This window comes from Cricetulus griseus, chromosome 3 (genome assembly GCF_003668045.3).
Source record: "Cricetulus griseus strain 17A/GY chromosome 3, alternate assembly CriGri-PICRH-1.0, whole genome shotgun sequence".
Lineage (NCBI taxonomy): Eukaryota > Metazoa > Chordata > Mammalia > Rodentia > Cricetidae > Cricetulus > Cricetulus griseus.
Genome location: NC_048596.1, coordinates 183,737,392 through 184,025,749, shown reverse-complemented (window position 1 = coordinate 184,025,749; position 288,358 = coordinate 183,737,392). Strand labels below are relative to the sequence as shown.

Below are 288,358 nucleotides of genomic sequence, written 5' to 3'. Positions count from 1 at the left end.
ATACACGCTGGTAAATACTTCAAGACTAAGAATTGCATTCTATCATTCTATATGATTATTGCTAGAGTCAGGCCTAACTACTATAACTCTGGGACAAACCTGAAGTTGGAGGTGGGTTAGTCTCTCACTTTGCCAGTCCTTTCAAATGCATTTTTTCATGATCCTTACATTTATACATAAATTTTAGCTTAGGTTTTTCCTTTTTTTTCCAGAAATACACAAGATTTTTTTTGACGGGTATTAAATTTAACTAAAGCTTTAGTTAGGTCCATTTAGAGACTGTTCACAGTATTAGTTCTGCATCTATGAACATGGGCTGTCTTATTTCTTTATCTTTAATTTCCTTCTGGGAAGTTTTATGCCTGCACCTTCAAATTTAATCCTAATCTGAAGTATCTTCTTTTTCTTATACTACAAATGGAATTACATTCATGTTCACATCTTTCATTGCTCTGTATAGAAATACAATTGATTTCCGTTACAAGGATCTTAGCTCAACACCGTTACTGCATGGCCTCTATAGGGGCTGTGTGTGTGGATTCGTTACGATATTTTTTATAAACGTGATCATATCACCTATGAGTATTGATGCTTTTATTCTTCCTTTGTAATACGAATGCTTATTTCTTTTCTTTGATTCATTGCCTTGCCTACAGCTGCCAGTGCAATGCTGAATGGATGGAAGAAGAAATAGTATTCTTGTATTGCTCCTGAACTAAGAAGAGCAAGCTGTTGTTTTTTCCACATTAAGTACAATGTGTACTATGAGATATACCTCTAACATACATACTTAACAGATCTTTATCTAAACAAGTCTAAAGCATGAAATGAATTTCTTTACTAATACACATTCTCAAATTGCAATCGTCTGTGGGGTTGCTAGAAATAAAGAAGGTAAGAATTAAATGTTACCAAACTACTAACAAGTTTACTTATTCAGCCTTAATTATTAAAGTAGAATTGTAATCTGGGCCTTGCAGCAGAGACCTATAATTCATACTCTTGGGAGGCGCAGGAGAATCACAGGTTCAAGGTCAGCCTGAGCTACAGAGTAAGTTCATGTTGAGTCTGGCCAACTTGGCAAGGCTGTGTCTCAAAAACTGAAAAACAAGCTTGTTTTAAAAATAGGGGGGTACTATATCTATAGAACCTTTAAATAAGAGGGGAAATATAAAGGAATGAAAATATCTATAACAAAATGGGTATATAATATATATACATACATATATATGTATATATATATATATATATATATACACACACACACACACACATATATATATATATATATATATATATATATATATATATATATATAACCCTAGGTAGATTCATTTGTTTATATATCTTTTTAAAAGATACATGAATGTTTAAACAAAAATGTGGCATTTGTAGTGTAATGTAAAATAATGTAATGGATATATATATGTGTGTGTGTGTGTGTGTGTGTGTGTGTGTGTGTTTTGAGACACAGCTTTTCTATGTAAGTTATAACTGGCTTGAACTTCCCATGTAGACAAGGCTGACCTCAAGCTTAAGAGATCCGCCTGCCTCTACCTCCTAAGAGCTGGGATTAAATGTTTGTATCACCACACCTGGCTGAAATATGCTGTTTGAAAGATTTTATATTATATGTGATATTATATGATGGCATTTGAAAATGAATTGTGAAAAGTAAATGTGTATTCCATATACCCTAATCAACTACCAAAAAGACAAAGTGATAGCTAAAGAGCTAATACAAAGTCATAAATACAGTTCAGTTAACCAAAAAGAATAAGGAGGGGGGGGAAACAAATGTGATAGTTTAAAAAAGAAAAAAGCAACGTGATCCATCAAAACTGACCAAATCCTTAACAAATACCTTCAAAACTCTCACAAAGTACCAAGAAACACGTAATTTCATGAAATTTTCTTACTTTATGAAATTTCATGTTTAGAACTTTATCTCTGGTTAATTACCTTCAAATGTCTCCCTAATGTAAAAATGTTTCCTAGTCTATCTAGACCAAAAAAAAAAATCATAGCCATGGAGCTAACAGACACATTCTTCTTGAATTACCTTATAAAAATTGGGACTCAGATTTTCAGAATCATCATTTTGTCTGAGAGCCTGAAAGTCAGAGAAAGCTTGGGGAACCAGAGAGAAAATGGACAAAATTAGTGACACAGCAAAGAGCTAAAGTCCTTGTTCAATCACAGCTGTAAAAGGTACACAACACACACACACACACACACACACACACACACACACACACACACACACACACACCAGTAGACTTCTTTATTAAAATGCATAAAGCAGCCAGGAGCAAAAGCACCAATAAATTCTTCTGTATAAGCAGAAATTCTTAATGGCTCCCTGAGCACTAATAATGCCGTTCTCTCATGTGTACTTGACTCTGTTTAACCTTTTTCTGGTGCTTTTTAACTTCCCCGAGTCAGGTACTAATATGGAACTAATGTGGGGTTTATTTTCCCTATAGGAATAGCAAAAAGAGCAGGGCACATTATCGTAATCACGCCAAGTCTTTCAAGCAATGGTAAGGACTTTAGACTAGGGAAAGAATTTATTAACAATTGCAAGGCTAAGCAATCTTGCAATCTTGTTTTTAAACATCAAATATTTCACTGAATGTTAGTCATAAAAGGAAAAGGGAGGAAGAAAGCCCAACTCTTGGCAAGCAAGTGACCCAGCAGGAGAGAATCCGGACATCCTCTGAGTGCTGGCTCAGTTGCTGTTGGCCTCCGCATCAAGGATAACCAGGCAGTAACCAACCCTCGTAGCCCGACAGTGATGAAGGGTGGCTGGAAATGTGAACCCATTTTATCTCTGGAAGATTTATTCTGGAGGTGGTTTGCACTGCTGGAAATAAAACGATTTAAGTGGGAAGGGTGGGGACAAAGCCACATTTCTGGCTGCATCAAGTATGCACCTCAATATTCAGGCTCCCTGGGAAGTACTAACCTGATATGTATTAAAATAAACCCCAGATTCAGCATTTCTGCCTGATGTGTGTGTGTATACACCTTTGTGCACGAGAGCGAGCACACACACACACACACACTTATGATCCTTCTTTTCCAGGGTATCTTGGAGATATTGAAATACTTCTACAGAGGAAACGAACAAGACGCATAGAGATTTTCCCCCTGACTTGTAACTGTTGGATACTTTTCAATTCTTTTATTTTTCACATGCAGAGGTCACCCCAGCATCCTGTCACTGCACTCCCAGTGCCTCAGCTGCATTAATCCATTCCCTGCTGGGCTTCTGCAGAAAGACAAATTCGTTTGACACCAGCAGGGAGAAGACAAGGAAAAAATTAAGGGAGAATGAATACATAGATAACTTGACGAAAGAGACCAGCAAGGGACTATGTGTGTGTATGCAGGCGTAAATGGAGGGACTTGAGTAAAGCTGTAGAGACAGGGGCTGCCTGAACCATTCCTTTAAGCATTTCTCCTTAGAAAAGAAAATAGAAATGAGAATCTGTATATTGCTAGTGAACTACAGTGACCTAAGGGGTTTTGTCTCGATCTAACTTAAACAGCGCCTTGAAATAAGAACTGTCTTCCTCACTTCTCTAGGCTGAATACAATATGCCTAACCAAGAGATCCACAGTAATAAAATTAGTTGTTTCCAATATCAGACCCCATGTTATCATCAAAGCTAGGATGAGACATGTGGCTGAAGCCACAGTTTTAAATCATAGCTCCGATAACCTGAAAACTGTCCCTTTCATTTTGATATACTTTTCATAATTATTTCCAGCCACAAGAGCACGTACACAAGTGAACTTGCTAATTTCTCCTTCTTTTGTCTAAAGTTAACTGGGAACACTAGAATATCCTCCCAAGACTCAGGGAGGTACCAGAAGCAGTCCCTTCTGAATTGTGAGCTAACTGTCAGAATGACTGAAAGAGAAGCAATGTTATCTGAACACCCCCCTACACTCCCAAAGAAAAGACTAGAATAAGTGGAGAAACCTGTAAATTCTAAAACAAACAAACAAGCCTGCTTCAGCAGTTTTAATAACCATAGTCCTGAAGAGATCATCCACAATATGATATCCAAGAGAGAAGTAGCAACAATAACATTCAGAGGGAGGTAATCCACCTCCATGCTAAGAGATGTACGTGCTCACAGGCCAAACAATACCAAATGTATAGGCTTCAAAAACCATTAAGTTAGGGTATTCACTAATTTTAGCTAAAATACACCTGAACACTGACAAGTGATCACATACAATAATAAAGTACATTCTTTGAAAAGTAAACTTTAGTGGAATAATTCTGAAATGTACACTGGAAGAATGGCAGAGTATCAGTTTAAGATATCAGCCAATTTGTTTCAGCCCCCTTTAAGTCCATGGTCTAGGATCTAAAACTAGTTCTTTCCCTAAGCTGAGAGCTTCCTAACATCTAAGTAACTGTTATGAAGAAAGAAGACTTAGGTGAGATGTGTTTACTCATCAGAGCTGCCCTGTCAGTTGCCTGGGATTTCAATAGCTTCATGGAATCCTGGGATGTTCATGCATAAGGATATTACCTTAGCTGACTTAAATTGCCCCATACAATGGTACATTATTAACCATTAGTGAAGCCACTTGGCAGTAGCAGGCGGCTTGGTGATGGGGGAGGGGACCAGGCAGGCCTCAATGGGGCGGTGGTGGGTCACCTCTCCTGAGGTGACTCAGGCGTTTTCTGCCCTCTTCTTGCTTCCCCAGCGACGAAGGCAGCTACGCTGCGGCCTCAACCTCGATGCCCACAATGCACCGGACAGAGAGAGGCTCCCTCAGCCCAGGAGAGGAGGGAGGTAGTCAAATATGGGTATATGATCAATTAGACAACTTGACTTTAACTTGCATTGTTTCCTAAAATTATATTTATATTGAAAAAATTCATATTTATGTAGTAAAAATTTTACATCATACCAACACACTTATAAGAAATTTACTTCCCTCAAATTTTTAAGGTTTTATTTTAATGTTTACTTTTTAATTTATTTATGGGTGTGCATGTGTGTCCGCGTGTGTACACATGGATGGGCTGTCAAAAGAGACCAGAAGAGGGCATTGGATCTACTGGGGCTGGAGTTATGGGTGATTGTGAGCCACTCAACATGGGTGCTGAGAACTGAGTTCAAACTCTGGTCCCCTGGAAGAGCAACAAGTGTGTATAACCACTGAGCCATCCCTTCAACCCCTGGAGACTGTTTTCATGTCCTTTCTATTCTCATTTTCTAAAGGGAATGACAGAAAGAAGTCAGAGCCCCGAATTACACAGAAACTGTGTCATTAGCTTGGCACCAAGTGAGCTAATAGCTATCAACGTAGTTCTAGGTCAAGTTTAATCAGGCTGATGGTTACATTTAATTAGGACAATGGCTGCCATGGCTGAGAACTCACCTGTGTGGGAAGCACTGATTTTTGCTGTGCTTTTTGATCATCAGCAATTTCAATTTGCAGACTCAAAAATCTTAAGTTTACAGAGGTCAGGCCCTGTGAGTAGTCACATTCTAGACGGAGGCCAGTCTACCTTTAGAGCAGAGCCTTTTACATAGCACTGCCTGCCTCTTTAAAGATGACTTGTCCCAAGCCAAAAAATAAAATAATAAAAAAAAATTAAGTCATGCAAGTACTGTGTTTGAATGTGAAACATTGTGTATTTCTAGGCATTGTTGAACCTGTGTCCATTGAAATCCCAATGCTCAGTTCATTACAGACCCCAGGGGAAAGAGCTGCCTGTCCAGCTACACCACCTAGCATCCCCACCCCCCACATCAAGACTCTGGCTTACAGATTATAGCTGAAAAAACTTCACCCAGCACATCCTCTTTAAGAGCAAGAAATGAAGTGAGCAAGCTTCTTTAAGGAAAAAAAAATCCTTACTACCTAGTGGTATGCAGTTTTCAAACTATGACTCTCTTCAACTCCCACTATGACAATTCAGAATCTTTCTTAAATGGCCGACTGTTATGAAGGGTGGGCGGGGTCTCAGCTCCAGAGAGGGACAATGGTGATAATAAGCTTATGTTTCCATAGCGCCCTTCCTCCAAGGAGCTCCATGTTATTGGATTAACTCTACTAGTTTCCTTTGCCAACATACTTCCCAGTATAATATTACATTTTATTACTGTGCATTATAAGGAGAAAAGCATTTGAAGCAAAAATACTAGGCTAAAAAAAAAAAAATCAACAAATACAGATTATACCTGAGCAAACATATTTCAAGAAAAATGTATATGTTTTAACACATATTCAGGCCATTTTTTTAGGAGAATTCTTGATTCTTTTTCTCCTTTAACTGAATTACATTTCCATGGTTAATGGCTACCCAGGAAGTTTGAGCTACTTAGATGTCTAGCTACAGCATAAAGAGATAAGCAAAATTGGCATTTTGGGGAGCCTAGATTTATTATGAAATTGAATAGCAATAAATATTTCCAGAGATGGGTGAGCGCATGTCTCTTTTAATTAAATGGCATCTTAAAGATGTAAAGTAGGGCAGGGAAGAGCAGTGTCATGAGACACTAGAGAGGAGGCTGTGGAAGAGTACAAAGTGGGTGGTGCCAGGAATGGGCGAAAAAAGGAGAGAAGCAGAATCAACAAGTAAATTCTGTTTGAAAATGCCAGAATGAAATCTAATACCGTATGCTTATTAATTTTAACATAATTTCAAATAAATAAACAAGTATCATTTTTAGAAAATGCTATGCAAAAGAAATACAAGACAATTTTAAGAAAAATTAACAGATCATTTATTTTGTGTGTGTGTGTGTGACGTGTGACAGGGTCTCATATAGCTCAGGCTAACCTGGAATACTCTATTTGGATAAGGATGACCTTGAACTCCTGACCCCCTGCCTTCCAGCTTACTGTTTTCTTTTTTCTACGATTTACTATTTTTATGTGTATATGTGTGGGCCTGTGTGAATTTATATATGCCACATCCAGGCAAGAGCCTTCAGAAGCCAGAGGAAGGTGTCAGATTCCCTGGACCTGGAGTTATGGGCAATTGTGAGCCACAGTGTGGATGCTGGGAACTGAACCTGGGTCCTCCAGGAAGCCAGGAAGCACTCTTAGCCATGGCTCCATCTCTCCAGCCACCCCCAACTATTTTCTTGAAACAATATTATAATCTACTATAATTATCTTTGCTTCAAATCGCCGCATCATTCAGAAAAACACAAGCACTTTCGCTTCGCCTCCACTGAGCTCATTCAAACTCAGTGATTGTTCACGGACAAGAGAGCGAAAGCTATTCAAAGGAACCTACTCCTGCCAACTTTCTATTTAAACTCAGGAAATGCTGCCATTATGTGGGCAACAGGTTGTCAAATGGTTCTCATGGCCTCTTTTTTTTTTTTTTCCCTCCTTTCTTTCCTTCCAGAAATATCCCGTGCAAGTAAAAATCCAGACAACCAGATGTGGAGGATTTGCTCTTATGAGCACATTGATTACAGCAGTCAAGTCAAACAGAAACTTCCTTGTGAATCAAGCCATTTCCCAATCTCTTAGTCAGAACGCTCCCATGGACACCCACTGTAAATAGTTTGACCACAACTGTCACATGCCTGCAACTAACTTCTGAGGCAGACAGTAGATATGCAGCAGATGGGCTGCAAATTCACAGACCATTCTCCGTGAGAGGAAAGACTTGAATGTCATGACCACAACAAAGAAAGCTGTTAACTCAGCCATTCCAGACCGAATGTCCTGCCAAGCATGGAGGACAGATGGAAGGAGGCAAGATAGGAGACCAGAAAGTCAAAAAGCAGGAACAGTAATGGCAAAATTTAAAATGATCAACTGCCTGTATTAGATTATTTGCATATGCCCTGCCCCCCAAAGAGTACTGCCTGGAATTCTAGTTAGTGTTAACTTTAGTATCTCATTCCTTCCCCATAAAAGAAATGCCTTGGGTTATCAAGATGGTTCCATGGGTAAAAGAGTCTGCCTCCAAGCTTGACAATTTAAGTTCAATCTGCAGGAAAAAGAGAATCAACTCTTACACACCGTCCTCTGACCTCCACACATGTGCGATGTGGCCCATAGCCACACACATACACATGAATACAAACAAATAAAAAAAGTATACAGTTTTTTTTAAAAAAAAAATTAAACAAAATGTCTAGAACCAAGCACACTGCCCACCTATTGCAGGAAGGTAACTAGAGATGCCCATGTGCCAAATACTATACTAGGAATATTTCCAAAGGTTCCATGCTGTTATTGTTTCTTGAGTCTGAAAGATGGATGTAACCCATTTCTACACCTATTGAACACTGCAAGATCATGTATTAATAATGCAGGTAATATTACCTTGAATTTTATTCTAATGGAAATGAGTGGTGATAGTTTTACATTGTCTTATTGAAGTTGCTTTGTGTCAAATGTTATGTTAACCCCATCAAGTTCTTTATTTTATTTATGTTATATGTGTGGGTGTTTTCCTACATGTATATCTTTGTACTATGTACATGTCTGGAAGTGAAGTTATAAGAGGTTATGAGATGTCATATGGGTGCCAGGAACTGAACCCAGATCCACTAGCCCTTAGTCTAGTCAAGTAATACTGTCAAATACAAATACTAGCATTAAAAAATAAGGATAAGGGCTAGAGAGATGGCTCACTGGCTAAGAGTGCATATTATTCTCCCAGAAGACGCAAGTTCCATTCCTAATATAGGAGGGAGGGATTTAGTCCATAACATGCAGGGAAAGACTTATAAATGGTTGGACAATGACCAAATATGAGCCAAGTATCACCATAGACCAAGGCTAGACTAGAATCCCATATGGAAGTGGCTTCATATATGCAGCTTCCAGAAGTGTGAACTTAGAATGTGACTCCCTGGAACTGGGGCACCAATTGCAAACAAAGAGGACTCTGTGGGCACTTGTCTGGCTTGCTCCATGTTAAAGGTTTGCATGTGAAATGTCTCCCACAGACTCATTGTGGCAATTTGAATGCAAGTGGCCCCATAATCTCATAAGGATTGGTATTATTAAGAGGTGTGATTTTGTTGGAGTGGGTATGGCCTTGTTGCAGGACATGTACCACTGTGGGGCAGGCATTGAGGTCTCTTGCTCAAGCTTCCCTCAGTGTAACTGTCAGTTGACTTCCTGTTGCCTGCAAGATGTAGGACTCTATTACTCCAGCACCATATCTGCCTGCATGCTGCCATGCTCCCTGCCATGATGATCATAGACTGAAGCTCTAAAACTGTAAGCGAGCCACTCCAGTTAAATGTTTTCTTTATAAGAGTTGCCATGGTTATGCCTCTTTTCACAGCAATAAAACCCCTTACTAAGACACTCATGTTGTAAGCCTTTGGTCTATAGCTGATGAAATTATTTGGGGAGGTTGTGGACCCTTTAGGATATGGTGCCCAACTTGTAGACACAGGCCACACGGGGTATGCCTCTTTCAGTTCCCACCTTTATGTCTATCCACCAAAATGTAAACAAGCAGCTGCAAGCTGCCACCGCCACAGACCAAGCTCCAACACCATGCTGCCCTTGCAATGCCATGCTACCCACTGCTGTGTCAGACTATACTTTCTGAAAACCTGAACCAAAGTAAGAGCCTCCTCCTTGTTAGTTGCATCTGTCAGGTATATGGTCACAGTCAGGAGAGAAAAGCAGCTCATGTACTCACCAAATATTGACTGGGTATCTGCGAGGTGGCTGGCAGCATTCTACAATGTGTACAAAACCACAACACAAACAAAACATCTGTACTCTTGGACTCCTCATTTACCTTCCCAGAGACATGTCATTATACCAATAAACACATAAATAAATAAATAAATAAATAAATAAATAAATAAATAAATAAAGCCAGGCAAGGAAGCAGACAGTAGCCAAGAAAGGATGGGCTGTTTCAGAGAAGGCCACAAAGTAGGCCGTGCATGCAAGCACAAGCAAGATGCAACAACCTGTGCATTGGCCCTGACTAAAAATATGTACGCATGTGGTGCCCTGAGGGATACACAAAAGAAAGTATAGGGAGATACAAAGGCTCCAGAGGGTGTCGACCATAGTGCACCATGGCAACTACCCCAGAATGGATTCTAAGAAAAAGAGTCACTATAACAGGTTTCAGAGTGAGAGGAGGCATACCCCAACTTACTTTCTTGGGGTTTCGTTTTGTCCTGTCTGGTTTTTTTGTTTTTTTTGTTGTTGTTGTTGTTTTGGGGTTTTTTTTGTTTTTGTTTTTGTTTTTTTGGTTTTTTGAGACAGGGTTTCTCTGTGTAGCTTTGGAGCCTATCCTGGCACTCGCTCTGGAGACCAGGCTGGCCTCGAACTCACAGAGATCCACCTGCCTCTGCCTCCCGAGTGCTGGGATTAAAGGCGTGTGCCACCAATGCCCAGCACGTCCTGTCTGTTTTTTAAGAGCTCAGTCTGTTGTGTGTAGAATGCATTGCTGAAGGGAAGTGGAAACATCTATGGCAAAACCACACTGTGGTCCTGGCAGATAAGGGCAGTGGGGACTTGATTACAGTATTCAGAGCACAAGAAACAACTGGATCCTGGATCTATCTTTAAACTGCACATAGTTAGGGGTAGCAAATGTCAGGATATAGAAAGAATAGTCAAGAAAGAAATACTTTCCAAGAAACTAAAGAGCAGGGTTAGGGTCAATTTTGTGGAAAGATAACCAAAACATAGATCATTTTTAGCACCAGAATGTGAAGTATATGAAAAAAAGAGTATAAGGCCAGTTCTCTCTTTAGAAACAATTCAATTGTCATATAAACATACTAACTTCAGGCAATATTACGAGACGCATAAAAGCAACTAGGGCGCTCTCTGGTCAAAGTTTCCTAAGTGAGCACAGCTGCTTACTGCCCAAGCATAGTTAGAGCTCTGCCTGGCAGGCAGGCCCCTAGATTTGAAGCATGGCATCTCATTAGCAAAATGAAAGGGTGTGTAAAGTTATATTTTTAAGCAGATAAAATTGTGGGCAACTTGTAGGTGGCAGGCTGCCTTCACTGGGGTACAACTTAGTATATCATAATGACACATGAGCATCACTTATCCCTTCTTTGAAAGGATAAAGCTGGTCTAACCACGGGCTGTTCATCAGGTGTTACACTGGACCTTGAACTAGGCACAGTTGTAATTCCACAGACCCTAGGGAAGGAAAGGGCCATCTGTAGGCATTTGTGTTGTATTCAGAGCCTGACAAAGTCTTTGTTTTCTTAAGACTGCCAGGCTACCACAAGCACCACATTAAAAAGAAACATGTAAAACTGATAATACTTCTATAGACCACTGTCTAATAGTTTCTCATTTATTCACTGAACTATTGGCATTTCACTAGCCTATTAAGTCATTAGGTACACTAACTAGGAAGTAAACTCCTAAATTCTGACTTTTTCAATCGCTCAGCAAACTCTACAACACTTTCAATCAAAGCAAAAATCTGTTTTCCCCTCTGTAGAGTCTAATCCTTAATAAGAATGAAGCCGAATCTTGGGGTTTTTCCAAGTAGTCATCTTACAGATGAAAATAGTTTTCTATTTAGTCACTGATGTTATAGAGCCAAATAACATTCTTTCAGAATAAAGTAGCTAAAATATGCCTTTAAAAAGAAAAGAATCGGCCAGTCAGGCATGGTAGCACATAGCTGTTATCTCAGTATGAAGAGGCTAAGACAGGAGAACCAAAAGTTCAAGGCCAGTCTATGGTATATAACAAGGTTCTCTCTCTAAATACATTAATTAAATAAGATAATTGGTAAAGCACTCCAGTAGTGGTTGCTTTTATTGTAGTGCCTTTAAAACCTAGAGAGAATGCAAACCTACTAATATTTACAAACAGCAATTTTAAGAATTAACTTAATGACTCTATAGAAATCTTTTCAAATACCCACAAAACTAGTTTCAACTAATGTAATAGGCTATAAAGAAAATCATACAAACATGCTCTCTGACCACAAGGTAGCAAAATAAGGAAGTTACCTTTGAATGCAAAGCCAAAAATCAAACGTTTAGAAAACTAAAACTATTGTTCAGATTAATTCAACATCCACGAATGAAATTATACACAATTTCATTTGTCATTAAAAAGAACCAGGACTTACTGGAAAATTAATAGGTTCCAGGTACAGGGCAGAAATTGTCCACGATCAATCTGGAATATCTAGCAAAGACTACAAGAGCCACATGGAAAGATTTGAAAATCAAGACAAAGGTCCTCCCACTGATCAAAGATGATACTGTAAGAGCATAACAAACGACCAGTGACCACAGTGCTTGAAACACAACCGTGTATTGAAATGTATGCTTTTGCAAACAATACCTTAAGGCAGTCATTCTGAAGCCTTCCAGAGCACCCACTCTTTTTTCAGAAAAAAAAAAAAAATCAAGACTTTACCCTGCCCTGTAAAATCTACTTCAGGATAAACATGTGTGACAGTTGACACAATAGAATGATGTAACTCATCCTTTCTTCAGTCAGTGATGAAATAAAGTACCTGTAAAAATCTGCTGGAACCATTAAGTGAGGCTCTTGGGGAGCCTCGGAATGACGGATCAGGCTGGAAACACGTGATTAGTCACAGGACCACCAAAAGACTCACGGTAGCCATTGCGGGTCTCTTAATATGGTGTAACAGGAAGTGTACCACTCCTCCCATGAAAAAAAAATCATACCAAAACTCACATGCATGGGCGGCATGTGTATGGGTACATGTGCATATGTAGGCATGCATACTGCAAAACACATGTGGAGATCAGAGGACAAGCTTCAGGAGATGGCTATCTCTTTCTACCATGTGAATTTTGGGAACCCGGCTCAGGTTGTCATGCCTGGTGTTATTGTGTAGATGAGGACTCGGTAATAAATTAAAAAGAAACGCAAATAATTGGGCTCCTTTAGGATTGACGTTCTATCCTTTAGAATTGACATTCTATCAGTAATTCACAAGAGGAGGGACGTACAGGCGACAATGTGTCAAATGCATGGTATGTTAGTATAGACTGAAGAGCACTCCACACACTCAGAAGGTACCCAAGTCCTCATCCTCAGAACCACTGGATATGTGATATGACATGAAAACAGCATGACTGCACATAAGGTGGTCTTCTGGGACCAAGAACTGGGATGGAGTCCTGGATCGTCTGGGAAAACTTGGTTGTAAACACACGGAGTTCCTTGGGGCTGGGAGAAAGGTCAGAGACAGGGCTGAGAAAACTGATGATGCTATCTGCATTCCAAGTGTAGAGTAGGACCATGAGCCATGGAGCACAGGCAGCGTCTCCAAGATGAAAAAGAAAACAAATTCTCCCAAGTCCTTCCAGGGGGAACCAGTGCTGGGCCAGCTTCACTTGAAAACTCTGATCTCTGGTGTATAAAAGAATACATTTGTGTTGCTTCAGCCACTAAATCTGTGTTAACTTATTATAACAGGAAAGTAATACAGATGAGAAATATTGTGCGAATTACCAATATGGAGCCAGGTAAAAATACAAGGGTATTTGCCGGGCATTGGTGGAGCATGCCTTTAATCCCAGGCAGGCGGATCTCTGTGAGTTCAAGGCCAACCTGGTCTCCAGAGCGAGTGCCAGGATAGGCTCCAAAGCTACACAGAGAAACCCCGTCTCAAAAAAAAAAAAAAAAATACAAGGGAATTTAATAGGGAAAAGCCTTACTTACAGAGCAACCTAGCCAGCTGGCAGGACAGCAGTAAGTACAGCAAGCCGAAGATGAAAGCAAGCAAAAACAGGAGACTACTACATGAGCATCTCTCACTCTTAACCTTCCCTACGTCACCCTGACCACACCCTGGCAGGCATAGTCAGGCACACCTGTAGCCAGCCCCTAAGCAGGTGTGGCTACAGCATCCCCTACAGAGAAAAATAAAGCTGAAGACACTAGTGACAGAAATTGGTTAGGGTTAGTGTTTATTTTATATTTATTTATTTATTCATTCGTGTGTGTGTGTGTGTGTGTGTGTGTGTGTGTGTGTGATATGCATGAGTACAGGCACCTGCAGAGGCCAGGTGATAACTCTGCATTTCTTTCTACCTTATTCCCTTAAAATAGGGTCTCTCAATGAACCTGGAGCTAGGCTGGCATGCAGCAAGCCATAGAAATCATCTTTTCTCTGTCCCATACAATGCTGGTGTTACAGGCATGGACACAGCCACACCAAGCATTTCACATAGGTGCTGGGACCAGAACTCAGGCTCTCAAACTTGTATAGCAAGTGTTCTTCTTACCCACCAGGCCATCTCCCCAGCACTCAGTGCCATGGTTTTTAGATCTAAACAGCCTCAAAGGAACTAATCCTGCCAAAAATGGCCTTGGAATGAGATCCTTCCTCAGCAACTCCTTCAGGTGAGACCTCAGACCCTACCAACACCTTACTTGCAATGAGGCTCAATATCCAACTGAGCCACAACCTCATTTCTGACCCAAAGAACTTACAAGACAATAAATATTGCTTTATGCTTAATATATTTTGGAAGAAAATGTTGTACAATGCATAGCCAGTACAGTTACTTTTATCCAAAATAATGAATATGCTAAGCTAAGTGGTTGTGGGGGTGGGGCAGTACATGCACATGCGTGAATGTATACATGTCTATGTAGAGTTAGGAACAGGGATGGGGGACAGAAGTCTGGAGGAAGGCACACATCTGGTAGTGGTAGCTATTTCTGGGGTGTGAAATTAGAGAGGAAGTTATACTTTCTATTTGCATATCATTTGAGTTGATTACAACAAGCCCTAATTACCTCCCAGATCTAAATACCTATTTTCTAGAAAGGTGTCTGGATAATTACTCTGCATGTTCTTGACTCATTAGCAATGATGAGCTACTGCTCTGAGCCGTTTGGATAAGCAAGGAGTTGGATTCCCACCAACCCACCTACATACTTATTATCTGTTACAGTAAATAGCACACTTGCAAAGACACAGAGCTCATATTCAGTCAAACAGCCAAACTAATTGACCTTTATAGGGAGTGGACCATTGCCCTTATCAGGCTAAGGGATAAAGTTCTGTCTATAGCATACTGCACAGGCTGGAGATCTGGCTCAGTGGTTAAGTGTACTTCCTACTCTTCCAGAGGACCTGACTTTGGTTCCCAGACCTGCTCCAGGGAATCTGACGCCCTCTTGTGGCCTCTATGGGCACTTGCACACACAGGGCCTCTACTCAACTAGACACACACGTGTACACTTAAATAAAAGTTACATAAGCATACTGCACCATCACCCCCAGATCCTCAAGGAATCCAAACACCTTCTTCCATGTTCTGAACAACTTCAGGTCTTCTGTGTCATAGCCCTGAAACCCTATGGTCACACATCACTTCTTCCCTTTGCTACATACACTCATGAGCAAATTTAAGAAACAACACACATTTGAATGTGACCACTTTTCTCACCTTTTATGGCCATCACCTTGCTCTGCTAGCTTGCTGCATCTCTCCTAGACCACGAGGCTGTTCTCTCACTATCCTTCCAATGTCTATATGGACAGCCGGCAAACTACCCTACCCAGGAGCCACCATGTTCGCTTTTCTTTTTCTTTCTCTCTTATTTTTGTTTTAATTTTGTATTTTATAATGGCTTCAGATTTACAGGGAGTAGGAGATAACAATAACACACACACACAACAACAACAACAACAAATCCTATCTGGGCTAGTGAAACGGCTCAGCAGATAAAGGTATTTGCCATCAAGCCTGACCACCTGAGTTCAATTCCCAAGATCCACACGATAGAAGGAGAGAAGCAATTCCCATAAGTTGTCCTCTGATTTCACACATAGACAAACATACACACAAACTAAGTAAATGAAATGCAGCACAAAATTTAAAAGAATCCCGATGAAAATTTCCCTATAAATTCACTCCAGAAAAAAATAGCCCTGCAATTCTTTATCACTACCTGAGACCACCACCTCCTAACCCCCCCCAACTACTACCCCCCACCACATGTGCACACAGACTTTCTGAAGTCTTCCCCCTCCAAATACTTCCAGATGCATCTCCTAAAAAGGAAAAACTTTCTCTTGTGAAAGCAATTATTAAAACAGTGCTACAACTTTGTTTTCTACCCTACAGCCTCTGTTCAGATTTTGCCAGTTGTTCCAACAATGAAACCACCTTTTGTAGCATTAACTAAATCGTGTACACAGTGCTCTTGTGGACACACACTACACCACATACACAAACTTCTCACGTTAGTCTAAAGGTTTATTCAGGGTCCTGCCTGCTTATCCTCCTTTATCTCCCAATATTCTCCTATTCTCAGCTCTGATTGAATCTTATGCATCATTCTCTTCTCCGGAACCTATCCCCATTTCCACCGGGGCCTGGCAGCCACACTGTGCCTCTGCAGCAATGGTCTGCTCCACAGATCCACAGTGGTTGAGATCTTCTCATCACAAGAGGCTACAGGCCTCCTTGCCAACTTTGTGCTTTTTCCTTCTCTAGTACAGTGTTTAGTGTTTCATTCCAGGTGGTATCAAGATCCCTGAAGGGCTGAATCCTCTTTTATGCACATTTTATTTTATTTAATTTATAAATTGTGAGTGTATGGACCATGTAGAGCATCCAAATTCAATAAAACACTCTTCTTCCTAGACAGATGAGGTAGTGCACACCTTTAATCTCGGCACTCAGGAGGTAGAGGCTCTCTGAGTTCAAGGCCAGCATGGTTACATAGCAAATTCCAGATCTTCTTCAGTCTCTCTTTGTCAATAGCAATATATGCCACCATACTGCTGTCCTTCAACACCACCAAGTTCCTATCAGTGAGTAATGTATTTTTTTTTCTGTCTTCAGTATGCTGACCAATACACATTATATCCAAATGCAAGCATACCTACAGTGAGGCTCTTCTGAGTACAAGATATGCTCCTAGGGAGTGCAAGGGTCTTAATGACCGTATATAAGCCAGGTGTGGTAGCATGTACCTGTAATCTCAGCACTAAGAGGAGAGAGGCAAAGGACTGATTGCCTCGACATTGAGGCCAGCATGCTCTAAGTAACCAGGATCTGCATAGCAAGATCCTATCTCAGAAAAGAAAAACCAAACATGTATAATCAGTGTTAGCATGTGTGTATGTTAAGATTTATTTTATTTGTATTTATGTGTGTGTGCACATTTGTCTGTGTGAGTTTATACACACATGTATGTACAGGTACCTGAGGAGGCAAGAAGAGGGCGTCAGATTTCACTGGAGTCACAGGGGGACCTGCAAGCTGCCCGATGTCAATGCTGAGATTTGAACTCTTGTCCTCAAGATCGACTAGCAAGTGCTCTTAATCACTGGGCCGTCTCCCCAGCCCTAGCATATGTTACAACCTCTGCATAAGAAGGTGTGCCCCAAACATCACTCAGAACCACAGAAACCACTTCTATCATGAACCCAGTACCACTCAACATCATGTGAATCCAAAAAAACGCCATGACAAATGGAAGGTAATTATTGACATTATTAGGGCTGCATGTCACTTCTCTATAGTGTCGTGCTGTATCGCTCCTACTCCAGGTAGCAATCGTTCTCCTGCCCACACTCAATGACAAGGATTACATGTTTGAATAAAATGTCAACATCCTACATTATGCAGGGTAATGGGACTCCATCATTTAAATATCATCACAACCCAAGGATGTCATGTTCCGATTCTCTCTCACTCTTCAGAGCAGCACATCTTTGAGACCCTGCCTGAATTTTCAGCTGATGTCAAGGTGACAGACTGTTCTTAAGAACTGTTACCACCTTGGATAATTATAATGCTAGAGAAAAGCTTCAAGAGGAAACAAAGAAGATTAACACTTCTGCACGACAGGCGACACCATGTAACTGAGGCAGGTGCAGGGGACCTGGAACTAAGAGAGCTGCTGCATCACCCCCAAATGGGAAGAAAATTGAAATAAGCTCCCAGGGATCAGACCTTTCACAACAGTTCAGTACAAAGAAGATGGCTGTACCTTTTTGAAAGCTACAGATATTTGAGGCTAAGAACAACAGAGAATTCTGAATACAGTCAAGGTCACAGCTGTAAATGAGTGAGCTGTTCGGCAATGTTAAAAGGGACAAAGAACAAAAGGAGAAAAGTAAACAAAAATATCATTGCAATGCAAAAATGCAGGGACCTGGGAATGGGATTTCTCATTTGGCCTTGGCCCACATGAGCACACAGGCTTGGCAGAAGGATGAAACCCATTACCAAAGCTGTGGGTCATGTGGTCCTTTAAGTGGAGATTTTGTGGAGTTGAATTCAAAACTACCCATTTCTGCTTAGTTAGTTCAACTCAGCAAACATGTTCTACAGCAATGACCTTTAAACCTTGACACAATGCGTTATGAATAAATGATGTCCCAACTTTTACCATGTATTTTTTAATCAATAATGCCTCAATGTTTTGTTTTTGTTTTTTGTTGTTGTTGTTGTTATTGTCTTGTTTTATTTTTTGAGACAGTTTTTTTGTGCAACAGTCCTGGTTGTCCTGGAACTCATTCTGTAGACCAGGCTAACCTCAAACTCAGAGATCCACCACCTCTGCCTCCCAAGTGCTGGGATTAAAGGCGTGTGCCACCACCACCCTGCTGATGCCCTTTTAAAACTCTGTCTCAAAATGTCTAGCTTACATATGTTATAAAATACACCAGTAATATCAGAGTAATACATGCAGATACTAAACTCGTGAACACAACCATAAAGTGAATGGAGGTTTTGTTTTGTTTTGTTTGTTTTTAATCTACTGGGCAGGTAGAGTAATGTATGCCTGTAATCCTGGTGTTGAGGAGCTGGGGCAGGAGGATCACAAGGTCACAAAAGGCCAGCATGGTAGGACACTGCCTCAAGAAAACAAGCAAAAAAAAGAAAGCTTGATTACAGGCCAGTGGTCAGCAAAGTGCAGAGATGTTGACTCAGGAGTACTAGTGTGGGGACCTGGAGTGTGCAACTTTATGGCCATCCAGACGACTCTGGTAGACATTTTACCTAAACAAGTTCATTTTACTCCTTGCAACAATTGTACATTTAGGCTGTCTAAAACATAAAGGCCAGGTCAGTGAGATGGCTCAGTGGTAAACAAGCTGATGACTGGAGCTTGATTCCTGGAATCCACAGTGGAAGGAGAGAGCCTACAATTTGTCCTCTGATCTACACACACATACACACACACACTATAGTAGAAAGCACAAAGGCTAGTACTCCAGTCTCCACCACCCCTCTGGTCTATAGTAGCAATAATTCACAGCTAACCACTTTTCAGAAATATTCATGGAAATTGTATAACTAATGCATAACTTTAAATTGTCATCCTGAGTGATGAACTCTGCAACCAGTCCAGCCTGTCCCATCCAAGATATTGATTATCCTTTTGCTCATGGTACCCACACTGTGAGCACCAGCCACTCCTCGGCAGTTTAGAGATGGAGAGCACATCCACATAACTTGCTAGAGCATGTTATTCCAATAATTTCATTATATTATATATTGTTAGTAATCTCTTACTGTCATTGGCTTATAGATACAACTTTCCTATAGTAGTATAGGACAAAAACATATAGGTTTGGGTACACTACAGTTGCAGGCCACCACTGGAGAGAGACAAATTTGTTTGGGGAAACAAATGGGAGATGACTACAACTGCTCTCCTACTCTAAAGACAAAAGCCATTGAAGCTTAGGGTACTTGGCCATTCCCCAGGCTCACACAGCTAGTAAGTTAAGAGGCAGAACTGGAATCCCATTTGGCACCAAACCAGTGACATAATCTCATGAAGTTAGAAAAGTACAGTTGACCCAAAAACCAAGGTAAGCAGAATTAGAGAACGTACGTGCGTGTGTGCGTGCGTGCGCGCGCACGCGATGGTGTGAGCCTGTGTGTCTGTGCATGTGCACATGAAAGCCAGAGATCTGCCCCAGGTGTTGCTCCCCACCCTGCTTGTTTTTTGTTGGTTTGTTTTTGAGACACCTTCTCCCAAGTATGAGCTGATTTAGCTAACATGACTGACCAGCGAGCTCCAGGGATCCTCCTGTCTCCGCCTCCCCAGCGCAAAGATTCCAAACTTTTACATAGGCACTGAGCATCAAACTCAGGTCCTCATATGAGCAGCAAGATCTTTGCAGACTGCGGCATCTCACCAGTCCAGAACTACAGTCAACTTCCAGGTAGAGCCTCCAGGGGCGCTCCCAACAAAGTCCCTCTTGCCTACAAGTCACCTTTTCCGGAAGTCATGAGATGGAACCCTTCTGGAGAGTCAAAGATGGAAAATAAGACACAAAAAAAATGCTTCAATAAAGTATCATCGGCCAGAAGGGCCCGCTGCCTCTGTTTTCCTTTGAATACAGCCTTTGACCATATGGAACTCATCACCATCTGCTGCTCTCTGTTTCTGCCTCCTTTCTAGCAGTTCCTTCTCCAAACACGCAGTAGCTTCCTCGCTTTACATTTGTAAATGCTGTTGACTATGGATAGAATCCATGTTTACTTTCTACTCGAAACCCCATAGGAAAGCCTGTCTTAATCACCCACAGATGCCTCCTTCAGTTCTGCTTAGTTTGGCCCAGAACTTCAGAGGAAAATAAAAGGACAATCTTTATTTTATATTTCAATTGTAGATTGCTACAGACTAAATACAGCGCCAAACTGTTATTGGAAACAACACAGCCACTGGAATAACGATAACTGGCATCAAGTTTTTACAATTATAATTTTTTTCTGGCGTTTGTTTAACTCAAGATGGTTCCTGTATTTTATAAAAGGCTTTTTTTTTTTTCTCCCCTTACTACTCTGAATGAACCTTCATGGAATCTGTAGAAGTTTGTAATTTATTTTTAATACATTCTTGTATATTTGGGGGAAAAAAATGAAACCATGCCATGATATGTAGTCATTAGGCTTTTATGTTCTCCCTTTGAATTCCTTCAAAAAAACGCTCATTAACCAGCCTTAACATCCATTTCATAAGTCTGGAATACCTCAGTGGGTCAGTTCTTCCTCACTGCCCTTACATACCTTTATCTCTTAAGTACACTAATACATAGGGAGGTTGGGAGATGGTTCACTCAGTAACACACTTGTTCCACAAGTGTGAAGATTACGTTCAGATCCCCAGCACCCATGTAAGAAGCCAGGCACTTGTAATCCTAATACAGGGAGGATGGAACAGGAGGATCTTTGGATGCTACTGGCCAGACAGTTTAAAGTAAAATCTGTGAGCTCCAGGTTTACTGAGAGACTGTATCAGAGAACAATGGAGAAATGCACCCAGGCTTGGCACACTGGCCTCCATATACGTGTACCAAAACACACGAAAGGTACATAAATACTCGCTATGAATTAGATTTATACTTCCCAGTTATTAAATGAAAGGAACAAGTTAGATTTTTCTGGCAAACTACTTCTAGGAGTTTCTGGCAGACTATCAACTCAGCCTCCCCAAACTTTCATGATTGCTTAACATCCCCTGTCTTAATGGTCCATGCTCGCCTGTGTCCCTGCAACCTCAGATGGTCCAATGGAGTTTTGTGGGTTTTGTTGTTATGTTTGCTTTTGTTTTGTCTTTTTCTCTTCTCACTCCTACTAATGCAAAAAATTAGACTAAGCTCCACAAGACCAAAGTACAAAAGTCACCAAGTTTACCTCTCTAGCAAGCTGTGAGTGGCATCGTTCCTTCAGGAGCATTTGTGTCTGCATGGCAGAGCTAATGAACCTCTCAGTCCAATGTGTTAAATATCACTGGTGTTTTAATAACATTGGCTGTAGTATTTGACTCAGGACATGTGGTTCATAGTGGAGGAAAAAAAGTTTCCTCTCAAAAGTGCCCCTAGAATTGGGACTGGAAAGGTGGCTCAGAGATTAAGAGCACTGCATGCTCTTCCAGAGGACCTGAGTTCAATTCCCAGCACCCACATGGCAGCTCACAACTGTCTGTAACTCCAGTTCCAGAGGATCTGACAGCATTACACATGCAAGAAAAACACCAATGGATGAGCATAAAAAAATAAAAAAGAATCATCAAAAAAATTGATGAATGATAGATACCCAATGTCTACCTATGGCTACCACATGTGTGCACACACACACACACACATGCATGCATGCACACACATGCATATGTACATATACCATATGTACAAAGAATTAACAAAAATGTTTTTTTATTAGTTTAAATTAGGAACAAGCTTGTTTCACATGTCAATCCCTTCTCCCTCTCTCTCCCCTCACCCCATCCCTCCTCCCCCACCCCCCTCACCCCATCCACCCTCTACTCCCAGGCAGGGTAGGGCCCTCAACAGGGGCTCTGCAAAGTCCACCACATCATCCCGGGACAGGCCTAGGCCCTTCCGAATGTGTCAAGGGCACATTCCTTCACATGGGATGGGCTCTCAAAGTCGCTTCTTACACCAGGGAAAAATACTAATCCACTACCAGGGGCCCCCTGGAATGCAGTGGCCTCCTCATTGACATCCATGTTCAAGGATCTGGATCAGTCCTGTGCTGGCCTCCCAGACAGCATCTGGGTGCTCCCCCCTTGTTCAGGCCAGCTGTTTCTGTGGGTTTCTCCAGCCTGGTACCGACCCTTTCGATCTTCATTCCTCCCTCTCTGCAACTAAGTTCCAGAGTTCAAATGGTTGAAGGGTTTTCTCTGCTATAGGATTCTGCTACCATATATAGTAATAATCCTAAAATGTTACTCTAGTCTAGACACACTTGTTAGTGTGCTATGAACCACAGCACCAAATACTCAAACAGTTTCTCCCTGCCCATGCAATGCTGGATGATCCCTTTAAGGATATCTTGCCTAGGCAGCCAGTTGCTGTGAAAACAACAGGGAGAATGAATACAGAGCGGTTGACACTCTGTGACAAGTATAATTAAAATGAAATGCAGGGAGGAAAATTAAGATGCAATACACCCATGGGAATGGAGGCATATCTTCTATCACAGTCAAAGCTAAGATAATTTAAATCATTTTTTAAATTCCAAACACAAGGTTCCTAAACATCTCCAGCACAAATGTGTCATTCCCCATCAAGAAAGTTCCGTGTCAAAAATAAATAAATAAATAATAACAAATAAATAATAACAAATAAATTTAATTATATATAAACATATATGCTGTTGGGTTCTTAATCTGCAAAATTATCTATGCAATACTGTATTTCTTCACATCTACAATTACACCAATGTTAAAATATGTTATCAGTTTATTTCCCAAGGGGGGGGATGCCAAATGGGGCTGGAGAGATAGCTCAGTAGTAAAGAGTGCTTGCTGTTCTTCCAAGGGGCCTGAGTTCTGTGCCCAGCACACACATGGCAGCTTACAGCCTCCAGCGATTCCAGCTCCAGGAGTCACTGACTCCTTCTGGCCTTCTCATGCACTGCGCTCACACGTGTCATGCACACACATGTGTGCACACACCAAAAGATAAAAAATAAATCCTGGAAAATGAAGCCAAGGTATGTGGCCAAATGTAAAACAAATTCTAATTTCAGAAATTAAAATGTGGTGGAAGTGTGAATCTTAGACTTCAAAATTCACCAAAATTCTCTACACACACACACACACACACACACACACACACACACAATAAATATTAAAAAGCCTTTATGGACCATCAAATAGAAACACTAGAATTTCATAAAAGATAGTATCAGAGACCAAGACTATTACTCTGAGCTTAGTGATAGACTAATAGAGAATTCCAAACTAAATCACAAAGGAAAAGAAGAATTTTAAAAAGAGCTAGAACTGTAGAATAGTACCAAGTGTCTAACATGTGACTAAAGTTCAAGAAAGAAAAATAGGAATGAATATAAAGATACTAGTCAAATTTTCCAAAATCAGAAAAGCCAAACTACAAACCTCAGCACCCTCGAGGATAACAAGCAGAAACCTCTTCAAAAAACAATGAACAAACACAAGTGTTATTATCAAACTGTTAAAAAAAAAAGCGATAACGTCTTAAAAGAGAGATTATCCATAGAGGAAAAAAAATTAACTGTAAAAAAAAAAAATCAGCCAGGCAGTGGTGGCGCATACCTTTAATCCCAGCACTCAGGAGGCAGAGGCAGGTGGATCTCTGTGAGTTTGAGACCAGCCTGATCTACAAGAGCTAGTTCCAGGACACAAAAGAGACCCTGTCTCGAAAAAAAAAAACAAATAATAATAATAGTGTCACACAATTAATTTAAAACCATAAAAAAACTATAATCTTCACCAGTATGGTAGCTTTCACTTATCATCTCAGCAAGCTGAGACAGGAGACTCACCATGAGTTCAAAGCTAGTAGTAACCCTGTTTCAAAAAAGAAATGAATTAATTGTAACCCTCATCTCACCAACTGATGTTGTTTGATATTTCCTGAGAACATTTTTTCTGGTTGAAGGACAGATATTAAGAGATCTACTCTTGTCTTTTTGTGGGTTTTTGTTGGTTGTTTTATTTCCTTGGGGTTTTTGTTTGTTTGTTTGTTTGTTTGTTGTTTTTTTTTTCTAGCTTTCATATCGCTGTGCAGCCCAGGCCCAGCCCTGAACTCATGATCTCTCCCTACCTTAGTCTCACAGGCACTGAGGTTATAGGCACGGAGCATCATGCCTGGGTGTCTCTGCTAACACCACTGTCTCACAGTACAGAAGGAAGCATGAGTATCCATTGCACTCCAAGCCCAGGAGACTTTTTTTGTACATAACTCTTAACAGAATGGAAGACTCTTTTTAAAGATCTGGTCTTAAATCCTAAACATATTTTTAAATCAATTTCATGAGGCATTTTAATCTTACATTCTCTACTCTTTGTTTTATGGAAACAAACATAAGGTGAGCATTTGTGGGGTCAGCTCCATCCTTAGCAAAATGCCATCACAGGTCCTCCCCACCTGGACAGTCCGTTCACCAGCCCTTACATGCTGAGTTTTAGAAACTGTGATTTCCAACACACCATCTTGCTCTCTGAAATTTCATATGTGTGTTTCGTCTTTCTTCATGATAAAGTCTTTAACATGGGTCCATACTGAATGAACCTTTATGCTTAGGATCCAACATGCTTTTAGAGTTTTGAATTTGAGGTTATTTTCAAGCATCTGACAGTAGGACTCAAGTCTATAAACACTTACATTTCATATACATCTTATATCTAGCAGCCTGGAGATCATTTTATATGTTGTTTTCAATGGACCTGAATTTTGAATACTACTTGTCACACAAGATAGGGTGTGGCATCTCCACCTATGGCATTGCATCAGAGTGTACTTCCAAATTAGAGGTTAACTTTTTTATATATCTCTCACTCATATAACAAATGCATGCTGAAATGCTTGGCTACTGATGTTAATATTGTGAAAACATCTAGTCATGTCAGGCCTTGTTCTTATACTTTTAGGTTGTAGGTCCAAGAAGAGGGAGCAAATGACTAAAACACTGACTTCATCATCGAGCCTTACCCAGCCCCCACCCATTCACTCCTTCCCTACCCTGACTTCACTTTTCTAGACTCTTATTGTTCCTAACCCATGGTCAGCTCTGGAGTCCTTCATCTACTTAGCTTACTGGTTCCTCAATGACCACTTTATTCTCCCTGTCAAAACTTGATGCCCTTAAGCCAGGCAGTGATGGCACATGCCTTTAATCCCAGCACTTGGGAGACAGAGGCAGGCGAATCTCTGAGTTCAAGACCAGCCAGGTCTACAAGAGCTAGTTCCAGGACAGCCTCCAAAGCCACAGAGAAACCCTGTCTCAGAAAACAACAACAACAACAACAACAAAAACAAAAAACAAAAAAAAATGAAAACTTGATGCCATTTTCCACTAAACACTATGATGCTCTGGAATGTTCTTTAGGTGCTTCAAGACACCATGTCATAAACTGCATGCCTGGGTTCTAATTCAAGCCCCAAGGCTCGGGCTCTGGACAAGAAGTAATCTTCTTTTAAGATTTACTCTGTGTGTGTGTGTGTGTGTGTGTGTGTGTGTGTGTGTGTGTGTGTGTGTGTGTGTTTGCATGTGTATACAGGTACCTAAGAAGGCTAGAAGCTAGAGTTACAGTTTTGAGCTACCCAGTATGGGTTCTAGGAGCCAAACTTGAGTCTTCTACAAGAGCAGTACTGTGTTACTCTTAACCACTAAACCATCTCTCCAATCTTAGTTTTACTTTAAGACAAGGTCTCACTATGTAGCACTGGCTGGCATCAACTTCACTGGATAGAACAGACTGACCTCAAACTTGCAGTAGTCCTCTTGCCTATATCACCTTCATGCTGGATTACAGGTGTGTGCCATCACATTTAGCAAAACATAATCTTAAAATGTATTAAAACAAATAGCCCTGTTTAAAGCCAAAGTGAAAATGTAGCCTTAAGCAAACAATTCTCTTGCTAAAGTTATATTTAAGGGAGATGGAACAGATTTTCACCCAACAGATTACCTATGTCTATGAACTCCAAAAAACATAATTCCAAAATCACTGCTTTAGCAGAAAGTTTAAATAAATGGAATGTTCCATTTGCCAGCTTTCCATACAAGCAGAATGATTATTTCAGAGTGATGCCACCCTATCCATGCATGGCCATGCATGCCTGTCATCCCATCACCTTGGAGATGGTAAAAGAAACAACAGTTCAAGCTTGAGGCCAGTCTGGGCTACACGAGACCCTATCATAGAAAGGTGTGTTCTTGAAAAATCCCCCAGGATTTGAGCTTAAACAATGAAAAACACTGAGGTATCCAATAAGTTTCTTTGACCTTCCTGAGGCTCTGTGATCCACTCTCAATATTCATGGTAGGTATGGCCTATAAGACACTGCGATGGCTCTGAATGATCATTACTTCTAGGCAAAAGATATCGTTTGTTTCTAGAAAGTCTCCAGTTGTAACCCTCTTGTACACTTTGGCAGCAATGGTTACAAATAACCCTCAAAACCTCAGACATCTTTCTTCCCTGAGCATGAGATTGTCTCATCCTTTTCTGAAAAGAGACTTTTGATAGGAATAGAATCTCAAGAACCTAAGAAGGAGAGTCCAGAACTTAACAGAAAACTCTCTGCTATTTTGTTCTTCGGTTCTGTTTGGCCCCAGTGCTACTCAGAGGGGCAGCCCTCTGTTTCACCAAGCACAGAACTTCACACCATCTGGAAATCAGTTTTTCTACTGTTTACAATTTAGACATGTTTGTCAGAAACTTAAAATTAATCCTTTCAACTGCCATATTCCATCAGCTAAGAGAGAACTTTGTATAATATCTCAATATAAAATAATGTCTCTTGAAGGTCTGTTTAATTTTGCCTTTTTAACTAATGTTCAAAGATTCCTGCTAACTGAAGAACTTTAAACAAGCTACACTGAGGAGTCTTTAAAATAAGATTTGGAGGCTGAAATCACCAAGGGGAGAACTTTATTTCATAGGCCATTGGTATTGCCTCAATTTCATAATTTTAGACATTCCATAAACCAATAGACAATTTAACTGCCTGGTTGCCATCAGTCTACATTCACCAATGTTGGTATTCTTGGCTGGGACACATTTTCTCATGAATGAGATGTCTTGTTAATGTGTTCAAAATGTGTTTTAGTAATATATCCATGATGTTTCTTTAGCTGCTAATTTCAGAATTGGAAATAGTTCAGTTTCCAGCTTATTTACAGCCACTGTCAATGGGGTCCTTGAAACTGCCATTCTCTTGGTCAAAATGAGTTAGTCTCAGTCACTTCACTTGAGTGCTCAATTGTGATTAGCAATTTAACTTTTGCCTTTCATCAGAACATCTCTCAAATGACATCCTCTCTCATAAACGTAATTTACTACTTTCTTATGGTTTTGTAAGCTTATACCTGATTCTACATCTTATGCTATCTTCGTCCCACCTTGATTTAGCTATTCTATGATGGCCACCTGTCCACTCTAGATGCAGATGCCTCATAGTCTTATTTCAGATCTGTAACTGGCTAGTAAACAGACCCACACATCTGAGGCATCCATGTTCTGTGGACATTAATAAGTAGGTCTGATGTTAAAATTAACTAGGCTATTAGCACAAAATAACTAATGGCCAATTCAGATGTTTCAGGCTTCCATTTTAGTAATCCAAAAATATGTAATTAGTGTCAATCTTTCAGAACAACATCAACGGGTTATATCACTGGACTGACTCACTATGCTAAAGAATTTTGTTCTCTAAGGAAGGATATAAGCCTAGCTAACTGAAATTCTTGTGCAAGATTTTTAAATCCACTGAAAGTTGTTCTCTTTTTTAATTGTTGCTGCCGTTTAAGCTACGGCTCTCCTATTCAGCAATTGTAATTCCACTGCTACCAGCAGCGAGCGGCTAGGCCGCAAGAACCAAAGCCTGAGGGAATTCTGCTTCCTCAGGCACCTACTCTTTCAAATCTACCAAGGAAAGTTATTTAAACCTCTGACCCACTAAAGAAATCAAGATTCAAAGGTTGAGGTCAAATCCTGCTTCCCAGAGAGGCTGAATAGCAAGCAGCTCACCTACCTCATATCTCCCAAGAAGTCCTGGTGCTCTCCTTTTATAAACCCTTCTCTACCTGGCTCCTCCCTAAAACTTCCTGTCAGCCAGTTGCTAACCCAGCTTCCTGACTGCAGGGTTTTATTTACTCAAACACATCTTTGCATCATTAAACAAATATTCCAGAGCATAAACAAAAGTAGCCCACCTTAAAATAATACTCTATCGCAGAAAGTTATCTTTCAAATGAACACAAAAAATATTTTCTGCCCTTGCTTCTGGTTATTGCCTTTGAGTATCATGTGTATAGATTTCTAAGGCCACTGTGTAGATAAATTCAAGAATCACACCCCTTGCTGAAGTCCCTGAAATAGTCTGGCAATTATCTAGATTTAGAACCATGAGCTGGGATTCAATTTCTGGTTCTGATTCAACTCCCAAATCATTTAATCTCTCCACATATGCAGTCTCACGTCTAAGGAAAAAACATCTATTGCACATCCATCTATTCAAGAACAAAAGAGAAAGAAATAATGAAAATCAAAAAGCAAAGGTTTCTTAAGCTTGACCCTACTGATGTTTTGGGCCACATAGTTATTTGCTGCAGTTTTGTTCATTGAAGTATATTTAGCAGCAGGCTTGGATTCAATCCACCAGATGCCAGTAATGTGTGGACATATGCACATGTGCACACCCCTGTGCGCGCGCACACACACACACACACACACACACACACACACACACACACACACACCTCAGTTCATGTGGAACAGCCAAGAGTACCTCTACATTCTGCCAAAATCTCAGCGTGAGAAGGGGAAAGATTACATCCACCTTCACACCCTTGCCCTGTTAAAGATGACTAAATTAAATGGCTGCTATGAAAGCCTTCATTAATACTTCAGAAATATAAAAATCACTTGCTGTATGACTGGCACAGAAGCCAAGTTGAACAAGATGTGATTTGAGTCATCCAACAGAGCAGGCAAAGCAACTAGTTATTTAAGGAAAGAGTAGATGAGGAGCCCATGGGTACATAGAAGGGTGGGGGCAGAATATTTGATACTTAAAAGCAGAAGCCATAGGAGTTGAACTAAATGGATGTAAGGGAATGAGTAAAGGTCAGAGAGAAAAACAACTTTGACAATGTCAACCATGGTTAATTATCATTTATTAACTATGTCAATAGAATTTTTCTACAAGACAGTGCCATTTACCAAAAGCAAATTCATACCATATAAATGTTCGTAGACTTTAAATAGTGCAGAGTCATTTTGACTCTTCCATTCTGTTTGCACACCTATCCCAAAGTCATCAAGACTAATGGAAGTCAGTGGTCACACCCCATAACTAGACTATAGAAGTCTCAAAAAAAAATGGGGGAAAGGGTGTAACAAGTCTATTTCTGTCGCTCCAGCCAGCTCCCAAATAATGACACAGAAACTTATTAATTACGGACGCTTGGCCTATAGCTTAGGCTTGTTCCTAACTAGTTCTTATAACTTAACCCACTTCCATTAGTCAACATTCTGTCACATACCATCGCCAGCTTCTTCCATGTCTCCTCCTGTCTCTCAGGTGCCTAGATTTCTAAATCCTCCTTTCCTTTTCTGTCCGGAAGTCCCACCCATATCTCCTGTCTAGCTGTTGGCCATTCAGCTCTTTTTTTTCATATTTTTGTAAATTACACTTTGATTAAAATATAAATATCTCATGGCTGATTCCATATACTCACAGGATGGAATGAAAAATTGATGCTAAACTAGATTAAGTGGAACACAAAAGACACAAAATCCATAATTTAAAGAATCAGTTACTAAGTAATTCATTTTTTGTTTTGTTTTTTATTTATTTATTTAAATTCCTTAATTACTACTCATATTTAGATATCCATCCCCCCCAATTCCCTCGCCCTCCCATCCTCCCATGTTCCCTACCAACCTCCCCAACTCCTCCCCAGGGACAGTCACAGCAATATATCTTCACACAGTGTACAAACATCCCAATGGACAGAGTTAAGAGCTCTTGCTGCCCTTTTAGAGGACCTGAGTTCACTTCCCAGCACCTATGTCAGGTAGTTCACAATGGTCTATAACTCTAGATCCAGGGCACTAACGCCCTCTTCTGACCTCCCCAGGCATCCCACATATATTTGGCATACACAGAGAGAGAGACACCTAAATCAAAAATAAAAATAAATCTTACAAAAATGGCAGCAGTGTAATAAGGAGCAGCACACACAGTTCATGCTTTCTGGACTCATTCGCTGAAGAACACAGTATTTTAGCATTATCTAAGAGGTTTGTTAGCTGCAATTTCTTCGTAGCAGTGGAAACCAAACCTAACCTGGTATGAAAAGACCCTTTTTCCCTTTTCAGATCATTATCTACCTATAAGGTCTCACAGACCCACTGCATTAGCCATCCTTTCTATACTGAGGGAGGGTGAGCCACTATCCCATTAGCATGTGATACTTCCTAGCTTGTGGGAAGCCAGGGAAGTATTGTTTTGTGTCACATAGCATTCCTTTAAAGAGAGCTGGTAATAGGGCCTGGTTCCTGCTTCTACTGCAGTGTTTGGAGAAGGACGACACACCTAACCACATTGATTTCAGATGAAATTCTCTTTGCAAATATGTTACCCCACACCTGGAAAATGATGAATGCCTTTCTAGATTTTAAAATTTATAACCTCCCTAACAATGGAATTCTGTGTGGAAATATCAGAATTCAAGTAACAAAGGCAATTTTTGCAATGATCAAAAAATAGAAACCATTATTAGGATATAAAAACATTTTTGTTACTTAAAAACCCATGTTTCTAAGAAAGGCAGTCTTATTAACCAACATTTGCTCAATAGGCAATTTTCCCCATTTAATTTTCATAAATAGATCACTTTGAAAGCTATTTCCCCCTAACAAAAGCTGCACATTAACAACAAATGATATGTCTTCAAATTTTAATTAATGTCAATAGCTTTATTTTGCTTCCAAGCAGCTTCCAGAAATGTGTTATTAATAGAATTTCATTTAAGGGACAGGCATTTGTTTTCTATTTTTAAAACTAGGTGGTGCTAAGATTCTGGCCCTGTCAACATCACTTAAACATCCCTGTCCCACTCCTCTAGCTAATAAATTAAATCGGCATTTTAATTGTGCCCATGCCTTGTGGTTCCTGGCAGCTCAAAAGATCCTCTTGTGAACTCATGACTCCCTCCCCCATATAAAGCCCACTGAGTGATTAATTGCTAGTCTGGAAGATATAAATATGTCTCTCAATAGAGACAGTATGGACAGCTGAAAGCCCTAGCCTTAGCTGTCTCCATGGGGCGCCTTAGCATACAGACATCCTCCTAATTCAAACAAGACTCTGGCTCCAGCGCTCAGGGACAGCTCCACCATGACACACTGTGCCTCTCTGGAGCAGCACATTTGTTTTAATTAACATCATTTGGGATGTATCCAGGAACCAGAGGGAATCAGGCTTTTGAGACTTCTCCAGGTGTCTCCGGTTCTTGAATAGTAGAAAATGACTTGGGTTTTTTAAAAGCACCATCTTTATATAAAAGCATTTTGGTTACACCCTGACATTAATCATGGGCCCTTCTAAAGCAAAAGTTTGGCCAAGAAATCATAACTTTTTGTAAGTGAAGTTATAAACCAGCAGGTCTGTTTGCTGAGCCTCGGGGTCACATCTGTGTAAACTGGGCAGCCCTCAGTATCTCTAGAGCCCAGACAAGGCAAGAGAAAGGACTTGATGGAGCTTCCTCAGAACTGTGGACAGCTAAACCAAGGCTAAAAGCAGGGACTGATGGAATCCCAAGCACTTCCATAGGACCAAGATTAATAAAGAGGCAGCAACAGGGCAATCAGTCCACTGACTGGAAAATGAAACGAATCTAAGAAATGGGGACTAGAAGCCAGCTAATATGTGAGGGGTCTCATATGGGACACTTTGGTTTAACCCTTTATATGATAGTGCATGATCACGACATACACTACCAGAACCCAGTATCTCAACCCCCATCTCCTTTAACAACGTTCAATAAGACAAAGTTAGCAGAAGATGGTAAGATCATATGTCTTTCTGGCCAGTCCAGATACACAGGCATCAGGTTCCTAAGCACCCTGTTTGAAACAACATGAGAAAACATTCCCTAAAAGGCCAGTGCATGTTCTGTGACAAAACACTATCATGTGTGTCCAGGCTTACTGCCCTATTTGATTTTACCTGGCATTTGGAAACATATTTTTGAGCATGGGCCAAACACAAAGGTAAAGATTAAATCACTCAGCAAAAGTAAATTTGAACCAGAGTTCCCTAATAACCTACACTGAGGGCCATCACAGTTCACTTCTCCCCAGACCCAAAAAATGTTCAAGCCTCTAAAGCAGTGGTTCTCAACCTTCCTAACCCTTTAATACGTTTCCTCATGTTGTGGTGACCATCCCCCAAGCACAAAATTATGTAATTGCTACTTCGTAACTGCAATTTTGTTACTGTTATTAGCCAATGTAAAATCTGATATGCAGAATGGTCTTAGGTGACCCATGTGAAAGGGTCCTTCAACCTGCAAAGGGGCCGTGGCTCACAGGTTGAGAACCATTGCTCTAAATGCTTTACAAAGTCCATCGTCAAGTTTTTACAACTCTAAGCCCATTATGGCAACAGTCCCTGGCAAGCCTGTGAGAGAGTGAGAGGCCCTGGAAAGAGAGGCTCCATCACCATGGCTGTGACTGTCATAAACCACTCAACCCCTACAAACTACCAGCTGACTATAGGCCACAAGCAACCCTAGACAAGGTTAGACATAGCCAGCAGAGCCCCATCAGAACTGTCAGCCTACGGCATCAAAAGCTAAATTAACCGTCTACATTTTTAATGGCTAAGTTCAGGAGGAGTTTGGTGGCCAGAAACAGAACCATGCTACAAGTTCCAAAACCTCAAAAGAAATCCTTCCCAGGGTTGGGCCCTAGGTCAAGTTTCTCACTGTGCTACAGCCTTTATCGTGCCCTGGAGCATATACATGCTGATCTAGTTCCATTTCAATTTTGATGACTTTTTTACTGAAGCAAAATTTAGGGTTTGGCTAATTCAGGTCTCATACAATTGTCTAAAGGATGTCTAAGTATGATTCATGATTCACATACAAATTGTATTTATTTTCTAGTAGCCAGCACACTGGACTCTTAGTTATTCAGTAGACATTTAGCATGGCTTAGAAGTGGTTTCAGTTTGTAACAATGTCACATGCTAACCTTTTCTTGTTTGTAACACATAGATCAATTTAGACCATTCCAGCACAGAAAAGAGTCAGTAGTTTTCAAATTAATTGTCATTTTCCATACATAAGATATAATAAATTTTATAAGAAAGAAAAACAATTTAACATATATAATTATATATAAATCACAACAAAGCACAATTGAAAAACAAAACTGGAAGGTGGGCAAATTTAACAGGCAAATGTCTATGATCCATAATACATAGAGCATTCGTGCAACACGATGGAGAAAGAGAATTCCAAAGAAAATGGGGTATTTGGGGTTATAAATGAAAAGAAAAAGGAACCTAATTTACAAGAAATCAGAACACAAATTTTAAAAAGCAATGTTTCAATTATCATATATATCATGGGAAACTAAAGAAGATTCATGATTATTGGTTAGAATATGTGAGATTAGGCTTTCCTGCACACTGCACACTGATTATAATAGCACAAACCAGCACAGCTTTAAAAAATAGCTTTGGGAGAAGGGCAATATCTACCAAAATATTAAGCCCATGCCTTTTAGTCCAAAAATATTCATTGAAACCTTACTTTCAATATTGAACTCAAAAGCTAAATATCCATCACTACTCTGTGCCAAATACTGATGCCAAATACTGATTCACTTATATATGGAAAATATGCAAAATATTTTAAAGAATGTGACAAATATGTATGTCAAAAAAAACCCTTCAGTTAAAAATGACAGTTTGCCAAAAGAATGTGAGAAAGTGATGCAATTTCTAAATAGTTAAACATACAAATGCACAGAAAATAGTCAAGACTGACCTGAAATAAAATAGCAGCTGGCTATTATGATGGTACAGAAAGTGGGACTGGTATCCTAGGAGAGTGGAGACAATTATGCATACTTCTCCAAGGACGCATTTATGCCTGTTATTTGTTTCCATTGCACATATCTGGGTAGCAGGAACAGGGAGCAAAGATAACTTCATCCATGGAGCCAAAGGAGTTCTCAGAGAACGTCTTCAGTGTATCCCAGCTGGAATGAGCAGAGTGGCTCACACAGATGCTACACACAGGTGTGAATTTGTACTTGAGTTAGCAGCCCTAGAAGCATGACTTCCTCTGTGGCCAAAAAAAAAAAGGCAGTTCAGAGCAGTGAGCTGTACTGGCAGCCTTGTGTTTGGCTTCTCAGGACTACAGAGGAACATCCTCCTGGGATCTGCATCATGAAAATTAAACTTGAAAATCACCATGAAGTTGATGAGAGGAGAGAGATGAGAGGCTGCCTGAAATAACCAAGTCAACAGCTACACATAATAATGGCTACCTACATGTTGTTGTGAGCAAAACACCTGCCAGAAATAAATGAAGAGAGGAGCTTTTTTGAGCTCATGCCTTCAGAAGACTCAGCCTGTGGGGGTGGGACAGCATGATGGAGCTCGTGGAGGCTAAGGTTTGTGGTTCAGGCTCCTCATATCACAGCAGATCAGGAGGCTACAAAGAGGCCAGAATACATGAAAATAGGCTCTCTGGCACACATACGCACAATAATAATAAATCTTTGAAGCAGCAACTGCTCACAGACCCTATATAAGTTTCTTCCCTATTTTGAATATGCATGGTCCTTTAGGTATATTTCCACCACACTTTGTTATTTTCGGTCTATTTCAAATGCTTACAATCTACATATAAGTAGTTGACACAGTCACTCTTGGTTTCCCCTCTGCTCTCTGTCCTCAGCCTGCCACCTGAGGTGAGTCTGAGTGCTGCTCTGCCCCCACCTTCCCCCATTACCCCTTGCTCGCTTCTTCCTGAGCCTCCTCCTGGACAAGAGTGGACCTGCCCAGACCAGAAGGCCCGCCCTGAGTCCAGACGCACCTCACTCTTGTCACCCCTCTGCCCTCTGCCCTCCACCTGGGAGAGGGAGAGACCCCACCTGCACCCACTGGAAGAAGGGATGGGAAGAAGACAGAATAAGAACACACTCAACAACAGAAAGACCAATATGACACCAGAATCTAGGGACTCCACACCAGCAAGAACTGAAAAGCCCAACACAGAGGATGAAGAAGAGACAGACCTTAAAAATTATCTTATGAAGATGATAGAGATCATTAAAGAGGAAACAAGAAAATCCCTTAAAGAAAAAGAAGAAAGCCGAGCATTGGTGGTGCACGCCTTTAATCCCAGCACTGGGGAGGCAGAGGCAAGCGGATCTCTGTGAGTTCGAGACCAGCCTGGTCTACAAGAGCTAGTTCCAGGACAGCCTCCAAAGTCACAGAGAAACCCTGTCTCAAAAAACCAAAAGAAAAAGGAAAAAAAAGAAATAGAAGAAAAAACAAGCAAAACATTACATGAAATGGAGGAAAAGACAAACCAAAAAATTCAAGAAATAAACAAATCTCTTAAGGAATCTAAAGAAAGCCAAGAAAAAACAACCAAACAAGTGAAGGAAACAATTCAAACAGTTCATGGTTTGAAAGCAGAATTAGAAACAATAAGGAAAACACAGAATGAGGGGATGCTGGAAATAGAAAAGCTAGGTAAATGATCAGGAACCACTAATGTAAGCATAACCAATAGAATACAAGAGATGGAAGAGAGAATCTCAAGTGTTGAAGATTCATTAGAGGATATACAGTCATCGACCAAAGAAAATCTCAAGTCCAACAAATCCCTAACACAAAATATCCAGGAAATATGTGATACCATGAAAAGACCAAACCTAAGAATAATAGGTATAGAAGAAGGTGAAGAAATTCAGCTCAAAAGTACAGAAAACATATTCAACAAAATCTAGAAGAAAATTTCCCCAACCTAAAGAAAGATATGCCTATGAAAGTACAAGAAGCTTACAGAACACCAAATAGATTGGACCACAAAAAAGAAGTCCCCTGGCCACATAATAATCAAAACACCAAACTTACAGAATAAAGAAAAAATATTAAGAGCAGCAAAAGAAAAGGCCAAGTAATATATAAAGGCAGACCTATCCAAATTATACCCGTCTTCTCAATGGAAATTTTGAAAGCCAGAAGATCCTGGATAGATGTTCTACAAACCCTAACAGAACATGGATGCCAACCCAGACTACTGTATCCAGCAAAGCTTTCAATCACTATAGATGGAGAAAACAAGACATTCCATGACAAAAAGATTTAAGCAATACATATCCACAAATCCAGCCTTACAGAAATTACTGGAAGGAAAACTCCAATGCAACAAAGATAACTACGCTCAAAAAACAATAGGCAATAGATAATCCCACTTTACGAAACACCAAAAAAAAAAAAAGTGGAGAAATCCACACACAATAACACCAACAACAACAAATCCAAAACAAACAAGAATCAACAATCAATGGTCATTAATATCCCTCAATGTCAATGGTCTTAACTTGCCTATAAAAAGATACAGGCTAACAGAATGGTTACGAAGACAGAATCCATCCTTCTGCTGCATACAAGAAACACATCTCAATGTCAAAGACAGACGTTCTCTCAGAGTAAAGGGTTGGGAAAAGACTTTCCAATCAAATGGATCCAAGAAACAAGCTGGTGTGGCAATCCTAATATCTAACAAATTAGACTTCAAACTAAAATCAATCAAAAGAGATGAAGAAAGGCATTTCATACTTATCCCAGGAAAAGTCCACCAAGATGAAGTCTCAATCCTGAACATCTATGTCCCAAATACAAAGGCACCCACATTCATAAAAGAAACATTACTAAAGCTCAAATCACACATAAAACCTCACACATTTATTGTAGGAGACTTCAACACCCCACTCTCACCACTGGGCAGGACCACCAGACAGAAACTTAACAAAGAAACAAAAGAACTAACAGAATTTAGGACCCAATTGGGTTTAACAGATATCTATAGAACATTCCATCTGAACACAAAAGAATATACCCTCTTCTCAGCACCACATGGAACCTTTTCTAAAACTGACCACATACTCGGCAACGTAGCAAACCTACATAGATACAAAAAAATTGGAATAACCCCCTATATCTTATCAGACCACCATACTTTAAAGTTACAATTCAACAACAACACAAATTGCAGAATCCCTACAAACTCATGGAAATTGAATAATGTGCAATTGCACCATTCCTGGGTCAAGGAAGAAATAAAAGAAATTAAAGACTTCCTAGAATTTAATGAGAATGAAGACACAATATACCCAAACCTATGAGATACTTTGAAAGCAGTGCTAAGAGGAAAGTTCATAGTACTAAGTGCCCACATGAAGAAACTAGAGAATAGTCACACTAGAGAATTTAACAGCAAAACTGAAAGCTCTAGAACAAAAGGAAGCAAATTCTACCTGGAGGAGTAGATGCCAGGAAATAATCAAACTGAGGGCTGAAATCAGTAAAGTAGAAACTAGGAAAACATTACAAAGACTCAATGAAACAAAGAGCTGGTTCTTCAAGAAAGTCAACAAGATAGACAAATCTTTATCCAAACTAACCAAAAGGCAGAGAAAGAACATGCTAATTAACAAAATCAGAAATGAAAAGGGGGACATAACAACGGACACTGGGGAAATCCAGAGAATCTTCAGGTCATACTTTGAAAACCTGTACTCCACAAAATTCGAAAATCTAAAGAAAATGGACAGTTTTCTGGATAGATATCACTTTTAAATCAAGAACAGATAAGCAATTTAAACAGACCTATAACACCTAATGAAATAGAAGCAGTCAACAAAAGTCTACCAACCAAAAAAAGGCCAGGGCCAGATGGTTTCAGTGCAGAATTCTACCAGAAATTCAAAGAAGAGCTAATACCAGTACTCCTCAAATTGTTCCACAAAATAGTAGCAGAAGGGACATTGCCAAGCTCTTTCTATGAGGCTACAATTACCTTGGTACCCAAGCCACACAAAGACACAAAGAAAAAAAAGAATTACAGACCAATATCCCTCATGAACATCGATGCAAAAATATTCAACAAAATACTGGCAAATCGAATCCAAAAGCACATCAGAGAAATTATCCACCATAATCAAGTTGGCTTCATCCCAGGAATGCAGGGATGATTCAACATATGAAAATCCATCAATGAAATCCACCATATAAACAAGCTGAAAAAGAAAAATCACATGATTATCTCGCTAGATGCTGAAAAAGCCTTTGACAAAATCCAACACCTCTTTTTAATAGAGGTTTTGGAGAGATCAGGAATAACAGGAACATACCTAAACATGATAAAAGCAATATACAGCAAACCAACAGCCAACATCAAACTAAATGGAGAGAAACTCAAAGCAATTCCTCTAAAATCAGGAACAAGACAAGGCTGCCCACTCTCTCCATATCTCTTCAATATTGTACTTGAAGTTCTAGCTAGAGCAATAAGACAACAAAAGGAGATCAAGGGGATACAAATTGGAAAGGAAGAAGTCAAACTTTTACTATTTGCAGATGATATGATAGTTTACATAAGCGACCCAGAAAAACTCTACCAGGGAACTCCTACAGCTGATAAACACCTTCAACAAAGTGGCAGGATACAAGATTAACTCAAAAAAAATCAGTAGCTCTACTATACACAGATGATAAATGCGCTGAGAAAGAAGTCAGAGAAACATCACCCTTTACAATAGCAATGAACAACATAAAATATCTTGGGGTAACACTAACCAAAAATGAGAAAGACCTGTATAGTAAGAACTTTGAGTCTTTAAAGAAAGAAATTAAAAAATATACCAGAAAATGGAAATATGTCCCATGCTCTAGGACAGGTAGGATTAGCGTAGTAAAAATGGCAATCCTGCCAAAAGCAATCTACAGATTCAATGCAATTCCCATCAAAATCCCAACACAATTCTTCACAGACCTTGAAAGCACAGTACTCAACTTCATATGGAAAACCAAAAAATCCAGCATAGCCAAACAACCCTGTACAATAAAGGAACTTCTGGAGGCATCACCATCCCTGACTTCAAGCTCTATTATAGAGCCACAGTCCTGAAAACAGCTTGGTGTTTGCACAAAAATAGCCAGGTTGACCAATGGAATCGAATTGAAAACCCTGATATTAACCCATACACCTATGAACACCTGATTTTTTGACAAAGAAACTAAAGTTATACAATGGAAAGAAGAAAGCATCTTCAACAAATGGTGTTGGCATAACTGGATTCGGACATGTAGAAGACTGCAGATAGATCCAGATCTATAACCATGTACAAAACTTAAGTCCAAATGGATCAAAGACCTCAACATAAATTCAGCCACACTGAACCTCCTAGAAGAGAAGGTAGGTGGCACCCTCGAACAAATTGGTACAGGAAATCGCTTTCTGAACATAACACCAGTAGCATGAACATTTGAGATCGACAATTAGTAAATGGGACCTTCTGAAACTGAGAAGCTTCTGTAAGGCAAAGGACACAGTCAGCAAGACAAAACGCCAGCCCACAGAATGGGAAAAGATATTCACCAACCCCACATCTGACAGAGGGCTGATCTCCAAAATATACAATGAACTCAAGAAGGTAGCCACCAAAACACCAAACAATGCAATTAAAAAGTGGGGTGCAGAACTAAATAGAGAATTCTCAATAGAGGAATCTAAAATGGCTGAAAGACACTTGAGAAAGTGCTCAACATCCTTAGCCATCAGGGAAATGCAGCTCAAAACAACTCTGAGATTCCATCTTACTCCTGTCAGAATGGCTAAAATCAATAACACCAATGACAGTCTATGCTGGTGAGGATGCGGAGAAAGAGGAACACTCCTCCACTGATGGTGGGAGTGCCAACTTGTACAGCCACTTTGGAAATCAGTATGGTGACTCCTCAAGAAAATGGGAATGAGTCTACCACAAGATCCAGCAATTCCACTCCTAGGCATATACCCAAAAGAAGCACATTCATACAACAAGGACATGTGTTCAACTATGTTCATAACAGCATTATTGTAATAGCCAGAACCTGGAAGCAACCTAGATGCCCCTCAACCGAAGAATAGATAGAGAAAATGTGAGTACATTTATACAATGGAGTACTACTCAGTAGAAAAAAAAAATGGAATCTTGAAATTCACAGGCAAATGGATGGAACTAGAAGAAACCATACTGAGTGAGGTAACCCAGTCACAAAAAGATAAACATGGTATGTACTCATTCATATATGATTTTTAGACATAGAGCAAAGGATTACCAGTCTACAATCCACACTGCCAGAGGAGATAGGAAACAAGGCAGACCCCAAGGAAAGATTGCATAATCCCTTGAAGAAGGGGATGGGGACAAGAACCCCTGAACAAAGTGGGAGCATGGGGCAGGGTTGGAGAGGAAGGAGGTAGGAAGGGAAGAAAGGGAGGAGAACAAGAGGACTGAGACAGGGGAGGAATAGAGGAGGGCAAGAAAGGAGATGCCTTGATAGAGGGAGACAGTAAAGTTTTGGAGAAAGATCTGGCACGGGAGAAATATCAGGGATCCACAGGGATGACCCCAACTAAGAATCCAAGCAGTGATGGAGAAAATGCCATTAATGCCCTTCCCCTATAATGAGATTGGTGTCCACCTTGGTTACCATTCCTAGAGCCTTCATCCAGTAGCTATTTGAAGCAAAAAAGGCACCCACAGCTAAGCACTGAACCATACTCCTGGAATCCAGTTGTGGAGTGGGAGGAGGGAGGAGCCAAGACAGTGCTGCAGAAACAGTTGACCTGACCTAGTGAGAGCATGGAGACCCTAGTCATAAAGCTGGGGAAACAGCATTGGACAGAACCAAGCCCTCTGAATGTGGGTGCCAGCTAGGAGGCCAAGACAGTCTATGGGACCTCTAACAGTGGAGCCAGTCTTCAACCCTAGAGCACAAATGGACATTGGGAGCCCATTCCCTATGAAGGGATACTATTGCAGCCCAGATAGAGCAAGGAGGGCCTAGGCCCTCCCCCAAACGATATGACAGACTTTGAAGGTCCCTGATGGAGGTCCTCACTATCCCTGGGGAGGAGCTGGGGGATGGGTTGGGGGGCTGGTGGGGAACATGGGAGGATGGGAGGGCGAGGGAATGGGGGGGTGGGTATGTAAATATGAGTAGTAATTAAAGAATTTAAATTTTAAAAATATAAAGAAAGTAGTTGACACAGACGCTGTTGTATTTATAGAACATAAATAGGTCACAAACCTAGGCAAAAGTGGTGGAGGTACGGGAGCAAAGTAAGGGAGCCACCTCTGGGCATTGAGAATGGGACTTAGAACTATTCTGGTAGGGCACAGTGTAAGCTCAAGCTCATGCTTGTTTCACATACTGAGAATCTACATGACATGTTCTTAGAAAAACCATTCCTTTGCTTTAGAACACTAGTGAGGCAGAAGGAAGAACTGGTCAGTGCTCTGTTCACCTAAGAAAGGACTATATCAAGACCCCTAAAATTATTTGGAGAAGGCTGAAGAGATACTCGGTGGTTAAGAGCACTTGCTGCTCTTCCAGAGGACCAGAGCCCAGTCCCCAACAAATGTCAGGCGGCTCACAACCACCTGAGATTCCTGTTCCAGAAGATCTGATACTCTCTTCTGGCTTCTGTGGGTACATGTACACATCATACGCACATGAGCACACGAGTGTGAACACCCACACACACATAAAAATGAAAATAAATCTTTTTTAAAATTATCTTTGAAAAGTAACTACAGATATTTGTGATTATAGCTGACTGAGACAACTGGTATGGGTGTTCAGTAATTTTCTCTGGAGTAGCTTTAGCCTCTTAATTAAGGGTCTAGTTTACAGCCATAAAGAGCCCTCATAATTAAAATCTTCACCTTAAATAGAAGGAGTCTTGTAAGCATTACAATGACTACAAAGGAGATATAAGACTTCTGGAAGCCAGGTGGTGGTGGTGCACACCTTTAATCCCAGAACTTGGGAGGCAGAGGCAGGTGGATCTTTGTGAATTCAAGGCCAGCCTGGTCTACAGTGCAAGTGCCAGGACAGACTCCAGGCTCCAAACTGTGTCTTGAAACACCAAAAGAGGGAAGAAAAAGACTTCTGGAAATGCTAAGACATCTCTTTAGATTAGTTGCTACTGAGGCTAGAAAGATGGCTCAGCAGTTAAGAGCACTTCCTCTTCTTCCAGAGGACCATTATCAAACTCAAAACAAGGTAGAAGAGAAGGACCAGTGCCAAAGAATGCAGGGAGCTACTATCAACTGGTCAAGGTAAGGAAATAAATTTCCCCACCCCTGGACCCTATGCCTGTCAACATCTTTAACCCCAAAGGTATATTTTGCATTCTTGCCTCCATAACTTTAGATAACAAATTTGTGCTCATTGAAGCTATCAAATGTGTAGTCATTTGTTACTGAGCCAGTAAGAAACTATGATGAAAGAAAAGGGCTTAATCTGAAGCCAGTCCTCAATATCAAAGCAAATGCTGTGTTCTCCTCAACGCCCTAGAGAATAAAAAACAGCAAATAAGAGTTTACAGTGAATGATCCAAGACAATAAAGTCAAAGAAAAGAGCAAGGAAGAAAATACCAAGGCTAGCAAGCAGTGGACAAGGATCTCCCAACTCCAAAGACACAGGACTCTGGAGTTTCACTTCAGTGACGGATTTCAGTACCAGTCATGGGGAACTCTTTGCATTTCATGGTGTTGTCAGCTCACGTCAGAGCAAAAGAAGATGGTTGCCTATCTGTGGTTCCTTGCTACTTCTGGGAGAGTAATGTCCACACTTCACAAAGGGGTGCCAAACCAAAGAGGATCCAGATAAAGAGATAGGGTGTCAGAATTAGCCCCAAACATGGAGGGGTGTCTTCTTGCACTCCCCCACCCTCACCAGTCAAAGTTTATGCTAACATCCATGACAAGAAAGAGAACACAAAGTCAGAAAGAAAATACCTGCATAGACACATCCTTCAGCAGATAAACAGACTCGTGACTCTAGAGAATGCCAGATTTAGTTATCTGCACCATTCCTTTACCAGCATATTTAAATGTGATTACCAACAACAGTACCTTCTAAAATAAATTTTTTCATTCATGAATTTTTCCTCACTTTGACCACATGAAACCTGAAAACTTAACATATGCCAGAAGATGAAAGCAATGGGGTAGCTAATCTCCATCTAAAGCATGTGAAAAATTTTATAGATGTTTGTGTATATATATATATATGTGTGTGTGTGTGTGTGTGTGAGACAGAGAGAGAGAGAGAGAGAGAGAGAGAGAGAGAGAGAGAGAGGAGGGGAGAGGGAGAGAGAGAGAGAGAGAGAACCTACTTTTGATGAAATAACTGCCTCAGCTGTTATTTTTTGCTATTGCTTTCGAAATATGCTCTCTGGAGCTCTCTCCTCCTCCTTGTCCCCATAGTGAGGTACCCTGCTGCTGAGGTAGATGAAAGGTCCAGTCTCTTTAAAATTTCATGCCGAGTCCTTCTCAGCATCCAAGCTTTATAAAGGCCTGTGGCAAATTCAACATATTGTTACACTTGATGGAAGCAGATAAAAAAAAATTACATGCAAAATATATCATACATTCACCGTCTGGAAAGACTCTAGAGTTAAGGCTTCCTCTCTTTCACTAGCCAACTTGGACATGGACATTCTGATTCCAATATTTAGAGACACAAAGGCTGCCCATGGAATAATGGAACAAAAGTAAGAACAAAACTCAAATCTTGCAGGGTTGACTGGAGCATTACAGTGTGTGAAAAGCTTTATTAATAGTCTTCTGAAATTGCTTAAGACACAGAGGCATATTTTATAGATAGCAAAAGACACAACAAAAGATACACATTTTAAGACTCTGAGCTCCAGAGCCCATTGCCCTAAAACATTTGCATTTGCAAGAAGAGTGTGGTCAGGTTCTGGTAATTCACTCCTGTGATCCCCACACTCTAGAGACTGAGGCAAGAGGACTGCCATTAGTCTAAAAACAATCAGAACTATAGGCTTGAACTACAGTGTGTAAAATACTGTCCAAAGAGTTTTTTGAAATTTACAACTGTAAATTTCTTTTTTTTTTTTTACTGTAATTGTCTCAAAAAGTTAAAAGCGGAAAAATAAAAACAAAAATCATGGTGGCCTCAAAAACAACTTCCTCGGTCATGGTTCTTGGAAGCTTGCCTATAACGAGCTGCCTTTATTCCAAAGTCTCCTTGAAATTCACAATTTAGACATCACAAACTATGTCTAGAGTTTCAGTAGGCACTGTGACTTAGTCTAGCAAATTTGAGGTTGTAGATTTTTGGTAGCTATTTTTCTTTCATTTTTATTCATTCTTGGAGAATTTTGTACACAGGTGTGCTGTATCTTGTAATCTCCACTCCAATACATCTTCACTCTCAAGTTCAGGTCACTCACTTCTTTATTCTTTTATAACCCACTGAGCCTAATTAGTGCTGCCTATATGGTTCATGGGTGTGGGGCCATCCACTGAGGTATGGGCAATTTATAAATGGCCACATACCCAAAGAAAACTGACTCTCCCTCCCCAATCGGCCATCAACGGCCAACAGCTCTCCTCCTTTTAAACACCTCCCAATCCATGCTGGAACACTGGCTGGCTTGCCCCGATGGTAACCACAGCTACTGTAAACTAATTAAGTGCAACCATCAGGACATGTTCAGACAGCATTTCACAGCTCTCCTTTCCATTCTCCAGCTCTTGCATTTTTTCTGTCCCCTCTTCCTCCATGTTCCCTGAGCCTTGATAGAGATAATCTATTTAGGCTTGGCTTGCTTATATGGCACCATTTGGCCTGACTTGTGTCATTTGAATTCATTCATATTCTCTCTCTCTCTCTTTTCTTTTGGCTTTTTTGAGACAGGGCTTCTCTGTGTAGACATGGCGTCTCTCTGTAGACCAGGTTGGCCTTGAACTCACGGAGACTCACCTGCCTCTGCCTCTGAGTGCTGAGATTAAAGGCATACACTGCTACTGCCTGGCTCATTCTTTTCTTTGAAGCATTTACTGGATATTTCTGTGCCAAGCACTTGCTAGATATCAAAGATTAAAGAGTAGCCTCTGCCCCCAGGGTTATAATACGGAGGAAGGACTTAATTAAGCACAGTGCGTGTGATGAGCCTGGAGGCCCATTAGCAGAAGTAGTTTGGAGTATCACCATGCCATGCCTGGTGATTTGGTTCTTCTACAAGAAAAGAAAAACCTAGCCAGTCCCCAGGCCTCTGGTCACAGGCTGGCTCTTGGCTAAAACCTGGTGAAACTAACCGAATGTTAGCAGATGCCAAAGGAAGGACCAGCTTTGAAGGACCAACAGTACAGAATCCATAAGATTTGGTCAGTGGTTGCAGGAAGAAAGCATGAGAGGGGTGGAGGACAAACACCTGCTTCTAATATTGACGCTGTTACCACGTTCTTTACCCCTTCATACCTCCAGGCACCCGTTATAAAACTGAAGACACAAGCTGGGCGTTGGTGGCGCACGCCTTTAGTCCCAGCACTTGGGAGGCAGAGGCAGGTGGATCTCTGTGGGTTTGAGCCCAGCCTGGTCTCCAGAGCAAGTGCCAGGATAGGCTCCAAAGCTACACAGAGAAACCCTGTCTTGAACCCCCCCCCCAAAAAAAAAAACCTGAAGACACTACAGCAAACAAACCAGAGAACCAAGCCAACACAGATGTTCACAGTGCCTCTGAGGATCAGCAGAAGAGGTTTTGAAATGAAAGAGTCTTGGAAAGGTCTTGCCAACCTCACTGTGACGGTCAGTATTGATTGTCACCTAGGGAACCGTTGTGGAGGACAACCTCTGCATACGTCTATAAGGGAGTTTCTAGATTGAGTTAAGAGAAACCCACACTAAATGTGCCTGGAACTATCACATGCGCTGGGGTCCTAGACTGAGTAAGAAGGAAAAGTGAAACGTTTCCTTTAATAGTTAGCTTTACCAGTCAACTTGAAACAGCCTAGAGTTACCTGGGAATAGAGTATCGACTGAGAGACTGCCCAGATAGGAGATCACAGCAAGCGTTTATATCATAGCTTAGGGTTCTTTAAATCAAGAGTGAGTCTGGCCATGTACATTTGTGTGAAAACTACTTCAGTCCAGTCTGTAGATCATTGGTAGACAGCTTGTTTTCCTAGAACCCAAAGAGCAAACATATAAATAAGCATTTTGATCAAATGCTTACACACTTTAGTGGCAGGTAAACATGAGATTCTCTGTCTACACTTGCAGATTAAAGAGTAAAAAGAAAATTATAAGTTAGTAGCCATTGAAGACACTTAGAAAGAAAGGTGGCCTGTTTCTGCAGGAATGAGGAAGTCAGCTTCCTGCCTGCTGAAGGCAAGGGCCAAGTGAGTGATTTCAATTCACGGTGTATCTGAAGAACTGGAGAACCACAAATTAGGCAAGCATGGTGGCACACACCTGTAACCCCAACTCTGAGATGCAGAAGAGGCAGGCAGCCAGCTTGAGCAAGTCAGCCAGAAATGCTGCCTCATAATAAATTTATTTAACACTAAATAAATTTTAAAATCATCATAATCAATACTTAATCATAATTGGGGTTTTTAGGAATTTTTGGTTTTTGTTTAGTTTTTTGTTTGTTTGTTTTTGTTTTTCAAGACAGGATTTCTCTGTGTGGCCCTGGCGGTCCTGGAACTCCCTCCATAGACCTGGCTAGTCTTGAACTCAGAGATCTGCCTGCCTCTGCCTCTTGAGTGCTGAGATTAAAAATGTGCAGCACCATATGAACCATAACTATTATATGTGTTCTAGTGTTATGACTTAGGTAAGTACCATCTGACTCTGATGTTTGGCTCATGGATAAGTCTTTGCACCATTTGTACAATGCAGTAAAAGACAAAATAATCCCTAAAAACAACTCAGATATTGCCTGGAAGCTGACTGGTTTCAATCACAGCCATAACCGCTGACTTTAACAACCTGAGGTCTAGGCACAGAACGAAAGGCTTTACATTCATCATGTATTTTCTGGGTTTTTTTGTTTTGTTTTGTTTTGTTTTGTTTTTCGTTTTGAGACAAGATCTTGTTATACAGTCCAGGCTAACCCTAAACCTTCCATCTTCCTGCCTCAGCCTCCCAAGTACTAGGACTTCAGGCATGGTCCTCAACATCCAGTTCATCGTTTACCTTTAGTTATTAGAACCAGGTTTACTGCCTCAACTTCTCCACTGTTTGTCAATCAGAAATGAGATTTGTCCCGATGTTGGGTACTTGAAGACACAGGGTCCCTTTGGGATTGGCACATCTGACTTCTGTATCACAGGGCGCCTCTGCTAGATGTTCAATGAACTTATTTTAGAGATGACTCAGTACCTCCAGGCTTTGGCCTCCCTGTTTAAAGCCTCATGATGGCTGGATGGCAATGCTGGAAACTGAAGCCAGGAAGGCACCCAATCTAGATTTTTTTTAAAATATTTGTGTGTGTGTGTGTGTGTGTGTGTGTGTGTGTGTGTGTGTGTGTGTGTGGTATGTTGTATGTATGTGCATGTCCATGTGTGTGCATGCATGTGTCTGACAGAGGACACATGGAGGACAGAGAATGCTTCTAGTGTCAGCTTTAACCTTCCACGTTAAGGAAGGGTCTCTTGCTTTTATTCTACCATGTCTACAGAGCTATCTGGCCCCTAAGCTTTGTGGCATTCTCTGTCTCCACCCCCATCTGACTACAGAAGCACTGGGGTTGCAGATATGTATCACAGAACCTGGCTTCCCATGGCTTCTGAAGATCCATAATCAGGGCTTCACCCTGGAACAGCAAGTGCTTCACCCACAGAGCCAACCCCCCAACCCCAGCCTAGATTTCTCCTCCAGCACTTAGCAGTGGAAAAGCTTATCAAAAATATAGCTACCTATAAATGAAAAATCCAGGGAACAGCAACTCTCAAAATACCCACAGGCCTACAAATGAGGGTCTTTGACAAAGCCAGAGCTCTCATGTTTTCCATTGCTGAACTTGTGAAATGCCATCACAGCCCTTTCTCCCATTCAGGAGTCAGGCTAGCTCAAGTTTGGAGACCAACTGAAGTCTATCCCATGGGGTCCTCCGACCAATTTCCCCCCAAAAGTATCTTTTTCCTTATTAGTCAAATACCACAATTACCAACTCTGCCCCATAGTATGCTAATCACAGAAATGGTGTAAGAGATGTAGTCTGAAAGAAATAGTATTTACATGAAATACTGCTGCAAAAATATAATTAAATTGGAGGTAACTAGATAGGAGCTATTTATGCATCAGTCCCCCCCTTTAAGTTTATCAGATGATACAGAGCATGTACCAAACTAGTCCCAGAAACAGAATGGACCCTCCAGTTACATCCCACAGGAGAGAAAAAAAAAAAAACAACACTGGGTAAGAAGTTCGGGTTTATCTTATCTTAAATCGAACCAAAGGGATTTAGGCTGCTTTTCTAATCTACTTGTGCATAATGATCTCTCAGATTAATCATACTGTTTAATAGAATATTATTACTAATTAGACATGTCAGTGCTTCAGGCAGGAAATGATTGGGAAGTAGAAAGATCTGTATTCCAAAGGCTCATGAGAAAGAGATTTCCACTTCTAACGCCTCACACATCTCTCTCAGTTCCAATTCTCAGTGGAAAACCTCAATGAATTCACCTCGTGTAACTAACATTTAGATGTTTCCCATTTAAGAGCCAGCTGAGCAGAACTAGCCTTGTAAGATATTTTCTGCTATTTATAACCCAATTATATTGTTTAGACTTTATTGTTCTGTGTGTAGGAATGCTTGCCTGCGCACCACACGTGAGCAGTGCCCAAGAAGGCCACAAGGGGGAGTCAGATCTCCTGGGAATGGCATTGCAGATGGTTGTGAATGACCATGTGGGTGCTAGGAATCGAACTGGACTCTTAGAAAAGCAGCCAGTGCTCTTAATCAATTGAGCCATCTCTCTGGCCCCGTTTTTTAAATGTTCAATAATTATACTAATGTAAAATGTAAGGTTTAGAAGATATGGGTGAATTCTTTACAACTCTCCCTGATAACTTAAAATAATATAGTAGTTCTCTGTATTGCTACATTTTCTACTTAAAAAAAAAAAACTTCTGGGTGTGGTGATGCACAGCAGATCTCTGTGAGTTTGAGGTCAGCCTGGACTACATTGTAAGTTCCAGGCCAGCCAGGGCAACATAGAGAGACCCTGTCTCAAAACAACCAACAACAAAAATCTGACTGAGTATGGTGGCACACACCTGAAATCCCATCACTTGGGAGGTGAAGACAGGGTGACGAGTTCAAGGTCCCCTCAACTACACACTAAGTTAAAGACGGGTGAGGGCCCTTGATACCCCATCTCGAGAAGGAAAGTAATGTGTCCTGTATGCCCTACTCACAGTCATTCAAGTGGTGAGCCCTGAAGATGAAACCTGAAGTTCAGGAGTGAGTCTACAGACCCTTGCTGACCTCCAATCCCCAGGATGACCTCAAGGTTAAAGTTCACACTTCCTGAGGACCTATACACACACCAAAGTTGTCTGTGGTGTGGAAATAGCCTAGCCAGTAAAAATCCAGATAGTGAAGCCCCACTGCTGCCTCAGGAAATGCCTATCTCCCGGTGAACAGAGGTCTGGGAGGAGCCACTTGCTAGGGCCCTGGATGGCTATAGTCACAGGTGGGCTCTGCACTGGAAGGATGGGAACTTAAGAGGACAGAGTTTTGATTGTTTGAAGCAGGGATGTGTTAGGTAGCCCAGGCTAGCCTCAAGCTCAATATCCTCCTGCCTTGGCCTCCCTAGTGCTGAAGTTACAGATATACAAAATCATGCCCCTACAGGATTTCTAAATGTCATTTTATGCTTATTAATCTGTACTGCAAAAAAAAAAAAAGAGAAAAGAAAAGAAAACTAAGAAGTATCCAAACTTTTGACTGGGACAATATATGAGGCCACTGGCAGCGGGTCCAAGATCTAACACTAATGCAAAAACTGACTTAGTGGAGCCCATTCTATATGCAGAGATACCTTGCTCAGCCTAGACACAGGGGTGTGTGGGGTGGGGCATGCCTTGGTCCTGCCTCAACGAGATGATAGGACAGACTTAGACTTCCTAGGGGAGGCCTTACCCTCTCTGAGGAGCAGATGGAGGGAGTGAGGAGAGCAGGATGAGAGGAGGGAGGGGGAATTGGAATTAGAATGTAAAAAATAAATATTTTTTAAAGTTAGACTTGGTCTGTTTATATATTTATAGTACATTAATCTAATAATGTCATTTACATAACCAAAAAAAAAGAAACATCCAAACCTTACTTGAGGCTGAGAGATGGCTAGGCAGGTAAGAGCTTTCTGCACAAGCATTAGGACCTAAGATTGGATCCCCTGAACCCACATAAAGCTACAATCCCAACACTCCTGTGGGAGTCTAAAGAGATGGGAGAATCTTCAGAAGCTCATTGGCCAGCCAGCCTGACATATGCACAGACAAACACAAAAAGGCTGTCTGGGGAAATGTGGGAGGTCGAATCAACACCTGAGGGTGTCCTTTAACCACCACACACATGTGCCGTGAGATACACAGACCTGCACTCAAACACAAATACATACACATGGAGAGCGAGAGAGTAAATAAAATAACCTTATAGTAGTAAACTGTGGTATCTTTGTATCTTTGTCGTGTGTGTAGATCTCCTGGAGCTAGAGTTACATGCAGTTGTGGGCCACCCAATGAGGGTGATAAGAACAGAATGCCTGTCTTCTGCAAAGGCAGCAAGCATTCAGCGGGACAGTGGTGGTACACGAGTTTAATTCCAGCACATGAGAGGCAGAAGCAGGCAGATCTCTGAATTCAAGGCCAGCCTGGTCTACAAAGTGAGTTCCAGAACAGGCTCCAAAGCTACACAGAGAAACCCTGTCTCATAAAACAAAACAAAACAAAAACAAACAAAAAAACCTCTGAGCCATTTCTTCAGACCAAGAAACTTTTTTAAATATTTATTTAAGGGCTGGAAGGACAACTCGGTGGTTAAGAGCACCATCGGCTCTTGCAAAGAACACAGGTTCTATTTCAAACACCTACATAATGGTTCACAATCATCTGTAACTCCAGTTCCAAGAAATCCAATGCCCTCTCCTGACTTTGGTAAGCACCACGCATACATGTGGTGCACATACATAGATGCAGGCAAAACACTCACACATACAAAGTAAATCTTTAAAATTTTATATTGTTTTAGGTGTGGATGTATGTGCCCACACGTGTTTATGTGTACCAAATGTGTGCGGATGCTATGGAGACCAGAAGGGACAGCAGATCTTATGGAACTATAGTTCTAGGCAGTTATGGCCTCTTGATGTGGGTACTGGGACTGAATTCTGACCTTGTGTAAGAGCAGCAAGTGTTCTTAACCACTGAACCATCTCCAGACTCCTGAAATTAAAAATAAAAATAGACAATCATGCTTGATTTATTAGGTTGTTAGAAGAGCACTTATCCTTTTAAGCCCTTTAGATGCTTCTACAAAAAAGATGGACTTAATAAGGTATAGAAGGAAATTTTAGGTTAATGTGAAATAGTCTGTGACTTCTTTTGGCTTCCTACTTATGTGTAAAAGTTTATGCAACTATAGTGAATATTTTTTTGTGAACCAGCAGAAAGCCTGAAAACTTTTATTTGTTGTCAAAGGTTGTTTATTTAACTTTAAAACTAATGTCCCCCCAGCAGCCAGTATTCTCCAGATGATACTATTTTAACCAATTGTAGGTTTTTTAATTGAAAAAGAATAATTTTTATAATATCTTTGAGTGTCTAAAAGTAAGGAGTTATAATAAAATTTTCTTGTTGCTTTAACATTACAATTCATGATTCTAAAAATGTACCTATGTATATTAGGTCAATATTTTATAAGACTATGCATTCTAAATTATACACAAAACAGACACATGCACATGCCCTACGGTTATTAAACTTCACAAATCTACTCATAATATAGTTTCTTTGCCCTTTCTTCTCTGTTTAAATCTTGCTGGGTTTGTATTTAGACTCTACCTGATCGCAAGGTAACCCAAAACACATTGACTTTAATAACTTTTACACATTCATAAATATTCTTAAACCTCATAAATGTTTAACATTTGTATTTTAGATCAAAGTGCTGTGATTTTCCCTGTAAATAAATCATTTCTAATCTAAAGATGGGGGTGAGGGGTACTTGGGGAGAAGGAGGTTCTGAATGCCGGTCCTTCTGGCCAGTGAATCAAAAGACATTCCCAGACATTAGCTTTTCTTCCCAAATCTGAGAAACATATTAAAAGCGTATCTTAACATAAGATGTTTTCCTCATGTTTCCTGTGGACCAAGTCCCTTAGTGCATTCCTCCCCACACTAAGCTTCTCAGCTTCAACATCTCTCCCTCTGCAAGGGAAGGGAATCAAAATGACTATGATATCCCTTGACCAAGACCCACTGTGTCAGGCTCAAGCATGATGAATTATAATGTAAAAGAAAAATGAAAAGCTAAATAGTGTATACATAGACAGACATCCATATACACAACCCACTATACTGCTTTACAAGTGATTCCCACCGTCTGTGTCTGGAAGACAGTCCAAAAAGAACAAAACAAAACACAAGGCAAATCTCCCCAGAGTAATGCTGGACCATGAAAGAGTATGATGGAAGAAGGATGCTGAGGGCTCCACTGTCCCAGGGATTGCATGTTATAGTACTTGACTAAGACCCTGAGCCTCTTCAACAACCTGGGTCAGAGAGGTGGGAGACACCAACAGAACTGCAGAGGAAACTACTCCAGCCAGCTGCAGGCTCCTGCAGAGAGCTGCCGTCCTGCAGCCAGCCAGCAGAAGGCGGTAGCTGTGCAGTCCTCCAGGCTGTGGTAAGGAGGAGAGCCTAGGGTGAGTTTGATATCACTCGAGAATGTGAAGCCGTGTCACCTGGGGTCTTCTGTGAAGCACTTTTGGAACAATGACACCACAAATTATATATCCCCAGAAAGAAATGAGGTTGAATCTCATACCAAAAAAAATAAATAAATAAATAAGGCAAGCCTGGGATACAGTTCAGGTAGCAGAGTGTTTGCTAAGCAGGCACAAAGCTCCATAGGCCAGGCGAAGTAGCTTGTGCCTGTTACCCTCCTCCTTAGGTGACAGAGGCAGAAAGATTGGAAGTTCAGGTTCATCTCCTGCTATATAATAAGTTGGAGGTCTGCCTGGGCTACATGAGATCTTGTCTTCTCTCTCTCTCTCTCTCTCTCTCTCTCTCTCTCTCTCTCTCTCGTGTGTGTGTGTGTGTGTGTGTGTGTGTGTGTGTGTGTGTGTGTGTGTGTGTGTGTGTAAAGCATTGCAAGGCATTCACAGAACTGAAAAGAAATTTTAGGACTGCTAACTGGTCTATAAGCCACTCACACAGCCCTCTGGAGTAGGGCAATGTGTCTTGCAAACTGAGCTTTCCCTACTGCTCTGAACTCTTCTGACACTTAAAGGAACAGGAGCCAAATAATTAGTAGGTTTTGCAGGCACCCATGTTGCTTGCATCCAACAGGGAGGCTGGGACCATGCTATGGAAGTGGTGAGTTCTGTCACACTTGCATTTCAGCAGCTCAGAGTCCCTGTGTTACTCCTATGATATCTTTCTCATGGGCTTTGGCCATGCCGGTCACTAACTGATTATGCCAGGCCAACTGATATGTCCGCAGCTGTCAATAATTCTTCTGTTTAAACATCCTCTTTGAATCTGTTCTTGGCCACCTCAATTGTCCCACCTCACCTCCTCCCAGCAGCACCACCACTTCAAGGGACGAAGCTCATCTGAAAATGGCAATCTTTTGGTTCTGTGTGTGCATTTTAATTTCATGCACTACAGGGGGGAATCGCAATCGGCCTTAAACAAAAATTGAGTCTTTAGTGTTTTATTGTGTTGCACCATTTATCCTTCATATAGGCTATTAGCTCTTTATAAAAATATAAAATACAAAAACAGAAGGAGAAAAGGGTCCTGTTGATACCAGGTATTCAGAAACACTCAACTTCCAAATCAAAATCCTACCAATATTTCACCAACTGTATTTTTGTCAAAATAAAATGAGTCTGCCAGACGCCGCCTCCTTCGCCTGCCTGTCCCATTGTTATGCCAGCACAGTGTGGCTTCCCGATTTAAGCTTGGTCCCCATCCTGATCACCAGGAGAGAGAAGCATTCAGTTCTGACTATCACAGATTTAGAATGGCTCTGCGGTGTGGCCTATAATTTAAGTCTCAAAGAACAAAAAAAGAAATGGGGTGGGGGCAAAAGAAGTGTGGGGGTGGAAGCCAGTGTGGAAAAGCTGAATTATCTGGAGCTGGAGACAAATGAGCACACACAATCAGAACTGATCTCAAGCCTAGCATGTGATTTCCTTCTTCCCTTGACACGGCTGTCATCCTTACATTGGCGGTAACAGTCTAGTGAAATTCTAGTCTTTTCCTCTCCATGTGTGTTTTAAGGAGTGATACAATATACATATACATATATACATACACACACACACACACCTCACAAGTCAGTGAGGACAGGCCCGTCTCAGTCACTGACGGTGTTGCTAAGTCCAGCAATTAGAACTTGATTATCATCCAGAGAGGCAGTAAGTGATGGGCTGGACTGGGCAGGGCAGGAGAGCGACAGCCCAAGAAAATCAAAGGCCCTTCCAGAATCATCTGCTCATGGAAACTACACAGAGGGAAAACCTCACATTTTAAAAAGCACACATGAAAATGCAAAATGGGGCTCCTTAGAAAGACATTGTGAAGAATTTTATTTACAGCCAGACTTTCCTGCCCTCTTGTGGAGAAAATACAGAGCTCTGGAGCCGTGTCAATGTGACGGCATTCTTTTTTTATTGTACATGTTTGTACAAGCATGCATGTTCACATGTGTGTGGGTACATGTATTGGGGGTGCATGTGGAAGACAAAGGTTGACATGGGTTTTTTCCTTGGTGGATCTCCACATTGTAAGTAGAAGCATAGTCTCTCACTTGAACCCAGAACTCACCAACACAGCTAAACCAACCAGCCATCTTACCCCAATGATTCCTGGCCTCTGCCTCTCAAGCCCTGGGATTACAAACAGGCTGCTGCACACACACCCAGCCATTTGTACAGGTACTGGGGATTTGAACTCTTGTCTTTGGACTTACACAGCAAACTCTTTACTCACTGAGCCATCTCCCTAGCACTGAGGATGGATTTTTAAGTGGCTTCTAGTGTGATTTGCTGTCACAGTTGGGTTTTTCAGGTGTTCACAGAATTTCACTAGCTGTGAAATGTCCTCAGATCAAAAGTAGAACCTGTGGGATTCTCTGCTGAGGATACACAAACAGAAAAAGAATCTGACTTTAAACTGATCCTAATTGTCATTTAGAACTCACTATTGCAAGGAAATGTGATACGGAAAATTCTGGGAGAGGAAACTTTTTTTGCAGATTAAACACTCATCATTCACTGGGTTATTCTATGCAGAAGGATGCTTGCTCCAGGGGCAACTTAATTAGTTTCGTCTATTCAAGTCAGTGTTGTAAGTGATGTTAGCCGTACTGATCTTATTCCTATACTTCCAGTCCTAACAATTCTGGAGCATGCTGTATATTGCAAAATAAAGTAAAATAATGTACCCTGTAACATTTAAAAGTAAATGAAAAGTAGAATTCAATTAATCAAGTTAAGCCAAGACAGGTGTTAAACTGGTAGAAACCATTTAATATGAGGAAAAGCGGAAATCCAAGTGAGTCTTAATAATAGTCACAAATGTATTTTAAATAACTAGGAAAAGAAAACAAGGGAAAGAAAGCAGAATTTGCAAGACAGCCCAGCCCTGGGATAGCTGCAGTTCTATTTCTATTTCCCACCTAGAGAATGGGGAACACTGGGGTGGGGGGCTCCACTGAGCATTGTCACCAAGCCAGCCCGGGCAAAGGACAGGCAAATCCCATTAGCAACTCCTGTAAACTGGGAGGGTTCCCAAGCTGCTCTGGGTTATTGGTTATTTATATAAGGGAAATGTGTGGAAGCTGTTTTAAATTGACAGAGAGAGAAATGAAGAAAAGCCCTGAGCCACAAATACAATGACCAGCTAACCAAAGGCCAACTAGAGCTGTGGCTTAAAGGTCAAACCTGTCTTGGCCATCTAGAGGGCATTCGAGTTTTTTATTGTTTGTCTTTGAGTAAGATCTCACTGTGTACAGCTCCAGGTGTCGTGGAACTTTCAATGTAGACAGGACTGGTATAGAAGTCACAGAAATCCACTTGAACCTGGCCTGAGAGTGTGCTAGTGTTTTTATTCAGTACATCCCTGAAATTATCACACAAAGGGTGCCACAGTACAATCCAATGGCTCTTATTAATGTTTTAAGACATTGAAAAGAAGAGGAAAAATATTCACCATCATAAAGAATAATCATGAAAATGTGTGAAACTTTTGAAAGGCAGGTTGACCTGGTGACGATAAAACCCTCTCAGAGAGGCGGACACACAGAAGCTGCTCCTAGCATATCTCAACCATGCTGCTCAGTGCAGGGAAGACTCACAAGAAAAACAAATAATTCCTACCTTACATCAGAGTCATCTCTCCAGTGACCAACCGCATGTAAGTTCTCCTTGCAGGAAGCCAAAGACAGATAACAGCTGGCCAGCGAGGCCTTAGGGGCAAAACAGACCCTCTAATTAATGGGCTAGAGAAAAAATCCTGTATCTCAGGGATTTCCTGGGGAGGAAGTACAATCAGGGAGGCATGGAGTTGGAAAAGAGAGAAGCTGTTCCCAACAGAGTAAACCCAGGCTGGATTATCAAGAGTTAGCAAGCTAGATTCCAATGGCTCCCAAGACAGGATACTCTAAGTGACTGTGGGGCAGGAGAGGTGACTTGGTGGTTAAAAGCACTTCCTGCTCTTCCAGAAGACCCAGGTTCTATTCCCAGCACCCACATAGTGGCTAACAATCTATTGTAATTCCAGTCCCAGGGGATCCAACTTCTGTTTTGGGCCTCTGGGGACGTTGTAAGGAAAAATACATGTAAGGGACATACGCAAGGAAAAAACCCATACACATAAAAATAATAAACACTGTAAGCATGTATTTAAAAACATGACTGTTGACAAAGAAGGTTGCCCTGGTAAGATGGCAAGAACACAAACTGCAAAGCCCGAGTCAGGGTTTCACCAGAAGAGGCCCTGACTGATGTCTGGGCTGGGGCTTGTTGGTGTCATTTCTGCAGGTGACTCTGAAGAGATCTCCAGTGCCTTGAAAGGGAAGTTAAAGCTTTCAGAGGGACCTAGAGGACAGGGAGGAGCCCACAAGCAGTGCACAAAGACTAAGTAAGCAGAGTGGTGGTATAGCAACAGTCCTGTGGGGATGGCAAGGCATGACATTGTCAGAACCAAGAAACACTCAGGTGTTTATAGCCTGGGGTCAGCTACCATAAATGGGTAGTCATTTTTCCCTCCATACTTTTTTTTAAGTAAACTTGAGTTTACACTACAGATTCAAAAGGAAAAGTTCTTAAACTGCCATTTTAAAAAATGACTCAGCCCTCCAGTGTGGTGGTGCACACTTGTGATCCTACCACCTTGGCAGGCTTAAACATCAAACAAAGTCACATTGGCCAGGTTCAGTGATGAGTGCTTGTAATAACGGCACTCGGGAGACAAAAGCAGGACAATTGCTGCAAGTTTAAGGCCAGCCTGTTCTACAGATCCAGGCCAGTCAGGGCTACATAGAAAGGTCCCCTCTCAAATCCCAGATCAAAACAAAATGAAAATCAAAAAACAATGATTTCTCCATTACATCATCATTTAAGCACTTATTGATCACTTAATATACCTGGCACTCTACTGGGGACTAAGAGTAAAATTAAGTCCCTAATCCCAGTATTTAAATGTATTGCATGTATTGTGTGTTTGTGTCTATGCTGGGAGGGCACATGGGTGCTATAGTACATATATGAGACAGCTGGTGGGAGGGGATCTGTTCTACCCTTCCACGATGAGGGACCCAGGGGTCAAACTCAGGTCATCAGGATTGACAGCCAGTCCCTTTAGCTGCTGAAGCATCTCGACCCTCAGTTTCTAAATCTGTTAGAATAGGAGTAAGGCAGAACATGGTCAAGGATATCTTAAGGACATTGTGAGTACAGTGCACAGAAGCGCAAGAGTACTCCCATCCCAAGATCCTCTGCACACTTAAGGGGAAAGCATAGCAATGTTGAGAGAGAATTTTCCTTTTGTTTTCTTTGGTTTTGTTTCCCCAAGACAAACAGGCAGAAAAGAAAGCTTCTCCTCAGGGCACAGACATTGTATGCAAAGCAAGATAAACCCGGGTCTGGGCGATAGTGCAGGCAGTGAGATGCTGAGTTTGATTCCCAGAACTCACTTAAAAACCAGAAATGGTGACACGCACCTGTAATCTCAGCACTGGGGGCTGGGGAAGTAGAAACAGGCTGAATGGGCTCACTAGCCAGTCATCCCTGACCAGTTAATAAGCTCCAGAGTCACCCGGTCTGCAAGCAGGTACATGGTGCTCTTGAAGATGACACCTGAGGTTGTCCTCTGTACACACACACACACACACACACACACACACACACACACACCTGCACATGGGCAAACACACAGACATACACAAAAAATAAAGGGTTTTAATTTTTAAAAAAATGTAAAGCAAAGACAAAATAAGAATGGGTTGCGTGGCTATTATTGCAGTCAGTTTTAACTGACAGATAAATGGTCACCACATAATTCCACAGGCAAGGTGGCTGCTGAGATTTCCAGCAGGGTTTGGAGTAATGGCATATAATTTGTCTATAATATAGCAAGTTTGATATTCATGATTACATCTAACCTAGCTGTAATGCTCCTGGATGGAAGCTCAGGGACCACCATCAGTAAATAAAACCATCTTCAGTAATTGCCATCACACTAGCTTACAACAGATGTGATCAATAGGCCATCTGTGCTGGCTAGTTTTATGTCAACTTGACACAAACTAAAGTCATCCGAGAGGAGGGAACCTTAATTAAGAAAATGCCTCTATAAGATCAGGCTGTAGGGAAGGCATTTTCTTAATTAGTGATTGATGCAGGCAGATCCAGCCTATTATGGGTGGTACCAACCCTGGGTGGGTGGTCTTGGGTTCTATATGAAAGCAGGCTGAGCAGGCCATGAGAAGCAAGCCAGTAAGCAGTGCCTCTTTGTAGTTGGAGTTTCTTTCCAGCCTGGTCCCACAGCTAATTTGCCCCCAAATAAGCACACAGAGATATATATTAACTGTTGGCCAATGACTAAGGCTTCTTGCTGGCTAGCTCTCTCTTAATTATTAACCCATAACTACTAATTTAAATATTTCTACAAGGCCTTATCTTACCAGAGAACACCTGGCACATCCTATCTTTGAGGTCTCTACTTGGCGTCTCTTTGAGGCCTCTCACTAACTCCCTCTACAGCGTTCCCCTAGTCTGGTAGCCCTGCCCATCTTCCTGCCTAGCTATTGGACAAACAGTGTTTTATTCATCAACCAATAAGAGAAACATAGATACAGAAGGACATCCCCCATTACCCCTTCTTGGCCTCTGCACCAGCTCCTATCAGCTCCAGCCTCCAGGTTCCTGCCTGCTTTGAATTACTGCCTTGACTTACCTCAATAGACTATGATTCAGGATATGTAAGCTAAATAAACCCTTTCTTCCCCAAGTTGCTTTTGGCCATGGTGTTTCTTCACAGCAACGGTAACCCTAACTGTGACAGTCAGGTATAATGGTGTCCAACAATAATCCCAGCACTTGAGAGGTTGAGCGGGTAGACTGCCAGTTTGAAACCAGCCTGGGCTCTTTATGAAACTCTGGTGGGCCAAGCTGAGAAAGAGACATTCAAATTTTTTTCAGTCTCAGCAGTAAGCGTGAGGACAGGCCAGCCTCCAGGAGCAGGTAAATATGGAGCACAAGCAAGATGCCCCAGACTACCATTTTCATTGTAATTCCTAATACCCAGGAACTTTGATTGGTGACACAACAGCTGCCTTTTCATTGTCATCACAGGAATCTGAGCAGATACAAACACTGTTCATGGACAGGAGTGCTACCCTCCCTCCCATGTCACCTTGTCACCCCCACACAACCTAGGACAGAACCCAGAAAGTGAAAGTCATTACTTGTTCTTAGCTAGCCCATGTCCAAGCCTACCCATGGAATCAAACTCACTGGAAGGGTTCATTCCACAAACCCAAAATAATTTTTTAAAATGTAAATGTGCTGAATTATGTACAGGTGAAATCCCACCACAGTGAATCTTGTAACAAGATGTTGGGAAAAAGCTCTGTCTTGGGAGAGGACCACCCTGCCAGGCCCATGACTGGCACATCGGGGCAACCATCACACAGCCTTGATGGGAACTGATCATAAAAGAGGATTAATCCCAGCACTCGGGAGGCAGAGGCAGGCGGATCTCTATGAGTTCCAGGCCAGTCTGGTCTCCAGAGCGAGTGCCAGGATAGGCTCCAAAGCTACACAGAGAAACCCTGTCTCGAAAAACCAAAAAAAAAAAAAAAAAAAAAAGTTAAAAGAGGAACAAATGACTGGCTTTGCCTAAAACACTTGCAAAGATGGATGGAAGGATGGGTGGCAGGGAGGTCAGAGGGAAGGAAGGAAGGTTGGATGTCTCAAAAGAAAAAAAAATGAAACTGGGTGGTGGCAGTGAACACCTTTAATCCCAACACTTGGGAGACAGAGACAGGCAGATCTCTGTGAGTTTGAAGCCAGTCTGGTCCGGGACAGCCAGTACTAGGACTACACAGAGAAATCCTGTCTCCAAAACAAAACACAAACTGGATAGCTCCTAAGGAAGGACACCAAGGTTAGTGCCCAGCTTCTGCATGTGTGCACAGGCACACTCAAAATAAAATTTAACATAACATAAATTTGCAACTAAATATCAAAATATCTGGTTTAAATGAGTATAAGACATCCACAATAGAATCCTAGACAGCTATTTTAAACAATATCAAAAATGGTGGTATGAGTCTACTTTTGTGAAATATAAATGTTTGAATTTCTAGTAAGTATAAAATACTGAGTAAAATAAACTGATAAAATAGTGGGTTTTTCTGGGATGGTCAGAAGCATCTTTTTATTTGTTCCTTATTCCTAAATTTCTTCCCCAAATGTTTTTATAATAAGGACACAAAATTTTCAAACTACCTTTTAGCTGCCATTTTTCCCTCAACTTTTCAAACAAACACAATGAAACTACAAAAAAAAAATTAAAGGGCTGGAGAAATGGCCCAGCAGTTAAGAGCACTTGCTCCCAGGTTCTGGCTAATACAAATAATGCTGCTATGAACATCGTTGAACAGATGTCCTTGTTGTATGGATGTGCATCCTTTGGGTATATGCCCAAGAGTGGAATTGCTGGATCTTGTGGTAGACTGATTCCCATTTTCCTAAGGAACCACCATACTGATTTCCAAAGTGGCTGTACAAGTTGGCACTCCCACCAGCAGTAGAGGAGTGTTCCCCTTTCTTCACATCCTCTCCAGCATAAACTGTTGTTGGTGTTTTTATTTTAGCCATTTTAACAGGTGTGAGATGGTATCTCAGAGTTGTTTTGAGCTGCATTTCCCTAATGGCTAAGGATGTTGAGCAATTTAACTGTCTTTCAGCCATTTTAGATTCCTCTATTGAGAATTCTCTATTTAGTGCTGTACCCCACTTTTTAATTGGATTGTTTGGTGTTTTGGTGCCTAGCTTCTTGAGTTCTTTGTATATTTTGGAAATCAGTCCTCTGTCAGATGTGGAGTTTGTGAACATCTTTTCCCATTCTGTGGGCCATTTTGTCTTGTTGACTGTGTCCTTTGCCTTATAGAAGCTTCTCAGTTTCAGGAGGTGCCATTTATTAATTATCAATCTCAGTGTCTGTGTTACTGACATTATGTTCAGGAAATGGTCTCCTGTACCAATTCGTTCAAGGGTAACTCTCAATTTCTGTTTTAGGAGGTTTAGTGTTGCTGGATTTATGTCGAGGTCTTTTGATCCATTTGGATTCAAGTTTTATGCATGGCAATAGATATGGATGTATCTGCAATCTTCTACATGTCAGCATCCTTTAATGCCAGCACCATTTGTTGAAGATGCTTGCTTTTATCCATTGTATAATTTTAGCTTCTTTGTCAAAACTCAGGTGTTTACAGGTATGTGGATTAAAATCAGGACTTTCAATTCGATTCCACTGGTCTACCTGTCTGTTTTTATGCCAATACCAAGCTGTTTTCATTACTATAGCTCTATAGTAGATCTTGAAGTCTGGAATGGTGATGCCCCTCAACTGAAGAATGGATAAAGAAAATGTGGTACATTTACACAATGGAGCACTACTGGGGGGGAATGAAATCTTGAAATTCGAAGGCAAATGGATGGAACTAGAAGAAACCATCCTGAGTGAGGTAACCAAGTCACAGGAAGACAAACATGGTATGTATGTACTCACTCATATATGGATATTAAACATAGAGCAAAGAATTACCAGCCTACAATCCATACCTCTAGAGAAGCTAAGAAACAAGGAGGACCCTGAGAGAGACAATCATAGTTCCCCGAAGAAGGGGAAAGAAACAAGAACTCCTGAACAAATTGGAAGCACGGGTTGAGGGGGTAGGAGAAAGAGGAGGGGAGAAGAAGAGGGGAGAGAAGGACATGAGAGAGCAGGTAGATTGAGTTGGGGGAGGAATGGAGGAGAGCAAGAAAAGAGATACCTTAATAGAGGGAGCCATTACAGATTTAAAGAGAAATCTGGCACTAGGGAAATGTCCAGAGATCTACAAGGATGACCTCAACTAAGAATCTAAGCAATAGTGGAGGGGCTACTTTAAATGCCCTTCCCCTTTAATAAGATTAATGACAACCTTAAATGCCATCCTAGAGCCTTCATCCAGTAGCTGATGGAAGCAGAAGCAGAGATCCACAGCTAAGCACTGAGCCGAACTCCTGGAATCCAGTTGTAGAGAGGGAGGAGTGATGAACAAAAGGGTCAAGACCATGCTGGGGAAACCCACAGAAACAGCTGACCTGAACAAGTGGAAGCTCATGAACCAGCATAGGACCAAACCAGGCCCCCCCTGAACTTGGGTGACAGTCAGGAGGCCTGGGAAGTCTATGGGGCCTCTTGCAGTGGAACCAGTATTTATTCCTAGTGCACAAATGGACTTTGGGAGCCCACTCCTATGGAGGGATACTCACTCAGCCTAGATACACAGGGGAGGGTCTAGGCCCTGCCCCAAATGATGATTTTCCCCCCCATGGAAGGCCTCACTCTCTCTGGGGATTGGATGGGGAGTGGGGTGGAGGGGGGGCATGGGAGGCTGGGAGGGAGAGGGAACTGGGATTGATATAAGATTGTTTCTAATTTAAATTTAAAAAAAGGAAAAAATGGAAAAAAAAAAGAGCACTTGCTCCTCAGTTCGCAGCACCCCAGCATCTCACAACCATCTGTGACTCCAGTTCCAGGAGATCTGGACCACTCATCTGGCCTCTGTGGGCACCTGGAACACATGTTGTACACAGACATGTGCAGGGAAAACACCCACATACATAAAATGCATCTTTTTTAAAAAATCAAGACAAAGACAAACATGTATCACAATAGAAATATATTTCTGTGTTACTTCATCTCTTCACTCAGTTAAGACCAATTGCTTTCAATACTTACTGAAGTCTTGTGTTTTGTTGGTTTGGAAGCAGAGTCTATGCAGCACAGGTGGCTTTGAACTCATGACATGCTTTCCTCAATCTCCTAAATGCTGTGGTCTAACTGGTGTGGCACCATACCTGGTTGAGTCTCTGTTCTCAGTGGCTAAGACTATTCTCTGGACTTGTATCATGTTGTTTAGGGTGTGTGTGTGTGTGTGTGTGTGTGTGTGTGTGTGTGTGTGTGTGTGCTTCATGTATCCAAGGCTGTCCTCAAACTCACTATGTAGTTGAGAATGACCAACTCCTGTTGCCTCCATTTTCCAAAAGCTTGGGACATAGCCATGCACCATCACACCAGGTTCATGCAGTTCTGAGAACTGGCCTTGGGGATTCATGAATGCTGGGCAAGCATTCTACCAACTGAGCCACATCCCCAACCCTGGATACCCATTCTCAACAGATAGTGTTAAAACTGTTGATTACTTATAGAAACTGCCCTCTACTGCTATTTGCTTCTCAAATATGGATAGACAGGTACAAAAACAATGGTGATAACTTTGTAAATGTTGCCTGGCACGTAATTGGAAATAGCAACAAAAAAAATTTTTTTTGAGATCATGAGTTTCTTCTCTCAGACTTTTAATCCACAGAGCCCATCCTAATGATGCCCCTGGTGGCAGGTAACATTTAATTTTTCTGTGTCATTGAAAGAGAATTAGATGTAAAACTCAGGTAAGAGATTAATATTTCACACCCCGAGGCTAAGTACTTCAACATGAATATTCATAAAGACCTATTCTGAGTGAAATCTCATGTGAGGATAGATTTAAACCCACTTCAATCTTTTACATAGTTCAGAGCCTGGGCATTCCTGAGAGAAAGACATTTGGTCAGCCGGCAGGCTGTTCACTGCAGGTCTCAACACGTGGGTATGTGAAGAAAGCCACAGGTACGGTGGCACATGCTTGCAATCCCAGTACTGAGGAATCAGAGTCACGATGACCAGCGGTTCAAGGTCATTCCTGGCTATCAGCTCAGATAGTAAGTTAATTTTTTTAAGGAAGAGGGAAAACGAACATTTTGCAAGCATATCCATGCTCTCACAACCTTCTCCCCACAGTGAAAACTTGACTTCCTTTTTCCTTGCCTCTGCTGTGAGGAGATACCCTGAGTCTTCACAGACCCGTGCAAGTGTCTGCCCCTAACTTCCAGGAGAACTTGGGTAGGGAAGGCTATGGTTTGAACTCGTACCTTCTAGAAGTCTAGTATTAGCAACATGGCAGCTTTAACCTGGAGGGGCAACATGGCAGCCCTTGGGGGTGGAGAACTTATAGGCAGAGCTTTTAAGGGGTGGTTGGGGCCTAAAGGCTCTCCCATTACAAATGACATTAGATGGCCTTCTAAAAGTTTATGGGCCTTTTGTCCCCTTTTGCCTTTGTCATCTTCCACTGGAAACTGTAGCTTTCCTCCATGCTAGGGCACAGCATTCTAGGTGCCATCATGGAAACAGGGAGTACCCTGAGCACACGCCAGCATCCTGATCTTTTACCTGCCAGCCTCTGTAACTGTGGGAAAGGAAGTTCTGTTCTTTGTAAATGACCCAGCATCAGGTGTTCCATGGTAATGGCACAGGATGAACCAAGACAAGAGGAAAGGCAGAAAAGGAAACATAAATGGAACTACCCGAGCTGATTACGTTTACTTTACTGTTGGGCTCCCACTTCCACAGGAAGGCTGCTGAGTTGCCTCCACATGCAGAGCTCCCAGTGACCATTTCTAACCTGGCCCCTGGTGTAATTCACAGCTTAAAAAGAGGGGGGTGCCATGGTCTGGACATCTGGGGCCTCTCGAAATTCCTATGTTGAAACTGAATCTAAAGATGGTGTTCGAAGGAGGGGCCTTTGAGAAGTGGTTGGGTCGTAAGAATGGGCTCTAGCCAATGGCATTTGTGCCCATATCAAACAGGCCCAGGATCCACTTCATCCTTTTCACCAAATGAGACATGCAGACAGGATTAAAAGATACCATCTAGGCCAAGAGCAGCTCTCAGCAGACCCTGAATCCATCATCCCTGGACCATGGAAATCTGAGTGTGAGGAATCAATCAAAAACCCAATGGGATTTTGTTTTCATGACCCGAATGGACTAAGACATGACTGTGATTACACAAAGATTGCTTAGGTGTAACAAATATCTAAATTGTTCCAATATAATAAAAACTCAGGGGGTAAGAAATAAAAGACCTGATAAATCCAAGGTAAAAGGAGAGTGGCTAAACCTCTTTCTACATCCTACCCCCACTCCAGCCATCAGCCCCGGAAATCCCCAGGAAAATCTCTCCTCCCTCTTCCTGTCCTCTCTAGCTGACCTCTTCAGTCCTCCAAGAACTCCATGGCTAGTCCCAGTCAGCCAATCACTAACTCCATCCTTTGATTCAAGGTAGCTTTATTAGCACAGTGGAATGGTTGTACAAACAATTCTCCCCCAACATTTAGGCCTTGTAGAATCGAGGATAGGGGATGCTGGAGCAAAAAAGGAGAAATTAAAGGACAGAACTATGGAAGTAAAGGAAGAGAAGAAGAAACCACATGACCAAAAGTCAAGGCAGCTAGAGACCCACAATCATTGCCCTTCGCCATGCCTCTAATATAAAGACAAGGAGATAAACAGCTGAGGGTATCATCTTACCTTGAAGGGACCAGCCCCCCATTTCGGCAGCCATGACAGTAACACGTGCTTGCTATGACCTCGCCTTGGTCACTAAGAGGTCAGATGCCTGCCTCGTGGCAAGGAGCCAATCAGAAGTTAGCTGGTGGTGTTATGCTTTATGGCTCTGGGTGTACTTTACGGACAAGTGCACAGCAATGATTCGCAGAGCATAGCAACCACCCTGGGAGGGCCTATAGGCCTTAACAACCAATTGGCCAATCAACACAAGGCAAGCCCTGCAAGCCTGGAGGCACACCAATCCTGAGCCTGTGCATACCCCTAGACACTCCCCTTATACTGCCCTACAAGATCTCTAGACAGCCAGTTCTAGGTATCTTTTCCAGCCATCCGCCATGGCGGGTGGGTGAAAGACCCAAGCTAACATGGGGTTAGCTCATTAAAAAACAATAAAGCCTCATGCAGTTTGCATCAAGCTCTCGAATCTGCCTGGTGATTGGGGTGACCTCGATCGTGGGCTGAGACCCTGGAGGCTTGAGTTTTCCAGGGGTCTAACAACCTGACACGGTAAGAACCTAAACAGGGTAGACCAACCCTAAGCTCCTAACACATGTAGAATTTTGAAGAGTATTTCCCCCAGAGGAAAGTGCTTTTCCCTCTGAGTAACAAAGCACCTGGGGACCAATCAGTAAGTGACATTCTTAACAGAGTGACCTTGCCTCATGTATTGTATTCAGACTCTGAACACAGGAACTACACCATTACCTATGTGGTGGTTTGAGTATAATTGGCCCCATAAGCTCATAAGGAATGGCATTATTAGGAGGTGAGGCCTTGTTGGGGGAAGTGCATCTTGTGGGGGTGGGCTTTGAGGTCTCCTATGCTGAAGCTAGCCTAGTTCGGTTCACTTCCTGTTGCCTGCAGACCAAGATGTAGGACTCGCAGCTCCTTCTCCAGCATCATGTTTGCCTGCATGCTGCCATTTCCTACTATGATGCTAATGGACTGAACCTCTGAACTGTAAGCCACCCCAATTAAACGTTTTCCTTACTAAGAATTGCCATGGTCCTGGTGTCTCTTCACAGTAATAGAAACCCTAAATAAGACAGCCTGAGATGCAAGATTGCCTCTGTTCTCATACCTGGCTAGGAGCACAATTACTCCTCCCTAAAGCTTCTGTCCCTCTGCCACTGCAGCCATACATGCACACGTGTATCGAAGGAAGGCAACTCCAGCAATGGCTCAGAAGCCAGAGGAAGTCTTTTAGGAGGCATGCTCAAGCCCTGGGGATCCATTCTCTTTCCTGCTTATTCTGATGCCTGCCATGCTGTACCTCACACAAGACAGCTGTGTGGCTCTGGTCAAGGAAGGATCTAGACCAGGAGAAATAAGGTCACCTGGAAACAAAAGGAGTCAGGCAGACATGATGACACTCAAGGACTGTGAGATCAAGGCCAGACTGATCTACATAGAGGTAGGCCAAGTGCCTACCAAGAGTATAGTGTTAGCACTGTGCTTTTTCTTTGTTGGTGTATGTTCCAGACAGGGTCTCACTATACATCCCTAGCTGGCCTGGAACCCAAGTGCTAGGATTAAAGGCACTTGCCACCATGCCCAGTTCACCTTTCTATTTCAATATTGCACTTACAAACAAACAAAAAAGGCTTAAGTAGATATTCCATGCTATGATTCAGGGCTTTTATCAAAGAAGAGCTCACTATATCCACAAAAGTGCCTTCTAAAAACATCATGTCAAGGCTGGAGAGATAGCTCAGCAGTTAGGAGCACTTACTAAATCTGCAGAGGACCAGAATTTGGTTCTAGCACTCACATCAGGCAGCCCACAATTGCCTGTAATTCCAGCTCTGAGGGATCTAATGTTAGGCATCTGCATGAACATACACACAAAAATAAATCTAACAAAAGCATGATACTGTGATTTAAACAAACACATATTAAAAACACATAGACATTCATGATCTAGAAAGGAGGCTTTTTCCCTTGTTTTATTTTATGTAAATGGGTTTTTTTGCCTACATGTATATTTGTGTAGCACATATATGAAGTGCCAGCAGAAGCAGAGGGCCTCTGAGCCCCTGGAACTGGAGCTCCATCATGTTGATGGAATTGAACCCAGGTCCTCTAGAAGAATAGCCAGTACTCTTAGCCACTGGGGAGAGGCTTTTTGGAAAATGTCACAGCAACAGTGTGATCACCTCCCTTATACACATCTTCACTTCTTCTGTCCTTCTTTGCGTCATTTTTGAAGTTCACACAATCCATAAGGGATTCCCTTTTCAACTCTGTAATAGCCAAATAGCAATGGGGATGGCAGGGGTGAGAGAGTAACTAAAATAAAATACATAAAATGCTTGCATCTAAAATAAAATACATAAAATGCTTGCATCTAAATTAAGAGTTTTGTGTTTTGTTTTTTTTTAAAAAGCATAGCTGTTAGAAGATAGATGCCTGTGCTTACATGTATGTGCTCAGGTGTTGGAGGGTAACTTCTGGTCAGGGTATACTTTCAAGTATAGGTGGGCACCATGCACCTTACAACCACACTGTATGTTCCCTGGCTTCAGCTCTGGTGGTATTAACAGGTAAGATCAGGGGGCCTAGCAATCTAACGAATAAAAGATATATACCTTAGTTTGGGCTGTGGATAAAGCTCAGTAGACAAACCGATTACTGTGCAAGCATGAGGACCTGAGTTCCAATCACCAGCATCCAGTAAAAATTGGGCATGGTGATGAGTTCCAGGTGCAGTAAGAGAGACTTGAGTGATGAGTGAAAGTAAGACATACAGAAGAAAAGGAAAAAGGCCAGAGGCAAACGGTAGATGGGATAATTTAACTTAAGGAACACTGGCTAGAAGCAAGGCAAGCTAAGACTGACATTTATAAGAAACTAAGAATCCATGTGATTTATTTGGGAGCTGGGTGACAGCCCCCCCCAAAAAAAAAGTAAAGAGCAAAGAGTAAGAGCTAAGAGTGAAGAGTAAAAACAGCCAACTACAGACAGCTTTTAAATAAGCATATATTACGAACATTTCATTTATCTTAGACTATAAATAGCCATTCATTTAATACAGCCTAATGTCTCATTAGAGGATGTAACTGTCACTCACAAGCATTTTTTCCATTTCTCCAAAACCACCACGTCCATTATAGACTATTTTGCCTTCATAATCATCTCTGACTTTTCTTACTGTGGCACATTTGATTTCTGAGTTATTCTCAATCTCATTTTCCAATACTTTGTCATTCCCAACCTTTGTTATAAACAATCATCTTAAGAAAAAGAATAAATCAGATCACTGGAACTCTTGATTTATTTGCAAACAGCCAGGAAATAAACAGTGTCCTCTATTTCTTTCTCTTGTACTTTCTATAGAGGTCAATTTGGGACCAATCTTCAAGAGTCAATGTTGACAGAACTCAAAACACTCCCAACCCAGTTCTGTGGTATAAATAGTGCCGACTTTGAGATCCAGCTCAGTGGAAGGCTGAGCTACCTATCTAGCACCAAAATAATGTCAGATTTTCACTTGATTATTCTACAAACATTTTGACCCACTGTCTAAAACAAAAACATTACATTTGCTGGAAACAAAGAATCCAAATTTTCCCCCTTCAGGATCCTGAAGGGGGATCAGAATCAAGGCCATCTTCTATTATCTAGCAATTAGATAGCCTGGGCTACTGAAACCAAGGAGGAGGAAGAGAGAGGGAGAGGAGGAGGAAAGAGGAAGTAGGAGGAATGGGAGATTGGGAGGAATGAAGAAAATCTACAACCTCCTGAAAAACAAATTCTTTACCCAGAATCCACCCATGTCTTACTGTGTGAGCTAGGGTAAACCGGCAAACAATCCCCATTTGTTTGTTCCATGGTCAGTAACCTCCAGTGGTCGTGTTTAAGCTCCTGCAGCAAGGCTGATGGCCACTGCTGTGCTGTCTCTGGATCCCGACTGATGCTCTGCTTTCTGTGTGACAGTTCACACTTCACACCCAGCCTGTTGGTCAATGCTATAAATATTCACCAATACACTACTCTGGCCAGAGACTGATCACCTGTGCACTGTGAAAAGGGGGCTGCTGGTGGGTTCCTCTCTGCTGCTGCCTGTGTGTAAACAGCTTGACTGTTTTACCACCACCCAAGCCATCTATACCTACGTGTGTGTATGTACACACACACACACACACACACACACACACACACACACACATCTTGCTCACATACATATGCAATAATATAGAAAGAAGGAAGAATGAAAGACAGGGAAAGAGGAGGAGAAAAGAAATAAAGAGGTGAAAGCCAGATTGGGCTAGATCAAGTGTGTACTGAAATAGTATGTGGACTACAACCCCCAGTGTCAAAACAGTTTCGGAAGGAATGCTGATGCTGAAGTGGCAATTTGAGGAGAGCTCCTGATTTGTGACTAGCTGCTTAAGGAGCTGAAATGAACTAGAAGCCATAGGCCAGTGCACTAAATTCAAGAAGGAACTAAATTCAAGCCAAGCTCTCAAGGCCACGATGCTGCAGAAATGAGATTGGGTCTCCCGTGAGCAGAAGAGGAGAGGTCCTGCTGCTTAGCAGACTTCGGGTTTGAATGTTCAGAATGCCATTATATCCCAGGCACTCCACTTGTACAATCAATACCTGTGACTTGGCAAAATGGGTTTCCTAGAAGAGAAACATGCTTTTTCCCAATGTGCCCAGTTAAAACAGGGTAAGCCAACATACTTGAATTTAAAAACCAAGGAAGCAGAGATGGCTCGGTTAGCAAAGTGCTTGCTGTGCAAGTATGAGGACCCAAGTTTAATGCCCCAAACCCTTTTAAAAGCTAATACCGTAGCACATGGTGCTTATAATCCCAGAACTTGGAAGGCAGACATAGGAGGATCTCTGGGACTCCTGAGCCTCACTGGCCAGCAAACTTAGCCTGATCAGTGAGCCCTGGGTCCTAGTGAAAGACCCTGTCTCAAAAGGCAAGGTGGACTGCTCCCAGGCAGGGACACCTGAGGTTGACCTGTAGTCTCCACATGCACACACATAATCTACACTTTCCTACCCCTCCCCTTTGCAGTAGTCTGCTAAGGAGAAAATTCCTTAACCAGTTAAGTTTGGTAGAATTTATATGATCACAGAAATTCAAAACAAGGCAAAAAAAAATTCTTCTCAAGCCTGACAGCTCCTGTGATTAGAACAATAATTTTCTGAAAAGTCCAGCCAGTGACACTAAAACACCATCAGTAGCAAAACGAACACAGGCATAGTGGCTCAGACCTGTCATCCCAGCACTCAAGAGGCTAAAGCAAGAAGTGTGAATGCATAGCCTGCCTGGGCTACAGTCTGAAACTCCTTCCTCAAAAATAACAGGGGAAAAGCAAGGTGAAAACAATTTAGCTGGCTATAGCTTTACTCATCAGCTGGTCAACTGGCTGCAGCTTAGTCATTTGGGATTAGGTCTCCTGCAACCAACCAATTCCCATAGTTGCTGTCACGCTCCACATGAGTATGGCCTGCTGAGTCCAGGGCAGGCGCACAGTCCAAACCTGTGACCACTTACAAAACATCTTTCCATCTCACTCAAAACTCCCTTTCATGATCACCAGGGAGGGAATCCCAAACCACCTGCCAACCTCTTGCAAAAGTCAGAGCCAATCACATGCATGATCCATTTTTCGCTATTCCTCAACTGGAAACACCGGAAAGACAAATTTGGCTTCAAAATGATGAGCAAGGACAATAGAATTAGCATGCAAATGAGCCATCTCTGGCTAGATCTGTCGGCACATGCATGCAATCTCAGCTTTTAGGACGCAGAGGCAGGAAGATAGTGAGTTCCAGACCACCTTTATGTGTATGGGGCAGGGAAGGGGCCACAAGCCTGCAATATAAGCACCCCTGAGAGCTAGAAACAGGAGGCTCTTCAGCTTGTTGATAGCCTGGGCGCACTCATTCTAATGCCTGCTCATTTTCTCACCTTTCTAAGTGGAATAAGGTGTTATCACCATATGCTAATGCTACAGCACCTATGGAAATTTCTAGAAAGACTTATCGGTTTACCTTCATGGTCAATTACCAGAATAATTTGGAATAGTTCTAAAGCATTTTAAGGGGAGAAAAGGTACACTAAAATACCCAGAAAGCTGACAAAGGGAAAGGTTGCCCTCCTGGCACCTCTCTCCTCTTGCAATTTTTCCCCAAATAAAATAGAACAAGAAAACCCCACAGTTTACAAATCAATACAGAATTACCCAGCTCATCTCATTTTTCTTGTTTGTAAAGAATTCAAAGGGAAGATATTTCTGTATTTTAGCATAGAAAACTCATATACAATATCCCTGCTTCCCCCAAAAACAATGCTCAGGAAAGGCCTACTGAGGAGGCATCCATGAGCAAGTCACCTCTCAGACAGGGAGAGCCTGGTCCAATGGGATCCTCAGGGACACACCCAGTTCCTAGATTGGAATTGGCAGAGACAGCTGAGGCCGGAGAGATGAGGCAGGTATCCAGTCTCCTAAATCCCATTGGCCGAGGCTTGAGCCTGACAGACTCAGCTCCACCCAGCTCTTCACAGGGGGCACCTGTGTCCCTTTTTCAGCTCCTCTGCTGCAACCCTTTAACACAATCCCTCATGCTGTGGTGACCTCCAACCATAAAGTTGTTTCGTTGCTACTTCATAACTGTAATTTTGGTGCTTTTATGAATGGTAATGTAAATATCTGATATGCGGGATATCTGTTATGTGAATATCTGATATGCAAAGGGGCCGAGACCCACAGGTTGGGAACTGCTGCTATAGGGGATTAAGGAGAAGACTGGGATTGCCTGACACTCGCCTCAGCTGAGGATGATACCGGTGGACTGAGGGAATGCAACGGGGAAGGGATCAAAAGTGCCTGCCATAACTACAAGGGTTTTCCTTGAGTTTCCTCATCTCGTATATGGAATGTGTTTTCCCACTGCACAAGCCATTCATGAACAAGTAATAAATTGGACTCTGAGGGTGCATCAAGGCTCTTGCTGCACTCGCCTAGCAAGCTAAGTCTAATCCCTAGCACCCACGTCAAAGTGGGGAGCACTCTCACAAATATACAATAATGCTAAATATATGGTATTACATTCATCTATACCACAAAAACTTGTCAATTTGTGGACATCCATAAATTTGAGTAGTTCTATGTCCAATTTCAGCTGTATATTTCACTGTTCATATATTTCCTAAGGAAGGAAACACAGTGACTCCTCATAGCCAAATTATCGTTTAATAATTCACACCCATCAAACTAGGCTAACACAGAATATTAGAAGCAGTACTTTGGAATACAGAAAGGAATAAGCATATCCAAGTGATCAAGTAAATAAACCAAAAGGGCAACATAATTGCTGAAACACAAAATAGGACTAGGAATATAGACAATACAAACAAAAATTCAAACTAAAATGATAGCAACCAACACACACCTTTCAAAAATAACTTTTAGTATTAATGGTTTCAACTTCCCCCACTGGAAATTTCTGGTTAAAATCTATACAGAGAAACTTCGCTACTGTATTAAATGTGATGGCATACTTGTACGAACTTTGTTTGATTGAAATCAGAATTAAATAACTGTGAAGAAAATAGAAAAAAAAGTGGGGAGCGCTCACCCCACAGTTACTCCCTGACCTCCATGAGCCATGAGCACATGCAGCCAATACACAACAATAACTCATTAATCGAAATGTAAAATAAATCAGACTCTTTGCCAATGAAGATACTAGATAAGGTGTATTGGTTAGAGTTACTATTGCTGTGATGAAACACCATGACCAAAAGCAACTTGGGGACAAAAGGGTTTATTTGACTTACACTTCCACATCACTGCTCATCATTGAAGGAAGTCAGGGCAGGAACTCGAACAGGGCAGAAACCCGGAAGGAGGCCATGGAGGGCTGCTGCTTACTGACTTGTTCCACATGGCTTGCTCAACCTGCTTTCTTATAGAACCCAGAACCATCAGCCCAGGGATAGCACCACCCACCATGGGTTAGGCCCTCCCCCATCAATCACTAATTAAGAAAATGCCCTACAGGCTTGCCTACAGCCAGACCATATGGAGGTTATAGTCTCTATTGGGAGTCCTGACTCTAACTTGTGTCAAGTTGACATAAAAGCTAGCCAACACAGATGGGCTGGGATGTAGTTCACAGATGGGTTTGGTAGAATGTTCACCTAGTGTGGACAAAGTTCTGAGTTTGATCCGAAACACCAAATAAGCCAGACATAGTAGCACACACCTGTCATCCCAACACTCAAAAGGTGGAGACAGGAAGATCAGAAGTTCAAGGTCATCCTCAATTAGGTAAGGAGTTGGAGGCCAGCCTGGATTACATGAAATTCTGTCTCGAAATAGGAAGAAAAACTAGAGACCCTGAGGAACTTGTCCTCTCCAGGCAAATAAAAATGCTGTATTTAATAATCTATGAAAGTCAGCTCACAGCTTGCTGGATACAGAATTCTAGTTTCTAAATCAGTTTCTCTAAGTCTTTAGAAGATATCTTTCCCTTTTCCAGCTTCCAAGACTGCTGCTAAAAAGCCCTTCTGTGTCTCTATTTACCTATGTTCTTTGATTTTCAAGTTACATTGTGTGTGTGCGTGCATGTGTGTGTGTGTGTGTGTGTGTGTGTGTGTGTGTTATATCCATTAAGTCCTTTTTACAACAGTTCTATTCTCTTTCATTTTGCATACCCTTTAACATCTGAAGATTGTCAGCCATCTATTCACTTGGCAGAGTGAGGCAGGCAAAGACCAGCTGATGGATGAAGCTGTGGGAAAGGCTTGCTGACCTCAATGGGGAGTCAAATGAAGCCCTCACCCTTTCGTTGACTTGAATGTCATTATTTCCAGGGCTTTTCTTTGTGGCTGTCTCCCCAGAGAAAACTCCTCTGTGTTGTGATTAGGAGCATAGAACCTGCCTCGGGGTTTCTGGAAGCTGCAACAGCAACACTGTACTTCACGAATTCAGCATTCAGGATTCATCTTATCTCCGATACAGCCAGGCATCATTGCCCTGCGCCAACTGTGCCTAGGCTCTCTATTCACTCTCTGGACCTAGACTCCCCTCTTTGACTAGATGGAGAAGAGGTTATCCCAGGGACACCTTGGGGAGAAGAGAATCTTACTGTTTCCTTTAAGAGCTTTCAGTCAATCCTTGGCCTTTATTCCACTCTCACACTCAGTGGTCTTGACTGACACTAAGGCCTGTTGCTCTCCTCTGGTGCTCGTCTTATTCCATCTCTGGTCTACCACACTAATCGCCACTTTTCTATCTGTGTTTTAGTCTCAGGGTTGGAATGGAAACTCTAGTCTATGCCTGGTTGTCCCCATTTACTTACTGGCATTTTTACATTTACTTAAGGAGGGCAGACAACACATCCTACAGCAAGCATGTTGAGGTCAGAGAAAAACTTACAGGAATTAGTTCATGCCTTCCATTTTGTGGGTTCCAGATATCTATCAGGTCTTCAGGCTTGGCGGCAAGCACCTCTACCCACTGAGCTGTCACCCCAGCCCTGTCATTGGAATGGACCTGGAGAGGAACCAACAACCAACCTAGAAAATCTGAATTCCAAAGCTCACCCAGACCCAAGGTTCAGAAAGAAATCTGTAGCATGCAGCTTGAAGCAAGACCCTTCCTTCCAACACTCCCACGACTACGCATGTGCAAGTTACTGAATGAAGGTACAAATCTTGGATTTGGGTCCTTCATCAGTCACTATGTGATCTTAAGCAAGTCTTAACCTTGTGTCGCCTGACTTGTTTATCCACCAAAGGAAGTCACAGACAAGACTGCAACCCTTCTAGATGCAGAGGTTTCACCTTGAAATCACAGGAAAGCCAATGTCACTTAGAAATAAAAATATACTTGAATTTTCCATTCCCGATATCTTTTTCTGAGACATAGGTCCGAAACCATTGCTGCTCCCCCTCAGAATTCAACAGAGACCAGCCAAGCTCATGGAAGCATGAGTAGTGACCTCATGGATCAGAAGGCTCTGGCCGGGACGGAGCAGATTGAACATCAGGAACTGTCATTAAGTGCTGAATTTCACTCACATTAACAGCAGCTGTTGAGTTGCTGACCAAGTGGGAAATGCCTCATGGAGAGAAAACACTACTGTGAGTGCTAGCCTGCCATGATTTTCCTGTCCCGGGGAAACACAGAGAGCAAGTTAAATACATAAGCTCTGCTGCCTTGGTAATTGAACTTTACCCTGCTGTCCCCAGCCTCTCCTACATGAGGATGGGAGGCAGATGGAAATGTTTCATGTAAATTTTCCATTAAAAATCTTACACTGGGGCAGGCAAGATCTCTCAGTGGTTAAGAGCACTTGCTGCTCTTTGCAGAGTACCTGAGTCCAGTTCCCAACACCCACATCAGGCAGCTCGTAACCACCTATAACTCCAACTCCAGGGGACCCAATGCCCTCTTCTGGCCTCTGAGGACACCTGAACACACACATGTGCACTCATAGAAACAAAAGTAAATCTTGTCTAAAAGTCACACTATTTTCAGGGGTTCCCATAGTATAAAAGTGATATCTTAGATCATTTATAATATTTTCTCTGAGAAATAAATCCCTAAAAAGTGACTTTGTTTCACCTAAAAGGGTGGGGGGGCAAGTCATTCTACATTTCTGTAAAAAAATATAATTCATCATTACTCAATTACCAGATTACATGCACAATTAAACTTATTTATTAAACAAGACATATGCCAACAACTTTCAATAATCCTCTAAACCCTAATAGCAGATTTCCAACTTTAATAACAACATCATGCAGCTAATACTCAAAGGACTAATTTTAAAAGTGAGGGCGTTTGGTAATTGAAACTGAAATTATACAATTAAGCACTTGAGTAATTTAAACATGAACATAAATATCGTGACTCTGTTGCTCTTGGCTTTTAGTCAAATGTACGCGTGCCAGTTAGATGCTATCGCTCTAATTACGTCTGCTCTCTAGCAGGGCTGGCTAATGAGAAATTGAGAATTATTTGAAGTATTTCTTATTCCTGTGACTTCTCTGCTTCAGATATATATTACTCTTTCCTCTAATTAAGGCTTCACAGGGACACTCAGGAATAGCCGGTGGTAATCAGGACTCCACGGAAACGCAAAGGGGGACTTTTTTATGTGTATACTTGGTCCTAGAAAGAGGTTCAAGAGAACAAGTTTTAACATTAACATAAAGGTTAATGGGTGAGGAGGCTGGGGATGTGGCTCTGTTGGTAGAGTACTTGCCTCTCACCTATGAGGTAGATTCCGCATCACTCTCATAAAAGCTTGGAACAGCAGTACACACCTAGTATCTCAGCACTGAAGAGGCAATGGGAAGTCCTGAAGCACACTGTTCAGTCAGCCAAGCCAAGTTGATAAATCCTAGCTTCAGTGAGAGAGAGACCCCTGCGCAAAATCTAAAATAGGGGGGCTGGTGAGATGACTCGGTGGGTAAAGGCACTTGCTGCCAAGTCTGATGACTTGAGTTCAATCCCTAAGATCCACATGGTAGAAGGAGAGAATGGACTCCTGCCAGTTGTTCAGTTGTTCTCTGATCTGCATGTGTGTATCATGTGTGCACTCATAATCAGGCACACACACACACACACACACACACACACACACACACACACCTGTAGTTCCTTCAGCACCAAATATAATCACTTTCAATGATTTCAGATAAAATAACAAAATTGTCCATCCAAGAAGGAACAAGAAACTCAAACATATTGTCAAGCAAAACTGTAGAATTCCAGAGGCAGTGAAAAGGGGAAATCTACAATTAATTAAATAGTCTTTCAAAAGAAAACTCCCTTCCAGAATTAGCATGCCGTTTTCTTGGTTGCAACACTAAAGAAATTAAGATCTACAAGCTTGATCCTGGCTGAATTTAGAGAAGAAGCTCAAGATCCACCCAATTTGATGTTCACACTCTCATCGGAAGGTGGCTGGGATGTTGGCTGAGAGATCCACGGCTTCCTCTAAAGAATGTTGAATTTTAAACCCAATAAGTCCAAATGTAGCTCTAATGTAATCTACAAATGACCTTACTAAGTCTTTCTACATCTCATAAAAGTATATTAATTGTATCATTTTATTTAAGTCCCCAACTTGCTGTGATGTATTAGCATATTAAAATTAACTCTGCAGGCTCTAATCATTTTACCTTCTGAACCAACTTGCCAGGACAAATTTGATAAAATTATAGTTCCCCCTTGTGGTGTTACCTTCATACCCAATGAGGACATTTTGTAATATTATATATTTTTTAAAATCTTCTTCCCCTGAGATCAGTGGTTGCCTAATTAACCTTTTCTAAACTCTAATAAAAATGGAAAGGAGAATTAAAGGGACTATCGCTAGATTTTTGAGCAGCTATGAGGCAGTGTGTCATTGGACCAGAAGGTCAAACACCAGAAGCCCTGACACATTACTTTGAGTGGATAGAAAACAGTATTTCCTAGAGACTGATCTACAGAGTAAATTACAGTACACAACTCCGAAATTACTCACTGGGCTTTCACTTGTTTTACCAGAAAATTCAAATAGCTGAGGAGGGGGGATAAATCCGTTAGTTCCTGAGCAGTAAGCCACTGTAAATTCTTCTCAAATCAAGAAAGATGAAGAAAGCCAGTGAAATTTAAACATTTATTTTAATTTTTTATATTATGTTTACTGACCATCTATGGTGGCACACACCTTTAATTGCAGCACCCAGGAGGCAGAGGCAGATGGCTATTTTTGAGTTTAGGCAAGAAAGGACTACGTAGTAAGACTCTGTCTCAAAAAAAAAGAATAAATGAGATTCTGGCATCAGTTCTTTGCCAATGGGAAAGTAGTCATTAAGGGAAAGACTAAGAGTAGAACTATATTTAGAGACAGAGCCTTTAAAGAGCCGATTAAGTAAAAATGAGACTGATAGATTAGGCTCTATATCAAACAGGCTGATGTCCTTGGAAGAGAAGATTTAAACAGTGAGACTTCAGGGGCATGCAGGCATAGGAAAAAAAACAAAAGACCAGGAGAGGACACAGCAAGAAGGTGGCCTTTTGCAAGCTGGGGAAAAAGACCAAACAAATAAATAGATAAATAGCAAACAAACTGACAAATAGCCTGTGGGACTAGTGAAGTAGTTCAGTTGATCCCAGCACGCAGGAAGTGAAGGCAGGGGAAGCAGGGGTTTAAAGTCATCCTCAGCTACACAGGGAATTGCAGTCCAGCTTGAGATACATGAGACTCTGTTTCAACAACAATAACAAAAGAATAACACCTTGATATTATGAAAAAATTTTTTTCTGCTGTTAATGTACCTGGTGTTTTGTATTTTGTTACAGTAGCCCTACCTAAACTCAACTTCCATCCTAAAGCAGTCTCCTCAGTCAAAAGAAACACGTGTTGGTAGTTGTAAAACACGGACATTTCAGAGCTGCTTGTTACACAACATCGTTGCAACCAAGCCTGACCAATTCACTTTCATTTATTTCACAAACATTTGTTTGGGCGTGTATCATAGAATTGTTATTACCAATATCCATCAGTGCTATTGGCTAGAAACACTTAAAAGAAACAATAAAGAAATAAATAAAAACAGAGACTGTCAGCAGTCTAAATACCAACAAAGACAACTGTGTGGTCATTAATTCCTATCTTGGTTCAGATTCTCTGGTTTGTCCTTCACTGGCTTTTTGCAACCTTGCTTCTCCGGCACTAGTGTTCGCCTCCGAAAGATGGGCACACAGTACTATTGTCCTAAGTGCTGCTGGGAAACCAGAGGAATTAATAAAAAGTTTAGAACACTGGGGCATAGTAGGTTTCTTTTTTACTTTTTTATTTAGTTTTTTGGGGGGTTGGGGAGAGTCACACATATGCCACAGCATGCATGTGGAGGTAAGAAGACAACCTTTGGGAGTCAGTGCTCTTCTTCCACCCTGTGGGACCCAGGGATCTAACTCAGGTCTTCAGGTACCTCCTCACCTCCCTGGGCCTAAGTAGGCTTTCAAGTCTTACCATCCTGCCATGGGCTGGCTCATTTCCCGCTGTTGTTCTCTAACCCATTCTAAAATCCCTGCCCCCTTCAAAGTTGCCATGCCAAGTGGAGAGGAGAAACCTTGAAAGGCTCCACCCTAGAGGAAGAGCTACAGGCTGTATTCGGCTGCTGAGGGGAAATTGTTCTCCAGGAACCAGCCCCTAGTCCCAAGCAGTCAGCCCTAAGCACATATATGCATACCAACAAGAATATGCACTCGGTGGGTTTGGAGTGTGTGCATGAACCCATGCATATGTATATATGTATATGTAACAATAATAATTAAAAAGGGGTTGCTAATTTGAAAGGGAGGTGGGGGGACACAGAAAGAGTTAGATGGGGAGGGGCTGGAGAGATGGCTCCAGCGGTTAAGAGCACTGGCTGCTCTTCCAGAGGACCAGGATTCAACTCCCAGCACCCACTTGGCAGCTCACAACTGTCTGTAACTCCAGTTCCAGGGGATCTGATGCCCTCATACAGACATGCATACAGGAAAAATATCAATGCACATTAAATAAATTTTTTAAAAAGAGTTAAACAGGGAAGAGGAGGAAATAAGAATATGTAAATGAAGTACAAATTCATGTATCAAATTCTAAAATAAAGAAAACCACCTATGTGGAGGGCCTTCCATCTTGAACATCTCCCTAAGGCTTTCAGCATTTCTGAGTCAAATGACCCTTTCACAGGGGTAGCCTAAGACCATCCAGAAACACAGATATTTACATTGCAATTCCTAACAATAGCAAAATTACAGAAATAAGGAAAACTCAGAATTCTTAACTACTCATGTCACGTTGTGTCAAATAAATGAATCTTCATCATTTTGTCAAAACCTAAACAAATCATAACTATTTTTTAGGGTGTGTGTGTGTGTGTGTGTGTGTGTGTGAGAGAGAGAGAGAGAGAGAGAGAGAGAGAGAGAGAGAGAGAGAGAGAGAGAGAGAGATTGTGTGTGTCCACACTTTTGCGTATGTGCACAAGCATGTGCAAGCCAGAGGTTGGGCCTGGGTGTCTTCTTCAACTGCCGTCCACCATATTTTTCTTAGGCAGTCTCGTTGAACCTGGAGTTCTCTGATTGGCTAGACTGGCTGGCCTGCAAATCTCAGGGGTCCTCCCGTTTCAGCACCGAGAGTCCAGACACATGCTGCCAAGGGATTTTTAACACGGCTGCTGGGGATTCGCACCCAGGTCCTTGTGCTTGTACCAACTGAGCCATGTCACCAGCCATTTTTCAAATGGCAGTATTAGTTAACATTTTGGGGACCAGTCTTTCAAGAGAAATGCTCTGAGTCCATCAATGTGGCAGATCCCTTAATAACCTTAGGAGGCAGGTTTTAGGACTGTACCCAATCCACATAGGAGAAACCACCATACAGCCCACTATGCCACTCTTGCCACAGAGGCGCTTGCACGTGTTCTTCCACTGCTGCTCGGCTCACAGCAGTAAGGAAATGGACCCAACCAAGGCGTCCATCAACAGAGGAACGTGCTGTATATAGACAATGGGATCGTACTCATCCATAAAGAAATATTAAATTATGATATTTTCTGTGATTATATTTTGTTGTGTACATGGATAAAGTTCTCAAAAATAAGTATTTTAGGAAATGATCAAATTTGCAGGGAAATGAATGGAACTGGAAAATATTCTACTAAGTTTAGATAGCCCAAGTTAAAAAAAAAAAACAGATTCTGCATGCCCTCTCACATTAAAATCCTAGCTTCTAATTTATACACATTTGTACAAATGTATTATTTGTGTGGGAATAGGTGTGCAAGGGCCAGAAAACTAGGAAGTGACGCAGGAAGAAGGACCACGGAGGCTTGGACACAGGGGTGGGGAGAGTAAGGAAACAGATATGACAGCAAAGTAAACAGGAGAATACTGGGGGTGCGGTGTAAGTAGGGGTGGGGACAGGGAGGTGGGGGAGAGGAAGAGGTGAGTGGGGGAAATCAACCAAGACAAAAGAAAATAAAGTTTAAATTACTAATAAATAGTTTGTGGGTTCCTTGATTCTAAGGCAGGGCCTCTTGAGCTTTTTCCACTCATGACTCCTAGAAAGGTTCTATACGACCCCAGCATTCAGGTGTGTAATTGTCAGTCAAACATTTACTGATAGTAAATCATGAATTTGTTTCAAAACAATTCTTTGATTTACATGCAATTTTACCATTTGGGGGGTGGGTTTCAAGGCAGGGTTTCTCTGTGGCTTTGGAGGCTGTCCTGGCACTCGCTCTGTAGACCAGGCTGGCCTCAAACTCACAGAGATCCTCCTGTCTCTGCTTCCTGAGTGCTGGGATTAAAGGTGTGTGCCCCACCGACCGGCTAATTTTACCATTTATTAAATACAAAGTGAGACGGAACCTGTTTGCTTTGTCCCCGGATATACAATCCAAAGGCATACAAGTTTGATACATGCTGAGAAAATGTTGGTAGGAAAACATTAAAACATTAGTTTCCATAATTAAACCATTATGCTTCTGTAAGAGCAGGAAACTGTGGGTGTACTGTAAAAACACTGCAGTTTGTAACATACAACATCTGGGACCTGAGCCAAGGTGCTGCAGGAAGTGCTTGGTGGCACAGCGTGTCTTGATGGCTTGTGAAGTGTGAAGTGCTGTGGGCATTCCAAAACACCTCAGACTCATTACGCACTTTTTTTTTTTTTTTTTTTGATTTTTGAGACAGGATTTCCCTGTAGCTTTCTAGAGGCTGTCCTAGAACTATCTTTATAGACCAGGCTGGCCTCAAACTCACAGAGATCCACCTGCCTCTGCCTCTGCCTCTGCCTCTGCCTCTGCCTCTGCCTCTGCCTCCCAAGTGCTGGGATTAAAGATGTGTGTGCCACTAGCACCTGGCGCATTTCATTTTTAAAGACTGATCTTATGTTTAATTATGTATGTATGTGGTGTGTATATCTGTGTGCAAATAGTATGTGTAAGTGCAGGAGCCCATAACAGCCAGAAGAGGGCACCAGACCTCTTGCAGCTGGAGTTACAGGTGCCGGTGGGCTGCATGGCATGGGTCCAGGGAGCAGAACTCCAGTCCTCTGTGAAAGCTCCTAATCACAGAGCCATTTCTCCAGCCCCAGGTTTCATTTTTAGTTAATTTCTGGTTTCGTGTTCAGAAATGTTTTGCCATTGTCAAATTTTCCATGACCCCCATACCCAGTTATGTGACCGCATGTGGGGTTGTCACTCACAGATTTAAAAATAAAGTTTTTTTCTGAAGGATCAACAGCAGTCACCTGCCACTGAACTCTGGTCACTGAAATTAATGTCCAACTCATAACCACATCAGGGACTATGTCAGAGCCTGTCTGAGGTGAAAAAGACAAGATTCATACTGCCTCCAAGTTCCAGGGCTCACCCACCATCTCTGGAAGGAGAGACAGTTCATTCACAAATAATAACATGCAATGGGGGAAGGAAGAAAGACGGTGTCTTACTCCATGAAGTGAGATTCAGGTCCTTGGGACCTGTTCTCTGAAGTGATGTAACATAGTCTGGACTTGAGAGCTGGTGAATGCTGGGCATTTCCCACAGACAACATGAACCAGGGCACAGGGCAAGTTGCCAGAGGGCCCAGCTGGAGAACCGCAGTGTTGCAAGTCTAGAAGATGAGGCATGAAGGAAGAGGAACAGGGTAGAAAGATTGCTGAATTTAACGGGGCAGGAGTGTGAACACAGAAATATTTGACTTAAGAATAATTTAAAGTAAGGCCCAGCAAGTAAAATGTTTGCTGTGTAAGAACCAGAGTTCAGCTTCCTAGAACCCAAGGAAATCCAGGTGGGCAAGGCAGCCTGCCCATAATCTCAGCCCAGGGGAGCAGAGACCACTGATCCCCAGAGCAAGGTGGCCGGTCTATCAGCAGAACCAGGAAGCTCTGGATTCTAGTGGGAGACACTGTCCCTGTGTATAAGGTGGTTAAGTAATCAAGCAAAACAGCCAACATCAATTGCTGGCCTCCACACAAGCACACATGCACCCACATGCACATGTGAACATGCATACCCACAGAAAAATGACATAATGAAATGTGAAAAGCCTCTATTCACAACAGTGAGCTCCAAAGCAGAACTACCAATTGTTAAAGTTCACAAGTGCTGATGAGCAATGCTGTGTCCGGTATTTGATTTCAATGATAGATAGACTCAATGGCACCCAGCATGACCCTTGAAGGATCACATGTCTGCCTTCCAAACCACCACACAGCACCCTTGAGAGAAGGATGGACAATGGAGCATTCCAGATAAAAGGAAAATCTTAAGCACACTTTTCCTGGCCATAAACAAGGCCATTGTTTGCAACAAAATAGGTAAATAAACAAACAAAAAGCTTCTTGAACAATTCACCAACCCCATGTGTAACCTGACCCTAAATAGCAATCTCTCTCTCCATTCCCCTGCCCCAGTCATGAGAGAGAAAGAGAGAGAGAGAGAGAGAGAGAGAGAGAGAGAGAGAGAGCTGGCACATAGCATTCAGCTGTAGCACATTAATCTGCCTCTCATTTTCCTACCACTCTCCTGAAATTCCAGAGGCCAGGGTGATGGCTCCACACAGCAAGCGCTACCCTCACAGCAACGCACATTAATAATAGTTCTATGTGGTGTCATGGAAGCCCACGGGCTCTTAGCTGAATTTATTTGAAAAATAAAGTTGGTAGGGTTTCTCCCCCTGAAGATCTTTACTTAAGTCAGCATGGAACTGTTGTAAAGATAACTATCCATAAGTCACAGCTACCCAAGGACTGGTCCTGTTTTTTTCAATTCACTGATCACCATGACAACATAATAAACATACCCTCAGAGGCTCCTGCTCCCCTAACTTTCGCCAGTGTTACAGTTCCCCTTCACGGTGCTCCCAGGCATAGACATGAACTCCTTTTCTGTATTCTCTGCAGTCCTAGTCAAACACTCTTTTCCCACTAGAAGCTGCTACTAACCGAGTCGCCATCAGCCGGACAAACAAACTTTATTCCACAATCCACTAATAATCACTGAGAATTTTTTTAACAAAAATAACAGCAAACGATTGAGGCAGGAGGGTTTCAACATCTGTTTTTTCCATTCTTATTTGGAGCGCTGTTAGATGTCCCTGTACCCTTTCATAAGTGACTAATAGGAAAGATACAAGACTAATAGGAAACACAACTTGACGCAACTTCATTGACGGTTGGTTCCAGTTAGCAGCTGCTCTTTAAACTGCCCGACATAAAAGCATACATTTTAGGGGGGGAAGGTTGACCCCAAAACTGCTTCATAAAATAAAGCATTTCATTTTTCAAAGCGTTAGGATTATTTGAGAGGCCCTTGTACTAAAAAGCCCCATGAGTTCTGGTGTGTGTGTGTGTGTGTGTGTGTGTGTGTGTGTGTGTGTGTGTGTTTAAAGAGATAGAGTTAAAAGTTTCCACCTTAAATATCAGAGACTAGAGATTTTAGAGTACAATAAGTGTCAGAAATAAAATGTAACTCCTTTTTCAAAGTCATATAAAAAGCAAATCTCTGTAAAAAGGTTTTCTTTCCAACAGTGAGCATGAAGTTCAAATCATAGCAAACGGTTATGATGGGATTCTTCTGAATGTGGCCAGGCAGCCACATCGACCCAAACTTCAGACTTCTGGTAAAGACAATACCTCAGCTACCAGCAGCTACTTTCTCCTTTTGGTTAAGGAAATCTCACAAGATTTGAAAAAAGATAACAAACTCAAGAGACTAGTGAATATAAAGTGTTTTTTTTTTTAATATGTTCTGCAGAAAGGGACAACACAGAGAAAAAGCAAAAATGGCCAGCTACTGAGTTGACACAAGAGAGCTATTTTTAAAGTCCCCCTTCATAAGACATTCCTGTCCCCTTCTCCCATAGTTCCCCAAATCCCCATCTCCTTGGTTTAGAACCCAAAGCCTTACATAGTGAATAATTTCGGGACTTGAGTCTGTCCCCTTTTTCTGATCTTGGCTTCAGTGTATAGCAAGCTTTCTGGATCTTTCCAGTTCTCTGAGTTTTAAGATAATGTCAGCCGCCAGCTACAAGAGAGAAGGCCATAGTACCCCCTGCTTGTCCGTAACTCTGATGAACTCTAAACACACTTCAAACAGAAAATAGGGGAATAACCTGTTTCTTACAGAAACACATCATGGGAAATAGAGTTCAGCCTTCCGCCGTTAGCACTGAACACTGTGACATGACTTGTAATTCCTGGGACTGAGGAGGCTGAGATAGGAGATCCCTTGAGCCTAGCAGCAAAGTGAGACCCTGTCTCCAAAGGAAAACACACACACACATACTCATACATACACTCACACACTGACCAATCTCACCAGTCCTCCCACCCATATTTTCTATAACAACAAATCTCTCTTAAAAGTCAGGGGCAGGGTACAGTGGCACATTTTGAAAGCATAGCACTGAGAAAGCAGAAATGGGCAGATCCCTGGGGCCTGGACTTGTCTGGTGTTACCACAGTCCTGGATCCCTGTCTGTTCAAACAAACTCATTTAATTAAAAAAAAAAAAAGAGGCCAGCTCCTAAGGAACACCCACCCCCCCAAGGTGGTCCTCTAACCTCCAGGAACATAGAGAAACAAACAAACACGGAAATCAGTCAAGTGTGGGGATGGAAAATGCCTCCCATCTGGGAAAAAAAAAAAAAAAGAAAAAGAAAACCATGAGACTCAACAAGAATGTCTGGTGGTCAGGGCCAGCTCTGGAGACCAGAGTCCCAGTCGACTGCTCAGATTCAACAGGACAAAGCCTGCCATGTCCGCACACCAGGGGTGGCTTGCTTTCTCTCCAACAGGGATAATGGGCTTTTCAGCACTTCTGCCAAATTACTGACAGAAGGACCTATTTCCCCTTCCTGTGAAAGCAACTGATAGTGACAGAAGCAAGAGAATCACTTTAACCACTAAATTATACATCGAAAAGGACGAAGGGTGACATGAAACTCCCACGTAATTCTATTCCAAAGTCCTTCCTGCTCAAACTTTGTAAGAATGGCTGACAAAGGTGTCTGACCTGAAGTTTTCCTTCCAGGATCTTTTCGTGGCTTCTGCCTTACTGCCGCTTTATGGACACATTACTTTTCATTTTTAAAAAGATCATTTTATTTTTAAGCTATGTATATCTGTGGGGGGTTGTTTGTTTGTTTGTTTGAGAGACAGAGCATGAAGTTGGAAAGGGGTCTGGGGGTGGGGAGGACCTGGGAGGAGTTAGGGGAGTGGAAAAAATAGGATCAAAATTATTGTCTGAAAAAAAATCTTTCTTTTGGTTATGAGCCTAGCCTTTAACGGCTGAGCCATCTCTTCAGCCCAAAAATCTTTCTTTTAAAGATGTATTTATTTATTTATTATGTATCCCTGCATGCCAGAAGAGGGCACCAGATCTCATTACAGATGGTTGTAAGCCACCATGTATTTGCTAGGAATTGAACTCAGGACCTTTGGAAGAGCAGCCAGTGCTCTTAACCACTGTGCCATCTCTCTAGCCCTGGGTAGAGGGGTGAGAGGAGGGTAGAGAGGGGCCTGGGGGGATCTTAAATAAGACAGGTGTAGTGGTCCATGCCTTTGATTCCAGCACAGGAGCAGGTGGGTCTCTGTGAGTTTGAGGCCAGCCTAATCTACATAGTGAGTTCTAGGACAGCCAGTCCTATCTAGAGAGACCCTTTCTCAAAAAAGGAATGTTTAAATAGATAAAAATAATAATTTTACTTTTTAACCATGTATATCTTGGGGGGGGGTTCTATGTGTGGGCACGCCCGTATGAGTGCAAGTACCCAAGGAGGCCCAGAGAGAGCACCAAATATCCAGGAGCCCCCTATGTGGGTGCTGGAAATTGAACCCAGGTCCTCTAACTTCTGAGCCATCTTTCCAGCCCTTTTCATTAACATTGCAATTAATAAGCATTGCAGATTGTTATATGAGTAGAAAATATTGAAAGATCTCTTATTTGGCCCTCTTGGTTTTTTCTGAGAATGAATTAACCTCGTATCTGGCTCAGTTAGGAATTCCAATTTAGCACTTGTATACATTTTCCCACAAATGTAAAACCCTTCTACCACCATGACTGGCTCCAAATTGTTGATGTTTTCTTCCCCCCAGTAATCTTTGAGCCTGGTTCATGGTCACGCGCAAGTGGATGCTTAACAAATACTATTGGGTAATAGATGTACACAATTATAGAATATTCAAAACTGCCCATTTTTAAGTCTCTCAAACAGCAGAACTACTGTAGCCTTTACATTCGCCTTAGCTCAATGCTTGACCAGTTCATTTGAGAAATGCACAAGTGTGTAATCAAAACTCAGAGGATGGCTGAACAGCATCTCGTGTATCACACCTGTCATCTCAGAACACAAAACAAGCCAACATCAAAGAATAGGAAGTGAATTAACAGACGGTGGTGTTCTGAAACTCAGGGTGCTTTCCAGCATCAAAATCCAAACAAGCTTCAAAATCCAAGCCCTGAGAGAGTTCTACTGGGCAAAAGAAAAGAAGCCACATTGTTTAAGGGGGTCGTCCAGATCTTCCAGGATGGAAGAGAACACATGAATACATGCAGATATTATTCAAGGCAAACCAAGAATTAATGTTATAAATATGTTGCCAGGTAAAGATCATAATTGCTATTTCTGGCTAAGTATTCTAAGTATACCCTCAAGGTTTTCATGGTCGCAGTTTATCATGAATCGGGGATGGGGTGGCAACCCGCCACCGGTGTCGCCTGGTGGGCCCAACTGGGAAAATGGGGAACAGAGATATGTGTGTTGCTTTAGAACAAAAGAATTCATTTCATCACTTGCCTTTAACCGCCGGACAAAATGGCTTCTGGTGTGGGAGTGTGTGATAAATGTGCCCCTCCAGTTCTTTATTGCCTCTGTAAATCACAGGACTGACAGCAGTTAATAAGAAAAGCTTCTGAGTGGTTTTGAAGTTTGGCTTTGTACAAATAAAGTCTCATATTAAAGATTTTGCTAGTCTTCAAGGTGTACAAAAAGCAGCATGCGTAGCCTTTCCAAGCTTTTAACCTCAGGTCTCCTTTTTTCAGATTTTCATGGCGGGTGGGGGTGGGTGGGAAGAGACCCTACCAGATACACAGGTTGGAAAAATACAAACAAATCCAAGTTTAAATAGCTTCCTATGCCTAGGGTGTTGCTGGTACAACTGAAATGACAAACGTGTAGATTGCATAACCTGGATCTTCAGCTAAATACCAGAAAAGATACGTGGTAAGGAGGTTGTTACAATTGATTTATTAGTACATTTCTGGGCATAATTGTACATTTTACCTCATTTAGCCAAAGAAAACTTTGGTTCAGTGTCCAGATGGGCAACTCTAAATCCTGCTGAACAGATCAGCTGCCAGCCCAATCCCGAGTCCCAGGCCTGGAATTCTGAAAACATATTTCAGAGCATAATTGAGGCTAAAAGGACTAGAAAGAGTACCCACTCACTGAGCAGCCCTTTTCTCCATGGAGCTCAGGATACCTTCCCCCAACAACCGTATGAGCTCCTAAAGGGCAGGTTCTGTTCTTTGTGAGTGCCTAGGGACAAAGCTGAGACACAAAAGGCAAGCCATGTCTTTTCCCGATTATCTCCAAATCTTCCGTGAAGCCCCAAACAGGACTAGACTCATTGTTCTCGCAAGATCGCACTTAAAGTGCAGAAACATACAATTTTTGAATGTGTTTTCCACAGCAGAGGATTGAAGCATTTGGAATCCATCTACACGGCTGAGTAGCGGTCTGGACGGAAGAAACTGGCCAGCTTACAATCTGGGCTCTGTGTTGCTTTGGCCCAAACAACGAGAACAAATAAAAATCAGATCTTCACATTATCTACCGGGGCCGAGTCTGCTTCTTTGTAAGAAGCATGAAGTTACAGGGGCAAGACACTTGCTAGCTTTCCCAAGGGGTGTGGTGGGGGTATGCATGTATGCACACATCCATGTACATGTATGCAGGTGCACGTGCACACACTGTGCACAGGCATGTAGAGGCCACATTTCAGAGCAGCACACCTCCAAAACTCCACTTTGACATTGGGATTTCATTAAATGACAGTTTACTGAAACAAATTATACCTAACGCTCCAGTTTGGCTTTGTTCCCTTTCTGTGGTTTGCCTTATCCCCCCCTAACTCTGGACAATGCTTTCCAAATCCCTTTTCCTTAACCCACCATCTAACGTGACCCTCTCTGTGGAGATGTCTGACCACAGTAGATTGTGTCTGGAGTCACCCAAGTCCTGGAGTACTTGAAGAACAAGTGCTCCAGTAACTCAGATCAGTGGCAGTTCCTGTCATTCGAAGTGACTGACTCCCTCAGGCCAGACCTGCACATGTGGGATGCACTCCTTGTAGCTCTAGGCTTTCCTTTAAAATGAAGATCCCCTCTCTAGCTAGATTATCACCAAGAATGTCCTTGACTCTCTGCTGGAGTCCGTTAATGAAAATGTGCCAGGGTCTCAGACAGTAAAGGATGTTTAAGAAGGAAGTCTGGTCTACCTAAGTATCACACAGGTGCAGGCAGGTGAAATGTCCAAGACAACACCCCGTCAACAGACAGCACACCCGACATTCAAGAACCTGAGAAAGGTAAGTGGGGTGACACACAAATGTAATCCCAGAATTTGAAAGGCCTAGAGGCGGGAGGATCAAAGGTTCACAGGCCAGCCTGAGCTACATAGTGAACATCAGGCCAGCCTGAGCTAAATAGTGAGAACCTGTCTCCGGAAAAAAAAAATGTAAATTTAAAAAAAAAAAAAAAAAAAAAAAAAACTTTTCAGGGGGAAGGGCCCAGATGATGTGACAGACTTTGATGATCCCCCATGGAAGGACTAGTCCTCCCTGGGGAGTGGGATGGGAGTCAGTGGGGGGCATGGGAGGATAGGAGGGAGAGGGAACTGGGACTGATATGTAAAATAAGATTGTTTCTAAAGTAAATTTTAAAAGAAGAAGGAAAAAAACTGTTAGCAAAAACAAACCATGATAAGACAGAATGGGCACTGGGATCCATGGTTATGCACTATGTTTAGAACAATAAAACCCAAATTCAAAAAGGACCAAAGTGGGTTGGAAGACTGGCTCAGCAGTTAAGATCAGGTACTGCTCTTGCAGAGAACCAAGTTCAGTTCTCAGCACCCACATCAGGTGCCTCTCAGGTGCCTGTAACTCCAGCTCCAGGGGACCTAACACCTTCATCCGGCCTCCAAGAGCACTGCACTTAGTATGCATGCAGGTATTTGCACACACACACACACACACACACACACACACACACACACACACACACACACACTTATGTATGCACACACACTACACACACACACACACACACACACACACACACACACACTTGCATGCATGCACACGCACAATTTAAAATGAAATAAATCTTTCAAATCAACTCTGGCATTGTGGAAAACAGCATAAATTCAAGCTTGTTACTCTCTCCCTTTGAGACATTGCAAATGTAACATATCAGAGTTCCTTAAGTCCATCAGTGCATGAGAAGGCTCATGAAGCACTTGCAGAGTACCCTATAGACAGTGCCCAATACATCACCCTTTGGCTTGTCCAAACATGTACCAGGAAGAGTGATCTACATATATTATTTCGTTTAATCCTCACAACAGTTATGTAAGTGGTTCTGATATAAAAAGAAACATGGCCAGAAGGCATTCAAAAGAGACCTCTCTCTAAAAGGGTCAGGATAGAGAGAAATAGACCATGAAATGCAGCCAGAGAAACAGCATGTGACCCACAGCCCCTGTTCCCTGTGGAGAGTTGGTGCTAGGCACCTGCCAAGCCCAGGTAGCATGGCATGAAAATCATCAAGGAAGTCCTTCCTGTCCCTTGCCTTTCTTCCCCGCTTCTGGGAGCTCTTACCATAAGGGTGATATGGTTAGGGAAGAGAAGCCCTGGGGAAGTCGAAGCCAGTAGTCCCCACCTCTACTGTAGACTTCTCAGACTTAAGCAATATTAAGCGGGAGACATACTTTGGATGGGAGTTGGAAGATTACACAGGTAGTAGTTTTTATTAGCGAAATCCAGCTATTCTTACAACAAAAGTAACCAGAGTATAGTTCATACGACTAAGAGTAGATAGGAAAGCTAAGGGATGTGCCTGGGACAGCACCCCCAAAAGTGGCCCACAGAGCAGGCCAGCTGAGAAGGGCAGAATGCTTTACACCCCAGAATGCTTCGTTCCTCTCTTTCAAGTTACTAACACCTATAACCTGAAATACCACCTGCAAATCTTATGAAACTAGCACGTGAAAGGAAGAGGGGTGGGAAAAGCAGGTTACTGTTGACCTGTTAATTGGAAAGCAAGTCTGAAAATACTCATTGCTCAACTTACATATGAACATGGACTGACTCACTGGAGCCAAACATATGGCTCAGCTACAATGTGTCAGAATTACTCATTCAGTCCCGGTATAAGGGGCAAAGAAAGAAAAACCAGAAAAGCTGGGGGCTGAAGAAATGGCTTAACAGTTAAGTGCACTTACTGCTCTTGCAGGGGACCCAAGTTTGGGTCTCAGTACCCACCTCAAGTAGCTCACAACCACCTGGATATCCAATGTTGTCTGGCCTCTGTGGGTGCCCTCACACACATAGTGCACATACAGACACAAACACACACACACATAAATTAAAAATAAACAAATGAATCTGAATAAATTGAACTACATCTATTTAAGTTCTTTCCACTTGGATTGTCTGGAATTCCCTTTGTTTCCCATCCCCTACACACACACACAACACACACACACACACACACACACACACACACACACACACACTCACACTCACACAGGCTTTCTTTGTAATTATAGCATACCAGGCAAGCACCAACACATTCCTTCATTTCACGACTCATGGATCCAACCAAAAGTAAGAATAAAAAGTTGCAGATCTTGGCCAATCTAGAAGTTCCTATGTTTTGCATCTGGGTGAAATAATTAATTTGACGTGTTGGGTAAGCAGGAGGAAGCCATGAGCCATAGGTCTTCAGGGGAATTGTTAAGATTCTACGGCTTGTTGGGAAAGAAAAGAGATCTTAGTTTTTTCACTGTTCTTACATGCACACATTTTACAGTGTATTAAACACTTCATAACAAAAATGAAGAAGGAAGAAACAGAACAAACAAATTGTACTTTTGAGACGCTCCCTCTAATTTCCCCTTAAGCACACAGTGCTGTTTGGGTTGCTAGTCTACTGAAGCCATTGCCCCACATTCAAGGTCCTTTTCTGAAGCCACCTCCCCATAGCCCTCCCTGTCATTTCCCTGTCCCATGGCTCCCATCTCTACTCCAACCCTCCCATGGGGCATGTCACCTCCACAGAGGAGCAACAAGACTTGATATTCTCTATATTCAAGACACCTACAACAATGTCTTACATACTCAATATTTATTCAGTGCAGTTTAGGATAATGTATCTAATTTATGAGTTAATATAGGCTAATCATTCACATTACAACTAAATCTGGTTTGCAGCCTCCAACGGATGACTTCTTTCCAGGTGCTTCGAACCTCGACGACCTATTGGAAGTGATGCCCATCCTCATCTGAGCTGGTTTTCTTTCCTGGCCTGTGAACGATTGCCACAACTGTAGACACGAGCTCATTTGAAGGAATGAAATGTGCTTGGCCAACGATCATTTAACAGACCTCGCATAATTATCAATTTCCTCTCGAAGCTAACATTTGCTAAAAGGAAAAAGGGGAGATTCTATTAATAATCAAAACACTTGACTTTCTGGATCCATTCCATCTAATGAGGAGAACTCCGTTCTCCGGTCTTGGGCTACAGCCAGGTGGTCTCTTACCAGGAATCATTTTCAACTTCTAATCACAGTTCAACAACCATGCACCAAATCATATACAAGTATTGATATTTGCAGTTAAATTATACCAAATGTCAATGCAATCAACTCATTAGCAGGCTTGTAGCAAGGCCCTGTGCTCACTACCTGCATCTGCCCCTCTTTGATTAAGCAGTCTATGGGCCATATTCCCTGCCTGTCTCCAGCTGATCAGGTCTGTAATACCACTAATATAAAATCAAATGAGCATAAGAAGGGAGCAGTTAAAGGAGAAGGGGAAAAAATGAAGTATCTCGCTTCCATCTTATGCAGAATATTAACATGCTAGAATTGAGCAAGAAAAGCAAATGAGATTACCAAATAGTCATTTTAACTAAAGATCACCAGAGGTCATTAAGAAAGCCTGCGATGGCCCAGAATGATCCAATCTGCTATCATCCCTCCAAGTTCCTGGCTACCTGGAATCTTAAATCATTCCTGCTGGCTGTGAAAAGCATAAGCAACCCTGGAGTGTGATTGGCACACGTGGGATCTGCAGGCACAAGGTCAGCAGGGCTTACGGTATGCTGGCCCACTGCTCCAAATTTTATATCTCTCTGTCCCTCCGTTATTGCCTGACATGATTTAACAACTGTAATTCCTTATTTAATGATGTCAAAGGTTTTTAGGAAATTGACCGTATTTCACCAACGATATATTTCTTCTTGATTACGGAGTGGTTAAAATGATTTTAAACCAAGACAGCAAAATAAAGCAGTAATAAAATCAATAAAAGGTGCTTAAAACATTCCTTCTATTAGGTAATGGCATTTAAAATATCCGTAGCTTGTAATGGCACTTAGGATATGCCCAAAAATCAATGAGCTAAATTACTTATTGAACTAGTTAATTTGAACATCGAGTTTTTTATGTATATTGATAAAATGGGCTACAGGATACTGGCCAGCAGTGACACCACGTCCATGGTCAGATGGCTCCCTCTGCTGGAAACACGGGTTAAACAATTGTTTTCCAGTTGCAAAACAAAGATTTTTTTTAAAATTTTAACTTAAATATATAACTTCAAAACATTGCCAAGAAAGCCTACTAAAATTCATCAGAACAGTACAAAACCATACATCCATACACTCTTTTAAATGGTTACTAAGCCGGGCATGGTGACACACACCTGTAATCCCAGCACTCTAGATATTGAAGCATAAGAGTTCAAAGCCAGCCTGAGCCATACACATAGTGAGACCCTGACTCTAAAGAGTGTGTGGGGCGGGGAGGAGTCATTCTTGCAGAATATAATATTGTATGTTCAATATCAAATAGCAGATAAAAACCAAATTTTAATTATTTCAATTTTTTTCTTCCTAATTTCCTAAACATTATCCTAGGGCTTCAGTATTTTAAAAATGAGATTCTAAAAGCCTTCATTCCTCTCTCTTTGATGTCAGAGGGAATGAGTTTAAATTTTAAAGGTAAAAGCATAAATCTATGCTCAAGGAAAAGTCTATTCTCGGTAGTTTAATTTGATCAAAATCAAGCTTGAACTGTCTTTGAAAGGGAGTTTTGAGCAGCTGAGGTATCAGTCCACTAAAGAGCTTCTCATTCCTGGGCCTGGAGTTAGTAGAGGATTCCCCAATGCTATTATTGCCCCTTTTCCCTCAAATACCTTCTATTTAAAATGCTAAGTACTGTGTGAAAAGACAACTGCTTTGGACTCCCCCACCCTTCACCCTCCACCCTCCACCTTCCACCCTCCCATCCCCCTAGCCCCTCACCCCCCCCCCACCCCGAAGCCTCACACTGATGTGGAGTTCTGAAGAGCTCACCCCCTTCAGCTCTAGCTACAAAGGAGAGCTTCAGAAATTATGATAAAAGGGAGCTACAAAAATGAAGGGGTTATTTGACAATAACCCATAATGGTGCACAGTACTTTCAGAAAACTGACCCAAAGCAAACCATTTTGATTTTGAAAGATTTCATTAGTTTGTCTAGCCTTTCAATCACATTTTTGAGTAGGTCATTTGGACTCAAAACAATGGGTTTATTAAAAAAAATTGTATGTACTAATGAGAAAGTTTGAGTTGGGGTTTTGAGCTTTGTTTAGTTTTAGGGAACAGGCTCTCACTCTGTCATTCATGTTTGAACTACCCTCCAACAGCTGGGCTTACAGGGCTGCACCACTGCACCAGTCTTGGAGAAAATGTAATCAAAGAACTTTGTGTGTGTTCAAATTTTATGCTATAAACATTAGAAAGGCTCTGATAAGTTTATTTTTGATCTCTGTGTGTCTGTCTGTCTGATGTATGTGTGGGTGCATGGGCACACATGGGGAAGTCAGGGAACCACTCTGTAGAGTTGATTCTCTCCATCTGCCTTTACTTGGGTTTCAAGAATTGAATCAGGTCGTTAGGTTTTGTGGCAAGCCTCTTTCTCTGATGAACCATCTCACCTGCCTTGTTTGATAGATATTTGACGTTGAGGGGCAAACACACCTTAACTGAATCATATTACATGCATGTAATACCAGCAGTCAGGAGGCTGAAGTGGAAGAATAGGGCGTTCTAGGCCAGCTTGGGTATATAAAAAGACTTGGTGAGAGAGAAGACAAAAAGGAAGGAGGAAGGGAGGTAATGAAGGGGGCTGGGCTTAGTAGTGCACACCTGTAACCCGGGCATCTTGAAGGTGAGGTAAGAGGATCAGGATTTCAAAGTTATCTAGCAGAATAGATATGAATAGAATAGAATGAACTTGAGGCCATCCTGGGCTACAGGAAACTTTGTCTCAAGTAGAGAGAGACAGAGGAAGATGGATGGGAGACAGAAGAAGAGGAAGGAGGGTAGAAGGAAAATCCTTCCTGGCATGGCATCACTTCAGTCACATCTGGGTTACTAGTTGAGCCTACAGACATCCTTCATGCTGCACTTTGGCCAATGTGGAACAGCCTCAATTTAAACACAAGGTTCACCAAGCAGCTTGCCTGGGACTCCAAGGCTTACCTCCTTACCTACACCAACCATCTCAATTCTTTTCCTTCTTAAACCCCTGTTGGGGATTCACTCTTGGTGCTATCCAAATTACTATCTTCTAAACCACAATCCCCCAAACCTCAAGCAAAGCTGTTTCTACTTAACAACTCTGATACTGGTTATCAAGACCTTAGCACCTTTCTGAGCTTAAAGCTCAGCACACAATCCTCAACACCTGCCCAGCCTGGAACAGAGACCTAATCTGTCAAAGATGCAGGCCATAGTTCCAGGAAACTTCCTAACTGTACTAACCTTGCTGTTTGGCTTCTGAGGTTCTGATTTTCACTAACTGAAGTGTGTCGATCAGGATGTGGCTTTTGTGCATAACAGACAAAGAGCTATAAGGCTGGGGGTTGCATGATCTGGGCAAGATCCCCTGAAGATGCCAGATAGTAGACTTTCTTCGGGGCTTTAAGAATGTGTGTGTGGGGGGGTGTGATCTGTGGGCTTACCTCACAACAAGCTGACAGTGTTCTGTGTAGCTTGATGTAAGCTGTACAAGGCACTAAGATGAGACACAAACTGTGGGAACAAGGAATGGAGGAGATGCAGGGATGACCAATCACCACTACAAAGGCTATCAGTGTCTGCTTGTCTTCTGATGGCCATATCAAAAAGAAGAAATTGCTAAAATTCAATGGACAATGTATGTATTGTTTTGTTTTGTTTCCCTGCTCTACTGTGTACCTGGCAAATACATTATACAGATTTGTTGTGGTGTTTTGGTATACACACACACACACACACACACACACACACACACACAGTAAAAATGGACCACCACCAATTAATTCATACATCTATTACTTATTGTGTCTGATGAGAGCATTCCAGATCCAACTCCCCACCCCTTTGAGATAGGGGTCTTGAGCTAGAAATGAAAAATGCAACAAAGTCCTACAATAAAATACATGGTGTGAAGAGCAGGACAGACAGGTCTTAAAGACAAGACTAGTGCCGATCTTTTCTTTTCTCTTTATTTGTTTTGTTGATTTGGTTTTGGTAGTGTTTTGATTTGTTGTTGTTGTTTTTTTGGTTGGGGGTTGTTTGGTTGGTTTTTGTTTTGTTTTTGAGACAAGGTTTCTCTATGTAGCCCTGTCCATCCTGCAACAGTAGACCAGGCTGGTCTTGAACTCAGAGCTCTGCCTGCCTCTGCCTCCCAAGTACTGGAGTTAAAGGCCTGTGCCACTATGCTCAGCACTAGTGCTTCCCTTAGCCTCAGAGAAGCTTCTTTTTGCAAAGGGTGATGGTTAATGGAGAGGCTCAAGACTGATCAAATTACTGAGAATGAGTTCGTGCTTAGCCCTATAAATACAGAGCATCAATATTACCTCCTCAAAGGCCTAGGGAATATCACAGAAAAGGGGTAGAAAGATTGGAAAGGCTGGAGGATAAAGAAGAGTCCTATGAAGCACTGTCTTCTAAAAATGGAAAGGCTAATGCAAGGGTAGTGAGTTCTAGGCCAGCCTGGAGTACCGTGTGAGGTCCTACCACAAAAACTAAACAAAATAGACTAGCAGCAAGAGAACTCAGCAGGTAAAGGTGCCTACTGCCAAACCTAGGGTCCCAGTTCTGTCCCCGAAATCACAAGGTGAAGGTGAGAACCAACTCCCAAAAGCTGTTTTGACCTCTTGGAGTGTGCTGTGGCATTTGTGTACAGACACACATGCACATGTTCGAAACAAACAAAATTCAATGCAAAAAAATTTAAACAAAAGCAATATCAGAATGACAACAAAAAATGGGCTCAAGGCACTTTAAAACACAGATGAGATCAACTTATGGACCCAGAGGTGAACTCTGGCAGAGTGCTTGTCTAGCATGGACAAAAATAACAACCATTTCTCTCTTGCTTGTTTCACGTTAATTTAATGAGTTGTTTCTATTAAAATTGGCACCATACTTAATAGAAGGAAGAGATAAATTCAAAATAAAGGTCTAGTGAGGCCCAGCTAAAGCACCTCCCAAGGCCGTGTGTGACCTCCTGGGTTTTCTTTTCATAATCTCTGCTGTAGGTGCTCCACTCCCAATCTCAGTACCTCGTTTGAATCGCAGCAGCTTCCAACACTGATCCTGAAAGAAAATGAGCTCTTCAGCTGGGTGATTTCCTACGGTCTGTGCACCGAGGGCTCTCTGGGCTTCATCCAAGAGAGGTGAGCCGTGCTCCATGGTGGGCACCTTGCAGGCCTAGCAGCACAATGCAAAATGATTTTCTAACTCATGCAAGGGTTCCTGTGGAGAGTTCTATTTCCTGGATATGAACAGAAATTGCTGTAATTTTGTTCAGTTCTTTTTTTAATTTGCAGTTAAATGAAATATGACAACAACAAGATGAATAACAGCCACATAGGATCCAAGGCCAGCACACAGGGCCATCACCTGTACAAAGCAAAAAAGCAGGAGACCTCTTTAAACAAATCGAATTTTCCCTGCAACAACAGGCACTGGAAAGATCAAAATGGCCACAGGTGCAATTTTAGAGAAAAGGATTCTAAAAAATACTATTTTCATAATAAAATTACACCAGGCAAAAGATAAAGAAATATTTGGTAAAGGCGAAAGAGTCACCACTTATTCTTCTGGGTTACCTAAAATATAAACACCAGGTAATAAAAACACAAAATGTTTGTTCCTGTCATAAGGCAGAAGGCTGTTGACACATCTCTACTCTAACAATAGTTGTGTCTGCCGACATCTACCAAGTTCTTGGCATCTGTTCCTACTATCTGCATTCATTCCCCCTTTCGTAACACAGTTGTTAGAATGCTTACCCAGCATGACCAAGGACCTAGGTTCAATCCCCCAGCACCATACAAACCAGGGATGGAATGTTAGCACCTGGAAAAAAAAATAACAGGGATGGTTGTGCATGCCTGCAATCTCAGTACTTGGGAAGCAGAAGCAGGAGTATTGGGTCCTTAGCTATACAGTAAGTTTGACACCTACATAAAATCATCTCTCAAAAGTAAATGCCTGGGTAGTGGTGGCACATGTCTTTAATCTCAGCACTCGGGAGGCAGAGGAAGGCAGATCTCTGTGAGTTCGAGGCCAGCCTGGTCTACAGAGTGAGTTCCAGGACAGCCCTGGCTACACAGAGAAACCCTGTCTCAAAAATAGATAGATAGATAGATAGATAGATAGATAGATAGATAGATAGAAGCCAGAGAGATGGTTGAGTAGTTTTGAGCACCTGGTGCTCAATCATAAGGACCAGAGTTCAAATCCCAGAACCCACACATAAACCCAGGCCTGATAGTGAGGCTGTGGGCCACTAGATTGGGAGACTGTGAAATGCTTTTAGTCCTAGTGATGGGTAGTTAGTTTCCATCTCTTCATGGCTTCTTGGCTCCAGCAGTAAATTTCCATTTCTCTGAAACATAGGCCATCTCCCTTCACACACCACGAAGAGCAGAGGAGGTCAGGGCACCCACTCTTACCATAGCTAATCAAGACTAACAGAGACGGAGACCCAATCCTTGCTACAGACAGGGCACACAGCTTTAGTTACAGAGAAAGGGAGGATTTGGAGTCGCTGAATGGGATGCCCTAACCCCAAATAAATCCACACACTTCCTAATTGCCCCCCAGCTTTCTCCACCCAAGAAGTCTAACATTTGTCAATAAACTTCCATTTTGCACAGAGCCATTGCATCCACAAATAATCCACAGGTTAGCCAGTACTAGTGGTGTGCTCCTATAACTCTAGTGCTGAGGAGGCAGAGACAGGAGGCTCTCTGAAGCTCATTTGTCAACTTACCTAATCAGTGAGCTCCAGGCTCAGTGGAGAGACTGGAGAAACGGCTCAGCAGATAAGAGTTATCAGCAACCACTAGGGACAGCTCACAACTGCCTAGAACAAGAGTTCCAAGGGATCTGGAGCTTTCTCCTGATTTCTGCAGGCGGTGCACTCAAGTGCACAGATGCACACACACACACACACACACACACACACACACACACACACACACACACACAGAGAGAGAGAGAGAGAGAGAGAGAGAGAGAGAGAGAGAGAGAAGTTTTAAAATATTTAATAAAATTATTTTTAAAACAGAGGCTTGTACTTGTCTTTTTTACTATTAGAAAAATCTGGCAAAAGAAACTTAAGGTTTATTTTAGTTCACAGTTCAAAGGTGGGATCCATCAAGGAAGGGAAAGTATGGTAGACAGGGTATGAGGTGGCTGGACCCTGGACCCATTCCATCTAAATACAGTTAGCAGAAAGAGATGATCTGGTGCAGTATAACAGTCCATGGAATAGTACCAACAACATTTAAGAGGGGTCAGTCCACCATGGTTAACCCAAATCTAGAAATACCCTCCCAGACATGCCAGGAGATTTGTCTTCAAGGTGATTTTAAATCCTGTCAAGTTGACTTGACAACATTTGCCATCACATTGGGTATTGATTACACAAACCAAAACAGTAAGTTGATTGAGCAAAGACAGTACAGACAAGTTTATGGAAGCACATTATCTCCAGAGAGAGATTAGAATAAATAGATTTCTCATTATCAGAGCAGGAATTTAAAACCTGGATAGAGATAAAGAATCTCACAGGAGTTCAAGTAAGACACACCAGTATGGAACCTCTTAGAAAAGAAAGTAGGAGGTACCTTTGAATGAATTGGTACAGGAGATCACTTTCTAAACATAACACCAGTAGCAGAGACACTGAGATCCACAACTAATAAATGGGACCTCCTGAAACTGAGAAGCTTCTGTAAGGCAAAGGACACAGTCAGCAAGACAAAACGGCAGCCCACAGATTGGGAAAAGATTAAAAAAAAAAAAAAAAAAAAACGGACCCTTGGCAGGGTGGTGCGGTGCATGCCTTTGATCCAAGCACTCAGGAGGCAGAAGCAGATGAAGCTCTGTGAGTTCAAGAACAACCTTGTCTACATAATGAGTTGTAGGGCAGCCTGGGTAAGGCAGTGAAACCCTGTCTCCAATAAAATAAGGTGGGGAGCAGCAGAAAAAGATGCCTGACATTGACCTCTGGACCCCACACAAATACACATGCATGCTTATTCACCTATGCGCACACACACTTGCACACACACAAACACACACACACAGAGAAAGAGAGTGAGAGAGAGAAAGAGTGAGTGTAAAAGAGTGTAAAAGTAGCCATCATCACGCAAAGAGCCATCTGGTATATTTCCTTCCAGGCTTTTTTCTGAAGCATGATCTACTAATATTTCACATTAATGTTTGAGTATTTGCACAGTATTATTTTAAAGCAAGAACTTTGTGTTTGGGGCATTATTATGAGTTCCAGAATCGCTGGAAAACACCATAAGTAACACAACAGGAGCCCTGAGAGTCGATTGCAGGACATGAGACAAACTGAAGGCTGGATGTGTGAGCACTTAGGCTCCCTCAAACATCAGACAGGATTTAAAACACTGAGAACCAGCCTAAAGGTCAGCACAGCTTGCACAAAAGCTCTTAACCATGCTAATATCACTTTACCCACATTCCCGGAAAGAGTAAGAAATAAAACATAAATTTATTAAAGGTTTCTGAAAGCATGGCTTTGAATTGCATGCAGTCAACAAGCACTTTGACGGAGAGACACTATGCGCCCAACACTAGCCTGCCTTGAGATACTGGCTTAGTCTGTTTTCTGTTTCTATCCAGGTTCTTTACAAAGAAAAGAGGTGGACTAGGGAGATGTCTTCATAGGTAAAGTGCCTGCTGTGGAAGCAGGAGAACGGGAATTTAGATGCCCATATAAAAAGCCAGCTGATTAATCCCAGTGCTGGGGTGGGGGGAAGGGGGCAGAAACAGGAGTATCCCAGGAGCAGCTGGTCCAACCAATTAGTAAGCTCCAGGTTCAGTGAGAAATGTTATCTCAAAAAACAAACCAGAAGGTGGGAGTGGTGGTTCGGCAGTTTTGAGTGCTTGCTGTTCTTGGATGTTCCCAGCTTCACCATGCTAGGAATGGGTATAGAAGTGACCACCACAGGAGACAGGAAGCCAGAGAGCCCCAGGGTCTGACTCACTATTTTCCTAACAACTCACTTTTGTGAGTAACTGTGACCTCACGAGAACTACTCTGATACCTCTGAGGACCTATCACCTCCCAACAAGCCCTGTGCTGTGGCTGGAATGTGAACTGTCCCCACATGGGCTCAAGCGCACGAGCATTTGGGAAAGTCATGGACCCTGAAGGAGGCAGAGCCTTGTGGATGGGAGTGGGTCACTGAAGGCAAGCCTTGAGGTTTGATAGCCCAGCCACACTTCCTGCTTGCTCTCTCTCCATCCCTACTGAATGAAATGTGACCGGCAGGCTTTTTCCTCCCGCTGCTGTGCCTTCCTCACCATGATGGACAGTATCCTCTGAAACCATAACCCTGAATGAACCCTTCCTCCCTGCAACTGCTTCTTGTCAGGTATTTGGTCACAGCAATGAGGAAAGTGACTAATGCATCCTACATCAAGAAGGTCCCACAGTTCTCAACACTGAAGACAAAGCTGTTAGCACGCCACCTTTAGGGAATTCATTTAGAGTGCAGCCAAACCATCTCACATGAAAATATGAGCAGCACTGATTTCCTCACCCTTCAAGGCCCCTCTTTCTACTGTGGAAATAGGAACTGAGTAAGAGGGAGCTTGATGTAGGGGACAGGTGGCAAGATGGCTCAGTAGGTAAAGGTGCTTGCCACCAAGCCAGATGTCCCGAGTGTGAGTCCTGAAACCCACATGGTGTAAGGGAAGGAAATCAACTCTGAAATTATCCTCTGACCTCATGGTGGCACATGCACTAAATATGCATGTGGGCAACACACACCCACAATGAAGGAAGAAAGGAAGGGAGAGAGGGAGGGAGGGAGGGAGGGAGGGAGGGAGGGAGGGAGGGAGGGAATGCTTTATACTAAATACTTGGGTATAATTGCCCAGGGGCTAAGGTCTTTGAAAAGGTTCCTGAGCTGGGGCTTGTGGGATTCTCTAGGGGTTCTCTAGACAGTAAGTAGAAAGCAGAGCAAAAGCACATGTAAATACATCAATACACAAGTGAGAACCCACAGTGATGGAGTTCCGAGCATGGCTGGCATTTAGGTTGCTGCACAACACTAACTCAAAAGTCAACCATCTTCCAAAAACCAGCCTGTCTGCTTGGGCTTATTAACAGTTAATGTTCCCTTATAGAAGGAGGGGTGAGGAGAGTCATTGGATCCTCATCTGAGTATTCAACTGCTCTTCTAGGCAGCTGTAGGCAATTCTTCCCCAATTGTGCATGGCCTCAGGGGTCTCAGGAAGGGGAGAGGGTATATTGGTTGGGAGGGCCTCCATCCCAGAAACTATAGAGAAGGGGACTTCATCCATGCAACTATAGGGACACCACCAACCATGCTGCTTTGACGTCACCCGGCCCCTCACCCAGGCTCTTAAGTAAATGCAGTAAACTGATTCCCCAGAGGGAACTCTGGTGAAATTGAATGCTTTGGTTTGTCATTAGGACCTTGGAGGAAGGTAGACAGTGCCTGTGGTAATTTGAAAGCAAATGACCCCCATAGCCCCATAGGGAGTAGCACTATTAGGAGGTGTTGTCTTGTTGGAGTAGGAAAATGAGCATTTTTAAAATAGCTAACAGAGACTTTGGGGCAGTTTTTTGTGGAATTCTCAATACCATTTTGTATACACGTATAACTGGTGCTTCATTGGCCAGTGCCACCTGCTTGTGTCATAGTTAACGCTGTCAATGTGACAGAATCTAGAATCAACTAGGAGACAAATCTCTGGACATGCATGTGAGAAGGTATCTCGATTAGGTTAGCGAGCTGGAAAGACCCACCCTAACTGTGAGCAGCACGCTTCCATGAGTAAAAAGGAGGAAGTGGGCTAAGTGTCAGCATCCATCTTTCTCCCTCTGCTTCCTGACTATGATGTACTCAGCTGCCTCGTACCCCTGCTGCCATGCCGTATCTTCCATGGAGGACTGTACCCTTGAACTCTGAACCAAAATGAACCTCAGTCTTAGTTCCATTCCTATGGCTATGATAAAAATATCATGACAAAAGCCACTTAAGAGAGAAAGGGTTTCTTCAACTCTAAATTCCAGGTCACAGCCCATCATTGCTGGGAAGCCAACTAGGAGCAGCTGGTCACTTTACATCCACAGTCCAGAGCAGATAACTTTCCTGACTCTTAAACAATTCAGGGCCACCTTCCTGGGGAATGGTGCCTCCTGCCGTGGGAGGGTCTTCCCGCCTCAGGTAATATAAAAGGGATAATTTCCCACAGACCAACCCGCTCTAGACCACCCCTTATTAGAGGCCCTTCCCGAGTGATTCTGTGATGCATCAATCTGAGAATTAAATGTAACTATCATACCTTCTTTTATTAAGGTATTTATTTATTTAGTATATATTTAGGTGTTTTGTTTGCCTGGATGTCCATGTCTGGTGCCCAGGGAGGCCAAAAGAGGTCATTGGATTCCCTTGGACTGGAGTTAAGGACAATTGTGAACCACCAAGCAGGTACTGGGAATTGAACTCAGGACCTCTGGAAGAACAGCAAATGCTCTTGACCATTGAGTCATCTCTCCAGCCCCCATACCTTCCTTCTTTGAATTGCTTTTGTCAAGTACTTTGTCATAGTAATGACTAAATAATACCCTGTTATTTTGCCATGCTTCTCCAACTTCAGATACTCCTAGAACTCCAAAGGACTTGCACATGTACACAAGCTCAAGCATTTCTCTGTGATGTCCTTGGCATTAACTTTACCTGGTCTGGTCCCGGTCTATTGCATGTCTCTACATCCCACAGGCTGCTGGTATTGCCTGACACCAGCAATCAGTCTCCTGCTACAGTACTGCTGACTTGAGGAGCCAAACTTCTTAAGTGAGGAAGATGCTTTGTCCTCACTTTCTGAGTTATGATTTGTTAAGAAATATTGCGAGCAGTGCCTATCTCTGTGTCTGGGTATCTCTCAATATGTTCTGTTTTCTAGGATGCCTTAGCGACCTGCCACTCTGGACTCAGACCTAATTCATGAGGAGCTGAGCTGAGGAGCCACATCTGGGCTCAGATGCCTGCTATCTCAATAGGTGCCATTTTCTCTCCAAAGTCTGAGTCTGTATGTCTGGACCAAATCAATCTACCTCTTTAAGGTGAGTCCATCCTGGGTCTTGTGCCTAAATATGACCCTAAATTACCAGGTATTTCCAACGATGGTTGTCTCTGAAACCCAGCAATGGACGCAGACTTGGACTAGAGGTAAGTCTCTTGTTGACAGCATCATTGTCCTCTCCTCCTCTGCTTCCTCCCCCTCTCCTTCTCTGCCTTCTTCCTTCTAAACTCAATAAGACGAAAACTAGAGGTCACAAATCTCCAGATATTGCTAGAATATTCACAGGACCATTGTTCCTTTCCTGGATTTAACAAAAATGAGAACTCTTTCAAGATCCTGGGTCAGGAAGACTAACTCCCTAAACTAAAGACAAAAATGATCAAAGGAGAGAAAACCAGATTATCCTTAAAATCTCATCAGGTCCCCCAAAAGTTAAGTCCAGAATCTGATGAACAAAAGACAGCCACCCACCTCTTCTGCATTGCTCTGAAAGAATTCAGCCACCGGGAGGGGCTCTGGTGCCAGGGATTATTTAAAGTCATTTCCATATTTTAAAAATCAGGGTGCAACATGGAAAAGGTGCCTTACTTATTATTTCTAGCTGCCTTCTTTATATCTGTTATATGTATTCATCAAAAAGATGTTTCCTTTGGACTCTTATCTTAAGCTTTATTTGACACATAAGGAAAATTAAATCAGCCTTTGATCACTCAATAGTCACTAAATCTCTAAGGACAAAATTAGAGGGGAAATCTGCCCAAGCTCTTTCTATACCAGACACATCTCTTGTGTGCTGAATAGCATTGTGTTAGTCATGAAGAAGTCCATTCCAAATCAGGCACTGCACACCAACAAGCATGCTTTAACATATTGTGAGTTTTGAGTTTTGAGGTTATCTTGGTCTACATAGCAAGTTCCAAGACTATCAGGGCTACACAGTAAGACCATATCTTTAGGGATTGTTCTTTCTTTAAAAAAAAAAATTGTCAGGCAATGGTGGTGCACACCTTTAATCCCAGCACTCAGGAGGCAGAGGCAGAGGCAGAGGCAGGTGGATCTCTGTGAGTTTGAGGCCAGCCTGGTCTACAGAGTGAGTTCCAGGACAGCCAGGGCTACACAGAGAAACCCTGTCTCAAAAAAAAAATGTGTGTGAATGTATTTGTGTGTGTGTGTGTGTGTGTGTGTGTGTGTGTGTGTGTGTGTGTGTGTGTGTGCATGTATGGGAGCCAGAGGTATATGCCAACTGTCTTCCTCTTTGGCTAGTCTAACTCCAGGGATCTGCCATCTCCAGTCCTCCATTCTGAAGTTACAGACAATAAGAACACACTCAACTTTCCACACATGTGCTGAGAATTCAATTTCAGGTCCTCATGTGTACATGACAGGCACTTTACTGACAGAGGCATCTTCCCAGCTCCAAATTTTCTTAATCTAAATGTCCAGTGATCTTAGGAAGTAGTAGAGGTCATCTGTCAAATAAAAATATTAATGGGGGGACAGCAAGATGGCTCAATGGGTAAAGGTGCTTGCCGCCAAGCCTGAGGACCTGGTTCTGATCCTCAGGAATCACATGGTGGAAGGAGAAAATCAAGCCCTGCAAGTTGTCCTCTGACCCCCAAACACACACACACACACACAAACAGAGAGAGAGAGAGGAGAGAGACACACTGGCATGAATGCCCCCCTCACATATTAATAAATGTAAAAATGAAAAGAAATGAAGAAAACCCAAAGCAAGATTCTCCAAAGTAAGAAAAACATGTAGTGAAAGGTGACTGGAGGGACTCAGAAAGGACACAGTGAAAGGAGGTTCTGAGCACAAGCACACCACTTCTTCAGAGATACAAACACAACCTTCCTCAGAAATTAAGGGACTTGACCACAAAACACATAAAGCATTCATTCTTCCTCCCACTCACAAGTCAGGGATGAAAAGTTAAAGTGAGAGGTACTGTCAAGTCCAACAGCCCTGAGACACAGACATGTGATGGCCACTATCTGATTCTGAAATCAGAATTCTTCAAAACTTTCAAATATTTCCTCCAGAGCATTGGTCACATCCCATTGTAAGACAATGGGAAATCTTTACTCTGTTTTATCTCTCTGTACCACTTGCAGTTCTAACAACAAATCTGCATGACCAGAAGTAATGTAGTCTTCAACCTTATTTTGAAGGCATGCTAGCTCACACCTGTAATCCCAGCAGAGGCAAGTTTAGTCTACATAAGTTTCAGATTAGCCAGGACTACACAGACCCTGTCTCAAAATAAAGAAAAACAAAACAAAACAGAAATTTAATATTGTTTTGATAAACATATTAACATTTTCGTTTGAGGGTATTAGGGATTAAACCCAGGGATTTGGGCATTGTAGGCAAACACTCTGCTACTTTCATCTCCAGCTCTACATTAGCAGATTTTAGACAGAATCTCACTAGCACTGGCTAGCCTGAAACTTGTTGTGTAGATCAGACTGGCCTGGAATACAGCCCTGTCTCTACTGGATCAAAGGTATGTGACATCACACCTGGCTACATTAACATTTTCAAAAACAATAATTAAGTAATAGCTATGAGCTAGCAAAATTTTAATCCAAAATGTATGATAACGTTCCCCAGAACAGCTCTGAAAAAGTCAGTTCCCTTTCCTAAGGGATTGTATACAATAAACACCAGCAGTTGTCACATGATTAAAGAAAATTACAGCCCTAAACTACCATAAAAAGCTTTGTATTTTTTGGTTTGGTTTGTTTTGGTTTTGGTTTTCCAAGATAGGGGTTCTCTGTGTAACCCCAAATGTCCTGGAACTTGCTCTGTAGACTAGGCTAGTGAACTCAAAGATCCGCTTGTCTCTGCCTCCCATGTACTGGGATTAAAGATGTGCATCACTTCACTTGGCTAGTTTTGTGTATTTTAAGGGAGACCTTGACACCCCAAATAATAAACATGAGACAGAAGGGGGATTCAGTGGAAAGCAATGATGGCAGAGACAAGTGAAGCATCTTTCACACATTGCTGAAGAGGTGGCTCAGAGGTTAAGAGCATTCACTGCTCTTCCAGAGGACCTGAGTTCAGTTCTTGGAACCTATCGTGACTCACAACCATATACAACTCCAGTTCCAAGGGATCCAACACACTCTTCTGGCCTCTGTGGGCACCTGCATATACATGGTACACAGAGGCATACACACACACACACACACACACACACACACACACACACACGCACCATACCCATTCAATAATAATGTTGACAAACAGCATTTTTAAAATGAGACGAAATATAAAGATGAGTGAATTTTAATGTACTTTGCCTCTATAATCAAACTGAGATCTTTCTCCCATTAATTTCTATTGTAGGCTTCCTTTTTCTCTTTCCTACTTAGTATCAAAATATTCTTTCTTTTCTTCAACCCTTAAGTTTAAACACTTAAAACTGGCACAAATGCCTTTCATCTAGCTTTGGTTACACAGTAAGTAACTTAAAGACAGGGAGAAACTGATGAACCAGCCTGTCTCCATCTTATAGTAAAGACAAACTAGGCTCATTCCTGTTTATGATTAATCCTCTGTTTCTCAAGGGTTGGGATATGCCCCACCTGTAACCTTAACTACAAATGGTTCTGCACTGCCTGTTCCAGGAAATGAAAACCATGTCTTTGTTTCAAAACCATCATGCAACTCAATCTTTGTTTCAAAAGGTTATTGCTACCTTGTTATGAATACCTGTTGTTATGACTACCTTTTTGCAGATTTTTTTTATTTGAACTAGAAACAAGATTGTTTTACATGACAATCCCAGTTCTCTTCTCCCTCCCGTCCTCCCCTACCACCACCACCCCCCAACTAAAACCCTACCTATCACATATCCTTTCTGCTCCCCCGGATGGTGAGGCCTTCCATAGGGTATGCCTACCTTTTAAAGATCAATTTGCAATCATGTCTTTGTTTCAGAGGGTCATTATAACCAACCTGTGCTTATGTTATGCTCCTGTAACTCCACCTATTTTGCCCACCAAGTCCACTATTTGGAAACCCCCCTACCCCTGAGCTATAATAATCATGTCCAATGCTGACTTCTTGAACTCCTCCTGTAGGGAGAAAAAGCACATCGTGTACACAAATAAAAAAGGATGCTTTGATTAATTGCTTGCTTTAACTAGTTTGGCTATGATGATTTGGGTAAGTGGTCTTTCTCCTCAAATCTTTGGGACTAACAAAACCTAAATGTCACTGTATTCATCATATTCAAGTGGACATTAAAGAAAATTCCCAGCAATAAAAATGATGAGATAATGCCAGACAGTGGTGGCCCACGTTTTTAATCCCAGGTGTTGGTAGGCAGAGGCAGGTGGATCTCTGTGAGTTCAAGGCCATCCTGGTCTACAAAGAGAGTTCCAGGATAGCCAGAGGAGCTGTTACACAGAGAAACCCTGTCTCAGAAACAACAACAACAAAAATAATGAGATAAATTACCCAATTCTACATGCAAAGTGTACTCTTGGTGTTAGAGACTGAAAGTTCCTCTAAGCCAGGTGTGGGGTGGCACTCACGAGGTGGAGATAAGGGAATCACGATCATCCTGGGCTATGCAGCGACTTCCATGTCAGTCTGTGTTACATAAGGCCCAGTTTCAAAACTAGTGAAATAAAACATAAAAAAAAAAATGAAATTGCTCTGCAAAACCTTAAAATAGTGCTGTCTTTAAATGAAAGTTAAATAGATGTTAAGTACTTGAGTGAATAGTGCTGTCTTTAAATGAAAGTTAAATAGATGTTAAGTACTTGAGTGAGTAAAAGTATAATCTGTTACTATTTGTTTTTCTGGGTTTTCTTCTACAGTTTTTCAGAGCGGGAGGAATGATGAGCTGGGAAGCAAGTGAGGCAAAAAGCTAGCGGAGACAAAAGTCAAGCTTCATCAATAGCCGAAGTCCGACAGTCGGCCCTTTCTCAAGATGGCGGCCCTGGCGACAGTGAGGGCACGCGCGCTAAGCACTCCGGGAGCGGAAGTCGACTCTACGGCGGTAGTCAAACCGGAAGAGGAGGCGCTGGGGCCTGGAGGAACGGCCTGTGTTGCTGCTGTTGCCGGTGTTTGTGGGTCGCAGGGAGCCGGGCCGGCGGGCGGGCTGTGTCGCAATGCCGGAGCTGGCGGTGCAGAAGGTGGTGGTCCACCCCCTGGTGCTGCTCAGTGTGGTGGATCACTTCAACCGGTGAGCGGGCGGCGCGTGGCGGCCACACGGCGCAGGGCTGCTGAGTCACGGGCGCTCCGGGCATAAGGCGGCGGGTGGGGGGCGGTCGACCCTGGCGGGCTCCACACGGCGGTGCTCCGAGCGCATTGACAGCCTCGCACCCCCGCCGCGGCCCCCACTCCCAGGCCTGGTCCGCCTGTTGAATGACCGGAATCTGGACCGAGCATGCTACTCGCCTCAGCCGCGCCTTTCACCAGAGCGTCTTGGTGTCGTAGGACAGCGCTTCGGTCTCTCGCGTCCGTGCCTGTGAAAGCTGTCACCGAAATTCTGGTCTCGGCGTCCCCGATGAACGACTCTATAGATGGGCACTGGTTGTAACCACCAAGTTTTAAGCGGGATTCTGGTTGGATGGTACCTTAAAAATATGGATAAGGTGCCGGGTACAGATTGGGGCCACCTTACAGTACACCTAGTAAGCTGTCTGCCACCACCACCCTCTCTAGCCGTTCATCCTGCCAGACCTGTTGCACATGTTTGAAAGTTTTACAAGACAATTAGTTGGATTAACAAATGGGGAAATCCCAGTAGGGAGCCTGTGCTTGCTGTAAAGTCCTGCTAGTGCCTGTCCCAAACCAGCCTTTGTTCAGATAACTCAAATCAGATCCAAAAACACCCTCGAGACGGAGGGTTTTGATTCTGGGTTCAGTTGTATTGCTCGTTAGGTGCCTCAGTATTTACCAGATCTGTGGCCTTTCTACAGCAGATAACAGTTTTACCCCATTGGGATACGAGGGTCCCCAATGATTGAGCACTGCTTTAGTTTTATTCCACCATTTGTTAAGAACCAAGTAAGGGCAGACACTGCTGGTGGCTGTGTCATGGAACAGATGGAGGACTCTACAAGACACAAATGGACTTTTGTAAACTAAAAGGCCCGTGGGTGAAGTTTCCATACACGTGGAAACTCATTGTTGGAAGTATTTTCAGTGGATCGGGCAAGGGTGCACCAGGAATACGGAACCCTTAATTTCATTCTACCAATACCCCAAAGTTAGTATTGATTTGCCAGGCTCTATGTTAAGCAAAACACTACAGTTAAACTAATGTGAAACTCTTAGGACTGGTGAAGAGGTACTGTGGCTTGTATGTTTCCTTAACAGAGAATTAAATTATTTCCAAATGTACAGTTTGCTAGTGGTTAAAATCAAATATTTGTAGATCAATATGCTTGTACCTCCTTAGCAGAAAACCACACAGAAGGTTTGAGATGGATGGAGATTGACATGAAGCAAAAGCCTTCTCACTCATTCAGCCTTTCTCCTTATGTGCTTAGTAACTAGCTTCTACTTAATAAGCCATGAGAGAGGCTGCAAAAGCACACTGGTGCTTCTGAATGGGAATCTGTCCTGGGCCCCTAGCCCTTCCAGAGGATGAAGTACATCTGAAGCTGGTTGACATGGTACAGGGGTTCCAGAGAAGAATTGGCTGTGCCATAAAATTGGTGCAACTCTAGTGTCTTTCCCCAAGAGATTTATTGTCGAGAAGGCAAAGTGTAAAGGACAAAGGAATAATGGGAAAGAAAAAAAAAAGCATGAATTTTTTCCAAGCAGGTGTCTGCGGTCTTTGGGAAGTAACCTTCCAGTGTGTGTTAGGATAGTTTCTTTATCCTGTTACATTTGTTTATGGACTTAGTTCCCACATAAACTAAATTGTATCTGTGCTGTTGATACTTGCCACTGAGTAGCTAACTGTTGGGGCTGAGTGTCTGTATGCCTGTAAAGACTGATCACCTGTTTTTCTCATTCAGAATTGGCAAGGTTGGAAACCAGAAGCGGGTTGTTGGTGTGCTTTTGGGGTCATGGCAAAAGAAAGTACTTGATGTATCCAACAGTTTTGCAGGTAAAGGATAAATAAGCTTTTGATTTTGCTGAGCATGGTTAGAATACGGGTTTATGTATGGGAAATGAGCATTTTTACTACAGCCTGAAGATCCTATTTCAGCATTGCTCATTGAGCCTAATGGCTATACACTAGACCAGAGAATGAATATTTAACTTGCAGTCTCCATTGTAGCTGCTCATCTCTTGGAGTGCAAGAGCTGCTATAGATCGTATAAACGTAGAAGTGTGGCTGCATCTCAGAACAAGCCTTTGGGATAGCTTGTTGGCTCCAACACTAAACATTTGAACAGTGGCTGTGGTAGAGCAAGGAGAAAGATTTGGGGATCGGGTCAGGGTGTCTTTTCACTCCTTCATCAATCTTCACCATGTTACACTTAGGTTCCATGTATTGCTGGCAGGATTTGTGGTCTATAAAAGGACAGTGGGTATTGTCTATAAATGGCCGAGTGGGAAATGTCAGAAAGAACTGGGCCTTTAGCAAGCCAGAGAGTGTGTGTCCTTTTTAAAAGCTCTTCCCAGGGTTGGCTAAGTCTTTAGCACTTTAAGAGAGGCTGGGAATGTGGAGGTCTTGAATGGGGGTGAAGCAGTGCTGCACTGGACAAGTGAAGCAGACGCAGCCGAGGGCACTGGGACTGAGCTTCTAGCCCCTAGGATAAGTCTTTATTTTTCTCCCCCTCTCTCTTTAGTACCATTTGATGAAGATGACAAAGATGATTCTGTCTGGTTTTTAGACCATGATTATTTGGAAAACATGTATGGAATGTTTAAGAAAGTCAATGGTAAGTCTGAGTTTCTACATGTGTGTGTGTCTAAACCTGATGTCTTTGTTGTCAAGGATCGGTTCACTTAGCTGGACTAAGTGAAAATAGACTAATGGTAGGTAATAAAGAAATGAGGTAGGATAAACAAAATACAGTAGTAGTTTAAGGCCCTGTAGACCATCTGGCCTGAAGCAGGGCTGTACCTTGGTTTGCATGCCCCTAGAACTTTAGTGCTAGCAAAGTGCATTGTTTCATGCTATTTCAATACAGTAACTATGGCTCTGGATATACTCAACCCCACCACACAACTGCCATCTGATCTGTTCATATATTGTTCTGTAACTGATATCTAGTCCCTGTGCAAGTCTGGGATACAAATGTATTTGTATCACACACTGCTTATTTTATTAGAATTCTGTTTTTGAGTTTTAGATTTCACAATGTGTCAAGGTTTATTTTTGTCTGGAATTCTCAAAAAGGTAGAAAACTTAAGTATTGGTGTTAATATTATTGTGAGCCAGTTGCACAGATCTCGGTGAAATAATTAAAACTTATTAAGTTTTTGCTTCTCAGCCAGAGAAAGAATAGTTGGGTGGTACCACACAGGCCCCAAACTGCACAAGAATGATATCGCCATCAATGAACTCATGAAAAGATACTGTCCCAACTCTGTAAGTACACTCACTGTTCTCAGAACTCTCCCATGCTACTCAAGGGCATCATTAGAAGGACCTGGGTAGCAAACATTCTGTTGCTGCTTCTCCATAAGCTTTGTAGTAAAGTGTAGTTCTGAGTCATTTGTTGTAACCCAGTATATTTAGCAAGCAACAGCATCTGCTGGGTGCCGTGAATATAACTGCCCTAATCCTCTCAGTAACTATATATTGGCTTTATAAACGAGAAAATTCAAGTTAAGAATGGTTAGTGGTGCCAACAAGGTGGCTTGGTGAGTAAAGGCCCTTGTCGCCAAACCTGACAAGTTCTTTCTCCCAGGGCCCACAATTGGTGTCATACCCCACCCCCACCCCCCGAAAAGAAATGTAATTTTTAAATGTAAATTTTAAGAAAAGGTTAGTAAGATCTGGTAGGGAGTGGGGCAGAGGTTATAATTTGGACTCTTATGACTTGATGGATCATGTGAAATACAACTTATCTTTTTCTGAACATTCTGGCTTGTTTCGATTTGAAAAAAGGGAATGGTCTGAGTAACCAGAAGAAAGGCTGAAGTTGTACTCTGTCAGGAGGGAAGTTTGCTAAGCTGTGGGGTTTTTTTTCTGCCAGGTGTTGGTCATTATTGACGTGAAGCCAAAGGACCTGGGACTTCCTACCGAAGCTTACATTTCAGTGGAAGAAGTTCATGATGTAAGTCGATTGCTTTGGGCTGGAGATTAGGTTAGCAAGATCTTGGATAGATTTTTTTAGGTTTTTGTCTTGTTTTCCATGTTCAACCCAACACATCTTTATCTCTCTGTAACAAAGAGGAAGTGCTGGTTGTTCCTGCTAGCAGTCTACCCTTGAGTTTTTGAATCATCAGATTTTAGAACTAGAAAAGGACCAAAGAAATCTGTAACCCTTTTTCACTGAAGAAACTGAAGCCCTGAGTAATCAGATGAAACCCAGAGACCTTGACAGCAAAGGGAAGGCCAGTCCTGACAGCCGGTTCTTTATCTAGTACAGTGCAAGCATCCTTTTCAGACAGCTCCTAGGTTTTCAAATACGATAAGACAGAGCTGTCAAGTGCCAGGCAGCAAGACCTGTGGTCCTTTGACACTGGGTTGCAGTGAGCCATAGCCAACCTTTCTCTATCCTTAGGAAAGCTGGTGGTGAGTTCTGAGGTAGAGCCTGACATAACAGGATTGGGGAGTGAGTGCCAAGTATTTGTATTAGGCTGTCCAAGGAGCCCGGTCTGCAGAGTCAAGAGGAATTAAGATTGTAATGTTTTTCTTAGTGTACAGCTTTAGAATTTGAAAAAGAATGTTCTAGGGTGGCTCCCTCGAAGCCTTACATACACTAAGCCTTGTTCTGGTTTTTTTGTTGTTGTTTTTTGTTTTGGAGTTCCAGGGAACTTAGATCTAAATATGTTGTTTGGTTGCAGTAAAGCTTTATCCGTGGTCTTGACGCAATTGTCATGAAGTCCCAAAAGACTGGAATGCCTTTAGGGGATTCTCCCACCATCCTAAACAAAATGAGAACCAACCATACTTCCAGCAGGTCCAGTGTGTGATATGACTTAGAGACTTGTCTAGGGCTCTGTGACTTACTTTGCACAAGCTGGTAGAGCCCTGTAGTCTACAGAGCCCTTGTAGGAGGGGCACAGCCTCTACTGGCAACAGTGCTAAAAAGTGTATTCTCAGGTTCTGAGATTGAGTCACTGGGTGATCAAATAAACCATCCCTCCCCCACCCCCACCGGATGCTTTTCTTCAAACGACCTGTTACTCATTGGATAACATTTGGGGTGCTTAGGTCATTTGATTCATGGGACAGTACATGCTTAGGTTAAATTTGTTGGCATTAATGTTCCTAGAGTGCAGGTGTTTTGTATTTTCCCTTCTAAAAATAACTAAACTCTTACCCTGCGTTTACTGAGCATTGATCCCTACATGTGGGCTTGAGGGAATACCACAGTTTTCCTTGACAAGAAAATTTCTTCAGAGAACAATTTAGTGGAGACCTGATGAAAACAAGTTAACAGCAGTGTCTCTTATTCCTAGAGACTTATTTTTCAAAGCAAACAGCCATGAAATGTGCTGACTGGCAGCAGAAGATTCAGATGTGAGAAGAGAAACATGCCAGTTGGCCTGTTGAAAATAAATAACAATAGTTAAGCCTCTTCTCACAGGACGGAACACCGACGTCAAAAACTTTTGAGCATGTGACCAGTGAAATTGGGGCAGAGGAAGCTGAGGAAGTTGGAGTGGAACACTTGTTAAGGTGAGACGATGGGGGCTGGAGAAGGGACTCAGTGGCTAAGAGAGAGCACTGGCTGCTCTTGCCGGAGGACCCAGGTTCAGTTTCCAGCACTCTCACTCACGCGGTTTCCAGCTCACAACCACCTGTCACTCCAGTTCCAAGGGATCTCATGCCCTCTTCTAACCTCCAAGGACACTAGGGACATACATAGTGCACATACATAGATAAGCAGGCATGCACACCGGAGACAAAAATAATAAATAAATCAGACTGGGCATCGTAGTGTACACTTTCAATTCTAGCACTTGGGAGGCAGAAGCAGGTGGATCTCAGAATTCTAAGCCAGCCTGGGGTTGGGGGGCTGAAACCTTTGTATGGAGCCAGAGCCAGCTGCTGAGAGAGCTTGAGTGTGTGCGGAAGGGATGTTATGTGTTCAGCTCAGGGTCAGGTCATCCACTGTGCTTCTCTTGTAAATGAATCACAGCCCCTTCCTACGCCGTTCCTTTCTTTCTTTTTTAGCTTTTTAAAACAGGATTTCACTGTAGCCCATGCTGGTCAAAGTCACCATCCCCTCTGCCTCATCCTACAAGGTGCTGGGATTAAAGACGTGATTTCTTGTAAATCAATGTGGATGAGCAAGTTCACCTCTAAAGTGTCTTGGCTGAGGATGTATGACTGTGGTAGGATACACATGTGTAAATGCTGTGCTCTCCAGTGAACAGTGTGTTTCTGCAGAGAATCCTCATCCCAGGATGGGATTTGTGTGTGAGCCATGCTTGAAAGATTTCATTTTCACTTTGGCTAAAGTTCTTCCAGGTTTTGAAAACACCCACTGACTGATTTAAGCCACACGACATTGTAGCAAAACAGGTGGGAAAATGTCATCCTTTATAAACCAGGGAGGCCAGGGTAGAGCACTAAATAAGGTTACCTATGAGGGCTGGAGAGATATATGGTTCAGTGGTTAGGAGCACTGGCTGTTGCTGAGAACCTGAGTGTGGTTCCCAGCATCCATGTCGGGTAGCTCACAACTACCTGTAACTTCAGGGGAATCTGATGCCCTCTTCTGGCCTCTGAGAGCAATGTACTCACACACAGATACACAGGCATTCCAAAGACCCAGGTGACCAGGAAGTTGTTGCTGATCTGAACTGTTGTCCCAGACAGTCCTTACATTTATGATCATGTAACCTGATGCTCTTTCTGCCTTTCTTGTGGGTTGTTCCAGAGACATCAAAGACACTACAGTGGGAACTCTCTCCCAGCGGATCACAAACCAGGTCCATGGTTTGAAGGGACTGAACTCCAAGCTCCTGGACATCAGGAGTTACCTGGAGAAAGTGGCCAGCGGCAAGCTGCCCATCAACCACCAGATCATCTACCAGCTGCAAGACGTCTTCAACCTGCTGCCAGACGCCAGCCTGCAGGAGTTCGTCAAGGCCTTCTACCTGAAGACCAATGACCAGATGGTTGTGGTGTACTTGGCTTCACTGATCCGCTCTGTGGTCGCCTTGCACAACCTCATCAACAACAAGATCGCCAACCGGGATGCAGAGAAGAAGGAGGGACAGGAAAAGGAAGAGAGCAAGAAGGAGAGAAAAGATGACAAAGAGAAGGAGAAGAGTGATGTAAAGAAAGAAGAAAAAAAGGAGAAAAAATAAATCGTGTAGCTTTTTTTATTTGTAAATTAAAATCTTATAAACTAACTTGGTGTGCCACTAGAGGGTTCTTTGTCACATTCAGTGCTTGTTAAAAAGCTATCCTGACAAGCACTCTGCCTCCGTCACCCTTGCTGTGGCATTTTGTGGAGATGAATGGACAGAAGGACCAATCTCAGCCCTCCCTACACTGTAGCTTCAACTGCATTCGATAGGTGTGGTGGGAGGAGAGCAACGTAACTTTTGGCATTCTTCATTCTTTTATCCTTAAAACTTGGATCAGGTATGTTTTCCTATCTTAAAAGATCCATGGGATCTGTCGGTGGTATTTGGCAAAACTGCTAAATGGAGTTTTAGTATCCCATATTTTATGCCAACAAACACTTGTGCTCTGACCCTTCTGAACTCTTCAGCCCACACCACCTTTTGGACCTGTAACTCTAGCATTCTTAGGGCTTGTGGTCCAGGTCCATGTATTGTTTACCTTCAAAAATACAATTAAATGGCTTGGTTTTTAAGTCTGTGTTCTAGTGGTTTGTGTTGTTTTCAAGAGCAAGCAAAATGATCTTCAGTGGCTGCTGCAGCAGCTCCTAAGAACTCTGGGCAACAGGTAAATGGGAATGTTAACTAAAAATGGAACACTGGCTCCAAAGCTACCCGGAGAAACCCTGTCTTGAAAACCAAAAAAAAAAAACAAAACAAAACAAAGGGGGCACTAAGAAATGAACTGAGCTATCCCCAGTGAATGTACACAATAAGGGATTTAACACAGGATAGTCACCCAGCTGTCAATTCCTTTTGTTTTTTGAGACAAGATCTCAATGTAGCCCTGGCTATCCTCCCAAGTACTGAGATTAAAGGCATGTACCATCATACCTCTCCCTGTCAATTCCTTGAAACACCCACAACATCCTTGAGAATTCTCAAGTGTACCACTTGGGTTAAAATGTTCAGAAGTTTAGAAATACTGTAACAAAAAGTAAGTTAACCATTAAATGAATGGGTTAATGATCAGAAGCATAAGCTACCCCTAGACCTTCCAAAGGACCAGTCAGTGCAAATGTTGACAATGAAATTTAAAGAGCTACAGGTAAAATCTGTGTTAGGTCACTAAGATTCTGAGATACAAAGGGTTGCCATTTAGACAGTTTTAGCTAGTCTAGCTGTTTGCCACATCTAACTGGGTAAAAGAAATGTGTTATCTATCATATACATTTGGTGGGGAGGAGCCCACAAGGCCCTTCTCTCAGGTTCTATAGGCTGTGGTTGCGGGGTTGTCTAAGTCAACTTGCTGGGTCACTCCCACCCACGAAAGTCATGAAAATAGGAAGGAAAGGGTAATGGGTGAATATGATCAAAACGCATACATGTATAAAAAAAATTAATGGAGCCTGTTATGACATAATACATGCTAGTAAAAAATTTAAAACGAGATAAACTCCAAATCACCAAGTTGAAGATTTGAAATGGGGTTTCCATTTAGAACATGCTGATGGAAAAGAAGGTAGACAGTTAAACCTTTTCTCCAAGCTGGACAGTGGTAACGAACGTCTTTAATCCCAGCACTTGGGAGGCAAAGGCAGGCAGATCTCTGAGTTCCAAGGCCAGCCTGGTCTACAGAACGAGTCCCAGGACAGGCTCCAAAGCTACTGAGAAACCCTGTCTCGGGGAAAAAACAAAAAAACAAATGAACAAAAACCCTTTTTCTCTGAGAGATGAACAAAAAAAAAAAAAAAAAAAAAAAAAGGAAAAAACAGGTTGCTGTGGTCTTGAAACTTGGGGAAGGATGGATGTGGAGAGTCATTTAAAAAGTGAGTCCTGGGGGCTGGAGAGATGGCCCAGAGGTTATGGCTCAGAGGTTAAGAGCACTTCCTGCTCTTCCAGAGATCCTGAGTTTGATTCCCAGCAACCACATGGTGGCTCACAACCATCTGTAATGAAATGAGACCTGGTGCCCTCTTCTGACCTGAAGGAATATATGCAGACAGAACACTGTATACATAATAAATAAATAAATCTTAAAAAAAAAAAAAGAGCGAGTCCTTCGTGTAAAAGTCGAGGGCTGAGTGCATACCTGAGATGAGGCCATGCAAACTGGACTTAAAAGCTTTCCCAGCATTCGGACCATCCATTTTGATGAACTGGATAGTTATTGAACAAGAGCAGGCTGTCTTGACTTCCGTTGTTTAATATTTTGACCCACATGTGGACAAAATGGGGTCTTCAGTTTCTAAAGAAAATAGGCTAGTGGTGTATCTCGGTGGTAGTTTGTTTGCCTAGCATCTGTGAAACCCTGCACTCGATCTCTAGCACAGTATAAAGCAAAGAAAATATAATATAGATGGTAGGGGCCAATACATCACTGTGAGTTCAAAGCCAGCCTGGTCTACACAAGTTCCACAACAGCCAGGGTTTTGAAAAGGCCAAAAGAGCAAGAATAGCTTGTAAACAGTGAGAACACTAGAGCGCATTTTCTAAGGCCAACTTGCTGCCATCCAGAAGAGGGTAAGCCTAGAAGGCTGTGATAGTCACTTATACAAGTGACAGTGGATTTGACTGCCAACCCATGAGCCAGGCTTAAAACAAAGATTTGTGCTCATATAACCTGGCAGTCTCAAGATTTCTAAATAAATTGTTCTTTGGGAGCATTGAAGAGAGGAATCCGTGGTGGGAAAGTGGCTTCCCAGGGTGGGTTCTCTCCACACAGATGCACGTAGTTTCTCTCCACACACAGAGGCACGTTAGCTCAACCATACACAATTATGTCTCTTCAAATAAATGGCACTGGCCTTGATAAAACACAAGAAAATAATACTTAGTCTGACTTTTTCCAGGAAATAGGAAGAATATGGGCATGTTTGAAAGGCATAAAAATATTTATGTGACCCGAGGAAAAACTTGCAAATTCATTCTGTGTAACATAGTCTGCCTGTGCCACTCAACATTTGGAATAGACTTTCACATGACACCTTTTAAAAACCTAATTACTATCTTTGTCAAAGGACTAGATAAAAATTCACTCCAGAAAAGCAAGGGGGCAGCCACTGTGGAGACCAGGGTGTCTAGAGCCCAGACAAAGAGGGTTCTCCTTATTCCTCTCTGGAGGCAATCTGTTCTTGGACACTAGGTGGCGCCATTGTCTGATCTCTACCCCTCAGAGTCCGAATTGTCCTCACTACAGTCACTCTTAAGCACGCAGTTCTCCAACCTCGGTGGGAGGCATTGATTCGTTGTCGTTTATACCAATTTCCCTGATGGAAACATCCCAGGCTGGACTCCAGCCTAACTACAGGAGCCAAGAGAATGCGAAGAATTGTAAAGTATTTCCACAGAGATACAATGAAATAACCTCAAGTGCACACATCCCAGTGTGGTGGCCAACACCTGTCATCGGAGCACTTGGGCGTAGAGACAGGCAGATCAGGAGTTCAAGGCCCACCTGGGCTACAATAGTAAATACAAAGCCACGCGAGATTCTGTGTCAACAAACTAGACAGAGAGAAACAGAGAGAACATAACCAAATATAGTGAGATAATTTAGATATTTGAGTTATGGTCTTTTAAAAATAAAATCTACTTAATTGTAAGGGTTTTTGTTTTCTGTTTTGTTTTTAGCACTAGACCTGTAATCCAGGTGTGTGCCAGACAAGCTTTATAACATTGAATCGAATCCCCCATTTTTAAGGTCATTTTGTTTGTTTGTTTGTTTAGGGATTTGGGTTTTCTGGTGGCTGCAGTAGTGTTTTGTTTATTTATTGTTGTCTTTATTTTTCTTTTTTTTTGAGACAGGGTTTCTGTGTGGAAGAGCTCTGGCTGTCCTGGAACTCACTCTGTAGACCAGGCTGGCCTCAAACTCACAGAGATCTGTCTGCCTCTACCTCCTGAGTGCTGGGATTATGCGCCACCATGCCCAGATTTTAAGGTCATTTTTAATGATGGTTATATTTAGCCAGTAGAAAGAAAACTCAAAGTTTAACCACTGACTTTTGAAACCTTTTACAAACTGACTCCAAGCATTACAGCAAGAGTCCCCAATACCCCGACCCTCCAAATCCTATTTCTATGACTTCTGTGACCCAAAGCACTGCCCATAGGTTTATTACTACTATTATTGCTATTATTATTGCATTTTGTTGACTGTGTATATGTATGTGTGTAAGTATGCCATGGCACATTCCTGGAGGTCAGAGGACAACTTGCAGGGGTCAGTACTCACCTTCCACTGTGTGGGTCCCAAGGAGCAAACTCCAGCCATCAGGACTGACAGCAAACACCCTCACCTGCTGAGGCATCTCACTCACCCAAGTTTTGTTTTTTTATCTGTCTGTTTCTACCCCTTTACTCTACCTCAAGTTGTAGGTGACAAATCTTTGTTCAGTGCTGGGGACTCTTCTAAAAGATTGTGGTTGTATTGGCTGGTTGACAGTCTCAGGTTATTTTTTTTCCCAGAAAGGATGTCATGAGGTGGGACATGCCGGCACTCATGGTGGGCATAGTGGCACACACCTTTAATCGCTGCACTCGGAAGGCAGAGGCGGTCAGAGCTCTGTGAGTTCAAGGCCAGTCTGGTCTACAAAGTGAGTTCTAGGACAACCAGGACTGTTAGCCCAGAGAAATCCTGTCTGGGGGTGGGGGGTGGGGGAGATCACATATCCTTGCTGGCCTCAAACTCACTGTGTAGCCAAGGACCTTGAATCTTTTATCCCTCCCCCCCCCCAAGTGCTGGGATCGCAGGTGTGCACTGCTGTGCTGGCCAGTTTTATGTCAACTAGACACAGATAAAGTCACCTGAGTGGGGAGGGGGGACCTCAATTGACAAAATGTCTCCATAAGATTAGCTGCCTGAAACACTGTAGGGCATGTTCTTAATTTATGGTTGATGGGGGAGGGTCCAGCCCATTTTGGGTGGTTCCATCCCTGGGATGGTGGTCCTGGGTTCTATAAGAAAGCAAGTTGAGCAAGCCATGAGAACAAACCAGTCAGCAACACCCCTCCACGACGTTTGCATCAGCTCTTGCCTCGAGGTTCCTTCCCTGCCTGAGTTCCTGCCCTGACTCCCTTCAGTGATGAACAGCAATATGGAAGTGTAAGCCTAATGAAGACTTTCCTCCCCAGCTTGCTTTTGGTCATGGTGTTTCATGACAGCAATAGTAACCAAACTACTGTGCCAGGCCCAGTTCCTGTGGTGCTGAGGGTCAAACCCGGGTCTTTCATGCTAAGCAAGTTTTCTACTTACTAAGCTTTATCTCTAGACCCTCGGCTCCATGCTAGAGCCATTCTCCAAAGATGGAAACAAACAATCACAATTAGCAATGGCATCTTTTTTAAACTTTTTAGATTTTACTTTAGTTATGTGTGTCTGAGGGTATGTATTCGTGAGTGTAGGGCCCAAGGTTGCTCTGGAGTGGGAGGTGTGAGCAGGCCATTATGAATTGTTGCCTATTAGTTGTTCTCCTGTAGTTACATTACTTTCTGATCATATTTAGGAAGTCCTTTCCCATGTCAAAAACTCCACTCTACTCCCATGCAGTCATATTATTCATCACAATCCATGAGTGTCAGCCTTCTCTGCAGAGCTGCTGGTTGCGTCATGCAGAGTGCTACCACACAAACAGAGCCGGGCAACGGTAAAGCCACAAGACTAATCTCTTATTTTATTTTTAGATTTAATTTTTAAATATTTTATGTGTGTGAGTATTTTGCCTGCATGTATGTCTGTGCATCACATGTGTGCCTGGTGCCCTCAGAGACCAGGAGAGGGCATCAGATCCCCAGGAACTAGAGTTACAGATGGTTGTGAGCTGCCAAGTGGGTACGAGGAACTCTACCTAAGTCCTGTGCAAGAGCAGTTGGTGTTCTTTTTTTTTTTTTAAAGATTTTATTTATTATGTAGACAATATTCTGCTTCCATGTATATCTGCACACTAGAAGACTGCACCAGATCTCATAACAGATGGTTGTGAGCCACCATGTGGTTGCTGGGAATTGAACTCAGGACCTCTGGAAGCGCAGTCAGTGCTCTTAACCTCTGAGCCATCTCTCCAGCCCTGAAGCTGGTGTTCTTAACTGCTGCTCTAGCCCTGTAATAGACTTTTGTTTATCCATTTCAACTTTAAAGATTTTTTTTTCCTGAGACAGGGTTTTTTTGTGTAGCCCTGGCTGTCCTAGAACTCACTTTGTAGACTAGGCTGGCCTTGAACTCATAGAGATCCACCTACCTGGGCTTCCTGAATGCTGGGGTTAAAGGCCTGTCCAACTACTGCTCAATGTGTGTCTTTATGTAAATGTATGAACATATGGAGGCCAGAGGTGCCATCCACTTTGTGATGTTCTTATTGTTTTTAAGATTTATTGCATTATTTATATTGTATGTCTATGCACTTGTATGCAGGTGCCTGTGGAGGCCAGGGAGGGCACTGGATCACCCGGAGCTGGAGTGACTGGCAGTCAAGTACCACTTCTGGGTCATCTGGAAGAGCAGTAACCACTGTTTTTTTTTTTTTCTTTTTCATCATGCATCTTGATCCCATTCACTCCCTGTCCATTCACATCTGCCCTCAGCCCCTGCACAGTCTCCAAATAAAACAAAATTTAAGAGAAAAAAGGAAAAAGAAGAAAAAAAGAAATGAAAGAGGAAAAAACCTAAGAATCTCATCATGGAAGTGATGAGACACTGTAAGTCACATCATGTACCCCTTTGTCCATATATCTTTGTTTTTGTTGTTGTTTTGGGTTTTTTGTTTGTTTTTTGAGACAGGGTTTCTCTGTGTAACAGTCCTGGCTGTCCTGGCACTCGCTCTGTAGACCAGGCTGACCTCGAACTCACAGAGATCCGCCTGCCTCTGTCACCCAAATGCTAAGATCAAAGGTGTGTGCCACCACCACCTGGCTTTTGTCCATACATCTTTACTTGCAGGTATTCATTGCAAAGATTCATTGGTCTGGTTCAAGGTCTCTGTTTTCTACTACATCTCTGTGGATGTTTGACCTAGGACTCCTCCTGGATATCCTGTTGTGGCCCTGTGTTGTGGAGATCCTGCAGCTTTGGGTCTGCTGTTAAGGTCCTTTCATGTGCTCCAGCAAGTTACAGATGAGATGGATGTTGGGTCTGGGCCTGCGCAGCTGTAGAGTTGGTCTGCCAGGTGTGAAATGCTTACAACTTTTGGGCTGACTTACCCACACCTGCACTAACAGGGTTGGCTCCCCGGCTCTTACCACCACAGGGCCAGCTGTCCCACCTGCCCCAGACATTGATGGGTTGGGAGGGGAAACTCTCTCCCACCCATGGTACCACAGTCAGATGGGTAATGAGGACAGCTCTCCCATGCTCACAATTTTGGGGCTGGCTCACCCACACCTGCATTGACGAGGTTGGCTCTATTATGCTTCCCTGGGAGCTATAGGGTCTGCTCTCCCAAGTACTGGAACTGGTGGGGATCAGGGATAGTGCTCCCACTCTTACGACCACAGGGCCAGCTCTCCCATCTGCCTCAGGCATTGGTTAGGGGTCTCATTCCCCTACCCATGCTGCCACAAGATAGATGAGAAATGGGGCCAACTCTCCCATCTTGCAACTTCAGGGCTGGTTCACCCACTCCTCCACTAACAGGGTTGGCTCTGTTGTGCTGCCCTGGCACGCTGCAGGGCCTGCTTTCCTGAGTGTTGCAGATGGTGGGGGTCAGGGACAGCACTCCCACTCTTTTTTGTTGTTGTTTTGTTTTGTTTTTGTTTTTTCTCTGTGGCTTTTGAGGCTGTCCTGGAACTAGCTCTTGTAGACCAGGCTGGTCTCAAATTCACAGATTTGCCTGCCTCTGCCTCCCGAGTGCTGGGATTAAAGGCGTGCACCACTACCGCCCAGCAGCTCTCCCACTCTTAGGACCACAAAGCCATCTGTCCCACTTGCCACAGGCATTGATGTGGGGCATCATCCCTCTGCCTATGCTGCCACAAGACAGATGAGAGATGCTGAGGGCTCTCCCATGCTCACAGCTTCAGGGCTGGCTCACCCACACCTCCACCAACATGATTGGCTCTATTGTGCTGCCCTGGCGAAGTGCAGAGCCTGCTCTCCTGAGGAACTGAGGGGGCACATTGTGGGGGGTAGGCATAGCTCTCCCACCCTTGTTACCTCAGGGTCAACTCTCTCACCTGCCTTAAATGTTGATGGGTGGGGCAGAGGGAAAGCATCTCTCCCCAGCCCATACTGCCAAGTGGGTGATGAGGGATGGGGCTAGGTCTCCCGAGGTCACTTTCTCAGGGTTGGCTCACCTGTGCTCTCATCAACAAGGTCATCTCTGCTGTGCTACCCAAAGTGCAGGGCAAGCTTTCCTGTGTGGTGCTGCTAGTCAAGAGGTCAGCTCCCTCACCATCTCAGCCCATTCCCTTCCTCTCTCATCTCTTCAGATATACCTCTGACCACAGGACCTGAACCATTCTCTCTGTCTCTCCCTTGAACCACCATACCATACCATGGCTCACACCAATGGTATCCATCTGGCTGGTACTGCAAGGTACCCGGTGGACCCATGTTCTTCCCCCAGAGCCAGGAATGGGCAACAGTAGACCTAAGTGTAGGTCTCCTTGATCTACTCAGGTTGCCCTGGAGGTGTGCTGGGCCATGCTTCATCATCACAAAGAGATCACCATAGTGCCTGACCAGCCATGGGTGGGCTCATTCAATATTTACTCTTAACTCACTTTGTTTTATGAGACAGGGCCTGTCGTGGAATAGAATATTTGTTTAACTATGTAAAGATGTGTTACATTTGTTTTACCTTGCCTGCCTAAGGCACCTGATTGATCTAATAAAAAATGGAAAAAAATAGAAAAAAAAATTGGAATAGCCAATAGCTAAACAGAAGAGAGGCAGGGCTGGTGGGCAGAGAGAAAAGCTGGCCAGACAGGAAGGAAGAAGGAAGATGGACAGTCTTTGATGAAGTAAACCAGCCTCAGGGTAGTACATAGACTAATAGAAATGGGTTGATTTAAGGTTTTAAAAAAGCTAGCCAGAAACAAGCCTAAATTAAGGCTTCATAATTAATAATAAGTCTCTGTGTCATGATTTGGGGGGGCTGGTGGTCCAAGAAAGCTGCTACAAGGGTCTCTCATTAGTCTGGAACTCACCAACTAGGTTAGACTGGGTGGCCAGCAAGCCCCAGGGATCTGCCTATCTCGTTCTCCCAAGATTTGGGATTACAAACACCTGGCTCTTTTATGTGGGACTTGAACTCAGGTCTTCATAGCGCAAGCATTTTAGCAACTGAGCAAAATCCCCCACCCCTATATATAGACCTAACTATTCTACCTGGCTTTAAACCCAGCTTCACTGGGGCTTCCTGCTGTCCCTCCACTCTAAGTCCTGCTGCAGGGCGTGGCCAATCCCTCACCAGCATTCCTTGTGTGACCACTCACAATCCTCTACCTACAGAAGCAGGGTGGCCATGAGCTACCCTGAATTCTCCTGGGTTCTCTTTGCCCTCAGAGGTTAAGACTGGGGCATTTCTACCCTTTGTTTTCGGGAAGAGGAATTCAGCTTCGCTTTCTCCTGCATGCTTCCACATCTTTATAAACAACACTGCCATCTTGAGTTTCACATCCCTTAAAATCTAGAAATCACCCTTGATTTTGCTCTTTCCTTCACACACCATTTCCAGCCTACTAGAAAAATGATGTCAATCTCACCTCTACAAGGTAGCATATGTCTGTCCATTTTATGTTGTATATCAAAGTCAGAGCCTGACCAACAACCATGCCTGTCTCTGGCAGCAGAGCCACCCAGCTACTCTCATGCTTCCTTCCAGCTATTAGCACCCCAGCTTCTGCACCCCACATCTTGGGACACTCTTGTTAAGCTGTAACTCAGGTCATACCACTCCTGTGTCTGGGTCTCCAGTGTCGTCCTGCCTCCACCCCCCCACACACACACTATCCTCAGAATTAAATCCCAATCTCCTCATTAGAATAGAGCCTGTGGTGGCTATTGTTGGTTGTCAATTTGACTACATCTGGAATTAACTAGAATCCAAACATGGAGGGCACACCTGTGAGGAATTTTTGCTTAATTTGAAGTAGAAAAATCCACCTTTCATCTGGATCTTGAGATGGGGAGTCACCCCTTTAATCTGGACCACCACTGTCTGCTGGAAGCCTATATAAGCATGTGAAAGAAGGAAGCTTTTGCTCTTTGCCTGCTTGCCCTCACCTAGCTATCGAGTCTTCACTGGCATTAAAGTGTGCTTCTTCAGGATTCCAACATCTGCTGAAGACTACCTGAGACATCCAGCCTTATGGAATGAACAATTGCTGGATTCTTGGACTTTCTGTTCATAGCCAGCCATTGTTGGATTAGCTGGACCACAGCCTGTAACTCATTCTAATAAGTCCCTTTTCTATATAGTGATCCATTCTCTAAGTTCTGTTGCTCTAGAGAACCCTATTACAGGTTCTTTGTAAGCTGCACACCCAACCTGCCAATCTTATCTGACCTCTTGTTATTATGAAACTCTTTGTTTAGAGACACTTTCCCTAAGTCCCAGTCTGCATAGGAACCGACCTTCACATCACCCCACTCTCCCCCACTCTTCTCGATTTTGTAATCTCTGTTCCCTGCTTTATCTAAAGCAACATGGCTTTGGTCCCTTCTCTTCTCTACCCCCCTTCCTTCTAGGCAGCTTCAAGGTTTACAACTTGCATGCCCTGTTTTCCTTTTAAACACAAGCTTCTGTTTCTATCTTTTTTTTTTCCTTCAAGACAGAGAGTCTCTGTATAACAGCTCTGGCTGTCCTGGAGCTCACTTTGTAGACCAGGCTGACCTGGAACTCAGAGATCTGCCTGTCTCTGCTTCCTAAGTACTGGGATTAAAGGTGTGCACCATCATTGCCTGGCTGTGTCCATTCTTGGCTTTTTTTTTTTTTTTTATTAATGAAACTGAGAACCCCAAGAGAGGACACTGATATCCCAGGTATTATATGATGGTTTTGCTGGGACTCCCCAAGACTTCCAGTAGCATGTCTTTCCTCTCTTTTAGTTCTTTAATCAACAGAGAAAAAGAACCTGTCCCTGTACTCCAAGACAGCATTGCTTTCAGAGCAGGATGAGGTGGCAATTTGCACCACTTCATACATAAAACATTTGTCACTCATTTCACATTTTAATCCATGTGAAGAAATTACAAGCAGTTGGCAAACAACTACCACTATAAAAGCTGAAATTTCAGAGGTGAAATGAACTCCCTCGAGGGAGTTCTTTATCCACCTGCCAGGACCCAGATATGCACAGGTGGCCCCTGGAGTAGGAACTGTGCCCCCAAGTCACCCTCAGAGGGAGTCCAGGGCCGCAAAAGCCACTCTTTGGGTTAATTTACTGCTGTAATAATACTGTTTTCCTGGTTACACACCCCGTAATTACACAGGAAATGAACCCAAAATTGTCCTGAGAGACTGCACTGACCCTTGCCAACTGCGCTTGGCTGGAGGCCCAGATAAGAACTAAGGCATCTGAGGCCACCTGCAGTCTCAAGCGAGGCCAAGCTCCAGGTGAAGGGTGCCAGGTGAGGACTGGATGCAAGGGCAAAAGTGACACTGAGTTGTGGCATCCTTCCCTCCCCAGAAGAATATGACTATGGCTTAGAACAGGTTAACAAGATGGCTTCTTTGTTTTGTTTGATTGAGACAGGGTCTCACTATAAAACCCTAGCTGGCCTCAAACTCACAGAGATCCTCTGCCTCCCAAGCGCTGGTGTTAAAGGCATGTCCTGTCATGCCCAATGTTTTCTCCACACCATGAGCCTTTCATTTACTAAGAACCATAGCCACAATCAGGTACCAGGCAACAGAAGCAAAGCTAATCTAAGCACATTTGATCTGATAGTGAGTGTAAAGTCATCTATAGCTGTGTAACAAGTTACCGTATGACTTAGCTGTTCAAAACACAATGCCTTTCCCAATTTCCAGGTGTTGTGGGGTCAGCAACCCCAGACATGGCTTACCTGGAGAATCAGCTCAGGGCTGGTCACAGACTGCAATCCAGCTGTGCACTAGGCTGTTGGCATCTAATAACTCAAGGGGGAAAGGAGCCAGTTATTGTACCGGCCACTAGCATTAGTCAAGTCCTCATGAGTTACTGGTCTCATGAGTTACCCTCCTCTTTTGCTAGCTAGTGGACAGGAATCTTTCCTCCACCCCTTGCCATGAGGGATTCTCCACCACAGCAGCCTCATTCTCAGGGTGTACATGTTGGAAAGTCAGTAAGGAGAGTCAGCTAGCAACCAGACCACAGCTGTCTGCAAACACACACAGGACATCCCTTTATTGTTGTCATGTTCTGTTAGCTGGAAACAGGTGCTAAACGAGTCCACGCTCAAGGGAAAAATCCTTCCACAAGCTGTGAGCATGAGCAGAAAAGCATTGAGGACCACCTAAGAAAGAAATCCACCTACCTCAGGGGTAGATCATCAGGGGCTCAGATCTGAGGCAGTTAGGCACTGATTTAGTGTTTCTCTTGTGATAAAAATACCATAACCAAAAGCAACTTGAAGAAGGGTTTATTTCAGCTTACAACTCTCAGGTCACACTCTATCACTGAGAAAACTCAGGACAGGAACTCATGACAGGAACCTGGAGGCAGGAACTGAAACAGGCCACAGAGGAACACTGGCTTGCCCTTATATTGCCCAAGGGTGGTACTACCCACCGTTGGCCAGTCCCTTCCACATCGATCATCAATCAAGAAGGCCACAGGCCAATCTCATGGAGACGCTGTGTCAAGTTGGTAAAAAAAACAGCCAGTATCAACCAAGCCTGTTGACCTGAGTTCTATCCTAGGATCCATATGGTGACAGGTTCCTACAAATTGCCCTCTGATCTCTACATGTGTGCTGTGGACATACCCCTCCCCAGTCAATCTATCATTTTGATAATGAATGTAATGAAGGGATTTTAAAGACATCCCACTGTAAGCAGAAGCAGGTACTGCAGGGTTTCCCAAGACTGACAATGAGGATAATATTAATGGGAAATGCAAAAGCAAGGCATCCTAGGATTTTGCTGTTGTTTGTTAAGGATAGTCTCATGTAGCCCAGGCTGGCCTGCAGGTCAGTATGCAGCCCAGGCTGGCCTTCAGGTCAGTATGCAGCCCAGGCTGGCCTTCAGGTCAGTATGTAGCTGAAGATGTACTCACTTCAACTTCTGATAAAATTACAGGTGCACCGCAGCAACCTGCACTTTTTGAGACAGATTCCTGCTGGGCAGACCAAGTGGCACTGGACCATGTAATTTAGACTAACCACAAGTCTCAGTCTTCCTGCCTGAGTCCCCTGAGTGCACATACATACATACATACATACATACATACATACATACATACATACATACAATGTGTATATGGATGTAACAATAAAGAGATAATGGATTTGAGGTGGGATCACAGGAATGGGAGGGGAAAGTGATGAGGCTAAGTGCTCATGTTTGAAGTCTCAAAATAAAAACCCAATAACAAGAAAAACCCCAAAATTAATTTAAAAATTCTGAAATTTATATCCAGTAGACAGACATCAATGTCCCCTTCCCCTGAGCCCCTGGCAATCACCAATTTACTTTGTGTCTACAGTTCTGACTACATCATGCAAATGGAATATCAGTATCTTCCTTTTTGTGATTGGTTTGTGTCACTTGCCATAATGTCCTTATTTCTACAAAGATGATATTCAAATGGGAGTAGAGGATGTAGTTAGTTGATATTGTGCTTGCCTTGGTATTCACAAAGCTCAGAGTTCAGACCCCAGCCCCAATAAGCCAGGCATAGTGGTATATGCTTGTAATCCCAGCACTTGGAAGTGGAGGGAGGAAAATCAGAAGTTCAAGTTCATTCTCGACTCTATAGCAAGTTCAAGTCCAGTCTGGGATACATGAGACTCTGTATCGAAAGGGAAAAATGGGACTGGTGAGATAGTTCAGTGGGTAAAGGCTTGAGTTTGATTTCCCAGAACCTACATAGTAGAAAGAGATCAACTCCAGCAAGTTGTCCTCTGACCTTCATACCTGTGCCATGGCATGTGAGTGCCCTCCCAACAGATTAATTTAAAATGTAACAAAAAATATAAATCTGTCATACCTAGTGGTGTGTGCCCCTAATTCCAGTACTTCCAAGGTGAAGGCAGTGAAGCAGGAATTCAAAGCCAGCCTCAGCTATATAGCAAGTTTGGAGTTTGCCTGGGTTACATGAGCAGTTGTCTCAAACTAGGCCGAGGAGGTGTCTCAGTGAGTAAGACTGTTTGCTTTGCAAGGACCTTCGGACCTGAACCAGAATCCCCAGCAGCATCCATGTAAACAACAGACACTCACAACTGTAACCCCGGCACTGAGAGGTAGACAGGCAGATACTGGAAACTTGCTGGCCAACCAGTTCAGCTAAAACAGCTTCTGGCTTCATGACAGACCCTGTCTCAAAGCAATAACCATGGGGAGCTACAGAGGAAGATACCTGCTCTAGCCTCAGCATGTGCACCCCTCCACCCCATACACAGAAAGTCAAAGCTGAGAGAAACCAATCCGGGACTTTCAAAATGGCACAGTGAATTCACACTTTACTTCTCTGGTATAAATACAATAAAGCCACACGAAATAGAAGGAAAAAAAAAAAAAAGGCTGGTTTAAAACCTAGACCGCAAATTCTTTGGGTCAGACACAACCATGTGCAAAGCAGTAAGCAAGACTGAAACTGGGGGAATTGGAAGCATTTTAGGTCTGAGCTGCTATGTATTATAAATAAGGGCAATTAAGATCTGAAAAGAAAAAAGAAAGACAGGAAAAGGAAACCGGACACTGTGGCCTGTGCCTGACATGGTCATGAGTGTATGCATATGGATCACAGCCCACTGAGTGGCAGTTATGCCTGGAGACATGTAGATGAGTCCCCATTGTGGCAGGTCATACTAAAACTTACTATGGCTGGGCTGGTGGCACAGGCCCTCAATTCCAGCACTCCAGAGGCAGAAACAGGCAGACTGCTGTTGAGTTTGGGACCAGCCTAGTCTACATAGTGAGTTCCTAGACAGCAAGGGCTACATAGTGAGACCCTGTCTCAAGAAAACAAAACAACAACAAAAAATTTACTATGAAACTTCTGTACACCATATGAACGTTCCCCAATAATTTTTATGGAAGTATAGTGTTTCCTCATCAAGTGGAAAAAAGCCTTTAGGCAGGCATAGAGCTGTGCTCTCATGCTTAACAAGCACAGAGACCCATTTTCAAGCTCTTGCACCCCAATACAAGAGGAAGTGAACTACTCATTGAGCTTCAAGGGGCAGTCTCCACCTCCTGTAATCTGTGTGCTTAGAATTTGACAGTCACTAATGGGGCCGTGGTGCCACACACTTTTACTCCCAGCACTTGGGAGGCAGAGCAGGCAGATTCTCTGAGTTCGAGGCCAACCTGGTCTACAGAGTAAGTTCTAGGGCAGCTAGGGCTACAGAGACCCTGTCTCGGAAAATCAAACAAAGAATGTGTAGTCATTTCAATGTCAAGTGTGTCAACTTATCAGATGGTGGTCTAGCCCATGCCTGTTCAGCTTTTTAAAAAATTCTTGTGATATTTATGTATGAATGTTTTGCCTACATGTATTTATATGCAGCATGTTGTGTCTAGTGCCTGTGGAGGTCAGAAGGGGGTGACAGAGTCCCTGGAACTTGCAATATAGATGGTGTGAGCTACCATGTAGATGCCGAGAACTGAATCGGGTCCTCTGTGGGGCAATAAAAACTGAACCACTAGGCGGTGGTGGCGCATGCTTTTAATCCCAGCACTCGGGAGGCAGAGGCAAGTGGATCTCTGTGAGTTCGAGACCAGCCTGATCTACAAGAGCTAGTTCCAGGACAGCCTCCAAAGCCACAGAGAAACCCTGTCTCGAAAAACCAAAAAAAAAGAGCAAAACAAAAAACAAAAAACAAAAAACAAAAAAAACTACTGAGCCATCTCACTACACCCTCTTGGCTGTTTTGAGACAGGGCCATTCCCTTACCTGTCAAAATAACTGAGTGGCAAGACAAGGTGTAACCTGAATTCAACACCAAGGAATCCCTTCCCTTGTAGGGGACTCATGTAACCTGAGTCACTTCCTGAATGAATGACAGCTCTACGCAAATCTCAGCTCTTCTGCTCCGAAATGGACAACTGTTACTGAGAGAGTAAGTCACAGTGACAAGGGCTGAGGCAAGTGACCTCTGGAGGACTTGCTACTCATCTCAAAAGTAAGGCTACCCAAACTTCTCAAAGGTAGCAAGGCTGGGGCATTATCATTCTGCTTTGGCCTAGAGATTCTAGAAGACCTATGGGGCTGGCAGTCCCAGGACAGAATGTGGGGAAACAGCCACACTGACACCACCCACGGCTGCTGATTGTTTATTGCACAAGAAACTGGCAATAGCGAGGCAGGGGCAGGCATTACAAAACAATCTGTCAACCCACTTGGTGCTAGCTAGCATAGGCCTTTCTGTACACACTTCCGTTACACACACACACACACACACACACACACACACACACACACACACACACACACACACACACACACACGAAACACCTGTGAGCCTGATGCTTTCGGGCCTGGCTGGCAGCTGGTCCCCCACCCAGCATGGAGCAGCTTCTGTGATGAGCATGGCGAGTACGGGAAGGGGCTGCATGGGGAGGAAGGGTAAGTAGCAATGAGCTGAGCCATTCAGATCAGCATGTGCAATTGCGGGGGAGGTGGTCACAGGCTGTACTGGAAAGGATGAAGGTAGAAAGGAACTGTTCTTGGAAGGCTCCCATAACTAGTTTGAGAGTGTGCCTAGGGTGCCTCAGAGCTAGTTTGCACAGGGAGCCTGCATGGAGGAGTGTGCCACCATAACCACTCTGACATCCCGGAGGGGCCTGTGTACCACCTCTACGGGAGGCTGTCAGGAGTGCCATAAATCCAGCCAGCGTCTTTTCCCAAGGTCAGATAAAGCCTTATGTCTGCATAGCACACTCAGCTGGCCAAGATGTGCTCCATCCTAAGCCACTGTGAGCTCCAGAAGCCACTGAGGGACAGCACTGTCAACCTGGTCCTAATGGGGACTGCCAGGTCTAGCAAAGAGATCTTGTCAGTGGAGAGTTTGAGGGTGGCAGGGACTCACTGGGTCACAGAGCCAAGCCTTGAGCTGGGGGAACTGCTAAGCAGGTTCCTGAGAGGAGCAGCTGTTTGGGAAGCTACTGGACCAAGAGGGTTGAGCCCCTCAAGGACCCAGAACACCTGGGGCACCAGCTCCTTGACAGACAGTGATAACAACATACTTAAACAAAACAGAAGGCAACCCTACACACAAATATACTTCAAGTTTATGTCACAAGATGAAATCTGGGGGAGTCTGCTGTCTCCTTGCCACTGACACACAGGTAGCAGCTTCTTTAACCCTTTGCTTGCTAGGAAGAGACAGACTAGAGGCATTGTGTGCTTGTGCTCAGTCCCTTCAGCTGCAGCCCACCAGGGAGTAAAGCAAAGACAGCTTTGATGTGGACTTGCTCCCTCAGTCCAGTTCCACACAGATTCCAGGAAAGGTCTACAAAAGCAGAGGCTCTTCTGTTGGCAAAGACCCTTGGCTTTCTAGGTCTGGTCAGCCAACCTACACAGCCTATCTCCTCACCTAACATGTGAGGCCCAGCTCCTGTGGCAGCCCTATGAGACAGAGCATGTTCCCTCACACACTCACACACACCCAGACCTGGTCCTAGTGGAGGGGGCAATTTTGCAGAGGGGTAACCCTCTGACTTTGCAACAGGTGATGAAGTCAAAGATGACAGGGGGCTTTATTCCAAACTGCCATCATCAAGTAGGAGAAAGAGGCCACAGGGCCTCTTGGGGCCAGACTCTTCAGTCACCAACATGATCAAAGCACAGTCCCATACAGGGCCACTATCCAAAGGGGCCTCCCAAGGGCTGTGCAACCAGTGGCATCTCAGGCAGGAAGGACTCAGGACTACATGTGCTGGAGGGCATGGGAGGGACAGCTCAGCTACTCCTGTCCAAAACCCTCAGTCTCCTCGATGGCATAGAGCAGCTTCTCTTTCAGCTGTTCATAGCTCTTGTAGGGTGGCAGATCCAGACGGTTGAAGCTGCAAAGACACAAGAAAAGTGGCATGGGGAGTCCAGGGCTCCAGGTATTCTACCCCAACAGTCAGGCTCCTGGCTCCCAACCAACTCACCATGTATGGCTCCGGGGCAGCCAGGTTTCCTTGCCAACTCTGTCAATGCAGAACTTCTGGGGTCCATTGCTCCCTGTCATCCAAGGCAAGGTATATTTTGTGTCAACACAGATGGCTTTTCCCAAAGTAAGACCCTTTCCCTTCCCAGCTTCCAGGATGGTGTGCATGCTGGATCCAGGCTGTTCTCACCCCCAGCCAAGGTCCCAAGAGGACAATGGAAAAAAAACGCACCAATGAGTTCAGCAAATCCTCCAACAGGCAGGCGACAGGTTCCTGTGACAAACTGCAGTAGCCGGATCCTCTTTTCATTGTCCATCTCCTTCACTACCTACAATTTCACAAGGAATCAGGGGTGCCCTTAGCCTAGCACTTCAGAACTTAGCAGGGACATCTCCAGGCCTGGTGGGGCCACACTGGGCAGGGAAGACAGATACGAATCAGGAACATCCCACAAGGGTCCAGGGACACTGCTTGGTCTCAGGGACACCCTGGGCCTGACATCCTTCGCCCTTCCCCCACATTCTGCTTTTACAGACACTCTAAGGTTGAGAGTGGGAAAAAGGATTTGTTTGGGGAGCAATGAACTGTATTGGAGTTGAATAATGCTGTTAATTGCACAGCACACTCAAAGAGCTAAAGTCACTGAACTGGACACCTTGAAATATCTGAAATGGTGAATTGCATGCCATGTGAAGTACACCTTCACAAAAACTTTACATAAAACACACACACACACATACACATGTAAGGATGTTTGTAGCTATCTTTTCCCATGCATGCTCTCCATTTTTCTAGACACATGTGCCTTCATTTCTCACCCCATCTGACTGGAGGAGACCACACAGCCAATCATAGCTGAACTTCCTGGACGTGAGTCCCCTTGGCTCCCAGCACACTAACAACCTCTGTCACATAAGCTGGAAACAATATAGACACAACAACCTCTATCCCGACTAGAGATAGGTTTATCCTCTACTTTTCCAAGTAGGGACGGGGAGGAATGGATCAAAGATGAAAGGTTCTTATGTCTGGTGTCTAGGTAGGTCTCATGTCCTTTGGGTAACTGGGAACTATCCCTGGCAAGACCCTTGACCCCAGGCTAACAGGGGAGACACAGAGCCCAGGACGCACCTGCCAGAACCACTGGATCTGCTTGCTACTCTTGGTGTAGTGCCGGTAGATGGCATTCTTCTGCCAGTCGTTCATGTCTATTTCCTGCATGCCGCAGAGCATGAGCTGTAGGGAGGGATATGTCAGCAAGCCTGCATCAAGCCCTCCCCTGGCACTGCTTCATGCCCACATGGTACTGCCTCCTCTCACCAGTAGGTCACTCCTAAACTTTGTCAACCTGCTACTTTTTTCAGAAATGTTAATGCCCCTGCTCTCTAAGCACAGGGAAATAGGGCTGAGGTCAGGTGACACTAGCTGCACTGCTGCCTCTAGCTTGCTGAAGTTTGGGGCTTGGTGGGTAACTTTTTGTGGGTACACAGCATGGATCTGGAGCAGCCTAGAAGCACTGAAGTCAAGGGCCCACAACTTTTGGCACCCACCTCCAGCTCTTTCTCATCAAAATATCGCAACCACTCCAGAGGGGCCACCTCATTGAAGCCATCCAGAAAGGCTTTGGTCTGCTCTTCCACACCTCGAGTGAATCGCCAGTCAGTCAGCAACCTAAAACCAAAGATAAGCCACTGATGGAGCCCAGGCCACCCTGCTTGGTGCACTGTTTTAACCGCTGAGCCTCAGACTCACACAACTGTATGGTTTAATGGAATAGACCAGCCAGCCTAAAGAGTGTGAGTGGAAGGCTTACACATCAGCACTGGAGGGCCGGAAGACTAAAATACATTGGACACAGAAATCCTCCGTCAGGAGAAACCGCAACATCTAAGCTTTTTATTTCTTTAAAAAGTTCCTTGAAGTTGGGAAGTCTCTTGAACATAGAAAGATCAACCTGGAGCTGGTAACCAAGGCCAGAGGCTCCAGGTCCACAGCTCAAATCATGTGACCAGCCAAGGCCAATGCACCTAGGATACTGTTGCAGTTTGTGGAGACTATGGGCCCCATAGTGGTGCCTGATCAAAGAAGGTACAAAAACAAGGGTAGATTCCCTTTCTCTGTAACATGCTCCCCTCCCCCAGGCCTGAGGCTCACATGATGTACTCTTCCTTGTTCTCTTCTGTAACTCGGATGCTCTCACCACCTTCCTTCAGCTCATGGGTTGTCACCTTGCCCAGGATCTCCATGTCCTGGATGAAGAACAGCTCCAGGCCACACTCTTCTAGGTTGTTCTCTCTGGGACACAGGAGACCAAGGGGGAAGATGTCCATCTTATCAAGGTCCACCCTTGACCTGCCCCTTACTAAGGCACCCAAGAGGCACTGCGAACTCACAGGTGGCCAGGCACAGTGGCTTGGCACATTTTCTGCTGCAGAGAGAGAATTCTAGAACTGTATTATAAGGGACTTAGAAACTCTTATCTCTATAGGCCAGGTAAGTACCCAGGAATCTCCGACGATGATGGTAGAGGAAATCAGGGTCAGGGTGCCAACTGGCCAATCAGAGCCTGGCTCCATCAGAGCAGGGCAAGCCAGGACTCACTTGATCCAGACAATGGAGTTGTAGAACTCAGGGTCAATAGACTCTAGGTCCTTCAGAGTTGGTCTCTTGTTGAGCATCCGCTTGTAGAAAGGAAGGGTGAAGCCTGTGTCGATGAACTTCCCATGGTACAGAGCCTGGGCAAGGAAGAGGCACAGAGAAAGGGTTTCACTTCCCTGGATGGCACCTGGGGCAGATCAGGAGTGCTTTGGGTGTCAGCTGCCCTCCCCGAGAGGATACCCCTTGAAAGCCAGCTGCCCTAGCTGAAGGGGGGGCCTGGGAAACAAGCACCTTTTTTCTGACTTGGGCATAGGGATAGACTTATCCCATCCTGAAAGTCATAGGGACAAGCAAAGCAGGCCCACTGTCTGCCCAGCACACTGGCCAGGCCACTCCCCCTTCTAGCAAAGGCCTGTCCCCCACTACCAGGGAAAAGTTGTTCATAACAGCTCCAGGTGGCAGCCCTGACTCACTGGCACTCTGAGTGGGTAGCACAAGAGGCCAAAAATAATGCAGACACTGAGGCTGGCGAGAGCTGGCAGCCAGTGGTGAGTAATAGTCTAAGAGTCTCACTGGTCTGTCGTTGTCTGCTGCTGGGCCAGGCAGGTCTCTAGCCCCAGGAAGAATGTGGCCGCTTTTAGAGCCATTGCCAGGATTTAGCCAAGAACTTCCAGATGATGGGAATGGCCATATTTAGTGTCAGAGCCTTAGGTCCCTTGGCATTCTAGAGAAGGGAATATGGACATCAACAAAAGCCGGCACTGGGGCCTCGCAGACCCCTACTCACTAAGTGTCATCACAGGGGTTGTGCCTGGCCCTCTCCACCAATATGTTGAACCTGTATTTCTAGGTGACTACAGTTGCTTCACATCCCCATCCCCCCAGCCTTGCATCAGCCAGTTCACTGTGGTTCAGATCTAAGCCCATGCTGGATCCTAACTCTCTTCTAGAAGGCCCAGTGTCTCAGACGGACATTTCCAAAGGTCCCCTTGCCATTGTGGCTCATGAAAGATGCAGCACCTCCAAGAGAAAGGCAGCAAGCAGGCAGGTTAGAGCTTTGCCTGGCCCAGCCACATCCTATAAGTCCCCATGGACTTAGGTGAAGTCCCTGGGCTTCTGTGAAGTAAGTAACACGAGAACCCTGTGAGAGCCCAAGGTGACCACTGAGAAATCTCTCACTTCTCCACATCTAGTTCTTTTGTATTTTTGATTTTCAGGTTAGAAATTGTGTAAGGAAAACAGGAGAGTCGCAATGAGTCCTACACAGAGGGTAGGACCGGTCCCTAAGGGCTGCTGCTCATGTCACTGATGCCTGCTGTTGACTACAGCCAGCCTCCTCAGGGGCTGCCCTTCTCAGAGATCTCAGGCCCCTTACCATGGCGATGAATCTGCCAATAAAGCGGAAGTAGGTGAGGTGGTCAGGGTTGATGGAAGAGGCTGGGTTGATCTGCAGGCAGTAGTTGTTCTTCCCAGCATATTCAAATAAACAGTACATAGGGTTGAGCACCTCATGGGACAGGAGGAAAAACCACTCTCTGTGAGGGGAGAGAGGACAGAACAATGGAGCCCTCTGCTGGGAGTCATCTGGACACATGTGTCCTGGGAGGTCAGCAAGCCAGCCCAGCCCAGATCTTGGGTGAAGGAGAATAGCACCTGAAGATAGTACTCAGAAAAACCTGTGTGGGCGCCTGTCAGCTCCCAGAGTACATTTATTACAATGTCTAGAGCCTCTGGTGACAAAAGGGCTCCTCACATCCAGGGCCACCACGCACCACTGTGGAGGCTGTGGACTGTACAAAGGTACTATATTAAATTATTATAGACTGGGAGACAAGAAGGCTCAACAGATAAAGGTTCTTGCATCCAAGCCTAACAACCTGAGTTGAATCCCTATGATCCATTTGGTAAAAGATGAACTGAATCTCTGTAAGTTGTCCTCTGACCGCCACACATGTTACATGGCCCATAAGAACCCATACACATATACCTATGCCCCAAATAATGAAACCATAAATATACACATTTATTACAATGACATTTCTGCCCTGTGACGGTATCCACCCTGTTCCACCCAACTTGGTATGCAGTGCAATGTGCAGAATATACAGTAGCATATTCCCAAAACCCAAACCCTGAAAGCTCTGTGAGTCATTTGGCCCCTAGAAACCTCCTTCATTCTAGTTACCTTCTAGGTACCTCACTTGCATGTTGCCCTCCCTTCACCCCAGAACCCAAACCTGGACACATTCATCTCAACTGACGCCCATACAACAGATGCCTCAGCATCTAGCTGCACCCTGAGTGTAAACCAGAATTCATGGTCCTTCAGGGATTGAGCTAAAGCAGCAGGGAACACAGGTCAAGGGGGCCAACCCCTGGCTGCTGGTCTGTTTGTGGCTGTGTAGACGGAGTCCTTCGATGCAGAGGGTGCCCCGGTATCCTGTCCGTGGTTCTACCCTGTGGTAGAACAGCATGACGTAACCTACCATAGGGTAAAACCACTGGCAGGACACAGAGAGAGACACACAGGGCGGGAGCCACACCAGAAGCCCACCAAGCACAGCCTGGAGAGGTCACCATGAGAAAAAGAACAATCCATTCGCAGGATGGGGTCAATATAGAAGATTACACCACCAGAAAACAGGACCAGAGGTGGGCGAGCCCAGTGCCAAGCAGGAAGATATCCCACCACCACAAGGTCAGCAGGATGAGGGGTCACCACAGCCAAGACGCTCCTTCTCACTGCCAGGGCCCTCTGCCTGTTGTCCAAGGCGATGCTTTGCCAAACAGCCTGCTAACTTTTGTGGGGTGAAGGGAGCACAGTGTTTTGGGTTCTTTTAGGGATTTTGTTGACTGGTGTACATGCCATGCAGCAGGGGACGGACACATTAGATATGCTCTGAGAAACCTGACCTCACAGGCTCTGGGTGCCTCAAAAAGAAGGGAAGCCAAGAGTGATTTTAAGGGGCACCCACAGGCTCTAATAGTTAGCTATTGCCCACTGATAAACTTGACAGGTTGTTTTTGAAGTATAGAAAAAGGACATGTAGGCTGGAATAGAGCCATACACCATGTCCCTCCCCAAGAATCCTCCACACCCCCCACACACACACATAATCTAGTAACCAAAGGACTGAGGCTGACCCTGCTTCATGGCTCACTGGTACTAACCAGAGATTTATCATGAGGTTTTCTTCCTTTTCTTTTTGGAGAAAAGGTCTCAATGAGATCCATGCTGGCTTCAATTTTGCTATGTAGCTAAGGAATCCTGCTTTTATTGCTCAAGTGCTACAATTATAGATGTGAGTTACCATGCCTGATTTATGTGGTGCTAGGGCTCAAACCCAAGGCCTGATCACTAGACAAGCACCCTACCTTAACTGAGCTGCAACCCCAACCCAAGAGATGATTCTGAATATCACACCAGGGCCTCCCTACTCATGCAGGAGAACTCAGGGGATAGAGAACAGCAAGGAGGAGGTGGCTTTCTAGCCATGGGTCCTGAAGCCAGAGGACATGGGGTAGAGCACAGCCCTCTGAACACCCTAGCTCACCTGGCGATGCCGCCGTAGTCCAGGCCCTCCTCACCACGCATGATGATGTAGAGCCGGCGGCGCAGGTCGTAAGGTTTCATGTTCATAATCTGGGGAGACAGGGCATCCGGCCATCCTGCCCCTGACCCCAGCACAGCAGGCAGGGATGTGGTGGCAGGGGGCTCTAGGGTTTACTGTCTAGCAGATATGGTCACCAATGCTTATGCCATGATGTGGGGGTTAGGTGATGGGAGGAAGCCTGCTTAGGTCAGGATCCCAGCATCAATAATATTCTCTAACCTGTTGGAAAGAATCCTCAAAGAGTGTCTGTCTGGAAACACTGATCTTCACATGGCTCGGTAGGGCATTTGACTGAAAAGGAAAGAAAAATCTTAATTGGGGCTTCCCAAGGCTGCCCACTCAATGGGCTCTCCCATCTGTGATAACACAACCCCATACCCTAGGAATAGAAGCCTACTCCTTAGAGACAAGCAGTTCAGAGTGGGACAAGCATCTTGCACCCATCTAAAACACACGCACCCCAGTGCTATATGAGTCTGAGAGACCAAGCTTACAGTTCTTAACAGCCACACACCCATGGAAGACCCCAGAACTCACGTGGCAGAGGAACCGGAACTGGTGATACTTCCACCGAAAACTTCGGTCGTAGGCACCAGGTGAGCCTTGTTTTGTCCTGGCAAGAGCAAAGGATGTGCCAGAACCTGTTTAATTTCTCAGAAAATGAACAGCCCATTCTGAGAGCCCTAGGGAAAGTGGATGCTCTGCTCCCTAGATTTAAAAAGTGAAGCAAGACACAGAGGGAGTGACTGCCGCTGAGAGTGAAAGACACATGGAGACAATGCCACACCTCTCACTTATAGAGGTCATATACCTCCCACATCCTGCTCACCCTGGGCCCACCCCTTAGGGGTCACATCCACATTAGCACTAGAGGGCAGTTATCAGCACAACACACACACACACACACACACACACACACACACACACACGGTATCTCAAATCTATTGGTGGAACAAGATGCCACTGCACACAGACCTCCCCCACCGCCCCCAGCCAGCTGAACAGGACACACTGGGTTGTGCTGGGAGACAAGGCTATGGCTGTGAAGGTCCTTACCCTGACTCGAACCCTGGGCGAGGATCCTTAAAGGTAGTGGTTCGGGTATTGTGGTCCACAAAGTACCGCACACCCTCACTGGTGTACTTCATCTCCCATCCTGGGGGCAGGGCTGGCTCCTGAATCATCCTAAAAACACAGAAGGGGGTTATGGGCTGCTGTGTGCTTAGAGGCTGGGGTCTCCAAAGTCCTACTTTGTCTTTGCTTTCTCCGGGCTCTTCAGAGCCTTCTGTGGGGGAAGGGGCACACCAAGGATATGAACCTGGCAAGACTCAAGTTGTGAGAAAACAGGTCATGTGCAGAAAGGGCCCTTTATTATGGGCTAAAATGCTAGTCGTGGGTGGATAGCAAAAACTTGAGACACCAAATGTCCCAGCCCTACTTCTGAGGGGCAAGAGTACCTTCAGCTTTTTGGCAATCATATTCTCAGTGCCTGCCTGTGACATCCTTCCATGTCCTCTGCCCACCAGGAAAGTATGATGCTCTCACTATACTGCTATGTGTCCTGAGACTCCTAGGTCCTCATGAAAAGCTAAAGGTCCCCTAATGTTAGCACTGTGAGGCAAATGCACAGGCTATTTGACCACAGCTGGAGTTGCACAGAAACCCTCACCCCATTCCTCAGGGCCCCTCTGCCTGAGTCCTCACCCCTGGGTCCGTGGGTCCTCCCACTGGGTAGTGCGTGTGTTGTGGTTCACGTAATACACCCGTCCATTGTCCTGCCTCTTCTCTGCCACAGGAGAGAAAAGGAGAGTACAGTCAGATTCAAACAGTCCATCCCTTGGCTCCGCTGCCTGTGTGATGAGTTAGGATTTCTGTTCCCATCACCACCCTATTATATATAGAAGGTTAAGAGGAAAGAGCCTGGCCCAGTCACACTTGTTACCAAAGAGCCTTTCCCTGTTGCAGGGCTGGAGAAGGGTACACCCATTCCCAATCCATGTCAGATGGAAGGGTAATATAGCAGTATAGATGGGGCAACGCTGCTGAACCAGGGACATAACTGTATCCAGCTGTACAGTATGGCTACCCTGCCAGGTTCCTCAGCCTCAGAGAGGAATGCAGGGTGGGTGGAAGAAAACCAGAAGCAAGCTCCAAGCTTCAACAGGCTACCTTTCCCAGGAAGTTCCTGAGCCGCAAAGTTGTTTCTGCCCTGGCAATAAGCAGCACTAACAGCACTCACTGTTACAGTGGCACAGTAAAATTAAAGAAGCAATGATTATTATTAGTTCCCAGAGCTAGGGGAACCTAAAAACTGCAAAGGGGAAGAAATAGGGAAGACCAGCAGGCTCTGCTCCCCTATAAAACCACGCTGAGACAGTTCCTGTATGTCTAAGGTCTCTGACTTTACCTTATCTGTTGTCTACACAACTGAAACTATAAACACACTTTGTCAACTACACCCTCACAAAGCTAAGAAAATAAAGGAAAGAAAGAACAGGAGACGGCAGAACCTTCAGAGACTTCCAACCCCCAGCTAGTGGATATGCTGGGCCTTGGAAAGCAGTGCCCATGCTTACCCCAGTTTCCACCTAAGGTATCTGAGGGATTGGCTGTCCTAGCTTAGGAGCCACTGTTGTAAACCTTCTACAGCTGCTCAGGCCAACAACAAAGCAGGGTAATCTGTCCAGTTGGTCTGAGCCCTGGGCCACTTGGCCTTGTGCTGCTGCTGCTTGGAGGCTTATGTACCTACTGGGCAGCCTTCAGTGAATAGTTCTGTAGTGTGGGGACGGGGACAGCCTTTTGTGAACACAGCAGCACCATGTTTTAGGGGCAAATGGACTCAGAAACATTTGTCACGTGCCAAGGCTGGTCAGGACAGATGTAGCTCTAAACTGGAGGTGCCCCTGTCCCCCACCATCAAACAACAGTTAGGGACAGCCTTGGGGGCTCCTTGGAGGAGCACAGTGGCACTTGAAACCTCAAGGCAAATAGAAGAGCAGCAGGCTCACCATTAAAAGTATTCTCCTGTGGCCTTGCTTTCCCATTCTTCTTACCATTCGGGAGGAGGCAGCCCTGATACAGCCCTGGTGATCACAACCCAAAGCCCCAAACACTGTATTCTTGGCACAATGTTTTCTTCCAACACTTGGACTCTAGCATTCCTCCTGTCTCATCCTCCACAGTGCTTCAGCTACAGACAAGTCCTACCACACACAGCCTAAAGTGTTCTTCTCTCACTTATATATGGAGCATTCCTGCTTTTCTGATAGAAATAAACAGCACTGACCCTGAGCCTGACTCTTCTCCTATCTCACATGCTTGCACACTTTGCACCTGTGAACTGTCTTCCAGCCTCCACAGTTCTCTCACTGCTGACTGCCATTTAGCAAGACGGCTACAGAAAGAAGTAACTGCGGCTGAGCCGGGGGGTGGTGGTTCACACCTTTAATCTCAGCACTTGGAGATTCGAAGTCAGTTTCATCTACAGAGCAAGTGCAGGGCAGGCTCCAAAGCTACACAAAGAAACACATCTCAAAAAAGAAGAAGAAGAAGAAGAAGAAGAAGAAGAAGAAGAAGAAGAAGAAGAAGAAGAAGAAGAAGAAGAAGAAGAAGAAGAAGAAGAAGAAGAAGAAGAAGAAGAGGAGTGCATCTGATGGAGCTGCACTGACTGCCTGAGCACAGCCAAACTCCAGTCTAGACTCCAAGTCACCAGCTACCATATGATGCTGCAGACTCCTACTTAGCCTGATGCATTTTCCCTGCCTATGTCAGAACTCCCAAGTTTTACCCTCACATTTGACCCACTAGTCCTTGGGGTACCAGTAACGTTATATTGGGGGCCAGGGAACCAGGCAAGTTATCTATGCTATGGGGGTTTCCTAGCTGAAATAAAGAATCCATTATCTCCAGCTAGGATACAGGAGCCTCTCGGCACCCTGGAATAAACAGGAGCTCAATGATACTCTGGGGGAGTTGACAGAACCTCTTAAATTACTACCAGGGAGCAGCTGTGTCTGCATCGAGACCTAGTCCCAAAGGAGCACATCCCAGAGGTGCCCTTGACATTGAGCATCCCAATGGTACTTCCCCACCCACTTAAGACCATCTGTGAGTACCACCAAACCATCCTTAACAAGAAACTAAACCCAATACCTGCTTATTCCTGGGAAAACTGCTCCTTTTGGCATCAGGGAGTCTTTAAGATTGAATAAAAACCCTGCCCAGCTCAGAAAGCTGCATAAGTTCCTGGGTCTTGCCATTTCTATTAATAGTTTTTTTGCACATACTCCTTCCTAGAATAGCAATGAAGCCTACAATCTCTCCCAAGTCATGGATGTCTGGCCCTTAATGGATGTCTGTGCCTTAACCCTTGGCAAGTCATACCAAGGACCCGGGATAGGTAAGAAGCAGCTACTGTTGAAAAGGGATCCCTAGCCACTAAGTAGCAGTGCTGCGCTCTCAGGACCAATACCCAGTGTGCATCTCTGCTGGCCTGTGGCCTCCTTCACAGTAGGACCACAAACACACTAGTCAAAATTAGGCTGGCGCCCGTCCTCTGGTGTCTCAACTGCAAAGAAGAAGACTTGTTATCAGAGCCCCTTATGCCAGAGTCACAATCAGAAAGAAGTCTGCATGGACACCACATAGGTCAATTAACTATGGGATTCAGTAGATTCCTGAGTCACCACCCTGGAACTCAGGACTCAAGCACAAGAGCCCCGCAGTCACTTGGGGAAACCTTTCTTGGGTCACATTCCTTTAGCTGTAGCAGATGGCTGCTGCAGTAGCACAGGAGAACCCTGCTGGCTCTACCACTGGCTGCCATTGCTCCAACTGGGTGTCCTCAGCACGTATTTAAGTGCAGTGAAAACCCAAGGGATAACACATGCAGGAGATGGGGACAGAATCCTGTGACTGCCAAACAGAAGCCAAGAACTCAATACTTACCCCAGCCAGGCGGGAGGGGGCCCAGGGGATCATGGTCAGACGAAGCACTCGAAGACTAAATACAAGAAATAGCAGAACGAAGAAGTTAAGAAAAAGACAACTCTGTTTAACAATAAATGGATCAATAGAAGTAGAAAAGCCAAAGACTCACTTCCACATTTTAGCTAGCCCTTAGTAGAAAACACAGCAAGACCTTAGATAGAGCATCTGCTCCTTTAAAGTCTTTGTTCCAGAAAAACCAGAAAAAGAAATCTATGCAGTGATCGAGGGCTAGGGGCAGGGAGAACAAGTGGGGTTAGAGGTGATCCAAGGATGGTGAGCAAGGGCCCCAGAAGCCAGGCCTGGGCATGGCAGGAGGGCTCAGAGCAAGCTCACCCGCCAGCTCACTGCCGACCTCTGCTCAGCTCCCGGAGGCCAAAGCAACTGAAATCCTCACCACCTCCAACTTTCTCCAAGAACCACACACAGGAGGGGAAAAAATACCGCAGGCCTTTCCAATGAAATCATTCCCACAAGCCCTGCCCACGCCCAGGGCTTCCTGGCTGGGGCCCGGCCCTCCTCCCGCCACCTCCCTCCTGGGTGTGCAGCATCCACCCAGACTGAGGGCACTTTCATGCCCCAAGCCCCTCACCTCCCCCAGGAATGTTTTCCTTCCCTGTCACAAAGCACCTTTATTCTTTCTCTGCCTGAACCTGAAGTTGCTCAGTGTTCTGCATTTGCCTGTCTGGGGAGGTGGGGCTGGGGCTGGTGAAAGAGAAGGGGGAAGGGGCTCTGGGACAGCAGGATCACTATTTACACTAGTGCCCCATCAGCCTATTTCTGCTTCAAGGTCCCAGGGGAAGGGCTGCAGTAGATGGAGAGTTCTCATAGCCTTCGGGAAGTGGGGGGGTGCATGGTCAAAACCTTTGCAGAGTTAAATAAAACAAGCACTGTTGTACTCCTCTCTCCCCCACTCAAGCATTTTTATTTCACTTATTAGAATTTGATCATCATATTAGGGATCAAGTTCTAAATGCAGACTTTAGGCTACAGACCTGGCTGGCTCCATCTGGGGATGACAGACACACACACACACACACACACACACACACAAGAGCAGGAGGATGAATGGGGCTCAGTCTGGGCTTGAGCAAATACTGGTGGTGCTCCACTGCCAACCAACCCCCGACGTAGCCCTCCCTCTACCTCCACTGAAGGGACAGAGGAACTTTCTTCCCAAGGTGGCAATACAGGCTCCTCTTCTAAGTGAGTTCCAACAGAGTCATTTAAGTATTGAATCCATAGGTGCCTTGATAGGACAGAGCCCCTTTCAGTAGAGGGCCTCCTGCCACATGGCACAAAGGAAGCTGTACAAAGTTGGGGGAAGCTGGCCTCAGTCTGGGGCCTGTTACTGCCAGCTCCATCCCAACTCAGATATGCCTCAATGCTGAAAATCTCCCCAGCTCACACTGGTCAACAGGGTAGGGGTGAGTTCTGGAGGAGTAGGTGGGAGTCAGGTACAGCGCCCAGTAAGACTCCTTTTCAACTTCGCTTTGGAGTTAAGGGGTAAGAAGTCTTCATGAAAGCAGTTAGCAGTAGAAGCTGAAGAATGAGTGTGAAACACAATGCTTCCATCAGGTAAGAGCCAGACTGAAGGCAGTGGGTCAGCGCTGAGCAGAAGGCATGACTCCGAAGCTTTCAGGGACTGAACACAGGTATTCACACATGCTAGGTGAATGCTCTTACCACCGAGCATATGCCCAGCCTGCAAATGAAACAAGCCAGGTGTGGTAGCACACACAGACCTTTAATCCTAGCAGTTGGGAGGCAAAGGCAAATGGGTCTCTGTGAGTTTAATCCTAGCCTAGTCTACACAGCAAGGTCCATGCCATCTGGGGCTACATAAAGAGAGACCCTGCCTCAAAAAACAAAGAACATCAGCAAAAGAAAACCAGAAAGAAAGAAAAAGAAGAGGTGATTGGCACATAAGTCTGGCACTTCAGGCTCTTTGGAATGTGTAGATAATGTATAAAGTATCCCAGGTTCTAGCAGGTCCTCACTGATGGCACAGAGCTTGACACAAAAATATTCACAAGCCTCTTTTTTTTTATTGAAATGAAATCTCCATAGTTCAGGTTGGCCTCAAACTCAGGCTTACACCACCTCCTTGCCTCAGCTTCCCAAGCAGCTGAAACTACAGGTGTGAACCACTATGGTGAGCTAACAACCCTTTTCTTAACCCTTGATATTTGTGTAATCTTGTTGTCTCTATTTCAAACTTCCTAAAATGTTGGCTCTCCCTCATGACAGCAGGTCTTTACTACATTTCCTTAGCACCCTCCAGCTCCTAGCATACCTCACCACATCCTCAGTCTGTAAGAAGGACAGAGAAGAACAGGGAGACAGGAAAGAGCAGGATGAGACTGAAAAACACAACACGGGAAATCTGAACTGATGGACACCAACAGTGATTTTACTGTTCATAGCTAAAGTGGATCATAAGAAAGGAAAGTACACAGAAGTAAAGGAAAAACATTAAATAAAAGCTTTGCATCATGACCAGAAAACCCAAAGAACACCTCCATGCCTTCACTGGGAACCAAATGCCCCCTTTCCTCAGCTTCCCTGAGGGTCCAGTGTGCCACATAGAGCAGACAGGACAAGGAATCTGATGCCCAGAAGAGAACACCTGCAGGTGCAGGTAACTCTGAGAGATAAAGCAGTGTCCTTCGTTACCGGAAACACGAGTGTGACTGCTGAACCACCTTCTTGGTTAATAGCCAGGGATGGAGGTCCATGATGCATGTCTTGAGCCAGAAAACTCACATGAGTGCAAGTTCCTCTGGGATGAAGCACAAAGTCCCAGTAATATTTCAAGATACAAATTCAGAAATAAAGAATGTCTAGCAAACACAGCTGAGGGCAGGAAAGACTCTGGGAAGGCCAGAGGGTGCAGAGCACAAGGTATGCATCGAGTTTGCAGGATGGGCCTGATGGGGCCAGAGAAAAATCCAGGTGCCCAAGGACATGGTCCAAGGGCTTACTGAGGGAAGGATGGAGCCCTCTGTTTCTGGACAGTACAATCTGAGTCCACACTGCAGGAACCACAGAATGACCTGCATCGGTACTGTAGAGCCTGGCTTCCTCCTTTAGTCAGCAGAGGACAGGTGGAACGAAAACAGAGGTGCCACATAAACAGTAGCCTGTGGAATGGTGCTACTGCAATGACACAATATGCAAGACTGTGCTGATGTCCTCAGTGGACCACAGCAGGAACACAAACACAGGGCAAAAGGGGTTGGCATGGGTGAAGCAAGAAAAAATATGGGCACGCTGATTCAGAGCAACAAAGACACCTTAGGCAGTAAAAAAAGAAAACACCAGGGCTGGAGAGATGGCTCAGAGGTTAAGAGCACTGACTGCTCTTCCAGAGGTCCTGAGTTCAATTCCCAGCAACCACATGGTGGCTCACAACCATCCATTATGAGGTCTGGTGCCCTCTTCTGGTGTGCAGATATACACGGAAGCAGAATGTTGTATACATAATAAATAAATAAAATCTTAAAGAAAGAAAGAAAGAAAGAAAGAAAGAAAGAAAGAAAGAAAGAAAGAAGGAAAGAAGAAAGAAAGAAAGAAAGAAAGAAAGAAAGAAAGAAAGAAAGAAGGAAAGAAAGAAAGAAGGAAAGAAAGAAAGAAAGAAAGAAAGAAAGAAAGAAAGAAAGAAAGAAAGAAAGAAAGAAAAGAAAACACCAAAATACAGAGCACAGTAACCCAGGGAACATGGAAATGGTGTGTGCATATGGAGGCCGGCCCAGGGAGGGATGGCAGGAGTCAGCAATCCCGATGCCCTTGGGGCCCACTTAAAACTATATTTCATGTTCTCCAAAGTGCAGTAAAGAACAAGATCTCAGTTTAAGCCCAGCAGGGGGAGTTATGCGGGGAGGGTGGTGGGGGGACTGCTAGCACAGTATCAGTTCTTAGTCTTCCTAGTCAAACCCTGGGTCAAGGCCAAACCCCAAAATAACTGTATGAAAGCAAGCCTTCTTACTTGTAACCAGGACATGGCACCATAGCAAACGAGAGGGAAAACCAAAAGCAGGAGAAAACCAACAGCGACATTTAGAGCAGACAAAAATAAAAAAAAGGTTCCCACCACATTTCTTCAGTACAAGACGTCTTCTATTTCACAGAACAAGGTAACTCCCCCTAACCCAAGCAGAGCCTCTATGTCTGCCGCCAAGACAAGAAAACCATTCCACAATACTCAGAAAGAAAACTGGTTTTGCATTTTTCCATTTCTCAAGATACCCCATTCCTGCCCCAATCCAAACTTCTACCCTGAGGGCTTGCTATAATAAGAAAGGTGGGCAAAAAGAAAAACTGCAAAAAGACCAAGTGGAAGTGAAGCTTCCAGTCCTACCTAGACAATCTACGAAAGAACGTGAAGTCTGGGCCAGAAAAGAGGATTCTTTTCACAGTTTTTTTGTTGTTGTTGTTGTTGTTGTTGTTGTTGTTGTTTGTTTGTTTTTTGTGCTTTTTAAGTTTGTAGGGAAGTTGGATAAAGAAATCACAGAAGAAAGCTGTCTCAGGCCTTCTGAGTGTGGGAGCCACGGCCGCTATGAAACCAAACAATGATGGCAAATCCAGCTTCCGGTACATTAGTGCACTCATCTGAGACAAGACATGGAGTTACTAGGTTTAGAAACTTGAGGAATCTCATTGCAATGAGTGAAGTCTGTAGTGTCATAGTCTTGACATCTCTGGCTATCCATTGCTCCTGCTCAACAAGCAGTCAACAGAATGCGTGTGGCTGCAAAACCTAATGTGCAGGGAGTCACCCCATTCTTGGCAGGCTCTGGCCCTCTCACCTGGTAGAGGAATCTTTGGCTGAAGTGTTGCATAGCCCCCTGGAGCTGATTCCGCTGTGACTGCCACTGCTCATAGTTGCGAACGTACTCAGCAGTTGGGCGCTGCCAGGTGGTTGTCCGGGTGTTGTGATCCACGTAGTAAAACCTTCCTCGGGGGTCTGTGCGTTTTTCCCACCTGGAAACAAGGAGCTCAAGCTGAGATGGCTACCTCGCCAGCACTGCTGCCCCGCCACCCCCCCCCAATAAATTCTAGAAATATTCTCAGGATGTCTTATAAGAAATTGACTTGTTGCCTGGGCCACAAGTAAGCATGTGGCCTACTGGGACAATCAAAATGTATCTCAGGATATTTTCTGGTAAATTCTAGGGGAGAAAAAGTCTTCCATTTTTTCTGAATCTGAGTAGAAAGCATAGAGCCAGCCCAACTTGGAACACCAATTTTTGTGATTTATTTCTCTAAAAGGACAGTGATCTCTTGGTGTTATTAATTCCCTAGCTGCACCTCGCCCACAGCCCTCCTCTAACATGGGCACTTGTATATCCACAACACCCTGCTCTCCACTGTTGTTCCTGACAGGACTTTCCATGGACTCTGGGTTGGGGCCCCTGTGTGCTGCACCCACCCTTCCTTCTGGGTCTGCCTGCTCTCATCTGCTGATGTAAATCACACAGTACTTTCCGAGTCAAGGCTCCAAAGTCAAGTTTCTGGAACCAGAGTGTCTGAAGGTGCCTTTATTAAGCCATTTTCCACCCTTGATGTTACAGCCCACTCTCCTGCAGCTGTGGCATTCCTAACTCCCAATCCTTTCTATGTACCCTATTTTCTCCCTCTGGAAGCTTCCAACATCTTTTCTTGGCAGTCTGAGATTCCATGAGATGAGGCTTGGGTGGGTCACTCTTCATTTTCCAAGCTGAGTACTGGATGTGGGCCCTGTTAATCTGAATATTCACACTGCCATTTTGGCAATTCTTTTCTTTTTGGTTTTTGAGACAGGGTCTCACTATGTAGCCCTAGCTGTCCTGGACCTCATTATGAAGGTCATAATGTTCTGTGGCCTTGAACTCACAGAGATTCACCTGCCTCTGCCTTTGGGTGCTGGGATTAAAGGTGTGCACCACCATGTCTAGCTCACTTTTTCTTTTCTTTTGTTGTTGGTTTTTGTTTGTTTACTTTTGTTTTTACAAAACAGGGTTTCTCTGTGTAACACACCTGGCTGTCCTAGAACTAGCTCTTGTAGACCAGGCTGGCCTCGAACTCACAGAGATCTGCCTGCTTCTACCTCCAGAGAGCTGGGATTAAAAGTGTACACTACCACCACCCAGCTCAGTTTTTTCTTTTTTTTTCTTTTTCTTTTTTCTTTTTGGTTTAAGATGTGGTTTCTCTGTGTAATCATTTTTTCTTTAAAATTTTTTATATTATGTTTTATTTAGAGTGTGTGTGTATGTACATGTATGTGTGTGTATGTGTATGTGTGTGTACATGTGTGCCAGAGTGTACATGTGTACATATGGTAGTCAGTGGACAAGTATGGGAGTCTATGGCTTCCATAATGCTACGTTTAGTGGCAACCACTTTTACCCATCTTGCCAGCCCCTGGTTTTGGTAGTTTTCTATTTTTGTTGTGATAGTCACTCCCTATTCTCTGTCAGTTCTCTCTTGCTAGGACTCATACTTGGGTACCAGGTTCCCTAAGTTTTATCTTCTAATTGCCATGTCTCCAAACATTCTAATAAGCTTTGGATTCTTTTTTTTTTGGTTTTTTTGTTTGTTTTTTTTTTTTTTTTTTTTTTTTTTTTTTTGTGTGTGTGTGTGTGTGTGTGTGTGTGTGTGTGTGTGAACCATGGTGGTCGGGAGAATCTTGCAGCCTGACTAACAAGCAGCCAGAGTGCTTCTTTGTTTATACAGAATTTAGGAAGCAGGGATACATTCATGATCTCCTTCTCTTATACTGAGGCTGTATTTTTATTTTTCCCCCAAACCTTTGAGGATATTAATTAAAACTTAGAAGCTGGGCATAGTGATTCATGCCTGTAATTCCAGTATTCAGGAAGCTGAGACAGGAGAACCACTGTAAATGAGCCAGGAGCAGGCTCAGTCCTCAGGTGGGAGCTGCAGGCTGTGCTTGTCTTACTGAGGTAGAGGCTCAGCTAGCTCATCCAAAGGTCCTCAAATGTCCCAGTCTGCAGTTCTCCTCCTGTAGGCTGGCCAATTTCTCCAGCAAAACAAAACAAAACAAACAAAAACCCCTCCAGTCTTCATTCTAAGGGATGGTTTCTTCAGTCCATCTATTGTTGCAGTTATGGCTTGTGCCCCTAAATACTCCCTGGTTGTCTGAGAAGCTTTTCAGGGTCAGTAACAGGTGTGTGTGTGTGTGTGTGTGTGTGTGTGTACAGGAAGTATGTGCTCAAGGTGTGTGTGTGTGTGTGTGTGTGTGTGTGTACAGGAAGTATGTGCTCAACCAGAGTGGTGACTGACAACCTGGGACTTGAACTGCTCTTACAAGAAAGCCTTGAGGTGATCTCCAGGTTTCCATCTCACCTCGCACTCCTCCTTAGGGTCTCTAGTGCTCCTTGTTGCAATCCAGTTAGATCATTCAGACTGCAGGTTTCCTCAGCTCTACCACTTAACTGTCAGCAAAGACATTTAGATCACTATCTCCTGTGTGCTGTCTGTCTGTCTGTCTCCCTCTTCCTCTTTCCCTTCATCCTTCCTTCAACTTCTCTCTGATCTTCTGGCCTCCAATTCCTATGCTACAATTATAGGCATGTACAACCACTCCTGGCTAGATCTTATTTTTGAACATTTGTGCTTTTCCTAAAATGAATTTATTGCCATTTTAGCAAGTTTTCAGGAATAATGGAATAGATACGCATTCATTCTACAGGTTTATCTAGAAGTCCTCCACTAGGTGAACTTCAAACTTGTTTTTTTGATTTTTTGTTTTTTTACTTTTCGAGACATGGTTTCTCTGTGGCTTTGGAGACTGTCCTGGAACTTGCTCTTGTAGACCAGGCTGGTCTCAAACTCACAGAGATCCACCTGCCTCTGCCTCCCAAGGGCTGCGATTAAAGGCGTTCGCCACCACCGGCTTCAAACTTCTTTTTTGAGACTGATTTTTGTTTGTGTGTCCATGTGCATACATGTCATATGTGTGTGAGTGCACTGGGAGGCCAGAAGAGTGTTATGATGGAGGAAGGACAGAAGAGGTCACTGGTTACTTCTCCGCCACTTCACTCATCAATCAGGTTCTTACCCTGATACCTGACTCCCAAGTTTTTTGTTGTGGTTGCTTTTCAAAAAAGGGTTTCTCTGTAGTTTTGGAGCCTGTCCCTGGAGCTAGCTCACAGAGATCCGACTGCCCCTGCCTCCGGAGTGTTGCTGCGATTAAAGGATTGAAGGAGTATGCCAACACTACCCAGCTGACTCCCAAGTTTTTATTGAAGTTTTTTATTGATTCCCCCCCCCCAAAAAAGGCTGAGCCTTTCTCTCAAGCCCTCCCTACTACTTCTTATGTCTCTCTACATGTCCTCGGTCCTTCAAAACCTCTATGGCTAATTTTGGCCAGCTAGTAGCTAGCTCCTCTCTCTGATTCAAAGTAAACTTCATTGGCAGTCTCAGTTGTGTCAGAGTGGGATCAAAATATCCCACAACAAAAGAGGGCACTGACTACTCTGGAGTTGGAGTTACAGATGATTGTAAGTTACCTGACATGGGTGCTAGGACCCAAACTCAGCTCTTCTGGAAGAGCAGCAAGCACTCTTAACAGCTGAACCATCTCTCTAGTTCCAAATTTCCAACTTCTAAACTAGATAATTCTTCATTTGTTTCCAATAAAATCTTGTGCAGTCACAATCTTTAAGAACAGAGCAGTGTTTGAAGGCTGAGTCAGCCTGCTAACTTTGACTCCACCTCCACTTAGCACCAAAAACAAAGGAGCATCTGGTTTTACTCGAACCTTCCACTCTGGCAAAACTGTTCCATGTACCATTCCCTACAACCTTTCAGATTCACACACACACACACTACACCTCCACTGACCATCCTCTTTCTCCTATGTAAGTACAGCCCTCCTACAAATGTCTGTGGGGCTTGTCTAACACTGACCTTCTACAGTAATCCCTCTCTCTCTGCCTAGCTCTGGCCTGAGCATTACTCAGGACCGACCATAGAGCACAAGATGCAGCCTTGGCTACCAGGTCCAATGCTTTGTGCTCCAGAATAAAAGTACTGGGCTGCACATATGTCGCCATGAATTTGCTATAACAGGGTGGCCATAATAAAGTGAGTCCTTTGACCCAATCTTGTTTGTTAATCAGTAGCTTGCTGAGATAATGGTTTTCTTTGCTGTTTTAAAGTCACTATGATAGTGATCATATCTCACACTGCCCTGGGCAGAGACTCCTCTTATTAACTATGTTCAATGTGTATGTTCTTTATGGGTTTCCTACCACAAAAGGAAGAAAGAGTCCTTCACTTAAAATTCTGGAAGAGCTGTGTTGGGTACCAAGGGGGGCAACTCCCATGAGAAAATTAAAAGTATCCTGGGGAGGCAGGCTGTGACTAGGTTGTATGCAGGCTTGCCTAGCATGTATGAAGCCCAATATCACATAAACCAAGTGAGGTAATGCACACTGGGAATCCCAGCATTTGGAAACAGAAGCAGGAAGATCAGAAGTTTGAGGTCAGCCTTAGCTATATAGCAAGCTTGAGCTACATGAGAGTCTGCCTCAAAAAAAAAAAAAAAATCCAATAACAGTAACTCTATCCTAGAAAGAAGAAAGCTTGATTGGTGTCCCACCTTAATACCTGATGAATAATATACCCCTAGCCATCCTTAGAACCCCATCTTTACTTCAACTCCACCCAAATGCTTAATATATCAATGTCTACACAACCAATAGGAATGATGACACAACCTTTAATCCCAGTGCTTGGGAGGCAGAGGCAGAAGGATCTCTGAGTTTGAGGCCAGCCTGGTCTAAAGAGTGAGTTCTAGGACAGCCAGAACTGCACAGAGAAACCCTGTCTCAAAACAGCATTCCTGTTCTAAAGTTCAAATGTCCAAGTCATACTGTTAGGTCAATGCTTGATAATTAGAGAAACCCAAATGTTGTTGGATTGGATAATATGGAGCAATACTGCTAACTGCCAGGTCCAAAGTTCCCTTCCCTGCAAAAGGCTGTGCAGGTGGCACTGAACTAAACAGAACTTTGGCCAGGTAAACAGGCAAACAAACCAAAAGGTTTCCATTTAGTAGAAAAGCAGCTCTCTTCTACAGTTGCTGCTTACCAGGGACCTTCCTTAAGCTTCTGCCAAAGGTCAACCACAAACACACCTAGTTCTAGAGCAATATGGACAGTCTGTATCAGCTCAAATCCCCACTCTGCTATCATATAAAACTGGCTTGCTTTCTACCATATTGCTCTTCTCTCTGCCTCCCCACCACCTTGAGATGGCCTTTGCATCTGATCCCAATAAATCTTCTTTTCTACTCACAGAGTGATCTAGTTCTGTAGTTTTGATGTACCATAACTTATACTAACAACATGGAGGTTTGACTGCAGGGACTTTTTGTTTTGTTTTTGTTTTTTCAAGACTAGATCTCATTATGTAGCTCTAGTTGTCCTGAAACTCACTGTGTAGGTTAGGCTGTTTTCACTGAGATCCATTTGCCTCTGCCTCCCAAGTGCTGGGATTAAAGGCATGCACCATTATGCCTGGCTAATGACATATTAATTTAGAAGCATGCATTGAAATATGGTTGAATCCAGCCAGGCATTGGTGGCGCACGCCTTTAATCCCAGTACTGGGGAGGTAGAGGCAGAGGCAGAGGCAGAGGGGCAGAGGGGCAGAGGGGCAGAGGGGCAGAGGGGAGAGGGGCAGGGGCAGAGGGGCAGAGGGGCAGAGGGGCAGAGGGGCAGAGGGGCAGAGGGGAGAGGGGCAGAGGGGCGGAGGGGCAGAGGGGCAGAGAGGGGCAGAGGGGCAGAGGGCAGAGGCAGAGCAGAGGGCAGAGGGCAGAGGCAGAGAGGAGAGAGGCAGAGAGGCAGAGAGGCAGAGAGGCAGAGAGGCAGAGAGGCAGAGAGGCAGAGAGGCAGAGAGGCAGAGAGGCAGAGAGGCAGAGAGAGAGGCAGAGAGAGAGGCAGAGAGAGAGGCAGAGAGGCAGAGAGGCAGAGAGGCAGAGAGGCAGAGAGGCAGAGGCAGAGGCAGGTGGATCTCTGTGAGTTCGAGGCCAGCCTGGTCTCCAGAGTGAGTGCCAGGATAGGCTCCAAAGCTACACAAAGAAACCCTGTCTCCAAAACCAGACCCCCCCCCCCCAAAAAAAAAGAAAGAAAGAAAGAAAGAAAAGAAAAGAAATATGCATGAATAATAATGTATATGATCTCCCTCAAAATAATATAAACCAAGACAAACAAGGAAGGTGGATGAAGAGTATAGATCACAGACTGGAAATGTTTTTCTATAAAGTAAATGTTTAAAAATTTCTGGGGCCATACAGTCTATGTTGCAGCTACTTGATTGTGCCACTGAAGAAAGAAAGCAGCCATTAAAAACATAAACTCAGGCCTCAGAAGACTGAGGCAAAGAATTACTATAAGTTCAAGGATAGCCTGTGCTGTGAGACAAAGTGAGTTCCAGAAAAGCCTGGGCTTCAGAATGTGAAGCCTGTCTCAAAAAACCAACCAACTGTGACAGATGTGGTGACACATGGCTTTAGTTCTAGCACTCACTCAGGAGGCAGAGGCAGGCAGAATTATGTTGAGTTAGATGTCAGTCTGCTACATATTGAGCGCTAAGACAGCCAAGGCTACACAGGGAGACCCTGTCTCAAAAGCAAAACACCAACCAACCAACCAGACACAACAAAAAACTCTCACATAGCCTCAGTGTGGCTCAAAAGTACAGTGCTTGCCTACCATGCTGGTCACACCCAAAGCACTGGGTGTGAGCCCCTATCACTGAAAGGAAAAGAAAAGAGTGGTTAGCAAATTAATGTGGTCATGTTCCAAGAAAATATTATTTATAAAAATGGGTGGAGGGATTGATTTTATCCACATGTGTCAATCCCTGGTACAGATAAAACTGGCTAGGAGTAAGTGGGGCTCATTATACTATTCTCTCTATACCTGAAAATTTCCATAATAGTATAAAATTTCCATTATTTCCACAATAAAATGTGAAAAAAAAAACTAAAAAGCCAATGTTTAACTTTGGTAGCCTTCACTTGAGTCCAAGTAGAAACAGAGGAGCACGAGGGATGATAGACGAGGAGCACCACTCCTAGCAAAGTAAAGAAGAAAAGGAAAACCCAATGCTCTACTGGAAATGGGAGTGACAGCAGTACATCTGTGGAAATTTGTGGAGCCAGAACTTAACAGGGCACAGAGGCTCGTCCCAGAGCCACCGCCCCCTCCCCCCCACGCTCCCGCCACCTCAGCCACCATTCTTTCCCTAGGTAAATTGGGAGGATGCTGGTCATGTTTATGGAGGAGCCCTTCATGGCTGCACTAGGTGGATTGAGGGCAAGTCTGTCTGTCTTTCTTTCTCTCTTTCTTTCTCTCTCTCTCTTTCTTTCTTTTTTAAATAATTTCTTTATTTTTGTTTTATATTCATTTTATGCATGTATGTATGTCTGTGTGAGGGTGTCAGGTGCCCTGGAACTGGGGTTACAGACAGTTGTGAGCTGCCATGTGGGTGCTGGGAATTGAACCGAGGTCCTTTGGAAGAGCAGTCAGTGCTCTTAACCCCTGAGCCATCTCTCCAGGCCTCAAGGGCAAGCCTTTCTTGAAAACAGAATTCATTCCATTTCTTAAGCTCTCAAGACCAGGAGACAAATGTGGAAAGAACTTTCTGTCCCTGGCAGATAGGAAGTCAAACCCCTTTTCTCCTTAAACTTGGACCATCTTTCCCCACTTGGAAGTCTTTCTCAGTCTTTGGTTTTGGAGAACTCCACTGTGTTCTCATCAAGCCCAGAAGAATTAGGAACAACCTGCTTTGGGGGGCAGGCTGTACAAGGAAACGTAAGCTCTCTTTTTCTTTGTACATGTGTATGCATGATCCATTTGTGTACATGTTCATGTGTGCCACATGTATGTGCACATACATATGAAGGACAGAGGTTGACATTGGTGTCTTCCTCTATTGCTCTCCATATTTTTTTTTTTTTTTTTTGAAGCAGAGTATTTTACTGAACCACTGAACCTGGAACTTACCAATTCAGCCAGCCTGGTGGGCCAGTGAGCCCCAGGGATCTCCCTGTCTCTGTCTCTTCTGTGTTGGCCTTACAGGTACACACCACTGCACCTGGCCTTTTATATGGGTGTGGGGATCTGAACTCAGACCTTCATGCTTGCCTGGCACGTACTTTACCAACTGCTCCATCTCTCCAGCTATTAGTCCCTCTTTTTTTTTTTTTTTTTTTTTTTTTTTTTTTTCGAGACAGGGTTTCTCTGTGTAGCTTTGGAGCCTATCCTGGCACTCGCTCTGGAGACCAGGCTGGCCTCGAACTCACAGAGATCCGCCTGCTTCTGCCTCCCGAGTGCTGGGATTAAAGGCGTGCGCCAACAATGCCTGGCCTTAGTCCTCTTTTTAAATAAGAGATTTCTATTTACATTATATGTATGTGTGTGTATGCACACGTGTGACTGCCACCAGAGCCTAGAAGAGGGAATCAGACCCCCTAGAGCTAGAGTTACAGGTGGTTATGAGCGGTGCACCTGACCTGGGTTTTAAGAATTGAACCAGGTCCTCTGGAAGAGCAGTCAGTGCTCTTAATCTCTGAGCACTTTCCTGGTCCTTGGCTCTCTTTCTTACTCACCCTATACCCTAATTAACCCCAGAGACACTCAAAACATTATAGTATATCTTAAGAATGAGGGCTGAATTAAGGGGACTGGATAGGAAAAGTCATCAAGAGACCCAGGGTGCCAGGTGGTGGTGGTGCACACCTTTAATCTCAGCACTTGAGAGGTAGAGGCAGGCAAATTTCTTTGAGTTCAAGGCCAGCCAGGTCTATAAAGTGAGTTCCAGGAAAGCCATGGCTAAACAGAGAAACAATTACAAAAAAACAAACAGAAAGAGACCGACCCAGGGTAACTAACTATCTGCTGCCTCTGAAGAAAGGAACTGAACTACCATTCTCATAAGGGTGTCTCCACACAGAAAGCTGCCTAAGACCCAGGAAACTTCCCCTCAGACCTGTCTCCAGGACTCACAGCCCCATGGGCACTGAGAACCACACAGTATTAAAGCTCTGGCCATGAGGTGGGGCCACTGTCGCACATGTGGAGTAAAGGACAGACTGGAGGTAGGGGAGAGTGGGAGGAGGGAAAGTCAGCAGAGAGACAGGGTGTGACTGAGACTGAGAGAGTAGTAGAGTTGCCTGGGGGAGATCCCTGGTACCCATTCCAGAGTGTCAGGCCTTACCCTGGAGGAAGAGGTCTCTCCCAGGTGGTGGTCTTGGTATTGTGGTCAACATAATAGACACGTCCATTGGGCAGCTCTCTTTGCTCCCATCTGGAAAATAAAACCAAGGGGAGGCATGACACACACAGTCAAAAGGTACAGTCCCAGGAAGTAAGTCCTTCACTGTAGATGGGTTCAAAAGAAAAACAAAAACAAAAACAAAAACAAAGATGACATTCAAGGGCAGCCCAGTGTCACACCAGCTCTGTGCTGATGCTGGAATCCTCCTGGCAAAACTACGGAGCATCCCTTTACAGCAGAGACCACTGTATAAATCCCCCTGAGCCTCACATGCCTTCATTCTATGATTTCTTCTTTCTTTTCTTAAAGATTTATCTTTTATTATGTGTATGTGCATGTGTGTCTCTGTGTGGTATATGCATGTGAGTGCAGATGTCCATGAAAGCAAGATGGAGGAACTGGATCCCCCTGGAGCTAGGTTACAGGCAGTGGTGAGCCACCCAGCCTGGGAACAGTACTAAGGTAATCTGGAAGAGCACCTCAGTGGTGTGCTCTTTCACCACTGAGGACCCGTCTTTCTAGCTGCTCCATGGTTTTTCAAATCAGCACTTCTTGAGTGTTGTAGGATCAAAGATCCCTTAAGAATACAATGGAGGGGCTGGAGAGATGGCTCAGGGGTTAAGAGCACTGGCTGCTCTTCCAGAGGACCTGAATTCAATTCACAACTATCTATAACCCTTTCCTGGCATGCAGGCATACATGCAGGCAGGATACTGTATACACAGTAAATAAATAAATCTTTTAAAAAAAAGAATACGATGTAAATTGAGAATATTTTCTTTCTAAAATGAACTTCCAACAATAATTTGCATGCCAGTTTCTGGGTTTCATGGGCTTTCTGCCTTTTAAACTACCACAACCTGCTAAAATTAAAAACTATCATGGGACTTGAGAGATGGCTCAGCAGTTAAAAGCACTGGCTGCTCTTCCAGAGGACCGAGGTTTGATTCCCAGCTTATAACAATCTGCAAGTGCAGTCCCAAGGGATCCAATACTGTCTTCTAGCCTCTGAGGCCTCTGTATGTGTGTGGTGCACAGACTAACACTTGAGCAAGAAAATGCTCAAAGACAAAAAATAATAAATAAAATCTAAAAAAAAAAAATACCACCTAGTCCTGTTCTAGCTTTGTGTATATTTATACTGAAATCTTATTTATCTATTTATTTTGAGACAGGGTCTCACTATGTAGCCAGCGATGTTTATTTTTAAACTGTAGGGTTCATTAGCAGAGAGTCATGTGTAGAGCCTGGCATGGATCCAGGAACATGGTGCACTGTTGTCTGATGACTGAGCTTCAGTCTGTGTGTAAGTTAACATGAGTCTGGGAGACTAAGGGTGGCTCCTGTGTGCTAATGATGCTGAGAACCAACCAAGCCAAGCAGCACAAAAACAGCCAAGGCCCACCATCCCACACTCCTGTTACCCAGACGCCCATGACCACAATATAGTAAAGGACACACAAGTTTGACACAATGCTGTTTTGTGAAGGATGAAAACAGTCCAATGATCAATTTCCCTGATTTCATTTGCTTCTACTTTGGGGTAATGCCTGGTCTTTTGGGAGGAAGTCAGTATAGTCTGTGCTGACAAAAAGCTTGTTTTTAAAATATTATCATTGCCTGTGTATATATGATGCATGTGTGTAGTCACGTGTGTCACAGCATGCATGTGATGGTCAGAGAATAACTTTATGGAACTCAGGTCCCTCAGGATTGTGAAGCAAGGGCTTCAGTGCTGAGCCATTTCACGGGCTCTGCACATTTGTTTGAAAATAGGAATTTGTTTCAATGTGACTACTACTTCAGAGAATGAAGTGAGCAAAATGTAAGACTTGTGCTTCAGAATTTTACCTGTAAGAAACACTGGACAGAAACTGCCTCATTCAAACTTACTCACATAGAAATATTCAAAACCCACAGGAATCCACCAAATAGAGATGGGAAGTACAGGAACTCAAGGTCATCCTCAGTTACACAGTAAATTAAGGATAACCCCTCAAACACTGTCCTGAAAATTAAAACTGGATATGTACTATAAACCTTGGCATATAGCACATGCCTAATATGGGGAAGGACCTGGGATCTTCTTACCACTGTAAAAAAAAAAAAAAAAAAAAAATGAAAACAGGGCCAAATCCTAATAACAGTGGTCTGTTCATTTTGCAAAACTGTCCACAATAATCTGATGGGGTGTCCCCCCCACCCCAATTTTTTGAAACAGAGTCCTGCTATGCAGCCCATGGTAGCCTCAAACTTATCATCCTCCTGCCTCAGCCTCTTGAGTGCTGGGATTTATAGCTATGTATTGCCAAACCCAGTCTGGAATATCCTTCTTTAAAGGATAAAATATCTGTTGTAGCAACTGGAGATTCGAAAAACAACCTATACTGCCGTCTCTGCTAAGGGTCACATTGAACTAGCACTGTTCTGGGACAGTCTCTAGGAGTCAGTACCATGGCTGAAGACATCAAGACTAAAACCAAAACCCCCTTTGACAGCCCCTTCCCAAACTATAACCAGACTAGGTCTTGCACTGCTGCGAGAAGGTAGTGACTGCAAAGGCAAGAGATATCTCCGTGTGTGAGTAGTACCCACATGTGTACAATCCTTCAGCTCCATCTCATGAATCTCAGCCCGGATGACAGCAGAGCAGAAGGCACATTTCCTGGGAAGAGCTGCCCTGACTCTGTCCACCTCTCCTCTTTCTCTGTGTTTCTTCCCTGGATACATGACGGTACCTACCCTGGGACCCTGAATCATAATGCAACTACTAATAAAAATTCACTGGAAAAGTTAAAAACAAACAAAAAACCCTCAACATATTTTTCTTTTATTCTTAAAACCCTTTTATTATATAACTCATCAGTATATGCAGTTTCCATTTTAACTTTCATTTGAAACAGGAAATGGCTTTATTACGCCTTGCCTAATATTTTAATTTGAAGACAGGCAAATACTTGAAATTCCAGGCAATGGATGCCTTTAATCCACACAGTGGTATTGAACTGCCAAGATACACAATTGTGTTGCCCCTCTCCCTCCCTCCCCTGCAGCCCACAGAGGTGGCTGTTTTAGCTCACAGGCCTAGGCGAGGTCTGCCCTCCCATCTTTGATCGCAGCTGACCACAGGAAGGAAAGTCACTCTTTCAAGGACTGCTATTGTCCAGCCCTGCTCTGTATCCTTATGAACCCTCTCAACTGACTCAGCTAGGAAAACAGCAGAGGGACAAGACCTTCCTTCCACCACCTTGTTACTATCTACGCTTTTCCTTTTAAAATTGGACTCCTGCTCAGATTAAATGACTGTGGGGTCTTCCCTGACCCCCAGACTGGCTTACCTCCCTTTCTTTGAGAACTCTCACTCTTCCCTTACCTGCACAGCTATTCATGAGTCACACAGATCCCTTCCCCTCATTCATTCAGCACAGTGGGTCACTTCTGTCCCCAGCCTCACGAACGAGCCTCCTGCTTCTGCTGACCCACATAGATTAAGCTTCCCGACTATCTTGTCTTGGTCTCCTCATGCCAAGAAAACGATACTGGCTTTGACTTTTTGTCAGCATATCCCTGCCAGGGGTTGAGTTTCTGTCCCTTCTAAGCATCTTCCTCACACTGAGATGAAAAGCCTTTTCAATCCACTGCCGTGGGTCTTGCTCAACACTGCATCCAGGTCGTGCAGGTTCTATCCATCCCACTGAATAGCTTTCTTTGATACTCTCAGAAACAGTGTTCAAAGCACTGAGTTTGTTCAGGTCACTACCCAACACATTACTCCTTGGCCCTCAGTGAGTGACACCGGGCTGAACACTGGCCACAACAGGTCTTGTTTTTGAAAAGACTTAAGAAGTCTCCAATTTCACTCAGTCGTAAGGTCGTAAGGTAATTTTTTCTCATACCTAAATTACCTTATTCTGTTGTGTATCTTCCATTCCTAGTCTCCCACACCAAAGAGTTTAAAGGCCAAGACAAAGCCTCAATCCCATTATTAGGATGATGTCAATTAACTCTCCACTACATTTGCTAAAAGGTTACCATCAGCATGGTGTGGTGCCTACAGGGAATTCCAGCACTTGGTAGGAAAAGACAGAAGGCTCAGAACTTCTGGATAGCCTGAGCCAGTGGAAATTTTGTATCAGAAACTTTGTTATGGAGTGCTTACTTAGCATACATGAAGCCTTGCTTTTGGCTCTCAGTATCATGCAGAAATTTCCCCCCAAAAGTAATTCTCCATTAAAAAGTCATCACAAAACGAGTTACCCACAAACTACCATCTGATCAACACATTGCTTAGTCGGACCCTGTGTTTAGACAGAATCTCAGTTTCAACACCCCACAAAGGGTGAAGCTAGGAATGTGTTGATAATGGCAAATTCAGGTAAGTATTGGGGTTCTTCCTACATGACCTTTATAAAATTATATGATTGAATGCTCAAAATGCAGTCTTAGTAAAATTATTGACAGGGCTGGAGAGATGGCTCAGCAGTTAAGAGCACTGACTGCTTTCCCAGAGGACCCAGGTTCAATTCCCAGCACTGACATGGCAGCTCATAACTGTCTATAACTCCAGTTTCAGAGGATCCAACACTTTTACAGACATATGTGCAGGCAAAACACAAAAACACATGAAATTAAAATACTTTTTAAAATATTTATTTATTTATTATGTATACAGTGTTCTGCCTGCATGTATCCCCAGAGGCCAGAAGAGAGCACCAGATCTCATTACAGATGGTTGTGAGCCACCATGTAGTTGCTGGGAATTGAACTCAGGACCTCTGGAAGACCAGCCAGTGCTCTTAACCTCTGAGCCATCTCTCCAGACCAAAAAATATTTTTTTAAAGAAAGAGTGTTACTATTTGTAGTCATTAATGTGCTTGTTTTTATTAACCTAGGCACTGGGTGTTAATAGCCCTCATGATCAAAGAAAACCTTTCTCCATTAGAAAATAAGAGCCATTGAAAAGGTGATAAGATGGGAGCACTAGGCAGAGTGAGGAGTTAATAGATGGATATGATCAAAGCACATTTTATAAATTACATGAAATTTTCAAAGAATAAATTTAAAATATAATTAACAAAAATAAACAAAATCATAAGGCTGACATGGTGATATGTACATATTTATAATCTCCATACTGATTCCAAGGGCAACCCAGCGCCTTCATACTGGTTCCAGGGCAACCTAATGCCTTCATACTGGTTCCAGGGCAACCTAATGCCTTCATACTGGTTCCAGGGCAACCTAATGCCTTCATACTGGTTCCAGGGCAACCTAGTGCCTTCATCCTGGTTTCAAAGCAACCCAGTGCCTTCATCCTAGTTCCTGGCTTTAGTGGGTCTTTTCTCAACAGAGAAGGAACTATGGCCAACTCCTTGCTTCTCCAGAGCCTTTCCTGAATTCTGGACTAGCACTTCAATCTAAGCAGACTAACTTTCTTTTAATAACTACCAATAGCATTCTATGCTGCCTAAGCCCAAGATGTTACAGTAGCAGCTACTGAGTTTTCTGAATTAAGTCTGTTTTCTTTTCCTCTTCAACAATCCTGTTTTCTTTGCCTTGGGGAAATCCCAGATGGAGTCTGGTAACATTCAAATATAAGCTTTTATAGAAAGTAAAGAATGGTCTCTGTAAACACACACACACACACACACACACACACACACACACACACACACACACACACACACACAGTTTTCAAATGGAAAGTTGACAGCATAGGTAGATAATCTGAAAAATGGTAGATGAGAGCAAAAATGAATTTTTTCTTTCTGAAGGCAACTTGGCAATTTGGTCAATAACCCTGTCTATTTAAATCCTCTATGAGTTTGAAGTTCTAACACGGCTAAAGGAAAGAACTGTGTCAGAGATGCAGCTTAAGACCATCTATTATAGCTAGTGGCAGAGACCCTGAATGGTTTCAAGGGGAAAGAGAAATGCTGCTGCTGCTGCTGCTGCTGCTGCTGCTGCTGCTGCTGCTGCTGCTACTACTACTACTACTACTACTACTTTTTTGTTCTTGTTGTTATTTGTTTGTTTGAGACAGGGTTTCTCTGTGTAGCCCTGGCTATCCTGGAACTCACTATGTAGACCAGGCTGACCTCAAACTAAGAGATCTACCTGCCTCTGCCTCCTGAGTGCTGGGATTAAAGGTGTGAGCCACCACTGCCTGGCAAGAAAAGCTACTTCTATAATGGGGCTATTCCAGTTTCACAACAAACTGGAAATGAGTATTACTTATTCAGATGTTTGCAACACACTTGATGGAAAAGCAACTCTGCCTGAAATCATCAAAGCTGAGTGTGAACAGGAGGGGCTGGAAAGATGGCTCAGTAGTCTGAGTACTTGCTATTGAGCTTGAGTTTGACCCTGAGACCTACAGGCAGAAGGAAAGAACTAACTCTTGGAAGTAGTCCTCTGACCTCCACATGTTCTTCCTCACACACAAAACAAATGTAATAAACATTTAATTATATATAGAAATACTAGTTTTAATTAAATCTAAAATGCCATTGTATGATTAGCCTACCAAAAAAAGACACTGACAGTTAAGCAATGGCATGCCAATGTTTACATGCTGATTTTTAAAAAGATAAAATATGAAATAACATGCATATCAAAACCAACAATGGGACTGGAGAGATGGCTCAGTGGTTGAGAGCATGTACCACTCTTCCTGAGGACCCTAATTTGGCTCCAAGCACCCCTGTCAGGTGGCTCTCAACCACCTTTAACTCCAGTCCCAGGAAATCGAAAGCCTCTGGCTCCTTCACACATCTCTCTCAGGAGCATACACACACACACACACACACACACACACACACACACACACACACACACACACACACACACGTGGACTTTGCAGAGCCCCTGTTGAGGGCCCTACCCTGCCTGGGGAGTGGTGGGTGGATGGGGTGGGGGTAGGTTGGAGGTGGGGGAGGAGGGATGGGGTGAGGGGAGGGAGAGGGAGAAGGGACTTACATGTGAAACAAGCCTGTTCCCTAACTTGAATTAATAATATATATATAATATATATATATATATTATATATATAATATTACTGTCCCCATTTCAAAGTAAATCCTGTTTACATGCTTTTCAGTGTTTGTTACGCAAACAAAAAGTTAAGTAAATGATTTCTATAAACTAAAAAAAAAAAAAAGCAAAACAAAAAACAAAACAAAATGTGGTATCTGTATGTTACAATCTCAGAACAAGGAGGAACTTTAGATGACCACACACATTTACACCCATGTGCTTGTACCACACACACACACACACACAAAATCATTTTTTTGTTTGTTTTGTTTTTGTCTTTTTGAGACAGGGTTTTTAAAAAAAAACCTTTGGAGGTTGTCCTGGAACTCCCTCTGGAGACCAGGCTGGCCTGGAACTCACAGAGATCTGCCGGCCTCTGCCTCCCAAGGGCTGGGATTAAAGGTCTGAACCACCAACTCCCGGCTACACAGGGGAGGGAAGGGGAACTGTGGTTGGTATGTAAAATGAATAAGAATTTAAAAAAAAACAAAACAACGAATGACCCAATGATGTCAGAGTTAAACTCAGCAGTCCCCAACTCAGTGTGAAAGTTCAGTCCATCTGGTAGCTACTATTAATGGTCAGGAAAATGACACAAGATACATAAACATCTATGCTTAAGTTCAGAAAGGTCTTTGATACTGTTGTTGCTATGCTATGTCTGTACCCCCATGCCCATCCCTGCCTATCAAAGAACTTGTTTGGTGTTGCTTTGTTGTTGTTTTATGGGTTTTGTTTTTCAGCTTTTTGAGACAGGGTCTTTCACTCTGTAGCCCAGGCTGGCCTCAGATTCAACTATCTTCCTGCCTCAGCTTCCCTAAATGCTGGGATTACTAGTGTGAGAAACCACACTCAGCTCAATGGTCTTTTATAAGATCAAAATGTAAATTAAAATACTAAGGACAAGTAAGAATGTGAGTCACTTATCTGCTTACACTTCCCAACCCATCTCCTTATACCATGGAAGATGCTGAGGTGCCAAGACAGGCATGATACTCCTTATTCTTGAAGAGCTCTCAAGAAAGTGTAGCAAAAATGGACTAAAGATTATGTGTGATTACCTAATTTAGATATGGGAAGAACACCTCACAGCTCAGTGAGTCCACTGGTGACAGCAAGCCTTTTGGAAAGAAGACAACATGCACTATTAGAGTTGGCTAAGCATGTAATAATCCTCTTAGGATCAAAACCAAAACCACATTCCACAATAACACAAGGTGAGAAAGGGGCACAGTCTCCCAATATAACCCTTTAATCCCAAGCTACTCAAAATGTCGTCCATGCTCCAAACTGTTAACAGTCTGTACCCAGAACAAGAGAAGCTTCTCAGTGTCTAGAAAGTTGTCTGTGACATTGCCTTAGTATCTAGATATACATGTGATCCCTTGAACAGAAGGTGAAACAAAGGTGAAGACTCATTGTGACTGAAAATTTAGAAATAAATTAATAGCAATCCCCCCAAAGGCAGGCTCTTCATTTATAGTTTGCATGACAATGTAGAAATGTTCTGAGTGGGAAGCACTTCGGCTTAAGTCAAAATGGAGTTTGGAATGAGATTTAGAACTCAGGCTAGTTATAACTCAGCAGAGGTGCTCCAAACTCTCCCATCCTCTTCAGTGTCTCTACAAACACATCAGAGAACCCTCCCAAGGCTGTCTCAAAGTCTACCTAGAGAAGCCTCTGGGTCTCCAGTAAGGGCATGGGGACAGATGGCAAATGTGAAAGGGCTAGAAAACACCACTCCATTAATTCTACTCTGAAGCAGGAAACAGGGCAGCCAATGACGGCGGGAGAACAAGGGTGGTGTGAAACGACAGCGCTGAGGTAAGCCGGCAGTCCAAACACAACGTCCTCTCTTATGTAAGAAACCGCAGCCGTGTGCTAGTTGCCAGGGGAAAATAATGTGCTCTGTGTGAGGGACTCTGGGAGCTAAGAGACTGGACGTGCGGGGGTTTGTCACAGCCATGTACACATGGTCTGTTCATGAGGATTCAGTCTTCAAAGTGGGCTCCGACAGTGACAAAAACCAGACCCAGGGACAACTGACCAAAGTGGCCACGTTTTCCACTTGCTGCCTGGCCACTACCTCACGTGTGTCTAACACCCCTGCTCTCAATAGACACTCACAACCTGAAAACTCCACACCTTTCCAGTAGCTTCTTTGGGGCTAATTAAGTTAAAAGAAAAAAAAAAAAAAAAAAAAAAAAAAAAAAAGAGGGCTTCCAGACAGGGAGAGAAATGGACTTTGGAATGTTGTATTTGGCCTAAGGCAGCCTAGGTTTCCAAAGCCCTCAGCCTGGAAGCACACAGATGTGTGTGTCTTTCCTGCTGTAAATTTCAGACAACCAATGTGGCAATTCTTGGAATCCCCAGTGAACCTTTTTTTCATCAATTAGGAAAGGAGATGGAGGAGCTGAGCAGATAAAGTTGGAGGCAGATAAAGCCGAGCAAGCAATTTAGTTTAGTTCAGAAACACTTTAAGTCAAGGAGAATCGAGTGATGAGGAGCCTTTGTGAACGAGCAAGGACCAGTGTTCTGATGTGTGACAGACACAGCTGAACCCAGAGCCAGTCAATACAGTGAGTGAAGGAAACAGCAACATTCTCTTATAGACACCCTTTTTTTTAAAGCATCAGTGAAGCAGAGAACATTCATCCAGATGAGAAAAAAGGAAGAAAGGAAATGGGGGCAGCATTTAGATGTATTTATTACAAATAGGTCCTGGGCCTACTTCATGCCAGGCTCCTAGTCACCTACAGCCCAGAATGACAAAGGGACTTGGAACAAGCAATTACAAATGTGAAAAAAGACGTGGCTATACATCTGGTTAGTTAGCCTCGTCTACCAGGTGAAAGGTTCAGGCATTATGCTGGCCTGCCCCTGTTACCTGGTGGAATCCACTCAGGCAATACCCTGGTCAGCCCAAGGTTCCATGGGAAAGAAGTCTGCACGCAGGTGCAGAGGACCCCTTTAAAAGATAGGCCCCTGCACCGTTATGCTCTCTCCCCGGTCCTGCTCTCTGTCCCCTCTCTGTTTCCCCGCTCTGTCTCTCTATGGCGACCGGCCATGGTGGTCAGCCATTACCCTGTTCCTCTTCTTAGTCTCCCCATTCTGCCTTATAATAAACTTATAGTCAATATGTCCATCTCAATATTTCTCTTTTCTTCTTTTTAAACAAAAAAATAACACCAGGGATCGGGAAGGGTTGATTCCCTAAGGGTTGTCATTAACCTGAAACCTAAGGAATTAAATGTTAAGACACTGAGGAAGCTTTGAGAAAGACCATCATGGGGGATGCTCAGTCTGGAGGAGAGGAGTACATGGATCAGACTAAAGTCAGTCACTGTGACTAGAGCTCAGAGTGCACAGGGAAGGTGGTTTCCATGGAGATTTTCGGCTTACTTAAGGACTGGGATTTATCCCTGAAGACAGTAGGAAGCTGCTGGGGCACTCCAAGCGGGAAAAGTCATGCTTAGAACTTTTACTTTAGAAGGTATAGTATAAAAAAAGACAGATGGCCAGGCGGTGGTGGCACACGCCTTTAGTCCTAGGCAGAGGCAGAGGCAGAAGCAGGCAGATCTCTAGGTTCAAGGCCAGCCTGGTCTACAGAGTGAGTTCCAGGACAGCCAGAGCTACACACAGAGAAACCCTGTCTCAACAACAAGGAAAGAAGGAAGGAAGGAAGGAGGGAGAGAGGAAGGGAGGGAGGGAGGGGAGGGAGGGAGGGAGGAGGAGGAGGAGGGAGGGAGGGAGAGGAAAGAAGGAAAGAAGGGAGAGAGGCAGGCAGGCAGGCAGTTAGTTTCAGGACAGGCTAGGATGGGTCAGATAATGTTTCTGTTCTAGGCTGAGTTAAGATACGCAGAAAGTTGTACAGTGGGTTCAAGATACTGAAATGAGAGTTGGCATCGGTTCTCAAGGAAGTCAAGGGATTGGATCAGGTGCCCAGAGAGACCTCAGTGAGACCAGAGCAGACTTCATACACTATTCTGAACACAGACCATTCCTTACTTAGCTGTACATCTGCAGTGCCTAGCACTGGACTTACCATGTCTTAAACAGTAATGACTAGCCTATCTGATGGAAGAATGTAAACCAATGAGATGGCTCACTAGTAAAGGTACTTGCCACCAAGCATGACAACCTGAGTTCAATTCCCAGAACTACATGATGGAAGAAGAGAACAAGCTCCCTAAAGGTTGTCCTCTGTTCTCTATATATTTGTGTACACACAACTACACAAATTTAAAAAAATAATAAAAAGGGAAAAACAATGCATCCTATAAAAGTATTGACCTGTAACTTGAACACTAGCAGTTTAGTTTAAATACTTCATTTATAAATTCTCATAAAGGATAAAGGTATTCTGTGATTCCCACTCATGCCCTGAATGTACCTGTACTCGAGTCCCTCGACAGAATTTACAGCAGGATGGTGGACTAGGACTAAGTTCATCATCTTGCTGCCTGGGTCTTCTCAACTTAGAAACAAGGGAGGGAGGAAAGTACGAGGCCTACAGATTGGGAAGATCTTAGAAACGATGTCCTTTCTGGGTTCCAATACCAAAGCCAACAGAAAAGCCTGCTGTCCACACTATCATGCACTCAGCAGTGCTGGTGGGCACACAAGGAGTGTAATCCCCCAGTAAGTGCTCCTGGATAACCGGGACTCCCAAACTCTTCTCTGGAATATTCTATACATAAAAATGGATAGCAGCACCCCAACACACACACACACACACACACACACACACACACACACACGTCTTGTCACATTCTAAATCCTCTAAGAAAAAGACACTGTCCAAACTCTACCTCAGAAAAGTGTTTTAGACTCTGGGTGGGGAGGGGAGGGGCAGGCTTCCCTGGGCTGCTGAATAAAGAGTGTTTTCAGAGTCTGGAGTTTTCCAACTGCTTGGAAACAGGAAGTGCCCAATCCAAGAGAACAGTAACCCTCACACACACCCTACATAAAGACGTGTGGAGCCATTAGCCCTAATTGCCTGTGACTGACACAGGAGTGAGGCCGGCCTTCCCAGGCATCTGCTCAACGGAAAGAAGCAAACAGCTCACTAGGGACCAGGCAGCCATTTTCTCCCCTTTCTGCCAAAATGATTCTGCTCTGTTCCCCCCAAATTATAGCATACAGATTTGAAAGTACAAACAACACATAGTTCTTTCAAGTCTCCCATGCCACATATGAAAGAGAAAAGAAAAATCTCTGCAGGGGTACACAAGCAATTGGTTAACAAGCTCTTCACAAAATCAAACACTTGACCCACCCCCCAACCCCCACAAGGCCTTTTCAGAACTGCCTCTCAACACTCCAATTTTCTTGAGATTTGAGAGAGTAAGAATTATCTGCAGTGGTTTTCTTTTGCTGAACTCACTATTTAGGAGAAAGGAGTTATATGAATGCTAAGTACAAACAGCAAAAACCACATATGCTTTATGATACAGGATTTTTAACAATTGGGAGTTCAGAAATGGCTTTATGAACAAGGCATCATATTTCCCAGGAAGCAAGAGAAGAGACATCTTTCCAGTGTCCATTATGAATTAAACATTGAGGGAATACTCACCATCCTGAAGCCTACATCAGCACATCACCAGTGACTGAGCAGGACAGAAACAGGTTTCTTGTTTAAAACTACCTTTTTCTGAATTTATTTGTGTATCTATCTGTGTGGGGGTGTGTCTGTCTGTGTGGGGATGACACGCCTGTAGAGAGCAATGGACAATCCACAGGAGTCAGTTCAGCTTTCTCCTTCTATCATGTGGGGCCTGGGGACTGATCTCAGGTTAGGTAGCAAATGCCTTTACCTGCTGCGTCATCTCACCAGCAACCCTAAAACAATTTTTAAACAAACATTTACCTAGGGGCAGGGAACATGTGCCACTGGGCAAATGCAGAGGTCAGAGGGTAACCTGCAGGAATCAGTTTTCTCCCTCTACCTGGGGGGTTTCGGGTTTGTGGCAAGCAACTTATACTAAACCATCTTGCCATCATGGGACATTGTTTTCTTTTGTGCCAAACTGATAACTAAGATGGACAACGGGACTGGCCCTGACCACAGTTGGTCTTACCTGAGGTTAAGACTTTTGTTTCCCAGGTCCAAAGCAGTCTCTGCCTTTGTGGCTCCTTCACAGACACTTCAAAAAATATGTGACTGGCTCTCAACACATGTTTCACACACACCACTTTATTGGAGTCCCTAGATGTGGATGCTTATTGTCACCACATAACCAACATATAAGTCACACAGCCAAGGCCATACAGGTGAGGTAGATGGCTGGATTCAATCACTAATTTAATGATTCCCTCACCCAAAACAAACAAACAAACAAACAAACAAAAAAAAAAAACATGTTCTTTTTTTTCTACTTGTGTTTATTTGGGGTGTGTGTGTGTGTGTGTGTGTGTGTGTGTGTGTGGTGAAAGGTCAGAGGATAACTTGTAGGAGAGTTGGTTCTTTCCTTTCACCATGTAGATATGGAGATCAAACTCAGGGTACTTCCTGGCTTGGTGGCAAGGGCCTTTATCCACTGGGCCATCTGGTAAGTCCCCAGAATCCATGCTCCTAATCCCCACTCACTACATAGTCAAAATTGAACTCCCCTTTGTTTTGCTGGAGTTGTCATCTTGGTTAAGGTCTTTGTATCCAAAGTAAAAGAGGGCAAGGAAACAAGCACCTGTGTTAACACTGGCCACAGTTGTAGGGATAACAGCCATAGTAATTCATCACCTAAAGCCCAAGTCCTTTGTGGGTTGCCAAGGTCAAACTCAGGAGGGAAAATGCTATTCTCTGGGCAGCATCTAGTCAGACACCCTCCCACAACCATGAAGGCAATGTGCTCCTTGTTCCACAGAAGCTATCTGCTTATGTCCCAGCATAAGGCAGCACTAGCCTGCCTCCGAGATAAGTTAGGGTCTCTCAGATGTTTGCAGAGCAAGCACTTCCACAACTCTCTTGCTTCTACACATGGCAGTCTTCCCAGAGACCCTGACCCAGTGGAGGAGGCAGTCCCTGAGGAGGAGGGTACCATCCTGGCACACAAGGCTACTCACCCGGCTGGGAGAGCATCAGGGGCCTGGGCAGCGGCCGGAAGTTGCTGTGTCCCCGAAGTGCTGGGTTCCTCTCCCTCAGCTGGTGTGGACGGTGCAGGGAGAGATGTCGTGTTGGGGTTTGGGGACACACTCAAGGCTGTAGCAGGTGGGGCTGTCACACCAACAGCAGAAGGTTCTTCAGGATCACTGGCTGTAGTAGGTTCCTCGTTCGCTGAAATGCATAAAGCATATGTAAAGGTAACTAGAAACAAGAATTTTGTTTTCTTTTACTAGGTTTTGCACACCATACTGACTAACAGCATGTGTATGATATTAGCCTACTAGACAACTGTGAGTTTCACAAAAGCAGACTTTGCACACTGGTTTCAGCACTCAGAAGGTAGAAACAGGAGGATGGCCTCAAGTTTGAAGCCACATGGTGAATTTCATGCCAATCAGGTCTGATAACAGACAAAAGTAATGGGTAGGGACATGTTTATACTCTAGTTATAAGCGCATATTTGTATTTTTGTACTGTGGGAAGGACTCTAAACATACACACTATCTAATAACTATCTAATAACTATCTAATATCACGATCAACAGACACACTGATGAGAGTGTGTCCTAAGTTAACGTATCTGAGTGGGACTCAGAAGAGCTGACCACACGAGAGATTTGAGAATAACAAAAGTACAGGAGATAATGAGAGCTGCATGAACCTCCTGTTCCCTATGAGGTGTGCTGGCAGGCACTGGGAGAAGGGAGATTCTCTGGGGTACTAATCCTGTTTTCACAGGCTGACAGATCTAAATAAAGTATAGCCTAGAGATTCAATTCCCGGGGCTAGGGAGATGGCTCAGTGGTTAAGAGTACTTGCTCTTCTTCCAGGGGACCTAAGTTAGGCTCATAGCACGCATGTCAAGTGGCCGCAGGGCACCAGTCACCTCTGGTCTCATCTGCACATACCTACATGCAGATGCATGCCTACACATAATTAAAAATAACAATTTTAAGAGAAAAAAGATTCAATCCCCAAATCTGCTCATCAGTGTTTTGGTGACATGTGACACAAACTCTGGTATTCCGGTTAAAGGGCTACATAGTAAGCTCTTGGCCAGATAGCTGGGGCTATATAATGAGAACTTATTTCCAAAAACAAACCAAGAAAACCAACAAAAGCATTGCAATAAATATTATATAAGTTAGTAATGCCTTCCCAAAGGACATGAGAAGTGAATTATGTGAGTTGTGCATGTGAGTGGGCACCCATGTGCGCTTGCACCCTTGTGCACTTGGATACAGAGGCTGCAGCAGGCTCCTTTGAGACTGGGCCTCTCACTGAACCAGAAGCTTGCTGCTTTGGACAGGCTGTCCACCAGAAAGCTCTCAGGATCCACCTGTCTCTGCCCGCCCTCCCCTCCCCACCGCCGGGCTGGGATTACAAGCACATGCAAGCTTAACCTGTAGTTTTTATACGAGTGCTGGGGATTCAAACTCAGGTCTCCTTGATGGAAAAGCAAGTACTCTTACCCACTAAGCCACCTCCCCAGGTGGCTTAGTAATTTAGTTAAATTAGTTAAATAATTTTATTAGGGTTTTCTAATATGCTATGGTTACACCAACACCAATCCAAGAGCAGCAGGAAAGAGGAGGAAAACAAGGAAAGGTACTGGTGTAAGTGAAGCAAGACCAAGGCCAAGTTTACAGGGGCACATCCTTTCCTTTAAAGTTGCCATCTGCCTGCTAGACATGGACAGCGCTTTTCTTCAAACACCTGTGCACACATAAACCATAGACACTTCTGTAAAGTTCCTTTTATTATTTTAATCTTATTTTATGTGTTTGACTGTTTTGCTCCCAAGTATGTTAGAGCACGACATGTATGCAATGGCCCACTGAGGCCAGAAGAGTAGCCTGTGCTTTTAACTGCTGAGTCATCTTTCCAGCTCCCCAAAATGTTCTCTTAAATCAGTGGCTCTCAACCTTCCTAATGCTGAGACACTTTAATACAGTTCTTCATGCCATGGTGACCCTCAACCATAAAATTATTTCATTTCTACTTCATCACTGTAACTTTGCTAGTTATGAATTGTAATACAAATATCTAATATGCAGGATATCTGATGTTTGACCCCTGTGAAAGGGTTGTTCCACCCACAAGGTATCGCGGTGCACAGGTTGGGAACCTCTGTTTTAAAGATCCTTGATTCAAGGACAGAAGCAGGGATTAATAGCTACATAAAAGGGGCTCAGTACTAAGGACTTGTCTCCAAGGTAACAACAGACAACAAGTAAAACAAAGTAGCTCCTAAACCTTCTTACCTCACTGTTTCTTTGGGTCTTTGATGATCACTATGTCAACAAGGGCCAAGGCACTATAAATCCTCTAACTTGGAAGAGAGATCAAATAAGGTTTTAAAGAATTACAATCCTTTGAAAATAGAGGAGCTATAGGAAGCTATAGGAAACTGTCTACACATTTACATCAGAATTTCAATGCCAAACATCTTAGTCATTGTTTAGTTTCATTTTTCTAATTCAGAAATTTGTTTTGTAGTTCCCCCTAAAACAGCAGGTGTGTAGCTGCTCCTGGATCTCCTCTGAGGAGACCACTACAGTTACAGTTTACTGTTGAGCAGATGCAATTGAAGGAAGTTCAGCTTAACTCCATCATTGGCCTCCATTCTCCATGCCAAAGCAATCCAAAATAAGTATCTGGTGCATCTTCTGTTTCTTATTAGTCTCTGGCTCTGACCCTGATACAAAGGCTACTATTTCTTCACTGTTTATGGGCTATCCTTTTGTAACTGCCTGTCATTTCTCCTAAATAGTATAACTATCTGACCAAGAGAATTAGATGCCTTTTTTTTTTTTTTTTTTTTTTTTTTTTTTGTTTTTTCCAGACAGGGTTTCTCTGTGTAGCTTTGGAGCCTATCCTGGCACTTGCTCTGGAGACCAGGCTGGCCTCGAACTCACAGATATCTGCCTGCCTCTGCCTCCCGAGTGCTGGGATTAAAGGCGTGTGCCACCAACGCCCGGTGGCCAGATGACAATTTTTTGAAAGACGTATTATATTTCTGTGTATAAACGTTCTGCTACATGAATGCATGTACACTATTTGTGTGCTTGTGTCTGAGGAGTTCACAAGAGGGCAAAAGATTCCCTGGAACTGCAGTTAGGGAAGGTTATGAGCTGCCATGTGGGTGCTAGGAATTGAGCCAGGGTTCTCTGAAAGAGCAAAAGGTGTTCTTAATTGCTGAGCCATCTCTCTAGTCCCCAGACAACAAATTTAAATAAGAATAATAAACATTACTACTGAATATGAGATGGGATGGGGTATGTGTGCCAGACAAGACACAAAGTTCTCTCTTAGTTTATGTTCTTTTAAGCTTCACACGCAACCCCACCAGTTAGGCACCTCAACTGTCCCACTTTATATGGAGGAAACAAGCATCCAAGAGGCTAAATAATCGGTCATAGTTGTAGGACATTTAATTCATAGTTTTCTATCTGCCTCCAGGACTTGAGCCACTCACTCTACTTTTCTGCACATCCTTCAGTGGGAACCAAGATTACATATAACCAGATCCAACTGGCTAACACTGGTAGTCAGCTGAAACCAAAATATCTTCCCAACCAAGCTTGGCTTTAACAAATGGCTGCGAACCTAAGATGTGGAACTGCTTCTGACTGAGTCCTTTGGATTTTGTTCTATTTATTTATCTTGCAGTGCTGAGGATCAAACCCAGAGACTTGCGTGGACTAGGCAAGTGCACTGTCCCTGAGCTGTATCCTTAGCCTGAGACCTGCTTGCTTTCTCCTCAATGTTAATACTGCCTGGCAAAGAAGCTACATCAGATGCTTAATAACCAAATCTGTACAATGACTGTTTCCCCAACATAAATGCAAAACTTTGTTTATTTTCCATATTCTGTCTGAGCTAAGCTAGTACATACAACAGATGGCAATCCTCTTTATGCAAATCTATAAACCTTATGCAATTCTTTAAAAAACTCCACCATGCCTTTTTAAGTCATTAGATAAATTCACTGTAAAATGTATAAGGGAAACTAAATTTGTAGGAACAGAGATGAAGGTCTAAAGAAGAATGCTTGTTTTTGTTGGGAGGTTTTCTCTAGCACATCAGACCTACCACAGAGCTATGATAATGAACTAAATCTTGAAAAGTCAGAGAATGAGTAAATGAACAAAGAGTTCAGAAACTGACAATTCAATAATTAGTTGGAGGTTGCAAAATACTGATTCTAATTCCCTTGGTGTGGTCTTCATTTAAATAAAGAGGAGCTGCCCGAACCACTCTGCTTCCCCAGTTTCAGTTTGTGAGGGATGGAGCCTGTGGAAAAGCTCAAGTCTCCCTCTGCTAGCCTCCAGAATAATGAGCTGATGACTTTGCACCATCAGAAAATGAGGTTTCATCTCTTTAAAAAATTTCTGAGGGTGTGGAGGTGGCGAGATGGCTCAACCATGAAGAGTACATACTGCTCTTCCAGAGAACCTGACTTCAATTCCCAGCACCTCTGTCTGACATCTCACAACCACCTGTAACCTAGCTCCAGGGGACCCATCGCCTCTAGCCAACTGGGTCCCTCTACTCTTCAGCACACACACACACACACACACACACACACACACACACACACACACACACACACACACACAGAGTTACAATGAAAGCTTTTTACATTGTTGTAGAAAAAAATCACAGAGGAATAGGATTTAAACATTTCAGTCCATGTTGTAAAGACTGTATTTATAGTAAAAGTTCCCCCAAATTAGCTGAGGTTAGTGGAGGAGTACACAGGACAAAGCTCTTCACACTGGCCTCAAGTTCTATGGAAAAACTAAGACAATTAAGTGGGAAATAGCTGTGAAGTATATATATATACTGTTATCATCTGTGTGTGCCTGGACACCTGTGTGGTTTTCCCCTCAGATAACACACATTTATACACTTGTACATTTAAAGAATGTCTTTAGGGGAATCACAGAAAACACAACAATGGCTGCCTCTGCATGTTTGAGCTATGCTTTTTCTCACTCACACACTTTTTTGACACAGGGTTTCTCTGTGTATCTCTGGCTGTCCTGGAACTTTTCTTGAGACCTGGCAGGCTTCAAACTCAGAGATCTGCCTGCCTCTGCCTCCCCATTGCTGGGACTAAAGGCATGAGCCACCTCACCAGCTTAAAAATGCTTTTTTATTTAAAAATTGTTAATAGGTGTATTTGTATGCACATGAATACAGGTGCCTGCTTAAACCAGGAGTGCTGGGGTCCCTGAAGCTTGCAGTTAGTCATTAGCTGGGTGACGTGGGTGCTAGGAACCAAATTCAGGTCTTTTGTTAGAGGAGCAAATTCTCTTACATTTCTTCAGCCTCCATGGAAATCAAGTTCTATACACAGATATTGTAAAGACAATGGTACTGTGACTCTTCTTTAGCCCACAACCATGCTCTTAGTGTCTTGTTTTTTTTCCCAAGTGCTCCTCATAGCCATTGTGCTTACATTACATATTAAATCTATATCGGAGAGTTAATAGTAGCAGTTAATAGTACTTGCTACTCTTGCAAGAGGACCCAGGTTTGGTTCCCAGCACCCACATGGAACTGTCTATAACTCCAGTTCCAGGGGATCTGACATTCCATTCTGGCCTCAGAAGGTACCAGGCACCCAAGTGGTATACAAACATACATGCAGGCACAATATCCATATACATAAAGTAAAAATAAAGCCTACTGGAAACAGAGGTGGTTGGATCTCTGAGTTCAAGGCCAAACCTGATCTACACAGAGTTCTAGGCCAAGGGCTACACAGTGAGACCATCTCAGTAAAAATAAATAAATAAGTAAGTAAATAAATAAATAATGACTTTTAATAAACTCCATTTCTACTTCATACTACTCATCCTGAAATTCTTTTCTATGGTAAAGTCAAGGATCCAGCTTTACCTCAGTGGAAATCCAGGATCCCTCATTGCCTTTAGTAAGGACATTTTTATTAGCTCATTTGCAATTCCAATAACCCATGAGGAAAATGTTATTCCCACTTCTGTTAAGTAGATTAATGTAACTCCTACTTTTAGCATGTCTCTAAAAGTTTAAAGTCTAAAATTTGTTTTTGAAAAGTTTATGAACTTTCAAAGAGAAAAAGTAACAAGGCAGAGCTAGCCCTTTTAGACATTAAAAACATACTATGCTAGGGCTAGAGAGATGGCTCAGGGTTAAGAGCACTGGCACCTTCTCCAGAGGACCTGGGTTCAATTCCTGTAGCCACACGGCAGCTCACAGCCATTTGTAACTCCAGTCTCAGAGCATCTGACTCCCTGTAAAGAGGGTGCCAGGCAGCCACGAGGTGACAGACACATGCACGCAAAGCACATATACATATAAAATATTTTTTAATATTATCCCAATAATCAAAATAAGTGTGACTTACTCAAAACAAGAAAAAATTCTCACAGTATAAAAGAGAGTAGGAAGTGTACACTCTAAGGAAAAGCTACAATGGAAGCTGTCTGACTAACACTCAGTGAGAACAGGGCTCCAATACAGAGGAAATTAGTCTAGGGCTAGGTAGCTCAGTGGTACAGTGTGTGCACAGCATGCATAAAGCCAGGAGTTCAATCCCCAACACAAAACAAAGCAAAATAAAAAAAGCAATAGCAAAAATAAACAATGATGTGGGACTCAACATTGAAAGCATAAAAAACCAGAACAGTATTTATAAGATTGGAGAAAAAAATTCATATACTGCTTTGTGAAAGTTTTATGCAGCCTTTGACATATAAGCAATTCTCCTAAAAGGAAACTGATCTCATTTTTAAAAATTTGTAACCATTGATACAAGAATTGTAGTAACAAACTCCTGTGCATACAGGGTCAGCTTCAGGAGAGGGTCCAGTGGGACAGCTAGAGCCCGGGGATTCAAGGCCAGCCTAAGCAACACAGCTACAATTGTTTCTTTAAAAATGTTTGCGTGTTTTCCCAGATCAAAGTTGTATGCGAAGAAGGACATGTGCCATCTGAGGTGGTGTAATACTGCAATCGAAGTACATTCATGCAGAGGCAGGAGTGTTGTGGGTTCAAGGCCAGCCTGCTGTACACAGACTTCCAAGCTAGCTACTCTTATCTCAAAAACAAAAGAGAGAACTACATAAGAGTTGAGTGAGAACAGTTAAATGATGGATGGCTATTAACTACACTACAATATATTATTTTAATTTGATTTTTGAGATGGGATCTCATAGTCCCAGCTTCTCTTGAGTTCAGTTTATGTGGAGATAGAGATTAAACCCAGGGCTCACAAAAGCTAGGCAAGCACTCTACCAACTGTAGGCAAGCTACACTCTCATCATGAAAACTACTTTTAAAAAGTAAACAATGGGGCTGGAGAGAAAGAATGGCTCAGGAGTGAAGAGTTCTGGTTTTGCCCCTAATGTCTTTTACATGCATACACAGTCGATAGGAGAGACTGTTAAATTAATCTTGCATGCCTGTGAAAACTCTAGCAGGAGGCACAGTTAACTACTCTTTAGAGGACCAGAGTTCAGTTCCCAGCATCTACAGCAGGTTCACAATCAACAATAACTCTAGCTCCTATACCGCCATCCTGGAAGTGGTCCTCATAGGCCTACCATGGAGAGATGGCGACATCCTCATTCAAATCCAACACTGACAAGAGGGGAGACCTCTGTCTGCCCACTCTAGCCACAGTTCTTGCTTTCTGTTTTCACATAGTCCAGGCTGCCTGTAAGGTCAAGATGAAACGTCATCATTGCTAAAAAGGCAGAGGCAGAAGCCAAGGCCTTTGCATTTTAGCAAGCAGGAGCTGCCCTTTGAAGCTAGGTTTTAGAAATGGTTTGGGCATTCAGAGAAACAACCATAAAACAAGTCCAAGGTTGTCTGGAGCTAGACACATGTGGCTTTTTAAAGACATGACTGGAACCTACCTCAAAAGCTAGAACACAAGGTTATAGGGATAAAGACAAGAAGCAAAGATACCTAAAACTAAAAATAAAGCAAGTAAAAGTCTGCTGCTATCCCAGAAGGTCTGGGGAAATGGCCCAGTGGTTAAACACTTATTGCTCTTGCAGACAACCTGGATTCAATTCCCAGCATCACACCAGGAGGCTTACAATCACCTGTAACTCCACCTCCTGGGGGGATTCAATGCCTCTGATCTCTATGGGCACCTGCTCTCACAAATATATACCCACACAAAGACTCCAACCCTACCCCCATTTTGAAAAAAATTTAAAAATCTTTAAATATCTATGAAGACTGACTCAAAGACCATTGCCAATTAAGGCAATTTTCAACTGCTTTTATAAAAGCAGAGAGGGAGGAGGGACACTGCTATCATGGTAATGTAGAGCCTTGGAAGGATGAAGTGACTGGTGGCCCAGCTGCTGCATCAGGAGACTGCTTCCATGTGTTCAAGGGTGACGTGGCCTGTGTCCAGCAGGACTACTGCAAGCTTCTCTATAAACAACTGTTTTCTAAGAAGAGCACATTTGCTGCTGCTTGGAGAGCTGTGCATGACTCAGTGCAACAGTCCATAGCCACTCGCTTGCCATCCCTTAGTGCAGATGGAAAGGATGTGGTGATTGGACCCTGAGCACTGGGCAGGCTGAGACAAGCTGTTGGGACTTCATCCAGGAAGTTCACAGGAAACTGCTTAACTCATTTATTTCAAGCAGGTCCCCAACTCCAGGAAGTCAAGTCATGCCCCAGGCTTGCCACTTTGCCCTACCATTCCTTGTACACAGTGAGATAGCGAGGCAACATTAGTCACAGAAGGACTCTGAAGTCCCACCCACTGCTTCCACAGAACTGAAATCCAAGACAGAGCAACCCAAGTAGTGTGCTACTCAATCAGTCTGTCACAAACAGGCCAATAATGCTGTCACAACAGCAAACTATGCTGCTGTGTCTTCATGTCACACCTCTGCAATCACAAACAGGCATCTATAAAAGTCATTTCCATGTCTCTCCCAACTGGAATTATATTCCCCTGTCTAGAGTCTGTAGAAGCAAATGTCCACGCCTCCTTCCATTGGCTGCAAATGAGCACCTGTATGCATGTGGTGCACACACCTTTAATCCCAGCACTTGGGGGGCAGAGGCAGGTGGATCTCAGTGAGTTCAAGGCCATCCTGGTCTACAAAGCGAGTTCCAGAACAGCCAGGACCGTCCCACAGAGAAACCCTGCCTCAAAAAAACAAACAAACAAACAAATAAATAAATAAAAATAAACTAAATCTTTCTTTAAAATCCAAATGAAACTCAATGTTGATAAGAAATTAATGAAAAAACCCACATTTGTAAAAAATTTTCTCGGCTGGTCAATGGTGGTTCATGCCTTTAATCCCAGTGTTTGGGAGGCAGAGGCAGGCGGATCTCCAAGAGTTTAAGGCCAGCCTGTTCCAGGACAACCAGGGATACACAGAGAAACCTTGTCTTCAAAAAAAAAAAAAAAAAAAAAAAAAAAAAAAAAAAAAAACCTCCACAAAGGAATATTTTGTTTGTCATTTTTATTTTCTGAGACAGAATCTAATGTATCCCAGGCTAGCCTCGAACTGTCATGTAGCCAAAGATGACCTTTAACTTCTGACCCTCCCACCTCCTTAAGCCAGTTTTGTAAGGTACTGAAGACTGAACCCAGGTCTGCCTCATGCACGCTACATAAGTCTCTACCAATTGAGCTACATGCCCAGGCATGGAACCCTGGCTGTGCAGAGTAAGCCAGAGATTAAAGAAGATGGGTCAATGGAGTAAGTAATGGACCCAAACAACACAAGTGCTGGAGTCTCTTACTCCACTATATTCTGACACAGAAGGCAATGCCCTGAGTGCAAACAGGACAGGCAAAGGCCTCCTGCTCTGTCCAGGCTGATGCTGGGTGTCATCCATCACTCACCTGTGCCATTGGCTAAGCCACTGTTGCTGGGGTTCTTCACAGGTTGGCGGTGCCGGTTCCTAGCACCAGGGCTTTGGTCGCCGTTAGTTGTGGTTGTTCTGCCTGAGCCACCTGAATGTCTGTGCGTTCTGGGGGTTCAGAGTAGAAAGCAGACCGACATAAGTCACTGTAAGAAAGAAAGGCGCTTCCCCCACTTGCTATTTATTAGAAACAAGACCTGTAGTCACTCCAGCTTCTCACTCAACAGGAGCTGGCTCTGAGCAGAGACCCAGGGAAGCTTCCTTCTTGGTAAAAGCCCAAAAGGCAGCTTTGTGCAAACTTTTCCACTTGAAATAAACAAATTTGGAGCAAATCACCCCCACATCTGAAATAACTGGCAAAATAGCCTGTGACCATCACATTATTTTTATTGGGCTTAGATGTTAGGAATAAACAAGAGCCTCTGGACAGGCAGTGGATGACTGTTTCTCCCATTAGGTACAGGGGCCCAAACTTATGCAAATCATTTCTCTATAACTGGGAAGATGACTAAGCAGCATGAGCCAGTGCATATGCTGGGACATCACACAGCTCTCCAGGTGACTGAAAGCCAACACAGAAGCGGATTTAAGGAGGGATTTTTTTTTTTTTTTCAGAGCACAAAGCACAAAGCAACAATGACAAAAGTTTGTTCTGTAGGGTTCCTCCACTCCACTCAGGAAAAACATCTAAGCCTCTCTGCCTTGGGTTTGGCTCTTTCGTTAACAGACATTATTGGTATGCCCACAGTCATTATTTAATTTGCATCAACTAGATGGTTTAAATGCCATCTACTGAATAAAGATAAGTCTGGTTCTCCCCCCCACCCCCCACCCCCCCCACACACAGGGTTTCTCTGTAGTTTTGAAGCCTGCTCTGGAACTCGATCCATAGACCAGGCTGGCCTTGAACTCACAGAGATCCACATGTGCTGGGATCCAGAGAGCCGGGATTAAAGGTCTGTACCACCACTGCCAGGCTCGACAAGTCTGGTCCTTTCCAGGCAGGAAAACACAGGCTGAGAGAACAACTTACACTACAGGGCATGGGGCATAAAGACCAGCAACAAGAGAACTGATCACAATGAGCCCAGAGGAAACCATACACCACCATGACCTGAGCATTACACTTTAATGCACCACCTCACTCAGTGTGGCCACTCTGACAGTGGCTCTATTGCCTCCATTTGCAAGTATGTAAGCAAATGATGGCAAGTTCTGCAGAATGCATTCTCACCCGGGCCCTCCTCCTTGGCTGGAGGATGATTGTGGAATGGGTGGTCCTTTGTTGACTTTGTCTGGAGCTACTTTCCCCCAGTTACCGGGCAAGTGTAAGATTTATCTCTGACAGAGAGTTTCCTGCTGGGAAGACCACCCAGCAGAGTCCCTCTGCTACTGAGAGCATCTCTCCAGCAGGCTAGGACAGGCCTACAGCACAAGTAACAGTTGGTTTTGTGAGGGGTTATAAACCACCTACCACCTACTTTCTTAGTAACAGATTCCTTTTTGTTTTTTCAAGACAGGCTTTCTCTGTGTAGCCTAGCCCTGGCAGTCCTGAAACTCACTTTGTAGACCCTGCTGGCCTCTCTGCCTCTCAAGAGCTGGAATTATAGGCATGTGCCACCATGCCCAGCTTTCAGTAACGGACTCTTGTACAAGATGGACATAAACCACAACACTAATGGTGGTTATCTTGGAAGCTGGGAATAGAGATACTTTATTGATTTTTCTAGTTTCCTTCTCTGAGCTTATACACTTCTGAAAAGGAAAAAAAAATCCATAAATGTTTTTTTTTTAAAGAGAAGTAACAGTTGTTCTTGCGGTAGTGACTGTGTGTGTATAAAACTAGATATGGTAGCATACATCCATAAAGCCAACACTCAGGAAGCTGAGTCAGGAGGATTGCTCAGAGTTTGAAGACAGCCTTGGTTATACAACAAGTTCCAAAGACTACTGAATGAGATTTTATCTTAAAAACAAAAAACTGGTAATGGTGGCACACACCTTTAAGCCCAGCACTCAATAGGCAGACAGGCAAATTTGAGTTCAAGGCCAGCCTGATTTACAAAGTGAGATCCAGGCAAGCCAAGGCTACACAGCAAGACCTTGTCTCAAAAAATAAAACAAAACAAACAAAAAAATACAGTGAAAATGAGAGACCCCAAGACCTTGCAAACTCTGGGGTCTATACTACCTAAAGACAGTGCAATTGTTGAAAGTTAAGAGAGATTTGGTTTGGCTTTCCCATTTTATCTTATTTTTTCCCTGCACTAATTTCATAAATCAAAAGCTGTCAACCAAGCCAGGCGTTGGTGGCGCACACCTTTAGTCCCAGCACTCGGGAGGCAGAGGCAGGCGGATCTCTGTGAGTTCGAGACCAGCCTCTACAAAAGCTAGTTCCAGGACAGCCTCCAAAAAAACAAAAACAAAAACAAAAACAAAAAGCTGTCAACCATACCTCAGTCAAAGAAAAAGATTTCAAAGCCCCCACTTCATGAGAAGAAATGTTACTGTGAAGCCCTTCACCACAACCATGCATCAAAAGCAGACAGCAGTCCCTAGTTCCAGAGGGAACGGCAATGTTCAGTAACTGTTCAGCATGGCCCAGTATATGCATGTGTTGCGGGCAGAGAACTCAAGAGGTGAAATTGGTTAATAAAGGTTTATTCCAACCAAGAATCTCCTTACAAGGACAAAACAGGCCTCCTAGGTTTGGGAACCACAGCCTTTAGAGTAGGCCTCTGTCCCTCAGGAACAGAAGCAGACACACAGGCTTTAACAAATCCAAACTTCTTCCAGGGCCAAGGTTCCTTGTCACTCTGTAGAGCAGCTGGATGTGGACAGGGTGGGACTCATTGCTCTCCTGGCTCCTCCCCATCTTTCTTCCACGAAAGGGCATGTGGTCAGAGTTGAGAGGGAAATACTTTCAGAAATGTTTAACCACTAATGATAGTAGCTTACCATGAATGACAGGCTGGAGCAGGGCTGGGATTAGGCCATAAACCAGGGGCAGCTGGGAGCACTTTGCATGAATTGCTGCCTCCCTACAGGCAGCCAACTGCCACCACCTCCCCTAGACACAAAATCTCTCTCTCTCTCTCTCTCTCTCTCTCTCTCTCTCTCTCTCTCTCTCTCTCTCTCTCCATCTATTCTCTCTCTCTCCATCTATTCTCTCTCTCTCCATCTATTCTCTCCCTTTCTCCCTCTACCCCATTTTCTTACTCTTGTACTAACTTTAAGGCCCTCTCAGGGAAGACAAGGCCTCACTAATTGAGGAAAATCTCTTAAGCAGTTTCCTCTCCTGTCTTGCTCACTCAACCCTTAAAAGATGCGATTGTGTTGTGATTACAAACTGGCCCACTTGATAAAACCACACACCACAGGCCAAAATAGCGCTAGGACAAACTCAAGGCAATAGGGAGGAGATGAGCTGGCCCCTGCCACAGACAGCCTGGCTTCAGCTCTGCCAATGACTTCAACCTTGGCTTCATCCCCCTCTACACTGTGGGGGCAAGGAGGTTCTATGAAGCCCCCGAGGCAGTGAGTATGCCAGTCAGGCCAAACTCCACAATGATTTCAAGTTGCCTAGATACAGAAACTTAGCTCTGTTCCTGTCAAGTCCTCCTGTGAATGTTGGTAATGTCCTTACCTAAGTTCCTCCCTCAGGAACTGGTCACCAAGGAATGCCAGTCAAGGCCAGAGCTTAGGATTCTCTCCACACTCGTCAAAGCAGTTCTGAAGCAGAAAAGGTCTCGGGCAACAGCTCTTGGCTCTCATCTCAATCCTGAAACTTTGTCTGTACCCTGACTACAACATCTTGGATGCCTTGGGACAGCTTGTCTCACCCTTCTTGTTGATCACTGAACTGTATTCAGCTGTTACCTCTGATGTCCCTGTTCTGAAACAAAATAGTCCCTGACCCCAAGGAGCTGACACCATGGCAAAACACAGTGACCTGTAATCTTGCTCCAAAACACGTGTATATCCATAATGCTACTGTGACAAACCACTCTTCCAAAGACACTGTCAAACGAAAAGACGGGCCCTGGAGAAGTAGCTTGGTAATTAAGAGCACCAGCGGCTCTTCCAGAGGACCCAGGTTTGATTCCCCAGCACTGACATGGCGACCCTCAACTGACTGTAACTCTAGTTCCAGGGGATCTGAAAACCTTGCCTGGGTTCCTTAGTTGGGCACCAGGCACACATGTAGTACACAAACATGCATGCAGGCACTCATACATACATTAAATACATATTAACTAAGAAAGTAATTTTTTTGTTTTTTTCAAGACAGGGTTTCTCTGTGTATCTTTGGCTGTTCTGGAACTCACTCTGTAGACCAGGCTGGCCTTAAACTCAGAGATCCTCCTGCCTCTGCTTCCTGAATGCTGGGATTAAAGGCATGTGCTACCAGACCCAGCACCTAATTAAGTAATTTTTTAAGAAGAATGAAAAGATGGGCCCCCCAAGATGGCTCAGCAGTTATAGTGCTTGCTCTGAAAGCCTGATAAGCCAAGTTGCCTTTTCCCAAAGCCCATGTAAATATGGAAGGAGAGAACCAAGTTATCTTCTGACTTCCACACCTAAACCCCCAGCACTTGCACTTGAGTGTGTGCACACAAGCGCGCACGCTCACGCGCACACGCGCGCGCGCGCGCACACACACACACACACACACACACACACACACACACACACAAATTTCAAGGAATTAGACTGGAGAGATAGCTCAGCAGTTAAGAGCACTTGTTGCTCTTCCAGAGGACCTGAGTTCAGTTCCCAGTACCCATCAGTCTGCTCACAAATGTCTCTAACTCCAGCTCTAAGAGCTCTGATGCCTCTGCCAGCACCTGCACTCATTATGCACATATCCACATGTAAATACACACCTCACACCTCACAATTAAAAAATAAGTCTTAAAAAATTAAAAACTTAAATTAGGCTGGGCAGTGGTGGTGCACTCCTTTAGTCCCAGCACTTGGAAGGCAAAGGCAGGTGGATCTCTGTGAATTTCAGGTCTGTCCTATCCTGGTCTACAAGAGCAAGTTCCAGGACAGTAAGGGCTACCCAAAAAAACCTGTCTCAAGAAACCAAAATCCAAAAACCAAAACCATTAAGTTAATAAAGACAGTCCACAGACTGTAAATACAGAACTACAAGTATTTCTCTATATAACACATAAAGTCTCAAACTCAACAATAAGCTAGCCAAATATTTTAAAAACAAAAGGTGTGGACAGACTCTTCACCAAAGATCTGCAGACAGTAAACGAACACAAACATGATGACCAGCACCCCAAACATTTAGGGAAATGCAAATTAAAATTACAATAAGATATTTTTGTTGTTTTATTGTGGTTTGTGTTTTATGCTTTTTATTTTGAGACAGAGTCTCACTACATAGACCAGGCTGGCCTTGAACACAAAGATAGAAACGGCCTCTGCCTCTTAAGTACTGGGATTAAAGGCATGCCCAGCTTACTTCATAACTTAAAACTACCTCACTGAGAAAAAAACAAAAGTGTGCACACATTTTAGAGGGCAGGTAACTTTCAGCGAGAGAATACCACATGTATACAGAAGGATTTGATAGGATTATGACTTAGGCAAAGCCCAAGTCCCACAAACATCTCTGTTAGTCAATGCAGAGAGCCTTAAAGCCCAGTGTTGGCTGAAATCCAGATGCCAAGCACACTGGTCTATCTCAGTATGAGACCTGGAACATGAGGCTCTTTAACCACACATCTGCCCACTGGTGCAGGAAAGAGACATTTAAGAGCTAACAACTGATGGCTTTCCTCCAACTTAACAGAACAAGCATAGTCACTAAAGCATCCAAATAAACACAGCCAACCTGTGCCATCTGAATCAATACTTGCTGAGAGCACTACAATCAGGAGGCACCTGACTCGCCTCAGACCCTTAACTGGTCACTGTCTTTTAATAGCAGCATGGGAAAAAAACTTAAATGGAGCTGGCCCAGTTTCCAGTAAGACAGAATCTGTGAGAAACGGGCACTCAAAATAGAAGTAGAGAGGAGCCAGGAGGGAGGGGAGGGAGGGAAGGAGGAGGGAGGGAGGGAGGAGGAGTGGAAGGGAAGGGAAGGGAAGGGAAGGGAAGGGAAGGGAAGGGAAGGGAAGGGAAGGGAAGGGAAGGGAAGGGAAGCAATCAGTGACAGGAAAAGAAGCACCTCCACACCAAGAGGTGTCTATAGGCAAGCCTACTCTACTCGTATTCTTTTCAAAGCTCCTCACTCAAGCATAGATTTTAAAAAAAGAAAAAAAATGGAGGTGGAGGGAGAGGTGAATGGAGAATGGCACAATTATAGCTAAAATGAGACCATCTGAGTCATCCCCAGAGTAAATTATGGCTCCATTCTACACCCTACCTCTAAGTTGTCAGCCTCAGAAATGACGAGGGAGGTAGAAAGAACACGACTGCCAAGTCCATTCTAAATTACAGGAAGACAAACGACTGACTTTTGCTCAACCTGGAGGAGACAGCAATCTTCTCAATGACTGCTACTTTCTTGGACTAAGTTCATCCTAAGAGAGAATTAATTGTCCCACATCTACTCTGGTCCAACACTCTGCCAAACTTTCACGACAGATCAAGTTGACTCAGCACAGCCGTGGAAGACTAAGTAAGGCTCCTGGGACAGAGTCAGCAGCAAATGAGACTGAGGCTCTCAGAACCTGCACTAGGTGAGTGTGGGTACTCCCACAGTTAGTCCTGTGGGCTATCAGCCTCCACTAACACAGAAAAGGAAACTGCAGGGGGCTGGCCTGTAAGCAGAGTTGGAAAGAACACCAAGATGTCTATCCAATCCCTCTTCCTACTGAAGTGGGTCTGTCTTAACCCAGCCACCCACTGCCTCCCAGGCTGACAGCTCTAATCCTGAACTGACCACTGACCAGGCTCTAGTATGGCACTCTATCCAAGGCGTTCTACCTCCACACACTCAATCAACTGAGGATCAAAAAGAACTGGAGTGGAGTAGTGGCATCTGTATTGACATGAAGATAAACTTCATTTTCTGACATTATTCCCTAAATCATTTACGTGGCCTTTAATGTGTATATGTAGAAGATCTAAGGGAAGACTTAGGTAGGTACATACCAAATGCTACACCACCTTACCTGTGGGACTTGAGTGTCCATAGACTTTAGAGTCTAAGGAGGATCAGGGAATCAGTCCCCAGGGGCTACTGAGAGGCAGCTGTACTGGGGACACGGTGTGTTATTTCTAAATGTTCTGACATGACAAGTGACAAGTGTCGATACATAGCAGGAAGGAAAGAAGAAAGGAAACGTTCAATGGACATTCCTCCGGCTGCTGCTGTGCCCTCCTACCCAGGAAAACACAGGTCTCTGCTTGTCTACTCACCTGCATACTCTCTGGTAGACTCCTGGCCCACCTGGACCCAAATCCAAATTGTGGGGCTGATGTGCTTCACCTAGAACAAATCCACTCCCACCCTCATATCACATCCTACGTCCTCACCACTCCCACTCTGGTACTGTGATCTTCAAGCATGTATCTGACTTCCTAGGAGGCGTGTAAGAAGAGCTGAATGAATGAACAGCAATTCTCGGTCCAGAAGCATTCTCAGGCCTGTAATCTCTATACGTGTAGACATTAGCCAATACACTCGCTCATCACCAGCGCCACATCTTTAAATATTGAAATTTACCCACAAGGCAGACTGAGGTGTCAAGACCACCAAGCCCAGGTGGTCAGAGGCTAGTAAAACTCTAATGAGGTGGGGTGGGGAGTTCACTACCTAAGGCTAGAATGTCACTTTGCTAGGTTTTAGGTATTGTTCCCCACAAAGGCTGACCCTAAGCAGCATGTGAGATGACCTAGTATCATGACTTACTTCATTAGACTCACACTGGGTCCACATCAGCTCCAAGTCCTGGTTTGATTTGGCAGGTTCTTCTCGAACTGTAATTTTCAAGCAAGGACTAGCACACAATCAAAGGCAGGAACTGAGAGACGTACTAAGGTAGGCACAATTTCTAAAATGACCTCTGCTCTCCTTTCAAAGATACCTCACCATGACGCCTAAACCCAATGAATGGAGCATCACCCACTGCAAGCAAACTACACCAGAAATAAGACATGTGCACATCTTTCCATAATGTCAGCTCTGTCAGCTATATTTCACCAAACAATTCTTGATTTCATTTTGATATTGTGGCCATTCACAACCACTGCCTATTTTATTCCAATCTTAATTGCAAATATTAACTCTCCAATCATGCATTTTCACAGTCCGCCCCCCTCCTGTATGTGTGTGTGTGTGTGTGTGTGTGTGTGTGTGTGTTTGTGTGTGTGTGTGTGAGCACGCACTACATAATGGTTAGGAAAGGCTTTGTGAGTCTACAGGGTCCAGAGAGGCTCCACTGAAGGCAGAGAGAGGCTAAGGACACAGTAGAAAGTCTCTGTATGGGACAAGATAAGAAGTTTCATGAACTACAGTTCAAGGCACAGAGGACCCGCACATAGGTTGGGTGGTGGCAGGCAGTCTGAGGGTTAGTCTGAAGTGGGTTGTGCTAGAAGCAGAAGAAACAGCAACTGATCTGTGGCTACAGGCAAAGCCCCTTCACTGTGTCATTTTCCTGAAGAGGTTCACAGCAAGTACTCAGGTAACAGAACAGTGTGCCTACAACCTCTTGGGCTTCAAGTACTCCTTTTAAATGGTCTGGTCAAGGGAGCTGCACTCTACTGGCCTGGTGTGCTTGCTAAGTTCAAAAGCCTGATTTGTCTATTATGATTTTATTTTGTTTTGTTTTGAGAAAGTATCTCACTCCCTATGTAGCTAAGACTGTCCTTGAACTCAGATCCTCCTGCATCTACCACCCAAGTGTTAGGATTATGACTTAGTTAAGGTTCCTATTGCTATGATTTAACACCATGATCAAAAATCAAGTTGGGGAGGAAAGGGTTTATTCAGCCTATGCTTTTCCATCATGGCTCATCATCAAAGAAAGTCAGGGCAGGAACCCAAGCAGGGCAGGAACCCAAGCAGGGTAGGAACCTGGAGGCAGGAGCTGATGCATCGGCCATGGAGGGCTGTTGCTTACTGGTTTGTTCCCTATGGCTTGCTCAGTCGGCTTTCTTATAGAACCCGGACCACCTACCCAGGGATGACGCTACCTACCTGGGCACTCCCCCATTGATCATTATTTAAGAAAATGCCTTACAGCTGGATCTTTTGGGGGCATTTTCTCAACTGAGGTTCCCTCCTCTCTGATGACTCCAGCTGTGTCAAGCTGACATAAAACTAGCCAGCACAGATAAGGAGGTAGCAAGCTACCCAGCTCTCTGACTAATTGATACTCATGGTGCTAATACTTCGTGTAAATTATCGGTTTTTGCCTCACGAGTAGTTGTTTCTTGTTTCTTATACAAACACAATGTAGAACCATTCTACCTTAGTTTTTGGACTCAAAATTGAGGAAACTAATCTCTTATAAAATGAAGCAACCCAAGCCCCCCCCCCCCAACCTCTAAGTAAAGTGCTTTCTCCAGCAGATGGCAGAAGAGAAAATCAGAGATTCAGAGCTCCAGAGAACTGACATAGATAGCATTTCTGGCCTAAAGACACCAAGGGCCAAGTGGGAGGCCACAGTGCTGGTGTAGCACCTCATTTCACCCTCTTCCTTTACCACAGCTCTCTGGAACCCCCTGCCCATCACCATGGGACAGCAGTGCAGCGACTATGTCCTTTGTGAGGTACAGCCTTTCAAAGGCCAATAAGCACTTGAGAATTTGGACAACTACATGTGAGACCTGGCTGTTCTTCAAAGGTAGAAATACTCTTTTTCTGGTGGAATCAGGGTACAGGTCTTTACACATTCTTTCCAGAAACAAGCTTTGGTTTCACAGCAACTCATCTCCAAGTCTAGGGTCAACCTTAAAAGCTGCATGGATCTGAAAAGAATAGTTCATGAAGCCAGCAGTGGTGGTGCACAACTTTAATCCCAGCACTCAGGAGGCAGAGGCAGAGGCAGGTGGATCTCTGTGAGTGAGTTCAAGGTCACCCTGGTCTACAGAGTGAGTTCCAGGACAACCAGAGCTGTAACACAGAGAAACCCTGTCTCAAAAGAAAGAAAGAAAGAAAGAAAGAAAGAAAGAAAGAAAGAGAGAAAGAAAGAGAGAGAGAGAGAGAGAGAGAGAGAGAGAGAGAGAGAGAGAGAGGGAAAGGGAAAGGAAAGGAAAGGAAAGGAAAGGAAAGGAAAGGAAAGGAAAGGAAAGGAAAGGAAAAAAAGAATAGTTCATGAAAAGAGTTCAATAAGGAAATACCAAGCACAGGGAGAAAGATTAAACAAGAGGAATGGGTAGGTTGTGAGATTCCCCACAAGTGTGAGAGGGAGTAAGACCAGGAAAGGGCCAAGGAGCTACAAAAAAAAAAGTCCGCCTCCACCCATGCTCCTGAACCACACTCTTACACCTCAGAGTTGGGACGCAAAGGAATGTAAACCAGTAGACAAGACCCACCCTGAAGTTCTGGCAAATGAAGCCCAGAAACACAGGGCTCTTTCAGCTCAGTAAACACAAAGCGAACCGCTGCTACGTGCAGCAAGGCACCATCCCAGGCTCCACCGGGAACACAGAGATGAATGAGGTGCACACTGCCCTGACATGACACTCAGCCTAGTGTCTCAGTCCATTCTCCCTGTATACCTCCTCCTGCAAGAAAACCAACAAACTATGGAAGAAGAAGAAGGAATATCTTTGATCCTCTAGTTCATCATTCTCTAAGAATAAAGAAAATGATTACAATTTAATTGAAAATAAAACTTGGGGTTGGGGGGGTGTTGGGACTGTAACTCAGTGGAATTGTGCCTAAGCATACTCAACCAAAGCCCCAGTCTGAGCTCCACACCCAAACAAACAAAAAGTTTTAAAGGCAAAAATGGCAAAGACCTTGGATGGGCCGGTGAGAGTCTCAGTAGGTATAGGCATCTGCTGCCATGTCCAACAGCCAGAGATCAATCCCTGGAACCCATATTGGTGGAAGGACAGAACAGACTCCTGCAAATTGTCTGACCTCCACACTCACACTGTACACACACACACACACACACACACACACACACACACACACACTCACACTATACATATATATTTACACACATATATACATACACAGACTACACAAACATATATAGAAAATCATTTTAAAAGAGTAACAAAATAATAACAAATATTTATGCCATATCCTACTTTGGGTCTTCATTAAATTCTCTTTTTCCCTCTGTTATTAAAGTATGTCTCCTTCACAGGCTATTTGTAAGCACACAAAGTAGATCCAATGCACAGAAATGCTACAAGTCATCAAAAAGCCAAATAGAAAATATGCACAAAGGGAGTGCACAGGGCACTTCTTGCCTCTTCACACTGCCAGACTCAGAATATGACATCCAGTTATCACGAGATGCTTGCGTTAAAAACACCTTTGACTCACTGAGATTCTTTTTTGTTTGTTTGTTTTGGGGGCTTCTTTTGAGAAAGTTCTCATTTCTTTTTTGAAAAAGGTTCTCACTATGAGAGCCAGACTGGCTTCAAGTTCACACTCCTCCTGTTTGGGCTCCCTGAAGGCTAGGATCACAGGGGCCCTTCCTCACTCCCGCACTTGTCTTAGGCTAAACATTCAGGGAAACCAAACAGGAAGGACAGACAGAAATTATGAGGTACAAGGATGGAAACAAGCCCCCAAATACAAAGAATCACTTGAAACATAAAACAGACCAACCTACTACAAAGCTACAAATGATCACACCAGTTTCTTTTGTTTTAGAATCAGTTAAATGCTTTCATGAGAAATTATACCTAAAATCTTAAGACCCTTGGAAAAGGCTGACCTTGACTGGATGGGGACATAAAGGCCAAGCAGGGTTGGTGAGACAGCTCTGGAGGTAAAAATGCTGCCTCCCTCACCCGAGGATCTCAGTCTGATCCCTGGAGCCTACATGGTGGACCAAGGAATCAAGCATGTGGGGAACACACAATAAACAAATGTTTAAAAAACAAAAACAAAAAATCCCCACTTTTTTAAAAATAAGGAAACAATGCCATGTGGATCAAAAAGCAGCTGGAGGTAAATAGCTTCACTAATGTTAGACTGAATAATTTCTTATATAATTTTTAAAATTAGGTGCAGGAGAAATGGCTCAGCAGTTAAGAGCATTGTAGATCTTGGTTCAGCTCCCAGCATGCATATTCACAGATCCAAGGTTCTGTCTCTATAAGCATCTGCACATGTGTGGTACACATGGACTCACACAGGTATACACATACCATAAGTAAAAATGCAATTTTAGAAGATTTTTTAAATTGAGGTATAATTTATATATGATACAATTTATCCTTTTTACATGCATCACTTGATGAGCTGTAACTAATATGATATCACCACCACCACAATCCAGACAGGGAGCATTCCCAATGCCCCCACATTTCTTTCCCCTGGATCCCTAGCCACTGCTGACTAGATTTATCTCTGTCATGTGGTCTTTTCTCAAGTGTTATGCAAGTGGATTCATAGAACATGAAACTCTTTGGGTATAGTTTGTTATGTTTAACATAATACAGTTTTTTAATGAGTTTCTACCAAGTTTCTTCTTTTTAAACATATGTGTATGCCTGTGTTGCAAGTATGTCTGTGTACCACATGTGTACCTGGTGCCCATGGAGGCCAGAAGAGAGCATCACATCCCCTGGAACTGGAGTTGCAGATAGTTGTGAGCCTACTGCTCAAGCCAAATAACTTTTATGAGAAAAAGTATTAAAAAGAAAGAAATGGCTGGGGATGTAGCTCAGTGGTAGATAGCTTACCCAGCATGTAAGACGGCCTGGGCTTCATCCCCAGAATCCACACACCCACTCACCAACAGACATGCACATACACACTCACACTCTCCCCAACGCACTCCTTCAATGTTCAATCCCTCAGGTCTTTGCTCAAAGATCACTTTTCCATGATGCCTCTCTTGAATGTCCTCTACTTTTATGGAATATATTTATAATTTTTTGCATAAATCAAACTTTTGAGGAGAGGCAATATGACAAGGTCTTGTTGGGTACTCACAATGGCCTTACACTCTCCCAAGCACTGGAATCATAGGCATATATAAACATAGTGTTTAAAATAATAAAGTTCAATAAAATTAGAAGAAAAGAGGAATGCTCTGAGATTCCCACCACAGAATCTGAGGCACAGAATGTCTATGGAAAGGAGCATGTCATGGTGTTACAAGGTAGGCAGCACAAGTGGGTTTGGGAGGCTGTAACACTGACAGGATGCTGGAGGCAGATGCCGGAGTAGGGTGATTTAATAAATAAATGGAAAGCAAAGATGGGGAGCACAAAGAATACTGAAACCAGTATCTGTGCTAAATTTCTATCAAGGGTACTTCATGAAACTGTAAAGTAATATAAATTCTAGGTTTAAGTTCTATAGCACCCTTAATCTATTACATAATGGGAGGACCCTCAAATATAGACCTGTTTTAGCATTTGAAAGGAGTCGTTCTATTTAGGCTTTTAAGTTGGCCATCACAAAGACAGTCACTAAACCAAACCCCAAATCACCACCTCCATTAACCCTGGTACTTTAAAGGGAGCTATGCAGCTCCAACAGAACACTGGAGAAAGTCTGACCAAATCGCACCACACCACTGAGGCCTGCACAGCTGCTCTCCTTACTATCCATGTCTGCTCTGAGCACTGCCATTTCTGCTCTCATCTTTCAACACACACCAAGTTTTGACTAAAGAGCCATTCCTCCAAGACCCACACGCTCTTTTCATTGGCTTCTCTCTACACCTCCCCTTTTAGCCACAAATTTCTAGGTCTGAGAAGTCCTAGAGTTCCACAATCACTTTTATCTTGGCCCTCTTGTCCATGCCCAGGAATACAGTGCTTGGGGATAGAAAGATGGCTCAACAGTTAAGAACACTGGCTGCTCTTCCAGAGGACCCAGGTTCAATTCCCAGCGTCCACCTGGCAGCTCATAACTGTCTGTAACTTAAGTTCCAGAGAATCTGACACCCTCACACAGACATATATGCAGGCAAAATACCAATGCACATGAAATAAAAAAATAATAGGTAAAAATTTTTTAAAAAGGCACAGAGTTTGAGTTTGTGTCTCTGAAGTCTGGCTTTCATTTTTCCTCCTTTTAGAAAGATGAAGCTTTCCACAGCCAAGCAGCACTACTGTTCAGGGAGCAGCCCAGCACAACACTACAGGGGATGTGACACACACCCTCTCTCTGAGGTTTCCTTTCTCTGTGGATGATGCCACAATTCAAGAGCCTGAGAGCCCCCTCTATTCCGCCTTGCCCTCCAATCTCCTCCATGATTATAACTCCTAGGTAGCTTGAAGTATTTTTTTTTTCTGTCTCATCTCTATTTTTCCACAGCTCAAGCCTAGTCCTCACTCAATTCATATTTTAAAAAAAGTTCTCTTGCTTCTTGGGGCTAGGAGTTTGTGGCTGTGACAACTATGTGTCAGAGATAGATGAAAACTGAAGCCCACACAGATTCTAGAATAGGAAGGAAGCCAGCAGTTGAAATGGTGATGTTCAAATGGTCTGGATTAGGTTTATTTTTTAGTCAGGATTGCATGTCTTCATGTGGAGGTTTGCTTGGGTTTAGACTGTGGAGACCTAAAACTATTAGGAGTCAGCTAGGCAGCGGTAGCTCGATGCCTTTACTCCCAGCACTCAGGAGGCAGAGGCAGGCAGATCTCTGAGTTTAAAGCTAGACTGGTCTACAGAGCAAGTTCCAGGACAGCCAGGGCTACCCAGAGAAACTCTGTCTTGAAAAACAAAAAACAAAACAAGACAAAAAAACCTAAATCATAAAACCAAAATGTAAAATGTAAATTTCTACAAAGAAAAGAAACCCTCTCCACTCTAAAAGAGACAAACTATGTCCCCTGGAGAAGGGGAAAGGGTTACCATCCCCTGAGCAAATTGAGAACATGGGAAGAGGCAGGAGGGAGCTACAAGAATGAGAAGGGAAGAAAAGGAAGGATGCAGAGGTCGTGAGGAAGCAGAAAGGTTGAGTCAGGTGTAGATTAGAAGAAAGGACATATGATAGGTAATATTTTAGTTGGAGGGGTGGTAGGGGAGGAAGGGAGGGAGAAGGAACTGGGGTTGTCACGTAATTCAATCTTGTTTGTAATTCAAATATAAAAAAAAATTAAAAAAAAAAAGAAAAGAAACCCTCACAATTGGTTTCTGATTTTCATCCTAAACCTACTGTGCCAGACATTCCCAAGTAGCTCTCCTCCCCCAGGGACTGGAAGACTCCCAGCCTCCCTTCCCAGAAAGTTCTGTGTAATATAGGCTGCAGCACTAAGAAGCCAATATTAACTGCAGCTTTGTTCATAGTTAGCAAAATTTAGGACTAACTAAAGCAGACTTCAGTTAGCCCATAGATAAATAAAATGTGCTGGATTCAAACAATGGAATACTAATCAGTATCCAATAAAAATTAAGTGCATTCTAATGAAATGAATGTGAAAAAGCTCCACAGTAAATTATTCTATAAAAGGAAAAAACAGGAAGACAATTAAAAAGACCAGCGCCAGGGTCAGAGAGAGCAGGGAGGACAGGGGCTACTCTGCATGAGCCTGTAACAGTGGATATCCACCATGAATTTGTCAAAATGCACAAAACGAACACCATCAAGTCACAGCCCCAGCATAAACAATGTCCTCCAAGTGACACTGTGTCACCTAGGCTCCTCTCTAACAAAGGTTGGTTATGGACTGTGGAGGCACAAGAAAAACTCCTATGCTGCTGCTCTATTAGGCTTCTACAAAAACAAAACAGACAAAAGCAGGTGGTGGCTGGATTGGGGCTGCTACAGAGATCATCCCCATTATGGTACATGCCAGCATGACCAAAGAATTCCCATCCCCTAGTAAGCCAAGCTCTCTCATTTTCCCTGCCTTTGTCCATGCAGAACACTCTACTTATAGGGACTCCCCAACCCCCATTTCACTGGGTCAGTAAACTCCTTCAAAGTTATCTGTAAATGCTTCACTCTTGCCTGTTTACATACCAGCACACCCAAAGTGCTGGTGTGTATTCACTAGCACTTGGGTGTTTACACACTATAGGTATGCTGGTGTGTACACACTAGTACTTGTGATTGTTGCCTAGTGTCCTCCTGCTACAGAGTCCTTAGATCAGATACCATGTCTTTCCACCTTTTGTCACCATGACTACTGTAAGCCTGGCTTTCAGTGTGTTCACTGTAGATAGCAAGCTTCCTTACTCTTAGATCTACTTAGCTTTCTGGGACACACCACCTCTCCCTTGGCTCCTGTCCTACAGAGGAAATGCCAAATAGCTAGCTATGAAATAAACAGATGCAAATAAGTGAAAGTACAATAATACTTTTATTAATAGATGATGAATACATCAATATGCATATTTAGATGGTACTAATCTCCATATTTACTTTCTGAAAATGCACCAGACACTGTCCATAGTCTCAACTGCTCAGAAGACAGCTTGCAGGCTCCCTGGAAGCAGGGACTGTGTCTGTTGCCACTGAATGATGAAATAGATTTACATGTATTACTTTCTCCTTCCCAGCAACACTAATGAGACTACAGGCACATTTTAAAGAAAGCAGAAAGGTGCTAAACTCCATTTCAGGCTGACAGGGTAATATCTCCAAGTCAGTTTTAGTCAGCTCCATGGAAGAATGGGTGGCAGTAGCCAGCAGGGACTGGAAGAATGGCCCAGTGCCTGAAGGCTTAGGTCCCAGAGTCCCTCTCTCCATGTCAGCTTTGCTTCCCCCATTTTCCCCTGGCTCTCCCAGGGCTTCCCAGCAGACTCACACCACCTAAGTTTATTTGTCTTTCCTTTCTGGGATCCACTGTCTGCAGACACAGGCCACGAGCTATTCAGAGCTCACCAGAGACTCTGGGCTGTAACAAGCTTCCCAGAAGACAGCTTTTTTCAACCGTCGGCAGGGGAAAGGGGTACTAATGCCAAGGCAAGGGAGCTAATAAATCTAAGAGGTTTTCATCATAGCAGGACAAAAAAGAAGAGTCACAGAGGGAGACAGAAAACCATTACAGGGAGGTCCTAAAACAGTGACAGTAAAAAACGTCACTGGGAGGGAACATGTTCAAATGCAGATTTGAAGTAACATTAGCTGGAAGGACCCGGGGAAACTCAAGGCCTTCAGCTCTCCATCCTCACGCCACATGTGCATATGAAGCGCTGGGAGTAGGGTTTGATACTAGAATGCTTGCCTGACATGCTCCAGGTTCTAGGTTCAGCTCCCAGAATCAGAAAACATTCACTACTTTTAAAACAAACAGTTATACACATAATAAAGGACAACAAACTGAGCCCACATAGCCAGCTTCTTAACCAAGACCCCTTGTAAAGTTCTATTAATAAAAAGCTCCACCAGGCCTGGTGACACAGGCCTGTAATCTGAACTATTCGGGAGACTGAGGCAGGAGGATCACAAGTTTAAAGCTAGTCCCAGATACAAGAGGAAGTTGAAGGTCAATCTAGACAAGCTAGTGAAACTCCATCTCAAATAAAATAAAATTAAGATGACAGGGACCTACATATAGATCAATAGCAGAACACCTGCCTAGAATACAGAAACCATTTCATTCAATCCCTAACACTGGAAGGGAAAAACAACTTTATGAAGCTAAAGTAAATGAAGTCACATTTCCTTTATTTCATTTCCTTGTCTATGGAACCTTCATAGAGATTCCAGTGGAAGCCAACATTCATGTCGGAGGGCTGACAAGGCTGGGGCAGGAAGGAAAAGTGCCCTACACAGACAGTAGTACTGACTGGATTTCCTCCACCATCCCTCACCTCATACAACAGAGAGGAAGAAAGAAAAGAGAGGATCACAGGTGACCAATAAACAGAAAAACACAAAGGAAATCCAGAAACCCTTGGCTTTCCAACTTCAGCCTGGAATTTCACAACCATTTCTAATCTACAGGAAACCCAAGGAAGGCTGCCAGTTCCAGTGTAGCCCCTTCTATTGGGCTCTTCTTCCCTCCATATGCATCCCATTGGGTCTCCTTAGCTTCTAGGATCGAGTGGCATGTCCTGAATGTCTGGACAAAGGACAAACCCCCAGCGCACACTGTTCAGCCTTGCCCATGCCATACTGGTTTCCTCTCTTGCATGCATCTGCCTGTTCCACGAAACTCTCATCACTATAAAGACCCTGGGTGGGACAAGTGTGGGACAGCCAGCCTCATTCCAGGAACAGAAACAAAACATGAGGGATCCTTACATGTTCTCTGTGCCACTCGTCTTCCTCAGGCCTTCATCATGCACCAGCTCCTCCAAGGACATGGAATGCTGACAGTATATAATGAACCTCAATGGAAACAAGTCTGGAGACAGCTCTACCTGTTGCTAATCAAATATGGAATAGCCTGTGACCAGCCTTCTCAGGCCACCAAGATTAAGCTTTCACCTGGACTCTGAGTCCCACAGTGAACTCTCAGGTTTGTAATTTTAAGACTGGGGTAGTGGCGCATGCCTTTTGTCACAGCAGGAGGTAGAGGCAGGCTAGGCTGGCTGGTCAGCAAGCTTCAGAGACTTCCTGCTGCTGCTCACCCTCCACCACTGCTGCCACCACTGAGATTACAAGTAACACCATGCCCAGAATTTTTATGAGGGTGCTGGGATGACCTGAGTCACCCAGTCATGCTTAACTGAGTCACCTTTGAACCTCAAGTTAAGCGGTATCAGTGTGCCTGACCCAAGACTTCCAGTCCAGCTTAAAAAACCAGAAGGCAGTTCCTAAGCAATGAAGCAAAGAAACCAGTTTCAGAAGGGAGATATGGGGAGGCATCCCTGCTCTAGATAGTCACCAGTGAAGAGATTCTGTTCTCTCCAGTCCTAGATCATTCTTTTGTTGATACAACACTTGTCAAACATATTACAGGTCCTAATCCTGTGAGACCTAACTATATACTACATCTCACAAGTCATCTAGCACAGCAAGTCACAGAAAATGTGACTGGTCTTCAATTGAGGTGACAGTGTTACACAAGCTAGGAGAACTGAGAACAGAGAAGCAGCATCTCAGCATCTAAGTGAAAACTAGAGTCCCAAAGGCAAATGCCCAAACATCCACTTGCTCTTACCAACAAGTTCTGGTCACCTGAACCTCCTAAAGCCACAAAAAAGCCAAATGAGAAGCTGCCCTCTGCCCTCAAGGAGATATGTCAGATGCTGTGGACACAACTCTATTTCCCAAGAGCATCATTCTGTGCCCTCTGGGATTTGCATGGGAAGGTTTCTAGCAGCAATTTGCCTACTGTAAGAAGATACTATTCACAAACTACATTCATATGATTCCCTTCCTGAAAATGTCTGGGGATTTTGTACATTGCAATAACCACTAAACACATCCTCCCTCTCCTCCTCCACCATCTTTCCAATACATTTAAAACTGTTCACTTGCCTAGGAATTCTGTTGTCGTGGAAATGAGTTTAGAGCACAAATACAGGTATAAGAAAGAGTAGTAAGCAGAATCACATCATCCACAAAACATAACAAGTACAAATGAACTCAGACCCTCAGCAAAGAAGGTTATAACCAACATGAGAATGAAAACCATCAGCAATGCCCCAAGAGAGAAATGCAGCCAGAAATTTCATCATCCAAAGAAGCATGTTCTCCATGCATCATGACTGCCATAGCCCCTGATGGAAAAGAGAAGGCCCTCTCTTACCCAGTCACTAACCCTGCCAGCCCCAATCTTTATCAAAGTACTACTGACTCTACTAAGTTCTTGAGAGGAGCAATGTACTCTCTCAAGAACTCCTTAACAGACTGAATCAGTGATACATTCTAAAGATTCTAAATGTGTGGTTCCTTGCCAGTGTGTTTTCCAAAGCTTCAAGCACCTTCCCAGGGCCATCTCATCAACAAGGGTACTCACCGGGACCTGCCACCAAAGCAGTTTGTACTGGGGGGCTGGTGCCGGGACTCTGGAGCTATAGCAGTCCCGCTGGATTCTCTTGAAGGTGGCTGTGATCCTAGATCAATCACAAGAAAAGACAGAAATGTTAAGACATTTCAGCCCTTGTTTGAGAGCTAACCACCAGGCAGAAAACTCCCTCTGGACTTTAGGAGTTACCCACCACAATGGAACAGGGACATCTTGGCAGTGGTAGCCATTCTACAAGCCACTCCTTACAGAGTAGAGACAATCATATGACATCACACAGATGGAACTCAAACTTGGAAACAATGTCTCTTCTTGAATACATTCAAGAACATCCCAGACACTAATATGCAACCTGCCTTATCCACCAGATGAATTTCAGCCTCTCAAAGGTAGGGTCAAGTGAGCACCTGAAATGGGGGCATTTTCCACAATGCAAACAGAGCTTGTAAAGCCAAAGTAAATTATGTCACTCTTCACCTAAAAGGTTCTCCAACAGCTAGCTAGCTGAAGCAAAGATAGGATACCACAATAAACTAGTTTGGGTGGCAGTGAGTTCAAGGCCAGCCTGAGCTATACAGTAAGATCATATCCCCAAAACAAACAAACAGAAAATTATGTATATATGGAGCTGTCAAATGGTTCAGTGGTTAAGAACAATTGTTGCTCCCAGAGGACAAGAGTTGGATTCCCAGCACCCACTTCAAATAGCTTACAGCCATCTGTAATTCAAGCTCAGAGTCCCTCCTTCTGCATTCTGGGGACACCTACACACATGTGGTATATACACATATATGCCACAAAAAATTTAAATTATTATTTTAAATTATGCATATATATGTGACATAAAGGTAGAAGCGAAACCCTGGGAACAAAGGGAACGAACTAGAAAATGAAGCAAGTGAGAGCGTGGGGATAGAAAATGCACAAAGAACATTATACATGTTCATGAAAACAGCCTTATGTAACCAATACTGTGTATGAATGAAGAAACAAAACAACCAACACCAGAGCGACAGTTCTGCCAGAATTATAGTACTTGTCACCAAGCCTCGTAACTTGGGTTCAATGCCCAGGTCCCTCAGAGACCGTCAATTCCCACAAGCTGTCCTCTGGCCTCTATATATTTGTCCCACAAGACAAATTTTTTTAATGTAATAACAAAATGTTTTCAAAAAAGAAGCCAGCTGAGGTGTCACAAGTCTTTAATCCTTGGGAGACAGAAGCAGATGGGTCTCTGTGAGTTCAAGGCCAGTCTATTCTGCATAGTTTTTTCCTAGGTCAGCTAGAGATACATAATGAGATCTTGTCTCAAAACAAGCAAACAAACAAAACCAGCAGAAGCCAGGCATGGTGGCACACACCTCGAATCCCAGAAGTGGGAAGAAGAGGCAGGTGATCTCCAGGAATTCAAGGCTAGCATGGTCTACACAGGGAGTTCCAGGATAGGCAGGATTACACAGTGACACCCGGAAGATAGAGAGGAGGGAAAAATAGTGCCCTTGAGCAGTCTTCTGTTTCTGAGGGTAAGGTTCACCATCCTGATCATAGTCTCTGAGGTGGTGTACTCTGAGTTAGACCCATCTCTCCATCCTTACCTCCTCTACCCTCCTTGCTGCTCCCCAGAATCCAGCCATCCCAGCCCCTCTGTTTTCACCACAGACCCACTCACTCCTTTCTCCCACTGTCTGAACTCACAGTCCAGGTCTCAACTCCCTGAGAACACCTCTCTAGTTTCCATGACGTCCCCTCAGACTACAGGAATCTCAGAACACCCTGCCCTTTCTATCCAAGGTCCTGTCACAGTGACACTTATGTGGTTATTTCTGTACTTACCCATTTGATGTCTACCTCTCTCTCCCCCACCACCCAAGTAGATTAGAAACTTCAAGGAAGGTTGTGAATTTTGACTACTGCCGTTTGGTTAGCACCTGGACTAAGACCTAGTACATACAAGGCACTCAATTATATATAACTGAATCAAACCAATGAGAGATGTATGCTTGTACATGTTAAAGCACACAAAACAATAATAAAAAACAATAAAAAAAAACCACCAAAAATCTAAGCAAAGCTCCACCCAGTGCAAGACCTGTGTTTGGTGGTGGTGGAGGGGGGAGATAAGGATTACTTATTGTTTATTTATTTGGCCTATATGTATGTCTGTGGACCATGTGTGTGCCTGATGTGGTGGGGGTCAGAAGAAGGTATCAGATTCCATGAACAGGAGTAATGGATGATTGTGAGCTGCCATGTGGGTGCTGGGAACCAAAACCAGGTCCTCAGCAGGAGGACCCATGCTCTTCACTGCAGAACCATCTCTCCAACCCCAGAGCAGAGGCTCTTCTCAACAGCTAAGTTCTTCCCAACCTCTGAGAGCTGACCCTGCTTTTGAATTGGAAGTTCACACTTCACCCCTGCACTATAGAAAGTGTGCTTAGCCTGAGAAGTTCCATCTTACATCACACCTAACAAAACATTTAGTGAGAAAAAGGAGAAACAACCCACTCCAGACCTGAGACTCCATGAAATAATTTCCTGCTAGATCCAGAAGTGACTAATTCCAGACTAGATCAAATGGAACAAACTACCAACACACCACACACTCAGGTCAGAGCAGGGGACACTCCATAAGGACACGTAGTTCCTCCCCAGCCAACACCATCTTATAGGAACACACTCAAGCTCCTCAGAGGACTTAACTAGAATTACAAGTGTTAAAGAGGTTTTATTTCCATGGTCCATATGGAATGAAAATATGCTTCTCTCTGCCTTTGATCCAAACAATCGCACACAGATGTGACATTTATTTTGGTCCTTAAAAACTCAAGTCTTGTTTTGGTCTGGGAGACTAAGAAGAGGCAGAGCTAGCTCTAAGTTGGGGCTGGCTAAATAGTACTCTAACCAAGATGCCTAGCAGAGAACCAAGCTCTCAGAATCTCTGCCCACCCACCCCTATACTGGCGTAGCCTGGAGAGCAGGGCAGCACTCACCGTCTGTCACAGCACTGCCATTAGGCACGCTTCCCAGATCAACAGTTGGCCCATCCAGGAAAATTGTCAGCTCTCCTCCGGAGACAACACTGCCTTTGTTCTCCGTCTGCAGGTTCAGGGTCAGTTGCGTGTTCTCCACTGTTCAATACAAAATACATCATGGACAGACTAAGTCAAAAGCACAAGTTAGGATTCTTTAAGTTAGAGGCCTCCCTTCCACTTACTGTGGCTTCCCTGGCAGTGCTTTCCTGCCCTTTCCAATGTGTCTTATGGCATGAAAAGCAGAGTAGGGTGCAATGTGCTGAATGATAGTGAACTTCACGTTGGGCAGGTGGGAAACGCATACTGTTTCTCAAGACACTTTATATCCCACATTAGCTACAATATCTTTACATTATTGGTTTATGTGTGCTTGCTTACAAGCTAGTATGTAGAGGCCAAGGCTACTGATTGGGGCACAGAAAAAAAAAAAAAACTGGGCGCAAGCTACACCCCTACTATGCATAGGAAGGACAAAACAAGAAACACCCCTGCACATACCCTAGCAGGATACACTCAATAGCTTCCAATTAGGCAAGTATCTATCCACAAGGAACACTTTAGTTCTCTTCAGTCTGGTGTAGCCAGGAGTTGGAGCCTCCATCTCAAGGTCAACAGTTACAAAGTGAGAACCAGCAGGCAGATGTCCACAGGCTTGGAAAGGAATAGCCTCATGCTAGAGTCTCCCAGCTCACCTGTCCTGTACCATGTGTTACCTGTGGTTACATTATTATAAACTATCATTCCTATCTCTAGGGCAGTGGTTCTTAACCCTCCTGATGCTGTAACCCTTTAATATAGTTCTACATGCTGTGGCGACCCCAACCATAAAATTATTTTTGTTGCTACTTCATAACTATAATTTTGCTACTGTTATGAATTGTGATGTAAATATCTGTATTTTCCAATGGTCTTAGGCAACCCTTGTGAGAAAGTTGTTCACCACCAAAGGGATGGAGACCCACAGGTTGAGAACCATTGCTCTAGATCAAGGTAGTCTATGGATAAAGAGTTCCCATAAGCACTAAAGTAAATTTGAATATTTTCCGGAGATCATTCTTCTCCCCAATGAGGAAAAAAAAATGAAAGCCAGATTCCAACCTAAGAGAGACCCAGCCCCTTTAAGAACTTAAGAGCAGGGCTGGAGAGATGGTTCAGCAGTTAAGAGCATGTACTGCTCATACACAGAACCTGAGTTCCATTACTATCACTCATGTCTGGCAGCTCACAACCACTTTTAGCTCCAGCTCCAGGGGTTCTGACACTCACCCCTGCCTTCCATGGACAACCTATACCCACACAGACACAAGCATACACACATAATTTAAAGGAAAAAAACAAGCAAACATGGAGATGGAGAGACGCCTCAGAGATTGAGAGCACTGGCTGCTCTTGCAGAGGACCTGGGTTCAGTTCCCAGAACTTATATGGCACCTCACAACTGTCTGTAACTCCAGTTCCTGGGGATGTGATTCCCTCTTATGGACTCTGCAGACATCATATGCACATGGTAAACATACATACATATAGGCAAACACTCACGCACATTAAATGAAAATGTATCTTAAAAATAAAACTAAAGGGGCTGGGGAAATGGCTCAGTGATAAAGAATACTGGCTGCTCTTCCAGAGACCCTGGGTTCAATTCCTAGCACCTACATGGTGGCTCACAACCATCCATAACTGTAGTCCCATGGGATCCAATGCCCTTTTCTGGTATGCAGACATACATGCAAAGAAAATACCCATAGATATAAAAAATAAATCTAAAATAAAGATTAAAATAAAAAATTATATGTACATATATACACACACACACACCAAAAAGACAGACCCATCCCAGGTCTCTGAAGTAAGACAGATTCCCAGGCTCTCTAAAGCATTTCCTTCCCTTAATCTCTGTCCTGCCCTGGGTCTCTTAGGCTCCTTTTTCCTTCTGTCTCTATATTTGGTTAGTTTCATTGAGAAACTTGGTGAACTCTCATGTTTCTATAAAATAACAGTGGGAATTTAGAAACTTTTGACAACCAAGGAGTAGAGGAGGAAGTAGGAGTACCTACTGATACTGTTTCAAGTACACCACCTGGGAGCAGACTCTCCAGGCCCAGTCAAGCCCTTGCATGACAACAGCCCAAGTATGGAGCCTTAAGACATCCCCAACAATGCTGTTCCCAAATCCTGACCCACTGAAACTATGAAATAAACCAGGCATGGTGAGGCACACTTTTAATCCCAGCAGGCAGATCTCTGAGTTTGAGGCCAGCCTGGTCCAACCCTGTCTCAAAAAACAAAAAGAAAAAGAGGAGGAGGAGGAGGAGGAGGGAAGAGGAAGAGGAAGAAAGAGGAGGAGGAGGAGGAGGGAGGAGGAGGAAGCAAAGAAACTACGAATGATATGGTTTGGTCTCCTGCTTAAGTGGGTGCTGTTTTCTGTGTGACTGATTTAAGGTCAGAGAGTACCCCTCCAATAAGCAGCATGGGGGTAGGGCCGGCCAGTGTGGTCAGGCACTCTGGACTCGATCTTAGTGCTGCTACCAAAGAGCTGTGACTCTGCAAGCCACAAGTTACTTATTTCAGCACTGGTTCCCTCATTGGCAAAATAGAGGAATCAAAGCACATTCTGCGGAGGACACGTGTGAAAACTTGGGTGGCACTGAGGAAGTTCCTAAGCTGCCATTTTTACTATCTACCTTGACTTCCATGTCTAGAGGCTAAAATGCACAGCATTCCCTTGGTCTACCTATCATGAACTCTTACAGTCACTGGACTTTTCTCTGGGACTTTTTAGGTTGCAGCAGCAAACTCCACAAAACTTTCCAAGCTATATGACCATCACAAGGGAACAAAGGCTTATAGATAGGAGCCAGGGACAGATGGAAGCCACCAGGCCCATCCTACAAGAACACTCTTGGGAGATGTTCGACAGATTGAGAGTATCTGCATGGATTCTCAAGCGGTTTTGTAGGAAAACAGGCTGCAATTTTCCAGAATAAAGTCATAACAGCTTCAATTTACCTTCAAATAATTTAGACAAAAAAACTGCACATAGGGAGTTAGGAGACAACTCAGCAGGGAAGAACATTTTCTGCACAAGCATGAGGACCTCAGCTGGATCCTAGCAGCATTAAAAAAAAAAAAAAAAAGCCAAATATGTGGGCTGGAGAGATGGCAAGAGCACTTGTTGCTCTTACAGAAGACATGGGCTCAATTCTCAGCACCTACATGGCAGCTCACAAGCATCTGTAACTCCAGTTCCAGAGATTTCAACACCCTCTTCCATCCTCTAAGGGCACTAGGCACTCACATGGTATACACTCATCCAGGCAAAATACCCATGAGCATAAAATTATTATTACTAATAATAACAATGATGATAACAACAGTTAAAAAAACAAAAAACATTTTTAGAGCCACATGTGGATGCATTCCTGTCACCCCAGCACTGCCAGGGGTGGTGACTGGGGTTTGTTGGCAACCAGCCTAGCCCCAGACTTGGTGCAACTCTGTCTCAAAGAAGTAAGGTAGAAAGTGATGGATCAGAACACCTGACATACTCCTCTGGTTTCCACTCGCACACAAACACATGCACGTATGCACACACGCACAGCGGGTACAGACACATCACACACAAATACACTACACACACGCACGCTCCACATACAGAGAAGATGAACCAGTGGTGAAATGGCAAGTGTGTACCAAGGCCCTGAGTATTGATCCCATCACCCTTTCAATTCTGTACTTTTGTGAGTTTCATAATAAAAGTAGAGGGCCCTGAGTATTGATTCCATCACCCTTTCAATTCTGTACTTTTGTGAGTTTCATAATAAATGGTTGGCAAAGTTTTTTTTTAATTGGCAAAGCTATAAAAATATTAAACCACCAGGAACAGAACACCCTATTATTTTCTTAAAAAAAAAAAAAAAAAAAACTGAGCCAGCAGAGTCTTTCAATGTATAATGGGACTAAAGAAACCGTTAGCTAATTGAATGGCAGACTGGAGCATACAGAGGCTGAAAGGCCTAAGTGTGGCTGGGAAACATACACTGGAGTCTTAATTATAAACAGGAGCCTGAGCCACCTCACCTCAGGCCCTCTGGTTTCCTTACAGCAACACTCACGACTCTACAAAGGCCCTTTCTCTTCCAGCAAGTCTTTCTACGACTTGGGAGGTACTGCCTAAAATCAAGAAACCTAGTCAGGACTAGTTCACTCTGTAACACCAGAGGTCAGGAGGCTGAGGCAGGAGGACTGACTTGAGTTCAAGACCAGCATGGTCTACACTGTGAATTCCAGGTGGTTCACGCACCTTTAATCTCAGCACTTGGGAGGCAGAGGAACTCTGAATTTGAGGACAGACTGTCTACATAGTAAGTTCCAACCAGTCAGGTCCTGTTTCATACAAACAAACAAAACAACAAAAAGAACAGTGGCAGATATAAAAACAAACAAACAAAAAAAAAAGAAAAACAAGAAAGGAGGATGGAGGGAATTAAGTTGGGAGAAGCTTTGGGGTGAAGAATGCCAAGGGGAGAAATGAGGAGACTGAGAGGATGGTGGAGAGAGTCATGCAGGTATCTAACAGAAGACCAGTCAAGGCAGAAGAAAAAGCAAGGCCAAAGTCACCAGGCGGGAGAACACCTGCTTGTCTACAGAAGGGCAGGGAAAGTGGGTGGCCAGAGCAGGTGAGAACATGGGCAACTGGAGACCACGAATAATACCTTAGACCCTTGTAAAACCCTCCCCAGGGGAGGGTTGTGTGCAAGGGATGTGACCAGATCCTACTACAACAGTCCCTCTGGCTACAGGAGAAACAAGGCTGAAGCAAGGCAAAGCCAGCTGGGAAGGCTCTGCAATGACACAGGTGAGGTAATCTCACTGTCTCCCAAGAATGCAGCATCTAAGAAAACTTGGCCTGGTACTTCTCTCTGGTATTTCACTGGAAAGACCCCCAAGAGCATATCCACAAGGCTGTAGTCTCTGGGAATCCAAGGTTTACAGAAAAGGCAGGGACTGCAATTAGGGGCTAATCAAGAACACGGGTTGGTAGAAGTCAGAATCGATTAGGGCAAAATGGAACATACAATAATAAAAATATTACTCTGGCAAGAGACATCAGTTCTACCAAAAAAGCCAAAGGTGTCAGCTCAAGCCAGCTTCAGCAAATGTACTTGTCACAATGACCACATTCTTCCGTTTGAAGTCCCAACCAGTCATCAAAATCTCGTGATGCTACTTTACAGAAGTGGACAGACAGCAACAGGGTATATGGCTTCTAAAATCTGAGGGAAAGCAAGGACACTGCAGGAGAACCTTCTACTAGCCAGCAAGGCAAGGAAACAACCAGAGAGCCATGCCTCCTAAAGGGCAAAGCACACAACCATACCAAGAACAATACACCAGCCTGGGGTGGGCTGATGTGCTCACTCATAAGCTTGCAGAAGCAAGAGACGGATACACACACTGAACTGCACCTCAAGGACACAGCAGCCAAATCCAGAAGGTGGAAAACTGGTTAAGATACACTGCCTTGTTTACTCAGCAACAAAGAAAAAGGTGTTAAAGGGAGTCTTGGGATAAGGAGGCTTTGCAGACATGGCACTCTCGTCCAGATTCTGATTCAAGTAAACCAAATGCCAAAGAGGACAAACTTGTCAGCTGGGCGTGGTGCTGTGTATCTGTAAATACAGCACTTGGGACACAGCAGCAGGAAGACTCTGAGCTTGATGCCAACCTGGGCTAGGAGCAAGACTTAATCTTTAAAACAAACAGCCAAATGTGGCGGCACATGAAAGGTACCAGCACCCTTGGGTATAGGACAGGTTGGGGGCCAGTTTGGGCTTCCTTAGACACGGTTTCAAAAAAAAATAAACAAAACTCTCCTAAGACAACTGGAGAAAACAAAAAACTGCCTGGGTGGTTGATGGGATGCGATGGGATTAAGTGATTACCATTAAGGGTTATTTTTTGTTTTTTGTTTTTTGTTTTTTTTTAAGATATAAAATAGGCACTAAGAGCTATGGTGTTTTTCAGTGCTAGAAAGTAAATCCAGGGCCTGTGTCCACTAAGTACTCTGCCACTGACCTATGCAACTGCCTGAGATCACTCATTCTAAGGGTCCTAATCTTCAAAACAGGCAATGTGGTACACAGCTACAATCCCCACACTTGCAAAGAGGAGGCAGGATGATAAAAAAAAAAAAAAAATCAAGGTCATCCTTGTGCACACAGCAAGTTTGGGACCAGCCTTGGAAACTCTTCAGTAAAAACTAAATGAATAGATAAGTCATTGTCTTTTACAGTTACCTACAAAGTAGTCACAGATGAGAAATGTCTATGATTTACATTAAATAGCAAGAGGGAAGATAAGCAGAGACAGAAATGATGCCCTCTTCTGACTTCCTCAGGCACACACAATCACACATATTAAAAATACACCTAAAAATACCTAGCTTTAATTATGTGTTGCAGGCATATATAGGTAAGAATGCCTCCCAGAAGGGAGTATTAGATCCTCTGGAGCTACAGTTATAGTTTGTAAGCTGCCCAATGTATCCACAGAAGAAAAAAATGGGGCATTAGATCTCCTGAAACTAGACCTAGAAATGGTTGTGAGCTGCCATGTGGGTGCTTAGAATTGAACTTGGGTCCTCTATAAGATCAGCCAGTACTTTTAGCCATTAAGCCATCGCTCCAGTCCTGTAATTTTTTTAAGGGGAGAAAAAAAAAAAACATACAACCTTTATTAACAGTTACAGTCACTGGGATTCTGAGAAAATAAGCTAGCTGATCTCAGGAGCCTACTTCTGCTGCCAACAAGAGAAGAAACCAAAGAAGAACAGCATTGAAACTAGGTGCCTTCTAGTCAAACTCTAAACAGACCACTTTTCAAAAATGAAAGAAATTCACAGCAATAGTTTTAGAAGAGACTTGGCTGTTCCACTCATCCCCTCATTTGTGCCTGTGTGTGTGTGTGTGTGTGTGTGTGTGTGTGTGTGTGTGTGTGTGTGTGTACATGCGTGCACACTTGTGCATGTGCTCTTACATGTACTTATAACATGATCAGGAGTCATGCATGTAGTATGAGGACAGCTTTGTGAAGTCAGTTCTCTCCTTTCCCCTGTATGTGAGTTCCAGAGGTCAAGCCCAGACCATCAGGCTTACATGGTGAACATGTTTACTCACGAACCATCACACCAGCCCTTGGCTATTCTTTATACTTTATTATTTTTCACTGTGCTTCACTTTGTTCACTGTTTTTTAATTTTCCCCTAGGTCAGCACATAAAGACACAAAGTATCTATAAACTGACAAAAAGCACTCACCAAGAACACAACCTTACACACATACTGTTTTCAAAAGTTCCAAAGCACACCAATTCAGCAGTGAGAGGGTTCTCTTACTCTAAGAGCTCCCTTAACTGCAAAGCCAGGACATGCTAGAGGCTGGAGGCTTGCAATGCCTGACTGCAAAGAGCCAGTGCTAACTTGGGTTTTTTGAAAGGCTGTCTGAATATGGTACTAATAAGTATGGCTGAATACGTAGGGTGTGGAAGTTACCTTCCTTATGCCAATGAAAGGCAAACTGCACAAAGTGGGACTGTCAAGCCATGCCACAAGGGTGCGACCCATTACAAAATCCAGAGCTCTGGCATGGACACTTTCACAGAAGTGTATGAAAGAACTTTCAAGCCAAGAGCCTTTTCTCACCATTCCCTGACAAACATGTGTATGGTTCTGGAGAGATGGCTTAGCAGCTTAAAGCACTTATTGCTCTTACAGAACCCAGGCTCAATTCCTAGCATCTATATGGTGGCTCACAACCATCCATAACATGTATTACCTCTTCTGGACTTCGCAAACACCAGGCATTCGCATGGTGCACATACACACATCCATACATGCATGTACATAGAGTTTTGTTTTTTTTTCCCCAGTGCTGGGGATAGAACCTAGAACCTCCTGTCTAAGATGTTAAGGAGGCAATGAGCTATGTATGTCCCTAGCCCTGGACACACAAAGCTTTCAAAAGGAAAAAGGTTTCTTTCTTGTCCTAATTCAGATTGCAGACTTAAGAATTTACCTGGAAATCTGAAAAGAAAAAAAGAGACAGATGGCACAACAGTAGGGTAGTTTTAGGGAGACCACATGTTTGAGGGCTGAGAGTCTCAAGGCCGATGAAGAAGGGCTGGATTTAGCCTTAACAGAACTGCTAGGTGAGGCCAGCCACCTCCTTCTTGCCTCCCCCTTCCCCAAATCCCACAGGCCCAGCAGAGAAAGTGAAAATAAGTAGAGCATTCATTAGCAGGCTGGTGTTCATTCTACATGTAACTGTGAGAAGCTGTGTACAGGGAAACAGAACCAGGGGAAATTCCAGAAGGGCAGAGTCAATGGTCTTTTCCAGCTCCCCGTAACTCAGACTCACACAGGCTGGCCGTTTCCCAGAATGGAAAAGAGCGCTCTTTCACATCCCCTTTGCAGCATAGGAAGCCAGGCACTTCCTGGGTTTAACATTATGAGGTTTCTCTAACTTCCAACTGCAGCCAGTGCCTAACAAATGAAGATGTTCCAACCTTACTGGAACCAGGCTGTAAACACTAGAATTTTTGTTTGAGTTTGTAGAGTGTTTCATGAACTCTTTTATAGAAAATGGACTCATTTTACAAAACCAATGTATAAACAGTTCTTTTGTTTCCTTTTGTTTTGAAACAGGGTTTCATGTAGAGCAGACTGGTCTAGGGCTCACAGTACAGCTGAGGATGATCTCGAACTTTTGATATGTCCTCCAATACACCCAATTTTATGCAGTTCTGAGGACAGAACCTAGGCAAGCACTACCAGCTGAGCTACATCTGCAGCCCCTTAATTTGTTCCTTTCTCTTTCTTGTTCATTGATTCGAGGAACAGTCACTGGACACTCAGACCCTGCTAGAAGCTTGCTTCTGCTGGAGAGAGGAAACAGACAGTCTCTGCCTCTAGAGCCCCTGACTCCCCAGGAGAAGAACCAGTAACCAAATAAAGAAATATAAAGTGGCCTCTGTAGAAAAAGTTTCATGCATGGCATGTATAGTGTCATGGGCAGCCTGTTACTTGGGCTGTGAAAGCATCGAGAAAAGCACAAGATGACAGTCCAATCCAATGAGGAGCTCAAGTTCACACAGAGGGTGATGGGGTGGGGTTGGGAACAAGGAATTCATTCTACACACAAAGGTCCTGGGGTACAAGGAGCTAGACACACTCAAGAAGCTTAGCAGAGGGGGCTAGAGAAAAGGCTCATCATTAAGAGTCTGGAGGACCCAGGTTCAATTCCAGCACCCACACAGCAGCTTACAACTGTCTTACAGTCAGGGGACCTGATACACTTACACATCAAAACATCAAAGCACATAAAAAAAAAAGTCAAAAAAAAAAAAAGAAAAAAAAAGCTTAGCAGAGATGTACCCACAGAGCTGGAATGCTATGTGATCCAAATGAGGCAAAGTGCTAGCCACAGCCAAACGCCACAAAGCCGTTTGACAGTAGGCCTTTTAATAGGCTTGGTTTGGTTTTCGTTTTCCACTATCTAATGCGATAGTACAGAGTACTTAATAATTTTTATTTTTTACATGACAAGGTTATGTTTTCAAAAACTCATTCTGTGCAGTGTAGAAAACAAGCCAGAGGGAAGTAAAGGCAGGGACAGACAGAGCAGGAGGGGCCACAGAGAAAATGTTAGGAGACGATGCAACTAAGAAAAGAGATGAAGATGAAAGAAGTCAGCCTCCTTGGGCATGGCAGGACACACCAGTGATCCCAGAGCATGGGAAGAGACACAATGATCGGGAGTTCAAGGTCATCCTCAGCTACTTAGCAAGTTTGGGCCCAGTCTGAGCTACATGAAACCCTTTAAAAAAAGAAAAAAAATGTGAGCAGATACTAGAGAGATAGCTCAGTAGTTAAGAACACATACTATTTTTTCAGAAGACCCAAGTTCCGAACACCCTTTTCTGGCCTCCTTCATGTGCACAAACTCACACACATAATTTATAAAATAATAATAGAATAAATATAAAAAGTAGGCAGGCTTGCCAAGGTAAATCCCAAGAGAATTGTGAAACAGATTAGAAAGTGGGGTTAACAAGAGGGGGCAGGGTCCCAAAGACCACACCTGGGTCTCCCATTGATTCACAGTGGCTCTAGACCTGGGAATATGGAATGCTGAGACAGGGCCACTTCTCAGGAGGAGGCTATAAAGTAAGATTTGGACACTGTGGTGGCCATGTTTAAGTGTTCTGACATACCCATAAGAGTTATTGAGTCCTCAGAAATAAGGGAGTGGGGCTCAGGGCAGAGGTAGAGGCTGGAAACTAAAATTTGTGGGTCACCTGCACAAGGTGGTGATGGAGAGAAAGAGGGTCTAAAAAGACATCTGAAGGAACATGTGATCACTCCAGAGGACTGAGTGAGATGAAACTAACATTTAATAGTCAAATGTCATCACTAAGAATGGGTAGGGGAACCAGAGAGGAGTCCTGGAAGGGTAGAAACCATGGTCTCCAAAGCAAGGAAGAGGGGGTGTCCTTAAAATCCATGAAGCACCCCCACCTCCACCCCCAGAACTGCTCAGTCATCACAGCCATCATCCAACAGGGCACCAAACAGTTTCCCAAAACAGAGGACCCCTTTAAAACACAGCCTGCATCTGCTTGGCAAATCTGATTATCAAGCCACAGCATGTTTTACATTTTGATAGAGATTCAGGAGGAATGAATACAGACCAGGAGAGAAGGAAAGTGAAGTCTGTAGAAGGAGTTGCTCCATCAGTTACTGCAGCTGCCTCCCCAACCAGAGGGAGGGAAAGTCCTCCTCACACCATTAATCTCCACGCAGCCTGGGCCAGCTTTCACAGATCATCCATCCACATGCCCTCAGGGAACCTCAGCCATCACTCTCTCTCCTGCTGCCCAGGCAGGGCCAAAGCCATGTTTATACACACAGGACTGAGACAGGCTTACACTAAAAAAACTCCTTTTAAAAGTTCCCAGGAGAGCAAAAGAAGGGGAGCTCCTAAAAAATTATTTGTATGGTTAAATTCTGGTATTAAAACTGGGTTTTTAGAAATTACAATTTCAAAAGCCTGAAACATTGTGCCACATTAGGATTTGGGTTAATGACTATAGAACAGAACAGAATATGGAAACGGCACCAAAACATCAATATATATATGCTTGTTTTTGTTTTTTGTTTGTTTGTTTGTTTTTCAAGATAGGGTCTATCTATGCAGCACTGGTTGTCCTGGAACTCTGTAGACCAGGTTGACCTCAAACTCAGAGATCCACCTGCCTCTGCCTCCCAAGTGCTGGGATTAAAGGTGTGCACTACCACCACCAGGCAAAACATCAATATTTAAAGAAAGAAACTTATAGAATGATTCTAGTACTCTTGCCATGTGAAAACAAGAATATCAGAGGTAAAGAAACAGCTCATATCCAAGAATGGTCTTATTTCCTATCACCAATGCAAGGCTACCATTCTAACAGCTATAATGCTTGTCAGTGTGGCATGTGGGTGCCAGTGTGGCATGTGTGTTTGTGATGCAGGCCCAGGACAACCTGTGCTTTCTTCCTCACTTCTACCCCCATGGATTGTACCATTAGTCAGCCAGGCTTCTGCTTCTTGTTTAGGCCCTTAAGAGGAGGACTGCAAAGAGGTCTGCCTCGTTCTTGGCTTCAACTCTACAGTCTAGAGATGAACTCTAGAGCTAAGCACTCAAAGGAAGGTGCCGTGTGAATGATAGTCAACAAACTTCTCACTCTTCCATCTCCGGGTTAGCCTCATGCACCTAAGAAAAAGTAAGCTTCCTCCACACAAATCCAGGCCCAATGCTGAAGGCTTTCTTAAGCCTAAGAAAGAAATGAAGGAAAACAACTCTTTGTTTTCTTTTGTTTGAGATGGGATCTTACTTTATAGCTCCAAGTGGTAGACCAGGCTTCAGGTAATAATGCAAAGGCCACCCTCTACCTGCAAAGAGAGGCAAGGAGAAGCCATCTGACTAGCATTTAGCTCATCCATTGCAGAGGTGGAAAAGCTCACTGCTTCCCAGAACACAGAGCAGCAGCCAAGGGCAGCACTGAGGCTCCCACACAGGACAAGGTTGCTCAACAGAAGGCTTTTCTTCTTGGCTCAGCTTGCCTCCACAAAGCAGCCTCTCAGCCAGTGACACTGAAAGCAGCTTTGTTTGGACATTCGTTTGTGGGATGGTGTTTACTTTTCAAGACTTGGTTAAAAGGACTTTTCTTTCCAACAGCTCATGGTTGACACCAAAGCCACGAATCAGACCCAGCCTGGGAGTTGAGAGGATGGGGATAAAATGCCTCGGGGAGGGAGCTGCTTTTGGCTTCTTTGAGAATTCCTTGAGGTTCTGGCTTGGGCATGTCTGCCTGAGGTACAGGAGGATGGAAGGCAACACACAGCAAGCTTTCAGAGACCATTAACAGTGGGTTTAGACCCTAGAGCCTGGCATCTGGTGCCAATCAAGACAAGAGCAGGGCTGATGTAGATGCAACTGTATAGGGGAGAGATGAAACAGAAGCTTACATTTGGAGTTGAGGCTACAGGCTACAGTCAGCCCACAGGCCTAGAGTAGGCACGACACTCTGCCTCTGTGTGTGTGTGTGTGTGTGTGTGTGTGTGTGTGTGTGTGTGTGTGTGTGTGTGTGTGTGAACACAGGCTGGTCACAACAAACAAGGGTGAACAAAACACAAAATTCATACCCCTAAGATCTGACATTGGAGGAGGCAGAGTTTTAGACCAGCCTGGTCTACAGCATGAGTTCCAGCCAGCCAAGGGCTGCATAGTGAGACCCTGCCTCAAAATAAATAAATAAATAAATAAAATCATTGAGTTGCACACTTTTTTGTTTTAATGTTGTTTTTCGTTAGTTAATTATTTTTTATGTATACAGCTGTTTTATTTCATGTATGTTAATGAACACATGCATGCCTGGTATCTGCGTAGGCCAGAGAAGGGTGTTGGAACCCCTGTAACTGGAGTTACAGATGGTTGTTAGCCTACATATGGGTGCTAGGAATTGAACTTGAGAAGTCTGGGAAAGTAGTCCATACTCTTTAATTACTGAGTCATCTCTCTAGTCCCTCATTTTTTTGTTTTTGTTTTCAGTTTTTTAAGCTAAGGTCTTACAAGGTAGTCCCTGACTGGCTTGGAACTCACTGTGTAGACCAGTTGATCTCGAACCTGTGGTGCACCTGAGTGCAAGGATTAAAGTGTGTGTTACACTCCAGCTGAACTGCACGATTTTTTTTTTTACATTTCAAGGTGTTGATTAGAAATAAACACTGTTTTGTACTGTCATGAGGAAAGACCCAGACTACAAACCATAGATGCACAGAAGAGATTTAAAGCCACGAGACCACATGATCTCGTTAAAGGAAGGATGCAAAAGAGGACACGGGACTAAGCCAACTTGGAACACCTTAGTGTCTCAAGACTGGCAAGAAGGAGAATTAACCCTGGTAACTGGCAACAAAAGACACGAACCATACCAGTCCTTTGACCGAGCCATCACATGCCTAGGGATTTATCCCACCACAAAAAGGAGGTGGGGGGGCTGGAGAGATGGCTCAGAGGTTAAGAGCACTGACTACTCTTCCAGGGGTCCTGAGTTCAATTCCCAACAACCATCCATTATGAGATCTGGTGCCCTCTTCTGGTGTGCAGATATACATGGAAGCAGAATGTTGTATACATAATAAATAAATAAAATCTTAAAAAAAAAAAGGATAGGAATACAAAGATATCTTTGGAAGAATTTAAGCACCACAACAAAAATCCATAAAGGCCATGGTTAAACTGTGGGTACATGCAAAACAAGAAGTCCTGAACTAGGTATGTTGACTCACACCTGTAGTTCCATCATTCAAGAGGCAGAGACAGAAAAAAATCACTGCAACTCTGAGGCTAATCTGGTCTACACAGGAAATCTCTGACCATCGAGGGCTAAATAATGAGACCTTACCTCAAAAACACAAAAATAGCCAGGCATGAAAAAAAAAAACCACACACACAAAAACAAACAGCTATTACAAGCATTTCAATTGATGTGGTTCCACCGATGGGTGGGGAGATGGTTAGGGGGTGGGTGCTGGATAGCTTGGCTGTTAAAAACACTTGCTTCTCCAGGCTGGCAGTAGTGGTGCACGCCTTTAATCCCAGCACTTGGGAGGCAGATGCAGGCAGATCTCTGAGTTCAAGACCCCAGCCTGGCCTACAAGAGCTAGTTCCGGGATGGGCTCCAAAGTGACACAGAGAAATCCTGTCTCAACAAAACAAAAAAAAGAAAAAGAAAAAGAAAAAAAAAAAAAAAACACTTGCTGCTCTTCTAGAGGAGGACCTGAGTTCGATGCCCAGCACCCATGTTAGGCAGGTCACAACCACCTGTAACTCCAGCTCCAGAGGATATAATGCACTCACTCTTCTGGCATCCATGGGCACTAACGCGTGTGTAACACACACACACACACACACACACACACACACACACACACACACACACACCCCTACACATAATGAAACCATACTCCAGTTTTTGAATCTGCTTGATTTTCCTCAACAGTGAGATGCAGTACAATCTACTCCTCTCTACAGATGTTGAGAGGGTAAGGTGAACCACAATTCCCACGAAGCGAGCTGTTGGCTATGCTTATATGCTATGATGCTCAGTGAGTCTGGGGCAATAAATTCAACTTCAGCTTAGCAAATTTTAACCTGAGAGAGGTTTATCCAGGCATTACCTCTTAAGTTGAAGAGTAACTATGTTGGCATCTACCTATATCTACATATTTCTAGATAATATAAACAGAGAATTCAAAACAATGTCTAACACATATTAAGTATTCACACATGACAAGACAAGATTTCTCTGTGCAACAGTCCTGGCTGTCCTGGAACTAGTTTTGTAGACCAGGCTGGCCTAGAACTCACTGAGATCCACCTGCCTAGGCTTCCGAGTGCTGGGACTAAGAGTTCGTGCCATTGCCACCCAACTAATACTTTTAATTTAAAAGCCTGTATTGCTTCTTAACTTTTAATTTTTTTCCTTCCGTTTTTTTTTTTTAATTTTATATGTATGTTTTACTTGCATGTACACATGCACACTGCACATACGCCTGGTACCTGAGGAGAATAGAAAGGACACAAGATCCCTTAAGAATTGAAGTTACAGATGATTTTGAGCTTCCATGAGGGTTCTGAGAACCAAGCTTGGGTCCTCTGAAATAAAACAGTAAACTCCTTTAACCACTGACCCATCACTCCAGCCCCTATTTTTAATTTTTAAAAATTAAATCCACACACTACATAAAATTAGGAAACTCCACATACAACATAAATTTTATACTGCATTTATGGACATGAGGACAATTAGTGTAATACTCAATCCCATGAGCAAGACAAAGTCTGAGTCTACAGTTGCTGTGAGCTCAGCATGAGCTGGAAAACTTGATCACAGTGGTTTACCAGGTTCACAAACAGAACTACCTGGCTGTGCAAAACTGGTTCAGCCACCTCTATCATGAGGCCTGCTCAAGCACTATAGCTCTGTGTCCTATGTACTGCCTCTCCCAGCTCACAGTACCTCACACATGCCCTTTCACCTCCCTCCCTTGCCTGCCTGCTTGTCAGATAAATAACTGAATGGTTTTACAAATTTAAATTTAAAACTGTAACTGAACAGCAACCTTTCACCATTTTTCCCTCTTCTCCCCCTGAATCAGCCTTCAAGGTTCAGGAGTTTTATTTCCCCTTAAATTGAAAGTGGGGGGAAGAGCAGTCTGTTTACTTTATAATAAATGCATGCACTGTCTGCCAGGCACCATGGCCCACCCACCAGAAGCCTCCATCCTTGGGAGCCTGGGAGGAGGCTGAGCTCCTGACTGGCCAGTCTGTTCTCTGGAGGTAAAGCCTGGTAACAAACTTCTGCTTATAAGATGTTTAAATAAACAAGGAGCTGTTTGCTTTCTTTTTTTCTGATCTGAGTAACACACACAGGGGAAAGAAAAGAGCTACACATAAGTGGGCAGGATCAGGGAGCTTTTCAAAGCTCACTTCACGATCACTGCAGGATGAGGGTGGCAAGTCTCAAAAATATGCGAAGGAATGAATAAACATATAGATGATGCTGATAGCCAGGCTTCTCATATGGAGAGAGGAATGCCAGAAGAAGCTGTGGGTTTCAACTGGTATTAGAGGGTTCGTTCAGTGTGACTTCATGGTATTTAATACAGAGGTACAGAGACATTTGCTTATCCGTGTGCACGAATGCTGTGTGCATGTGATTGTGCATGCATGCACACAGGCACACAGAGAAACCCTAACAGAGAGATGGGGAGACAGTTCTGGCTAAAACTGCTTGCCACTCAAGGTGACCTAAGTTCAAACTCCCAGAGCCCACCTAAGCCAGACATGGAGCACAGTCATCAGCAATCTCAGCACTCTTGTGGAGAGATGGGATTCCCCAGAAACTCGTGGGCCTGCTAACCTGGTATATGCAGCAAAATAACAGACCCTGTTTCACACAAGGTGGAAGGTGAGGACAGACACCTAAAATTGTCAACTGACCCTATGTGCACACTGGCACACTTACACCCATATGCCTGTGCCTGCGCACACAAGAGCATAGACATGGACACCACACACACACACACACACACACACACACACACACACACACACAGGAATTTTTTTGTATATTGTTTGAGACAGAGTTTCACTATGTAGCCCTCACTAACCTGAAACTCGATATGTAGACCAAGCTGATCTCAAATTCACAGAGATCCACCTATCTCAGTCTCCCAATTCTTTTTTTTTTTTCTTTTCTTTCTTTCTTTCTTTCTTTCTTTCTTTCTTTCTTTCTTTTCTTTTGGTTTTTCAAGACAGGGTTTCTCGTGTAGCTTTGGAGCCTATCCTGGCACTTGCTCTGGAGACCAGGCTGGCCTCGAACTCACAGAGATCCACCTGCCTCTGCCTCCCGAGTGCTGGGATTAAAGGCGTGCGCCACCAACACCTGGCCTGTCTCCCAATTCTTAAAGTAAAGGTGTACATCACCACACTAGCTAATTTAAGACTACTTATTATTTAAGGAATAACAAACTCATTATTTAAGTCTATCACAGCATAGGCTTTACTCTTAGCTGCTTGGGAATCAGAAGTTCAAGGCCTGCCTGGGCTGTAAGGAGAATCCAAGGCCAGTCTGGCAACTTAAACAAGACCTTGTTCCAAATGACAAACATAAAAAAGAGCTAAGCTGCCAGGTGGTGGTGGCCCATACCTTTGATCCCAGCACTCGGAAGGCAAAGGCAGGCAGATCTCTGAGTTCAAGACCAGCCTGGCCTACAGAGCAAGTTCCAGGATAGCCAGAGCTACAAAGAGAAACTCCATCTCAAAAAGCCATAATCAGGTCAATGGCCCTGTAGAAAGTCAGCAAGCCTGACCACAGAGAACCACAGGACTTCAGGAAACCCTCCATCACAGCATCCCTCAAGGAAGGCATAAAACAGCTGAGTTTCCCAGTCAACCTGCAAGTCCACTCAGAGAAAACAGGGAGTGAGTGGAAAAAGTAATTGCATCTACAGAGCAAAGGAATGACCGGTAGGGCAACTACTGCCCATCAGGTCCTTTCCTGACCTGTTACAAAAGACCAGGCCAGAATGTAAGTGTGACCCACTTACCTTACAAAGCTGTAACCATACTTAGACATTGCTCTGGAAGCATCTCCAGGCCACACCTCCAACATGAGAGCTGCTGACAAGGACAGCACAGAAGCCACATTCTACAAAGCTTTGGAATCTATCAGAGTTCTCCTCACACAACCTCGGGACTGTCTCCCATTCAGGCAAGAAGGTCTCCACATAAGTAAACAGGTTCTCCATCTCTGGGAACCACACCTCTTCATCTTTGGGAAGAATGTTAACGTGAAGACAGTCACTACAACTACTACTCACTGAGTGAGCTCTGACACGTGCAGGCACTAATGTTAGCAAGCATTTAATCCAGGTAAAGAAGCCCATGGGGGTTAAAGTCAAATGTCACAGAGCTGAAGAAACTGGAATTCAAATCCAGTTAGTCTGGCTCTAAGGTCTACATGTTAAAGAGGGATAGGTCACTTCTCTATATAACTATGCCAGAAGAGCCATGTTGGAATAGAAAGCTTTATGAAATGTGATCAGAATATCCTGTAGGCATACCATACTACTGTTGTTCAAGAAGACTTGTTTCTCTTAAAAAAAAAAAAAAAAAAAAAAAAAAAAAAAAAAAAGAGCCCACTGCCCTGTTATGACCCACATTTCCTGTCTGATTCTCATCAGATAGGCTCACTGCCCACCCAGCCACACATACAATGTGCTACAGCTCATGCCAGAATAAGCAATGGCAACAAGAGATGAAGCCAATGCCTAGCACGCACAAGACTCCTGGGTTTGATCCAGCATCACAGAAAAAGAAGAAAGGGGAGAGGAAGGTGCAGAAGGGGAGAGGGGAGGGGAAAGGGAAAAAAGGAGAGGATTGAAGATGTAACTCAGTGGTGGTATATTTACTAGCATCTAAAAGAGGCCCTGAGTCAATCTTCAGTAATGAGGCAAGGAAAAAAAGCTAAAATAGAACAACTTAAATAACCCCCCATGGGGCACTGAAGTAAAACACTGTTTAAAATCCTTAGACTAATAAACAGTAAGAGTTCACGAATTGATTTTTTTCTTAGAAAAAAAGAATTAACAAAACTGACTCAAGAAGAACCAGAAAAGTTGCACAAACCAATAATTATGGAGAAGGGGGTGTGGACTAGAGAAGTCATCAAAGAATTATTCAAATGAAGATGCCAGGCCTGGTTGGTTTCATGTCTGGGCTCTTTCCTGCACTCACAGAACAGATAATTCCCATGTTGCAATCTGTTCCCAAAGTTGGAAAGTGCTTCTAGTCACTTTAGAAAATTAGCCCTAAGCAAGGCAGGGGGAGCACATGCCTATAAGCCTGGCACTAAGGAGGCTGAAACAGGGGGATTGCTGCAATTCTAAGACAATCCTGGGCTACATAATAAGTTGGGCCTTGATGAGAGACCCTACTTTTTAAAAAAATTAATAAAAATAACTTTTAGAATAGCTTAATTTTTAAAATTGACAAAAACAGAAGAGCAAAACCACGGATGTCACTAAGAATACTGATGGAAAATTCCTAAACCGACTATTAGTAAGGGAATCTAACCAAAATTTCCAGGAATAATCTACCTTGAGCACTTAAATATAGTCTAGAAAGTTTATACAAAAAACTAAAGAAGAAAGCTCATAGCCCATTGTGGTAGCTGGCACATACATGCATTCACACACACACTCCTCTCTCTTCCTCTCTTCCTCTTCCTCTCTCTCTCTCTCTCTCTCTCTCTCTCTCTCAATATTTAAATGAAGCAAATGGGGTTTCAGAGATTAGGAACACTTTGATGCTTTTTTTTAAGATTTATTTTTTATTTATTATGTATACAGTGTTCTGCCTGCATGTTTCCCTGCAAGCCAGAAGATGGCACCAGATCGCATTACAAATGGTTGTGAGCTGCCATATGGTTGCCAGGAATTGAACTCAGGACCTCTGGAAGAGCAGTCAGTGCTCATAACCTCTGAGCCATTTCTCCAGTCCCACTATGATGCTCTTGCAGGGAACTAGAGCTTGGTTTTCATCACTCACATTAGGCAGCTCACAACTTCCTGTAACTCTAGCTCCTAGAGGTTGAATGGCTCTTCTAGCCTCTGAGAGCACCCACACGCACATGTACACACACACACACACACACACACACACACACACACCACATACATGTGCACATACACACACAGACACATAATACACATACATGTACACATACACACACAGACACATAACACACATACATGTGCACATACACACATAGTGCACATAAATAAAACTTTATTTTCTTTTTATTTTTGTGTTTTCTATGATTTCCTGTAATCTAGGCTATCCTTGAACTCCTGATCCTCCTGAATGCTGGGATTACCTGTGTGCATCACCACAGTGGTTCTCAACCTGTGTTTGTAACACCTTTGGGGGTTGAACGACCCTTTCACAGGGGCCGCATATCAGATATCCTACATATCAGATATTTACAATTCATAACAGCAGCAAAATTAGTTATAAACTAGCAACAAAAATCATTTTATAGCCAGGCGGTGGTGGAGCACGCCTTTAATCCCAGCACTCGGGAGGCAGAGGCAGGTGGATCTCTGTGAGTTCGAGACCAGCCTGGTCTACAGAGCGAGTGCCAGGATATCCTCCGAAGTCACAGAGAAAACCCTGTCTCGAAAAAACAATAAATAAATAAATAAATAAATAAAAGAATTTTATGGTTGGGGTCAGTACAACATGAGGAATTTTATTAAAGGATCATAGCATTAGGACAATTTTATCAAAAGAGAAAACTTCAGGGCCAATAAGCCTCAAATCTTGGCAGCTGTCAAAAGGAGGGAGCTAGGGAAGAGCAAAACCCTGCCTTGTGAGCATGGGTCTGAGCAAGTTGTTATGTTCAACACAGGAGGCTGTCAAGCAGCTCCACTGGCAGGAAGGGGAAGCTTCAGAGATAGACTGAAAAAAGCATGCTTAGGCTTCTGGGGGAATATACGAGAGATAAAAGAAAAAAGTTATACTTTTCTGACTTAGAACTTAAAAAAAAAGGGGGGGGTGGCCGTATAGTAGCAGCCACAAAAATAAACATAGTTCCAGGACAGACCCTTCCTCAATAAGCAGATAGATAGATAGATAGATAGATAGATAGATAGATAGATAGATAGATAGATAGATAGATAAAATCTGCTGTATGCCATGGTACAATAGAAACTAGATACCTAGCCATTACTGATGTGAAGATAAACTGATAAAATTTTTTGGCAACATTATGTCCATAATCTTGAAAAACGTTTAAACCTAGCAACTCATATTCAGTAACTTACCTTGAGTAAACTTTCAGCCACGAGCAGGGAGACTGATAAACTTGTGAAACAGCATGGCTTTTTCAGCCTGCCAAATACTTGAAAACTAGTCAAATGCTTAACCTTAACTTTCACATGGCTGCATAACAGAGTTATCAAAATTTGGATTTTAGAAAAATAATTAAAGATATAGTGACCTCTGCAAGCTCCTACATACACATGGAGCACATATATACACTCAATCACACACACACATACAATAGATCAATTTTTTAAAAAGGAATTAAGAGGCAGGGGAAATCGAGAATTGAAGTCAGCCTGGGCTTCACAGGGAGGCCATGTTTCAGAAAAGCAATACATAAATAAAGATATATTGACACATCTTGAAGAGTTTGAAGAGTCAAAAGCATGATGCAAAGCATACAGAACACGTTCCTGTATGACCTGAATTTTGAGTCCCCTGGAACTAGAATTACAGACAGTTCTGATTGCCATGTGGGTGCTGGGAACTGAACCCAGGTCCTGTGTAAGAACAACAAAAGCTCTATAACCACTGAGATATCCCTCCAGCTCTATAATCATCAGCTGAAGTATGGAGTTGGCAAGGCGGCTCCCTGAGTAAAAAGTACTTGCTACACAGGCCTGAAAACCTGATTCAATGCCAGGTAAAGTTAGAAAGAGAGAAGTGACTCCATAAAGCTGTCCTCTAACAGACACATGCAGTATGGGATGGGCATGCGCCACACACACACACACACACACACACACACACACACACACGCACGCACGCACGCACGCACGCACGCACACACACACAACACAACAAATAAATAACTTTCAAAGCACTATAAAAATGAAGTATTCTATTGCCCCTATAAGTGTAACTCAGTGGTAGAGCACCTACCTAGCATGCCCATGTTCCTAGTTCTTTGCCAGCACCATAAATAAATAAATAAATAAATAAATAAATAAAATCATGCCAATACAATAAAATCATGCCTGTACAAATGAAAATAGAAAGAAAAGGTTACTTGTATTGGCACTAAACTTTCTTTTTCTTTTTTTTTTGGGGGGGGTGGGTTGTGAGACAGGGTTTCTCTGTGCAGGCTTGGCTGTCCTGGAACTCACTCTGTAAACCAAGACCAAGTTGACCTCTAACTCAGAGACTCGCTTGCCTCTGCCTCCTAAGTAATGGGAATAAGACATATGGCACCACCGCCTGGCTGGCACTACACGTTTCCTAAAGATCTGTGGATTTAAAATTTTTTAATTATGTGTATGTGTTTGTATATGTACATGTGAGTACAGGAAAGGAGGCCAGAGGAAGGTACAGAGCTAGAATTACAGGCAATTGTGAGCTGCCCAAAATAAGCACTGGGAACTGAATTCAGGTCCTCTGCAAGCACAGTATGAGCTCTTTAACCCGAGTCATGTCTCTAGCTCTCCACCTTTATTCTCTTAAAGTACATTTAAGCAGGACACACACACACACACACACACACACACACACACACACACACACACACACACACAGAGTCATGAAGACCTGCATTAAAGCCCCAGACCCACGTGAAAAAATAGGCACAGTGCACAAGCCTATAATGCTGACTGGGCAGGCAGAGACGGGAGGATCTCAGGGGCTTGATGGCCAGCCAGCCTAACCTTAGTCTCAGGGAATGACTGTCGCAAAAAAACATGGTTAATAGTATCTTATAAACGATACTTGTGATTAACCTATGACCACCACATGTATGCATATATATGAGCACACACACACACATAGAAAAGGTCAAATGACAAAACAACCAAAATGAAGACATGTCCCTGGTCCTAAACGATCCTTCACTGTGTTGCTGTGAGCCTAGCAGAATGGAACAGAGAGAGCACAGGAGGAACTGAAACCCCCCAAGCAGCCCCCAAGGAAGGACAGACTCTGAAGAAAAGGACTCAAGCTGCTGTAGTTGCCTCCATAAGCCTCAACCTCCCCCACCCACCCCCACCCCTGCTCCTATGTCTCGCTTAGGCTAAGTCCACTTTCAAAAAATATTTTCTCAACAGTAGGCACCAGGAGAAAAAAGGAGCCTTTCTTCCTACAGCATTTGGCTGCCACATATGGTACTGCTCTGAATAGAGGCTTTATGAGGGAGGGTCCACAGCCCACAGGCATGGGTTAGGCCACTGGCCACAAACAGCAAGGAACAGACCTGAGGATTTATATGTCCGGGCAGCAGAGGCACACTCGATAATTTAGATGGAGCTGCTGTCACATCCCAACAGGCATTAAGGCCTACTGAGTGTCTAAGAGACCTAGGCACCAACTTTAACTCTATCCCAAACATAGAACTCACACATACGCACACAGCGCCTTTGTTCTGTTCCAGGTCTCAGACGTGAAAAGCAATGATTTCAGTTGGAGGTATTTGACAGCTTAATTCAATATATCATGTGTCTCCTGAGTGAGAAAGAGGGTAGAAGCAGAGCCTCCATCCCTGAGGAACAATTAGGGGACACAACCCATGGACCATGCATGCTAAACCCTGCCTTCCTCAAACTCTGTAAGTGGTCTGTAAGGGGCAGAAAGAAGCACTATGGTCAACCCCAGGACTGCCTGCCATACCCTCCCTGAGCACAGATGAATCATACATACTTTTGCCGCCATTGTTCTTCAGGACATTGGAGAGATTGACAGAGGCAGTGCCTAGTAGTTCATTTCTCAAGGTATGACAGCTCCAGACCTTCAGATCTAAATGACTCTGGGCTGTGACATTCCTGGAAAACAAATAAGTGATTCATCACAGCCCAGCAGATAAGCCAGTCACCCCTTTAACATGAAACAAACTACGAAAAGTTACATTGCTAACATCTTGCAGGGGACAAAACAGGAAGGCAGTCACATTCACACCTCACACACTGACCTGTAACCCCCTAGCTAACAATGAGTGCTCTGTGAGCTCAATGAGACAGATACAAACACACAGAGAGGAGCACCATGGGGGCCAAGGGCAGCAGAGCCTGCCACCCCAGCCTTCTCTCCACCCCAGCCTCCTGCATCCTAAAAATGATGCCCTTACAGAACGATGATTTCATTCCAGAGAAGCTCAGAGCTCCCGATGCGCTTCCCGGTCTTCTTGGTCTCACTGGGGAGCCCATCTACTGCCACCTCCACGTAGGAGTTGATTCTTGGCTGGCGGTTGTGCACCTTGGGCTTTGCTGACACCACTGGAAGAAACAAAGAAAAAACAAATGAGTCAAAGAACTCCTATATGTCCCCTGGCTCCTTTTGGTTATTTCCTAAAGATCTTTTTGTTTTGTCCTCTTAAATACTTTTGAAGAATTACATAGTGATAGTTCAGGCAGGACAATGTTTTCTGGGAATACCCAAAAACCTCATTTCCATACCCAGTACCCATGTAAAAGGCCAGGTGTGGCATGGCAGTAATGCTTGTAATCCCACAGACAGGCCGATCCCCTGGGGTCAACTGTCAGCCAGGCTGGCCTAATTGGCAAGTCTCAGGTTCTGGCAAGAGATGCTGTCTCAAATAACAAGGTGCCTGAATAATGACACCCAAGGTTGTCCTCTGACCGCCACATGCATGTGTACACAAACACAAACACACAAAATAAAAGTTTAAAATAAGAAACAAAAAGGGCATAAACAAAAAAAAAGAAGAAGAAAATAAAGAAGTGTGGACATATAAACAATCTGAAGGGAAAAAAAAAATCACTCCTGGCCTAAAAACACATGAAATAGCAAAGTGCTTTGCCTGCTACCCACAAATCAACTTTTAAATGACTGTCAAAAAATCCACTGCACAGCAGTGCTAACTTTTTACATTGTTTAGATGAATGCAGTTCTTGGCTCTGGGACAGTTAGCAGGAGTGCAGTTCCCAGGCATGGCTGAGCATCCTCAGAGTAGCTGACTTTCCCTCTGAGAGCTTCAGGGTGGGGAGGTCCTCTGGAAGCAGGTACAGAATCCCTGTAGTGTTCTGAGTACCACCATTTGACCACACTGCAAAGGTGAGTGCTGTTTCCCCACTCTTTGCAAACCACACAGATTTTTAAAAATACCCTAAAGATAATTACTAAGTTTCAACACTTACTGCAGACACTGCAAAACACACATCATCGGACTAAAGCCTCACAACAAACTCAGGAAGTGGGGAATATACTATTATTCTAATTGTGACAGGAGGAAATAGGCTTGAAAAGAGAGATCACTAGCTGGGTATGGGAACACATACCTGCAATCCCAACTGCTAGAAGAAGCAGAGTTGCTGCAAGTTCAAGGCTGGCCTGGTCTACATGAGTTACTACTCCCCCCCCCCAAAAAAAAAAAAAAAAAAAGCCAGACAAAGCCACTCAGGCCTATAATCCCACCAACTTGAGAGGTTAAAATATGGATGGTCATATTGAGATCAAAAGTCTACCCTGGGGCTGGGCAGTGGTGACACAAGCCTTTGATCCCAGCACTCTGGAGGCAGAGGCAAGTGGATCTCTGTGAGTTCAAGGTCAGCCTGTTCTACAGAGCAAGTTCCAGGACAGCCTCCAAAGCTACAGAGAAACCATGTCTTGAAAAACCAAAAGAAAAAAAAGTCCACCCTGGGCTACTGAGTTCTAGGTCAGCCTGGGCCAGCCTCTGTGTGTGTGTGTGTGTGTGTGTGTGTGTGTGTGTGTGTGTGTGTAGGGGGGGAGCTATGAGCCAGAATGTGTCCCCAGCAGGCTGACTCCACCCCAGCTATATGCCATTCCTGGGCTTTGACACTTTTTTTGGATGGCAGTAAGACTGAACACATTCCATGATGGTAAGCCACCTGTATCGCCTATTCAGTTCACAACCTTTATATAAATCAATCCCAATTAATCTCACAATCCTCGCCTCTCTCCTCTCATTTTGGTTTTCTTTTGTTTGTTTCCTACATAGCATCTTGCTGTGTAGCCCAGACTGACTTGAACTTACCACGTAGCTGAAATGGTCTCTGCATTCTGAGTACTGAGAATACAGGCTATCTAGCACACAGCAGCCCCTATGACAGTCATTTGTCACCAACAAACTGGTAAAAACACACATTCATAAAGCCAACGCGTATCATATCCCATGGGCACCTATCCTACAGCATTAGTGACTCACAGCAGGAACTCCGGGGTGATCAGAAGAAGCACATCTAGACCCCTGTGCCTGAATCAGAAGATAACCAATACTCCTCACCCATAATGACAAGACTAACCTCCATGAGGTCCCCTCTATTAACAGTAAGGGACCTCATGGTCCTTCCCAAACCCCTCAGGGAGGTGACAAGTCCCATAAAGGTCTGCAGCTTGGCAAAGGTCATAGCCACCCCCAGGCTGTTTGAAGCAGTAACTATGCCAAACCCCAAAGCAACAGTAGGGAGGACATAAGAAAAAAACAAAGAAACATTGTGAGGTTAAGAGTCAAGCAACAGGGATGGGATTGAGAATAAAGGTTTATCACAAATTTAAGACTAAGTGCAACATGTACCACTTTACACCTATATCAAGGCTACGAGGCCACCTGGTGGTGAGATAGGAGCACTGCATACCTTAGCTTTAAAAATAGGGACAAGTTCAATAAGTAAGTTCAAGGCCTACACAGTGAGTTCCAGACCAGACCAGTCGGACTATGTAGTGAAACCCTGACTCAAAAAAGGGGGGCTGGATGGGCTGGAGAGATGGCTCAGTAGTTAAGAGGACTGACTGTTCTTCCAGAGGACCCAGGTTCAATTCCTAGCACCCACATGGCAGCTCACAACTATCTATAACTCCAATTCCAGGGGATTTGAACCTTCACACCAATGCATTTAAAATAAAGTTAAATAATTTTTTAAAAATAGCAACATTTAAAAAGGGGTAGGGGGCTGCAGAGATGGCTCTTGCAAAGGACCTGAATCCAGTCCCCAGCACCCATGTAGCAGCTCATAACCATCTGTATCTCTAATTCCTGGGAGCTGATGCTGTCTTCTAGTCTCCACAGGTACCAGACATGAATGTGGAAAACATACATATATACAGACAAACGCTCATACTCATAAAATAAAAATAAATCAATTTGCCTCCGTCTCTGGAGTTCTGGGATTATGGGCATGCACCACAACACCCAATTTATTCAGTAGGACTGACCCCAGGGCTTCATGCATGCTAGGCAAACTCTACCAACTGAGCTACATTTCCCAAGACACCCTGGCAAAAATCTGGGGCCCTGGGATTAATCTCTAAGTACTTTTAATGTAAGTTTTTGGTGTTAAACAATTACAACGTTGAAAGGAATAAAGTGGGAATGGACAGATTTGAGGAAGTTAGCAAGACATGGCTATAGATCAGGGAAGGGAGATTACCCAGTAAAGCACGAAGCAAGCAAAAAGCAGTTCACTCAGAGACGGCGAGGGCAAAGGCCCAGAGGCAGAGGCCTGCCATGTGAGTTCAGTGTAGAACCAAGAAGCCAGATGACTCAGGAAAGTAATACAGAAGGTAATAGAACACACATGAAAAAACAGTGGCCATCAGCTTTTACTCTGAAACGCAGGGTTCTTGGTGACTTACATTGTAACAGGACTACTGTCTGCTGTGTGACCACAGCCTCAAAGAAGGAAGACAAAGGACAGAATGCAAGAAGCGGGTCTGCAGACCTCAACCCAGAACAGAGTGCCATTGGCTAAGGATGGGCAAGACCGGGAGTGGGGAGAAGTGCTGAGCACCAGATGCCGGCTTCACTGCTAGGTTAATGCAGCTATGAGAAGAGAAAGTCTGGAGCACGGTTCCAGACACGGGCACTTTTCTGTGTCACTAATGGGATGGCAATCAGCTACTAGACACACAAGTCAGGAGTTCCAAGGAAGGTCTGGGGTGCAGACAGCAATCTGAGAGTGATATTTTACTGGAGGCATTTAAAGCCATGAGGCTAGATGGGACCACCTAGACCATTAATGTACAGAGGGGGAGCCCAAGACACAATCTCAGGTCATTCTAGCTCAAAGTTCCATTGTTTTTCCCTTTCCCATTATTTGCCTTCTTTTCCAAGAACTCTAGTTATAATGTGATAATCTTTTGAGAACAAATGCTTCAGGAGACCTGGTTCTCTAGACAGATGTGCCTCAAATACTTCATTCAGTGCCACTCACCTTTCAGGGTGAGCTGCGACTTCTCAAAAGGCAGGGCCACTCCTGCCCGGCTGGAGCTGGCAGATGCCATGTCATCACCATGGAACTGCGAGGGAAGCAGAGTGAGGGTAGAGAATGTTAGGCAATGGCTGAGAAGGAGACTAAAGAACTCAACCCAATGGACTGGACAAATGGCTCAGAGGTTAGGAACATTTGTGGCCCTTGCAGAGGACCCGGGTTCAATTCCCAGAGTCTACATGGTAATTCACAACCATGTATAATTCCAGTTCTAAGGGATCTGATGCCTTCTTCTCACCTCCAAGGCCACCAGGCATGAACACAGTTTGCAGACATACACACAGGCAAAATACTCATCCACATAAAATAACATATATAAATCTTAAAAAAGTAAAAAAGAGGGCTGGGCATTGATGGTGCACACCTTTAATCCCAGCACTCAGGAGGCAGAGGCAGGCAGGTCTCTGTGAGTTAGAGACCAGCCAGGTCTACAAGAGCTAGTTCCTGGACAGCCTCCAAAGCCACAGAGAAACCCTGTCTTGAAAAAACAAAAATAAATAAATAAATAAATAAATGAAAAACTCAACCCCAGGATGGCTATAGCGGCACATGCCTACAAGTGCTTATAAACTCAGCACTTGCAAGGTGGAGGCAGGAGGATCAGATCAAGGTCATTCTCAGCTATATACTGAATTCAAAGCCAGCCTAGTCTACATAGTGAGTCCCAGGACAGCCAGGGCTACATAATAGATCTCGTCTCCCAAAAGTATAAATAAATAACAAGCCAATAAATCCAGCTTTTTTATGGGTCTGTTGAACCTAAAGTTCTGATTGAACATTTCTCCAATGATCCCAAGCAGCTAATAAAGCCATGAAAAAAAAAATGTTTGATACCACCCATGAGGTGTCCCTGTCACTCCTGGGGGCTGGACATAGAAGTTCACTTGAAACACAACTTGTACTCAAAAGTAATTTTTAGAACATCATCATTTTTCATTTAGAAAATATTGGTTCTTTGAGCTGTATAGGTATTCTAAACCTTAACACACTTCATGATACAACATTAGAAAACACATGCACACACACACACACACACACACACACACACACACACACACACTTGTGAATGTCATTGGTGATCTCCTCAGACAGGTGTCCAAACAGCAGAAAGCTGTCAAGCCTGTTGTGGCAGAGTGGCCCAAAATCCTAATTTTCTTGTAAGAATGATTTTGTTCTGGCAACAAATTCTGTCAGTTGTTTTCCTTAGAGTTTCAGGTTTGCTTCATTCAGTTTGAAGAAAATGTCTGCCAATTTCTCAAATCTAGTAACTTCAATTTGTTTCTCAGTTGTTTTCTGAAGGAAAAATGGTTATGGGGGGGTGGGCGAGCAACAATTTAGCTCTAGTTTCTAGAACTGCTCAAGTGCTTGCTTGTCTTCAGCAGTTATTACAGCTCACCATGCAGCAGATACACACTTGAACAAAGAGAATATAAAAAGACTCACTCAAGAGTCAGATGGGTTGGCAAGATAGCTCAGCAGGTGTGACACACACAAGCCTGGAGACCTGAGTACAGTCTGTGAAACCCACACAGTAAGAGGAGAGAACCATCTTCACTGACCACTGACCTCCACATGAGCCATGGCATGTACACACACACACACACACACACACACACACACACACACACACACACACACACACACACGGACAATATTGATAATAAATAGGAGCTGGTGAGATGGCTCAGCTGTTAAGAGCATGTCCTGCTCTACTGAATTCAGTTCCCCGTAACTCACAACTGCCTACAACTTCAACTCCAGGGGATCCACACTTGTGACTTCTGCAGGCTTCTGCAGGCACCTGCACAAACATGCACAGACATGCACATACACATAAATGCAAACTTTTTAAGTATAAAAACATAGTGAATTTTTTAAATTTTATTTTTGGAGACAGGATTTGTCTATGTAGCTTTGGAGCCTGTCTTAGAATTTGCTCTGGAGACCAGGCTGGCCTCTAACTCACAGAGATCCACCTGCCTCTGCCACCCAGTGCTGGGATTAACAGTGTGCACCACCACAGTCAGCTCATTCAAGTATGCTGTGTTCCTTTCTACCAAGACTGTGTGGTGATGGAGAACATGAAGACAACAGCACTCTTGGCTGTACCACCAAGGGCTTGCTTGACTGGTGATCACAGTGAGACAGTGAGTGATGAACAAGTGTTGTTTTAGTTTTGATGATGCAGTCTCAGAGACGTCTGGATATCTGAGGATCACACTTGAAACTGCTGCTATAAAAGCAGTGTACAGGCTGAGAAGAGTGGTGCACAAATGAAATTCTAGAACTTGAAAGGCAGGAGGACTACTGTGAGTTCAAGGTCAGCTTGGGCTACACAGTAAGACTTAGCTTCAAAAACAAAACACTGTATGGGTTGCATGTGGTAGCACACACTTATAATTCTGCCAGCACTCCAGAGGCTGAGGCAAAAAGGTCAGAAGTTCAAGGCTAGCCAAGACTAAAAAATATAATTCTACCAGCACTCCAGAGGCTGAGGCAAAAAGGTCAGAAGTTCAAGGCTAGCCAAGACTAAAAAAAAAAAAAAAAAATCAACCCAGAGCTGTACTCATGACAGCAAAGTCCTCTATCCGAGCTACACCTCTGACCTTGGACTGGTCTTTACAGATATTCTGCCTCTTGTGGAAACCTCAAGAATGCTCCTTAGAGAAAAAAAAACAGTATAGTATTCTGCAGATCTATTCTACAAGATCCCAGGAGACCTTGTTACCAGCTACAAGGATGATTCTCAGTCCTTTCTGTTGTGTTCAACAAGAGAGGGACCCCAAGGCTTCAAGGAGCATAATGACACCCGAATGCAAGTACAAGAAGGTTTGTTTATTTCCAAGGAAAAACCAGCTAGCTGGGGCTTCATTCTGTCGAGAGAGATGAAGCCCGGAACCACAAATGCAAGGTATTTTTAAAGAGCAAAAGGGGAAGTCAAAAAAAGGGGAAGGGGGACATGAGACCCATGATCTCATGTCTCAAAGTTCCAAGCAAAGTTACAAAGTTATACAAGATTATACAAAGTTATACAAGGTATCACAAGATAATAGGTATTAAGCAAAGAAGCTATAACTGTCATTTGTTTTAGGTGGGGGCTGATTAACTGGTCCTGTGATCTGGGGGATTTATGACTGGCAGATTTTTTTTTTTTTTGCTTAGTTAGGGTATTTTTAATTTCTTTAGGGTCTTTTTTTATGCAAACAGCAAGAGGCTTTATTGCAGTTGTTTAACAAGCTAACCCCACGTTAGCTTGGACCTTTCATCCATCCACCATGGCAGATGGCTAGAAAAGATATTTAATTTCTTTATTACACCTTCCACATGTCTGTGCAGACAGCACCAAACACAACTGAGTGCTCTCATCTCTGAAATGATAGCTTCTAGAACCCCACAACTTTCTTTGGGTTTTCTGCCTTTTCAAATTGTGATGTGTTTCCAAATGGGATGCTACACCACCCTTGAAAGATGGGAATCCAGTTCACATGCACAATTCCTTAACAGGGTGAGGGGAGCGGGAGGGAGGAGGGAAGAGGTGAGGAGAGAAAGAAAGAAAGAAGGACATGCAGTCTAAGTACAGTACAATGCCCTTGGTGAACACTTGAACTTACACAGAACTGTGTCACAGGAGACACACAAGTGTAAGGAAACATGACAGCACAGAAAGGAAGGGGCCACCTGAGGCCAAAACAGAAGTTCCCTCTTTACAGGACAAAAGGCAGGGAGCAGGGAAATTAGGAAAAGGAGACCGAGAAACTTTAACTGTATGTGCAACATTTTATCTTTGTTTTTTGAGACAAGGTTTCTCTGTATAGCTTTGGAGGCTGTCCTGGCACTCACTCAGTAGACGAGGTTGGTCTCAAACTCACAGAGATCTGCCTACCTCTGCCTCCGGAGTGTGTTTTTTTAAGACTATTATGTATACAATGTTCTGTCTGCATGTATGCCCGCAGGCCAGAAGAGGGCACCAGATCTCATTATATATGGTTGTGAGCCACCATGTGGTTGCTGGGAATTAAACTCAGGACCTCTGGAAGAACAGTCAGTGCTCTTAACCACTAAGCCATCTCTCCCATTTTACCTTTTAATATATGTATAGATAACATATATTAGATGTTTATATGTAGCAGCAGTTTGCCTGTGTGTATATATGTACACCATGTGCTTGCCTGGTGCCCATGGAGGCCAGAAGGCTTCCAATTCGCTGGAACTGGAGTTATGGGTAGTTGTGAATCATGTGGATGCTGGAAACTGAACCTGGGTCATCTGGAGAAGCAACCAGTGCTCTTAACCACTGAGTCCTCTCTCCATCCCCCAAATTTATCTGGGTCTCTAAACCATTTTGTAAGCTTGACCTTTTTTCTAAGTGAACAATTTTCAGGAGGAAATGGCAGTACACTGAATCATTATAAATCAGGCCCTGGGGTCAGTGCTCTAACAAGACTAAGGCACTAAAAGTTGGAAACCACTATTTATAGACTTTAAAAACAAAAGACTGGGGTTGGAGAGATGGCTCAGAGGTTAAGAGCACTGACTGCTCTTCCAGAGGTCCTGAGTTCAATTCCCAGCAACCACATGGTAGCTCACAACCATCTGTTATGAGATCTGGTGCCCTTGTGTGCATATATACATGGAAGCAGAATGTTGTATACATAATAAATAAATAAATAAAATCTTTAAAAAAAAAGATTTTTTAAAAATCTAGATGTCTTTTGGGGTTCTCTCTTCCCTAAGGCAACTGAAGTAAAGGTAGCTTTAGAACCAGCTTGTTCTCTGGAGCTTTAGACTTTGGTCCAAACTTCTAGACAATGAAACTTGGAGAAGCCACATGACTTTGTTGAGGAGAAAAACTAAGTATCTTGAGTTACAACTAACAGCCCCAAAACAAAACCAAGGACAAATGCTAAAGAAAACTCAGAAAGAAGAAAGCCAGCTGAGAACGGAGGAGAAATTAGGGCCCCAAACTCTATAACGCCTTCTCTCTTCAGTCATGCATAATTACAGTCTGCCATTTATGAACACTGATCTGTTATTATGTGAGTTTTGTCTGTAGTTCCAGATCCAATTAGCCAGGTACCACCTGACCATTACAAGGTAAGCTATGCAAACTGTAAAACCTGTCCAATGTGCATATAAAGAAAAATAACCACAACCAGGAAGTGAAGATAAACATCAGTCTGCTGAGTGTGTTGGTTCACATCAGTAAACCTACCACACAGGAGGCTGAGATAGATGCCAGAGATTGGGGCTAGTCTAGGCTATACCAAAAGACTCTGTGCAAAATAAATAAGAGGCATTGACCCCCCAAGTACTTACAACCTACTGGCTTTTATCTCAGGGTCTCACTATCAACATATTATCTAAATGAGTACTGTGTTGGGTTCATTTCCCCAATGCACACTACAGGAAGTTTGGAAAACTTGAACACAGAATGTGTTCAACTTCTGATTCAGAAACAGAGAGAGATGACTAACAACTCTTGCCAACTAGTAATGAGGAAGTGTTTATATACAAGCAGAAAGACAGCCAGAGAAGGGAGAGGAAAGGAGAAGGAGGGACGAGAGAAGAAGACAGATGGGGATGGGACTGATGTTTAAAATATAACTGAGGGCTGGGTATGCCAAGAGCTTCACCTGTGATGACAGTAATGGGCGGTGAAGGGTGGGAAAGACACTAAAACTTCTTTCCTTTACTAATCTGGGCAGATTTACCCAATTTCTAAGCAAATACATAAGAAGGCATTTTATCTCCTCACAAGTCTTGACAGGCATTTTTTGTTTTGTTTAAGATCTTTTTTTACTTGTGTGTGGAGGCACAAACCTGTGTGTATGCACAGACATCAGAAAAGAAAGGCAGTGCCCCTCTATCACTCTCCACTCAACTCCTCTGAGGCAAGGTCTCTTCTTGAACCTGGGGCTTGAGTTTTAGTGACTAAGCTGGAAACCAGCAGCATGAAGTAATCCTCCTGTCTCAGCCCTCCACCAGGCAGGGCTCAAGCATGCCAGGGATACTCAGCTAGTTACCTAGGTGCTGGGATCCAAACTTCAGTCCTCCCAATTTCATACAAGTGCATGTAACTGCTAAGCTGTCTCTCTCTAGCTCCATATTTTGTTTTTGTTTTTTGTTTGTTTGTTTGTTTTTCGAGACAGGGTTTCTCTGTGTAGCTTTGGAGCCTATCCTGGCACTCTGGAGACCAGGCTGGCCTCGAACTCACAGGGATCCGCCTGCCTCTACCTCCCGAGTGCTGGGATTAAAGGCGTGTGCCATCAACACCCAGCCCATATTTTGTTTTTTAAGGCATGATCTGTAGGGGAAAGGTTAACCACGCCCTCTTAGGGGCTGGCACAGGTGACGCAGACCACGTACACTAGGGCATGGTCAGTGATGTAGCAAGAGCTTAACTATGAGGGTCGCACACAGGTGGCTCTCTCTGTTCCATGGTTCGCCTGGTTGTAGGGGACTGACTCCATCACGTGAATATTCTCCTATTAAACATCTATTCATCAAACTTGCTCTGACTCTTTTGCAGTATGCATTAACTGTGCCCCACTATATTTTGATGTCAGTAACACACAGAGACTTATATTAGGTACAAAGGCTGCTTGGCCAAAGACCAGGATTTCTATCTGCTAGCTCAGTCTTAATTATCAGCCATAATCATAAGACTTATCTTATGGAGGACGCAGGCAGAATGTGTCCTGTCTTCCTGGAGGTCACATGATGACTGCAGAGCAGAAAGCAAGAGGAAGAGCAAGAGAAAAAGGACAACTTCCTGTTTGTCCCTGCTTATATGAGTCTGCCTGCTGTGTCACTTCCTGCCTGTATCACAAGGCTTTCTTTTTACTACATTTCCCAGAATCCTCCTTGACTCCTAGTCCTGCCTAACTTGCTCCCCTATTGGCCAACAGTACTTTATTCAACAACCAATAAGATAAACACATACAGAAGGACACTCCCCATCAGTGATCTCCTATAGCCCAGGCTGGTCTTGAACTCACCATGTAGCAAGGTCAGCCTTGAAATCTTGATCCTCATCCCTCTGCCTCCCAAGTACTGGGCCTTGAAAGTACTTTTAAAATAAAAGACTGAATCAGGGTGTGATGGCACAGGCCTTTAATCCCAGCACTTGGGAGGCAGAAGCAGGCAAATCTCTGAATTTGAGGCCAGCATGGTCTATAGGACAGCCAGGGATACATAGAGAAACCCTGCCTCAATAGCAAACAAACAAAACAATAAAAGACTGATTTTTTTTGGGGGGGGAGCGGGTTTCAAGACAGGGTTTCTCTGTATTGCTTTGGAGGTTGTCGTAGAACTCACTTTGTAGGCCAGCTGACCTTCAACTCACAGAGATCCTCCTACCTCTGCCTCCCAAGTGCTGGGATTAAAGGCGTGTACCACCAACACCCTGCTTGACTGAAAATTCTTTTAAAAATTAAAAAGAAAAGACTCTATGGAGAACAGTTGCTGTCCAGAGTCCCCTGTCTACCCAACTAGACATGCAGAGGCCTCTCCTTGAACCCTTCTTGACTGCTTCCCAACAGACTGAAAGGATCTGAAGATTCCAGGCAGACCCCAGAGAGGGTAGCCACCAGATATCTCATTATGGAGGAACAACGGAGAGAAAAAACAGTACGTGAGAAGCCTCAAATCCTCTCTACTCAGGTCACTTTCTTCACTGGGGAACTGGAAGACCAGCTGTTGGCACTTCACACTACAAGTAATGCTGGGGATATAGAACTCAGCCTAGCAAGTGAAAGGCCCTGGGTTCAGACTCCAGTACAGAAAACACTTCCTGCTTCCAGATGGAAACAACAGGGGAAGTTCAATGACCCTTGGTGGCACAGCAAGGTAGAATGTAGGGTTGGCTACTAGAATCCCATCCTTTCCATTATCTTTTCTTGCAGAGCTGGGCATCAAACCCAGGGCCTCAGGCTTACTGATCAATATATAAATACCCTGTCTCGAAAGAAAAAAAAAATTCCCTTTAGTCAAGATTGATTTCAAACTCACTATGTAACCATCATCCTGCCTCCACGCCCTGGGTGCTAGGGATAACAGACACAAACACCAAACCTGGTTTGTGAGAAGCTGGAGACGGGGCCCAGCACTTCCTCTGAACAGGGTAAGTACTCTACCCTTAAGCTACACTGCTCACCCCAAAGTCATCCTTTCAAGGCAAATACTTGCACTGGTTGTTATTAGATTCAGAGTTGAGCTGAAATCACCACCATCCAATTCCAGACCATTTCATTAGCCCCAAATAAACCCTATTCTGTCCACAATCAGCCTTCCCTCCCTCCCCCCCAGCCCTGACAAACACCAATCTATTTTTGTCACAGTGGATTTGCCTACTCCAGACAATTCATACAAATGCAATCATATGACCTTCGTGTGGCATCTTGTGACTGTTTTCTTTCATAGAATGTTTTCAGGTCACTGTAACATGTATCTTTCTTTTTGTGGCCAAATGTTGCTCCATTGTATGGTTATACATTTTACTTATTCACCTGGGTTGATTGTTTGATTCACTGGTTTTTTGTTTGTTTGTTTCTTGTTGGTTTGTTGTTGGTTTTTTTGGGTTTTTTTTTTGTTTTTTGTCTTTTTGAGACAGGGTTTCTCTGTGGCTTTGGAGGCTGTCCTGGAACTAGCTCTTGTAGACCAGGCTAGTCTCGAACTCACAGAGATCCACCTGCCTCTGTCTCCCAAGTGCTGGGAATAAAGGCATGCGCCACCATTGCCCGGCTTTTTTCTTCTTGTTTGACTAGGGTTCTTAGTATCTATTTATTCGTTTTTTTTATTTACTTGTATGTAAATGTGTGTGCCTACATGAGTTCTTACTGCACCAAGTGTATGTAAGTACCCATGGAAAACAGAGGGTGTTGGATGCCCTGGAATTGGAGTTGCATGCACTTTTGAGTCACCATGAGGTAACAGAACTTGGGTCCTCTGGACCGGCAAGGGTTCTTAACCAGTGAGCCATCTCTCCAGTCCTGCTTATTGTCTTTCTCAGTGCTCAGGATGTTAGGACCTCAGGCCTGACCCACACTAAGCAGGCACTGCACCTCTAAGCAGCACTGGGATATGCTGTCAGCCTTCATTCACCACTCTACTCTACCTTTTGTTTTCTAACCAGGCTTCTAGCCCAGAATATCCTCAGACTCTTAATGGAGTTGGGGATGGCCTTGAGCTCCTGATCCTCCCACCTCTAGGAGAAGGTTCTGGCTTATTCTTGGCTACATATTGTAATGAGGTCCAGGTCAACCTGGGCTAATGAGAGAGAGAGAGAGAGAGAGAGAGAGAGAGAGAGAGAGAGAGAGAGAGAGAGAGCACAGAGCTTTAAGCTCAGCACTCGGGAGGTAGGAACAGAAGGATCAAGATTTCAAGGCCAGTCTCAGTTACACAGTAAATTTGAGGCCAGCCTAGGCAACATGAGACCCTGCCTCAAAAAAATAAAAAGAGAAGACTCCTTTAATCCCCTTTAATCCCAGCACTAGGGAAGCAGAGGTAGGTAGATCTCTGTCAGTTCAAGGTTAGCCTGGTTTACAAACAGAGTTCTGGGCCAGCCACCTTGTCTCAAAAAGAGAAGAGAAAGAAAAGAGGGAGGGGGTTAGGGTAGTAGCTCAATGGTAGAGCTCTTGCCTGGCACACATGAAGCTCTAGGTTCAATACCCTGCACTTCCCAAAAAAAAAAAAAAAAAAAAAACACAGACACATGAAGAAGAAGATGAAGGAGTGGGGAGGAGGAAGAGAAAGAGGAGGAAGTGGAGGAGGAGGAGGACAGAGCCAGCCTCCTGGCCTATTAGCACAGGCCTATAAACTCAAGGTGAGGCAGGAGAATCACAAGTTGAGGGTTAGCCTATGCTACAACAGTTGAATTCAAAGCAGCCTGAGTAGCTGACTGAGATCATTTAAAAAAATAAAAAAAAAAAAAGAGTTGTAGCAGTAGCACTGGGGCTGTAGCTCAGACATACTGTGCTTACCTGATATGCACAAAGCCCTAGGTTCAATTCCTAGCACCCTGAACAAGAGAGAAACAGGCAGGGCTTATCTATAAGTAAAGACCAACCCTGTTCCTCTTCTGAAAGATGTGAAAGAGAGGAGTCTGTCCAAAGATCTCCCCTTCCCTCGACACCCTCAAGCTTGTCCAGGTCTTCCCAATACACACTTCTTTCTTGGCCTCTTTCCACCATGCAGAACTGAATTGCCTTCCATTTGCCAAAGGCCCAAATAGAAAAGCAATCAAACTTAGAAAACTTTGCCAAATAGCATGTAAAAATTAGAGAGGAGCTTTCTGCTGGAAAGAGGCTACCAGCACCAACTGCCTCCACTATGCAGTCCAAGTTCAACCCTAAGGAGATCAAAGGTATACCTATGGTACACTGGAGATAAGATCAGCACCATATTCACCCAAAATCAGTGCCCTGGATCTGTCTCCAAGAATATGTAGGTGATGATATTGCCAAGGCAACTGGAGATTGGAAAATCTAGATGATGGTGAAAAAGTGATCACTCAGAGCAGACAAGCTAGACCAAGGTTGCACCTTCTGCTTCTGCCCTGATCTCAAAGCCCTCAATGAGCCATCAGGAAACAGACGAACATTAAATACGTGGAAATATCACTCTTGATGTGATTGTCAATACCAACACCCCGCAGATCCAGTGGCAATCTTTAGCCAGAGAACTTTGTGGAACTATTAAGGAGATCCTAGGTACTATACACACAGCCTGTGGGCTGCCACATGGATGGCCGTTGTTCTCATGACATCATAGATGAAGTCAGCAGCCGTGTAGAGGAATGCCCAGCTAGATAGGAAGCAACAAAAGGCTGGGTGTGGTGGAGCAGGCCTTTAAATCCAGGGCAAGGGAGGCAGAGGCAGGCAGATCTCTGGGTTGAAGACCAGCTTGGTCTACAGAGAGAGTTCCAGGACAGCCAGGGCTACACAGAGAAACACTGTCTCAGAAAGGAAGAAAAAAAAGAAAAAAGAAGCAAGCAAATATTTCAATAGATCATCTGACCAAAAAAAAAAAAAAATCATGGAAGGAAAACTATCAGCTAATAATAACAAAGATGGCAAACAAGATCTCAGGATAAACATGACTGACAAGGCATGAATGACCAAAGAAAGAGGCCCGTCCTGAGTCAAGAGAATTGGCATTGCCCAGCAGTTATAACCACTCAAGTCACTGTTTGCAAGCTGAGGGCAGTGCCGAGAACAGGGAGCTCAGAACCTTCTAAACAGATTCCAGCCGGACTCTAAGGGAATAAGGTCTTGGAGACTTCAGGGTCCATCAGCCCTAAGTTATGCAGGTTCTCAAAAACTCACTTGGGCCAGGCTGCTCAGATGGCTCAGCAGGAAAAGGTGTTCTCTGCCAACACTGAGAATCTGAACTCCATCCCATATGGTAGAAGAATGACTCTTGAAAGTTGTCGTCTGATCACACACACATGTGCCTCAACAGGCAGGTACATACAATAAATAAACAAATGTACTTTTTTAAAGCAACGGCTCACTGATCTGATCACAATTTGAGTTGGTGTTCATGAATTCACTATCTTATTGAGGAAAACTTCAGATCCCAAGACCAAGATTACTTACCGTCCTGCCTGCCTTTTCATTTTACAGCCTTGAAGGCCCCTAAATTGATTGCCAACACAGAAAGTCAGAAACTCCTGAGATTAGCACTTTAGCCGATCTCAGCTTTACTACAAGGGAGCAGTTGGGAAAACAGCCTTCTCAACTATGGAAAAGAAACTCATAAGCTTGTTGGTTTTTGTTTTACATGCATTAGTGTTTGGCCTGCACAAGGGTGTCAGGGGCCCTGGAACTGGAGTTAAACAATTGTGAGCTGCCATGTGGATGCTAGGAATTGAACCCAGGTCTTCTGGAAGAACAGCCAGTACTGTTAACCACTGAGCCATCTCTCCAGCCCCCAGCTTATTGTTTTTATTATTTTTTGGTGGGGGGGGGCTTTGAGATAGGGTTTCTCTGTATAGCTTTGGAGCCTATCCTGACACTCGATCTGTAGACCCAGGCTAGCCTCAAACTCACAGAGATCTGCCTGCCTCAGCCTCCCGAGTGCTGGGATTAAAGGCGTGCGACACCAACGCCTGGCTCAGCTTATTGTTTTTAAAAGGGCCTTTAACCCCAGCCTGACCACCCTACAGTCTCCCCCTATTTTTTTGCTTCCTGAGATAGGGTCTTACCTTGATTCCAAAGGATAACCCTGACCGAACTTCTAATCCTTCTCCAGTCTCTGCCTCAAGAACACTGGGATTACAGATGTGTGCCACCTGGTGTTTAAGCAGTGCTGGGGATCAAACTCCAGGCTTTATGCACAGTAGGCACATACTCTACCAACCGGGCCCCATCTCCAGTTCTTGTCCCCCATTTAAGGACAACTCCCTTTCTTCTTGTCCATACCCAAACTCTGGAGCCACCTTTGACTGCTCTCATCCTCTCACATTCCACACCCTCATCAACTCATCCACAAATCCCACTGGCTGAGCTTCAAATTCTATCCCAATGCATTTTTCACTGAGTGTGACAAGACCCTCCTCATCCATCTTTTTACTTCTACCCTGGGCTCCCTTTCCCCTCCACATAACGGTCCCAGTGGACCTGCCAAAGGCAGGATAGACTGTATCCACTCCTCGGCTCAAATGCTCCACTCATCCCATGAAAACCAACATCCACACAAAGGCCTGCAAGGCCTTCCCTGCTCTGTCCTGCCCAATGTTTCCTCCCACACCTAACACCCTTCTGAACTCATTCTCTCCACCCCTGGCTTACTGACCCCCCCTCTCCAGCCATTGTGTTCCTGGCTGGTCCCCAAACCTGCCAAAGGTTTCTCCTTCCAGGCATCTATCTTGTTATCCCTTCGCCTGTACCACTCTACCCTCACTCGACCCATGCCTTCTCCTCTTCGGGATCTTTATACAGGAACCGGCATACCTATAATCCTGGCACCTGAGAAGCTAAGGTAGAAGGGGGTGTCAGTTGGAGGCTGGCCTGAGCTACAATATGAGTTCCAGAAAGCTTGAGCACTGAGCAAGTGTGAGACCTGCCTCCCAAACTCCAAAAAGGAATGCTAAGATTATAGGCATGAGTCACTGTTCTCTACTGAAACTCATTTAATTACATTGTATTTAACATAATAAGCATAAAATATTACCATTTAAAGTATGTATTTATAGATTACATTTATATGATTTTACTAGAATATAAAAACATCAGTGTAAGCCAGGCAGTGGCGGCACACGCCTTTAATCCCAGCACTCAGGAGACAGAGGCAGGTGGCTCTCTGTAAGTTTGAGGCCAGGCTGGTCTACAGAGTGAGTTCCAGGGTAGCAAGAGCTAAACAGAGAAAAAGTGGCTCAGGAAAACAAAACAAAACAACTCAGTGCAACATTTCCGTTTTCACACTGAATCTTCAAATTCTGATATATTTGACATTCACAGGCTATCCCAGGGTTCAATAGTTCTATGTGGCCAGGGACCTCCAACTGAATGACCAAACTCCAGAACAATGCCTGTAATAAAGGAGTGTGCGAATATCCACTGACGGAAGAATATTTTCCTGGGAAAAGACAATGGTGACATAGCTATGGTTTGAATGTATTCCCCAAAGTGTACATGGTAGAAATTCTACTCCCAGTGCAACAGGGTTGGGGAGAGGAACCTTTAAGAACTGGGTCATGAGAGGACTAATGCTGACAAGACACATGACAGGACACGACAGGATCTGTGACAAAGATTCTTAGTCCTGTGCATGTGCTTTCCTACCTCCTACCATGGAATGACCTAGCAACAAGGCCCTCCAAAAACGGCCTCTCCTTCTGACTTCTCTCAGCATCAATCCCAAGACAAGCTTCTACAGTCTATAAATTAGCCTGCTGTGGTAGTCTGTTACAGCACCACAAAATGGACTGAGACAGTATAGAAGTATAGTGCAGGAAGGGTTTTCTCAAAGTCAGTTACGCTGTACATTCACAATGTTTTCTCTGACCCTATTCTATTTTTTCTACATGTCTTTTCTTCCTTTCTTGTAACTCAAGCTGTACCTGAATGTTTGAACTTACCAGCAATCCTCTTGCTTCTGCCTCCCAGTGCTTGGATTACAAGTATATGCCACTTATATGCATCCTAATAGCATACTTTTTATATTCGAAAACTATTTTAAATGAAACTTCTTATTGTTTCTATGAATAAAAACTAATAGGTCTAGGAATAAAAAAATTAACATAAAAACCCTATGTGGAAAGCTGGCTCATCAGGTAAAGGTGTTTGCCACCAAGCCTGACAACTGCAGCTTGATTTCCAGGACCCCTACGGTGGAAAGGGAGAACCAACCCCTTCATTTATTTTTCTAGGTCTGGAATCTAAAATCAGGACTTCAGTAAGTCTCAGTTTCTTCACCCATAGAATGAGAGTAATGCACCTTTCACAGACCATGAGATTCATTTCCCAGGCACAATGGTAAATGAATGCTGCAACGCCAGCTCTTGGAAGGTAGAGACAAGAGAATCAACCAATCATAAGTTCCTTAGCAACATAGCCAGATTGAAGTCAGCCTGGGCTACAACCTACCTTGTATCAAAAAGCCAAAAGCCACAGTGAGACCCTGTCTCAAAAAAGGAAAGGCTGAGCATAGTTTTGATTTAAATTTATTTTAATTTAACACAACTTTAATTCCAGCACTTGGGAGGCAGAGGCAGGTGGATCTTTGTGAGCTCTAGACCAGTCAGGACTACATAATAAAAATTTGTCTTAAATAAGGAAAGAAATAACCAAATATAAGAATAAATGAGAACCTGGTGTAAGTTTTTTGCAAGTGGGAAAGTAGTCATTAAATGAAAGACAGACCTGGTAGTGCAGTCCTGTAATTCCAGCTAACTCAAGAGACAGAGGCAGGAGGAGCACAAGTTCAAGGCTTTCCTGAGCTACAGGAGTTTGAGGCCACCCAGGGAAACTTACTGAGAGTCTGTCTCAAAAGAAAAAGAAAAAAACTTACAAAAAGAAGGGCTACAGCCAGGCATTGGTGGTGCACGTCTTTAATCCCAGCACTCGGGAGGCAGAGGCAGGCGGATCTCTGTGAGTTTGAGGCCAGCCTGGTCTCCGGAGCAAGTGCTAGGATGGGCTCCAAAGCTACACAGGAGTGGGGGAGAGGGGAAGGGCTACAGCTCCAACTCAGTGGTAAGGTGTAAAGTTCAATGACAAAAAAAAAAAAAAAAAAAAAAAAAAAAAAAAAAAAAAAAAAAAACAGTGAAAGAGAACGACAAGCCAATCCAAGCCTTTGGCCTCAGGCTCCTTGGTTTCCTAGGGACCAATAACACAGAACAAAACTAGCTTCACTGACCAGAAAAAGGACAGGAAACTTAAGTTCAAACCCCTTCTTCACCACATACAGCAGTGTGACCTTTAAAAACTCCCTTATTTCTCAAACACTGACCAAGTACTCACAACATACCAGGCATGAGGCTAGTAGCCAAGGAAGCCACATAAAATAGGATCACTGCCCTTGAATGATTTACAGTCTAGCAGGAAGATGAGTAAACAAGTCAAGTTGGGGCTAGAGAGATAGATCAACAGTTAAAGAGTATTTAGTGCTCTTCCACAGGACCAAAGTTTAGTTCCCAGAATGACAGGCCAGAGGCTTGGGGCTGGAGAGACAGCTCAGTGATTAAGAGCACTGGCTGCTCTTCCAGAGGGCCCAAATTCAATTCCCAGCACCCACATGGCAACTCACAACTGTCTGTAACTTCAGCTCCAGAGGATCCAACAGCCTCACATAGACATGAATGCAGACAAAATAAAATCTTTTTAAAAAGAAAGAAAGCGCAGAGGCTCACAACCACCTGTATCTCTGGCTTCAAGGGACCCAATGCTTTCTTCTGGCCTCTGTGGACACCCACACCCTACATATGACATACATACACAGACACGAACACACACACACATAATAAATAAAAATAAATATTTTTAAAGTCAACCCTCTTAGCTGTTTGTTCTCTGTGAAGTGGGGATTGATTTCTCATGACAGCTACAAAAATTAACTTTTGAATGTTTGTCATATACCCCAAAGTCTTCCACTCCTAATGTATTAATGCAAAGTTTTTGGTTTTTTTTTTTGCCCTAGTGACCTGTGATCCTGGCTCCTGTCAACGTCCCATTTGAACTCTAACTCCTTCACTGCATTCACAAAACCCATTTCACTTCTGCAAAGTTTAGTAAATGTGAAGGAAAAGAGGAGGGCTTGGTTGTTTGTTTAGGTCTTAACAGTGTAGCCCAGGCCGGCTTGGCCTGGAACTTGCAGCCATCTTCACGCCTCGGCCTGGAAGATGAACAATCTTAAGATGGGTATCTTAACCTCAAAAAAAAAAAAAAAAAAATGTGATCTAGGTCACAGTTCTAAGGAATACCACAGAAACTTCTCTGTCACCCCACCTAGTCACAGCTGGTCAAGATAAGAAGTCTCATGGAAAAGGAAACTGTGTAATTTAAGCCTAAGATGCATCGTCTAAAGCAGTATCGGTAGACTTTCTACTGTCCAAGAGTTAAGCAGTCAATGCGTTGCTGAGGTAACGCTGGCCCAAGCCGCTGACAACTGTGTAGGTTGAAAGTCATGTTATGATCCCAGTAAAGCACCCACACCGTCTTTATTTTATTTTTTTTTTCGAAGATCAGCCGATCCGGGAGCATCTCAAAGAAAGATGATCTGAAGGGCTAGGCTCCTAACAAGAGGGAACCCTAAGCAAACAGGGCAAAGTGGGTGTGACCACAGTCAGCCGATCAAGACTGAGGGATCCCTCCTGAAGTTTAAAAACTGAACCGGACCGAAATTAAAGTCTCAGGTCGCCATCATCTTCAAAGAGGATGGAAGGAAGAGACTCTCGGAATGGGGTCCAGGCCGCATCGTCCAGATTTTTTCTCCACGTCCCTACAAACCAGACGCCCACTCCCAGGCAGCCCCTTCTGGGGAGCTTGCTAGTCTCCCGGGCCGAGGTCCCGTCCCCTCCACAGACGCGGCTCCTGCGCACCGCAGGCGCCCAGGCAGGGGTCCCCTGCCGGAAGCGCCAGCAGCTGGCGACTCCCACCGGGCCCCGCGCCCACCCCGCTCGGGCGCAAGCCGGGACACCCCTCCTCGGAGGCCGGAACCGCGCGCCAGGCCCCTCCCACAGGAAGCCGCCGCCCCCGCGCCCGCCCCGCGCCGCCCCCAGCCCTCACGCCCCCGCCGCCCCCGGCCACCCCGCGCCGCCCGCTCGCCACCGAGCCCCCAGCGCCCGCGCCACCTACCTGCAGCGGCCACACCAGCGGCGCCTAACTCCGCTCCACTTCCGCCTTCCAGCGCCCGCACTCGGGCCGGGTCACGTGAGTGCGCGCGGTCACCTGACCCGGAAGAGGCTGGCCTGGGCGCGCAGGTGCGGACCACCTAGACCCAGCATGCGAGCTTTTGATTTACTGAGGTCCCGAGTGGCGAGGACCTCTTGCTCCTGAGTTGTGTTCGGGCAGACATACAAAATAGGGACTCGCCGGGCACCAGGGGCTTTATTTTATTCCTTTGGAAGTAGGTAGAGTTTCCCTCCATGAAACAGGTGGGAGAAGACCATCCGGTCAGTTAATTCAGCGAGTCTTTCGGGGATTACTGGAGAAAAAAACAGTATGCTAGCCGAGTGATAGTGGCGCTCCCCTTTAATACCAGCATTTGGGAGGCAGAGGCAGGCGGTTCTTCGTAAATTCAAGGCTAGCCTTGTCTACAGGGTGAATTCTAAAACAGCCATGACTACTACACAGAGAAACTCTGTCTCAAAAAACAAACAAACAAAAACTTGCTAACAAAAAAACAGTATGTTCCCCCCTTAAATTTGAATATCGGATAAACCTTGTAACTATAACCACGTCCGCAAATTTGGAAAGGGATGTATTGACACCACAAAGGTATACTGGTCAAACTTAAGCATCTTATGTATTGCTAATATTGGCAGCTTGTGCCAACTATATGCTAGGCCTTGTTTTCAGTTCTAGAAGTATAAATGCCCTGGCCTTTATAGAACATCTGTTCTTGTTCCAAGAAGCAAAAGTAGAAGGGGGTGGGGGTGAGGTCACACTTCAGAACTTCACCCAAGTCCGTAAGTGTCCCATGGGGAACCAACTCCCATTTCCTCCCTGTATGGAGTAAACTGAAAGTTTTGAATTAGCAAACGGCCTCTATGTAACCCTGACTGACCTGGAACTCAACCCTATCCTCAGCCTTCTTAATTCCTGGCATTGGGGGCACTGAGGGTTGGACCCAGAGCCCTGCTCATACTAGTCAGGGATCACTCCTACTGACCTATGTTGCCAGTCCTGTTGTTACCTTTCTAGTTTTTATTTGGAGCAGGGTCTTGCTTAAAGAGTTCTAATTGGCCTTGAACTTTTGATTCTCTGAGTAGTTAGGATTACCTTTTTGTGCCATGGGGGGGGGGGGGTCAGGAGACAGGTGGAGTCAGGGTTTCATGCACCCTAGGCTGGGACCCACCTCCCAGTTGATCAGATAACAGATATGTGCCACACCATCTGGCTTTCTGTTGGGTTTGGTTTTGGTTAACTGAAATTTTTAATTTTTCATTAGTATTTTATTATATGGATCTTTTTCCTGTGCATACACATCTGTGTACCACCTGGATGTTTGGTGCCTTTGTTGTGGGTTATCTACCAGAGAAAACTGCTCAGACATTCATCTAAGCCAATAGAAAGTCTTTATTAGCCAGCCGGCAACTACACTGGGTGTTAAGGATCAAGCAAGGTTAGTAAATTTAAAGACTTTCCCAGAACTATGGATCTTGATTAGATTAGGTCTTTATTTTCGCCTTGTTAGGTGGTGCTGTCTACATGCTGAGTCTTATGGTCTACTGGTAATTCCATTGTGGGGTCAGTTGTGCTAAGGTCTAGGACCTAGTCTTGAGGCCCTGTTACATTCCCCACTGGTCTTATCGAATGAGTCAAATTGTGGGCTTACCCTACCCTAAAGAGGTGTAGTTGGGTCAGGCAGTGGTAGTGCATGCCTTTGATCCAATACTCAGGAGGCAGAGGCAATCAGATCTTTGTGAGTTCAAGGCCAGCCTGGTCTACAGAGCAAGTTCCAGGACAGCGAAAGCTACACAGAAAAACTGTCTCAAAAATTAAAAAAAAAAAAAAAAAAAAAGGTGTAGTTGGTCCTAAGGACCATTAATTTTACTGAACTGATAGATAATTGGCCATATAGTTTAAGATGCAGGGCCCTGCCATTTGTCCAATCAGAATGAGAATTAAAGGTCCAGCCAATGCTGATAGACCCAGGAGGTCTAAGAAAACAGACACTGGTACTAATTATTTGTTTTATGTCTTTGTCTCTTTTTTCTTTTGGAAGTTTTCCTCAACCACAACAATTTTTTTCCTAATTACTCATGATCAATTAGCATAAAAACAATAGGTTTCTCCCAAGCCCATGTATACTTTCCTTTATAGGAGCAGTAAGTCTAAGCCTCTCCAATTTTGTAGGACCATTTCTGCAGGGAATGCAACTGTTGCTTTAATTTGGAAATGGAAACTTTGAACACCTTTAGGTCCTGATGAACCTGTCTACTTAGTTTGGAAAGCATCAGAAGAGGCACATTTAGTCACCATTAGTACACGCCCACCAAGTAGTCTCAGGGCCCAGTAGTAATATTGCTATTGTACAGATGAGTTAACTGGCTGAAAAGCAGGCATCAGAATGAGGGGAAGTACCTAGATGAAAGGTTTTGGACATTAGACAAATTCCAGTCCCTTATAAATCCTTTAATTTGAGCTACCCCCAGTCACAATGAGTTTGTCAGTCAATGGGCTGTCAGTCTAACCAGTAACCCTGGCTGGTTTCTGCCTGGAAATGATTAACTCTATCCCTAGGGTCCCTTCCTGTGGCATAGAGTCCTATTCTCCAGGTTTTCTGTTTTCCAAAGGCTAGCCTTTCTCTTAAGGAATTCTTTAGGAAGCCTCGGTTTCACAACTCTTAATTTTTGCAATGGAAACTCCCTTGCTCCTGGCAACTTGGAGGCCCGGCCTCAAGGCATGCATAAAACTATGAACTCTGTATTCCTATCTCAAAAGATAAACTTCCATGTATTTCTTTTCTCTGGTACAACTAGAAGCTTAAATTGGGTATCAGTGAATAAATAAGATGGAATGTGGGTTGCTGGTCTGGAGCCACATTAGCTATCACCTCCACTATATCTCCCTGGTCCAGGCCTTAAGGCAGTAGGGTTTGGACCATTATTCATGGTCCTGTATTCATGCCAAACATAAGACTCAGGAGCAGGTAGAGGGGCAGTGAGAGGAAGGGCTGGGGCCCCGATGAAACCTTAATTGCCATGGGTCCATAGCGCAGAAACAGTTTATTTGGCACCATCGTTTGTTGCTTCCACTTCTTGACCTGGGTGTGGTGGATCCACAGTGTAAGGCTACTTACCTTCACAATCAGAGGAGTTGGGAAAATCACTATCTAGGGCCTTTTCCAAATTGGTTCCAGCACCCCTTTTGTTACCAGCTTGACCAGGTCAGTATCAAAGGACTCAAATAAGGGTAAACTGGTGGTGGCCTCAGAGGTCGGCTAGGTCTCTCAGCTAGTCCCATGAATAGCCTATATAGAGGAGTGGAGGGCTTGTAATGACTTGGGAAAGGAATGGTTAGAGAGTTCTGTCAACTGCTGGTCTCTGAGCTAGAGAAGCCTTGGGGGAGGTCTTTCAAACAATCTCATAGGGAGTAAACCCCTTCCTATGTGGGGTGTAGCAGACCCAAAGCAAAGCAAAGGAAGGAAGTATATTCAGCCACCCTTCACTGGATTCTAATGAGAGTTTTGTTAGTTCTTTTTAATGTCCTGTTTATTCTGAGGTCTACATGCACAATTAAGTTTTCAGTCTATATCTAAAGCTTTAATTATTAATTGAGAGGTTTAGCTATGAAAGCTGGGCCATTGTCAGACCCCATTGCTAGGGGGAGGCCAAAACAGGACCAGTTCCTGGAGGAGATTTTTGGCTACTATTTGAGCAATTTTAGTCTGGGTAGAATGTTTATACCCACCACCCAGAAAAGCTATCTGTAAAAACTTGCAAGTACTTGTGTCCTCCCTGGCAGGCTGATCTCAGTGATGTCAGTTTTCCCAGAGTTCACTGGGGTGTTGGTCTCTCATTTGAACCTCTTTGGGGGTAAATGCTCTCTATTTGGAATTAATTGAGCACATATCTGGCACCTGGCTGAGACATCTTGTGCCAGACTGTCCAGTCTAGTTATAACATACCTTGGTCTGAGCAGTTCAAAAAGTTTTGTGATCCCTAAATGAGTAGCCTGGTGAAGGTCAGGTGCCAGAGTCCTGCCAGTTGTTTCTGGGAGAAGATCTTTCCTGCTGGAGTCCAACATCAACATGTGGGTTTGAGCTGTTCATTTATTCTTTACTATGGAGTTGATATGCCCCACTGACCTGAAGGCCATTTGTTGGACAGCCAGGTCAGTGGTTGGCAGTGAAGGACAGCAATCTGTAGGACAAGCCAAATAGTCTCTAGGAGGGCCAAGATTTTCTAGTGTCCTTTTTCCAGCAGGGAGAAGCCCTCTTTCTCTATATAGATCATATTGTAGACATGCCCAGTAGTAAAGGCATAGAGACTGTCCATGTATAAGGTGGTGAACTTTCCTTTTCCCCATCTGAGAGCCTGAGTCAGATCAATCAGTTCTGCTCTCTGGGGTGAGGAACCTGGCTTGGGCCCAAATCATTTCAGTTAAAGTAACTTCTGTTGCTCCCACATACTGGTTTCATTTTCATCTCACAACAGTCATGGATGAGCACCTGTGGGTCATCATCAGACAAGAGGGTAGCAGGAATGATGGCAGTGGGTTTCTCAAACTAGACTTGAGGGTGGGCCAGGAGTAGGACCTGGTACTGGGTCACACAGGCATTAGAAAGCCAGAATTCTAGTGTTCCTCAGAGGAGGGTCTCAACCACATGGGGTACTGGGAGTTAAAAGATCCTGACCCAGAGATAACTCATTTGATTGTTTTTCTTTAGTCTAGAAATAGCAGCCACAGCTCTTAGACAGGTGGGCCATCCTGTGGTCTCATTCAGGGTCCAGTTGTTAGGACAGGCACATGGCACAGGTTGTTTCCATGGCTCCAAAATTTGGATTAAAACCCTATTATCTTTTGTTTCATGGACAAACAGATGAAACAGTTTTGAGGTATTTGGAATTACTAGGGCTGGAGCTAAACTCGTTTTGTAGACCAGGCTGGCGTCGAACTCAGACACCTCACCTGCCTCTGTCTCCCAATTGGTGGAATTAAAGGTATGTGCCACCATCACCTCAGAGCTGTTTTTAAAGCCTCAAATGCCTCAAATGTTTAGTCTCAGTCCAGATTAGGGGCTCAGTGTCCTTTGTTCTGGTACATGGGAGCCTTGCTATTCCCACAAACTGTGGTATCCGAGGCAGCAATACCTAGCTGCACCTAGGAACTCTCCAACCTGTCTCTTAGTCTATGGAGTTTGGGATGTGAAGGATGTCAGCAATCCTGCTCTGAGACAGGCTCCTTTTGCCTCCCCTCAGCCAGTATCAAAGATGGGTAGCCTCTGTTGTACAGACTTGGGATTTCTTAGCTGACACTCTATAGCCCAAGGTTTATAACTCTTGCTGCTGTCCTTCGGTGGCCCTTTCATAATCTGTTTTCCCAGGAAACCTTTAATGGAAGGGCAGAAGGTCAGCTCTTAGTGTCTCATCAAACAGGTTGGTGAATTTTTAAATCTTTGGGGCAACCTGGTCCATGTAAGCTGCCCATTGTAACTTCCCATTGGGTCGTCCATTTAAGAGCAAAGATGGGTTGACTCACCTCTGCCAGTGGGAAGCTGAAAAATTCATCCTTCATGTCCAGGACAGTGTGCACCTGTTTCTCTGGAAGAATCAGACTCATGAGAGTCAGAGGTTCCAAGTTTCTTCAAAGACAGGAGAAGTGTATTTCATGGTGATGGGCAGGGTGCCAGGGTGCCTGTCTCTCCAAACCATGCAATATGGACTTCAGTTTCCCTTTTTGTTTCCAGGGCCATTGAGTATTGTTTAATCTGGATGGAGTAGCTGTACTGGCTAGTTGAACAATTACTTATAGGAACTTGGTGTTGGGCCAGTCCTGGGGAGTTGGTTTCTGCCCATACCCCCAGGAATTTTTGTCATCAGTCTGGGAGATAGTCTAACTATATCTTTTGACAGGAGGCAGAACATTCAGCTAGGCAATATTCTTCTGACAGAGGGTAAGACACCAAAATTTTGCTGAATATCTGCAGTTGTAATTTTCTTTGGGCTGCCAATCAACTCCCAAATAAAGACACAGAGACTTGTTATTAGTTGCAAATGCTCAGGCTTAGCTTAGGCTTGTCCCACCAGCTCTTTTAGCTTAATTTAACCTGTTTCTATTCATTAGTTTTGCTTTAGGGCTTTTTACCTTTCTTTCATTCTGTATGTCCTACTTTCCTGTTTCCTCTGTGTCTGTCTGTCTGGCCTCTGGTGTCTCCCTGGCGTCTCTTTTTCTTTCTTCCCCGAGCCTAAATTCCTCCTCCTACTTACTCGTCCTGCTTGGAAGGCCTGCCTCTACCTCCTCCTTCTCTATTGGCCATTCAGCTTTTTATTAGACCAATCAGGTGCCTTAGGTAAGCAAGGTAAAACAGCAACACATCTTTACATAACTAAATAAATGCAACACGTCTTTGCATAATTAAACCAATATTCCACCACAGATATCATCTGTAAGTCTGTGTCTCATCATCAGAGAAAGTGATGGTGGCTTTCAATTTATGCAAAAGATCTTGTCCCATTCAGTTCTCTGTTGTTAAACCCCCCTTTTTTATTGTTTTTTGTTTGTTTGTTTTTCAAAACAGAGTTTCTCTGTGTAACAGCTCTGGCTGTCCTGAAACTCCCTCTGTTGATCAGACTAGCCTTGAACTCATAGATATCCACCTGCCTCAGTGCTGGGATTAATGGTGTGCACTACCACCACCACCACTACCACCACCACCACCACCACCACCTGGCTTGTCGAACACCTTTTGAACTACCTCCAGCAACTGGGACCTACTTATACATTTAAAATTTTCTAACTTTAATAGTTTTTGGTTTGGGGTTTTTGTTGTTGTTGTTGTTGTTGTTATTATTGTTTGCCTTTTAATCTGGGGCTGACTAGTTGACAAAGGAAATCTTTTTAGTAGCTGTCTTTAATATTTCTAAAAAGGACCTAGCAAAAAAATTTTAAAGTCTCCTTGGTCAGTGTTGGACAGAAGATCGATTCTGTCCAAGCTTCGTTGTCTGGCAACAATACCCCTGCCTAGCCCATGGGGCAGTTTTTCTACTTTTTTCAGAGAATGGTGGGTTCTCAATTATTCAGATCATTGGTTAAAAAGAAGAAGTAAATCATGAAAGAGAAAGGAGTGGAACTTTTTTCCTTCAAGATCAGCACTCGGGAACTTTTCCACTTCCCAGAGGCTGCTTAGAACAGACATGGAGCAGAGACAATGCTCACTTTGGGGAACTATTTCCCCCTCCTCCTGTGCATTCATTCTGCTTAGATGGCAGGAGGGCCTGGCTGAGAGACCTGCCTCCTGCCTCCTGCCTCCTGCCACCTGCCACCACCACCACCCCCCCTTCACCCCCACACACATTCACACAGGGATCAGCTGTGACTGTGAGCAGGAGTCAAGCAACTAAAGAAGCTAGCTGGTGCTGGAGAGATGGCTCAAAGGTTAAGAGCACTGACTGCTCTTTCAGAGGACCCTGGTTCAATTCCCACATCGAAGCTCACAATTGTCTATAACTCCAGTTCCAGGGAACCTAACACCCAAGGCAAAACTCCAATGCACATAAAATTAAAAAAAAAAATTAGAACAAAACAAAAGAAGCAAGCACTCCTGCTCCCAGTGTGGGACAAGTAGAGGTTTTGTTTTGTTTTATTTTGTCTTGTTTTTTGGTCTCTCTGGGTGATCTGGCAGAGCCAAAAGGATTCAGATCCCCAACAGAAGGGACTCAGGCCTTAAGCCAGGGGATTCTCACATCAGAAAAAGCCACTGGTCAATATAGGGAAGCAGAACTGATAGAAACACATAGAAAGATACCCAGAGAGACACAGTAAAAACAACCAGGGGTGGCCACCACAAATTCACACACTTGTACAGACAGGGGAAATCCAGTGACATCTCTCATGGGTCCTGGACACTGAATCAGTGGGCTCATCTAAGCTCTCCTGTGTGTCCAAACAGAAGGTGCTTTAACCAGACTTACCTCCTGAAGTGACAGACCAGGCAACTTTCTAATTTGTCTCCTTTTGGGGTGGAGATGTCACCTGGGATTCAGGTTTCACAACCCCTCGGAGCTCCTTGACAACCACCACACTCTTCCCCACTCCAGGGGGCTCTGAAATCCCCAGTGTCTTGAGGTCTGGTCTCTGGGGAGCTTAGTGCCCCCCCCCAAAAAATGTTGCAGGATATCTCCGAGAGAAGACTGTTCAAACACCAGTTTAAGCAAATAAAGTGCTTATCAGTCAACAACTACACTTCGGGGTGTATGGGGGGGGTATCCCAGTGTAGCACCCAGCCTTTCTTAGGGTGAGGTTTTAAGTGGGAAAAAAAAATGTTCTAGCTAGGTGGTGGTGCAGCCACCTTTAATTCCAGCACTTGGGATGCAGAGGCAGGTAGATCTCTGTGAGTTTGAGGCCAGCCTGGTTCACAGAGTGAGTTTCAGGATAGTTGGGGATAGACAGAGAACCTGTCTTTGAAAAAAAAAAAAAAAAAAAGTTTTGGTTGACATACTTCAGTTAACAAGAACAGTTAGCTAGAGGCAGAACTACAGATGCCAAAAAGCAAGGTTAGTACATCTAGAGACTTTGCTATATCTATGGTCTTTAATGAATTAGGTCTTTGTTTTCATTTTAGCAGGTGGTGCTGTCTACGTGCTGAGTTTTATGGCCTGAATGTTCCTTCCATTGTTGGGTCAGTTGTGCTGAGCTCTGGGGGGGCCTTTTGAGATCTAGGGCCCTGTTACACCTTTGGAATCCAGAAGAGGGTATCAGATCCCTAGGAACTGAAGTTAAGGACAATGATGAGCTGCCATGTGGGTGCTGGGAAATGAACTCCAGTCCTTTGAAAGAGCCATCTCTCTGGCTCAGCTTTTTTTTTTCTCTTTTCTTTCTTTCTTTTTCCTTTTTTTAAATACACTCTAGCCCTGGCTGGTCTGGAACTCATTGTATATCTCAGACCTAAAATTTGAAGTAGTCCTCCAGCCTTTTCCTTTATAGTATTGGGATTGAGGTTGTACCACCACATCTCATTTTTTCTGTTATTGTTTTAGTTTGTTCATTTGGTTTTCTTTTTTTTGTTTTTCATGATGGGGTTCTCATTATGTAGCCCTAGCTGTCCTGGAACTCACAATGTAGACCAGATTGGCTTTCCTCGGCCTCCTAAATGTTAGGACTAAAGGTGTGCACTGTTACACCCAGCTTTTTACTTTTTTTTTTTTTTTTTTTTAAGTTAGGGTCTCACTGTAGCCAGAGCTAACCTGGAAATCAGTGTATAATGCAGGCTGGCCTCAACTTGCAGTGGTCCTCCTACCTGATACCTCAGAGTGAGAGCATCACAGCATTACATGCTTGGACACCCATACCCAACCTTTTCATTGAGGGGGGCAAGGTTCCATGTAGCCCAAGCAGGCCTTAAATTCATATGCAATAAAGGGTGACTTTGAACTCCTGATCCTCCTGCCTCAGCTTCCTGAGTGCAACTTTGTGTAAACCTTTCATTTAAAATTTCTTTTGAATTGTGTGTGTGTGTGTGTGTGTGTGTGTGTGTCTGTGTGTCTGTGTGTGCGCGCGCGCGCGCGCGCGCGTGTGTTCTATATATGCAGGTGCCTTCAGAGATGAGAAGAGAGTGTCATCCCGTGTCATCCCTGTCATCCTCTCAAACTGGAATTACAGCAGTTATGAGCTCCCAGACATAGGTACTCAGAAGCAAACTTGGGTCCTCTGTAAGAACAGCAATTGGTCTGAGTCATCTCTCTAACCCCTGTAAATGTTTTAAAGACACAATTTTGCTATTAGTGTTTTAATATTTTAATTTTATTTATTTGTTATTTTTAGAAAGCTACAAGCTCCACAAAATTGTCCCAGGGTCTTACTTTACTTCTGAGAAACTCTCCCAGATATCCTGTACTAGCTGCAGGTACCACACTCAAATCCTCAAATACTCTCTTGGACCATCACACCTCAGTGTCTTCCTATGTGGTCCTTCAAAATCCAACTCTAAATTCACAAACTCTAAGGTTCCCCTGAATACTAAACCCAACATCACTATTTATAGGTATTTTTCAGCCAGTCCATAATGTTATTATTATATAAATGGCCCTTGAGAATTAAGAGAGAGTAAAATGATTTAAAAAAAATATAACAAGGCTGGAAAGATGTCTCAGTGGTTAAGAACATTTGCTATTCTTATGGAGAACCTGGATTTGATTCCCAGCACCCACATGACAGCTCACAACCTTCAGTAACTCCACTTCCAGGAAATCCAAAGCCCTCTTCTGGCCTCCACAGGCATCAGACTGGTACACAGACATACATGTAGGCAAAACACCCTTATGCATAAAATAAATAATTTTTAAATTGAACAATACTATAAAGTGTAAGGATTTTTTTGTTTTGTTTTTTGAGGAAGGGCTTCCCTGTGTAGCCCTGGCTATGCTGGAACTTGCTTTGTAGACCAAACTGGCCTCAAACTCATTGAGATCCACCTGCCTTTGCCTTCTAAGGGCTGGAATTAAAGACCTGAACCACTACTGCCTGGCTGTAAACAAATTTTTATATAAATATTTTAAAGATTTTTTTGTGTGTATGTATATTCTTGTGTCTGTGTTGGTGTGTGCACATGAGTGCAACTTCAGATGTCCCAAAAGTAGCAGTTCCAGATGTTTGTGAGCCATCTGTTGTGAGTGCCAGGAATTGAGCTCTGGTCTTCTGCAAGAGCAGTCCTAGTCTTTTTTCTTGTGTTTTTGGTTTGACTTTTTTGAGACAGGGGTTCAATGCTTCAGAGCATGTCCCTGGGTCATTTCTCAGTTCCTGTCCACACCTATCAAGTCAGAAATGGAGATCCAGGGGCTGGAGAGATGGCTCAGAGGTTAAGAGCACCAGCTGCTCTTCCAGAGGTCCTGAGTTCAATTCCCAGCAACCACATGGTGGCTCAAACCATCTGTAATGAGATCTGGTGCCCTCTTCTGGTGTGCAGATATACATGGAAACGGAATGTTGTATACATAATAAATAAAATCTTAAAAAAAGAAAAAAAGAAGAAAAATGGAGATCCAGTGAGCTTGTTTGTGTGAGCTCTCCAGGGGGTTCCGACATATACTTGAGTTTTAGAATTCCTGACCCAGATAAACTTATTTCCTTTTGTTTAATTTATCTGAGACAGAATCACCTGTAGCCCAGGCTAGTGAACTAGATATGTAACTAAGGATGACCCTGAACTCTCAATCCCCCAGTTTTCAAATCTGAAGTGAGGGGATTGTTTTCATGAGCCACCAGGACTAGCTTTACAGATCATTCTTTATTTAGGGTCTAAACCCTAGGATCCCTTTTATTAGACTGGTTCTGTGTCTTCACTCACTGTCTAGGTACACGTGGAAAACCCACTGCAGATAGAGGAATCTGGGAAAGAGATAGAAACTTGATTAGAATAATGAGAAGGTGGGGTGGTGGGGAGGAAGGGAGGGCTGGAGAGATGGTTCAACAGTTAAGAGCACTGACTGGTCTTCCAAAGGACCTGGGTTCAATTCCCAGCACCCACCTGGCATCTCACAACGGTCTATAACTCTTGTTCCGGGGGATCCAACACCTTCACACAGACATATGCAAGCAAAACATCAATGTACATAAAATACAAATAAATAATTAAAAAAGAATAATGAGAACGGAGGAGGAAGGGTCCAGACAAACATTTCAGAGTGATGTCGGTGTACTGTAGCGAAATGAACATTGGATGGTGGTGGGAGGAGAGATGTGGATGGCTCAGAGATTCCTACTTTGAATGCTTTTGTTGGTAATGCCTTAAAAATTAAAAGAGGAAGTGGTAGCACATTACTGTAGTATCAGCACTGAAGCCCAGCCAGAGCTAAGACTAAGACTATTGGAACTCTAACAAGTGTAGATGCCAGAAATTTTCAGATAGAATTTCTAGAAAATGTATGCGGACTGGGAATGAGGATTGGACATAAATGTTTAGAAAGTGTTCTCTAGGGCTGTTAAGAGCAGACCAGAATTAGGTTACTCCAGCTCCAGGGGATCTGATGCCCTCTTCTTGCTTCCTGGGCAACCTTAAACATATACATATAAATAAAAAACCATAATATGCATAGAGGTTGTATACCATGATCATTAATGTCTGGCAGATAGGCAGTATTGCTGAAGAAATGAACCGTAATTGATTGGGTTGCAAAGACAGGTAGAAGGTACTATAATTTTCAGGGCAAGAAGAGAATCTGATGAAGGAAGATGAGAAGCATCCAAAGGCAGGGAGATTAGGGTGGTAAAGAATCAGCAAAAATCAGATAAATCCAGAAAGAGGAGACAATAGGCAACATCAGATCCTGCAGAGAAACATGCCAAAACACTGACAAACATAATCTAAGAAGTTGAATAGTCTTCAAATGGGATATTATTTCACAACAGGTAGCACTTGGAAATTCTGTTAATTGGAGTGACTGAGGGCTAAAAAGACTATCGATATAAAATACTTTGGGTATAGGTGTGGTGGTGCATGACTTTAATCCCATGGCTTGGGAGAAAGAGGTAGGAAGATCTCTGAGTTTGAGGTCAACCAGAGCTACAAAGGGAAACCCTGTGGGGACGTGGGGACAAGGAGACGGCACTGTCACTAGCAGAGCCCGAGGACTTGAGTTCCATCCCTAGGGTCCTCTTGACAGGAGAGAACTGACTCTCATGATTGTCCTCTGGCCCTCAAATGAGTACCTGGCATGCCCCTCAATACATAATGTAATTTAAAGTGTTTAAAAATGTTTGGAGGTGCAGAAGATATTTGGGTCACTGAAAATGGGTACCATCAAAGGCACTGAAGGATTTTTGATATGGTACAGATAAATAAGACAGAACAGTTTAAAGGAAAGCAGATGATAAAGACTCAGATCAGCACTGCCAGCGTGTAGTAGTCCAGATCTCCCAATCTCGTATTTGAAAGGAAATTTGGAAGTTATTCATATCCCTTCTGTTCAGTTCAGCAAGGAATTATTTTCTATAAAATCATGTGCCTTGCTTAAGGAGGTGGAGCAAGGGTATTAAGTAATGCAGCCGTTGTTCTGAGATGTTCAAAATGAAATGGGGCTGCATAAGCAATGGCAGTATAGCATGACGGATTTTAAGAGTGGTTTCAAATCAGTTTGGAGGTTCTGTGGCCAAGTCATAGAATTGTTATGACAGATTCTTTCTCTACTTAATGATTTTCAGTCATGTGAATATTTTAAAAGCTAAGAAAGCTCTATGAAGTGTATCCCCAAATTTAATCATGCACGCACTCCCAGGCAGGACAAACGGCATAGTTGCGCATGCGCGCATAGTGCTGACGCGGTGGATTGTGCCCGCCAGGGGGCGCCGCTAACTCGCAGCGCCTGTATCTCTGGGCGAGGGAAGTCAGCCTTGTAAACGTAGGGAAGTACGCACGCTCCGTACGCATGCGCGGTCTCTACACGCCAGCCAGCATGGCGCCCGTGGAGCACGTTGTGGCTGACGCCGGGGCTTTCTTGAGGGACGCGCCGCTGCAGGTACAGGAGCTTCCGCTTAGGGGCACGGGGTCTGGGCTCGAGACCCTCCAGGGGTGCGCGTGGGGTCAGGCGAGTGTGCTAACAGGGCCCGGCCTATCCGCAGGACATCGGAAAAAACATCTACACTATCCGGGAGGTGGTCAGAGAGATTCGGGACAAGGCCACGCGCAGGCGGCTGGCAGTGCTGCCCTACGAGCTGCGGTTCAAGGAGCCCTTCCCGGAGTACGTGCGGCTGGGTGAGTGCCCCAGTCCAGCCTCGTCGCGGGAGCTGGGCCCAGAGTGGAGACAGACCTGCCCCGGTGCCAGTCAGAGCATTCGTTTAGAGACAGTCAATTCAGCCTGCTTTAATAGGAACGAGCAGTGTGCCTCCGGCTATATCGCACACATTTTAGGCTTTGTGAAATGAGAATAGTAGTAGTACCTGTAAGGACTCAGGCCCCTGTCACCTGGCATAATGCACTCAGGCAGTACTCTGGTCGGCCCAGGCTTCCATAAGTACTAGTACTGGCCTCAAAACTCAGAGATCCACCTGCCTTTGCCTCCACCTGCCAAGTGCTGGGGTCAAAGGCGAGTGCCACCACTGAGCAGCCAATAAATTAATCTTTACAAAAAATACTGGGAAAGTTGCTGGGTGCCCAGGTGGACTTGGTAATACTTTTTGGAGTGGGGTGGAGATAGAATCTCACTGTGTACCTCCAAGGTGACCTGGAGGTACCATGTAAACTAAACTGACCTTGAATTCAGAATTGCCTACATCTGCCTCCCACATGCTAGGGGTTTGTTTTGTTTTGTTTTGTTTTTCCAGACAGGGTTTCTCTGTGTAGCTTTCGAGCCTATACTGGCACTCGCTCTGGAGACCAGGCTGGCCTCGAACTCGCAGAGATCCGCCTGCCTCTGCCTCCCGCCGAGTGCTGGGATTAAAGGTGTGCACCACCGACCTTGAGCTTTTATAAGGCTAAGGATGGCCTTAACTCCTGATCTGAGTGCTGGGAAAACAGGAATGAGCTACCACTCCCAGATGGGATATTGATTCCAAGTTCTTTGAAAAATTTTTTTGCACATGATACAGTTCAAATGAGGTGAGAGAATTGGTTTTCTTTCCTTCATGCAGATCCTAGGGATCATACTCAGGTCGTTAGATCTGCTGTCAGGCCATCTCAGTGACCCAAATGATTTTGTTTTGTTTTTATGTGAATAGGAGTTTTGCCTGAATGTATGTCTGTGTACCATGTGTCTGCTTGGTGCTCTCAGAGGCCAGAAGATGGCATTGGAACTCCTGCAGCTGGAGTTAGACAGTTGTGAGTCACCATGTGGAAGCTGAGAATTTAACTTGGGTCCTTTGGAAGAGCAGCGAGTTCCCTTAACTGCAGCGCCAACTCCAGCCTCTGCGTATATATGTTCTTGTGATACTGGGGTTGTCCAAGGACCTGTCAGTTTTTGCCCTTAGCTAAAGTTGGAACACTCTTGTTTACTTGCAGTGACTGAATTTTCCAAGAAAACTGGAGACTACCCCAGCCTGTCTGCCATAGATATCCAAGTGCTGGCTCTGACTTATCAATTAGAGGCAGAATTTGTTGGAGTGTCTCACTTAAAACAAGAACCAGAAAAGGTAAATCAAATCAGGGGGGTTGGATTGTTTGGTTGGTTTGGTTTTGGTTTTTAAGTTTGTGTGTCTGTGTGAGTGTATGAGCTTTTGGGGTGATAAGATGGGGGTGTGCCTGTAGAGGCCTGAAGAAAGCATTGCATCACTTGGAGTTGAATTACAGGTATTTGTTGGCCACTTAACCTGCAACATGGGCCTAGGATATGAACTCTAGTCTTTGATTGAGCATTAAATGCTCCTAACCACTGAGCCATGTCTCCAGCCCCAGTATTGTTTCTTAATACAGGTTTTATTATGGGAACTCTCATACATGAAAGAGGGAATAGTGTGGTAGCCACACTATTCCCTATTAGTAGCCACACTATTCACTATTATTATTTATTATTCTAGTCTTTGATTGAGCATTAAATGCTCCTAACCACTGAGCCATGTCTCCAGCCCCTGTATTGTTTCTTAATACAGGTTTTATTATGGGAACTCTCATACATGAAAGAGGGAATAGTGTGGTAGCCACAGTGTCCTTATTGTACTTCACCTCTAGAGTTAACGTCCATAGATCTTTTCATTTATGTAGAGCCACAGACCTGAGTATTTTCAATTAGGAGGTCACCTGCTGTTTCAGTGATGTGTAGCTTTTCCTCTGTCTCTATTAAAATTAAAACAAAACATCAGAGGGCTAGAGCCTGTATAACCTGATGGCCTGTGTTTGAGCCTATGTTAAAAGGTAGATGCAGAGGCTGGTATTTGCAATCCTAGCACTCCTGTTACAAGATGAGAGAGACAGGAGAATTGGTAGGGAGCTCAGTTTTATAGTGCAGCAGCAGAAACAAACCAGTCCCTCCCTGAAACAAACCAAGGTAGAAGAAGAAAATAGGTCCCAGAAAGCTTGTCCTCTGACCTTACTCACATTTGTCTGCTGTGGTACCCACACTCCTGTACTCTTATGTCTCTCACACAATAAATCTTTAATTTGTTTATAAGGCACAGGTTTCACTGTGTTGTCTAGTCTGGGCCTGAACCCTTTTTTGTTTTTTGTTTTGAGACAGTATCTCACTGTGTAGCCTTGGTTGTCATAGAACTCTCAGAGATCCACCTGCCTCTGCCTTCCAGACAACTGGCATTAAAGGTGTGCACCACCAACACCCGGTAATAACTTAATCTTAAAATAATGATAACCTTGGGCTGGGGATGTTGTGCCCTTGGTAGAGTGCTTGCCTCACATGCATGAAGCACTGGATTCAATCCCTAGCAGTGTGTATGTTGGAAATGGGAGTTCACCCATGTCCTGTAATCCCAATATTCTGAAGGTAGAGGCAGGATGATCAGAAGTAGATTGGTCTATAAAATGAGTCTGGGCTAAATTAGACTCTGCCTCAAACATAAAAAAATAACCTCAAAGCTATCATTGGACCCATGTAACATTAATATGGACCCCTGATGTCGCCAGATATCCAATTAGTATTCCCATTCTGTAAGTATTTTCTAATAGTTTGTTTTGGTGAGAATCCAAATGAAGTTTATATGCAATATTTAATAAATTTAGTAAATGTATTCACCCTCTTTTTTTTTGAAATAGAATTTCTGTAGCCCAGATTAACCTGGAACTTTCTATAACCAAGCATAACCTTTTACTCTGGATTTTTTCTTTTAGAGGTTCATTTAAAAAAGAAAAGTGACACTTTTGTGAGTGTGAGTGTTTTGTCTACATGTATGCATGTTCAGTTTGCCTGTGTGTGTATATTCACCATGTCTGTACTCGGTGCCCAGGGTGTTCAGAAGAGGGCTTTTGGATACCCTGGAACTAGAGTTACAGATGGTCATGTGGGTGCTGGGAAACAAACTTGGGTTCTCTGCCAGAACAGCAAGTGTACTTAACTACTCTGGCCATCTCCAGCACTGGTCTTGGATTCTTTTTTTGTTTTTGGAGACAGGGTTTCTCTGTGGCTTTGGAGGCTGTCCTGGAACTAGCTCTTATAGACCAGACTGGCCTCGAACTCACAGAGATCTGCCTGCTTCTGTCTCCCGAGTGCTCGGATTAAAGGCGCGCGCCACCACCGCCTGGCCCTGATCTTGGATTTTTGATCCTCCTGCTTGGATAATAGGAATGCACTGTGCTCATATTCATGTACTATTCAGAGCTGCCCTCTCTTGTTTTTCAGTCAAGTTTAGAGGCCTCCAGTTTAAAAGCCTCAAAACAGACTCATTTTCTTTTCTTTCTTTTTTATTTATTTTATTCTGTTTTGTATCAAAAGCCTTAGAATGGGCTGCATTTGACGCTCAGTTGGTAGAATGTTCACAGCGTGTGCAGGGCCTCTAGCTTTTATCCCCAGCACCTCATAAACAGGCATGATGATGACCTCCGGTAATCTCGTGCCTTCAGGGGTAGAGACAGGAAGATGGGAAGTTCAGAGTCATCCATAGTGAGTTCAGGACCAGCCTGGACTAAGTGACCTGTCTCCAAAAGCTTTAGAACACTGCGCAAGTGGCATAGCAAGCAGTTCAGCTCTGTGGCATTAGCGTGTGGCTCTCACCATAGGCACAAACACCCTAAAAGCACTTAATATTGGTGTCAGGATGTCTGAGTGTTGTCATTTTGTCTGTATATTCTGTGACTTCTAGTTTTTATATTCAATAACTAGTGAAAAAATATCTTGATTTTTGTTTTAATTAGCCTTAATGTTGTATTTTCAAACTACCTGCCTTTCCTCAATGCTGGTTTTTTTTTTTTTTTTTTTTTTTTTTTTTTTTTTTTTAGGTTAAAGTGAGCTCTTCCACTCAGCACCCCGAAACTCCTCTGCACATTTCTGGTTTCCATCTGCCCTCCAAGGTAACTCCTTTCAGGATCCCTGACCTTTGGGTTCCTTTCTACAGCATGCCATGCTCTTGATAACAAAGCAAATTGATCTGGGCAAGGGGCATATTTTTCTAGAGCTTCCAGACCCAGCTTGCATATAGGGTGGTTTTACTTTTTTTTTTTTTTAAGATTTATTTATTTATTATGTATACAGTCTTCTGCCTGCATGCCAGCAGAGGGCACCAGAACTCATTTAAGGTGGTTCTGAGCCACCATGTGGTTGCTGGGAATTGAACTCAGGACCTCTGGAAGAACACGAAGTGTTCTTAACCGCTGAGCCATCTCTCCAGCCCCAGAGTGGTTTCACCTTTAAACATCGAATTTTCATGTTTTTAAATTATTCTGCTTCCTGGAAAAGTACCTAGTATATGTAAAGCCCAGGGTTCATTCCCCTGCACTGAAAAAAGGACTTTTCTTTTAACCTTAGCCTAAACCCTCACATGAAACAGTGGATCCTGGCCACCCAGCTGATAGGCCTGAGAACCTGGAATTCAGCTCCTTCATGTTCTGGAGGAACCCTCTACCTAACATTGATCATGAACTGCAGGAGTTGCTGGTAAGGCCCTGGCTTATAGTCTCCTATTGACATCAGAGCCTCACCATGAGAATACTGACCTGGGAGTTTGTCTGTTGATGTTTCAGATTGACAGAAGGGAAGAGGAGGAAGAAGATGAATTTGAAGACAGTGATGACGATGGGGGTGGGTGGATAACCCCCAGCAATATCAAGCAGATCCAGCAGGAGTTGGAGCAGTGTGACATCCCGAAGGATGTACGGGTTGGCTGTGTGACCACAGACTTCGCTATGCAGGTGGGTGGGTTAGTACACCCGGGCCAACATGGTGGGGTGAGGGGTGCGGAGCGTCTGTAAACTTGACCAATTATTCATTTTGTTTGAGGGGAGACCATCATATTAGTGACAATGTGCATAAGGTAAAAAGAATATTTAAATTTTTTTTAACCACATTTTTTTAAAGATATATTTACTATGTATACAGTGTACTGCCTGCCTGCACACCAGGAAAGGGCACCAGATCTCATTGTAGATGGTTGTGAGACACCATGTGGTTGCTGGGAATTGAACTCAGGACTTCTGGAAGAGCAGCCAGTGCTTTTATCCTCTGAGCCATCTCTTCAGCCCAACATTTTCTTATTCAGTGTATGAATGTTCATGTGCCACAGAGTGTGTGTGAAGGTAGGATAACTTGCAGGAGTCACCTATTTCTGTCCACTGTGTGGATACCAGGGATCAAGCTCAAGTTGTCATGTTTAGTGACAAGTACCTTACCCAGTGAGCCATTTTGATGGTCCTGGATATTTGTGTGTGTTTGTTTTTGTTTTTTTTTGGGGGGGGGTGGATGGTTTTTTGAGACAGGGTTTTTCTGTGTAGCCCTGGCTGTCCTGGAACTTGCTGTAAAGACTGGCCTAGCTTCAAATTCAAAGACCTGCCTGCCTCTGCCTCCTGAGTGCTGGGATCATATTTATTTATTTATTTGTTATGTATACAACATTCTGCTTCCATGTATATCTGCACACCAGAAGAGGGCACCAAATCTCATTATAGATGGCTGTGAGCCACCATGTGGTTGCTGGGATTTGAACTCAGGACCTCTGGAAGAGCATCTGGTGCTCTTAACCTCTGAGCCATCTCTCCAGCACGCCAGCTTTGTTTTTTAAATCTTCTTTCTTCTTCTTTTTCTTCTTCTTCTTCTTCTTCTTCTTCTTCTTCTTCTTCTTCTTCTTCTTTTTCTTTTTCGAAACAGGGTTTCTTTGTAGCTTTGGAATCTGTCTTGGAACTCGCGATGTAGATCCGCCTGCCTCTGCCTCCCAAGTGCTGGGACTAAAGGCATGCGCCACCACCACCCAGCCTGTATTTTAATTCCTAACATGAGCAGTTGGTGCCTCTTTATTTATCTTTGTAATGTTTGGGGCTCTGGAGAAAATAAACTTATAGCCCAAGAATGAAAATATTTTCCCCAACAGAAAAAAAAAAAAAATCTGTTGAGAGGCTTTGCCAGTGAGACCAGTCTCTGTTCTTGCCATTGCTCAGTAACCCAGGTCCCTGTCTTCCCAGCTAGGACTCTCAGGTATTCTCTAACAAAAGCCAGGGATTATAAATTAAACTAGAAAGTTGGGTTCCCATAACCGTACAGAATTATTGCCAAATTAATGTTAAAGAAGATGATTTCAGTCCTTTATTAAATTGTTGTTTGCAGAATGTTCTACTTCAGATGGGGCTGCACGTACTGGCAGTGAACGGCATGCTGATCCGAGAGGCCCGGAACTATATCTTACGCTGTCATGGCTGCTTCAAGTGCGTGGCTAGGGTCTGGACCCAGGGTTTTCCTGTTCCTGTCTCTACTGATTGATGGCTCCTCAGAAGAGAACTCTTTCCTTCACCTTGGTGTTCCCTGTGGCCTACCTACTGTCTCCACACTGAAATCCTCAGGACATATTGCCAATGACCTGTCCCTCTATGCACATCTCCTAGAGTTAAGGATGTGGGTTCAGGAACAGAGGTCACTTGTTCTCTGGTGATACACGCTGGACTGTAGAAAGAGAGAGAGGTCTGGGATTTGCTGCCAAGTGACATAGGAGGATGGAGCATAGGGTAGAGATGAAATACCATAGCTGTGAGTTGATAGTCAAGTTGAGTGATGGGTACGTGAGGATTCATTGTGGTTGTCGTGGCTGTTTTATGTCTGTGAATCCACAGTACACTGGTTCATATATAGATGTCTTCTGTCTGTGTGATTTGCTGTTATTAACAGTTGCCTTTTTGTTCTTTAAAATTGTCTTTAAATTGAAAGATTTGTTGTAAGGAGCTAGGAACTTTAAGTCATAGGGATTTAGCAGGGTATTTGGCACATAGGAGATGTTCCTTGTGATGGACTGTCAGTTGACTGACTGCTCCCTTCTATTTCCTATTCTATGGGGGCTGGTGTTCTGAGGACAGGCCCTGGAGGCTGATTGGAGTGGAAGAAACTGCCACAGCCTTGCTGTGGAAGTATGTTCCCAGGATTTACGGGCCGGCTTATGACCATTCTACATCTGTGGGCTAGGTCTGTGGACATCCTTGTAGGTCTTCTGGTGGAGCCCGGATTTACAGAGGCCTGGTATGGAATGGTGCTGAAGCATTGGGGTTGTTTGCTGGACCTGAAGGATTCTTGATGAGATTGGAGCTTCCTGGGATGGACTTATTCTCCTAGATGATAATAGCCTTAGCCTTGCCACTCCCCTCTACAGTTGTGATAGTTCTTAGAGCTGAGCTGCTTCTGCATCTTCTGTGCCTTAGTGTAGTGGTTCTTAGTCTTAAATTCACAAGACTTCCGTGACAGTTCCTTGTTTCATAAACCCACTGCTACCACTGCCCCTCTGAACAAAGGCTCCTGGTGTCTGCCCCACCCTCCCCCAGAGAGAGAGAGAGAGAGAGAGAGAGAGAGAGAGAGAGAGAGAGAGAGAGAGAGAGAGAGAGAGAGAGCATTCATTCTTAGAAACATGTATAGTAGTTTCCCTATTTGTGTGGCAATGGCTGCCACTGGTCTGCTTTTCATGAGTAGTTAGTCCATAGCACCATGTGGAGGCTTTTGTTGAGGTTCAGGAGACTTGTAGGTGAGGGATTTGTCTTCTCCAGCCCTTTGACCCCGCTCTGCCACTTCCCTTAGGGGTTGTGGAGACCCTCTGAGAGATGGCTGAGGCTACCTGGTCTTTGATGGTGGCAGCTTTTCCTGTCCTGGACCCTCCATGGGAGCTGAATGAATGAAGTGGGGGACATTACCTTACATAGTCAGCCAAGGCAGCTTACTATAGTGTCCCCTGAGGGGTTCACTTAACTCCTGCTACCTCCTAAACTCACACCAAGCTAGCTTTGGGGAAAAGGTGGTTATAGCAGAAGGACAGTGATGTCAGGGATCTTCCATGCTGCACCCATCTAGCTGCTCCCCAGCATTCTGGCCTTGACCAAGGTACTTGGCCTTGGTTTTCTGATCTGTGAAAGAGAGGTAGTGTTGACCTCAGGAGTGTTTGATGTTAAACTCGAATAATGCCTGTGTGTCGGGTTGTGCTTTGCTAATGTACCCACAACCCAATCTTCTCTCCTGGGCACATTTCAACCCATTACCCTTTTCCCTCTAAGGGAGGCAGCTGCCCTTGGCTGCATCTTCCTTTAGCATGATGCCAGTAGCTTTTGTGTTTTGGAATATGGGTATAACAAAATTTAGCCTTTTCTGCATTTCTTGTTATTTCCTTCTCTGAGGCTGGGGGTAGGGTCTCTTGCCTATGGTGCCAGTGTACAGCCTTTATTTTGTGTTCCCCTAGGACAACGTCAGACATGAACCGAGTGTTCTGTGGGCATTGTGGGAACAAGACCCTGAAGAAGGTATCTGTGACTGTCAATGATGATGGCACCTTGCACATGCATTTCTCCCGGAACCCCAAGGTGCTGAACCCTCGAGGCCTCCGGGTAGGTGGCATATATCTTGCCCCCCTAACAACTTCAGAGTCAAATAACCAAGGGAGAACTAGGCAGAGGGAAGTATACCTGGAATCCTAGCACTGGGGTGGAGGCAGGAAGAGCAAGAGTTGAAGGCCACCCTTGGCTACTAGACCCAGTCACAAAAAAGACCAGAGGACAAAAGGAGAGCCAACCTAGTCACCCCACTGGTGGGGCCAGGAGCCCATGTTCTCAGTACACAGGAAGGAAAAGTGCAAAATAAGCTACCTGTGTTTCTTTTTCTTTTCTTTCCTTTTTTTTTTTTTTTTTAGATTATTTACTATGTACACAGTGTTCTGCTGGCATGTATGCCTGCAGGCCAGAAGAGGGCACCAGATTTCATTATAGATGGCTGTGAGCCACTGTGTGGTTCCTGGGAATTACAGCCAGTGATCTTAACCTCTGAGCCCCCCCACCTTTGTGTTTCTTAAGGAGTTGGAAAGAGAAACAAGGAGTGATTCTGGGCAGTGGCTCAGTGGTGGCCACTTGGTTTAGGAAAGGCAGAGCTCGGCAAGGGTCACCTGGAACACAGTAGAAGCCAGATTTGTACAGGAATTGAAAGGGTATTTAAAGTTAAAGGCATATAAAGGATTTGAGCTCCGTGAAGCAGAGGACGGAAGGTGAGTGCCCAGCACAGGAGAGTTGTGGGTTTGTGTGAATGGATCAAGCTAGGTTTAGTGAGTGGCTCATGCTGTAATTTGAGCATTCAAGGGGCTGAGGCAGGAAAATTTCTACAAGGTTGGAGGCCCATTTCGCTTCAGAGTGAAACTGTCTCCAAAAGGTGGGCGGGGTCCTGGAGAGCTAGCTCAGCAGTTAAGAGCAAGGTCCAGAATGGGGAGTATGTAAGAATGCAGTGGCCTGACTGCCACTCACCTGGAATCCTCAGCCTTGCCCAGTCTCCTGAGTGCCAGGATTGCAGGTGTGCACACCACACCAGTTTCAGTTTGTGTTTTTGGTGGAGGCAACTTGTCAGTGTTATTGGGTACTTCTGTGCATTGTAGCAGGGGGTACAGGATAATCAGGTGACACTTTTCTCTTGGTTAAGGTGCTTTCTGTAAAGTTACAGTTACTCTGAATAAAATTGTTTAGGTCAGTTATGACTGTTAATTGTCACATAATTGTACTGTTTGGTTGGTTGACTGGTTTTGTGTGGGTTGTTGGTTTTTCCAGACAAGGTTTCTCTGTGTAGCCCTGAGCATCCTGGAACTCAGGGTTCCGCCTGCCTCTGCCAGGATTAAAGGCTACATAATTGTTTTCTAATTTTGTTCAGTGTTCTGTATTCCAGGACATTCTACTTAAAATAATAAGAACTTTGAATTCTATATTTTTATTTTTGTGGTGCTGGGAATCAAACCCAGGTTTCCACCTGCACTGCACAAGCTTCTCTACTGCTGAGCTAGAGCCCAGCCCTTACTTGTTTCATGTGTGTGTAGGGGGTTGTAGTCACCCAGGCAGAGGCCAGAGTCAGAGAGATACTGGATATCTTCCTCCAGCACTCTCCCTTCTCTCTCTCTCTCCTCTCTCCCTTTCTTTCAAATCAGAGTTTCTCTGTGTAATCCTGGTTGCCCTGGAACTCACTCTGTAGACCAGACTGACCTTGAATTCATAGATCTGCCTGCCTCTGCATCCCTAGTGCTGGAATTGAAGGTATACTACCACACTGGCTGCTCTCGTGTATTTTCATTTTCTGCTATAGGCTGTGCTTTGTTTCACTCCTCATTTTGAAACTCATGTATTTCCATGCTTGACCAGTGAGAGTTCTTACAAACCACATTCTTCTGGTGCGTCTCAGCTCTTCTTTGCACTTACTCTTACTCTTCTGACACAGCAGGGTCTTTCTAGACCTTCAAGCTCGCTTATCCCTGCCCTAGAATAGCCCTTTTTCTTAGGGCGTGTGTGTATACTGTGAGGTGCATATATGGTAGTGTCGTAGGGGTGTGTGCAAGGTGTATGGGTTTGTGTTTTAGTTTAGTTTGAGACAAAGTCTCTTGTTTCTTCCTTCCTCTACCTCCTAAGTGCTGGGAGTATTTATTGGTTTGTGCAAACACTCCTGGTTTATGTGTACCGGGGATCAAGCCTGGGGCTTCCACGCGTACTAGGCAAGCACTCAACCAACTGAACTACACATTATCACCTGCCCCTCTCTCGGGAGTTTAAGCACATTTTAGGTAAAATAGTTTTTGCTGACCTTGTACTTGCTATATAACCAAGGATGACCTTGAACTCCTGATCTTCCTTCCTCTACCTGGATTTGGGTGTGCACCACTATTTCTAGCCAAGAATGCTTTTTAGTAGCAAAGGTTGCAGCCCTGGCCAAGAACCATAGAGTGCATTCAAGGCCACCTCACCCCCATTCATAAGACCCGTATAATGCCGTTTTTCATGATAGTTTGCCTTTGCTCAGCCTAGAACCCATGTGGCCATTTCAGAGCTGCTAATGCACACCTTGGTGGAAATGGCAGCAGCTTCATGAGGCTCTCTGTACGTTTATCTTGAGCTGAGAGTGTGTAGTGAGTGTGTAGTTAAGACACCTTCAGATTTTCATCTGTCAATTAAGGTAAGCATAGTATGGGAAACACATGTCTTGTTGCCACACAAGTGGGCAGGACAGTTCTGATTGCCTGCATGAGGGTCTGAAGGGACACTTCAGTAGAAAGACTGGATCTGTGTGAGCAGAGGTGCCTGTTCTAACAGCCTTCCCTCTTATTACAGTACTCGCTGCCCACTCCTAAAGGGGGCAAATATGCCATCAACCCCCATCTGACCGAGGATCAGCGCTTCCCCCAGCTGCGACTCTCCCACAAGGCCAGGCAGAAGACCAATGTATTTGCCCCTGACTACATAGCTGGGGTGTCTCCCTTTGCAGAGAATGACATCTCCAGCCGCTCAGCCACCCTGCAGGTCCGGGACAGCACCTTGGGAGCTGGGCGGAGACGCTTAAATCCCAATGCTTCCAGAAAGAAGTTTGTAAAGAAAAGGTGACATTGCAAGCCCTGTAGGCAAAGCAGATTGCAGCTGGCTGCTCAGGAGACCTGGAGTACCAACCCCAGGGTCTCCACTGCAGACCAGTTGCACAGAAGCAGTGCCCCTGGATTCTCTGGACTGCCTGAGACTTCGTGCCGTGTGGGGTTGCAGTACAACATGGCTGCCCTTCGTATGAGCATCCAGAGCCAAGACTCGGCTGTGGGAAGGGAGCGAGCTTGAAGGGTGCCCTGGAGCAAACATTGAGCCTTAAGTTCAAAGAAAAAATATTCAAATGGTAATCTTTTTCTAATAAACTTGATGGCTAGCTCGGGTGTGTTTAAATTCTCATATCCCTGGTGGACATGGATACTAACACAACGTATGCCTGAGAACCAATTATGTAGATTATTTTTTGCCAGAAATTATAAGTATTCTACAATAAAACTTTAAATTTTTAACTTTTTTTTCTTTCCCAAAACAGAGCAGTTCAGTCATCTAGGAAATTCAGTATAGTAAATCCACGTCACAGCCTTTCATTGGGGTCCACATTGACTAACATTCAGTGTATTATATACAACTATAAAGTATGTGTCTTCTGGGGAACGTGGGCCTGAACCTCAAAGGACCTGCTGAAGGGACCAGCTCCCCGTTTTGGCAGCCATGACAGTTGCCTTGGTCACTAGGAGGTCAGATGCCTGCCTTGTGACAAGAAGCCAATCAGAAGTTAGCTGGTAATGGTATGCTTTATGGCTCTGGGTGTGCTTTACGGACAAGTGCACAGCAGAGACGCACAGAACATAGCAACCAACCTGGGAGGGCCTATGGGCCATAACAACCAGTTGGCCAATCAACTCAGGGCAAGTCCTCCAAGCCTGGAGGCACACCAATCCTGAGCCTGTGTGTACCCCTAGACACGCCCCTTATGCTGTCCTATAAGATCTCTGTCCTGTGGTTTCTCGGGGTCTTTCCCCAGCTATCTGCCATGGTGGATGGATGAAAGGCCCAAGATAACTCATTGCTTTTGCATCGAAATGAGCCTCTTGGTGATTTGGGGATTCAGAATTTAGTCACAACACTGTAATGAATAGGGACAAGAGACACAAGGACAGCAAAACAGGATTTCTGACCAAGCTGTAAAATTTTATTTTTCTCAGGGACCTTATATAGTTGAAGCTGGAAGCTTGATGGGAACTCAGCAGGGAGCGGCCATTTGCCTGATAGCCAAACTGCAGGATGTCCCTGTGCGTGAGTCCTTGAAGGCAAGTGGAGAGTGCAGGTGTAGATAAGGCAGGATGCTAGCAAGGTCTAGCAGGAGGAAAGGTTGCTAAGTAACCTAACCGTAGAATGTTTCTTTTTTTACTATTAGCTATTTCTGTAAGCCCAGGTGCTATTTATCAGGAAGTTGGGGAGGGAAGGATTGATTGGGACTGAAGGTAGCCATTCTTTTAACATAATGGGTTACTCAAAAAATGCTGGCAGCCTTTTACAAGAGGTCCTATACAACAGTGATGGCTCCTGGCAGGTCATTTCAAGTGAACTATTATAAACCCAGTAGAGGATTCCTTGCTGGGTATGGAGGTATTGTCTGTATCCCCAACCCTTGGGAAGCAGCACAGGATTACAAGTTTGAGACTAGGCTATATATTGAGACCCTAACAAATGGGGAAAGCAAAGATAAGGATTATCAAGTCCAAAGAAACTTTTTTCCAAATTCTGGTTAGACAGAAGCTAGTGTCCCCTCAGGAACTGATGGAGCTAGTCCACACTTTCCAAAAAGTCATTCTCCTTATCTCTATCAAAAGGGACATAGGGCTCTCCCATTAACTTGTATCTGTAGTACCTGTCAACATATCAAGGTCCATGTTGGCTTCCAGACTCTCTCAGTCCCTCCTCACAAATGCTCATTATCCATTTCAAAATTCCCATTCCAGCTCACGGGCTCCCTTCATCCCAGGTACCCATTCTCTTAGAACCCTGGAGATTATCCTCCCTGCTTTCCCGAGAGACAACTGGCAGTTTGGAATAAACTTTCCCCTTTTCCACCCATGGAGCACCTATTTCGGTTTCTTTACCTGGCCCTCCCATTCATCCATGCCCTAATTTGGACACTGTATAACACCACAGTTTCAACAAGACACAAACACAGGGAGTGCAAGAGTGGTTGTACCCTATGCCATAGGGATGGTGGAGGTAGAGAGAAGACAGACCTTAGAACACAAACTTCTCTCTCCTGAGACTGAGGCCTTCTGTCCCCCCAGGGATACAGCTGGTGCTCATAGGAACCATTGAGGACAACAGATACCGAAGTCCCCAGACAGACCTCAGAATGGCTGTGAGCAATGCACCAAAGCCATCGCAGCTCAGGGAAATGCTGGTGGTTTGTGGGACTTCTTGTGCTAAGGAGGTGGTCTACACCTGGACACCGTGTATTAGCAGTAATGAGCCTGTTTGTACTTTCACCAGGACGACGACTCCTGGGAATGACTAATTTTTATTTCTAGATAGTGACAGCATCAACAAAGCTTCACAGATCCTGACCCTGCCTTATCCCTTCAGGGTGTGGAGGAGGGAACCTGAGAGCACCATTTCAGTCCACAAGCAATGCCAACCACATACATAGCCCTGGGATGAAAGCCTGTTTCATGAAACCCCCACAGGAATTCTAAGGCCTTGTAATGAACACAAACCATGATGGAACCTTAAAGACAGTGCGGTGCTAACCCATGATCTCCTGTGTCCAAGTTTTATGTCAACTTGACACAAGCAAGAGCCCTCTGAAAGGAGGGAACCTCAAATGAGAAAGTACGTCTATAAGATCCAGCTATAGGGCATTTTCTTAGTGATTGATTAGGGAGCACCCATTGAATTGTAGGAAGTACCATCCAAGAATTGGTGGTCCCAGGTGGATCTCTGAGTTAGAGGCCAGCCTGGTCTACAGAACAAATTCCAGACAGCCAGGGCTACAGAGAAACCCTGTCTCAAAAAAAAAAAAAAAAAAAAAAAGATACATTTATATAACACAACATGTTCTGACTCTTAACTCCTCAGAGTGAGGAGTGAGCAAACATGTGCAGAGAGCCCACTGTGTTGCCTGCTGGCCTAGGTCTACCTCCTGGACTATTCCATTGGAGCACTATAAATACTGAGCAAATCATGTGACTGCTTGGTCCTTAACTTTGCTACAAGCTGGGAGCTTTATTCTCTACCTCATATCACATTTAAGAAGAAAACATTTTTAAAAGCAGGCTTCCTGGACTATGATCATACCTAGCCTGATCCCTTAAGCTAAGCAAGGTTGGGCCCAGTTAGTACTTGGACAGGAGGCCAGGCATGTGACAAGGCAGCAGGATCAGGAGTTCAAGGTCATCCCTAGGCATACATTAAGATCAATCTGAGCTAATGAGATCCTGCCTAAGAAAGAAGATGAAAACATTTGTATACATTTCACAACTTTGGATTAAGCAATGTTTTCTTAATCCCTGTACCTAATCACAAACCAGAGGAGAGAAGGTCGGTAAGGGAGAACAGAGATTACACAGACCTCGGTGTTGATAGGGTTGGTAAAGCCACTTACATCCAAATACTCAGAAGGTGGGAGATGGACTCCCTGATGTAACACGGAGTCCTGGAAAAAGATAAAGGAACCCTGCTCTCCAAAATGGGAAGGTGCAGGGTCTTATGTAGCCCAGGCTGGCCTTAAATTCACTATGTATGCAAAAATAATCTGGAACTTCTGAACCTCCTGCCTTCATCTACCAGGTTATTGAACTGCAGGCACGAGCCTGACAGTGTCTTAAAAATTATTTTTTAAAGATTTTATTTATTATTTTACATATATGAGTGCTCTATCTGCATGTACTCCTTTATTTCAGAAGAAGGCATCAAATCCCCACTATAGATGGTAGTGAGAGTCACCATGGGATTGCTGGGAATGAAACTCAGGACCTCTAGAAGAGCAGACAGTACTCTTAACAGTTAAGCCATCTTTCCAGCCCCCTTGAAAATTCTTTTAATGACTTTTAGTTACTCTCTCTCTCTCTCTCTCTCTCTCTCTCTCTCTCTCTCTGTGTGTGTGTGTGTGTGTGTGTGTGTGTGTGTGTGTGTGTGTGTGTATGTATGTGTTTGTGTGCATTCCACACATGTGGCTGTCAGATGTATGTGCACTGAAATCACAGAAATCCTCCTGCCACCACCTCCTGTGTGCTTTACCATACCTGACTTAATTTGTATTATGAAGAAAATAGTTCACTTAGTGTGAACAAAAATGCCAGAAAGCTGCTGTATGGCTGTGAACAACAAAAACGTCAACAAAAACTCCTCCTCCCGGAAGGAGTCTAGGCTGCGTCTGCAGACAGGGGTAGATCAGTTGGAATTTCAGTACTGTGGAGAGATTGGAATTTGATAGGCTAATCACTTTATCTTGGGCTAGTTTCAGATTCTTTGGCCATTCCTTGTCCAACTCTGTATCTGAGTTGCTTGCTTGCTTGCTTGCTTGCTTGCTTGCTTGCTTGCATCCTTCCTTCCTCCTTCCCTACCTCCCCCTCCCTCCCCTCCACTCCCTTCCTCCCCCTCTTCCTTCCTTCCTTCCTTCCTTCCTTCCTTCCTTCCTTCCTTCCTTCCTTCCTTCCCTACTTCCCCCCTCCCCTTCCCTCCACTCCCTCCCTCCCTCCCTTCCTTCCTTCCATTCTTTGGTTTTTGAAAACAGACAGGTTTTCTCTGTGTAATCCTGACTGTCCTGGAACTCACTCTAGACAAGGCTTGCCTGCAACTCTGGAGATTCACCTGCCCCTTCCACCATTAGGCAGAAGTATGAGGTCACCATTAGATACAGAGGGTCTTTGTTCACCTTCAGAATAGGCTATTGGTCCTGTCCCAAAGAAACAGAAATAAAAATGCCTTGAGAGACACAAAAGTTCAATTGATCTTTTATGAGTCTCTCTCTCCTCTCTCTCTGTGTGTGTGTGTGTGTGTGTGTGTGTGTATTCCTTATGACACGTGTACAGGTGTACTTGTGTCTGTGTGTACACATACATTCATTAGGTATATGTGAATATGGAAGCCACAGGAAAAGGTCAGTGCTTGTTCCTTAGACACATTGACCTTGTCTTTTTGATACAGGGTCACACATTAATATGAGGTCTCAGAGATTCTGCTAGGCTGGCTGGATTGACAGTGAGACCAGGGAATCCTCAATGGTGGGACCCCAAGCATATGTCACAAACTTGTTTGTTAAAGGAGAGGATTGGAGTCAGATCTCATGTGCGCCTACAAAGCAGTGTACAGACACCACTCTCAAGCTTCCTTTGCTTATTCCTTTACTTTCTTTTGGTTTTGGTTTTGGTTTTTCTAGAGGTTTCCCCTGTGTAATGGTGTTTGCTATCCTGGAACTTGCTATCTATTGTAGACACCTTGAACTCACAGGGATCATCCTGGCTCTGCCTCCTGAGTGTGCTTCCTTTGTTTTCCCCTTGTTGCTCAGAGGTGTTTGTGTTTCTGAATTTCCTGATGCAGATCTGTGCTGATGGCTGCACAGCTGAAGCAGGGACATCTGAACTGAGGACCTCCAGTAGCATCTGGCTGATTCATTGACCGATAAATGTTTTCCTCTGTGGCTGGCAGCTTTACATCCCTTGAGGTCTCCTTTGCATTTGCCCATCCCAGGAAATGTCTGTGTTGTTCCATCAATGAGAGCCCAGTGCCATGTGACCCTGAGAAGGGCAGGCCTTTCTAGCTCCTTCCTGTACTTCTCATGTCAATGCCATGAAGAAGCCCTGGGTATCCCCGTGGAAGGGCTGCAGACTGGACATGTCTGGGGGCTTCAAACACAGCTACCAACAAGACATACTTGCCCTGGCCCAAGAGCTTCTACAAGTACCAGGAAGTCCATGCCACATTGAAGAGCACACAGGATTAGAGAATCCTGACTGAGAATTTGTGCTGCAATATTTCACTTCACTTGGGACTGGATATCGTAAGTTTCTTTCAAGGACAAGACATGGGTCAGATGAAAATCAAGTGAACATTTAATAAAATAAAGGAATTTCCGTGTTGGGCCAGGGAAATCTTAGTGCAACTATGGAGAGTATAACACTGCTCCAGGCTCATGTACAGTCCTGATGTGTCAACATCAAGCAGAAATGACCCATATGGTCCACAATACTGAGTCAATGTGGGAATGGCTCCCACAGAAAGCCAAGAGCTGCCATTCTGTGGAGGTCACACAGAGGCAGCTGCTAAGAGTTCACCCTGCTCTTCTTCAGGGATTCCAGCCACACGTGGGCTTTTCAGCAGACTCACCTGAGGAGACAAAAAGTAAATTGAAACCACAGTTATGCAGGAGCCACTCACTTGAATGCTGGTGGACACAGTCAGAGTTATGGCAGGTTGAGAACAGATGTCACATGGGAGGACAATCCTTTATGAGAGATGAAACCTTCATCCATGTTTTGTTCTATTCCCTTTCCTTCATGCCTCCCAATTTTGTGTGTTTGTCTGGAGCACATGCATGTGATCACCGGTGTGTGACAGGAGAGGTCTCAAGTGTCCTAATTTCCTTGTTTTCTGAGGTATTCTCCTTGACGCTGGAGTTGGGTAATAAGCCTAGACTGTCTGAGCAAGCATCAGAAGGGGACATTTCCCTTCTGTCTCCATAGAGGTGGAGTTATGCTCACCACGACATGCAAGGCTTTGATGTGGTTGCTGCTTCTGAGCTCATATCCTCATGTTTGCAGAGTAGTGCTTGGTGCAGTGAGTTACCACTGCCTCTAGTGGGGCATTTGATGGCTACATTCTCATCTGATGATATCTCTCATGAGCCTAATGTAGTCAACAGAGCAATGGGTCATGAACCCTTTTTGGTGGTCAGTCCCCTGTAGCAGCTCTCTATGTGAAGCATGAAAACTTGAGGTTGAATAGGTTCCCCGAATTATGGCTGTTTTCATGACAGCCTGCAAACTAAAGAAGTCCAAGGTGTTTACCCTATTCCTCCGATGGTGAGCAGCATGGAGAATCAGAAAGTTTGATACAAAAAAAAATGTGTTTTGACTTGTGTTAAATTGAGCAGTGAGAAAAGGGGCAGAGAGGTGACCAAATGCATTCCTGAGGAAAGGCATCATGGAAGGTGAGGCTTGGTGCCTTCCAGGCTTGGAAAGGAAGTGGCCTGTCTCATTGAATGGTTTCCCTAATGAATTCTGTAACCTATCTGTCAGGGACATATTTATGTCACATTGGCCCTGACTAAGAAGTCTTTGTTTTGAGGACAGAAGGCCAG

The 288,358-nt window shown here is 43.8% G+C and overlaps 3 protein-coding genes, 2 long non-coding RNA genes and 1 other non-coding gene across 8 annotated transcripts; 2 read left to right on the top strand and 4 right to left on the bottom strand.

Annotated features, from left to right (window-relative positions):
* Positions 1–94,463: 94,463 nt before the first annotated feature.
* Positions 94,464–100,925, bottom strand: LOC113834689. The gene is made up of 3 exons (XR_003483428.2): positions 100,685–100,925; positions 99,953–100,100; positions 94,464–94,777 (listed from the first exon to the last, which is right to left on the bottom strand). It is a non-coding gene; the product is annotated as an uncharacterized LOC113834689 (long non-coding RNA).
* A 10,204-nt stretch (positions 100,926–111,129) lies between these two features.
* LOC107978006 lies at positions 111,130–112,025 on the bottom strand. The gene is made up of 3 exons (XR_003483415.2): positions 111,777–112,025; positions 111,546–111,631; positions 111,130–111,425 (listed from the first exon to the last, which is right to left on the bottom strand). It is a non-coding gene; the product is annotated as an uncharacterized LOC107978006 (long non-coding RNA).
* Positions 112,023–119,930, top strand: Psmd7 (proteasome 26S subunit, non-ATPase 7). The gene is made up of 7 exons (XM_027405954.2): positions 112,023–112,201; positions 113,988–114,079; positions 114,768–114,860; positions 115,416–115,513; positions 116,124–116,204; positions 117,684–117,775; positions 118,983–119,930. The coding sequence occupies exons 1-7, from the start codon at positions 112,128–112,130 to the stop codon at positions 119,413–119,415; spliced, it is 963 nt and encodes a 320-aa protein (XP_027261755.1). The 5' UTR covers positions 112,023–112,127; the 3' UTR covers positions 119,416–119,930.
* A 15,863-nt stretch (positions 119,931–135,793) lies between these two features.
* On the bottom strand, positions 135,794–255,731 carry Wwp2 (WW domain containing E3 ubiquitin protein ligase 2). 2 transcript variants are annotated; one of them, XM_027405952.2, is made up of 24 exons: positions 255,636–255,731; positions 238,285–238,369; positions 234,222–234,369; positions 233,798–233,919; positions 210,135–210,272; positions 207,136–207,232; positions 187,142–187,269; positions 177,222–177,432; positions 163,061–163,150; positions 153,637–153,811; positions 148,790–148,844; positions 145,547–145,628; positions 144,899–145,027; positions 144,380–144,455; positions 144,062–144,133; positions 143,783–143,871; positions 141,604–141,763; positions 140,232–140,365; positions 139,785–139,925; positions 139,181–139,301; positions 138,762–138,866; positions 137,862–137,958; positions 137,631–137,703; positions 135,794–137,540 (listed from the first exon to the last, which is right to left on the bottom strand). In XM_027405952.2, exons 2-24 carry the CDS (start codon positions 238,352–238,354, stop codon positions 137,441–137,443), a joined length of 2,613 nt encoding a protein of 870 aa, XP_027261753.1. In that variant the 5' UTR covers positions 238,355–238,369; positions 255,636–255,731; the 3' UTR covers positions 135,794–137,440. The 2 variants fall into 2 exon arrangements, with proteins under 2 accessions (XP_027261753.1, XP_027261754.1); XM_027405953.2 differs by lacking the exons at positions 153,637–153,811; positions 163,061–163,150; positions 177,222–177,432; ... (5 more) ...; positions 238,285–238,369; positions 255,636–255,731 and adding an exon at positions 148,941–149,203.
* Mir140 (microRNA mir-140) lies at positions 142,661–142,741 on the bottom strand. The gene has a single exon (NR_105119.1). It is a non-coding gene; the product is annotated as a microRNA mir-140 (primary transcript).
* Positions 255,732–269,022: 13,291 nt separating the features above from the next.
* On the top strand, positions 269,023–281,418 carry Nob1 (NIN1 (RPN12) binding protein 1 homolog). 2 transcript variants are annotated; one of them, XM_027405951.2, is made up of 9 exons: positions 269,023–269,176; positions 269,280–269,412; positions 270,655–270,785; positions 273,535–273,606; positions 274,061–274,189; positions 274,276–274,443; positions 275,849–275,946; positions 277,950–278,094; positions 280,837–281,418. In XM_027405951.2, exons 1-9 carry the CDS (start codon positions 269,087–269,089, stop codon positions 281,104–281,106), a joined length of 1,236 nt encoding a protein of 411 aa, XP_027261752.1. In that variant the 5' UTR covers positions 269,023–269,086; the 3' UTR covers positions 281,107–281,418. The 2 variants fall into 2 exon arrangements, with proteins under 2 accessions (XP_027261752.1, XP_035298554.1); XM_035442663.1 differs by lacking the exons at positions 269,023–269,176; positions 269,280–269,412 and adding an exon at positions 270,423–270,474.
* Positions 281,419–288,358: the final 6,940 nt, after the last annotated feature.

What these genes read in the sequence shown, in the direction of transcription:
- Nob1 (XM_027405951.2), top strand. Translation starts at nt 269,087, where the DNA reads ATGCGCGGTCTCTACACGCCAGCCAGCATGGCGCCCGTGGAGCACGTT. An exon ending in CCCGGAGTACGTGCGGCTGG is followed by an intron (nt 269,413 to 270,654) that starts GTGAGTGCCCCA and finishes GTTTACTTGCAG; the next exon opens with TGACTGAATTTTCCAAGAAA. An exon ending in ATGAACTGCAGGAGTTGCTG is followed by an intron (nt 274,190 to 274,275) that starts GTAAGGCCCTGG and finishes TTGATGTTTCAG; the next exon opens with ATTGACAGAAGGGAAGAGGA.
- Wwp2 (XM_027405952.2), bottom strand. Translation starts at nt 238,354, where the DNA reads ATGGCATCTGCCAGCTCCAGCCGGGCAGGAGTGGCCCTGCCTTTTGAG. An exon ending in TTGAGGATTCTTTCCAACAG is followed by an intron (nt 143,872 to 144,061) that starts GTTAGAGAATAT and finishes CTGTCTCCCCAG; the next exon opens with ATTATGAACATGAAACCTTA. An exon ending in AGATCCAGTGGTTCTGGCAG is followed by an intron (nt 137,959 to 138,761) that starts GTGCGTCCTGGG and finishes GTGAAATTGTAG; the next exon opens with GTAGTGAAGGAGATGGACAA.
- Psmd7 (XM_027405954.2), top strand. Translation starts at nt 112,128, where the DNA reads ATGCCGGAGCTGGCGGTGCAGAAGGTGGTGGTCCACCCCCTGGTGCTG. An exon ending in AAAGATACTGTCCCAACTCT is followed by an intron (nt 115,514 to 116,123) that starts GTAAGTACACTC and finishes TTTTTCTGCCAG; the next exon opens with GTGTTGGTCATTATTGACGT. An exon ending in CAGTGGAAGAAGTTCATGAT is followed by an intron (nt 116,205 to 117,683) that starts GTAAGTCGATTG and finishes CTCTTCTCACAG; the next exon opens with GACGGAACACCGACGTCAAA.